This window comes from Gorilla gorilla, chromosome 20, assembly GCF_029281585.2.
Source record: "Gorilla gorilla gorilla isolate KB3781 chromosome 20, NHGRI_mGorGor1-v2.1_pri, whole genome shotgun sequence".
Taxonomy (NCBI): domain Eukaryota; kingdom Metazoa; phylum Chordata; class Mammalia; order Primates; family Hominidae; genus Gorilla; species Gorilla gorilla.
In genome coordinates, this window is record NC_073244.2 from 14089868 (window position 1) to 14366911 (window position 277044).

The 277044-nt window shown below is 51.6% G+C and overlaps 10 protein-coding genes, 1 long non-coding RNA gene and 1 pseudogene across 34 annotated transcripts in view; 7 read left to right on the plus strand and 5 right to left on the minus strand.

Annotated features, from left to right (window-relative positions):
* The first annotated feature begins 2579 nt into the window (after nt 1-2579).
* On the plus strand, nt 2580-57961 carry CERS4 (ceramide synthase 4). Of its 5 annotated transcripts, XM_055371520.2 has the most exons (12): nt 2580-2761; nt 3996-4152; nt 44961-45134; nt 48403-48520; nt 49674-49792; nt 49881-49938; nt 50295-50345; nt 50680-50772; nt 51011-51139; nt 51942-52048; nt 55732-55888; nt 55974-57961. In XM_055371520.2, exons 3-12 carry the CDS (start codon nt 44962-44964, stop codon nt 56151-56153), a joined length of 1185 nt encoding a protein of 394 aa, XP_055227495.1. In that variant the 5' UTR covers nt 2580-2761; nt 3996-4152; nt 44961; the 3' UTR covers nt 56154-57961. The 5 variants fall into 5 exon arrangements, with proteins under 5 accessions (XP_055227495.1, XP_063557007.1, XP_055227498.1 ...); XM_063700937.1 differs by lacking the exon at nt 3996-4152; XM_055371523.2 differs by lacking the exons at nt 2580-2761; nt 3996-4152 and adding an exon at nt 17637-18367.
* Nucleotides 32002-38115, minus strand: LOC129528871 (uncharacterized). The gene is made up of 3 exons (XR_008674136.2): nt 38063-38115; nt 37410-37475; nt 32002-32066 (listed from the first exon to the last, which is right to left on the minus strand). It is a non-coding gene; the product is annotated as an uncharacterized lncRNA (long non-coding RNA).
* Nucleotides 57962-81743: 23782 nt separating the features above from the next.
* On the minus strand, nt 81744-88056 carry CD320 (CD320 molecule). The gene is made up of 5 exons (XM_019014478.4): nt 87793-88056; nt 84659-84784; nt 83472-83705; nt 82394-82597; nt 81744-82222 (listed from the first exon to the last, which is right to left on the minus strand). The coding sequence occupies exons 1-5, from the start codon at nt 87917-87919 to the stop codon at nt 82080-82082; spliced, it is 834 nt and encodes a 277-aa protein (XP_018870023.2). The 5' UTR covers nt 87920-88056; the 3' UTR covers nt 81744-82079.
* A 351-nt stretch (nt 88057-88407) lies between these two features.
* Nucleotides 88408-101078, minus strand: NDUFA7 (NADH:ubiquinone oxidoreductase subunit A7). Of its 3 annotated transcripts, none has more exons than XR_008674138.1 (5): nt 100952-101078; nt 100501-100550; nt 96148-96297; nt 91060-91243; nt 88408-88528 (listed from the first exon to the last, which is right to left on the minus strand). XR_008674138.1 is itself a non-coding variant. In XM_055371525.2 (5 exons), the coding sequence occupies exons 1-5, from the start codon at nt 101000-101002 to the stop codon at nt 91233-91235; spliced, it is 354 nt and encodes a 117-aa protein (XP_055227500.1). In that variant the 5' UTR covers nt 101003-101078; the 3' UTR covers nt 91001-91232. The 3 variants fall into 3 exon arrangements, 2 of the variants coding, with proteins under 2 accessions (XP_055227500.1, XP_004059969.3); XM_055371525.2 differs by lacking the exon at nt 88408-88528 and adding an exon at nt 96644-96735 and having other exon boundaries at nt 91001-91243; XM_004059921.5 differs by lacking the exon at nt 88408-88528 and having other exon boundaries at nt 91001-91243.
* Nucleotides 101079-101095: 17 nt separating this feature from the next.
* Nucleotides 101096-102043, plus strand: RPS28 (ribosomal protein S28). The gene is made up of 4 exons (XM_004059924.4): nt 101096-101213; nt 101300-101347; nt 101599-101737; nt 101918-102043. The coding sequence occupies exons 1-3, from the start codon at nt 101175-101177 to the stop codon at nt 101719-101721; spliced, it is 210 nt and encodes a 69-aa protein (XP_004059972.1). The 5' UTR covers nt 101096-101174; the 3' UTR covers nt 101722-101737; nt 101918-102043.
* Nucleotides 102044-102230: 187 nt separating this feature from the next.
* Nucleotides 102231-122915, minus strand: KANK3 (KN motif and ankyrin repeat domains 3). Of its 5 annotated transcripts, XM_019015180.4 has the most exons (12): nt 122854-122894; nt 118575-118813; nt 117464-117525; nt 114136-115428; nt 113956-114055; nt 113580-113786; nt 113394-113478; nt 112684-112900; nt 104594-104739; nt 104273-104473; nt 104093-104191; nt 102237-102569 (listed from the first exon to the last, which is right to left on the minus strand). In XM_019015180.4, exons 3-12 carry the CDS (start codon nt 117495-117497, stop codon nt 102486-102488), a joined length of 2466 nt encoding a protein of 821 aa, XP_018870725.3. In that variant the 5' UTR covers nt 117498-117525; nt 118575-118813; nt 122854-122894; the 3' UTR covers nt 102237-102485. The 5 variants fall into 5 exon arrangements, 4 of the variants coding, with proteins under 4 accessions (XP_004059968.4, XP_018870725.3, XP_055227499.1 ...); XM_004059920.5 differs by lacking the exon at nt 118575-118813 and having other exon boundaries at nt 102231-102569; nt 122854-122915; XM_055371524.2 differs by lacking the exon at nt 118575-118813 and having other exon boundaries at nt 104273-104380; nt 122854-122915.
* Nucleotides 122916-126310: 3395 nt separating this feature from the next.
* LOC101134932 (large ribosomal subunit protein uL22-like) lies at nt 126311-127482 on the plus strand (annotated as a pseudogene).
* Nucleotides 127483-143832: 16350 nt separating this feature from the next.
* ANGPTL4 (angiopoietin like 4) lies at nt 143833-154369 on the plus strand. 2 transcript variants are annotated; one of them, XM_004059925.5, is made up of 7 exons: nt 143833-144581; nt 145912-146022; nt 146161-146278; nt 149181-149294; nt 151049-151144; nt 151234-151515; nt 153701-154369. In XM_004059925.5, the coding sequence occupies exons 1-7, from the start codon at nt 144264-144266 to the stop codon at nt 153880-153882; spliced, it is 1221 nt and encodes a 406-aa protein (XP_004059973.3). In that variant the 5' UTR covers nt 143833-144263; the 3' UTR covers nt 153883-154369. The 2 variants fall into 2 exon arrangements, with proteins under 2 accessions (XP_004059973.3, XP_004059974.3); XM_004059926.5 differs by lacking the exon at nt 149181-149294 and having other exon boundaries at nt 144051-144581.
* A 15770-nt stretch (nt 154370-170139) lies between these two features.
* On the plus strand, nt 170140-184245 carry RAB11B (RAB11B, member RAS oncogene family). Its single transcript, XM_004059927.5, has 5 exons — nt 170140-170413; nt 179800-179995; nt 181879-182072; nt 182278-182358; nt 183225-184245. Exons 1-5 carry the CDS (start codon nt 170374-170376, stop codon nt 183368-183370), a joined length of 657 nt encoding a protein of 218 aa, XP_004059975.1. The 5' UTR covers nt 170140-170373; the 3' UTR covers nt 183371-184245.
* Nucleotides 184246-192504: 8259 nt separating this feature from the next.
* On the plus strand, nt 192505-217476 carry MARCHF2 (membrane associated ring-CH-type finger 2). 6 transcript variants are annotated; one of them, XM_055371526.2, is made up of 6 exons: nt 192505-192623; nt 197747-198015; nt 200832-201059; nt 207136-207331; nt 211161-211370; nt 216858-217476. In XM_055371526.2, the coding sequence occupies exons 3-6, from the start codon at nt 200884-200886 to the stop codon at nt 217014-217016; spliced, it is 741 nt and encodes a 246-aa protein (XP_055227501.1). In that variant the 5' UTR covers nt 192505-192623; nt 197747-198015; nt 200832-200883; the 3' UTR covers nt 217017-217476. The 6 variants fall into 6 exon arrangements, with proteins under 6 accessions (XP_055227501.1, XP_063557010.1, XP_018870729.1 ...); XM_055371527.2 differs by having other exon boundaries at nt 192513-192623; nt 197950-198015; XM_063700939.1 differs by lacking the exon at nt 192505-192623 and adding an exon at nt 192858-192997 and having other exon boundaries at nt 197745-198015.
* Nucleotides 217477-223159: 5683 nt separating this feature from the next.
* HNRNPM (heterogeneous nuclear ribonucleoprotein M) lies at nt 223160-267600 on the plus strand. 8 transcript variants are annotated; one of them, XM_004059930.5, is made up of 17 exons: nt 223394-223568; nt 233521-233690; nt 240670-240722; nt 241639-241646; nt 241735-241828; nt 243471-243509; nt 243627-243662; nt 244384-244537; nt 245676-245725; nt 246926-246986; nt 249481-249582; nt 252167-252211; nt 252665-252742; nt 261629-261682; nt 264083-264885; nt 265504-265555; nt 267177-267600. In XM_004059930.5, the coding sequence occupies exons 1-17, from the start codon at nt 223456-223458 to the stop codon at nt 267338-267340; spliced, it is 2076 nt and encodes a 691-aa protein (XP_004059978.1). In that variant the 5' UTR covers nt 223394-223455; the 3' UTR covers nt 267341-267600. The 8 variants fall into 8 exon arrangements, with proteins under 8 accessions (XP_018870733.1, XP_004059978.1, XP_063557015.1 ...); XM_019015188.4 differs by having other exon boundaries at nt 223160-223568; nt 243471-243662; XM_063700943.1 differs by lacking the exons at nt 223394-223568; nt 233521-233690; nt 240670-240722; nt 252167-252211 and having other exon boundaries at nt 240798-241646.
* A 936-nt stretch (nt 267601-268536) lies between these two features.
* Nucleotides 268537-277044, minus strand: part of PRAM1 (PML-RARA regulated adaptor molecule 1) — a 13286-nt gene continuing 4778 nt past the window's right edge. Inside the window, exons 2-10 of the mRNA XM_019016563.4 lie at nt 276692-277044; nt 276539-276605; nt 276097-276173; nt 269580-269637; nt 269367-269475; nt 269076-269238; nt 268958-268991; nt 268820-268854; nt 268537-268708 (exon numbers count right to left, since the gene is read on the minus strand). The exon at nt 276692-277044 is cut by the window's right edge and continues 1232 nt beyond it. Coding sequence (XP_018872108.3) covers nt 268671-268708; nt 268820-268854; nt 268958-268991; nt 269076-269238; nt 269367-269475; nt 269580-269637; nt 276097-276173; nt 276539-276605; nt 276692-277044 — 934 coding nt within the window. The 3' untranslated portion in view covers nt 268537-268670. The remainder of the gene's footprint in view (nt 268709-268819; nt 268855-268957; nt 268992-269075; nt 269239-269366; nt 269476-269579; nt 269638-276096; nt 276174-276538; nt 276606-276691) is intronic.

Below are 277044 nucleotides of genomic sequence, written 5' to 3' on the forward strand. Positions count from 1 at the left end.
AACAGGTGAATATGGTGGGGGTGGGGTAAAGCAGGCAATGGAGGAAGGAGGAGGGGACTGAGGCTCAGGGAGAAGTATGTATGCATTTGAAAAGGGAAAGAGGCTGGGGCACAGTGGCTCTTGCCTGTAATCCCAGCACCTTGGAAAGCGGAGGCGGAAGGATCACTTGAGCCTAAGCGTTCCAGACCACCCTGGGCATCATAGCAAGACCCCACCTTTACCAAAGTTTGGTGTTTTTTTTTTTTTTTTTTTTTTTTAATTGAGACAGAGTCTTGCTCTGTCACCCAGGCTGGAGTGCAGTGGCACGATTTTGACTCACTGCAACCTCCGCCTCCTGGGTTCAAGTGATTCTCCTGCCTCAGACTCTTGAGTAGCTGGGATTACAGGTGCGCAACACCATGCCCAGCTAACTTTGGTATTTTTAGTAGAGATGGGGTTTTGCCATGTTGGCCAGGCTGGTCTCGAACTCCTGACCTCAGGTGATCCACCTGCCTCAGCCTCCCAAAGTGCTGGGATTACAGGCATGAGCCACCACACCCTGCCTACCAAAGTTTTTTTATTTAAAACAAAAAAAACATTAGCCAGGCATGGTGGCAGGCATCTACAGTCCTAGCTCCTCTGGAGGCTGAGATGAGAGGACTGCCTGAGCCCTGGAGTCCCAGGCTGCAATGAGCTAGGATCATGACATTCCATTCCAGCCTGGGCAACAGAGTGAGACTCCCATCTTTAACGAAATTTTTTTTGATAGAGTCTCACTCTGTTGTCCAGGCTGGAGTGCAGTGGCACGATCTCCGCTCACTGCAACCTCTGCCTCCTGGGTTCACGCAATTCTACTCCAGGCTAATTTTTGTGTTTTTAGTAGAGATGGGATTTTGCCTCGTTGGCCAGGCTGGTCTCAAACTCTTGACCTCAGGTGATCCACCCACCTCAGCCTCCCAAAGTGCTGGGATTACAGGTGTGAGCCACCGCACCCAGCCTCTAACAGATTTTTTTAAAAAAAGAAAAGAGAAGGCCGGGCATGCTGGCTCACGCCTGTAATCCCAGCACTTTGGGAAGCCAAGGCTGGTGGATCACGAGGTCAGGAGTTTGAGACCAGTCTGGCCAACATAGTGAAACCCCCGTCTCTCCAAATATATATATATATATATATATATATATATATATATATATATATATATATATATATATATATAAATTAGCCGGGTGTGGTGGGCGCCTGTAATCCCAGCTACTCGGGAGGCTGAGGCAGGAGAATCGAATGAAACCAGGATGCAGAGGTTGCAGTGAGCCGAGATCATGCCATTGCAGTCCAGCCCGGGCCACAATGCAAGACTCCGTCTCAAAAAAAAAAAAAAGAAAAAGAAAAAGAAAAAAGAAAAGAGAAACAGTGTAGCAGAGGGAAAGCCAAGTGCAAACTCCAGGAGTCTGAACTTGGAGGGACAGGTTCTTCCACACTTGCAACAGAGGTCTCCTGCCTCCCTGACCGCCCCGCCCCCCGCGCCCCTGTCTGTGTGAGGAAATCAAATCTCAGCTTGCCTAGGGCCCTGTGGCAGGGAGGCCCCAACTTCACCCCATGGGTCTTGGGTCTGCTGAGCTGAGTCAGAGAAAGGTTTATTATCCCCATTTTACAGAGGCTTATTGTCCAAAGGCGAAGCCACTTGCCCAGAGTGCATGCGGTGGGCCAGCGACTATGAAACCCCCTGGGGCTGTCCTCTGTTCAGGGATCGCCCAGGCTCCCTGCCCCTGCGCGCTGCTGAGACTGGGTCATTTTCGGTTCTACCAGGCAAGCGGGGGACCCAGCCCCCACTGCTGCTGCCCTCAGCCAAAACCAGGGCTGCGCCACCACCCACCCGGCCTATCTCCCATCTTATCTCCCCAGCTCTGTCGCCTGACCCCTGCACCCCACCAAATCGCAGCCTTTGCCCGGTGCCCTCACCGCCTCGGTTGGCCCCCGCGCGCGCCTCGGGCGAACCCCTGGACTGGCCCTCCAACAGGGCCCCAGACTCGGGGCACCCAGGGTGGCCGCTGAGGCCTGGAGAAATCTGGGCCTCCCCTGTGCACCATCCAACTGAGAGCCCCAAAGGCTCAGGGCGCCCCGGGAGTGTGGGGGTGTGGACAGATGAGCAGAGCCAGAGCATCTCGGGCAGAAGAGGGGACCTGGGAGGGGGCCGGGGAGACAGACAGCGAACAGGGGTGAAGCCGGGGCCGGACGGAGCGCGCAGCGGACAATACTGGGTTCAAAGGGGAGAGATAAGGCGCAGACTAGAAACGCTAGGCCGGACCCAGGCCAGGCGCGCCGCGGGGCAGAGATGGGCGGAGCGGGAACGGGGGCGGGGGCGAGAATGGGGGGGCGGGGACGGGGGCGGGGATGGGGGTGCGGGTGCGGGGTCGGGGGCCAGGGGGAGGCCTAGTTGCGTCGAGGGGGGCAAGCGCCTGGAGGACCCGGTGCCCGCTCCAGGCCCTGCCCCTCCAAGTCCCCCGCCCCCCGCCAGGCCCCGCCTCTCCAGGGCCCCAGCCCCGCGCCAGGCCCCACCGTTCCGGGGCGCGTGCCCCGCCCAGGCCCCGCCCCCACGGCCCCGCCCCGGGCTCCCCCCCACTCAAGCCTTTTTTCCCCTGCTGGGGGCCGAGGCCTGGCCGGGAGCAGAGTCCGGCTGCCTGGAGTGGGCGGCGCGTGTCTGCAGCTGCTCCGGGTAGCCCGCTAGGCGCGCCGTCCCCAGCCCCGCCGCCGGCCCTCGGTGCGCCCGGCCGCCTGCACCCCCAGGTAAGCGAGCACCCCGCGCCGCGAACACCGCCCCGAACGCCACCCTCACGGCGGTCCCCGGCCCCGCCTCCGCGGCCATGGCGGCCCCAGCCCGGCCCCCACTCGCAGCTGGGCTCCAGCCCCCATCACCCCGCCGGGGACTGTCCCCCTCGGGGCTTCCCATCTGGGCCGTCTCCCCGAGCTATCCGCGCTCCCCCACGAGGGCCGGGGCGCAACGGGTGCCCGAGGACGCGGCTGCGAAACGGGCTGGAGCGAGTAGGGGCGATCCTGGCCTCGTGACGCGGGGGAATCCGGATGTGTGAGCCGGGGGAGCGCCCCGTTTCCCCGACGTGCCAGGGCTGGGGACGCAGCTGGGGCCCTGGCCTCGGAGCCCGCAGCCCGGCCGCGTAGACGGCTTCTGAGAACCGCTTAAACACGTCATTCCAAGCCCGAGCTAACCCATCAGGCGGCCGGGGTGAGGTGGAGGTGCCCAGGCGGGAATAATGTCATTTGGCCTGGTTGGACCAGCCAGCGAGGGGTTTTTAGGCCCAGGAAACAGCAAGATTGTGTGGCAGGGCCCAGCCGGGAGTGTGTGCGGAGCAGAAAAGAGGCCAGCGTGGCTGAAACGCGGAGAGGGAGGGTCTGAGGTGGAGAGAGGTTGGCCGGGGCCTGGGAAGCGGCGAGAAGAGTGTGGAACCCGTTCTCGGGGCGGTGGGGACCAGGGAGGCTTGGAACAGCAGGTGCATGGCGTGATCGGATTGTGTCTTAAGAACATCCCGTAGCCGCTGTGGGTAGGAGAGATGGAGATACTTGGAAGGGGGCTTCTGGCTTGACCTGGCTGGAAGGTGTGATAGGAAGTGGGTGAACTGAAAATTCGCTTTGGCAGAGTAACATCGTCCAATTCTGTCTGTTTGCAAGTGGAGCGTGGGGGACCGATGTTTCTCCTGGGTAGTTAGGAGTATATAGAAGAGGCTTTCATTGCTGGGATGGGAGACTTGAGGAGAAGCTGCTCTGGGGGACACAGGAAGGTGGGCAGGGGGAGAGGCTGTTGTGGTTTGCAAAACCTACCAGATGGGGGAATGCTCCCATCGACTCCAGTCTGAGCTCAGGCAAGGTCTCAGGCATCTGAGCGCAGAGGCCAGGGTGACCCCACTGGGGCGACCTGGGTCTGTTATATGGGGATAGGGTTCCTGGACTGTGGAATTGTCTTTGAAGCCCTCGGCCTCCCCCAGCCTCAAATGGGTCTGCCTTCCAGGAGCAGCTGCTGTGAATAAACACAGAAGTGGAGCTGGGGGACTGATTAGAAGCCTCATTCAGTGCACCTGGGCCCCAGCAGGCCCAGCCAGGCGTGGAGGAAGAGGCATTGAGGACTTTCCTTACCTGTTTTTCCAGCTCACCCACTGTCAGCAGAGGTACTTTGAGCCTGGGGTGTGGGGGGTGGGGGGCGGCCTTGGTCATTGAACTGGCTGTAGGGCCCCCAGGGAAAGGTTTCTGAGCTTCAGTTTACCCATCTGTAAAATGGGTCAGTAGTATCTGAGCCTGGGAGTGTTCATGGATCAATGAAAGCCGAGGCTAGGCAGATCTCGGTGGCGGCCACACCCCTAAGGAACCGGGGAGGGCTCTAACGCCCGGTGGGAGTTCAGGGGGATGTATGGGCTTCCATTTTCTCCTCTGAGATATTCACAACGGTGTCCACCTCCTGACCCAGGGCTGTCTGCAGGTTGAATAAAGCGGTTGGCCCAGTGCCTGGCACAGAATGTCTTGGCTCAGGAGCCACTGGGATGCCTGTAGTTGGCAGCAGAAGTGGGCCCAGGTTCCCTCCTCCCACCCGTGGGATGGCACAGAAAGGCAGGTGCCTTGGGAGCTCACTGCCCTGTCCCCTTCTCTGAGCACCACAAGCTTCTCCCTTTCCGACTGGCTGGGCTTGAGCCTGACCACCCCCCGGCCCTGTCCTGCCACGTTGAGTTGAGGGCCTCCGGGCTACTGACTTCACCACTTCCTGCTTCGGTCTCTCCACCTGTAAAATGGGATAGTAGCAGTCATGACCTATAGGTAAAGAGCTGAACACAGTGCCTGGCTGGTTGTGAATAGTGCTAAACAGGCTATTAAAATATCACGACAATATCACAGAGCTGGAGGCTATTAAAATATCACAGAGGGGCTGGGCGTGGTGGCTCATGCCTGTAATCCCAGCACTTTGGGAAGCTGAGGCAGGCAGATCACCCAAGGTCAGGAGTTCGAGAGCAGCCTGGCCAACATGGTGAAACCCCGTCTCTACTAGAAATACAAAAATTAGCTGGGCGTGGTGGCATGTACCTGTAATCTCAGCTGCATGGGAAGCTGAGGCAGGAGAATCTCTTGAACCTGGGAGGCAGAATTTGCAGTGAGCTGAGATAGCACCACTGCACTCCAGCCTGGGTGACAAAGTGAGACTATCTCCAAAAAAAAAAAAAAAAAAAAAAAATCAGAGTCCTGCCTGGGGTCAGGGAGAGTCCAGAGGAGTCACCTGACTCAGCCTAAGGAGGAGTCAGGGAAGGCCTCCTGGAGGAGGTGACAGTTGGCTGGGTTGCTAAGGGTGAGGAGGAGTTAACCAGGCCAAGAAACCAGTGGGCAAATTGCAGAGGAGAGAAACTGCCAGGGTGCTTGGATGAAAGAACCACAAAGCCAGGGTTGTAAGATCCAGAAGAGGGGAGAGGAAAAAGGGCAGAGCCAGCCTGCCAGCCTCGAACAAGCATTTGGCATTATTTAGAGCTCAGGGAACAGACTGCAGGGGTCGAAGGCAGGAGCCTGGAGACCAGGATGGAAGGGACTGCACCAGGCCAGGGGAGTAATAGTGGGGCTGGACCAGGTGAAGGCGTGGACGGGTGAGACTTGGGTGGATCTTGGAGAGATATGGAGAGGCTGGGGGAGGGAGCAGCTGCTCATGGGGGAACAGCTTTAGGTGTAAGTCAGCAATCTGTTCTCAGCATCTGGAAATTGCCATGCCACGTACCAGGTGGTACGGTGTAGGATGGGCTTTAAAGCAAGCTGGGAGCTTGGGAGACAGCAGAAGGAGGGCAGAAGGAAAACCAGGAGTGGGTGGCAAGCTGGGAGCCAAGGGAGCTGGGGCTGTCATAGGAGGAAAGGGTCTTGAAACCCCTGTTTGATAATTCAGTAGCAGGCATCTTACTGTTTTTTTTATTATTATTTTTATTTTTTGGAATGGAGTTTCGTTCTTGTCGCCAGGCTGGAGTGCAATGGTGCGAATGGTGCAATCTCGGCCCACTGCAACCTCCACCTCCCAGGTTCAAGCAATTCTCCTGCCTCAGCCTCCTGAGTAGCTGGGATTACAGGTGCGAACCACCACACCTGGCTAATTTTTATATTATTAGTAGAGATGGGGGGGTTTCACCATGTTGGCCAGGCTGGTCTCGAACTCCTGACCTCAGGTGATCCACCTGCCTCGGCCTCCCAAAGTGCTGGGATTACAGGTGTGAGCCACCGCGACCAGCCCGTCTCACTTTCTTTTGTGGCTGCTCTTTACTAACCCTGTTCTCTTCCTCATGCCTTTCAGTACAAGCTCTTTTCTTTGCTTTTCTTTCTTGTTTTTGTTTTGTTTTTTCCAGACAAGTTCTGGCTCTGTTGCCCAGGCTGGGGTGCAGTGGTGCGATCTTCGCCCACTGCAACCTCCACCTCCCAAGTTTAAGCAATCAGCCTGGGACTACAGGCATGAGCCACCACACCTGGCTAATTTTTGCATTTTTTGTAGTGATTTTATAGAGTTTTGCCAGTTGCCCAGGCTGGTCTGAAACTATTGAGCTCAAACGCCTCAACCTCCCAAAGTACTGGGATTACAGGCATGAGCCACTGCACTCGGCTTCTTTCTTTTTTTCAAAGGCAGAATCTTGCTCTGTCGCTCAGGCTGGAGTGCAGTGGCATGATCATAACTCACTGCAGCCTCGACCTCCTGAGCTCAACCTCAGCCTCCTGAGAGCTGGGACCACAGGCATGCACCACCAGGCCTAGCTAATCGTTAAAAAAAAAATTTTATACAGATGGACAGGGGGGTCTTACTATGTTGCCCGGGCTGGTCTTGAACTCCTGGCCTCAAGCAAGCCTCCAGCCTCGACCTCCCAAAGCACTAGGATTATAGGCATGAGCCACCGTGCCTGGCCAAGCACAGGCTTTTCTTTGCCATCCTTGAATAGGCCCCTCAGACCCATCATGGCTCTGACCAGAGTAGCATAGAGAGGCCCGGCGCGGTGGCTCACGCCTGTAATCCCAGCACTTTGAGAGGCCGAGGCGGGCAGATCACCTGAGGTCAGGAGTTCGAGACCAGCCTGGCCAATATAGTGAAACCCCGTCTCTACTAAAAATATAAAAATTAACCCTGTGTGGTGGCATGCTCCTGTAATCCAAGCTACTTGGGAGGTTGAGACAGGAGAATTGCTCGAACCCAGGAGGCAGAGGTTGCAGTGAGCCAAGATCGCACTACTGCACTCCAGCCTGGGTGACAGAGCAAGACACTGTCTCAAAAACAAACAAACAAAAAACAGAGTAGCATAGAAGAGACCTTCCCCTCCCTGAGTCTGGACTTTATACCTTTGTTAATAGGATGCTGTCACACACACACACACACTGAACCGCCTGGAGCTCAGCTCAGCTTTCCCTCCCTACCCCCTCCTGGACTCCTAGAGACAGATTTTAATCCAGGGTCCCACGACACTGTGTCTGAAGAGTGATCATTTCCTATCAGCTATGCCCTGGGGACCCCTTCTGCCCTGTGCCTGGCCCCACTTTCCTCCCACCCCTGTCTGTCATTTGTTCATTCAGCACAGACTTAGGAAGTGTCTGCAGTGGGAGGCACTGGGGACAGACAGTGAGCCACAGGAAGCCTTACGGAGCTGATGTCCCCGCAGGGAGAAGGTGATGGGGACAAGGATGAGGCTTGAAGGAGCAGCTAGACATCTGGAGGAAGAGTGCTCTGGGCAGAAGGCCCAGCAGGTGCAAAGGCCCTGAGGCTGGAACAGGCATGGTGTGTTGGAGGAACGCAATGAGGCTGGGGTGGCTGGAGCAAACTAAGCAAGGAGTCATAGAGTAGAGAGAGGAGTAGATGAAGAGACTGAAGGTCCTTGGGAACCCCCAGTCCAACCACAGCAGACCCTGGAGAGTCCTTGCTCAAGGGGACTTGAGGGGTGAAAGGTTATGGGACCCTACTGCTTTTGCACGGTTACTTTGTCGTCCTGTATGTGCAGTGGTCACTTGTGCTGGGGTGCTCGAACCTTGAAGGCTGAGGAAGCTGGCAGGAGGAAGGAGAGGAGGACCACGCAGTGGCCAAGACTTCTCCTCCTCCCCTCCACACAATGGGGCTCAGCTGAACTGGGAGAGGGAAGTAGCCAGGGAAGGGTACTGATGAGCGTGTGGAAGCAGAGGAGATGAAGGGCAGTGGGGAGGAGGTGGGAGAGGGAGGAGGAGGAGAGGGAGGAGGAGGAGGAACAGGAAAGGGAGGATAGAGGAGGGGGAGGAGAGGGAGGAGGGGGAGGAGGAGAAAAAGGAAGAGGAGGGGGAGGACGAGGAGGAAGAAGCAACGGCAGCAGCCAGTGGGCAAGCAGCCAGAGCTGGATGGAGGAGCCAGGACGTTCTCAGATAGGTGATGGGGGAGCCCTAGGGATGCAGGGATGGTAGCCTCGATCAGGGGCCTAGAGGACAAACAGCAAAAGCCAAGCAGCAGGGCCAGGTGCAGTGGCTCACACCTGTGATCCCAGCACTTTGGGAGGCTGATGTGGGTGGATCGCCTGAGGTCAAGAGTTCGAGACCAGCGTGGCCAACATGGCGAAACCCTGTCTCTACTAAAAATACAAAAATTAGCCAGGTGCAGCGGTGTGTGCCTGTAGTCCCAGCTACTCAGGAGGCTGAGGCAAGAGAATTGCTTGAACCAGGGGGGCGGAGGTTGCAGTGAGCAGAGATCACACCACTGCACTCCAGCCTGTGCAGCAGAGCAAGACTCTGTCTCAAAAAAAAAAAAAAAAAAAAAAAAAAAACAAGCAGCGGGTGTGTCTGGGGGATGGGACAGCCTCTAGCCTGCAGTCGCTCCCTTCCCAGGCAAAAGAGAGAGAACTCGGTCCCCTCTCCCTGTACCCCACAAGAGCCTGGGCACCCTCCCCACCCCCACCACGAACCTGGGCTTCACTGGGAGGGAATTTGGACACTTGGATGCTGGAGCCTAGATCCGAGGTTCTGTTGAGCCATGGCACTGTGACCCGGACTGTCCCCTCCGTCCCTGTCCAAACTGGGAGGGGGCATCCCTTGTCCCTGGCACTTCTCTGTGATCTGGCAGGTATGATGAGCCACAGCAGGGACAGGGGAATAGGAGCTGGGCTTTTTAGGGTGATGGCACCCAGACAGTGACAGGACGGGAGGGAGGTGGTCCTCTGGGTTTTGTTTCTCCATCTGGGATGTTGGTGAGGGCAGGCATAAGCCACCTCTCTGTGCTTCGAGTCCAGGATGCCAGGCCCTGCCTCAGGGCCTTTGCACTGGCTCTTCCCCCTTTCTAGAATGTTCTATCATTAGGGCTTCCTCCCTCACCTCCCTACCTTCTCAGGGAGGGCTTCCTGACCTCCCTCTTTAAAATTGTAGCCCTGCCAGGCACCGTGGTCCACACCTGTAATCCCAGCACTTTGGGAGCCTGAGGTGGGCAGATCACCTGAGGCCAGGAGTTCGAGACCAGCCTGGCCAACACGGTGAAACCCCGTCTCTACTAAAAATGCAAAGATTAGCCAGGCGTGGTGGCGGGCGCCTGTAATCCCAGCTGCTTGGGAGGCTGAGGCAGGAGAATCACTTGAACCTGGGAGATGGAGGTTGCAGTGAGCCGAGATGGTGGCACTGCATTCCAGCCTGGGCGACAGAGAGAGATTTTGTCTTGGGAAAAAAAAAAAAGAAAATTACAGCCCCCACTGCCTGACTCCTCATTCCTTTTCCTGCCTTATTTTTCTCTCCACCTGACAATAACAAAACAAACAAATTATCAAAATGCAGGGCCAGATCAGGTGCTCATGCCTGTAATCCCAGCACTTTGAGAGGCAAGTTGGGCAGATCACTTGAGCCCAGGAGTTCAAGACCAGCCTGGGCAACATAGCAAGACCCCATTTCTGAAAAAAAATGAAGATATAGAGTCTTTGCCACTCCCTCATCTCCACCATGTCCAGAATATCGGCTCCATGGAGTGAAATTTCTTGTCTACTCTGTTCTCTGCTGGGATCCCAGTGTGTAGTTGGTATGCAGTGGGCACCCAATAAATGTGAAGTGATGCCAGCCATCCTGGGTCCTTATGGCTGCAGCCTGAGAGGTTGGACTTGGGGGGCGGATGGCGTTGGGGGTAGCGTACCTCGGGTGGCAGGTAACAGGCAGGTTCTGGAGACAGACAGGCTTGGGTCCAAGTCCCAGACTCTATTCCCTACTTTATGACTTTGGATGACTGCATGCCTCACTTTCCCCAGTTGCAAAGTACAGATGACAGAGGGACCTGGCACTTAACACATGTCAGCTTCCTGGGGACCTTGCTGGAGTCTGGAAGGAGCTGGGGGCCAATCTGGGTTTGTCTGAGGCCTCCAGAGGGTCAGACTCTGAGACAGGACATTTATGACTTTCCCACCCACTCCTGGAATTTTCCAGAAATGTGATGAAGAGCAAGGAGACGTTACTTTATTTCGGGCAGTCAGGACCCCTCTGAAAAGGTGACATTAGGGCTGGGGCCTGAGTGGGAGCGAGTGATGGGCTGAGACAGGAATTGGACTTGTTTACTGCCCTCCCAGAGACCCCTCATTCAGCGGGGAGACAGACGTGTCTTTGGGCAGTTACAAGGCAGATTAACCAGGGTACAAGGAAAACAATCAGAGACACTGAATGCAAGGAGAGGCTCCTTTTTTTATTTTTTTTTTGAGACAGAGTCTCGCTCTGTCGCTCAGGCTGGAGTGCAGTGGCGCAATCTCGGTTCACTGCAATCTCCGCCTCCCGAGTTCAAGCGATTCTGCTGCATCAGCTTCCTGAGTAGCTGGGATTACAGGTGTCCACTACCACACCTGGCTAATGTTTTTTTTTTTTTTTTTGAGATGGAGTCTCGCTCTTTCACCCAGGCTGGAGTGCAGTGACTCCATCTCGGCTCACTGCAAGCTCCGCCTCCCGGGTTCATGTCATTCTCCTGCCTCAGCCTCCCCAGTAGCTGGGACTACAGGCGCCCGCCACCACGCCTGGCTAATTTTTCTGTATTTTTAGTAGAGACGGGGTTTCACCCTGTTAGCCAGGATGGTCTCGATCTCCTGACCTCGTGATCCGCCCGCCTCGGCCTCCCAAAGTGTTGGGATTACAGGCGTAAGCCACCGCACCTGGCTAATTTTTGTATTCTTTTGTAGAGACGGGGTTTTGCCATGCTGGCCAGACTGGTCTCGAACTCCTGATCTCAAGTGATCTGCCCGCCTCATCCTCCCAAAGTGCTGGGATCTACATTTGGCCTTCTTTTTGTTTTTGCTTTTATTTTGAGACAGAGTCTCACTCTGTCGCCCAGGTTGGAGTGCAGTGGTGCAATCTTGGCTCACTGCAACCTTTGCCTCCCGGGTTCAAGCGATTCTACTGCCTCAGCCTCCCAAGTAACTGGGATTACAGGCACGTGCCACCATACCCAGCTAATTTTTGTATTTTTAGTAGAGATGAGGTTTCACCATGTTGGCCAGGCTGGTCTTGAACTCCTGGCCTCAGGTGATCTGCCCACCTTGGCCTCCCAAAGCACTGGGATTACAGGTATGAGCCACTGTGCATGACCAAGGAGAGGCTCTTGACCCAGGCTGGGAGTCTTCAAGGCTTCCTGGAGGCAGCCACAGGCAAGCTGCCCACTTGAAGGTTTAACCATGCCAGGCATCAGATAACGGAATGCTGAACAGTGATTTAGAGGGAGCGGCCCAGGCAAAGGCCTGGCATCCAGGAATGGCATCGGAGCAACATTCCTAAAATTGAAGCAGACTCTGGGAATCCACCCGTGGAGACCCTAGGCCAAGAACCTCGGAGTCAGGGTGGCTGCGGGAGAGCAGACAGGGAGGCCAGGACAGGGCAGTGGGCTTGGCCAGGTCACAAAGGCCTCGAATGCCAGGTCAGGAGCTACGGGGAGCCTCCCAGGAGATCTTGAGATGGGGAAGGGATAGGCTGGTACTCAGAGCCACTGCTGAGAGAGGGATGGACTCCATCTGTGCGTATCCCAGAGGAGGGGCGGTACTGGACCGTCATCTGAGAGGAAGTGCTTTGCCACCAGTTACACAGACACCTCCAGTCCTTAAAGGGACCATAGGTAGCCTCTGCCTCCCCACTGGGGGCCCTTCTCTGTGCCAACCCATCCAACCCAGAGGGCTGATGGAAGACGTGTGCTCTGCAGGGGCTCTCTGTGGCTTCTTGCTTCACTGGGTGGATGGGTATCAAGATGGTGACTTGAGGCTGGGCGCAGTGGCTCATGCCTGTAATCCCAGCACTTTGGGACGCCGAGGCGGGAGGATCACTTGAGGCCAGGAGTTCGAGACCAGCCTGGCCAACGTGGTAAAACCCCATCTCTACTAAAAATACAAAAATTAGCTGGGCATGGTGGCGGGCGCCTGTATTCCCAGCGACTTGGGAGGCTGAGGCAGGAGAATCACTTGAACCCAGGAGGTGGAGGTTGCAGTGAGCCTAGATCGTGCCATTGTACTCCAGCCTGGGTGACAGAACGAGACTTCATCTCCCGCAAAAAAAGGTGGTGACTTGATTTCACAGAGAACTCCAGCTGCCTGAGCCACCCTGCAGGATAGGAGCAGGCTCTGAGGTCCACAGTTTGCTACTGTCTCAACCCACTGCCTCCAGCTCCTCTGAGACCCAGGCAGGACTGCAGGCCCATGTAGGTTCAGATGGATGCCTGGAGGCTGGACACGGTGGCTTGCATCTGTCATCCCAACACTTTGAGAGGCTGAGGCTCAAGTATCGCTTGAGGCCAGGAGTTCGAGACAAGCCTGGGCAACATAGTAAGACCCTATCTCTATAAAAAATATATATTTTTAAATTAGCTGGGTGAGGGCTGGGCACAGTGGCTTATGCCTGTAATCCCAGCACTTTGGGAGGCCAAGGCGGATGGATCACCTGAGGTCAGGAGTTTGAGACCAGCCTGACCAACATGGTGAAATCCTGTCTCTACTAAAAATACAAAAAAATTAGCCAGGTGTGGTGGCACATGCCTGTAACTCCAGCTACTCAGGAGGCTGAGGCAGAATCACTTGAACCCGGGAGGTGGAGGTTGCCATGAGCTAAGATTGTGCTTCTGCACTCCAGCCTGGGCAACAAGAGTGAAACTCTGTTTCAAAAAAAAAAATTAGCTGGGTATAGTGGCATGGGTGCCTGTAGTCTCAGCTATTCGGGAGGCTGAGGCAGGGGGATCATTTGAACCCAAGAGTTTGAGGCTGCAGTGAGCTATGATCATGCCACTGCACTCCAGCCTGGGCAACAGAGTGGAATCCTGTTGTCTCTTAAAAAAAAAAAAAAAAATTTGTTAAGTGGATACCTGGGGACCCTGGAGCTCCACGGCTGCTGCCCTCACCCTGTTGTTTTCCTCCCTCTCGGATGATGCCATCTTAGAATTCCATGCCTGGAATTTGCCCACCGGCTCTCCTCGCCCTCTCCCACCCCTCGGCTGTGTGTCCCCATATTCCTGCCCAAGCAGGCAGTTCCCAGATCTACCCCAGATACTCATCCCAATCTGCCACCCCCACCCCTTGAAGACACCCTACCCGGACCTCAGCACCCCTCCCCGAGGCTCCTGTCTCTGCCACCCTCCACCTTCAGCCTCCCTATCTCTTCTTTTTTGGAGACAGCACCATGCTCTGTTACCCAGGCTGGAGTGCAGTGGTGCGATCTCGGCTCACTACAATCTCCACCTCGCAGGTTCAAGCGGTTCTCTTGCCTCAGCCTCCTGAGCAGCTGGGATTACAGGCATGTGCCACCATGCCCAGGTAATTTTTATATTTTTAGTAGAAATGGGGTTTCACCATGTTGGCCAGGCTGATCTGGAACTCGTGGCCTCAGGTGATCTGCCCGCCTCGGCCTCCCAAAGTACTGGGAATACAGGCATGAGCCACCGCGTCCAGCTGAGCCTCCCTACCTGTTCTGACCCAGCTTCCCCACTCAGGCTGTTGTCACCTGCAAGAGGCCAGCCAGCCTCTGAGTGACCTCCAGGGATGGGACAGCCTCCAAGGGCAGCCTGCGTTGCCAGGAGAACTCCCAGAATCGCTCCCTCCCGAAATCTCTGCCGCCTTCTCATGGCATCAAGGCTGAGGGCTTCTGTTACCACTGCTGTTTTGTGTTTTGTTTTGTTTTTTTTTTTTTTTCTGAGACGGAGTCTTGCTCTGTCGCCTGGGCTGGAGTACAGTGGTGCAACCTCGGCTCACTGCAAGCTCTGCCTCCTGGGTTCATGCCGTTCTCCTGCCTCAGCCTCCCGAGTAGCTGGGACTATAGGCGCCTGCCACGGTGCCCTGCTAATTTTTTTGTATTTTTTTTAGTAGAGACGGGGTTTCACCCTATTAGCCAGGATGGTCTCGATCTCCTGACCTTGTGATCTGCCTGCCTCGGCCTCCCAAAGTGCTGGGATTACAGGCGTGAGCCACTGTGCCCGGCCTGTGTATTTTTGTTTTTTTTTAAACAGAGACAGGGTCTCGCTATGTTGCTCAGGCTGGTCTTGAACTGCTAGGCTCAAGCAATCCTCCCACCCCAGCCTCCCAAAGTATTGGAATTACAGGTGTGAGCCACTGCACCTGGTTCTGCTGCTGTGTCCTTCAAGGCATGGTAATAGACACTTGCTAACCTCCCGTTGAATCTGGAGTGCCCAAGGGCCTGGGCTGGCAGCCTTGCCAACATCGGGAACTGGTCAAGACTGCACTTTGTTTTGTGTTCATTGTATTTGTTTTCATGGCTAGCCTCTGCACGTGATGCCAATGCTGGCTTGCTCTTTCAGGGAGAGAGGGAGGGAGAGAAAGTGTCTTCTGAAAATAAATGTATTTCGGGAAACAAACAATGTGAGCCTTTTAACTTCTTTTTTCTTTCTTTTTTTTTTTTTTGAGACGGAATCTTGCTCTGTCACCCAGGCTGGAGTGCAGTGGCACGATCTTGGCTCACTGTAACCTCCACCTCCCAGGTTCAAGCGATTCTCCTGCCTCAGCCTCCCGAGTAGCTGGGATTACCATGCCCACCTAATTTCTTTGTATTATTAGTAGAGACGAGGCTTCACCATGCTGAGGTCAAACTCATGACCTCAAGGGATCCGCCCTCCTCAGCCTACCAGAGTGCTGGGATTACAGGCATGAGCCACCACACCCAGCCTAAAATTTTATTTTATATTTACTTACTGACTTATTTATTTTTTTATTTTATTTTTATTTTATTTATTTATTTTTTTTGAGACAGAGGCTTGCTCTGTCGCCCAGGCTGGAGTGCAGTGGCATGATCTCGGCTCACTGCAAGCTCCGCCTCCCGGGTTCACGCCATTCTCCTGCCTCAGCCTCCCAGTAGCTGGGACTACAGGTGCCTGCCACCACGCCCAGCTAATTTTTTGTATTTTTAGTAGAGACAGGGTTTCACCGTATTAGCAAGGATGGTCTCAATCTCCTGATCTCGTGATCCACCCGCCTCAGCCTCCCAAAGTGCTGGGATTACAGGCGTAAGCCACCGCGCCCAGCCCTATTTATTTTTTTTTGAGATGGAGTCTCGCTCTGTCACCCAGACTGGAGTGCAGTGGCGCAATCTCGGATCACTGCAACCTCGGCCTCCCGGGTTCAAACAATTCTCCTGCCTCAGCCTCCTGAGTAGCTGGGATTACAGGCACCCACCATCATGCCCAGCTAATTTTTGTATTTTTTTGTAGAGACGGGGTTTCACCATGTTGGCCAGGCTGGTCTTGAACTCCTGACCTCAGGTGATCCTCTTGCCTCAGCCTCCGAGAAGTGCTGGGATTACAGGCGTGAGTCACTGTGCCTGGCCAGCATGAGCCTTTTTTATTTATTTATTTTTGTTTTTGAGACGGAGTTTTGCTCTTGTTGCCCAGGCTAGAGTACAATGGCGTGATCTTGGCTCACGGCAACCTCCGCCTCCTGGGTTCAAGCAATTCTCCTGCTTCAGCCTCCCGAGTAGCTGGGATTACAGGCATGTGCCACCACACCTGGCTAATTTTGTATTTTTGGTAGAGACGGGGTTTCTCCATGTTGGTCAGGCGGATCTTGAACTCCTGACCTCAGATTATCCACCCGCCTCGGCCTCCCAAAATGCTGAGATTACAGGTGTCAGCCACTGTGCCTGGCCAGCACGAGCCTTTTGAAGGAGAGCAGTGAGTGCCTCACAGCACAGGTGGAAGACGGACAGGTGGCCATGAGGGTGGTGGGAAAGCCTGAAACTGGAGCTTGGTTGTTCTCTGGAATCCTGGGTGCCCGGTCTCAGTTGAGCCTTTTACTCATTTGTACAGTCGGTGGACAGTTTCCTGCTACCCGTTGTGTGTCAGGTGCTGGGAAAATGGAGAGGTCCTAATCACCAGGATATGGGGGAAGATAGTTGTCCCTGGCTGGGTGCAGTGGCTCACATCTATAGTCCCAGCACTTTGGGAGGTTGAGGTGGGAGGATCACTTGAGGCCAGGAGTTTGAGACCAGCCTGGGCAACATAGGGAAACCCTGTCTCTGCCAAAAAAAAAAAAAATTAGCTGGCATGGCGGCATGTACCTTTAATCCCAGCACTTTGGGATCCTGTTGAGGCAGCAGGATCACTTGAACCCAGGAGTTTGAGACTAGCCTGGGAAACATAGTGAGACCTCGTCTCTACAAAAAAATTTTCTTTTTTAATTGGCCAGGCCGGGTGCAGTGGTTCATGCCTGTAATCCCAGCACTTTGGGAGGCTGAGAGGTGGGAGGATCACTTGAGCTCAGGAGTTCGAGACCAGCCTGACCAACATGTTGAAACCCTGTCTCTACTAAAAAAATACAAAAGTAGCTGGGCATGGTTGCACACGCCTGTAATCCCAGCTACTTGGGAGACTGAGGCAGGAGAATCACTTGAACCTGGGAGGCGGAGGTTGCAGGGAGCTAAGACTGCACCATTGTGCTCCAGCCTAGGCAACAAGAGAGAAACTCTGTCTAAAAAAACAAAGACAAAATTAGCCAGGCGTGGCAGTGCACGCCTATAATCCCAGCTACTCTGAAAGCTGAGGTGGGAGGATCAATTGAGCCTGGGAGGTCGAAACTGCAGTGAACCTTGATCATGCCACTGCACTCCAGCCTGGGCAACAAAGCAAGACCCTGTCTCAAAAACAAAAACACAAAAAACAGTTGCCGGTGGCTGGGTGCAGTGGCTCATGCCTGTAATCCCAGCACTTTGGGAGGCCGAGGCGGGCGGATCATTTGAAATCAGGAGTTCGAGACCAGCCTGACCAACATGGTGAAACCCCATCTCTACTAAAAATACAAAAAAAATTAGCCGGGCATCATGGTGCGTGTCTGTAGTCCCAGATACTTGGGAGGCTGAGGCAGGAGAATTGCTTGAACCTGGGAGGTGGAGGGTGCAGTGAGCTGAGATCACACCACTGCACTCCATCCAGCCTGGGTGACAGCAAGACTCCGTCTTTAAAAAAAAAAAAAAAAAAAGGCCAGGCACGGTGGCTCATGCCTGTAATGCCAGCACTTTGGGAGGCCAAGGCGGGTGGATCACGAGGCCAGGGGTTCGAGACCAGCCTGACCAACATGGTGAAACCCTGTCTCTACTAAAAATACAATAATTAGCCGGGCGTGGTGGCACGCGCTTGTAATCCCAGCTACTCAGGAGGCTGAGGCAGGAGAATCGCTTGAACCTGGGAGGCGGAGATTGCGGTGAGTAGAGATTGTGCCACTGCACTCCAGCCTGGGTGACAGAGCGAGACTCCATCGCAAAAAAAAAAATAAAAAAATTGTTGCCCCAAAAGTTCTGAGAAAGATGAGGTAGGAGAACCCAGGAGGGGAGTGTCCCCTAACCCAGCCCAGCGGTGATTGGTCGGCCCTCCTAGAGGAAGTGTCTGTTGAACAGAGTCGTGAAGAGCTGGGAGGAATTTGGCAGGCTGAAGGGAGGGCATTACTGGTAGGGGAATGGCATGTGCCAAGGTCCATTTGCTGGGGAGCACAGTGCCAGGCCAGTGGGAGCACTTGCAGGATTCAAAGCTGCGGGTCTGATTTGCAGGCAAGAAGAAAGACCTGGGTGCTGAGTGGGGAGGCGGCCACCATGATTCAATCAAGAAATGGGAGCCGTGGAAATCGGGTAGAGGGGGACTGTCGCGGGAAAGACGGACGTAATCGTAGGGCTTAATGAGGAGCTGAGTGCCGAGAGGGTGTGAGATGGAGTCAGAGATGACTCTCAGAATTTTGTCCCTGAAGACTGGGTGGAGGGTGGGATCTTGGCCAAGAAGCCAGGGGAGGAGGAAAGAAGGCTCTGTGGGAAATGACTTCAGCCCTGACGTGTCTGGACAGCGCGCAGACGGGAGGTATTGGGGCAGCAAGTTTGGCTTTGGCGGGATGGCGACCTGGGAGCAGCAGAAATCTGGAAACTGACAGCATGGACGTGCTGGCCGCAGCTTCCAGGCAGGTGAATTTCCCAGGGAGAGCAGATGGTGTGAGGGGATCCAGGACTGGCATACTTTAGGGAGAAAAACCAGCACAAATTAGAGAAAACAGCAGAGAGGAGGGGAACCAGGAGGTCATGATTCTGGGAAGGAGGGATGGACAAGGGGAGGAGACGCTACTAGAGGCTCCCAGTTTCATGCTTAGAGGAATTGACCACTTGGGATTGGCCATGGGAGGCTGCGACTGATGGCCAAAAGCCAAAGGCTGGAGTAGTAGGGTGGGGACAGAGAGGTGGCAGTGGACAGTGAATAGAAGCAGGAAGGCAAGTCCTGTTTTCCAATAATTCTTTTTTTTTTTTTTTTTTTTTGAGACGAAGTCTCACTCTTGTCCCCCAGGCTGGAGTGCGCAATGGAGCGATCTCGGCTAACTGCAACCTCCGCCTCCCGGGTTCAAGTGATTCTCCTGCCTCAGCCTCTCGAGTGGCTGGGATTACAGGTGCCTGCCACCAAGCCCAGCTAATGTTTGTATTTTTAGTAGAGATGGGGTTTCTCCATGTTGGCCAGGCTGGTCTCGAACTCCTGACCTCAGGTGATCCACCCACCTCCGCCTCCCAAAGTGCTGGGATTATAGACGTGAGCCATCGTACCCGGCCGTGTTTTCCAATAATTCTGAGGCTACTGCTGATGAGCTGAGTGTCTCTGGGCCCATGTCTGTCTGGAATGCCTGGTGCCACAGAGCTGGGGTCAAATTACTGCCTGGCCATTTGTCAGCTATGTGACCCTGTGTAGGTGATCCGGCATGTCTCCAAGACTCAGTTTGTTCATCTGTGAAATGAGAATGGTGACCGGGCAAGGTGACTCACGCCTGTAATTCCAGCACTTTGGGAGGCCAAGGCGGGCGGATCATTTAAGTACAGGAGTTCGAGACCAGCTTGGCCAACATGGTGAAACTCCATCTCCACTAAAAAATGCAAAAATTAGCCAGGTGTGGTGGTGCATGCTTATAATCCCAGCTACTTGGGAGGCTGAGATGGGAGCATCGCTTGAATCCGGGAGGCAGAGGTTGCAGTGAGCCGAAGTCACACCACTGCACTCCACTCCAGCCTGAGTGACAGAGCAAGACTCTGTCTTTAAAAAAAAAAGAATGGTAACAGTATCTTCCTCAGGGTGTGACTGATATTTCCAATGCAGGGAGGTAAGGGCTTGTCCCTGGGTAAGCGTCTGATGGATAATACCTGGGATGGTACCAACGCTATTGGTCACTGGTGCCTTAGGATAATCCTGGTGTGGGTGTGGGCAAAAGCCTGCTCTCCCACAGAACAGTCTGGCTTTGCACCTGCTTGGCCCTATATGAATCTACCTCCATGTATGCTGTCACCAGGGAGCAGCACAGGGGCCCAGCCAACAGCTGGTGGGAGGAGGGGCAGATGTTAGAGCAGGTTGAGTGAAGGAAGGATCCCATCAGAGCATAACCCAGATTTCACAATTATCTCCACCCTGGAAGGTGGGCAGGGACATCACCAAAGGGGCTGATCTTGATGGAAAATTGGTTTCTTGGCCCGTGTAGTGGCTCATGCCTGTAATCCCAGCACTTTGGAAGGCCGAGGTGGGCAGATTGCTTGAGCAAAAGAGTTCAAGACCAGACTGGGCGCGGTGGCTCACGCCTGTAATCCTAGCACTTTGGGAGGCTGAGGCAGGCGGATTGCCTGAGGTCAAGAGTTCGAGACCAGCCTGGCCAACATGGTGAAACCCCGTCTCTACTAAAAATACAACAATTAGGCCAGGCGCAGTGGCTCACACCTGTAATCCCAGCACTTTGGGAGGCCGAGGCAGACGGGTCACCTGAGGTCAGGAGTTCGAGACCAGCCTGACCAACATGGAGAAACCCTGTGTCTACTAAAAATACAAAATCAACTGGATGTGGTGGTGCATGCCTGTAGTCCCAGCTACTTGGGATGCTGAGGCAGAAGAATTGCTTAAACCTGGGAGGTTGATGTTGCCTGGAGCCAAGATTGCACCATTGCACTCCAGCCTGGGCAACAAGAGCAAAACTGTCTCAAAAAAAAGAGAACTGGTTTCTTAAGTAGTGAGGTGGGGGTAGAGGGCTCCTTCCCTACCAAAAATGCCCCCTCTCCTGTATCAACCCTGTCTCCTGTATCAAACACACCTTCAGTGGAAATCTTTTCATTTTCATGTACTATAATTTTCTATTTAAAAAGTCATCCTTAATATATATACATACACTGGAATATGATTCAGGTTTTTTTTCTTTTTTTTTTCCTTGAGACAGAGTCTCACTCTGTCACCCAGGCTGGAGTGCAGTGGTGCGATCTCGGCTCACTGCAACCTCTGCCTTGATCTTGGCTCAAGCAATTCTCATGCCTCAGCCTTCCAAGTATCTGGGACTTACTTGGAAGTAAGCTGGCCACCACACCTAGCTAATTTTTGCATTTTTAGTGGAGATGGGGTTTCACCATGTTGCCCAGGCTGGTCTCGAACTCCTGATCGCAAATGATCCACCCGTCTCAGCCTCCCAAAGTGCTCAGATTACAGGCATGAGTCACTGCGCCCAGCCTGATTCAGCCTTAAAAGGGAAGGATGTAACATGTCATGTGGGTGAACCTTGAGGACATTATGGTACATGAAATAAGCCAGTCACAAAAGGGGAGATACTGTGTGATTCCACTTATATGAGGCCCCTAGCGTCACCAGATTCACACAGAGAGAAAGTAGAATGGTGGGTGCCAAAGGAGAGGGAACAGGGAATTATTGATTATTAGGCATGGATTTTCAGGTTTTTGTTGCTGCTGTTTTGAGACGGAGTCTCACTATGTTGCTGGGCTGGAATGCAGTGGCGTGATCTCGGCTCACCGCAACCTCTGCCTCCTGGGTTCAAGCGATTCTCCTGCCTCAGCTTCCCGAGTAGCTGGGATTACAGGTGCCCGCCACCACGTCCAGACAATTTTTGTATTTTTAGTAGAGACGGGGTTTCACCATGTTGGCCAGGATGGTCTCGATCTCTTGACCTCATGATCCGTCCATCTCGGCCTCCCAAAGTGCTGAGATGACAGGTGTGAGCTACTGTGCCCTGCCAGAGTCTCATGATCCGTCCGCCTCGGCCTCCCAAAGTGCCAAGATGACAGGTGTGAGCCAACGTGCCCTGCCAGAGTTTCAGTTTTACAACATGAAAGAATTCTGGAGCTGGATGGTGGTTATGGTTACACAACCATGCGAAATATTTAATGCCACTGAACTGTATCATTAAACACAATTAATGGTAAATGTTGAGTATTTTACCACAATTTAAAAAATTTTTTAAATATGTCAGCCGAGCATGGTGGCTCACACCTATAATCCCAGCCCTTTGGGAGGCCTAAGTGGGCAGATCACCTGAGGCCAGTAGTTTGAGACCAGCCTGGCCAGCATGGCGAAACCCCATCTCTACTAAAAATATAAAAAAATAGCTGGGCGTGGTGTAGGTGCCTGTAATCCCAGCTACGCAGCAGGCTGAGGCAGGAGAATTGCTTGAACCCGGGAGGCGGAGGTTGCAATGAGCTGAGATCCCGCCGTTGCACTGCAGCCTGGGCAACAAGAGCAAAACTCCGTCTCCAAAAAAAAATTTTTTTTTTAAGAAGTCACCCTTAAACCCACTCCTTATAAAAAAAAATCAGTGAAGGCCGATCATGGTGGCTCATGCCTGTAATCCCAGCACTTTGGGAAGCCAAGGTGGGAGGATCACTTGAGGTCAGGAGTTCAAGACTAGCCTGGCCAACGTGGTGAAACCCTGTCTCTCCTAAAAATACAGAAATTAGCTGGGCATAGGGGCACATGCCTGTAATCCCAGCTACTTGGGAGGCTGAGGCAGGAGAATCACTTGAACCCCTGGGGCGGAGGTTGCAATGAGCAGAGATTGCGCCATTGCACACACCAGTCTGGGCCGGTGAGGCTTCATCTAAAAAAAAAAAAAAAATCCATGAATGCCAGGTGTGGTGGCTCATGCCTGTAATCCTAGTACTTTGGGAGGCTGAGGCAGGTGGATCCCCTGAGTCCAAGAGTTTGAGACCAGCCTGGCAACATGGTGAAACCCCATCTCTACAAAAAATTAAAACAGTAGCTAGGCAAGGTGGTGCACACCTGTAATCCCAGCTACTTGGGGAGCTGAGCTGGGAGTATCACCTGAGCCCAGGAAGTGGAGGCTGCAGTGAGCTATGATCAGTAAAACACAAGACAGGTTCACTGGCTCCCATCCCAACCCGGACCAGCTCCCTAGTATAACAACTCACATGAATGTGGACTATACCCTTAGAGCCTTCTTCTTCTTTCTTCTTCTTTCTTCTTCTTCTTCTTCGTGTGTCGCTCTCACCCAGGCTGGAGTTCAGTGCGATCCCAGCTCACTGCAACCTCCGTCTCCTGGGTTCAAGTGATTCTCCTGCCTCATCCTCTGGAGTAGCTGGGATGACAGGTGCCTGCCACCACGCCCAGCTATTTTTTTGTATTTTTAGTAGAGACAGGGTTTCACCATGTTGGCCATGCTGGTCTCGAAATCCTGACCTTAGGTGATCTGCTGCCTGCCCTGGCCTCCCACAGTGCTAGGATTACAGGTGTGAGCCAACATGCCCAGCCTTTTTTGTTTTTTGAGAAAGGGTCTCACTCTGTCAGACAGGCTGGAATGCAGTGGCATGTTCAGGACTCACTATAGCCTCAACCTCCCGAGCTCAAGTGATCCTCCTGCCTCAGCCCCTAAAGTAGCTGGGACTACAGGCGTGTGCCAACACACCCAGCTAGTTGTTATTTGTTATTGTTGTTGTTTTAATCTTAGTAGAGACAAGGTCTCACTGTGTTTCCCAGGCTGGCCTCGAACTCCTGAGCTCAAGTGATCTTCCCGCCTCAGCCTCCCAAAGTGCTGGGGTTACAGGTGTGAGCCACCATATCTGGCCTTACAGCCTTCTTCTGTGTGTTTATGTGCATATATGTAGCCATAGGGAAAAAAATCAAAATCCTTTGGTGTTCTTTCTTATTTTTTCAAATATTTCACCTGCCCCATTCTCTTTCCTTTCTCCTTCTAGTACTCACATTGCATGCAAGTTAGACCTTTTTTTTTTTTTGAGACGGAGTCTCGCCTGAGCTGGAGCGCAGTGGTGCAATCTTGGATCTCGGCTCACTCCAGCCTCTGCCTCCCAGGTTCACATGATTCTCCTGCCTCAGCCTCCCGAGTAGCTGGGATTACAGGCATGTGCCACCACGCCTGGCCAATTTTTGTATTTTTATTAGAGAGAGGGTTTCACCATGTTGGCCAGGCTGGTTTCAAACTCCTGGCCTCAAGTGATCCGCCCAATTCAGCCTCCTAAAGTGCTGGGATTACAGGCGGGAGCCACCGTGCCCAGCCATAAGTTAGATCTTTTGATATCATCCAGAAAATACCAAGGCTCTATACACTTTCTAAATTGAGGTAAAATATATGTAATATAAAATTAACCATTTTAAACATGTTTAAGTGTGCAACTTAGTAGTATTCAGTACATTCAAAGTGTTGTGCAACCATTACCACTATCCATTTTTACTTAAACTTTTTTCTTCTCTGTTCTTCAGTTTGGATATTTGCTATCAATCTGGCTTTAAATTTGTTAGCACTTTCTTTTATCATCTCCAATGCACTATCAAGCCCACACAGTGCATTTTTAAATTTCAGATTGTGTATATTTTTAAGTTTTAGAATTTCCATTTGTTTTTTGTTTTGTTTGTTTGTTTGTTTTTGAGACAGGGTCACACTCTGTTGCCCAGGCTGGAATGCAGTGGTGCAATCACAGCTCACTGCAGCCTCAACCTCTTGGGCTCAAGTGATCCTCTTGCCTCAGCCCCCCAAGTAGCTGGGACTACAGGCTTATGCCACCACGCTCAGCTAATTTTTGTATTTTTTGTAGAGACGGTGTTTCACCATGTTGCCCAGCTGCTCTTGAACCCCTGAACTCTAGTGATCCAGCCACCTTGGCCTCTCAAAGTGCTGGGATTACAGACATAATAGCTGCCTCAAAGACCTTTCTGCTAATTCCAACATCTGGGTCACCTCAGAGCCAGTCTCCTTTAACTTCCTTCTTTCCTGAGCATGGGCCATGTTTTCCAATTTTGTGAGATGTCAAGAAATTTTGGATTGAGTGCTGGACGTTGTGGAAGATATGTTGTAGAGTCTCTGGATTCTGTTATGTTCCTTTGAAGAGCAATGATTTTTTAAAATTTAACTATTTTTTTATCAGGCAGTTAACCTGGCTGGACTCAGACTCCAAAGTCTGTTTCTCCTGTGGTGGGTAGCAGATGAAATCTTGGCCTAGTTCTGTTAGCCTCAGCAGGGCTAGTTGGAATACGTTCAATATCCATGGGCTAAGAATCAGCAAGAGATGTACACAGACTTTTAATGTAGAATATGGGGCTTTCCATCTCTGGCTCTTTTCTTTTTCTTTTTCTTTTTTGAGATGGAGTCTCGCTCTGTCGCCCAGGCTGGAGTGCAGTGGTGCGATCTCGGTTCACTGCAAGCTCCACCTCCTGGGTTCACACCATTCTCCTGCCTCAGCCTCCCGAGTAGCTGGGATTACAGATGCCCGCCACCATGCCCGGCTAATTTTCTTTTTGTATTTTTAGTAAAGACGGGGTTTCATCGTGTTAGCCAGGATGGTCTCGATCCCCTGACCTCGTGATCCACCTGCCTCAGCCTCCCAAAGTTCTGGGATTACAAGCGTGAGGCACTGTGCCCAGCATTTTTTTTTTTTTTTAAGAGACAGTCTCCCAGGCTGGAGTGCAGTGGTGCAATCATAGCTTCTGGGCTCAAAGGATCCTCCCACCTCAGCCTCCTGAGTAGCTGGGACTTCAGGCATGTACCACCTCACCCAGCTTTTTCTTTTTCTTTTTTTTTTTTTTTTTGGTAGAGACAGGGTCTCACTGTCTTGCCAAAGCTGGTCTGAAACTCCTAGCCTCAAGTAATCCTCCCACCTCAGCCTCCCGAAGCAGTGGAATTATAGGCATGAGTTATGACACCCGGCCCTATCCTCTTAATCTTAAGCCAGTTTTTATCTCCAATGAATAGCAATAAAAATGAGAAATTCACCCAGCGCCATTTCTTTCTTCCATTTATAGATTCCCTTCCAACTGCTACTTGTTTTTCCTCTCTAGAGTGATACTGTCCAGTAGAATTTTATTTCTTTTTTCTTTTCTTTCTTTCTTTTTTTTTTTTTTAAGACAGAATCTTGCTCTGTCGCCCAGGCTGGAATACAGTGGTGCAATCTCGGCTCGCTGCAACCTCCGCCTTCCAGGTTCAAGCGATTCTCCTGCCTCAGCCTCCCAAGCAGCTGGGACTACAGGCGCCTGTCACCACGCCCAGCTAATTTTTTGTATTTTTAGTAGAGACAGGGTTTCACCGTGTTAGCCAGGATGGTCTCGATCTCCTGACCTCATGATCCGCCCACTTCAGCCTCCTAAAGTGCTGGGATTATAGGCGTGAGCCACCACACCCAGCCTCCAGGAGAATTTTCTTTTCTTTTTTTGAGACGGAGTTTCCCTTTTGTTGCCCAGGCTGGATTGCAATGGTGTGATCTTGGCTCACCGCAACCTGCGCCTCCCAGGTTCAAGCAATTCTCCTGCCTCAACCTCCCTAGTAGCTGGGATTACAGGCACGTGCCACCACACCCGGCAATTTTTTTTGGATTTTTAGTAGAGACGGGGTTTCTCCATGTTGGTCAGGCTGATCTCGAACTCCCGACCTCAGGTGATCTGCCCACCTCGGCCTCCCAAAGTGCTGGGATTATAGGCATGAGCCACTGTGCCCGGCCTAGAATTTTCTACAATGATGGAAATGTTCCATATCTGTATTCTGCAAAGTGGTAGCCACTGGCTGCATGTGGCTATTGAGTATACAAATGTTGTTAGTGCAACATATTTATTAAAACCTTTTTATTTAAACCTTTTTTTTTTTTTTTTGAGACACGGTCTCACCCTGTTGCCCAGGTTAGAGTGCTGGTGGTGTGATCACAGCTCCCTGCAGCCTGGATCTCCCAGGCTTGTCATCCTTCCACCTCAGCCTCCTAGAGAGTAGCTAGGACTACAGGGAGACACTACCATGCCTCGCTGATTTTTTTTTTTTTTTTGAAGTGGAGGTGAGGTTTCACTATGTTGTCCAGGCTGGTCTTAAACTCCTAGGCTCGAGTGATCCTCCCGCCTTGACTTCCCAAAGTGCTGGGGTTACAGACATAAGCCACTGCAGCCAGCCTGAATCTTTTTATTTTATTTTTTTTAAGAGATGAGGGTCTCTCTATGTTGTCCAGCCTGTTGTCAAATTCCTGGCCTCAAGCAATCCTCCAACTTCAGCCTGGGATTACAGGCAAAAGCCACCACACTCGGCTAATTTTTTTTTTTTGGGTGGAGTCTTGCTCTGTCACCCAGGCTGGAGTGCAGTGGTGCGATCTTAGCTCACTGCAACTTCCGCCTCCCAGGTTCAAGCGATTCTCCTGCCTCAACCTCCCGAGTAGCTGGAATCACAGGCACGCACCACCACGCCCAGCTAATTTTTTGTATTTTTAGTAGAGACGGGGTTTCACCATGTTGGCCAGGCTGGTCTCAAACTCCTGACCTCAGGTGATCCGCCCGCCTCAGCCTCCCAGAGTGCTGAGATTACAGGTGTGAGCGACCATGCCTGGCCCAGGTAGTTGTTTTTTTATATTTAGCTCAGTGTTTATCATTGTTATCTATGAAAGAGCTGGCCTGATGTGGCTGACTTCACCATTACCAGAAGGAGAATTCTTGTGGTTTTTCATTGTATAAATTAAGTATCAGGCCATTAGTGTCTCTCTGTACTTTGCTTTTATTTTTTTTTAACTCCATAATCCTCCCAAGCCATTGAACATAGCTCTTCCTCCACCCCATACCTCCTTTAGTAATTTTTAAAATTAAAAAATTTTTTAATTGTGGGGCCGGGCGCGGTGGCTCACGCCTGTAATCCCAGCACTTTGGGAGGCCATAGCAGGTGGATCGCTTGATTCCAAGAGTTTGAGACCAACCCGGGTGACATGGCGAAATCCTGTCTCTACAAACAAACAAAAACACAAAAATTAGCTGGGCATGGTGGCACACGCCTGTAGTCCCAGCTGCTCAGGAGGCTGAAGTGGGAGGACCACTTGAGCCTGGGCGGTGAAGGTTGCAGTTAGATAGCACCACTGCACTCCAGCCTGAGCAACAGAGACCTCATCTCAAAATAAGAGAGTCGGCCGGGCGCGGTGGCTCACGCCTGTAATCCCAGCACTTTGGGAGGCCGAGGCGGGCGGATCACGAGGTCGAGATCAAGACCATCCTGGCTAACACAGTGAAACCCCGTCTCTACTAAAAATACAAAAAATTAGCCAGGCATGGTGGCGGGCACCTGTAGTCCCAGCTACTCGGGAGGCTGAAGCAGGAGAATGGCGTGAACCCAGGAGGCGGAGCATACAGTGAGCTGAGATTGTGCCACTGCACTCCAGCCTGGGCAACAGAGTGAGACTCCATCTCAAAAAAATATAAATAAATAAGAGAGTCTCCCTCTGTCTCCAAGGCTGGAGTACAGTAGTACAGTCATAGCTCACTGCAGCCTCCAATTCCTGGGCTCATGCAGTCCTCCTGAGTAGCTGCACCACAGGCATGAGCCACAGCCCCCAGCTTCCAGAACCTTTTTGTTTTCCAAAACTGAGACGCTGTACTTTACCCATTCAACTTTAACTCCCCATTTCCCTTCCCCTGGCACCCACCATTCTATTTTTTTTTTTTTTTTCTTTTGGAGACAGAGTCTTCCTCTATCCGCCGGGCAGGAGTGCAGTGGCTTGATCTAAACTCACTGCAACTTCTGCTTCCCGGGTTCAAGCAATTCTCCTGCCTCAGCCTCTCGAGTAGCTAGGATTACAGGCACGCACCACTATGCCCAGCTAATTTTTTGCATTTTTAGTAGAGGTGGGGTTTCACCTTGTTGGCCAGGCTGGTCTCGAACTCCTGACCTCAGGTGATCCACCTGCCTCGGCCTCTCATAGTGCTGGGATTACAGGCATGAGCCACCGCGCCCGGCCCCGTTCTACTTTCTGTCACTATGAATGGGACTATTCTAGAGACCTCATATAAGTGGAATCATACAGGATTTGTCCTCTTGTGACTGGTTTATTTCATTCAGCATAACGTCCTCAAGATTTATCCATATTGTATCTTTCTCTCTTTCTTTCTTTTTTTTTTTTTTCAGACAGAGTTTCGCTCTTGTTGCCCAGACTGGAGTGCAATGGCATGATCTCGGCTCACTGCAGCCTCTGCCTCCTGGGTTCAAGCGATTCTCCTGACTCAGCCTCCCGAGTAGCTGGGATTACAGGCACACACCACCATGCCTGGCTAATTTTTGTATTTTTAGTAGAAACGGGGTTTCACCATGTTGGCCAGGATGGTCTTGATCTCCTGACCTCGTGATCTGCCCCCCTCGGCCTCCCAAAGTGCTGGGATTACAGGCGTGAGCCACCGCACCTGGCGTAATAGAGACAAGGTTTCACTATGTTGGTCAGGCTAGTCTCAAACTCCTGACCTCAGGTGATCCACCTGCCTCGGCCTCCCAATATGCTGGGATTACAGGGCCATCTTTTTGCTTTTTTCCCCCCATTTGCTGTTTTAAAACTTCTAGTTCAGGCCGGGCATGGTGGCTAATGCCTATAATCAATCCCAGCACTTTGGGAGGCCAAGGGAGATGGATCTCCTGAGGTCAGGAGTTCGAGACCAGCCTGGCCATCATAGGGAAACCCTGTCAAAAAAAAATAAAATAAAACTTCTAGTTCAGGCTGGGTGTGGTGGCTCATGCCTATAATCCCAGCACTTTGGGATGCCGAGGTGGGAGGACTGCTTGAACCTAGGAGTTTGAGACTTGCCCAGGCAACATAGTGAGACCCTCCCCCTAATCTCTATAAAGAATTTTAAAATTAGGCAGGCTGGTGGCATGTGTCTGTGGTTCCAGCTACTCAGGAGGCTGAGGTGGGAGGATCACCTGAGCCCCAGGTGGGTTGAGGCTGCAATGAGCTGTGATTGTGCCACTGTAGTCCAGCCTGGGTAACAGAGCAAGACCCTATCCCAAAACAAAAACAAAACAGGCCGGGCGCGGTGGCTCACGCCTGTAATCCCAGCACTTTGGGAAGCCGAGGCGGGCAGATCACGAGGTCAGGAGATCGAGACCATCCTGGCTAACACGGTGAAACCCCGTCTCTACCAAAAATACAAAAAAATTAGCCGGGCATGGTGGCGGTCGCCTGTAGTCCCAGCTACTCCGGGGGCTGAGGCAGGAGAATGGGGTAAACCCGGGAGGCGGAGCTTGCAGTGAGCCGAGAGCGCGCCACTGCACTCCGGCCTGGGTGACAGAGTGAGACTCTGTCTCAAAACAAACAAAAAAATGCCTTCTAGTTGAAAAGGTTTTACATGTCCTATTTCATAACTTGTCGTTTGGTGTACCAGAGTTTTGTTAGTTCAAATCAAGAAAGACGTTTCCTAACATGACATATGCGTTAGTAAGGTTTTCTTTGGAGGGGGAAGTCTGTATATGCTAGGTGTTTCTTAAACTTTCCCAAGAGTTTGGGTCAAATTTCTGCTTATGGCTGGGCGTGGTGGTTCATGCCTGCAATCCCAGCACTTTGGGAGGCCAAGGCAAGAGGATCGCTTCAGCCCAGCCTGGGCAACATGGTGAAATCCCGCCTCTACAAAAAAGTACAAAAATTAGCTGGGCGTGGTGGCACCCGCCTGTAGTCCTAGCTACTTGGGAGGCTGAGGTGGGAGGATCACTTAGGCCCAAGACGCAGAGGTAGCAATGAGCCGCAGTCTCGCCACTGCACTCTAGCCTGAGCAACAGAACCAGGCCCTGTCTTTAAAAAAAAAAAAAAAGAAAGAAAAAACAGGGCTGGGCGTGGTGGCTCATGCCTGTAATCCCAACACTTTGGTAGGCTAAGGCAGGTGGATCACTTGAGGCCAGGAGTTTGAGACCAGCCTGGCCAACATGGCGAAACCCCATCTGTACTAAAAATACAAAAATTAGCCGGGCATCGTGGCATGGACCTATAATTCCAGCTACTCAGTGTGGCTGAGGCAGTAGAATCGCTTGAACCCGAGAGGTAGAGGTTGCAGTGAACCAAGATCAGGCCACTGCACTCCAGCCTGGGCAACAGAGCGAGACTCTGTCTCAAAAAAAAAAAAAAAAAAAGGAAAAGGAAAAAAGAAAGAAATCTGTTTATTTCTTAGCTTGCAAGTCACCTTGCTGTTAGTTCTCTCGCAGTTATCTGCCCCAGGAACACAGAGACGATTATAGATAAAGATCCTGTTACCTTGGACCTGGTAAAGGCTGCTGGACTAGGTGTAGCTCACCCAGCCTCCAGCCTTCTGTTCATTATCTTGATTGAGGGGGTGATTTCATGGGTGTGTACATATGTCAAAATGTGTTGGAGCTGCTGGGTGCCGTGGCTCATGCCTGTAATCTCAGCACTTTGGGAGGCGGAGGTGGGCAGACATCTGAGGTCAGGATTTCAAGACCAGCCTGGCCAACATTGTGAAACCCCATTTCCACTAAAAACACAAAAAAAGTTAGCCACGCATGGTGGTGGATGCCTGTGATCCCAGCTACTTGGGAGGCTGCGGCAAGAGGATCACTTGAACCCAGGAAGTAGAGGTTGCAGTGAGCCAAGATCATTCCACTGCATTCCAGCCTGGGCATAGAGACTGCATCTCAAAAAAACAGAAAAAAGTGGGCCAGGCATGGTGGCTTATGCCTGTAATCCCAGCACTTTGGGAGGCTGAGGTGGGTGGATCACAAGGTCAGGAGATTGAGACCATCCTGGCTAACATGGTGAAACCCCAACTCTACTAAAAATACAAAAAAATTAGCCGGGTGTGGTGGTGGGCGCCTGTAGTCCCAGCTACTCCGGAGGCTGAGGCAGGAGAATAGCATGAACCCGGGAGGTGGAGCTTGCAGTGAGCCGAGATTGCGCCACTGCACACCAGCCTGGGCGACAGAGCGAGACTCCGTCTCAAAACAAACAAAAAAAAGTGTTGGATCTCACACTTTAAACACATACAGCTTCTTGCCTGTTGATTATACCTCCGTAATGCCGTTTTTATTTTTATTTTTTTACCATTAATAGCCCAAGTGGGCCCCCGCACACTCCCACGTGTATACTTAATCCTGTCTCTGTGCAAGTAACTATCAGATGGTAATCCCCCGCCACCACCCCTGCCCCACTACTCCACCTCTGGGGCTGGGGACTGCTCATTTTTTCCCTCCAACCCCCAGAGACCAGATCCTCTCTCCTCCCTCACGGACCTCCCCCCTTTACTCTGGGATGCTGGGGGCCCCTGGAGATCTCACCCTGGCCTGACCATCACTAATTGGGGAGAGACTTAGAGGCAGACTTGAATACTCCAACCTCCAGGGAGCCAGGGCTGACTCAGAAGAAAGGTCTAGGGGCAGGGAGGGGTATTGGCTGGGGAGGGGGCTTTGCCTAGCATAGGAAGAGCAGGGGAGGCCTCTTAAATAGGGATTTTAATCTGATCCAGGACTTGAAAGGCAAGTGGGAACTGGCCCAGGGAAGAGGGCGGAGGCATGTTGGAAAAAGGGCACTGATGCAGAGGCCTGGAGGCTTGGGGCTGGTCTTGGGAATCATACCGTCTGGATGGCATGGGGCTGAGGTAACCAGAGCTTGAATAGACCTGCAGAAGAGAGAGATGATTCCAGAAGGGTAAGGAGGTGGAGGCCCCTCTTTACTTCCTTCCCACAGCAGGCACCAGGCCAGAGTTGGGTGGGCACCTGCTGGGGGATCCTCATGGTCCAGTATTGGTTGTAGGTTTTGAGGGGGCTGACAGGAGAGGTGGTTGCCAGGGAATGGTTCCAAGAAGATGCAATAGGGGAGGAGGCTGGGGATACCCAGGGGACATGGCCCAGCTTACGGAGGCTCCTGAGCTTCCAGGGGCATAGACATTAAGAAATTGCACGCTGAGCCCGAGTGTGGTGGCTTGTGTCGGTAATCCTAGCACTTTGGGAAGCCATAGTGGGAGAATGGCTCAAGACCAGGAGTGCAAGACCAGCCTGGGCAACATACCAAGACCCTATCTCTACAAAAAAATAACAAAAATTAGCTGGGTACGGTGGCATGCTCCTGTAGTCCCAGCTGCTTGGAAGGCTGAGGCGGGAGGATCACTTAAGTCCAAGAGTTCAAGGCTGTAGTGAGCTGCAATGGTGCCACTGCACTCCAGTCTGGGCAACAGAATGAGACCCCATCTCTTTAAGAAAGAAAAATTGTGGCCAGGTGTGGTGGCTCACACCTGTAATCCCAGCACTTTGGGAGGCTGAGGCAGGTGGATCACCTGAGGTCAGGAGTTCGAAACCAGCCTGGCCAGCATGGTGAAACTCCGTCTCTACTAAAATAAAAATTACCCGGGCATGATGGCAAACGCCTGTAATCCTAGTTATTCGGGTGGCTGAGGCAAAAGAATCGCTTGAACCCGGGAGGCAGAGGTTGCAGTGAGCCGAGATCGCACCACTGTACTCCAGCCTGGGCAACAAGAGCAAAACTCCGTCTCAAAAAAAAAAAAAAAAAAGGAAAGAAAAATTGCATGATTAGCTTCTAGTACCCTGAAAGCTTAGAGGGCAAGTAGAAGGAGGAGCTTGCTTTTTGGGGAAACTTTAATCAGCAGAGGTAGGCCTGGGGAGGCCTCCACAGGACCCTATGAACCCTGAGCCCACTGTGGGAGCAGAGCAGCCCCCTCCTCACCCAAGGAAGCTTCTATCCTTGACTGTCCCCCTTGCTGACTGAGTGACCTGTGATCTGTCTGCAGTCACTTCTTGCTCTGAGCCTTGGGCTTCCCAGTTCCCACGTTTCCTTTATGGGAATGTTTATGGAGATCAAGCCAACCATGCCTGTTAAGGGTGGGTTATTTTTCTAGAGAGTTTGACCACCTGAGCTAACGTCCTTGCACCCTCCCACCTGTCCATCTGTCTATTTTACTCATTCATCCATGTAGCAAACATTTATGTGGCATCTAATGTGTCCAGCCCTGTCTGAGGCTCTGAGGATACAGCACTGACTCAAACAACATTCTTTTCTTTCATGAAACTTATGCCTTGGGGTGAAGAAGACACCCCAATAAAACAGATCAACTGGGACAAGAGGGTTGAAGGAACTACACAGGATCAGGAGACAGAATAATACGGTGGCCTCTTTGGTGGTAGTCTGAGAAGGCTTCTTGGAGGAGGTGACATTTGAGCTGAAATAAGAATGATAACACAGACATGTATGTGACTGTCTGGGGTGCAAACATGGTACAAGTGAGCTTGGTGAGTTGGAAGCCCAGCAAGCAGCAGTTGCTATGGATTAAGCTGGGGAGGCAGAGGTGGGGAGGCAGCAGGGCCAGAATGTAGAGGACAGGAATGTGTGCAGAAATAAGGGCTCAGGTAAGGCGGAACCCTGGACTTGGGGTCCACCCTGGGGTCTTTGGGGGGAGTGGTACCTCAACCGGCAGCATCTCTGGTCACTAGCACCCTGTGGGACCCCTGCTCAGAGAGGCTCAGAGTGGAAGAGACAGGTCCATCTGGAAGGGACAGCCAGGACCCGGTGCCGAGGCAGGCCGTGGTTATCTGCAAACAGCCCCCTTCCTTCCAGCATGTCACGTGCTCCCCCCTGAGCCTCTGGCCGCAGGAATCAGGTGACCCCAGGCAGCGGGCCAGGCTGCAGGGGCGGGTGAGTGAGTCAATGTATGCAAGTGTGTGTGTGTGTGTTTTCATCTCTGGGAGGCCCAGACATCTGGGGTCTGAATTAATTGCCTTTTTCACAACCGTGGACAAGTCCTGTATTTCCAGCTAGATTGAAAGCAAAGCAAAACAAACCTATGTGCATAGCTCTGATCTGCTGAGCAGTGCTGGGGTCCTTGGGGGTTCGGGGAAGCCGTGGGAACCAGTCCTTCTCACTCAGACCCCTGAAGGGGAGCAGGGATCCTCTGCTCATCCCCCCTAACCCACCTCCCGTGTCAGTACAAAGCCCCATTCTCTCTCTTTCCCCCAATCCGGGGCTATTTTTAGCCACTAAGAAGGATTATCAGTTTGGTTCCCAGGTGGCAGGGGCCAAGCTGGGAGTGGGGCCAGGGAGGCTTCAAACAGCAGCCAGGCTTGGGGGCGGGTGGGGTGAGGGGAGAAGAGGCTGGTCACACTGGCCCTGCCACCCACGCGGTGGCTCTGCAGATGACCCTGAAGCTGCTGTCGTCCAGCCCAGCCCAAACACTTCAGCTGCAGCTTTAAGGGAAGGTGGCAGAGGCAAGGAAAGCTTCCAGCAGCCTTAGGCACCTCAGATGCTAGAAACCATCCTAAGGGCTTGGAAGAACCATCTAGAAGCCTCCATAGGCCAGCACCCCTTCTTTCCAGACCACTCCCCATCCTGCCCCCACCTCCTGTCTAGTAGTAACTATCACAGTCTCTAAGCTGTTTTTTGGGGGGCGTTTTTTTCTGAAACAGGATCTGCTCCGTCACCCAGGCTGGAGTGCAGTGGTGTGATCACAGCTCACTGCAGCCTCAAACTCCTGGGCTCAACCAGTCCTCTCACCTCAGCCTCCTGAGTAGCCAGGATTACAGGTGTGTGTCACTATGCCCACCTAATTTTTAAATTTTTTTGTCTTGCTATGTTGCCCTGGCTGGTCTCAAACTCCTGACCTTAAGCAATCCTCCCACTTCGGCCTCTCAAAGCACTGGGTGTGAGCCACTGCACTCGGTCGTCTAAATTTTACTAGGTACTCACTCCACCTCAGGTGCCATTCCGAACCACTCCATGTGGAAGAGGGGCTATTGTTTATTCCATTTTACAGATAAAACTGAGGCACAGATAGGCCACGTTCCATGCCTGGTAAACGGGTGAGGCAGGAATCAGGAATCAGATCCGTTGTGATATCAGCATGGAGTGTTTATAAACTGCCCGCCTGCCCTGAGCCTCATAATAGCCTGGTAGAACAAGGAGGGAATCTAGCTGTACCCATTTTTCAGATGGGACAACTGAGGCCCAGGAAGACAGAGGATGACAGGGAACAAACAGAAGAACTGGACCCAAAAGAGAAAAGCTAGAAATTGAGGAACACATCCCTCAGCCTCATTTCCTCCCTTCCCTCAGGAGAAGAAGTTGAGCCTTGCTGGCCTGAGGTGCCTGGTTACAGCCATGCCTGAGCCCCTCCTGTATGCCAGACTCTGCCTCAATGCCCCAGGTGCAAGGTCTCTGAGCTGCTTAACCACCCTTCAGGGAGGGCACCTGTCCCACCAACAGGTGACGAAATTGAGGCTCCCAGGGCTTTGAAGCATTGCAGCTAGGACTCCAGCCAGTCTGCTGGGCTCCAGACCCTGTTCTTTTCTCAAACCACAGCATCTTTTATTTATGCTTTAAGAGGGAGAAGAGGGAAGGAAAGAGACAGTGACAGGTTGGTGAGGTTAGTGAGAGAGTAGGATCTCTGGGGCCAGACCTCTGCAATCAGGGCATATCAGTCTGAAGCCTCCTTGGAGAGCTCCCTGGTTTAGAAAGTGCATCTGTTCCCCTTTCTGTGCCACTCAGGAAGGGATGGGCATGATTCAGCAGAGGAGAGGAGAGTTTAGAACTGGTTATGCTTCCTTCTCCAACCCTCCCTGCAAAAACACTGGCCAGCTCCTGACATCACAGTAAGACAGGGTTGCGGGAGGGTGCTTTAACAGGATGCAAAGCAGGGCAATTGGGCTGCTTTCAGGAGGAGGTGACAACTGAGCTGGGTTTTGAAGGATGCATAGGAGTTTGCCAAACAGAGAAAGAAAGCGTTTAAGCTCTTCAGGGGAGAGATGTTGCTTGTTTTCCCCACCATTTTGTGTCTTCAGCACCCAAATACTAAATGAGTATTCTAGGCAGAGGCCAGTATTTGTAAAGGCTAGGATGTGTGAAATGATATGGTCTGGTGGGAGCAGAGTATCAGCCAGTAAACTGGTGGGCATTGAAGCTGGGCATATCAGCAGAGGCAAAGCTTGAGATTGTGAGAAGCCATTGCTCCTGTGGTTCTCCCTCATCCCCTACGCTCATCATGACTTGAATGTACCAAGGTGTGCAAGGATGCATCCAAGACCCTTGGGTTAGGGGAAAACATGGAGCTGGGGGTCTGGATGCCTGGGCCTTTCTAGGACACCTAGCCCCCTTCCATCTGCACCTTGGGGTCTGTCAGAAAGGTAGCAGGGTCTCTGAGAAGGCTGCACCAGTGACTCAGAAGGCTGAGGTGGGAGGATGGCTTGAACCCAGGAGTTTGAGGCTGCAGTGAGCTATGATCAGGCCAGTGCACTCCAGTCTGGTTGACAAACTGAGACCCTGTCTCTAAAAAAAAGGGGATTGCAGATACCCTGCAGTGGTCATGGCTTTGGCTGTGAGAGCTGAGTACAGTTGGGACCAAGAGTGCCAAGCTGGCCATGTGTCCTTGAGCCCCCACGGGCACACGGGATCAAGCCAACCTTGTCTGCTAGTGAAGATGGTTTCTTTTTCTTGAGAAATCAACCACCTGGGCTGAAGTCCCCACATCCACCCAGCCATTCATGTGTCTACTCTGTCTGGGATGCCTGGGCCTCGTTGTAGGTCTAGACTAGCTGCTATCCCACACCCTTGACGGCTTGTTGCGTCACTGACTTCTAGTGCCCCTCCTCAACCAGAGTATCCAATGCTAGCAGCAGCTTCTAATACTTCACTGATGCCTAAATGTCAGTTGCCCCATAGCATGGTACTCAGCCTGCCCCTTCATGTGCACTCTCTTCCTTTTTTTTTTTTTTTCCCCAAAACAGGGTCTTGTTGACCCCTTGCTGATAGATAGAGGATTCCATCCATCTTCATGGATTTCAACAGCAGCCACTCACTGACAAGTCCTACCCAGGCCCCACCCACCCCAAGCCTGTGCCCCAAACCTGAGTAGCTCCTGCCTCCTCCACATGCCCACGGGAACATTTTAGCTGCCCTCCCCCACACCCACAATTTGTGTTGTCTGACACTTAGCCTGACTCCTGTCCTGAAATCAGCTCACCCATTCTGGTTCATCCAGTTCTTCAGACTGGAAGGCTGACAGCTTCAGTGGCCAAGTGGGGTGAGGCTGAAGATGGAATTAAGGTTGTTAATCAGCTGAGCTTGAGATGGGAGATCATCTGGGTGAACCCAGTGTCATCACAAGGGTCTTAAAATGAAGAAGACGGAGGCAGGAGGGACATTGTCAGAATGACAAGGTGGGAGAAAGACCCAACTAGCCACTGCTGGCTCTGAAGATGGAGGAAGGGACCAGGAGCCGGAAGGTGCAGGCAGCCTCTAAAGCCAGAAAAGGCAGGAAATGGCTGGGTGTGGTGGCTGGAGCCTGTAGTCCCAGCTACTCGGGAGGCTGAGGCAGGAAGATGGCTTGAGCCCAGGAGATCGAGGCTGCAGTGAGCTATGATTGCACTGCTGCATTCCAGCCTGGATGACAGAGTGAGAGACTGCTTCCCCGCAGAAAATGTAGTCTCTTAGCAATTTTCCAGTATATACTATATTATTAACTAAAATCATCATGATGTACAGATCTCTTGGACTTACTACTCCTGCTAACTGAAATGTCATATCCTTTGGCCAATATCTTGCCAATTTCCTCTCCCAACCCTTCTCTTTTCTGGCTCCACTTTGGAAAGCATTTGGCTCTTGGGGGGCCCCCACCTCTAAAATGTCTCTGGAATCCCCTTATCTCAACTGGACATGCCAGAGCACCCTCTTCTGACCTCCAAAATGCTACGCCCTGCATGGCAACCAACACCTGAGAATCCCTGCGTTATTCAAAATAGAACCAAGGGCAACGGAACCCTCACATTCTCCTGCTGGGAGTGTAAGATGGTGCAGTCCTGCCTTGGAAAGCAGTTTGCCCACCTCGGCCTCCCAAAGTGCTGGGATTACAGGGGTGAGCCACCACCCCCGGCTGCCCCCTAGGCTGGTCTTGAACTCTTGGCTTTGGCCAGGCACGGTGGCTCTCGCCTGTAATCCCAGCACTTTCGGAGGCCAAGACAGGTGGATCACGAGGTCAGGAGATCTAGGCCATCCTGGCTAACACGGTGAAACCCCGTCTCTACTAAAAATACAAAAAATTAGCCGGGCGTAGTGGCGGGCACCTGTAGTCCCAGCTACTCGGGAGGCTGAGGAGAATGGCATGAACCCGGGAGGCGGAGCTTGCAGTGAGCTGAGATCGTGCCACTGCACTCCAGGCTGGGCGACAGAGCGAGACTCCATCTCAAAAACAAACAAACAAAAAAACACTCTTGGCTTCAAGCAATTCTCCTGCCTCAGTCTCCCAAAGTGCTGGAATTACAGGCATGAGCCACTGCACCTGGGTCTATTTTTAATTTTATTTATATATTTTTATTTTTTATTGATTTACTCTGTTTTTGGAGACAGGTATCACTCTGTCATTTAGGCTAGAGTGTGGTGGCATGATCACAGCTCATTGCACCCCCAAACTCTTGGGCTTAAGCAGTCCTCCTGCCTCTGCCTCATGAGTAGCTGGGATTACGGCCACATGCCACCATGCCCGGCTAATTTTTGTATTTTGTGTAGAGACAGTTTTGCTATGTTGTCCAGGCTGGTCTCAAACCCCTGGGTTCAAGCAATCCTCCTGCCTCAGCCTCCTAAACACTGGAGTTATGGTATTTTTATTTTTATTTATTTTATTTATTTATTTTTGAGATGAAGTCTTGCTCTCTCACCCAGGCTGGAGTGCAGTGGCACAATCTTGGCTCACTGCAGCCTCCGCCTCCCGGGTTCAAGCAATTCTCCTGCCTCAGCCTCCTGAGTAGCTGGGATTACAGGTGCCCGCCACCACCCCTGGCTAATTTTTGTATTTTTAGTAGAGACGGGGTTTCACCGTGTTGGCCAGGCTGGTCTCAAACTCCTGATCTCAAGTGATCCACTCACCTTGGCCTCCCAAAGTGCTGGGATTACAGGCTTGAGCCACCATGCCCGACCTATTTTTATTTTGTAACATGGCAAGGTTATCATGAAGAACTGACAAAACTAAGCTTTGATGACAAAAAAAAAAAAAAAAAAAAAAAGGTGGTGGGGGGCAGGGCAAGGTGGCTCATGCCTATAATCCCAGCAATTTGGGAGGCTGAGTGGGGAGGATTGCTTGCGCCCAGGAGGTCAAGTGTGCAGTGAGGTATGCTTGCACCACTGCACTCCAGCCTGGGCCACAGAGTGAGACCCTGTCTAAACAACAACAACAAAAAAAAACAAAAAAACTGGAATGGTTGTTACTTTTGGATGACAGGACAGGGGTGGAGGTTGACTGGGAAGAGGTATGAGGGAAGTTTCTAGAGGAAATATTTGTGATAGGAGACTGGATTAGTCAGGTACATAGTTTTGTCCAAACTTAGTGACTGTACCCTTAAAGATGTGTGCGGGCCAGGTGCAGTGGCTCATGCCTGTAATCCCAACACTTCGGGAGGCCAAGGCGGGAGGATCGCTTGAGCCAGGGGTTTGAGACCAGCCTGGATAACATAGGGAGACCCTCTCTCTACCAAAAATTTAAAAAATTAGCCAGTCATGGTGGTGTGTGCCTATGGTCCTGGCTCTGCGGGGGCTGACATGAAAAGACCACCCGAGCCCGGGAGGTCAAGGCTGCAGGGAGCCATGATCGCTGCACTCCAGCCTGGGTGACAGAGTGACACCCTGTCTAAAAAAACAAAAAGTCTGCATTTCACTTGGGTAAATTTTACCTTGAAAGGAAAAACCCATAAGCAAATATTGAACCCTAGTTAATGATCTGTGTGCTGACATGTGTAGGGGTGATGTGGCCTGAGGTCAGCTGCCTACTTTGAAATGCATCGGGAACAAGCAGATAGACTGATGGTGGATAGAGGGATGGACGGGCAGAGGCAGATGGGTGATGGAATAAACAGAATGGAATGCAAAGGGGAGAATCTAGTGGTGGGAATACAGGTATTCACTGTAAAATTCTTTCAACTTTTCTGTAGGTTTGAAATGTTTATTATAAAACGTTGGGGGAAGGCCGGGCGCGGTGGCTCATGCCTATAATCCCAGCACTTTGGGAGGCTGAGGCGGGCAGATCACTTGAGGTCAGGAGTTTGAGACCAGCCTGGCCAACATAACAAAACCCCATCTCTACTAAAAATATAAAAATTAGCCAGGCATGGTGGCGCATGCCTATAATCCCAGCTACTCGGGAGACTGAGGCATGAGAATTGCTTGAACCCTGAAGGTGGAGGTTGCAGTGAGCTGAGATCGCGCCACTGCACTCCAGGCTGGGCGGCAGAGTGAGACTCCATCTCAAAATAAAATGTTGGGGGAAATAATCCAGATTCTTCCCTGCAGCCCCCATGCCTTGCAGGCTCTGTGCTGCCCCTCATCGCCTCCCTGCCCTCCCCTCCTCCCTCTCTCCCCCTTGCTCACTCTGCACCAGCCACATGGACCTCCTCACTGTTGCTCCAACATCCCAGGCATGGTCCTGCCTCAGGGCCTTTGCACCTGCTGCATATTTATCTAGAAAGCCCCTCCCACAGCCCCACCTTCTTGTGTGAAAAACCCACAACCTTCTCATCTTTTTTTTTCTCAAACATAGGATCTTGCTCTGTCCCTCAGGCTGGAGTATAGTGGTGTGATCGTAGCTCCCTGCAGCCTCAAACTCCTGGGCTCAAGTCGTACTCCCACCTCAGCTTCCTGAATAGCTAGAACTACAGATATGTGCCACCACCCCTGATTACTTTTTAAATTTTTTGTAGAGACAGGGTCTTGCTATGTTGCCCAGGCTGGTCTTGAACTCCTGAGCTCAAGTGATCCACCTGCCTCAGCCTCCCAAAGTGTTGGGATTACAGGCATGAACCACTTTGCCTGGCCTGACCTCCGCATCTTTTTTTTTTTTTTTTTTTTTAAGATGGAGTCTTGCTCTGTCGCCCAGTCTGGAGTGCAGTGGCATGATCTCAACTCACTGCAACCTCTGCCTCCCAGGTTCAAGTGATTCTCCTGCCTCAGCCTCTCAAGTAGCTGGGGTTACAGGCATGCGCCACCACACCTGGCTGATTTTTGTATTTTTAGTAGACATGAGGTTTCACCATGTGGGCCAGGCTGGTCTTGAACTCCTGACCTCAGGTGATCCACCTGCTTCAGCCTCCCAAAGTGCTGGGATTACAGGTGTGAGCCACCGCACCTGGCCTGACCACCTCATCTTTAACTCCCAGCTCAGATGGCGCCTCCTTAGAGAGCCTCTCCTTGATCACATTTAAAATCACGCCACTCTGTTATCTACCCGGCCCGTTATACTTTGGCATCTCATTCATTTATGAATCTGTTTACTTGTTTATTGGCTGCCTTCTCTGTTGGTCTTTGAGCTGGGCAGGAATGTGTTGGCTTTATTCCCCTGCTGTGTCGCCAAGGCCCAGCCCTGACCTGACATGTACAAGTCAGTTGGAGAACATCTCTTGCCTGGATGGATGTATGGATGGACAGACGGATAGATGCAAGGACAGATGGATAAATGGATGGATGGAAGGGGAAATGGATAGATGGAAGAACAGATGGACAGAAGGATGGGTGGGTGGAAGGACACACAAGTGAGTGATGGATGATGAGCGGAGATGTTTAGATGGGTGGACAGATGGATGATGAATGGATGGATGATGGGTAGATGGACAGATTTTTGGATCAGTGGATGGATGATGGCTGGGTGGATAGATGTTTAGATGGGTGGACAGATGGATGATGGATGGATGGGTGAATGGGTAGGTGGATGGATGATGGGCAGGTGGACAGATGTTTGGATGGGTGGATGGATGATGGGTGGGTGGACGGATGGATGAATGGATGGGAAGATGGATGAATGGGTGGGTAGATGGATGACAGATGGACGATGGGTGGATGGACAGGTGTTTGGATGGATGGATGGATGATGGGTGGATGGATGAATGGGTAGGTGGATAGATGATGTTTGTATGGGTGGATGGATGATGGGTGGGTGGACAGATCTTTGGATGGGTGGACGGAGGGATGGATGAATGGGTAGGTGGGTGGATGGATGGTGGGTGGACAGATGGATGAGTGGATAGGTGGATGATGAATAATGGGTGGATGGACAGATGTTTGGATGGGTGGACAGATGGATGATGGGTAGGTGGATGAGTGGATAGGTGGATGATGGATAATGGGTGGATGGACAGATGTTTTGATGGATTAACGGATGATGGGTGGATGGACAGATGTTTGGATGGGTGGGTGGATGGATGATGGGTAGATAGATGAAAGGTGGATGATGAATAATGGGTGGATAGACAGATGTTTTGATGGGCGAACAGATGGATGATGGGTGGATGGATGATGAGTGGGTGGGCAGATGTTTGGATGGGTGGGTGGATGATGGGTGGGTGGACAGATGTTTGGATGGGTGGATAGAGGGATGGATGAATGGGTAGGTGGGTGGATGGATGGTGGGTGGACAGATGGATGAGTGGATAGGTGGATGATGGATAATGGGTGGATGGACAGATGTTTTGATGGATTAACAGATGGATGATGGGTGGATGGACAGATGTTTGGATGGGTGGGTGGATGGATGATGGGTAGATAGATGAGTGGATAGGTGGATGATGAATAATGGGTGGATAGACAGATGTTTTGATGGGCGAACAGATGGATGATGGGTGGATGGATGATGAGTGGGTGGGCAGATGTTTGGATAGGTGGATAGAGGGATGGATCGGTAGATAGATGGACCGGGGGATGGGTGGACAGACGAATGAACGAACAAACTTTCTGAGTGGGAACCACTGTGGTAGGCTGGACCCTTGGCTCAAGATCTCAGGGAAGGGAGCAGCTCTTTGGGCTCCTCAAGCAGGCTGGGACACGCTGGCCGGAGCTGCCCCACCTCGACCGCCACTCCATTATCCGGCAAGCTCAGTTATGCAGTAGGCTCTCTTACCCTCTCGCTTTGTGGGCTCTGGGATAGCAAGAGAGACCCCTGAAATTCCCACCTAGAGAGGAGCCTACCTTTCAAAGATGGCCAGGAAAGGAACTCTGGATTTTTTTTTTTTTTTTTTTTTTGAGGCAGAGTCTTGCTCTGTCACCCAGGCTGGAGTGCAGTGGCGCGATCTCTGCTCACTGCAACCTCCGCCTCCCGGGTTCAAGCAATTCTCTGCCTCAGCCTCCCGAGTAGCTGGGATTACAGGCGCACACCACCATGCCTGGCTAATTTTTGTATTTTTAGTAGAGACAGCGTTTCACCATGTTGGCCAGGCTGGTCTTGAATTCCTGACCTCAGGTGATCCACCTGCCTCGGCCTCCCAAAGTGCTGGGATTACAGGCAGTGAGCCACTGTGCCCGGCCTCTGGATTTCTTTAAGTCCTTCATCTTTGGGGGCTGCTTCAGAGGCAGCTTCCTGCAGTGGAAAGAAACCTTCCTGGACATTTGAGGACTCAAATTCTTTTTTTTGAGACAGTTTTTCTCTGTTGCCCAGGCTGGAGTGCAGTGGCATGATCTTGGCTCACTGCAACCTCCTCCTCCCGGGTTCAAGCGATTCTCCTGCCTCAGCCTCCTGAGCAGGTGGGATTATAGGCGCCTGCCACCACGCCCGGCTAATTTTTGTATTTTTAGTAAAGGTGGAGTTTTGCCATGTTGGCCAGGCTGGTCTCAAACTCCTGACCTGAAGTGATCTGCCCACGTCAGCCTCCCACAGTGTTGGGATTACAGGCATGAGCCATGGTGCCCGGCCACGACTCAAGTTTCTGACCCCAAGCAGCCACTCCCTTGACTTCTGGCTACCATCTTGGCATCAGTTAAGTACAGAGTAATAACTACTATTTTGGGCTGTGTTATTACTCTTGTTAAAGATCAATCAGCCAAGCACTTTAGGTTGAGAAGCCTGGGTATTACTGTCTCTGTTTTTTTGTTTTGTTTTGTTTTTGAGATGGAGTCTTGTTCTGTCACCCAGGCTGGAGTGCAGTGGCACGATCTCGGCTCACTGCAACCTCCGCCTCCCAGGTTCAAGTGATTCTCCTGCCTCAGACTCCTGAGTAGCTGGGATTACAGGCATGTGCGACCACGCCCAGCTCATTTTTGTATTTTTAGTAGAGACAGGGTTTCACCATGTTGGTCAGGCTGCTCTTGAACTCCTGGCCTCGTGATCCACCCACCTTGGCCTCCTAAAGTGCTGCGATTACGGGCGTGAACAACTGCGCCCGGCCTACTACTCTGTTTTACAGATGAACTTGAGGTTCAGAGAGGTCAAGTCATTTCCCTGAGGACACACAGCCCAACTCTGCCTTTTAACACTGACCAGGCAATGGAGTGGGAGTGATGAGAATGAAGTGGTGGCTCTTCTGGGACCAGAGGACAGTTCCAAAGTCTTCTTTGGGCCATAGGGGGCTTTGGGACTCTTCTGGGGCCAGAGAACAGTTCCAAAGTCCCAGGCAAGGGGAGTTCCATCTTCCAGTCCTGCCTCCTGGTTGTCAGCTGCGCTGATAGGGGCCTGAGTAGGAGTTCTGAGGCTCCAGCCTCTCAGGCCCCACTTGCCCCACCCATCCTGCTTGCAGACCTCCCAACTAACTGGAACCTGTGTCCACAGAATGCTGTCCAGTTTCAACGAGTGGTTTTGGCAGGACAGGTTCTGGTTACCACCCAATGTCACGTGGACAGAGCTGGAAGACCGGGATGGCCGTGTCTACCCCCACCCCCAGGACTTGCTGGCAGCCCTGCCCCTGGCGCTGGTCCTCCTGGCCATGCGCCTTGCCTTTGAGAGGTGAGTGTCTGCCCTGCCGCAATCCATTGCCCCCGCAGTCGCTCCAGTATGTGCTCGTGCCCTGTGTGCAATTTGCCATTGCAGCATGTCCCGAGTAGAAGCTGGCTTTGCACCAAAGCGCGTTCCCTGGCTCCAGCCTGCCCCCAGCCGCCACCACCCACACTTCTGGCCTCTGACTGCTGGTTTATAGGAACACTGCCTGCAGCTGGTTTATAGAAACACTGCACTGCCACTGCACTGCCTGCAGCCTGCAGCTGGGTATGCCAGCATCTTCATAAAACAGGGATGGGAGGCCAGGCACGGTGGCTCACGCCTGTAATCCCAGCACTTTGAGAGGCTGAGGCGGGTGGATCACTTGAGGTCAAGAGTTCGAGACCAGCCTGGCCAACATGGTGAAACCCCGTCTCTGCTAAAAATACAAAAATTAGCTGTGCACAAACCTGTAATCCCAACTACTCGGGAGGCTGAGGCAGGAGAATCGCCTGAACCTGGGAGGTGGAGGTTGCAGTGAGCCAAGATTGTGCCACTGCACTCCAGCCTCGGCAACAGAACAAGACTCCATTAAAAAAAAAAAAAAATGTGAGCTGGGGTGTTATCCCATCTCAAAGGCATCCCAGGGCCTCTGTGAAGGACAGTGGGGTGGGCGGAGGGTTTTCCAGTTTCAAACGCAGGGGTTTTAGCCCTTTAAAAAAAAATTTTTTTTTGAATCTAGGCCAGACGTGGTAGCTGATTCCTGTAATGTCAGCAATTTGGGAGGCTAAGGCGGGTGGATCGCTTGAGTCCAGGAGTTCGAGACCAGACTGCGCAACATGGTGAAACCTCATCTCTATTTTAAAAAAAAATACAAAAATTAGGCTGGGTGCAGTGGCTCATGCCTGTAATCCCAGCACTTTGGGAGGCCAAGGCAGGCGGATCATGAGGTCAGGAGTTCAAGACCAGCCCGACCAACATGGTGAAACCCTGTCTCTACTAAAAGTACAAAAAATTAGTTGGGTGTGGTGGCACACGCCTGTAGTCCCAGCTACTCAGGAGGTTGAGGCAGGAGAATTGCTTGAACCCAGGAGACAGAGGTTGCAGTGAGCTGAGATCATGCCAGTGCACTCCAGCCTGGGCAACAAGAGCAAAACTCCATCTCAAAAAAAAAAAAAAAAAAAAAAAGCCTTATCCCCACCATAGCTGGGACTGTAGGCATGCCACCACGCCTGGCTAACTTTTTTTTTTTGAGACAGAGTCTTGCTCTTTCACCTTGGCTGGAGTACAGTGGCACGATCTCAGTTCACTGCAACCTCTGCCTCCCAGGTTCAAGCGACTCTCCTACCTCAGCCTCACAAGTAACTGGGATTACAGGCATGTGCCACCACACCTGACTAATTTTTGTATTTTTAATAGAAACCGGGTTTTGCCATGTTGGCCAGACTAGTCTCAAACTCCTGACGTCAGGTGATCCGCCCACCTTGGCCTCCCAAAGTGCTGGGATTACAGGCAAGTGACACCACAACCCAGCTAAATTTTGTATTTTTAGTAGAGACAAGGTCTCACCATGTTGCCCAGGCTGGTCTTGAACTCCTGAGTTCAAGCAATCCTCCCGCCCTCCACCTCCAAAATGAGACTTTAAGAGGCAGGAGGCAGGAACAAAAACCAGAATCCTGAGTTCAAATTTCAGGTCTTTCACCTGCTCACAGTGTCACCTTGGGCATGTCTCTGACCCTCTGAGCCTCAGTTTACCCATTAGGACAATAGGGACTGAGTTAGGGTTAGACAAGCCAGTGTATCACATGGACTTGGCCCCATGCTTAGCAGATAATAAGCGCTCATTCTCTCCGCATCATGATTTAGTCTGCAATGAGTTCCTTGCTAGGCTGCTCTGAGCCTTTCACCAAATGAGGGATGATGTTAGGAGGAATGGTGGATAGAAAATTCGGTCCCCACCCGTGGTGTTGGCGCGCCCTCTTGTGGGCAATGTGGTCATTGACCAGGGTCCCTGATCTCCAAGTCTCTACCCCGGAATGGGGGACGCTGGGAGGGGGGGCTTGGAGCGGGAACAGCCCCAGCCCCTGCCCGTGGGGAGCCCCTAGACTGGCAGGGGGTCAGACCAGGACCCAGGCCACAGTGAGACAGGCAGTGAAGAGACTCTTGTCCCTGGTTTGGGATTGGGCAAAGGTACCTGGGTACCCCAAGAGTTGGTCTGCACACCCTCACCCTACAGACAAAGGTCCAGCTGCTTTTTTTTTTTTTTTTTTTGGAGACAGAGTCTTGTTGCTCTGTCGCCCAGGTTGGAGTGCAGTGGTGCGATCTCGACTCACTGCCAGCTCCGCCTCCTGGGTTCACAGCATTCTCCTGCCTCAGCTCAGCCTCCCAAATAGCTGGGACTACAGGGGCCCACCACCTCGCCCGGCTAATTTTTTGTATTTTCAGTAGATGCAATCCTGGCTCACTGCAACCTCCACCTCCAGGTTCAAGCAATTCACCTGCCTCAGCCTCCCGAGTAGCTGGGATTACAGGTGCACGCCACCACACCCAGATGATTTTGTATTTTCAGTAGAGACAGGGTTTCACCATATTGGTCAGGCTGGTCTCGAACTTCTGACCTCACATGATCCGCCCACCTCAGCCCCAAAGTGCTGGGATAACAGGCATGAGTCAGCTGCCTTTCTTATGTTTGGTCTAACGCAGCAGCCAGGCTACCCCTCCAGGGCCCCAGGGGATGGGGCCAGGAATAAGTGGAAAATCGAGTCCTGCCCCACGAGCCTTTCTGACTCTGGGCCTCCGAACCCTCTGATCAGATGGAAAAGAAAGACCAAGTCTTAGGCCGGGCGCGGTGGCTCACGCCTGTAATCCCAGCACTCTGGGAGGCCGAGGTGGGCGGATCACAAGGTCAGGAGATCGAAACCATCCTGGCTAACACGGTGAAACCCCGTCTCTACTAAAAAATACAAAAAATTAGCCGGGCGTAGTGGCGGGCGCCTGTAGTCCCAGCTACTTGGGAGGCTGAGGCAGGAGAAGGGCGTGAACCCGGGAGGCGGAGCTTGCAGTGAGCCAAGATCGCGCCACTGCACTCCAGCCTGGGCAACAGAGCAATACTCCATCTCAAAAAAAAAAAAAAAAAAAGACAGTCTTACACACCCTGCCATGTGCCAGCTGTGCTCTCTGAGCCTGTAACTTTGCCCCTCCGAGACTTGGTTTTCCCACCGGCAGCATGTCTGCCCCCACACACAGGCAGTCCCATCTCTTCACCTGGGCTGATAGGCTCTGTCTCCTTTGCACCCAGATTCATTGGCCTGCCCTTGAGCCGGTGGCTGGGTGTGAGGGATCAGACCAGGAGGCAAGTGAAGCCCAACGCCACGCTGGAGAAACACTTCCTCACGGAAGGGCACAGGCCCAAGGAGGTGAGAGCCCCCCATGCCCTCCGACTCGCACTACTGCCCTGGGGGTGGGGCGTGGGGATGGTGTGTGGCCCATTTGTTGGGGCAGGAGAAGCCAAGGTGGCTGCAGGCACCCCTGCAATGCCCCTACTTTCCACTCTTCATCCTCAATTCCCTGGGAAATGGCTCTACCCCCCAGCCTCCCTGGGAAACGACGCCCCACCCCTCCCAGCGTCCCTGGGACATGGAGCCCCGCGCCTCCTGGTCTCCCTGGGAAATGGGCCCCACCCCTTCCAGGGTCCCTGGGACATGGAGCCCCACCCCTCCAGCCTCCCTGGGAGATGAGGACCCGCCCCTCCCAGCCTCCCTGGGAGATGAGGACCCGCCCTTCCCAGCCTCCCCGGGAGATGAGGACCCGCCCTTCCCAGCCTCCCCGGGAGATGAGGACCCGCCCTTCCCAGCCTCCTTGGGAGATGGGGCCCCTCCCCTCCCAGCCTCCCTGAGCCTTAGTGGGCACAGTTGCACAATGGACAGGTTCTAGGAGAGTGAGAGTAGTTGCTTGCTCTCTATCCTGGGGAGGAATGGAAGGTCTGAGCTGGTAGGGAATGGAGTAACAGAAGCAGCCCTGTGACCCTCCCTCCGTTCCCGTCTCTGGTGTGGCTGCCCGCTGGACAGGGTCTGTGCTGTGGAGGCGTGGCTGCGTCCTGAGTGGGGTGGGGAACGGTGAAGACCACATACCCTAGAGGCGACGGGGCAGCTTCTGCAGAGCTAGACGTGACTCCCCCTTTACTTGTCAATTTCCCTCTTCAGGTAGGGCTTGGGGCTGGGGCAAGGTCTCAACTGCCTGTCTAGGTTGGAGGTGAGAACTGACCGTTCAGGAGGGATGCGGGGAAGCCTATCTGGGGGTAGGGGATGCTGCACGCCAGCATCTCTCTTAATCCCATCCCCATCAGCGACCTGCCTGCCCTATGAACAGGATTTGCTTCTCTTAGGGCCCAAGTGTTCTGCAGGGCCCCACGCTGGGAACCCCAACACTGCCCCTCCATATAGACATGGTCACCCTGTAGGCAAGATGTGGGGCTGCAGTGGAGAGGGCAGAGCCAAGTCCTGTCTGGGGACATGCGGGAAGCCACCACAGGGCCTCTGTGACCCTTGTCCCCATCCCCCCCCTCCCCAGCCCCAGCTGTCTCTCCTGGCCGCCCAGTGTGGCCTCACGCTGCGGCAGACCCAGCGATGGTTCCGGAGACGCCGGAACCAGGATCGACCCCAGCTGACCAAGAAGTTCTGTGAGGCCAGGTAAGCCCAGGATGGGGCTTCTGGGGTGCAGGGAAGCAGGGGGGGGGGCGGGTGTCTGCTGTTTTCACAGCTCCCTCCCCATCCACAGCTGGAGGTTTCTCTTCTACCTGTCCTCCTTCGTGGGCGGCCTCTCGGTCCTGTACCACGTGAGTATACCGGAGTATAGCTGACTGCTCACCTGCCCCATCCACCTGGCCTAGATCTGGCAGGAGTGGGGGTGTGGAGTGGTGCAGCCAGAGAGGAAAACATGCAGCTGAGGAGAAAGCGAGCTTGGCAAGATGGTGATGAATGTTCACTCAACAGGTATTTGGATTTACTATGCACCAAAAGTTGGGGTTCTGCAGCGAATGAGCCCCCCAGTTGAGAGTAAGAAGCAGGAAAAAGCAGGGCTGGGTGAAGGTACCATCTATGAGACTGTGGAAAGAGAACCAAAGAGACCGCAGACCCAGGGTGGGAGGTTGGATTCTCACCTCCGCACAGCCTGACACCCGTTTCCCTGCAGGAGTCATGGCTGTGGGCACCAGTAATGTGCTGGGACAGGTACCCAAACCAGGTGAGTGGCAGAGTGTGTGTGAAATGCTTGGAGGATGAAGGTGATGATCACAGTTGCTGCAGCCATGGGCATGGGACCCGAACCCTGACACTACACCATCATTCCCCACTGAGTCCCATGCTCTTTGATTCCTCTGGGGAATAGAGAGGGGCCAGAAAACTCCAAGCAGGAGCTTCCACCAAACCACTGCCCTTGATTACCTCCAGGGATGGGGAGCTCACTCATTGGGATTCAAGTATCCTGGTTTTGAGCGAAGGAAGTGGGCCCCGAGCCATACCCCTGCCCGACTGGAGCCTTCGCTCCCCACAGCTAACCTTGTCCTGTCCTGCTGCAGACTCTGAAGCCATCCCTGTACTGGTGGTACCTCTTGGAGTTGGGTTTCTACCTCTCACTGCTAATCAGGCTGCCCTTTGATGTCAAGCGCAAGGTGAGGCCAAATAAGACTCTGGAAGACCCAGTCTCTGGACGGGATGCTGGGGTGCTGGGTGGTAGGGCAGCCTTACCACCACACCTTGAGAGCTCCCTGGTGCCTCCTGCAGAAGATATAGAGGCCATGGGCCCAGAGGCCACACCAACCCCCTGAAAGGACCCACTTCTTGGCCCATAGGGTGGGGGACCTTCCAGCATCAAGCCTCGTCCCCACTATGACCCACCGTCTACTGCAGGATTTCAAGGAGCAGGTGATACACCACTTCGTGGCGGTCATCCTGATGACCTTCTCCTACAGCGCCAACCTGCTGCGCATTGGCTCTCTGGTGCTGCTGTTACACGATTCCTCCGACTACCTGCTGGAGGTGGGCCCAACCCCTGCCTGACCCTTCCCAGCTGCTGTACCCAACCCTCCCAGGTGCCCCGGAGATGAGGTCCCATTCCTCCCAACCTTCCTGGGAGATGGAGCCCGGCCCCTCCTGTCTTTCTCGGGTGATGAGGCCCTGCCCCCTCTGTCTTCCAGGCTGATAAGGCCCCACCCCCTCTGTCTTCCTGAGTGATGAAGCCCTACCCTTCCTGGCTTCCTTGGGCAGAGGCCCCCCCCTCTTCTCAGCTTCCTTGGGAGATGAGGCCCTGCCCCCCATCTTCCTGGGAGATAAAGCCCTGCCCCTCTCAGCTCCCTCCTTGGAGGATAAAGCTACACACATGTGGACACATGCATGTATTCACTTTTTTTTTTGAGATGGAGTCTCACTCTCTTGCCCAGGCTAGAGTGCAATGGCACACTCTGCTCACTGCAACCTCTGCCTCCCAGGTTCAAGTGAATCTCCTGCCTCAGCTTCCCAAGAAGCTGGGATTACAGGCACTCGCCACCATGCCAGCTAACTTTTGTATTTTTAGTAGAGATGGAGTTTCACCATGTTGGCCAGGCTGGTCTCGAACTCCTGACCTCAGGTGATCTGCCTGCCTCAGCCTCCCAAAGTGCTGGGATTACAGGCGTGAGCCACCATGCCCAGCCTATAGTCACACTCTTTACCTTTCCTGAAAAGGTAGGTAGTTCCTGGAAACAAGGCCCCACCCCAACTCACCTGGTCCCATCCTATAGCACCTGCTCTTTGAGACCAGGTCCCTGGTCCTGAGCCCATTTCTCCCTGCTGCCCTTTTCAGGCCTGTAAGATGGTCAACTACATGCAGTATCAGCAAGTGTGCGACGCTCTCTTCCTCATCTTCTCCTTGGTCTTCTTCTACACCCGACTGGTCCTCTTTCCCACCCAGTGAGTCAGCCCTCCCATGGGGGTCAGGGAGGTGGGAGGGCGTGTCTGAGATTCCAGGACTGCCTCACCATTGGTACCCTGCCCCAAGGAGCTGGGGATCTTGGCTGGGAGAGTTCCAGGAGGAGGCAGGGAAGGGTGTGCCAGGCACAGGGCACGGCATATGCAAAGGCGCAGAGGTGAGACAGAGAATTATAATTACTCAGCGTGCCTGGACCATGCAGTGGGAGGAGGGGTCAGGGCTGCCAGCGCACCAAAGTCTGCCCAGTAAATATCTGTGGGGGCCTCTTGAGTGTGCTGGTAACACAGCAGAGGCCACAGTTCAAAGATCCCTGCCCTTGTGAGCAGACATTGCATGGGTGGGAGCAGATGGTAAATGAGGCAGCCAGGTGAACTACACAGCATGCGAAGGAGAGATTTACTAACAAGGAAATAAACTTGAGGGGCCGGGCGTGGTAGCTCATGCCTGTAATCCCAGCACTTTGGGAGGCTGAGGCGGGCGGGTCACTTGAGATCAGGAGTTCCAGACCAGCCTGGCCAACATAGTGAAACCCCATCTCTACTAAAAATACAAAAGTTAGGCTGGCCACGGTGGCTCACCCCTGTAATCCCAACACTTTGGGAGGCTGAGGCAGGCAGATCGCGAGGTCAGGAGTTTGAGACCAGCCTGGCCAACATGGTGAAACCCTGTCTCTATTAAAAATAATTAGCTGGACATGATGGTGCATACCTGTAATCCCAGCTACTCGGGAGGCTGAGGCAGGAGGATCACTTAAACCCAGAAGGCAGAGGCTACAGTGAATCAAGATTGTACCACTGCACTCCAGCCTGGGTGACAGAGGGAGACTTCGTCTTAAATAAAATTGGCCAGGTGTGATGGCTCACGCCTGTCATCCCAGCACTTTGGGAGGCCGAGGTGGCTGGATCACCTGAGGTCAGGAGTTCGAGACCACTCTGGCCAACACAGAGAAACCCCGTCTCTACTAAAAACACAATAATTAGCTGGGCATGGTGGCACACGCCCATAATCCCAGCTACTCGGGAGGCTAAGGCAGGAGAATCACTTGAACCCAGGAGGCAGAGGTTGCAGTGAGCTGAGATCACACCACTGCACTCCAGCCTGGGCGACAGAGCAAGACTCTGTCTCTAAATAATAAAAAAAAGTCAGAGAGCAGGAAGTATGGGAGGGGTGGGTAGTTGGAATTAGAATGGCAAGGAATGCCTCGCTGGCAGCGTTTGTACCGAGAGATGGGAGGGAGGTGAGGGACAGAACCACGTTGATCAGAGGGGAAGAGTGTTCCAGGCAGAGAGAATAGCATGTGCAAAGGCCCTGAGGCAAGACCATGCCCGGCATGTTAGAGGAAGAACGAGGCAGCCTGTGTGGCTGGAGCAGTGGGTGAGGGGGGGAGGGTAGGGAGGGGATGGGGTAGGCCGTGCAGGTCCTTGAGGGCTGTGGGCAGGACTTCGGCTTTGACCCCAGTGGAGATGGGAGCCATGGAGGTTATAAGCAGAGAAGGGATTCAATCTGACCTAGGTGTTCTGGGTGCCCTTTGGCAGCTGCAGGGGAAACATCAGGGGAAGTGTGGGCAGGAGTGAGGGGACCCAGGGTAGGCGAGAGAAGTGGGCAGACTCAAGGGGATGCCTCTGGGATCAGGAGATGGGAACAAGCACAGAAGGAACTGCTCGAGGCAGCAGGAGCTCAGCCCTGCTGGGTTTGAGGGGTCTGTGGCCTCAGAGGAGACATGGAGACGGCAGTAGGCATGTCATTCTGGGCTTCTGGGGAAAGAGATAATGTAGGAGTTGCCAGTCCATGGCTGGTATTTGCAGCTAGCAGCCTGGATGGCATCACCTAGGGACCAGGTATGGACAGAGAGGCTCAGTCCTCGGGCTTCCTGATGTTTGCAGGTCGAGAGAGGAAGAACAGGGCCCATGGAGCATATGAGTCAGATTACATCCCCCGCTGGCTGCAACCCTCCATGGATCCCACCTATCTTGGTTTCAAGGCCTGAGGAGATTAGGCAGAAGTGGCTGTGAGATGGGGAGATGGTGGGGTGCGGGGAGCCAGAGAGGGAAGGGGCCCAGGGAGGAGGGAGGGATGCTGGCAACCTGTTGTACCAGCTGGTGGGGGTGCAGGGCTGAACACTGTGGAGTGAGGAAGGCGAGGTCGCTGGTCACCCTACAGCTGATTGGGGGGTAGGAGAAACACAACAGCTACAGCCAGTACTTTTTGAGATGGAGTCTTGCTCTGTCACCTAGACTGGAGTGCAATGGCGTGATCTCAGCCCACCACAACCTCCGCCTCCCGGGTTCAAGCAATTCTCCTGCCTCAGCCTCCTGAGTAGCTGGAATTACAGGCACACACCACCACACCTGGCTAATTTTTGTATTTTTTTTTTTTTTTTAGTAGACATGGGGGTTTCACCATGTTGGCCAGGCTGGACTCAAACTTCTGACCTCGTGATCCACCTGCCTCCACCTCCCAAAGTGCTGGGATTACAGGCGTGAGCCACCGTGCCGAGCCCAGCCAGTACTTTCAAGGAGTTCCAAGGAAAAAAAAGCCTACAGGGAAAAGAAATAAGTTGGTGCCCAGAGGGGCAGAGTAAAGAGTGAGCTTTTTGTTTTTTTCTTTCTTGTGTGAAATAACAGTGGGCTTGGAGTTGATGATAAAGAACCAGCAGGAAGGCTGGGTGCGGTGGCTCATGCCTGTAATCCCAGCACTTTGGGAGGCTGAGGCGGACAGATCACTTGAGGTCAGGAGTTCGAGACCAGCCTGGCCAACATGGCAAAAACCACCTCTCTACTAAAAATACAAAAATTAGCTGGGCATGGTGGCGGGTGCCTATAATCCCAGCTACTTGGGAGGCTGAGGCAGGAGAATCGCTGGAACCTGGGAAGCGGAGGTTGCAGTGAGTCGAGATCACGCCATTGCACTCCAGCCTGGGTGACAGAGCAAGACTCTGTCTCAAAAAAACAAAAACCACCACCACAGCTGAGTTTGAGAAGAGGGTGTGGTGGGAGCTGGGCTCCAGGACAGTGTCCCAGGCAACAAGCAAGGAGGAGTTTGAGGGGAGGAGCAGTGCTGGGGAACATTATTTCCAACTGGCTTGGGTTGCACAGTGAAAATGAAGCCCCGCCCCTCCCAGCCTCCGTGGGAGACAAAGCCCCACCTCTGTCCGGCTACCTGGGAGATGAGGCCCCACCCCTTTTTTTACTCCTTGGGAGATGAGGCCCCGCCCCTCTTAAACTCTGGGAGATGGAGCCCTGCTCCCTGTGTCTTCCTGGGAGATGAGGCCCCACCGCCTGCCTTCCTGACATGAAGCCCCTCCCCTATGAGGTGAGTAGGCAGTCGCCTGCTGATGAGGGGGAGATGATGGGGGTCTGAGGAGTAGAGAGAAGCTGTCAGAGTGCCACCCAGGAAAGCAGCTGAGTTCATAAGTACCCGCTTGGGTGGGGTTCATAGTCATGAATGGCCAGTCAGGGAGCTCGTGTGTTTGTTCTGCTCATTTAGTACAAGCGAGGGGGCCTCGCGTGCCCAGCTCGAGAGTGTTAGGTATCATGGGGTGGGGGGCACTAGGGAGCCATAGAAGGTTATGGAGCAGGGAAGGCCATGCCAGTTAGAAATTCTTAGGACTGGGGGCTACAGCGGCTGGTCAAACCCCAGCCGCCTCCTCTCCCTCTGGCTGTAGGATCCTCTACACCACATACTACGAGTCCATCAGCAACAGGGGCCCCTTCTTCGGCTACTACTTCTTCAACGGGCTTCTGATGTTGCTGCAGCTGCTGCACGTGTTCTGGTCTTGCCTCATTCTGCGCATGCTCTATAGCTTCATGAAGAAGGGCCAGGTATGGCTGGACCTCCCCGGGGGCCCCAGCCCTAAGCTCCTCCTTCCTCCCTGCTCTGAGCTCCATCCCTCTCTCTGTTCCCCAGATGGAGAAGGATATTCGTAGTGATGTAGAAGAATCAGACTCCAGTGAGGAGGAGGCGGCGGCCCAGGAACCTCTGCAGCTAAAGAACGGGGCAGCTGGAGGGCCCAGGCCAGCCCCCACTGATGGCCCTCGGAGCCGGGTGGCCGGGCGTCTGACCAACAGGCACACAACAGCCACATAGCCGGGCGGGGCTGGCTGTAAGGGGTTGCCCCCCCCCCCCGCCAGTGCCTTGGATATTTCTGGGTGACTGGACTGGCGCCCCTGGGCCACCTTTCTGGAGACAGGGAGGGCCCCACCCGGGGTGGGCGGGGAGGGCTGATGATCTGTCTCCAGCCCCTTCCTTCTGCCCACCCCCCCGCCCTTCTTCCCTCTGGGCAACTGGACAGAGCTGGGAGCCAGCAGCTGGATGCTGTGGCTGGCCAGAGACACCTCCAGGCTGTAGCCTGGGGGCTGGGGGGAGCCCCAGGCTGAAAAGGGTCCAATTAAAACAAATGGAGCCAAATTTTCTGCCTGAGAACTTGGGTCCCTATCAAAGTTCCTTCTTCATCTCCAGAGACCCCCGAGGGAGCCAGGCCTCTGCTTACATACCCCACCGACGGGATACTCACTGCCACCCAAGGATGCAGGGCCCCAGGGGCCCCAGACAGCAACAGAGCCCAGAGACCACCCGCTCCCCACGCTGTTCCCAGATGAGCCCCCGACTTGCCAGCCAGTGACTCAAACAAGTCCCTCCCTCCACCCTTAGGGTACCCTTGGGTCAGCCTCTCAAAGACCCCCTTGCAGACTAGCTCTGAAAGGTCAAGTCCTTTGCCCAAGCTCACAGGTAGGTCACAGACCAGGCCTGTCTCTGCAGTCCTTTCTTAAGTCCGGTAGATTGCCCACCTTTGTGGTCCCTGGATCCTTCCTTGGGACAGTGGAGGGAGTGGGCTGAAATCCCACAGACTTCCCAAGGGTTAGCCTGGGGAGGTCACTGTCTCTTCAAGAGCTCCAAAAATAAAGAAACAGAGGCCAGGCCAGGCCTGGTGGCTCACACCTGGAATCCCAGCACTTTTGGAGGCTGAGGCACGGGGATCACTTGAGGTCAGGAGGTCAAGACCAGACTTGGCAACATGGTAAAACCCCATCTCTACTAAAAATACAAAAACTAGCAGGGCAGGGTGACCCACACCTGTAATCGCAGTCACCTGGGAGGCTGAGGCAGGAGAATCGCTTGAACCCGGGAGGTGGAGGCTGCAGTGAGCCAAGATCACGCCACTGCACTCCAGCCTGGTCAACAGAGCAAGACTCCATCTCAAAACAAAACAAAAGCCAGGCCCGGTGGCTCACGCCTGTAATCCCAGCACTTTGGGATGCCGAAGCGGGCGGATCGTGAGGTCAGGAGATCGAGACCATCCTGGCTAACATGGTGAAACCTCACCTCTACTAAAAATACAAAAAATTACCCAGGTGTGGTGGTGGGCACCTGTAGTCCCAGCTACTCAGGAGGCTGAGGCAGGAGAATGGCGTGAACTCAGAAGGCGGAGCTTGCAGTGAGCCAAGATCTCGCGCCACTGCACTCCAGCCTGGTTGACAGAGCGAGACTGTCTCAGATAAACAAAAAAGAAATTGGACAACAAAGTATTGGAGAGAATGGGGGGGGGTCAGTAATCTCACATACATTATCAGGGGGAATATAAATTGTTACCAACACTGGAAAACCATTCAGCATTGTTATAATAGTTGACCTTTTATAAAGCTCAAAAGCAACCCAAATGAGATAATATATAGGCATGAATACCTAGCTAGTAGAACTGTAATAAAATATAAACACAAAATTCAAATTAGTAAATTACCTTTGATCTGGGAAGGTAAGGGGATGGGATTCAGATAGATATCAATTACTATCACTGTTCTAGTTTTTGAAGTGAGGTGAAGTTTTTTTTGTTTTTTGAGATGGAGTCTCTTTCTGTCACCCAGGCTAGAATGCATTGGTGCCATCTCGGCCCACTGCAACCTCCGCCTCCCAGGTTCAAGTGATTCTCCTGCCTCAGCCTCCCGAGTAGCTGGGACTACAGGCACCTGCCACCACGCCCGGGTAATTTTTGTATTTTTAGTAGAGAGGTGGTTTTGTCACGTTGGTCAGGCTGGTCTTGAACGCCTGACCTCAAATGATCCACCCGCCTCAGCCTCCCAAAGTGCTGGAATTACAGGCGTTTTTGAAGTGAAGTGACACACTCATTAAATACAATTTTTAAAGGGATACGACAAGCTACAAAATGGAAGAAAATATTTGCATATGATATATCTGAAGAGGTTCTAGCATCCAGGATATATAACTCTTACAAGTCAACAACAACAAAAATCCTAATTTAAAAAATGGGTGACCAGGCACGGTAGCTCATGCCTGTAATCCTAGCACTTTGGGAGGCCAAGGCAGGCAGGTCACCTGAGGTCAAGAGTTAGAGACCAGCCTGGCCAACATAGTGAAACCCCATCTCTACTAAAAATACAAAAATTAGCCAGGCGTGGTAGGGGGTGCCTGTAATTCCAGCTACTCGGGAGGCTGAGGCAGGAGAATCACTTGAACCTGGGAGGTGCAGGTTGCAGTAAGCTGAGATCGTGCCACTGCACTCCAGCCAGGGCAACAGAGCCAGACTCCATCTCAAAAAAAAAAAAAAAAAGGGCAAAGAGACCAGGTGTGGTGGCCCACCCCTGTAATCCCAGCACTTTGCGGGCTTAGGCAAGAGGATCAGTTGAGTCCAGGAATTCAAGACCAGCCTGGGAAATATAGCAAGACTCCTGTCTCCACAAAAAAAGAAAAAAACAAATAGGCAAAGGACTTGAATAGAAATTTCTCGACTGAGTGTGGTGGCTCACACCTGTAATCCCAGCACTTTGGGAGGCTAAGGCAGGTGGATCACCTGAGGTCAGGAGTTCGAAACCAGCCTGGCCAACATGGTGAAACCCGTCTCTACTAAAACTACAAAAATTAGCCGGGCGTGGTGACATGTGCATGTAATCCCAGCTACTCGGGAGGCTGAGACAGGAGAATCCCTTGAACCCGGGAGGCAGAGGTTGCAGTGAGCTGAGATCGCGCCACTGCACTTCAGCCTGGGCAACAAGAGCAAAACTCCATCTAAAAGAAAAAGAAGAAAAAAATTCCCAAAAAGAAATGGCCAATAAGCACATGAAAAGATATTCAACATCATTAGTCGTTAGGAAAATGCAAATCAAAAACACAATGAGAAACCACTTTACATCCACAAGAGTGGGTATAATAAAAGAAGTGTTGGCCAGGTGCAGTGTAATCCCCTCATGCCCGTAATCCCCGAACTTTGGGAGGCTGAGGCAGGTGGATCACCTCAGGTCGAGACTTCGAGACCAGCCTGACCAACATGGAGAAACCCCTCTCTCCTAAAAATACAAAATCAGCCGGGCATGGTGGTACATGTCTGTAATCCCAGGTACTCGGGAGACTGAGGCAGGAGAATCACCTGAACCTGGGAGGCAGAGGTTGCAGGGAGCCAAGATCATGCCACTACACTCCAGCCTGGGTAACAAGAGCGAAACTCTGTCTTAAAAAAAAAGTGTTGGCAAGGATGTGGAAAAAATGAAACAACTGTATTCACTGCTGGTGGAAATGTAAAATGATCACTGTGGAAAATCGTTTGGTGGTTCCTCAAGAAGTTAAATAGAATTACTATATGATCCAGCAATTCCACTCCTAGGAATAGACCCAAAAGAATTGGAAGCTGGTACTCAAATATTTACACATGAATGTTCATAGCAGCACCAGTCACAATAAAGGTAGAAACAGCTGGTCACAATGGTTCACTCCTGTAATCCCAACACTTTGGGAGGTCGAAGTGGGAGGATTGCTTGAGCCCAGGAGTTCAAGACCAGCCTGGACAACATAGTGAGACATGGTCTCTGCAAAAAAATAGAAAAATCAGCAGGATGTGGTGGAGTACAAGACTGCTGTGAGCTATGATCATGCCACTATACTCCAGCCTGCACAACAGAGTGAGACCCTGTCTGGAGGGGTGGGGGGGGGGGGAGGAGAAAAAAACACCATAGAAACATCCCAAATGTCCAATAACAAATTGTAGTCCATCCATACAATGGACTACTACTCAGCCATGAAAAGGAATACAGCACTCATATGCTACACGTGAATGAACCCTGGAAGCATTATGCTCAGTGTAAGAACCCAGACATAAAAGGACACACATTTTATGATTCCACCTATATGAAATATCCAGAAGAGGTAAACCTATAAAAATGTGTATTTATAGTTGCCGGGGGCTTCAGGGTGAAGGCATAGGAAGAAACTGTTTAATGGGTACGGAGTTTTATTTTGCAGCGGTGAAAGTGTTTTGGAACTAAAGTCGTGGTTCTACAACACTGCAAATGCACTCGATGCCACTGAACTGTTCACTTTAAAATGGTTCGTTATGTAAATTTCATCTTAATAAATGCATGAAGAAAGGGATTTGTATATATCAACTACAGTGTCTCATGAAGCAAGGATTATAATTATTCCATTTACCTGGTGTTTCCCTATCCAATAATTCCCATTCCCTCCAAAAAAACAAATAGGAACCTCATGGGTTGAAAGAGAGCCCATAATGAAGATTAGAAAATACACTCCTATAGATGAATAGCAAAGGCCGGGCAGTGGCTCACGACTGTAATCCCAGCACTTTGGGAGGTCAAGGTGGGCAGATCACAAGGTCAGGAGATTGAGACCATCCTGGCCAACATGGTGAAACCCCGTCTCTACTAAAAATACAAAAATTAGCTGGGTGTGGTGGCACATGCCTGTAATCCCAGCTACTCGGGAGGCTGAGACATGCCAGCACTCCAGCCTGGCAACAGAGTGAGATTTTGTCTCAAAAAAAAAAAAAAAAAAGATGAATAGCAAAAATATGAAAATATTACATGTCAATGTTTGTGGAGTGTAGCTTAAGCAATCCTTTGGAGGAAGTTTGCAGCCTAACAGGCTTATATTAGAAAAGAAAAAAAAAAAAAGCAGCCTGGTGTGGTGGCTCACACCTGTAATCCCAGCACTCTGGGAGGCCAAGGGGTGTGGATCATGAGGTCAGGAGTTTGAGATCAGCCTGACCAACATGGTGAAACCCCTTCTCTACTAAAGATACAAAAAAAAAAAAATTAGCCAGCAGTGGTGGCACATGCCTGTAATCCCAGCTACTCAGGAGGCTGAGGCAGGAGAATCGCTTGAACCCGGGAGGCAGAAGTTTCAATGAGCCAAGACTGTGCCATTGTACTCCAGCCTGGGCAACAGAGTGAGACTCAAAAAAAAAAAAAAAAAAAAAGAAAAAGCTCAAAAATAATTAGCTAAGCATTTAAGAAGATTTTAAAGAACAGTAAAATAAGCTCAAGAAAAGAAAAAACAGGATAAGTGTTAAAATTAAGATCATCAAACCTAAAAGTTAGTTATTTGAATGACTAATAGATGAACATCTGGCAAGATTAATAAAGAAAAATAAAAGAAGTCACAGAAAAAAATATAAAGACAGGCCAGGTGCGGTGGCTCATACCTGTAATCCCAGCACTTCTGGAGACCAAGGGAGAGGATCACTTGAGCCCAGGAGTTCAAGATCAGCCTGGCAACATGGCAAGACCCCCATCTCTGCACAAAATTTAAAAATCAGGCATGGTGGTATGTGCCTGTAGTCCCAGCTACTCAGGAGCTCAAGGCAGGAAGACCACTTGAACCAGGAGTTCAAGGCTGCAGTGAGCCGTGATCTTGCCACTGCACTCCAACCTGAGGAATAGTGGAAGACCCCAACACTAAAAAACAAAAATAAAGCATCATACATGTCAAATGTTATATTTAATGTCATATTTAATTGTTGAGCACATAACCCTTAAGGTAAGAAATAAGACAATAGCTGCTATTGCCACCCTTATTCAAAATTATTCTGGGAGTTCTAGTTAACAATAAAACAAAAAAGGCCGGGCGTGGTGGCTCACGCCTGTAATCCCAGCACTTTGGGAGGCCGAGGCAGGCAGATCACCTGAGGTCGGGAGTTCGAGACCAGCCTGACCAACATGGAGACACCCCATCTCTACTAAAAATACAAAAAATTAGCCGGGTGTGGTGGCGCATGCCTGTAATCCCAGCTACTTGGGAGGCTGAGGCAGGAGAATCACTTGAACCTGGGTGGCGGAGGTTGCAGTGAGGCGAGGTCATGCCATTGCATTCCAGCCCAGGCAACAAGAGTGAAATTCCGCCAATTAAAAAAAAAAAAAACAAAAAACCGTAAAACAAAAAAAGATATAAGTAGGAGAAATAAAGAGAATAAAACTGCCCATTATTAGTCTATGACATATCTATATCAAAAACCCAGGATGTAGAAGGCAGCACAAGATAACAGAATAGAAGGCTCCACCAACCATCCCTCCAACAAGGACACCAATTTAACAACTACACACAAAAAAGCACTTTCCCAAGAACCAAAAATCCCAGCCGGGAGCAGTGGCTCATGCCTGTAGTTCCAGCTACTCAGGAGGCTGAGGCAGGAGAATCACTTGAACCCAGGAGGCAGAGGTTGCAGTGAGCCGAGATCGCGCCACTGCACTCCAGCCTGGGCGACAGAGCAAGACTCTGTCTCCAAAAAATAAAAATAAAAAAATAACCAAAAATCAGGTGAGCACTCACAGTACCCGGTTTTAACTTTATATCACTGAAAGACACACTGAAGAAACACACTGAAAGTCCTGAATCTCTGACACCACCTCTCCGCCACCCCCGACAGCATGGTGTGGAGAGTGCCTTTGTGTGTTGGGGAGAGGGAGGGGGCAGCAATTGTGAGGCATGGAACCCAGCGCTGTCCTTTTAGAGCAGAAAGAAAAACCCGACCACACTCAGCTGATGCCCACCCATAGAGGGTGTGGGCGGCAAGCCACCCAGGTGCCGAGGCAAGAGACTGAGGGCACAAGTTGTTCCAGTAAAATAAAAAATATATATAAAATAAAAATAGTTACACCAGAAGACAAGAGTGCGAGCCCTCTGTTATGCCCGGACAGGGCCACTAGAGGGCTCCATGGTCTAGCGGTAATGCCAGCACCGGTTACTTGGCAGACCTTGGTCTAGCAGTAGGGTCAGTGCCTGGGGAAGGCACCCGTTACTTGGCAGACCTTGGTCTAGCAGTAGGGTCAGTGCCTGGGGAAGGCACCCGTTACTTGGCAGACCTTGATCTAGCAGTAGGGTCAGTGCCTGGGGAAGGCACCCGTTACTTGGCAGACCTTGATCTAGCAGTAGGGTCAGTGCCTGGGGAAGGCACCCGTTACTTAGCAGACCGGGAAAGGGAGTCTCCCTTTCCTTGGGGGAGTTAGAGAAGACTCTGATCCACCACCTCTTGTGGAAGGCCTGACATCAGTCAAGCCCCCACCATCCCCACCTGCCAACAGCCATCCAGAGGCCTAACAGTCTAGCCTCTCTGTGATGCTGTGCTTCAGCGGTCACGCTCCTGTTTCACTTTCATGTTCCACCCTGTACACCTGGCTCTGCCTTCTAGATAACAGTAGCAGAATTAAGTGAAAGTATTAAGCCGTTGATCTCTCCAAGAAATAATGACATAAGCTGTCCCCTCTCTCTCTGCCTCGGCTACCAAACAGGGAAGGGCCCCCTGTCCAGTAGACACATGACTCACGTGACTTACCTATCACTGGAGATGGCTCACACTCCTTACCCTGCCCCCTTGCCTTATATCCAATAAATAGCAGTGCAGCCAGGCATTCGGGGCCACTACCGGTCTCTGCGTCTTGGTGGTAGTGATCCTCCAGGTCCCAGCTGTCTTTCCTTCTATCTCTTTGCCTTGCGTCTTTATTTCTACGATCTCTTGTCTCCACACACGAGGAGAAAAACCCACAGGCCCTGTAGGGCTGGTCCCTATAGAGGGGGCATTTAAACCAGCCCTAACAAGAGGGAAATTATGGATCCCAGTGGAATCTGAGTTCCTGCAAACTTTGCGACCCACCATGGGCTAAAGTGCTCTGGGTCTCTAAGTAAATTTGAAAGTCAGTCTAGGCTATCAGTGCAACTCCTAGGCAAGTCCTAGTGAGGTAGAAGATAGGATTTGACTTCAGAGGTGGGGCTCAGACACCAGACCATATTGAGGACTAGCTAATACAGGTGAAGGAAAAGGGAGGGGGAAGCAGCTTTCGAGGAGACATGCTCGCCAGTGTGCCGTGTCAATTTCACATTACCATGCTAACATCCAGGAATTGCTGCCCCTTTCCATGGCAATGCCCCAATGATTAGTACCCCTTCCCTAAAAGTTTCTACATAAACTGCCCCTTAATCTGCATGCGATTAAAAGTGCAGTAGCGCAGTCTCGGCTCACTGCAAGCTCCGCCTCCCGGGTTCAGGCCATTCTCCTGCCTCAGCCTCCCGAGTAGCTGGGACTATGCTACTCGGGTATAGTAGTGGGTATATGCCAGGCACAGTGGCTCACGCCAGTAATCTCAGCACTTTGGGAGGCTAAGGCAGGTGGATCGCTTGAGCCCAGGAGTTCAAGACCAGCCTGGCCAACATGTCAAGACCCCATCTCTGCTAAAAATACAAAAACTGGCGGGGCAGGGTGGCTCATGCCTGTAATTCCAGCACTTTGGGAGGTTGAGGAGGACAGATCACAAGCTCAAGAGATCAAGACCACCCTGGCTAATGCAGTGAAACCCCGTGTATACTAAAAAATACAAAAAATTAGCCAGGCCTGATGGTGGGCACCTGTAGTCCCAGCTACTCGGGACGCTGAGGCAGGAGAATGGTGTGAACCCAGGAGGTGGAGCTTGCAGTGAGCCAAGATCGTGCCACTGCACTCCAGCCTAAGCGACAGAGTGAGACTCCATCTGAAAAAATTAGCCGGGCCTGCTGGTGCCCGCCTGTAGTCCCATCTACTTGGGAGGCTGAGGCAGAAAAATCACTGGAACCCAGGAGGCGGAGGTTGCAGTAAGCTGTGATCACGCCATTGCACTCCAGTCTGGGCAACATGAGCGAAACTCCGTCTCGAAACTAAAAGAAAAGATGAAGATGAATACCTTTATGGAAAAATATAAAATGCAAAACTTGCACCAAGAGGTACCAAAAAACTTTACTAAATCCATAAATATTAATGAAATGGAAATAACTTGGGGGAGGGGGCAGACAATATGGTTCATGCCTGTGATCCCAACATTCTGGGAGGCTAAGGTAGACAGATCACTTGAACCTAGGTGTTTAAGACCCATCTGGGCAACAAAGCGAAACCTGATCTCTACAAAACAACTTAAAAATTAGGCCGGGCGCGGTGGCTCACACCTGTAATCCCAGCACTTTGGGAGGCCGAGGTGGGTGGATCACAAGGTCAAGAGATCGAGACCATCCTGGCTAACATGGTGAAACCCTGTCTCTACTAAAAATACAAAAAATTAGTTGGGCGTGGTGGCCGGTGCCTGTAGTCCCAGCTACTCGGGAGGCTGAGGCAGGAGAATGGCCTGAACCCGGGAGGCGGAGCTTGCAGTGAGCCGAGATCGCGCTACTGCACTCCTGCCTTGGCGACAGAGGAAGACTCCATCTAAAATTAAAAAAATAAAAAAAATAAAAATTAGCTGGATATGGTGGTGTGTGCCCGTAGTCCCCACTACTCGAGAGGCTGAGGCTGAAGGATCACTTGAACCCAGGAGGTCAAGGCTATAGTGAGTCATGATGGTGCTACTGCACTCCAGCCTGGTTGACAGAGGCCCACCCTGTTGAAAGAAAAAAATGAGAGAAAGAGAGGAAGGGAAGGGGAAGGGAAGAAACAAACTGCCTTCCGCTAAAGGACAAAACCCAGAGGATTTTCCAACCAAATTTTTTGGGGTTTTTTTTTTTTTTTTTTTTAGACGGAGTCTTGCTTTTTTTTTTTTGAGACAGTGTCTCGCTCTGTCGCCCAGGCTGGAGTGCAGTAGCGCGATCTCTGCTCACTGCGAGCTCCGCCTCCCAGGTTCACGCCATTCTCCTGCCTCAGCCTCCCAAGAAGCTGGGACTACAGGCGTCCGCCACCACGCCTGGCTAATTTTTTTCTATTTTTAGTAGAAATGGGGTTTCACCATGTTAGCCAGGATGGTCTCGATCTCCTGACCTCGTGATCTGCCCGCCTCGGCCTCCCAAAGTGCTGGGATTACAGGCGTGAGCCACCGTGCCCGGCCACAATCAAGTTTTATCAACATTTCAAGTAAGTTATTTCTCATCTAATTCAGGCTGATACCAAGAAGAGGGGGAGGGGAAAAAAGAGGGAAAGGGGGAGAATATCCAATTTCTTTTATTTTTAAATATTTTATTTTAGAGACAGCGTTTTGCTCTGTTGCCCAGGCTGGAGTGCAGTGGTGCGATCACAGATCACTGCAGCCTCCAACACCTGGGCTCAAGCAATCCTCCTGCCTCAGTCTTCCCAGTAGCTAGGATGACAGGCGCACACAACCACACCCAGCTAATTTTTTTATTTTTGGTAGAGATTAGGCCTTGCTATGTTGTCCAGGATGATCTGAATCTCCTAGCCTCAAACCATCCTCCCACCTCGGCCTCCCAAGCACTAGGATTACATGTGTGAGTCACCAAAATGAGTACAGGGCTTCCTTTTGGGGTCATGAAAATATTCTGGCAGTAGATAGATATGGTTGCACTGCACTGTGAATGTACCAAATGCCACTGAATCATTCACTTCACAATGGTTAATTTTATGTTACATGAATTTCACTTTGATAAAAACAGATGTGGCCGGGCACAATGGCTCATGCCTGTAATCCCAGCACTTTGAGGGGCTGAGGCCAGCTGATCACCTGAGGTCAGGAGTTCGAGACCAGCCTGACCAATATGGTGAAACCCCATCTCGAATCTCTACTAAAAATACAAAAATTAGCCAGGCATGGTAGCATGCACCTGTTGTCCCAGCTACAGGAGGCTGAGACAGGAGAATTGCTTGAACCTGGGAGGTGGAGGTTGCAGTGAGCCAAGATCACACCACTGCACTCCAGCACTCCAGGTTGGATGACTGAGCACGACTTCATCTCAAAAGAAAAGAAAAAAAAAAGAGGCCAGGCACTGTGGCTAAATTCTATCATCCCAGCCCTTTGGGAGGCCAAGGCAGGTGGATGACTTGAGGCTAGGAGCTTGAGACCAGCCTGGGCAACATAACGAGACCCCATCTCACAAACAAAAAAGATTTCTTGGCCAGGCATGGTGGCTGACGCCTGTAACCCCAGCACTTTGAGAGTCTGAGGCAGGTGGATCACAAGGTCAGGAGTTCAAGACCAGCCTAGCAAACATAGTGAAAACCCCGTCTCTACTAAAGATACAAAAAATTAGCTGGGCGTGGTGGCACGTGCCTGTAATGCCAGCTACTCGGGAGGCTAAGGCAGGAGAATCACTCTAACCCAGGAGGCAGAAGTTGCAGTGAGCTGAGATCATAGCACCACTGCACTCCAGCCTAGGCAACAGAGCGAGACTCTGTCTCAAAAACAAAAAACAAGAACAAAAACAAGCAACAGTTCTAGAGATGGGTGGTGATGATGAGTGCACAACATTGTAAAAATACTGAATACCTTTGAAGCCCACTTTAAAATTGTTAAAGTGGTCAATTTTATGTTATTTTTAGGTACAATACTTACGTAGTTTTTGTATTTTTTTCTATTACTTATGTATTGATATGTATATTTAACAGTAGAAAAAAAAATGATGGTCACTCGATCGGAAACAGAAAAGGTTAAAGCAAAAGTAAAATGCATGAAAACCAGGGAGAACTGCCAGATAAGCACATGGTCAATGAGCCTGGATTAGCCCGAGGCTGATTGGGTGTTGGACACGGGGAACGACCACCACCTAGGGGCAACTTGCTGTCTGCCGCTATGTTCTTTCTGGGACTTGGAAAAACATGCATCACTAGGAACTTCCCCTACTGTTATTCCCTGTTTCCCCCCGCCCCCCCCTCCCGCCCCCAGACAGAGTCTTACTCTGTCTCCTAAGCCGGAGTGCAATGGCCGATCTCGGCTCACTGCAACACCCGCTTCCCGGGTCCAAGCGATCCTCCTGTCTCAGCCTCCTGAGAAGCTGGGATTATAGGCACAGGCCACCATGCCTGGCTAATGTTTGTATTTTTAGTAAAGACGGGATTTCGCCACGTTGGTCAGGCTGGTCTCCAGCTCCTGACCTCAAGTGATCCGACAGCCTTGGCCTCCCAAAGTGCTGGGATTACAGACGTCAGCCACCGCACCCGGCCTGTTATTTCCTCTTAATACTGACATCATCCTCCTGTTTACCAATCTTTGTCACAGACCAGGTGGCATCTCTGAGAAAACATAAATCAGCGGGAGAGATCTTCCAGAGCCACTGCCCTCCATCAACCTGCAGACCTGCATCAGGACTCAGACGCAGTGGCTCTTCCTCTTGCCCTGTGAGAATCAATTTGCCCTGGATGCAGCAAAACCAGGCCCCCTTCTCCACCAACTCCTCCACCCCTTCATTGGCCTAGACAAGCACCTACCTCAACAACCTCCCCGCACCCCTGGAGCATTCCTATCAGCACACAAATAGGTTGATGCATTTTTCCCTCCTTTGTTTTTATTATTAAGGTGAAATTCACACCGCATAAAATTAACCTTTTTTTTTTCCCCCTTTTTTTTTTTTTTGAGACTGAGTCTTGCTGTATTGCCCAGGCTGGAGTGCAGTGGCGCAATCTCGGCTCACTGCAACCTCTGCCTCCCAGGTTCAAGCGATTCTCCTGCCTCAGCCTCTCCAGTAGCTGGGACCACAGGCTCGTGCCACCACACCTGGCCAATTATTGTATTTTTAGTAGAGACAGCGTTTTGCTATGTTGGCCAGGCTGGTCTCAAACTCCTGACCTCAAGTGATCCACCTGCTTCAGCTTCCCAAAGTGCTGGGATTACAGGTATGAGCCACCATGCCCAGCCCCTTCTTTTTTTGAGAGAGAGAGAGAGAGACACAGACAGACAGAGTCTTTGTCACCCAGGCTAGAGTGTAGTGACTAGATCTCAGCTTACCACAACCTCCACCGCCCGCCTCAGCCTCCTGAGTAGCTGGGACTACAGGCACACGCTACCATACCCTGCTAATTTTTTTATTTTTTGTACAGAAAGGGTCTTGCTATGTTGCCTAGGCTGGTCTTGAACTCCTGGCCTCAAGGGATCCTCCTGCCTTGACCTCTCAAATTCATTTTCTTCTGAGGGCTTCTATTCCATGCAAAACTTCTATTAAGTAAATCTGTATCCTTCTCTCTTGTTAACCTGGTTTTTTTTGTTTGTTTTGTTTTCTGAGACAGAGTCTTGCTCTGTCACCCAGGCTAGAACACAGTGGCACAATCTCAGCTCACTGCAACCTCCGCCTCCAGGGTTCAAGCAATTCTCCTGCCTCAGCCTCCCGAGTAGCTGGGATTACAGGCACCAGCCAGCAGGCCCAGCTAATTTTTTGTATTTTTAGTAGAGATGGGGTTTCACCATGTTGGCCAGGCTGGTCTCAAACTCCTGACCTCGTGATTTGTCGACCTCGTGATTTGCCTGCCTCGGCCTCCCAAAGTGCTGGGATTACAGGCATGAGCCACTGTGCCATGCCTGGCCCTTTTTTTTTTTTTTTTTTGGTAGGGGGAGATGGAGTTTCCTCTTGTTGCCCAGGCTGGAGTACAGTGGTACAATCTTGGCTCACCACAACCTCCGCTTCCTGGGTTCAAGCAATTTCCTGCCTCAGCCTCCCAAGTAGCTGAGATTACAGGTGCCCACCACGACACCTGGCTAATTTTTGTATTTTTAGTAGAGACAAGGTTTCACCATGTTGGTCAGGCTGGTCTCGAACTCCCGACCTCAGGTGATCCGGCTGCCTTGGCCTCCAAAAGTGCTGGAATTACAGGCGTGAGCCACCACGCCCTGCCTGTTAGCCCATTTTATGTCAACTTAATAATTCTCAGGCCTAGAGGGATCCTAAGAGAACAGAGGTGAATTTTTGCTGCCGGATCTGCTGCTATGAACTTTACGAGTTTTTTTTTCTCGAGTTAGTATCTTGCTCTGTTGCCCAGGTTGGAGTGCAGTGGCAAGATCAGGGCTCACTGCAGCCTCAACCTTCTGGCCTCAAGCATTCCTCCTAGTTCAGCCTCCTGAGTAGCTGGGACTACAGGCAGGCACCACCACACCCAAATAATTTTTGTATTTCTTGTAGAGATGGGGTCTCACTATGTTCCCAGGCTGGTCTCAAATTTTTGGGCTGAAGTCATCCACCCACCTTGGCGTCTCAAAGTGCTGGGATTACAGGCGTGAACCATCATGCCCAGCCCTTTTTCCTTTTTAAGAATCAGCAGGGTCTCACTCTGTTGCCCTGGCTGGAGCACAGTGGTACAATAATAGCTCACTCCAGCCTTGACCTCCAGGACTCAAGTAATCCTCCCATCTCAGCCTCCCAACTAGCTAGGATTAAACATGTGAGCCACCATGCCCCGCTTCCATCTTTTTTTTTTTTTTTTTTTTTTTGTACAGAGTATTGCTCTGTTGCCCAGGTTGGAGTGCAGTGGCACGATCTCTGCTCACTGCAACCTTCACCTCCCAGGTTCAAGCGATTCTCCTGCCTCAGCCACCCGTGTAGCTGGGATTACAGGCACCCGCCACCACACCCGGCTAAATTTTTCATTTTTACAAGAGACCGGGTTTCACCATGTTGGCCAGGGTGGTCTTGAACTCCTGACCTCAAGGGATCTGCCCGCTTCAGCCTCCCAAAGTGTTGGGATTACAGGCGTGAGCCACTGCACCCAACTTTTCTTCTGTTTTCTGATTCTTCCTTAGCTCCAAAACATCTAAGGTTTGGCTGCATTCACTCCTCTCCAGCCCACAGATGCCCAACTGGGCCAATTCCCAAATTCATCATTCTAGCCCAAACCCTAGGGTCCAGTGCCTTCTCAGCCTCTGCCACAAGGGGTCCTCGCAGGCCACTCCAGTGTTGCAGGTCCCAATCTGGACTCCTAGGGGTTTCCCACCCAAGCCTTGTCCGATCGTCCTCCCCCTCTCAGTTAGCACCATCTTCCCAGGCTCTGCTCTGACAGTTCTGAGGCATCCACGCCTCCTCCCACCTGTATCCAATGTGTCTGCCAATCCTGCAGCCCCCATCGCCTTTTCCTTCAAAACAGACCCAGAAGCCAATTATTACTGACCACCTGCACTTGCCAGCTAGGTCCAGCCCCTTCCTGACTTCTGGGGATCAGTGCAGTTGTCCCCTCCCTGGTCTCCCTGCAGGTTCTGTTCTCCCCACTGCAACCAGAAACACCTTCTGTTTTTTTGTTTTTTTTTTCTTGAGACAGAGTTTTGCTCTTGTTGCTAAGGCTGGAGTGCGATGGTGCAATCTTGGCTCACTGCAACCTCCGCCTCCTGGGTTCAAGCGATTCTCCTGCCTCAGCCTCCCTAGTAACTGGGATTACGGGTGTCTGCCACCACGCCCGGCTAATTTTTTGTATTTTTAGTAAAGACGGGGTTTCACTATGTTGGTCAGGCTGGTCTCAAACTCCTGACCTCAGGTGACCCACCCACCTCAGCCTCCCAAAGTGATGGAATTACAGGCGTGAACCACCACACCCAGCTCTTTCGTTTTCTTTTGAGACAGAGTCTCGCTCTGTCGCGCTGGCTGGAGTACAATGGCATGACCTCGGCTCACTGCAGCCTCTTGCCTCCCAGGTTCAAGCGATTCTCCTGCCTCAGCCTCCCGAGTAGCTGGAATTACAGGCATGCACCACCATGCCTGGCTAGTTTTGTACTTTTAGTAGACCGGGTTCGACCACGTTGGCCAGGCTGGTCTCGACCTCTCAAAGTGCTGGGATTATAGGGGTGAATCTCTGCACCAGCTTTTTTTTTTTTTAGAGACAGGAACTTGCTGTCACCCAGGCTGGAGTGCATTGGCAGATTTCGGCTCACTGCAGCCTCTGCCTCCCAGGTTCAAGCAATTCTTCTGCCTCAGCCTCCCGAGTAGCTAGGATTACAGGCATGCACTACACCACATCCAGCTAAATTTTTTTTTTTTTTTTTTTTTTTTTTTAAAGACAGAGTTTCCCTCTTGTTGCCCAGGCTGGAGTACAATGACAAGATCTCGGCTCACTGCAACCTCTGCCTCCTGGGTTCAAGCGATTCTCTAGCATCAGTCTCCCAAGTAGCTGGGATTACAGGCACCTGCCACCACACCCAGCTAATTTTTGTATTTTTAGGAGAGACAAGGTTTCACCATGTTGGCCAGGATGGTCTAGAACTCCCGACCTCAGGTGATCTGCCCACCTCAGCCTCCCAAAGTGCTGGGACTACAGGCATGAACCAGTGCACCCAGCTGCTAATTTATTTTAGTAGAGATGGGGTTTTGCCATGTTGTCCAGGCTGGTCTCGAACTCCAGTCCTCAGGCGATCCACCTGCCTTGATCTCCCAAAGTCCTGAGATTACAAACGTGAGCCACCGGGCTCAGCCCTACTTTTTCAGGGCTATTTTGTTCATGGTCAGAACCAGGAACAGCACTGATACATAGTAGCATTCAACAGATATATTTTATTGCTGTTTTTTAGAGACAGGATCTTGCTCCATTGCCCAGGCTGGAGTGCAATGGGTGATCATAGCTCACTGTAGCCTCCATCTCCCAGGCTCAAGCAATCCTCCCACCTCAGCCTCCTAAGTAGCTGCAACTACAGAAACTTCAGGTATGTGCCACCATGCCCAGCTAATTTTTGTCTTTTAGTATAAATGAGATCTCACTATATTGCCCAGGCTGATCTCCAACACCTGGGTTCAAACAGTCCTCATGCCTCAGCCTCCCAGAGTGCTTGGATAACAGGTGTGAGCCGCTGCACCTGACCATCAACAAATATCTTTTTAAACCAGCTTTTACCAGTCGGGGTCTGGCCATGTTGACCAATCTGTATGAAACATTTTTTGTTTGTTTGTTTTAAATTAGCTGGGCACAGTGGCGCAGACCTGTACTCCCAGCTAATCAGGAGGCTGAGGCAGGAAGATCTCTTGAGCCTGGGAGGTTGAGGCTACAGTGAGCTATAATTCTATAACTGCACCACCATACTCCAGCTTGGGAGCCAAAGCAAGACCCTATCTCTAAGAGAAAAAAAAAGGAAAAAAAGAGTTTCTGAGCTATCATACTAGCTTCAGTTTGCTAGGGCGGCCATAACAAAATACCACAGCTTGGGTGGGTTAAAAACAGAAACTTACATTTCTGGAGGCTGACATCCACGATTAAGATGTCATCAGGGTTGGTTTCTGCTTTTCATTTCTGAAACGGAGTTTTGCTCTGCTACCTAGGCTGGAGTGCGTGGCACCAACTTGGTTGCACTGCAACCTCCACCTCCCAGATTTAAGCAATTCTCGTGCCTCAGCTTCCAGAATAGCCCCAGGTTCAAGCAATTCTCGTCCCTCAGCCTCTCAAGTAGCTGGGATTACAGGCGCCCACCAGCACGCCCGGCTAATTTTTCTATTTTTAGTAGAGATGGGGTTTTGCCGTATTTCCGGGATGGTCTCTAAATCCTGACCTCAAATGATCACGCCTGGGATTACATGCGTGAGCCACCGCACCCGGCCCAGAGCTGGTTTCTCCTGAACCCCCTTGCTTTGTCTTACAGAGCCGCGGCCGCCTCCTGTGTGCCCTCACATGCTCTCTTCTCTGCATGCACCGTTTGTATTTCTTACTGTCCATATTTCTTGTTCTTGTAGGGACACCAGGCAGATTGGATGAGGACCCGATGTAGCAGTGTGTCCAGAATTGGTGGGGTCTTGGTCTCACTGACTTCAAGAATGAAGCCACAGAGCCTCGTGGTGAATGTTACAGTTCTTAAAGGCAGCGTGTCCACAGTTTGCTCCTTCTGATGTTGGGATGTGTTCGTAGTTTCCTCCTTCTGGTGGGTTCGTGGTCTTGCCGGCTCAGGAGTGTAGCTACAAACCTTTGCAGTGAGTGTTACAGCTCATAAAGGCAGTGTGGACCCAAACAGCGAGCAGCAGCAAGACTCGTTGTAAAAAGGACAAGAACAAAGCATCCACACCGTAGAAGACAACCCAAGTTACCACTAGCTAGCTGGCGGGGCGGGGGGGAGCCTGCTTTTATTCTCTTATCTGGCCCCACCCACATCCTGCTGATTGGTCCATTTTACAGAGAGCTGATTGGCCCACTTTGACAGGGTGCTGATTGGTGTGTTTACAATCCCTGAGCTAGACACAAAAGTTCTCCAAGTCCCCACAGAGCACTGATTGGTGCATTTACAAACCTTGAGCTAGACACAGGGTGCTGATTGGTGTATTTACAAACCTTGAGCTAGATACAGAGTGCTGATTGGTGCATTTACAAACCCTGAGCTAGACACAGGGTGCTGATTGGTGCATTTACAATCCCTCAGCTAGACACAAAGGCTCTCCAAGTCCCCACTAGATTCAGGAGCCCAGCTGGCTTCAGGCAGTGGAACCCGCAGGGGGTCACAGGTAGAGCTGCCCACCAGTCCCTTGCCACATGCCTGGACTCCTCAGCCCTCTTGGCTTGGGCAGTCGATGGGACAGGGCGTCGTGGAGCAGTGGGCAGCGCTCATGAGGGAGGATCGGGCAGCGGAGCAGGAGCCCAGGGCGGGGGGAAGGCTCAAGCATGGGGTGCTGCAGGTCCTGAGCCCTGCCCGGAGGGGAGGCAGCTGAGGCCCCGCGAGAATTCGAGTGCAGCCCTGGCGGGCCGGCACTGCTGGGGGACCCGGCACACCCTCCACAGCTGCTGGCCCGGGTGCTAAGCCCCTCACTGCCTGGGGCCGGTGGCAGCGGCTGGCCACTCTGAGTGCGGGGGCCCACGCCCACCCGGAACTCGCGCTGTCCCACGAGCCCCTTGCGCGCAGCCCCGGTTCCCGCCCACGCCTCTCCCTCCACACCTTCGGCAAGCAGAAGGAGCTGGCTCCAGCTTCGGCCAGCCCAGAGAGGGGCTCCCACAGTGCGGTGGTGGGCTGAAGAGCTCCTCAAGCGCGGCCAGAGTGGACACGGAGGCCCAAGAGGCACCGAGAGCAAGCGAGGGCTGCCAGCACGCTGTCATCTCTCAGCAGCTTCTTTTTTTTTTTTTTTTTTTTTTTTTGAGACAGGGCCTTGCTTTGTCTCCCAGGCTGGAGTGTAGTGGCGCTAACAGCTCAGTGCAGCCTCCTGGAATCAAGCAATCTTCCCACCTCAGCCTCCTGAGTAGCTGGGACCACGGGTGCACACCACCAAGTCCTGCTAATTAAAAAAATTTTTTTCTTTTCTTCTTTTTTTTTTTTTGAGACGGAGTTTCCCTCTTGTTGCCCAGGCTGGAGTGCAATGGTACAACCTCAGCTCACTGCAACCTCCACCTCTCAGATTCAAGCAAGTCTCCTGCCTCAGCCTCCCAAGTAGCTGGGATTACAGGCATGTGTCACCATGCCCAGCTAATTTTGTATTTTTAGTAGAGATGGGTTTCACTATGTTGGTCAAGCTGGTCTTGAACTCCCGACCTCAGGTGATCCACCTGCCTCAGCCTCCCAAAGTGCTGGGATTACAGGCGTGAGCCAGCATGCCTAGGCTTCTTCTTTTTTTTTTTTGAAACAGACTCTCACTCTGTTGCCCAGGCTGGAGTGCAGTGGTGGGATCTTTGGCTCACTACAACCTCTGCCTCCTGTTCTCAAGTATTTCTCGTGCCTCAGCCTCCTGAGTAGCTGGGATTCAAGTGTGCACCACCACACCGAGCTAATTTTTTGTATTTTTAGTAGAGGCGGGCTCTCCCTATGTTGCCCAGGCTGGTTTCAAACTGCTGGCCTCGTGCAATCCACCCACCTCAGCCTCCTGAAGTTCTGGGATGACAAGTGTGAGCCACCACACCTGGCCTTAATCACCCCTTTAAAGACCCTGTATCAGGCCTGGCATGGTGGCTCACGCCTGTAATCCCAGCACTTTAGGAGGCCAAGGTGGGTGGATCACCTGAGGTCAAGAGTTCGAGACTACCCTGGCCAACATAGTGAAACTCTGTCTCTACTAAAAATACAAAAATTAGCCAGGCATGATGGTGCACGCCTGTAATCCCAGCTACTTGGGAGGCTGAGGCAGGAGAATTACTTGAACCTGGGAGGCGGAGATTGCAGTGAGCCGAGATCATGTTGCTGCACTCCAGCCTGGGCGACAGAGTGAGACTCCCTCTCAGAAAAGACCCTGCATTCAAATACAGTCACATTTTGTGGAGATGAGGACTTCAACACAGAAATTCCTATGCCTCGGCTGGACGCAGTGGCTCACGCCTGTAATCCCAGCACTTTGGGAGGCCGAGGCGGGCAGATCACGAGGTCAGGAAATCAAGACCATCCTGGCCAACATGGTGAAACCCCGTCTCTACTAAAAATATAAAAATTAGCTGGGCGTGGTGGTGAGTGCCTGTAATCCCCGCTACTCGGGAGGCTGAGGCAGGAAAATGACTTGAACCCGGGAGGCGGAGGTTGCAGTGAGCCGAGATCGCGCCACTGTACTCCAGCCTGGTGGCAGAGCAAGACTCTGTCTCAAAAAAAAAAAAAAAAAAAAAAAAAATTAACCGCTGCTCACAGCTGTGCTAGCTTACAGGAACAAAGGCCAAGTGCCAATAACCACAAATGAGCCACAAGATGAGAGCTGACCTCAGCAGTGCTCCATAGGCCTGATCCCTCACTCTACTGGCATAATAAAATCTCCACAGCCAGGGTGCACTGGCTCCCAGCTGTCATCCAAGCACTTTGGGAGGGTGAGAAGGGCGGCTGGTCTCGAACTCCTGACTTCAAGTGATCCCCCACACCTCAGCCTCCCAAAGTGCTGAGATTACAGGCGTAAGCCACCACGCCCGGACTATAATATCCATTCTTTTAGGGAGCCCCAGAACCTGTGAAATTAATCTCTGCTCTGGCCGGGCGTGGTGGCTCACACCTGTAATCCCAGCACTTTGGGAGGCTGAGGCGGGTGGATCACGAGGTCAGGACATCGAGACCAGCCTGGCCAACATGGTGAAACCTGGTGTCTACTAAAGATACAAAAAAGTAGCCAGGCGTGGTGGCGTGTGCCTGTAATCCTAGCTATTTAGGAGGCTGAGGCAGGAGAAATGCTTGAACCTGGGAGGCAGAGGTTGCAGTGAGCCGAGATCACACCATTGCACTCCAGCCTGGGTGACAGGGTGAGACCCTGTCTCAAAAAAAAAGAAATTAACCTCTCCTCACAGCTGTGGTAGCTTACAGGCATGAAGGCCGGATGCCATTAACCACAACTGAGCCACAAGATGAGAGCTGACCTCAGCAGTGCTCCATCTGCCTGAATCCTCACTCCATGGGCAGAGTAAAATCTCCACAGCCAGGGCACAATGGCTCCAAGCTGTCATCCCAGCATTTTGGGAGTGTGAGGAGGGAGGATTGCTTAAGTCAGAGAGTTCAAGACCACCCTGGGCAACATGGTAAGACCCTCTCTTGGCCTGTAATCCCAGCACTTCAGGAGGCCAAGGTGGGCAGATCACGAGGTCAGGAGTTTGAGACCACCCTGGCCAACATGGTGAAACCCTGTCTCTACTAAAAATACAAAAAAAAAAAAAATTAGCCGGGTGTGGTGGCGCGCCTGTACTCCTAGCTACTCAGGAGGCTGAGGCAGGAGAATTGCTTGAACCCCAGAGGCAGAAATTGCAGTGAGCTGAGATTGTGCCACTGCACTCCAGCCTGAGCGACACAGCGAGACTCAGTCTCAGAAAAAAAAAAAAAAAAAAAAAGACCCTCTCTCTACAAAAAATAATGTAAAAATTAGCCGGGCGTGGTGATGCATGGCTGTAGTCCCCCACCTACTTGGGAAGCTGAGGCAGGAGGATTGCTTGAGCCCAGAAGGTCGAGGCTGCAGTGAGCTACGATCGCACCACTGTACTTCAGCCTGAGCGACAGAGTGAGGTGCTGTTTCAAAAAAAAAAAAAAAAAAAAAGCTGGGTGCGGTGGGTCACACCTGTAATCCCAGCTACTCAGGAGGCTAAGGCAGGAGAATTGCTTGAACCTGGGAGGTGGAGGTGGCAGTGAGCTGAGATCGCCCCACTGCACTCCAGCGTGGGTGACTGATCGAGACTCTGTCTCAAAAAAAGAAAAACCAAAAAAAAAAAAAGTCTTCAGTGGGGAGAGGTGCACTTTGCTAAGCACATATAATGCCAGGTACAAAAGAAAAGAAAGGCTGAACACTTCAGTGCCCCCTAGAAAGCCCCACCTCTTTCCAGGAATCCCCGCCCCCAGTCTGCATCTACATGCCCTAGGAAACTTTGAAACTCCCCTCATCACACCTGCAGGGAGTAGGCACTTTGAGCAGGAGTTCCTCCCTTTCTCCATTCATTGATTGACAAATAAAGTTTCTATCTTGCTTTACTGAACCTGGTCTTGTTCTGTTGGTGCAAATGGCAACCCGCAGAGAAAGGACTCATTAGTCTCAAACAATCCCCTTAAGAGTGGGTAATAGCGGACCATGGCTCACACCTGTGATCCCAGTGCTTTGGGAGGCTAGGGTGGGAGGATCACTTGAGCTGAGGAGTTAAGAGACCAGCCTGGGCAACGTAGAAAGACCTCATCTCTAAAAAAAAAAAAAAAAAAAAGGCAGGGGGGAGGGGGGCGGGCGTGGTGTCTCACGCCTGTAACCCCTGCACTTTGGGAGGCCAAGGCAGGCAAATCACCTGAGGTCGGGAGTTTGAGACCAGCCTGACCAACATGGAGAAGCCCCATCTCTACTAAAAATACAAAAAATTAGCCAGGCATGATGGCGCATGCCTGTAATCCCAGCTACTCGGGAGGCTGAGGCAGGAGAATCACTTGAACACAGGAGGCAAAGTTTGCCGAGATGGAGCCATTGCACTCCAGCCTGGGCAACGAGAGGGAAACTCCACCAAAAAAAAAAAAAAAAAAAAAAAAAAAGGCGAGGGGGAGGAGGGAGACTTAAAAAAAAGAAAAATAAAAAGTTTTTCTTGGCCAGGCACTGTGGCTCACGCCTGTAATCCCAGTACTTTGGGAGGCCGAGGTGAGCGGATTGCCTGAGGTCAGGAGTTCGAGACCAGTCTGGCCAACATGGTGAAACCCCGTGTCTACTACAAATAGAAAAAAAATTCGCCTGATGTGTTAGTGCAGGCCTGTAGTCCCAGGTACTCAGGAGGCTGAGACGGGAGAATCGCTTGAACCCAGGAGGCAGAGGTTGCAGTGAGCCGAGATTGCACCACTGCACTCCAGCCAGGGAGACAGAGCGAGGCTCCGTCTCAAAAATAAACAAATAAATAATGTTTTTGAGACAGTCTCAAAAGGGTTTCAAGCCCTTATGTGTTCCCCGCTCACTCACACACACACACACGCACACAGGATCTGGGCTGACCTGGACTCCACTGAACCCACAGAATACAGCATCGGCGACATTGACCCAGCAGTCTCTCTGCTTTGTGTGTTGGGGAACCCCAAGTCACCGTGGCAGGAGTGTGGCCACCTTGCTCAGGAGTCCACGTGGAGAGGCCACATGGAGAGGTCAGCTATCCCAGACATGACAGACCTTCTGGATGGGACATCCAGCCAGCCCGGCCCCCAGATGATGGCAGCCACTGTCACATGGAACAAATGAACCCCCAGTGAGCCTGGTCAGCCCAGAGCCAGGAGAGAGGATGCGACAACAGGTGTTTGGAGCCAGTGGGCATGGGGCGGTTTGCTCCACTGAGAACAAGAATGCATGACAGTCAGGAAGGTCCAGAGCCTAGGGGTCCACTTAGGTGGCATGTGGCACCCACACCAGCCTCACAGCCGGGCACACACATCCCTGACATACACTGTTGTCCGCCGAGGCTGACTCGTGACAGAGAAAACGTTAGAGAAAAAACCTGGCTGGATGCAGTGGCTCACACCTGTAATCCCAACGCTGTGGGGGCCGAGGTGGGAGAATTCCTTGACATCAGGTGTTGGAGGCCAGCCTGGGCAACATAGCCCAACCCTGACTTTACAAAAATAAAAAATTAGCTGGGTGTGATACATGTGCCTGTAATCCCAAAACTCGGGAGACTGAGGCAGGAGGATTTTTTTTTCTTTTTTTTTGAGATGGAGTCTCGCTCTTGTCACCCAGGCTGGAGTGCAATGGCAGGATCTTGGCTCACTGCAACCTCGGCCTCCCGGGTTCAAGCAATTCTCTTGCCTCAGCCTCCCAAGTAGCTGGGATTACAGGCGCCTGCCACCACACCCGGCTAATATTTCTATTTTTAGTAGAGATGCGGTTTCACCATGTTGGCCAGGCTGGTCTCGAACTCCTCACCTCAGGTGATCCGCCCACCTCGGCCTCCCAAAGTGCTGGGATTACAGGCATGAGCCACCGTGCCCAGCCCAGGCGGATCTCTTGATCCCAGGAGTTCAAGGCTGCAGTGAGCTGTGATCACACTACTGCACTCCAACCTGGGCAACAGGTCCATCTGAGTCCATCTCTAAGGGTCCCAGGGAGGTCACTCCCCTGCAAGGAGGCTACTGTGGCCCCCAACATCCCATTCAGAGATTCAGAAGCTGAGGATAAGGGAGGAACTTTGCCCTGTCACCCAGAAGTCAGGGTGTGAATTAACTTTACCGGTCACCAACCTTTTTGGCACCAGGGACTGGTTTCATGGAAGACAATTTTTCCACGGACCAGGGGTGGGGATGGTTTCAGGATGATTCAAGTACATTACTTGTTTTTGTTTGTTTTTTGAGACAGTCTTGCTGTGACACCCAGGCTGGAATGCAGTGGCCTGATCATGGCTCACTGCAGCCTGGACCTCCCAGGCTCAAGCAATCCTCCTACTTCAGCCTCCCAAGTAGCTGAGACTACAAGTGCACACCACCACCCACAGCTAGTTAAAAAAAAATGTATAGGCCGGGCACAGTGGTTCACGCCTGTAATCCCAGCACTTTAGGAGGCCGAGGCGGGCGGATCACCTGAGGTCGGGAGTTCAAGACCAGCCTGACCAACATGGAGAAACCCCTTATCTACTAAAAATACAAAATTAGCCAGGTGGGGTGGCACATGCCTGTAATCCCAGCAACAAGAGCAAAACTCTGTCTCAAAAAAAAAAAAAAAAAAAAAAAATTGCAGAGATCCCTATGATGCCCAGGATGAATAATAAAACCTTTTTTTTCTTTTTTGAGACAGAGTCTCACTCTGTCACCCAGGCTGGAGTACAATGGCGTGATCTCAGCTCACTGCAATTTCCACCTCCCAGGTTCAAGCGATTCTCCTGTCTCAGCCTCCCGAGTAGCTGGGATTACAGACGCCTGCCACCACACCCAACCAATTTTTTGTATTTTTGGTAGAGACAGGGTTTCACCATATTGGCCAGGCTGGTCTCGAACTCCTGACCTCAGATGATCCGCCCACCTCTCGGCCTCCCAAAGTGCTGGGATTACAGGTGTGAGCCACTGTGCCTGGCCAAAACGCAGTCTCTAAAAACATAATTAAAAAATAATTAAAACAGGGTGAGTCTGAGACCATCCCAGGAAACCTGGCTTCCACTGCACTGAGGAGGAAGCCACAGTGGGTGGGGGTCCCCAGACCTGGGAATGGGAAGGCACTGCCCAAGCTCTGCTCTTCTTCCAAGAATCCTGATGTTAACGCAGACTCCCCACCCCAGCCCTGCTGCCCCTGCTCCCAAAAAGCAAGCAGCACAGTAGCTGCACACAGGGCTGGGTGTCCACGTCCCACCTTCTCTGGGCTGGGCTCTCATGGAGGAGGGGCTGCAGCAGAGACCCCAGGCTGCCCAGGCCAAGGGAGACAGAGACCCAGAGGCAGGCGGAGGATGTGAAGCAACTTTAATCGCCACCCTCAGACGGGGCAGCAGGAGTGTCTTAAGCACGGGGCCGTTCTACCCCCTGGGAGCTGCCTGGGGCCAGCCCCTCAGTTCTGGCTATGGCAGGTTTCCCATCCTAGCTCCCCGGATCTCCATAGGGAGTGTCCAGGGACCCTCAATCTCCAGGGCCACTTCTGCAGGAGCTCGGGTTCGAGGTTCCATGTGGCCAGAAGAGCTCAGGTCTCTGAGGGCTGGTGTGCCCGGGTACCCATCCGCATCACTGCTCTCCTCCTGCCCAGCTACGCCCAGGGCTGAGTGACGGTGGTGGCAAGTGCTTGTCCTCAGGGCAGCGAGGTCTTCTGTTCTGACAGCAGCAGGGACTCCTTCATGGCCACCAGTAACCCCAGTGGGCGGAGGCGCTCCTGGGCTCGGAGCCAGGACAAAAGGAGGAGGGTGGCGGTGACCAGGCTTGCACTGAGCACCGCTGTGGGGAACAGATGGACAGAGGAGTAAGGAGGAGGAAGGGAAGAGCCCCCACACCCACCAAGCTCCATACACATGGGGATGGGAGTTCTGCAGCTCATCCCTCCCCACCCACCTCCCCTGAATCCCCGGAGCTCTAAGCCCCCAGCATGGGAGGATAAGTCCCTCTTACCAGCAGCTGCAATAACCCCATAGGCAGTTGGGCTTCCAGACTGGTCTCCGGCAGAGGAGGACGTGGCATTCCCGACAGAGGGGACACTCTCCAGGGTCACAGGGGGCCCCATGGTTGTGGCATTCCTGAGAGAGGTGACACTCTCCAGGGTCACAGGGGGCCCCATGGTTGTGGCATCCCCTTCCGGGAGGATCTCATTGGTTCCTGCAATAAGCCCAGGCGTTCAGTAGTTGAGGAGAGAGCACTGAAGGCGTGAGGGGGCCAGATGCCCAGGGGAGCCCTTGGGGTTTATCCTCAACCAAGCAGGCTGGGTGAAGCTGACTGCTGCCCGTAATTATGTCTTTTTTTTTTTTTTTTGGAGAGGGAGTCTGGCTCTGCCACCCAGGCTGGAGTGCAGTGGCGCAATATTGGCTCAGTGAAACCTCTGCCTCCTGAGTTCAAACAATTCTCCTGTCTTAGCCTCCCGAGTAGGTGGGATTACAGGTGCGCGCCACCACGCCTGGCTAACTTTTGCATTTTTAGTAGAGACGGGATTTCACCATGTTGGCCAGACTGGTCTCGAACACCTCACCTCAGGTGATTCGCCTGCCTCGGCCTCCCAAAGTGCTAGGATTACAGGCGTGAGCCACCGTGCCCGGCCTTTTTTAAATTTTTTTGAGACAGAGTTTTGCTGTCACCCAGACTGGTGTGCAGTGGCCCAATCTCAGCTCACTGCAACCTCTGCCTCCCAGGTTCAAGTGGTTCTCCTGACTCAGCCTCCTGAGTAGCTCGGATTACAGGTGTGTGCCACCATGCCCAGCAAATTTTTTTGTACTTTTAGTAGAGACGGGGTTTCGCAGTGTTTGCCAGGCAGGTCTCGAAATCCTGACCTCAGATGATCCGCCCACCTCAGCCTCCCAAAGTGCTGGGATTACAGGCGTGAGCCACCGGGCCCGGCCCCTAATGATGTCTTGATTCCCCTACAGGGATGCAGGCACGGGCAAAGGCATGTGTCCACGCCCCCAGCCTGGCCACGCCCCAGCAGGCAGTGGGTGTCCCCATCTACCCACGAGTCCACCCCAGCCCCGCAGGTGCGTACCACAGCCGAGCTCGTCGCTGGAGTCGGGACAGTCTGGGTGGCCGTCGCAGCGCCACGTGAGTGGAATGCAGTCATCGCTCAGCGTGCAACGGAGCTCGCCTGCTGGGCAGGCCAGGCGGCTGCAGTTGCGCAGTTTCTTGTCGGTTCCCCCAGAGCAGTCACTGACGCCGGTGCAGGGGCAGGGGAGGCCAGGGGGCGGTGGGCATTGCCCGTTCTGGGTACACGGCTCAATCCCTGGGGCACAGGGTTGGTCAGGTCCCAAATGCCCACCCAAGAAGGCCCAGGTACTCCCTGAAACCCCATCCCCTGCAAGCCCCACCCTCTAAGAACAGCTGAGCCCAAAAAATGCTCCCTTCCTAAGGCTCCGCCCCCTGCAACTGTTAACTCCACTTTCTAAGGACAGGCCTCCCTGCAAGCTCTTCCCGTGAGACCCCACTAGCTCTACCTTCCTACAAGCCCACTTTATTCTATTTGTTTGTTTGTTTCTTTCTTTATTTTTTCTTTTGAGACGGGGTCTCCCTTTGCCGCCCAGGCTGCAGTGCAGTGGCGCAATCTCGACTCACTGAAACCTCTGCCTCCCAGGGGTCAAGTGATTCTCCTGCCTTAGCCTTCCGACTAGCTGGGATTACAGGGGCCTGCCACCACATCCAGCTAACTTTTGTATTTTTAGTAGAGATGGGGTTTCACTGTGTTGGCCAGGCTGGTCTCGAACGCCTGACCTCAAGTGATCCGCCTGCCTTGGCCTCCCAAAGTGCTGGGATTACATGTGTGAGCCACCGCACCTGGCTCCCTCCCTCTCTCTTTCCTTCCTTTCTTTCCTTTCTTTCTTCCTTTCTTTCATTTTTCTTTTTTTTTCTTTTTCTTTTTTTTTCCTGAGACAGTCTTACTCTGTTGCCCGGGCTGGAGTGCACTGGCACAATCCTAGCTCACTGCAGCATCAACCTCCCAGAATCAAGTGATCGATCCTCCCACCCTAGCCTCCCAAAGTGCTGGGATTACAGGCGTGAGCCACTGCGCCCAGCCCAAGCCCATCTTAGACCCCGCTTCTTATGACCCACAGACCCAAGTCGCACCCATCCCTGTGGCCCTGCCTTTCCCACAAGCTCCACCTCCGCGTGCCTGGCCCCTGACATCCCATCCTCAGGCCCCGCCCCCTGTAAGCCCCGCCCAGGGGCGTGGCCACTCACGGCACTCCTCCTCGTCGCTGCCATCGCTGCAGTCCATGTCCCTGTCGCAGCGCCAGGTGAGGGGCACGCATAAGCCACTGGTGCGGCACTGGAACTTGGTGGGTGGGCACGAGCCTGAGCTGGGGCCTGCGAGATGGATGCAAATGAAGCCTGGGAAGCTGGAGGCTGGACCTTTCTCCAAGAGCACAGTAGTCACTGGCTGTGACCCGCAGGAGACAGGCGAAGTCCTGGGATGTAGGAACCACACTGGCGGCTGCTTGTTACTGAGCCCCTAGTACGAGTGGGGTTCAGAGTGTAGCAGTTCCTGGGCTCAAGAGCCCCACTGGGCAGGTGCTACTGCACTCCCCAGGTTACAGAGAAAGGGAACTAAGAGGAGGCCATAGAGCTGGTGGCAGAGGCTGGGTGCAGTGGCTCACGCCTGTAATCTCAGCACTTTGGCAGGCCGAGGCAGGTGGATCACTTGAGGTCACGAGTTCGAGACCAGCCTGGCCTACATGGTGAAACCCCGTCTCTATTAAAAATACAAAAATTAGCCAGGCGTGGTGGTGCACGCCTGTAATGCCAGCTACTCGGGAGGCTGAAGCATGAGAATTGCTTAAACCTGGGAGATGGAGGCTGCAATGAACCGAAATCATACTGCTGCACTCCAGCCTGGGCGACAGAATGAGACTCCGTCGCCACAAAAAAAAAAAAAAAAAAAAGAGCTGGTAGCAGAGTTGGGGTTCGAACTCAGGTCTCGCTGATCCCAGAGTCTTCACCAGGCTCCTCATAGCGAGATGATCTGCCAGGGAGACCTCCAAACTCAGTGGTTAAAGAGACTGAGGGACGGGCCATTTTTCCACATGCCCTGGGTCAGGCTCCCGGGCTCAGGTTAGCAGGGAGGGTCTATCTCCTCTGCGTAGCAAAAGGGAAACTGAGGCAGTGGGTGGGAAACTGAAGCACTGGGTAGAAAATCTGCTCAGTCACCAAGTCCTGTTGCCCCGCCTCCTGAATTCCTCCCAGACCTATCACTTTCCCCATCCTAAATGTGTCAGCTCCTCACCAGAGCCCCAGGCCCCAGGCCCCAAGGTCCATTAGGACACCAGAGACTTGCCTTTCCCTCTCTCCTCTCTACACCCTGTGTTTTCCCCTCAATTTTCAGATCTCAGCTGATTTCCTGGGAGGGTTCTCATGTCCCTCTTGGAGACCTAGGAAGCACTGCCTCCCATGTCTAACAACTGTCCTTAAAGCCCTGGTCATGCCTGTCCACCCACAGACTGGACATTCCGTGGAGGTCAGGGCTGTGACCTGGCCGCCTAAACCCAGGGCAGTGCCTGATTATAAGTGGACACAGGTCACATAAGGGTCCAAGCTGGGTCCAGAGAAGATCCCGGCTGTCCTAGATTCTGAGCAGGGAAGCTCAGCTGCTTGCCGACCTGGAGGGGCATGGAGGGGCCTGCAACCTGGGCCAAGGGACAGAGGAAGGGAGTGGCCTTTACGGCTTCCTCCTGGGTGCGGCCAGGGGAGGTGGCAAATCCGCCACCCTGGTTTAGCTTCACTCTGCCAAGGCCTTTAACCTCTTCCACCTTTACCCACCAGCCATGAGCCTCCAACCCCCCACTCCCCACTGCCAGCCCCTCCTCGGCCTTCAGGCCTAATTGCACCTACTTGCCACACGGTCCCTGAGCTCTATGGATCCCGGAAGAGCTGTGGACAAACCGGTGCCTGCTTCCTTCCCCGTCCCCGGGGGATCTGGCAGCCTCCAGGTGTGGCTCTCCACCCAGGCGCAGACCTCCACAGCCCTGACACCTCTGACCTCCCTTAGCTGGACTGCGGGAGTGTGTATCCCTCTGCAAAGTGGACAGTAGAGCACAGCAGTCCCCGCCTCATACGGTGTAAGCCTGACAGGAGTTACAGTGACCAGTGACTTTCCCTCCTGGCCTCAGTTTCCTCACCTGTAAACGGGGTATGCTGGGAATTCCTACCTCAACATCCTGAGAAAAAAGAGACTGTGTATAGAGTTTTGTCCTGTAATCCCAGCACTTTGGGAGGCTGAGGCGGGCAGAACACTTGAGGTCAGGAGTTCGAGACCAGCCTGGCCAACATGGTGAAACCCCATCTCTACTAAAAATACAAAAATTAGCCGGGCATGGTGACGGTGCCTGTAGTCCCAAGCTACTCGGGAGGCTGAGGCATGAGAATTGCTTAAACCTGGGAGGCGGAGGGTGCAGTGAGCCAAGATTGCACTGCACTCCAGCCAGGGCGACAGAGGGAGACTCAAAAAAAAAAAAAAAAAAAACTTTTGTACTTGGTTAACGTGAACGCTGCCTCCTTAAAAAAAACAACAACACACACACACAAAAAAAAACAGGAACATTTAGCGTGAATGTCAGGGACTTTGGGATGAGTCCAGGGACCTAGAAGTGCGGAATGCACAAAGGAGCTGGGAAAGTGTGTGAGCCTGAGCCCAGAGCTGCAAGTTGGGAGTGCCTGAGTGCACAGGGAGGCCACTCCAACCCTCCAGCTGCCTCTAGGGGTATCAGAGAGGGAGCCCGTCCCCACTGGCCACCAATACCTCTTAGGCCAGGGCGAACACGTCCACGGGGGTATATTCAACTTGTGACCCCAGTCTCTGCGAGAGCCTGGAGTAGCATGGGGGGGAGAGACCTCACGTTTTCTAAGGATGGAGGACAAAGGAGGAGAGACTGGGAGGGCAGGGACGGCTGCCGAACGGTCACAAGGCCTGGGCGCGAGGGTTTGGAAGGCAAAAGTGCGAGAGGCACCAGGTGACCCGTCCTGCGTGATTAGCGGTCGGACAATCTGAGCCTGCTAAGAGCTTTCCTGACCACGCTGGTATGAAGGGCGGCTTGGAGGTGACAATGGGGGACGACAGGGCACAGCAGGTGTGGAGACGGTGTGCAGGGCAGGAGCAAAACCGTTAAACGCAGGTGGAGACACCCTCCTCCCCTCCCCCAGCATGGGGTCTTCCTAGCACCAGTGCGCGCCTTCCCACAAGCGATGAAGTTCAAGTCCACGTGCTGGGGGAGTGTCATGAACTGACGTGCGGTGCAGCCAGTGGCTAGGCGTTGTCGGTGCGCGGCGGCGGGGCGAAGCCTCGCGAGGGGTGGGAGCCCGCGCTGCGGGGGGTCACTCACCTGCGGCCTGGGCAGAGGTCGGGGTGGAAAGCGGGCTCGCGGCGGCCTCCAAGCCTAGTCCGAGGCCGAGCAGCAGCAGCAGCGCCAGGCCCAGAGCCCCTGTTCGCCACGCTCCAACCCGCGCCATCCAACCGCCGCTCAAGCTGTCCCCACAGCTGCGCTGGCCACGCGCTGTCCAGACCGCTCTCTTATCCCTGCGCACGCGCACGCGCAGGGTTGGGGCGGGGCCCAAGCCCCTGAGTTCTGCGGCGCCCACGGCTACGCCTACCGTAAATGTCAGAATAGCAGGGAAAAGAGAATTAGAGGCCCGTCCCCACTTTCCCCAGTGACCAGATCAGTTGAAAGGTATGGAGCCCGCTTGAAGTTAGAAACTTCTGGGGATGGGAAGGAATTTGTTGGTGTTCATTTGCATTATTTCCCGTTCCAAATGAGGACTGCTGCAAATGTTACTGCCTCGTGATCTTCTTTAATATGGCAGCCACGCCCCTCAGGCACTCCCCATTTCCTCCCTCATCCCACTGCTTTTGTGGCGCCGACAGGTAATTTATTTTATTTACTTATTCTGGTTTATTGTCCGAGTCCCCATAGAATGCTAGCTACTGGAGGGCAGGGATCTTCTGTTGCTCACTGCTTTATTCTCAGGATCTGACACATAGTGCTTGACTCATAGTAGGCTCTTAGAAAACATTTGGTGAGTAAATGAATAAATCAAACGTCCATTCTCGGAGTCGGGTTGCTTGGGGGGAAAAAAGGAAAGGAAATCAATTAATTAATTAAATTTAATAATAAAGGCCGGGCGCAGTGGGTCACGCGTGTGATCCCAGCATTTTGGGAAGCAGAGGCGGGCAGATCGCTTGAGCCCAGGAGTTCGAGAACAGCCTGGGCAACACAGCAAGTCCCCGCCCGCCTCAAGAAAAAAGAAAATTAGCTGGGCATGGTGGCTCTAATTTGTAGTCCCAGCTACTCAGGAGGCTGAGGTGGGAGAATCACTTGGGGCTGCACTCCAGCGTGGGTGACAGTGAGACCCCATTTCTTAGAAAAGTTGGCCGGCGCAGTGGCTCACGCCTGTAACCCCAGCACTTTGGGAGGCCGAGGCAGGCAGATCACGAGGTCAGGGATTCTAAACCAGCCTGGCCAACATAGTAAAACTCCTGTCTCTACCAAAAATACAAAAATTAGCCGGGTGTGGTAACATGTTCCTGTAGTCCCAGCTACTAGGGAGGCTGAGATGGGAGAATCGCTTGAACCCGGGAGGCGGAGGTTGCAGTGCACCGAGACCACATCATTGAACTCCAGCCTGGGTGACAGAGTGAGACTCTGTCTCAAAAAAAAAAAAGTTGTGGTCATAAAACTTGGTTCAGATGCCGTCAGTGGCATGCCTTGCCTAGGGTCTTGCCCTCCTTGTGGCCTCTGCACACCCTGCCTAGTCTTTCCTTCCCTCCTGACCTTTCTGAATCTGATTCATCCTTTTACCCCAAGCAGAATCCCACCTTCTCCAGGAAGGTGTTAGCCTTTGTAGGACCCACTCTGGGACACTTGTACCTGCTGCCTGCAGCCGTGGCCTTTCCCCTTCCAGAGGGCAGGGCGGTCTCAGCACCCTCTTGGTCCACAGCTGATCTTTTTTAGCTGCTGAAGGGTCCGGGGCTGTGCCCTGGGGAAGCCATGACACTCCCCTGCGTAGGGTCACTGGGTGGCTCCTGCAGCCAGACTTGGACACCCTCCCTTTGCAGATTTCTGTCTCCTCCCCAGGAACCAGCTGCCTTCCTTCTGGGGCGAATTCATTCTTATCCCACAGCCCCAGCATAATGGGATCTGGCTCAGGGAGGCCTTTCCTGATCTGCCCTAGGTTTGCCTTCCCTGTGAGCAGCCCTTACTGTCCTCTGCCTTCCCCGTTGAGCTGCAGGGTGACCATGGTCAAGCAGGAGCCTCAGTGGGAAGGTGCTGAGGAAGGTTCATGTGAGAAGTGGCTGTGGGAACCCTCAAGAGATGGAAGTTAGGCCAGGCGCGGTGGCTCACGCCTGTAATCCCAACACTTCGGGAGGCAGAGGTGGGCGGATCACTTGAGGTCAGGAGTTTGAGACCAGCCTGGCCAACATGGCGAAACCCCGTCTCTACTAAAAATACAAAAATTAGCTGGGCTTGTGGCAGGCGCCTGTAATCCCAGCTATTCGGGAGGCTGCGGCAAGAGAATCACTTGAACCCAGGAGGCAGAGGTTATAGTGAGCTGTGATCGCGCCATTGTACTCTAGCCTGGGCAACAAGAGCGAAACTCTGTCTCAAAAAAAAAAAAAGAAGTGAGAAGTCTGTGGCTGGCCTACTGAGTGTCCGCACATACACCCCTTACCCCTCCCGACTGGTCTTCACAATCAATGCTCCCCAACAGCCAGCGGTCCTGGGAGTCCAACCTCCCAGAAGGATCACCCACTCCCACCACTCTCAAGGTCAGAGCCTGGCCTTTGGGGGAAAGGGCAGTGCTGTCTCCAGGGCCTCTGCACCCAGGGACAGTGTCTGTCCCACCCCTGGAGTGCCAACAGAGTTGGGAGACTCAGCACTGACTTCACCCCAAAATCCAAGTAAGCTGGGTATTGCTTAAAATCAGGGGCCAGGCGTGGTGGCTCACACCTGTAATCCCAACACTTTGGGAGGCCAAGGCAGGCGGATCACCTGAGGTCAGGAATTTGAGACCAGCCTGGCCATCTCTACAAAAAAAAAAAAAAAAAAATTAGCGGGTATGGTGGTGCACACCCGTAGTCCCAGCTACTCGGGAGGCTGAGGCAGGAGAATTGCTTGAGCCCAGGAGGCAGAGGTTGCAGTGACCTGAGATCATGCCATTGCGCTCCAGCCTGGGTGACAAGCGCGAAACTCTGGCTCCTGCAGCCAGATTTCTATCTCCTCCCCAGGAACCAGCTGCCTTCCTTCTGGAGCTAACTCATTCTCATCCCACAGCCCCAGCATAATGCTTTCTGGCTCAGGGAGGCCTTTCCTGATCTGCCCTAGGTCTGCCTTCCCTGTAAGCAGCCCTCACTGTCCTTTGCCTTCCCCGTTGAGCTACAAGGTGACCAAGGTCAAGCAGAGGCCTCAGTGGGAAAGTCTAAAAAATAAAAATAAAATCAGGCCAGGTGTGGTGGCTCATGCCTGTAATCCCAGCACTTTGGGAGGTCAAGGCAGGAGGATCGCTTGAGGCCAGGAGTTCAAGATCAGCCTGGGAAACATGGTGAGACTCTGTCTCTATTTTTTTATTTTTTAAAGTAAAACTAGAAGTGATACCTGAGCTCTATGTATTTGTCATAAATTAGGTCACATTCTCCCTGGAGGAAACCCAAGGAGGCAAAGTAGTCGGGTGGCCGTGAGGGTGCAGTGTCACAGGTAAGGCTGGTCTGAGGACAGCTCCCACCTCTTTATGGGAGGAGCTGGAGTCACCGCCTTCTTCTCAGTGGCTGCTACAGCAGAGCTGGAGGAGGGAAAGACTTCAGTGAGGGTTTCCAAAGAACAGTGTGGAAAGATCTGAGGGAGCCCACACCTGCCCCAGGACAAACACACCCACAGGGAGTTTCTGGACCTGCAGGACAGACAGCAGGGTGTTCCAGAATGCCAACCCCTCCAACGCAGCCCCTCAGAGGATCAGCCAACGCCAGGTGGGAGCTGGCAAGCCCCCTCTCTCCCCTGAGCCCTGTATGAACCCCCTGCTGTGGCCCCCAGGCCCAGAACCCACTGTGGAGAGCTGGGCTCCTCCCTTCCCACTTTTGGTCTCCAGCGTACACAAGGCCCCCACCCCCATTCCTGCTGCCCCTCAAAACAGGATGCTGGCAAATGGGCCAAGCGATCAGGTGACAATGGCCTCCAGCTATTCCTGCCTCGGACTGGGCAAGAACTGCATGGCAGGCACTACTGTGTGGGCGCAGAGCCAGGAAGATGGGGCACCGCCCTCAGGAAAACTCAGGCTGGTGGGGCTGAGAATCCATGCGCAAATGGCAACTGCAAAACGCATCTCTGGCCCAGAGCTGGCCAAGAGGGAGCCCCCAGGAGACCCTGTGCCGGCAAGTCCAGGATGAGCACCCTCCCCTCTCACCCCACCCACCTGAGCCTGTGGAGCTCACACACCTCACAGCCTAAGCAAGAAAGGAAGCAGGAGGGTGGGGTGATGGAGGAGGCGCCCCAGGGGTGCAGGCACAGGACCTCCCAGGAGCCTCAAGGAAATGGAAAAGGCAGAAGTGGCCTCCCTGGGAAATACACACATCTCTGGGGGCATGGCAAGGGGCTGTGTGGGAACAAGGTATCTTGCCACACTCTGGTGCTGGACTCCAGTGAATCAGAAGGTGACAACAAGGACCACTCCACTGAGTTCCTTCTTTTTGAGACAGACTCTTGCTCTGTCACCCAGGCTGGTGTGCAGTGGCACAATCTCAGTTCACTGCAACCTCCGCCTCCCAGGCTTGAGTGATTCTCTTGCCTCAGCCTCCCAAGTAACTGGGATTACAGGTGTGCGCCATCACTCCCAGCTATTTTTGTATTTTCTTTCTTGTTTATTATTTATGAGACAGGGTCTCACTTTGTCACCCAGGCTGGAGTGCAGTGGCGCAATCTCAGCTCAGTGAAGCTTCCTCGACCTCCCAGGTTCAAGAGATCCTTCTGCCTCAGCCCTTCAAGTAGCTGGGCCTACGGGTGCACACCACCACACCCGGCTAATTTTTGTATTTTTTGTAGAGATGGGGTTTCCCCATGCTGCTCAGGCTGGTCTTGGACTTCTGGGCTCAAGCGATCCACCCGCCTCGGCCTCCCAAAGTGCTGGGATTACAGGCGAGAGACACAGCGCCCCTAACTTTTGTATTTCAGTAGAGGCAGGGTTTCGCCCTGTTGGCCAGGCTGGTGTCGATCTCCTGACCCCTAGTGATCCGCTCACCTCGGCCTCCCAAAGTGCTGGGATTACAGGCGTGAGCTACCATGCCCAGCCTAAAAAATTTCTAATAGAGACGGGGTCTCGCTGTGTTACTCAAACAAGTCTAGAACTCAAGCAATCCTCACACCTCAGCTTCCCGAGTCACTGGGATTACAGGCACACACCACTGCGCCTGGCCTATTCACAGAGTTTTTTTTTTTTTTTTTGAGACAGAGTCTCACTCCGTCACCCAGGCTGGAGTGCAGTGGCGCGATCTCAGTGAGCTGCAAGCTCTGCCTCCCGGGTTCACACCATTCTCCTGCCTCAGCCTCCCGAATAGCTGGGACTACAGGCGCCCGCCACCACACCCGGCTAATTTTTTGTATTTTTAGTACAGACAGGGTTTCAACATGTTAGCCACGATGGTCTCGATCTCCTGACCTGGTGCTCCACCCTCCTCGGCCTCCCAAAGTGCTGGGATTACAGTCATGAGCCACTGCGCCCAGCCCTCACAGAGTTTTAAGTACAGAGCAGGCCCTGCCTGACCTCATCACCTCCCAGATCTCAGCACACTGCAAGTCTAGCATCCCTATTTTATACGTGAAGAAACCAAGGCTCAAGAAGGCTGAGGGACTGCCCACACCGTGAGCTGGCTGTAGAGCCCAGACCCCAATGGGAGTCCAGGCAAACTGGTTTGAAATCCTGCTTCTGCTTACTGCTGCCTGTGTGGCCCAGGCCAGTCACTTGGCTTCTGTGAGCCTCGATTTCCTCTTCTGCAAGAGGGGCCATCACCATCTAACTGGTGGAGTTATTAGGAGGTAGGCAGGACACTGACTCTGTGCCAGGCTCCAAGAGTTTACAAATATTAATTATGAGGACTAACCCTCCTAACAGCTTTCTGAAGTTGATCCTATTAGAGTCCCCATTTAATTAAGAGAAGACACCTGAAACCAGGGACCAAACTACTTTTTGAGAGGAGCCCAAGGTTTATACAATTCTGTCTCTGAGAAGAATACATGGCTGGGCATGGTGGCTCACACCTGTAATTCCAGCACTTTGGGAGGCCAAGGCCAGAGGATCACATGAGGTCAGGAGTTCAAGACCAGCCTGACCAACATGGTGAAACCCCATCTCTACTAAAAATACAAAATTAGCCTGGCGTGGTGGCATGCGCCTGTAATCCCAGCTACTTGGGAGGCTGAGGCAGGAGAATCGCTTGATCCTAGGAGGTGGAGGTTGCAGTGAGCCGAAATCGCGCCACTGCACTCCAGCCTGTGCAATAAGAGTGAGACTGTCTCAAAAGAAATAAATAAAATAAAAATTCATAATTATATAAACAGTAATGTCTCAGTTTTTCACAGGACCCTTGGAGGGACCCCGGAACTTCATCTGTTTTGTAGGATGCAGAGTCCTGGCTGAGGCGCTAACTTCTACCCTCCCCTGGGTTGGACTAAATGAGCTCTTGCTGAGCATGGTGACTCTCACTTGTAGTCCCAGCTACTCGGGAGGCCAAGGCAGGAGGATCGCTTGAGCCCAGGAGTTTGAGAACGGCCTGGGCAACAAAGCAAGACCCCATCTCTACAAAACATTTAAAAATTAACCCAGCATGGAGGCCGGGCATGGTGGCTCATGCCTGTAATCCCAGCACTTTGGGAGGCCAACGCGGGCAGATCACGAGGTCAGGAGATCAAGACCATCCTGGCTAACACGGTGAAACTCCGTCTCTACTAAAAATACAAAAACTTAGCCAGGTGTAGTGGTGGGCACTTGTAGTCCTAGCTACTAGGCAGCCTGAGGCAGGAGAATGGCGTGAACCCCTGGGAGGCAGAGCTTGCAGTGAGCCGAGATCGCACCACTGCACTCCAGCCTGGTGTGGGGATAAGAAAGAGAAATCAGATTGTTAATGTGTCTGTATAGAAAGTAGACATAAGAGACTCCATTTTAATCTGTAATCTTACCCCCAACCCTGTGCTCCCTGAGACATGTGCTGTGTCAACTCAGAGTTAAATGGATTAAGGGCGGTGCAGGATGTGCTTTGTTAAACAGAAGCTGGAAGGCAGCATGCTCCTTAAGAGTCGTCACCACTCCCTATTCTCAAGTACCCAGGGACACAAAACACCGCAGAAGGCCGCAGGGTTCCCTGCCTAGGAAAGCCAGGCATTGTCCAAGGTTTCTCCCCATGTGATAGCCTGAGATGTGGCCTCGTGGGAAAGGAGAGACCTGACCGTCCCCCAGCCCGACACCCGTAAAGGGTCTGTGATGAGGAGGATTAGTAAAAGAGGAAGGAATGCCCCGTTGCAGTTGAGACAAGAGGAAGGCATCTGTCTCCTGCCCGTCCCTGGGCAATGGAATGTCTCGGTGTAAAACCCGATTGTATATTCCATCTACTGAGATAGGGGAAAACCGCCTTAGGCCTGAAGGTGGGACATGCGGGCAGCAATACTGCTCCTTAAGGCATTGAGATGTTTACGTGTATATGTATCTAAAGCACAGCACTTAATTCTTTACATTGTTTATGATGCAGAGACTTTTGTTCACGTGCTTACCTGCTGACCTTCTCTCCACTATTATCCTATGATCCTGCCACATCCCCCTCTCACACATCACACCCAATAATGATGAATAAATACTAAGGGAACTCAGAGGCCGGGTGGATCCTCCGTATGCTGAGCGCTGGTCCCCTGGTCACCCGATTTCTTTCTCTATACTTTGTCTGTGTCTCTTTCTTTTCCAAGTCTCTCATTCCACCTAACGAGGAACACCCACAGGTGTGGAGGGGCAACCCACCCCTTCAGCCTGGGCAACGCAGGGAGACTCCATCTCAAAACAAAAACAAAAACAAAAACAAAAACAAAACAGGCCAGGCACGGTGGGTCACGCCTGTAATCCTAGCACTTTGGGAGGCCGAGTCAGGTGGATCACAAGGTCAGTTCAAGACCAGCCTGGCCAAGATGGTGAAACCCCGCCTCTACTGAAAATACAAAAATTAGCCGGGTGTAGTGGTGGGCACTTGTAACCCCAGCTACTTGAGAGGCTGAGGCAGAGAATCGCTTGAACCCGGGAGGTGGAGATTGCAGTGAGCCAAGATCACACCACTGCACTCCAGCCTGGGTGACAGAGTGAGACTCCGTCTCAAAAAAAAAAAAAAAAAAATTGACCCAGCATGGTGGCACTAATCTGTAACACCAATTACTGGGGAGGCCAAGGAAGGAGGGGAGGATCACTTCAGCCTAGGCGTTCAAGGCTGCAGTGAGTGATGATCGCGCCATTGCACTTCATCCTGGGCAACAGAGCAAGACTCTGTCTCTAAAAACGAGTAAATGAGCTCTCGGACAAAAAGCTCCCAGCAGCACAGTTCCTGACGCAACTGATGCTTACTAAGTAGGATCTTGACAAGCACCCTTTCCACAAGTTGGGAGACAGAGTGGGTTGCAGGAGGGGGCATGGGGGCTGTGGTGAGCAGCGCTGGAGATCCTCACCTCTCTGCTGGCTTGTTTGACACCAGCGCCTTCTGCGACGACATGATGATGGAAGGGGGCACAGATTCCCGGCGGCCATCGCGAGTGCAATAGTAATTGTTGGAGAGCTTGTGGCTAGGACCCACAGGGAGCTTGGGAGGAGGCTGAGTTCTGAGGGGAAAAAGGATGAGCACTGAAGCAAAGAGACAGTCACTGTCATGGCCCCGCTGTGGGCCCCTGTCACCTCAGTCACAAAATGTGGGATCTACAGCCAGCCACTGGGATAAGCCACAGGCTGGGGGTGTCCCTTGGTACACTGGCAGGGACATATGCCTGGGGAGGGGTCCTGGGGCCAGAAGCAGATGGTGGACCCTGCTCTGGATATGAAGATGCCACCCCCGGGGACCCCACCTGTCCCGAATGTGGAGGGTACAGAGGACCCTTTCTGAGGCTCCCAAGGCCCGGGACATGTCCCCATGCCCCCCACCCCACGGCTGAGCTTGGCAGCCAGCCTCACCTGACTTTGTCCACTCTGAGTGGCTTTTTCCCCTAAGGCCAGGCTCTGGACGCCCTGCGTTTCCTGTTATCTCAGGAAGTCTCTGGAGAACCCTGCTAGGATCAAGGCCCATTATTCAAGAACACCTTAGCCTTGGAGCCTGTCAAGATCTCTGCATTTCCTGCCACCATGTGGCCAGGCAACTCCTCTCTGGAGCCCAGAGAGGGGTGAACAGAGCTCGGTCTTGGCTTGAACTAAACCCTGGGCTGGATTTACCTGGAAGCCTGAGGCCTTAAAAGAAATGCTCAAAACAAGGATGGGCAGGGTGGCTCATGCCTGTAATACCAGCACTTTGGGAGGCCGAGGTGGGTGGATCACTTGAGGTCAGGTATTCGAAACCAGCCTGGCCAACACTGCAAACCCCATCTCTACTAAAGTACAAAAATTAGCCAAGCATGGTGGTGGGAGGCAGAGGTTGCAGTGAGCTGAGATCATGCCACTACACTCCAGCCTGGGCGACAGAGCGAGACTCCATCTCAAAAAAAAAAAAAAGCTCAAAACAAAAGATGGGCTTTCCAGAGAGAGGGAGCAGAGAAGACGGCAAAAACCGTAAATTGATCTGTTTCCACTTAGCCATGTTTCTAAGTCACTTTTTTGTCTGGGAACTGTTTCCCGGAATTTAATTTTTTTCTGAGGCAGTGATCATATGCACTGCAGCCTGGATGATATATGCAATCATATGATCGCTTGAGGTGTGATCATAGCTCACTGCAGCCTCAACCTCCTGGGCTCAAGCAATGCTCCCGCCTCAGCCTCTCAAGTAGCTGGAACTACAGGCGCACACTACCACATCTGGCTAAAAACAATTTTTCTATTGTTTTTGTGGAGTCGGGGGTCTTGCTATGTTGCCCAGGTTGATGTCGAATTCCTGGCCTTAAGTTATCCTCTCACCTTGGCCTCCCAAAGTGCTGGGATTACAGGCGTGAGCCACCACTCCTGGCCTTTTTTTTAAAACAAGTGTTAGTCACTGTATTTTTTAAAAATAAGAAACATAAAGTAAAAAATGTTTAATATTAAAAGCAATATATTATGTGAAAGACTTTGCTTAAGGAGGCTGGATGTGGTGGCTCATACCTTGGGAGGCCAAGGTGGAAGGATTGCTTGAGGCCAGGAGTGTTTTTGTTTGTTTTTTGAGATGGAATCTCACTCTGTCGCCCAGGCTAGAGTGCTGTGGTGCGATCTCGGCTCACTGCAACCTCCGCCTCCCAGGTTCAAGCAATTTTCCTGCCTCAGCCTCCCAGGTAGCTGGGAATACAGGCTTGCGCCACCATGCTGGCTAATTTTTGTATTTTTAGTAGAGATGGGTTTTCACTATGTTGGCCAGGCTGGTCTCAAACTTCTGACCTTGTGATCCGCCTGCCTCGGCCTCCCAAAGTGCTGGGATTACAGGCATGAGCCACCATGCCCAGTCAGAGGCCAGGAGTTTAAGACCAGCTTGGGCAACATGGTAAGACCTTGTCTCTATACAAAAATTTAAAAATTAGCCAGGCACGGTAACATGTGCCTGTAATCCCAGCTACTTGGTAGGCTGGACCAGGAGGATCACTTAGGCCTGGAAGTTCGAGGCTGCAGTGAGCTATGATTGTGCCACTGCACTCCAGCCTGGGTCACAGAAACCCAGTCTTACAAAAAAAAAAAAAAAAAAAAAAAGGCCAGGCGCAGTGGCTTACGCCTGTAATCCCAGCACTTTGGGAGGCCGAGGCGGGCAGATCACGAGGTCAAGAGATCAGACCATCCTGGCAAACATGGTGAAACCCCGTCACTACTAAAAATACAAAAATTAGCTGGGTGTGGTGGCGCACACCTGTAGCCCCAGCTACTCGGGAGGCTGAGGCAGGAGAATCACTTGAACCCGGGAGGCGGAGATTGCAGTGATCTGAGATCCGCCACTGCACTCCAGCTTGGCGACAGAGTGAGACTCTGTCTCAAAAAAAAAAAAAAAAAAAAAAAGACCAATAAAACATCCAGGTGAATCACTAGAGGGTGCCGTCATCCTAAAAAAGTCAAAACTTTCACAAAGCCATTTCCTCAACTGGCCCACAACTACCCTGATAGAAAGCCAACTGGGGGGGTCGGGGGGTGGGGGGGAGAGAGCATCAGGAAGAATAGCTAATGGATGCTGGGCTTAATACCTAAGTGATAGGTTGATCTTTGATCTTTGCAGCAAACTTCCATGGCACGTTTACCTTTGTAACAAAACTGCAAATGTACCCCAGAACTTAACGTTGAAGTTGAAAACAAGCCGGGCGCAGTGGCTCACACCTGTAATCCCAGCACTTTGGGAGGCTGAGGCGGGCGGATTATGAGGTCAGGAGTTCGAGACCAGACTGGCCAACATGGTGAAACCCCGTTTCTACTAAAAATACAAAAAATTAGTCAGGCGTGGTGGCACATGCCTGTAATCCCAGCTACTTGGGAGGCTGAGGCAGGAGAATCGCTTGAACCCGGGAGATGGAGATTGCAGTGAGCTGAGATTGTGCCATTGCACTCCAGCCTGGGCAATAAGAGCAAAACTCCGTCTCAAAAAAAAAAAAAAAAGTTGAAAACAAAGTTTGATACTTCTAATATTTGGAATTAGTCACAACATATAGGCATTTACATAAATTTCATTATTTTAATGCTATTTTTCTTCCTTTCATTATAATCCTCAATGACTGCCTTACCTCTGCCTACCCTTTGACTTCATAGATTATACCATTATCCCTTTCCCTCAATGGGTTCCATCCATACTGGCCTCCTTCCACTCAGGCTCTGTCCAGCCTGACACTCTTAGCCCTTCCTGTTCCCTCTGCTCAGAATGTTTTTTCTCTTTTTTTTATTTTTTTGAGACAGAGTGTTGTTCTGTCACCCAGGCTGGAGTGCAGTGGAGCGATCTCAGCTCACTGCAATATCCACCTCCTGTGTTCAAGCGATTCTCCTGCCTCAACCTCCCGAGTAGCTGGGACTACCCGCGCGCGCCACCACGCCCGGCTAATTTTTGTATTTCTAGTAGAGAGGGGGTTTTACTGTGTTTCACTGTGTTGGCCAGGCTGGTCTCAAACTCCTGACCTCGTGATCCGCCTGCCTCGGCCTCCCCAAGTGCTGGGATCACAAGCGTGAGCCACTGCGCCCGGTCAGAATGTTTTTTCAATAATTATTCTTTGAATGGGTCCTTCCCATCATTCAGGGGACTCAACTGTCAATTTCCAAAGAAAGATCTTTCCCAATCATCTGACTTTACGTAGCCACCCTCCAGCTTCCACTTATTTTGTTTTGTCTTCAAAGCATTCCAGAACAATACTACCTGCTGTGTTTGTTTCCCTACTATGCTTCTCCCTAGAATGTGGCGTCCATGAAAGAATGTGGATAAGAACTTTCCTGGTTCACAAAGTTAAACCCAAGGCTGAGGTCATACATGACAGGGGCTTGTAAATATCAACTAATATTTTCATATAAATGAGTCTGAAATCAGGACACTTCTGGGTTCAAGTCCCCGCTGCCACTTTTTAGCTTCTGAGTGACTTGAGGCAAATGATTTCGCCTCTCTGGACCTCTTTTTTCATCTGTAGCTTGGGGATAACACTGACTAACATGGCCACGCTGAGCACTGCAAATCTAGCCTGATTGCCAGTCAGAATGCACGCCCGGCCTCGCTGTTTCAGGAGGGCTGTCCTCTGGAGTTCAGCAAGGTTAAAGGCAAACCTCTGCCTCCACAGCCTGGCAGGGGACTGGTGGCAGGATGTCAGCCCTGCGTTTCAGGGGTCTAAAGGAACACAGATTTCGTTTTTGGTGGAGAAAGGACAGAGCCAGAGGCTGGGCAGCGAGCGGGGCCTGCTCACCGCTTGGAGATCTCCTGGTAGCGCAGCTGCAGCTTCGCCTGCAGGTCATGCTGTGGGAAGAGGAGAGGAGAGGTCGGCCTGCAAGGCACCCCAGGAGAGAGGAAAGGAGAGGGCAAGGGACCAGGGATGGCCCGGGGATGCGCATTTTAAGGGAAGGCAGGGGATGAACACTCGGGGAAACGGATGTGGGTCCTGCAGGTGAAGAGCAAAGCCAGAGTCCGGGCCCACAGATCCAAGGCTAAGAAGGTCGGGGACTGGGGAAATCCCGGGCCTGAGTGGTTCCCAGGCCAGGAGAGGGTCCCGGGCTGAAGGGGTCACGAGCTGGGGGTTCCCAAGGAGATTCGGGGAGAGCGAAGGGTCCCGCCTTAGGAGGGAGGTGAGGAGCAGGAGCGAGTCCCGGACACACGGATCCCGAAGCCCCCCATGGTGCAGCCCTGTCCGCCCCGCGCACCCCAGACGCCCAGTTCCGCAGCCGCTGGATGAGACGGGTGGCGGACGCCATCTTCCGTCCGCTATACTGAAGGACGCAGCCGGTGGCGTCTCCACCGCTGGGGCTGCTGGGAAAGACGCGGCGTGGTATCGCGAGACGGGAGTGGGCGGTGCTAGAATGTCCTATAAAGTCTCTCCCCGAAGCACGTGACTCCTCTCCGCCACACCGCCGCCGCGCCGCCATCATGGACACCAGCCGTGTGCAGCCTATCAAGCTGGCCAGGGTGAGGTGGGGGCCCGAATTTGGGGGCAGGGGGAGGGATTAGAGGAGCCAAACGGGCCGGGTCTGAACCCAGCTTCTTTCCTCCAGGTCACCAAGGTCCTGGGCAGGACCGGTTCTCAGGGACAGTGCACGCAGGTAATCGGGTGGGGGCATTTGGCCGACTGCCGGGGACCTAAACCCTGATGTGACCTCTACCCTGCCCTAACCCCTGCCAGCCGGAATCCGGGAGCCGATTCTCATTTCATCACAGGGTTCTGATGGTTCCCTTTAACGATCTGTGTTCTGGCCCCGACACGTTCTCTGAATTCATATCTGCTTCCCACTGCGCGGTGCCTTTCCGCGGCCCGCCCTAACTTCTTCCTCCACTCTCCGGTGGGGACCCGTAGGTGCGCGTGGAATTCATGGACGACACGAGCCGATCCATCATCCGCAATGTAAAAGGCCCCGTGCGCGAGGGCGACGTGCTCACCCTTTTGGAGTCAGAGCGAGAAGCCCGGAGGTTGCGCTGAGCTTGGCTGCTCGCTGGTGGGTGCAAAGAGGACACCCCTTTGATAGACCTTTGGTTGGTGGTAGGGAGGCTTCGTTAAGCCCAGGGTGAGAGGGTTTGGGAGACAGAGTCTACATACAGAGACTGACAAGAGGGAGGCGGGAGTTTGCCAATTGCTGCGGGGCCTGTCAGCATCTCCTGTTTGGGTCTGTTTACAGGGTCTTGGATGTCGGGTTCGACCACTTGGCCGATGGGAATGGTCTGTCACAATCTGCTCCTTTTTTTTTGTCCGCCACACGGAATTGAGATGCTCCTTTAAATAAAGCGTTTGTGTTTCAAGTTAACTCAGGTTCTTGTCTTGGTTATGCGACTAGGGTTTCTCCAGGTTTCTTGAGTGGCTCCCAGGCGGTCACCGATGCTCCGCACTCTGGAAATCCTGGCCGTGCGGTCTTGCCAAACGAAGCTTTTCCTTTTTGAGGCGGGGGGTCGTGTTTGTATATTGCATCCTCTACCCCAAACAAAACACAAGCGTAGTAGGAATGTTTTATTAGCAAAGAAGTTTCAGAGAGTGAGTGGATCAGGGCTCTATCACTTGGTCCACCCCTCACCTTGGTGGGGCCAGGGTGAGCCCCTTCCTGCCACAGTCACCCCAACTGAAATTGCCTTTCTCTTCGGCCAGTGTTAGCCTCTGAGCGGAGGACCCTGGACCCTTCTTTGCGCCAAAGGCTGAGGTGACTGACGAGGAGATCTCCCCAGAGCTAGGTGTAGTGAGCCAGACGAGGCAGCTTACTGAACCTGGGGGTTCTCTCCATTGTCAGTGCATTCTCCTTCACCAGGTGTGGCTGTCTGGGAGCCAGGGGGTGACTCGCTCTGGAGAGAGGGGAAAAGAGGGGGGCCTGCTGCAATCTCCTTGAGGCAGGAAACGTGGGATTCAGCCCCAGCCTCACTTAGTGTAGGTTCTTTTACCATGGACCCAGGCTGCCTGGTTTGTATCCAACCTCTGCCCCTTCTGACCTGGAAGAGGCGCTTGACCTTCCTCCCACATCCCTTCCAGTGGGGTGAGTACAGGTGTTCCTCAGTTTACAATGGGTTACATCCCGGTGAGTACATCATAGGTTGAAAGTATTGCAAGTTGAAATGTGTTTAATACACCTAATCTACCAAACATCACAGCTTAGCATGGTCCATCTTAAGCTTGTTCAGAACGCCTTAGCCTGTAGTTGGGGAAACTCGTCTAACACGAAGCCTGTTTTAATAAAGTATTGAATGTCTCATGTAATTTATTGAATACTCTGCTGAAGTGTGGTTTTTGCTAAGCACACATTGCTTTTATGCTATCATGAAGTCAAAAAATTGTAAGTGGTGCCAGGCGCGATGGCTCACGGCTGTTGTAATCCCAGCTACTTGGGAGGCTGAGGCAGGAGAATTTCTTGAACCTGGGAGGTGGAGGTTGCAGTGAACTGAGATTGTGCCACTGCACTCCAGCCTGGGTGACAGAGCGAGACTCTTGTCTTCAAACAAAAAAAAAAAATTAGCTGGGCATGGTAGCATGTGCCTGTAGTCCCAGCTACTTGAGAGGCTGAGGCAGAAGAATCGCTTGAACCCCAGAGGTGGAGGTTGCAGTGAGCTGCAGTCGCCCCACTGCACTCTAGCCTCGGTGACAGAGGAAGACTCCATCTCAAAAATAAATAAAAAATTGTAAGTGGAGCCATGGTAAACTGGGGTCAACCTGTACAGGATGAGTGGGCTGATTAGATGACTTGGATTATGAAAGTGCTGAAACATCCTGGCACTTGGCCATCAGAGTATAGTGGTGTTGGGGGTTAATGTGTTCTGCAAACTCACCCAGTCTCCAGTTCTGAAGCTCTGGACCCCCTTCCCCACCCTGCCTGATGGCAAAGGGCTCCTTTTTCCTTTGATAAGAGCCTCCCTGGCAGTAGGTAACAGGAGCCCAGGGGCATGCATGAAAGGTCTTAGCTAGGTCTCTGTGACCTTAGGTTACTTCCCCCCTTGAGGCCTCAGTCTCATGACCTGGGGTAGTGTCAACCTCACTGGGGTTTTGCTGCTTTCACATCAAATCCCAGCCCCTGCCAGGCACTCTGGTTTCACACTTGTAATCCCAGCACTTGAGGATGCTGAGGCAGAAGGATCCCTTGAACTCAGGAGTTTGAGGCTGCAGTGAGCTCTGATCACACCACTACACCCCAGCCCGGGTTACAGAGTGAGACCCTGTCTCCCAAAAAAGAAAGGCCACATAGGAGAATCCAGACACTGGTTCTGCACCTCTGGTGCCACCTTTGGGGAGCAGAAAGGGAGGCTCAGGGCATATTTACTATCCTCTGCAAACTGAATTTGCAGCTGGGAAGGTTTGTTTCTTCCAGAGCTGTGCTCACCTGGGTGTCGGGCTGGCCCGAGCTCAGGTGGGCATGTAGCAGAGCGGCCACCTCATCCTGCTCAGCCTCCAGGGCGATGGCCAGGGCACTGGTGCCCTCCTGTGGAACGTTAGGGACAGTCAGATCCCTGAGCCAAGCCATGGGCACCCCCAAGATGCCAGCCCCATTGTGGGGTCTTACATTGTCCAGGATGGCAGGGTCACAGCCTGGCTGGGTGAGCAGCAGCCGCACGGTGTCCAGGCGCCCATACTCACTGGCACACATCAGCGCTGTGGCCCCATCTGCATCCTGCGCATTCACATCAGCCCCACAAGCCAGCAGGGTTGCCACCATGTCCTGTCGGCCATGGCTGATGGCCAGCATGAGGGCTGTCTGCCCCGTCTGGGGAGTGGGGAGGCAGAGGGAACAGGCTGGGGTAGGCTCAGGGAAGGGAGGTCACAGGTTGACTCCCAAAGTGGAAGTGACTCCTGGCTGAGAGCCACAGTGGGGGCGCCCACGCACCTGACTGGCCTTGGCATTGACATCGCCCATGCAGAAGAGTCTCTGGACCACAGCCATGTCCTCCTCTTCCTGCCTCACAGAGGTGAGTGCAGCCAGCATGAGGGCCGAGTAGCCGGCTCGGTTCTGGCGGTTGACCTCGCAGGCCCCTGGGAGAGAAAAGGGGGCCGTCCACGGAGATGCCAACACCGCGGCTCGACTTGATCCCACTCACCTCCCTGCAAGCCTCGGGCACAGCACCTGCATACGGGGTGGTCTCAACGTTCTCCCCACAATAGCTACCTGGTTCCTCCCTCACTAGGGTGTTGCTCAAATACCATCTGCTCAGTGAAGGACCTTCCTGTTTCATCTTTTTTTTTTTTTTTTTTTGAGACATAGTCTTGCTCTGTCACCCAGGCTGGAGTGCAGTGGTGCGATCTCAGCTCACTGCAATCTCCGCCTCCCGAGTAGCTGGAACTACAGCATGTGCCACCACGCCCAGCTAATTTTTGTATTATTTAGTAGAGACAGGGTTTCACCATGTTGGCCAGGCTAGTCTCGAACTCCTGACCTCAAGTGATCCACCCACCATAGCCTCCCAAAGTGCTGGAATTAGAGGCATGAGCCACTGGCCCAGTGGCTATTTCAAATCAAGTCCCTATTTCAAATCAGGCAGGGACTTGGTTTTGTTTGCTGCTGTATCCCTCAGTACTTAGAACAATACCTGGCACATAGTAGATGCTCAGTTAAACATTTGTTGACTGAATAATAAAAGGATATGTTTATTTTCATGGCCACCACCCGCCAAGCCACCATCGTTGCTCCCCTAAAGAACAGTGCCAGCCTCCACCCTTCTCTCTGAATCCACTCCAGGTTCCACACAGCAGCCAGGAGCAACAATTTATTTATTTAGAGATGGAGTCTCATTCTGTCGCCCAGGCTGGAGTGCAGTGGCACGATCTCAGCTCACTGCAACCTCTGCCTCCCAGGTTTAAGCGATTCTTCTGCCTTGGCCACTTGAGTAGCTGGGATTACAGGCATGCACCACCACGCCCAGCTAATTTTTGTATTTTTAGTAGAGACGGTTTCACCATGTTGGTCAGGCTGGTCTCGAACTCCGACCTCATGATTCGCTTGCCTCGGCTTCCCAAAGTGCTGGGATTACAGGTGTGAGCCACCACACCTGGCCAGGAGCAACAATTCAAAATGAATTTGGTTGCCGGGACACTGGCTCACGTCTGTAATCCCAGCACTTTGAGAGGCCGAGGTGGTTGATCACTTGAGGTCAGGAGTTCGAGACCAGCCTGGCCAACGTGGTGAACTCCATCTCTACTAAAAACACAAAAAATAGCCAGGCACGGTGGCAGGCACCAGTAATCCCAGCTACTCAGGAGGCTGAGGCAGGATAATCACTTGAACCTGGGAGCTGCAGTGAGCCAAGATCACGCCACTGCACTCCAGCCTGGGTAACACAGTGAGACCCTGTCTCAAAACAAACAAACAAACAAAAACACCTGCCAACACCTTGATTTCAGACTTCTGGCCACCTGTTGTAAAAAAAAAAAAAAAAAAAGCCAGGTGCGGTGGCTCACGCCTGTAATCCCAGCACTTTGGGAGGCTGAGGCGGGCGGATCATGAGGTCAGGAGATTGAGATCATCCTGGCTAACTCGGTGAAACCCCGTCTCTACTAAAAATACAAAAAAAAAAAATTAGTCGGGTGTGGTGGTGGGTGCCTGTAGTCCCAGCTACTCGGGAGGCTGAGGCAGAAGAATGGCGTGAACCCGGGGGACAGAGCTTGCAGTGAGCCGAGATTGCACCACTGCACTCCAGCCTGGGTGACACAGCTAGACTCCATCTCTCAGAAAAAAAAAAAAAAAACCTGCCAACAACTTGATTTTAGAAGTCTGGCCACCTGTTGTTTGAAGCAGCTCACAGTGATACTTTGATGGCAGCCCTAGGAAGCAAAACAGCCTGGTCAACACTGCCTATCCTGAATGAAACACAAACGTGAGCTCAGTTTCCTCTGGGATCAGTTCTGTTACCATCCTGGTCCCTGTTCCTCACAGTGCCTGTTTGGATGATATTTCCTGGAGTGGCTGTTTTAATCCCTGTCTCCTGCCATTCTGAAGGCTCTGAGGATTGAGGTAGTTTAAGGAAATGAATGAGAAGCTTGGGGAAAGGAGCGGGATCGGGGTCATGAGATGGATAACCTAGTGAGGAAGGAGAGCTGAGATGAGGGACTGAGGAGTAAAGGGTTAAGTCAAATGACAGCAAAAATGGAGGCCAGGCATGGTGGCTCACGCCTGTACACCCAAATGCTTAGGGAGGCCAGGCATGGTGGCTCACGCCTGTACACCCAAATGCTTAGGGAGGCCGAGGCAGGAGGATCACTTTAGGCCAGGAGTCTGAGGCCAGCCTGAGCAACATAGGAAGACCCCCCATCTCTTAAAAAATTTGGCCGGACGTGGTGGCTCGCGTCTGTAATCCCAGCACTTTGGGAGGCCAAGGCAGGCAGATCACAAGGTCAAGAGATCAAGACCATCCTGGCCAACATGGTGAAACACCGTCTCTACCAAAAATACAAAAAAGTAGCCAGGCGTGGTGGTGTGTGCCTGTAGTCCCAGCTACTTGAGAGGCTGAGGCAGGAGAATCACTTGAACATGGGAGACAGAGGTTGCAGGGAGCCGATGTCACATCACTGCACTCCAGCCTGGTGACAGAGCGACACTCTGCTCCCCGCCAAAAAAAAAAATTAGCTGAGTGTGGTGGTTCGTGCCTGTGGTCCCAAATACTCAGGAGGCTGAGGTGGAAGGATCGCTTGAGCCTGGGAGGTTGAGGCTGCATCACACCACTACACCCCAGCCTGGAACAAAGCTGTCTGTAAAAAGGGGTTGGGGGGATGTTCCCTGTTTGGGTGGCATGCTGTGTGGGTGTCCATGCCTTCCACTAAGACACCGTGTAAGGCGTCAGGTGGTCAGGGAGGAGCACCCAGAAATAACCAGAGTGGGGTCCTTGCAGGCTAGCCAAGGACCCACCTATCTTCCTGCTCCCTCTCCCTTTTCTCTTGCAGCTACCCTTGACGTTGCTTAACTAAAGAATCACCCTGGCTAGGCACAGTGGCTTATGCCTATAATTCCAGAACATTGGAGGCCGACGCAGGAGGATCACTTGAGCTCTGGAGTTCAAGAACAGCCTGGACAACAGAGCGAGACCTCATCTCTACTAAAAATACAAAAATTAGCCGGGTGTGGTGGAGAACGCCTGTAGTCCCCGCTACTTGGGAGACTGAGGAGGGAGGATCAGTTAGGCCCAGGAGTTGGAGATCAGCCTGAGCAACATGGTGAAACCCCATGCCTACAAAAAAATTTAAAAAGAATCACCCTCTTTGTTGACTTCATCCCCTGGTTGTCTTCTGCTACGGCCCTTACTAGCATTTGAAATTATTTCACGTTTTTACTTGATAATCGTCTCTCTCCACTCTTCGCTCACCACCCCCACCACACACACACACACACACACACACACACACACACACACACACACACACTCAAAACTACACATTCCTGAAAGTTCTGTGGGAGCAGGCATTTATTCAACACTTGACGGTTTGCTGTGGGTTTGTCAGGCAGGCAGGTAGGGTTGGGTGAGAGAGGGGTATGGAGAAGAGTTCACAACAGGCTGAAGGAGGATGACAGAGGCAAAGAGACAAGGGGTGGGGGCTGTGAAATGGAGAGGGAGCAGTGGGTAATTGTCCCCGCAAGGTCCAAGGATTACTGGAGTTGGGGAACGGGAGCCTGTGAGCCGAGAAGCTGGGAGGTGAGGGTCGGGAAGTGGGGAGCTGAGAAGTGAGATTCTGTAAGGGGCATAACTATTAGGGACATCAAGGTCTGGGGCTGACGTTATACCTGTAAAGCTGATGTGGGGCAGAGTCAAGGTCAAGGAAGGAGAGCAGCCAGGAGGTTGCAGGGATCATGGGAGAGGATGTTGAAATTGACAAGTGGGCCGAGCGCAGTGGCTCACGCCTGTAGTCCCAGCACTTTGGGAGGCCGAGGTGGGCGGATCACGAGGTCAGGAGATCGAGACCATCCTGGCTAACACGGTGAAACCCCATCTCTACTAAAAATACAAAAAAAATTAGCCGGGCGTGGTGGCGGGCACCTGTAGTCCCAGCTGCTGGGGAGGCTGAGGAAGGAGAATGGCATGAACCTGGGAGGCAGAGCTTGCAGTGAGCCGAGATGGCGCCACTGCACTCCAGCCTGGGTGACAGAAGAGTGAGACTCCATCTCAAAAAAAAAAAAAAAAAAAAAGGAAATTGACAAGTGCCGGCCGGGTGCGGTTGCTCACTCCTATAATCCCAATACTTTGGGAGGCTGAGGCGGGCAGATCACCTGAGGTCAGGAGTTAAAGACCAGCCTGGCCAACATAGTGAAACCCCGTCTCTACTGAAAATACAAAAATTAGCCGGGCATGATGGCGCTTGCCTGTAATCCCAGCTACTCGGGAGGCTGAGGCAGGAGAATCACTCGAACCCAGGAGGCAGAGGTTGCAGTGAGCTGAGATCTGAGATCATACCACTGCACTCCAGCAGGCAACAGAGCAAGACTCGGCCTCAAAAAAAAAAAGACTAACTATAGAATGCTCTGGAAATGCAATCTTGAGATAAGGAGGAACTGACTGGAACAGCCTAGGCTCTGTTCCTGTCCCCATCTAGAAACAGGTTGTCCTTTAATGCATTAGCCCAGCAATTCCTGTTCCCCAGGGTATAAAACCTAGAGTTGGCCGCTTTCCAGGGTCCCTCACCTGCGGTGCAAGTGGGGCACCTGCAGACCAGATTCCATCCACCTTGGGCAGCCTTCCTGAGCCTTGGGGGATTGGCTCACTGTCAATCTTAGGCTTCTGCTGTCCCTTGCTGCCTATCTGTAAATAAGGAACCTGCTTCGTGTAACTTGTTATGTGAATGAGTATTCTATCTTACCAGACTCAGGCAGGTAGGAAAAGCACATTCCTAGGTGCAATGGGCTGAAGGGGTAACCAGTGCACAGTGGACCTGCTTTGCAGCAAGGATTAGGCTGGAGGGAGAGAGGGAGAACTGGCCAGGAGCTAAAGTTCAAGAAAGGAGGAGCTGCTTGAGGTCAGAGGTAGAAGCCAGAGAGGCAGAGTGAGGAGGGGTCTAGTCAGTGACAAGATGCTCCAAGGTAGGGTTTGAGAAGGAAGAGGGGGAAAGGTCTGGAAGTGGAGAAGAGCCAAGTGCACACCCACATACCTCCAGACTCTGGATTCCAGGGGATGAAAGAGGAAACAGCCCCTGAATGCAGGGGCATTAGTGTATATGACAGCAAGCAAGTATAGGCAGAGGGGAGATGAGTGAGAACCAGGGGAGGGTCTGGAGGGGTGGAGCCAAATGGGAATTAGAGGCTGGGCACACTGGCTCACGCCTATAATACCAGCACTTTAGGAGGCCTAGGCAGGAGGATCACTTGAGGTCAGGAGTTCAAGACCAGCCTGGCCAACATGGTGAAACCCATCTCTACTAAAAACGTAAAAATTGGGCGCAGTGGCTCACACCTGTAATCCCAGCACTTTGGGAGGCTGAGGCAGACAGATTACCTGAGGTCGGGAGTTTGAGACCAGCCTAACCAACATGGAGAAACCCTGTCTGTACTAAAAATACAAAATTAGCTGGGTGTGATGGTGCATGCCTATAATCCCAGCTACTTGGGAGGCTGAGGCAAGAGAGTCATTTGAATCTGGGAGGCGGAGGTTGCAGTGAGACGAGATTGTGCCATTGCACTGTAGCCTGGGCAAAAAGAGCGAAACTCCATCTCAAAAAAAAAAAAAAAAATACAAAAATACAAAAATTAGCTGGGTGTGGTACACGCGCCTGTAATCCCAGCTACTCAGGAGGCTGAGACACAAGAATCACTTGAACCCGGGAGGTGGAGGTTGCAGTGAGCTGATATTGCACCACTGCAGTCCAGCCTGGGCGACAGAGCAAGATCTGTTCAAAAAAACAAACAAGGCCGGGCAAAGTGGCTAATGCTTGTAATCCCAGCACTTTGGGAGGCCGAGGCAGGCAGATCAGTTGAGGTCAGCAGTTTGAGCCTGGCCGACATGTTGAAACCCCGTCTTTACTAAAAGTACAAAAATTAGCCGGGCGTGGTGGCGGGCGCCTGTAGTCCCAGCTACTCGGGAGGCTGAGGCAGGAGAATGGCGTGAACCCGGGAGGCGTAGGTTGCAGTGAGCAGAGAGATCATGCCACTGCACTCCAGCCTGGGCGACAGAGCAAGACTCCATATCAAAACAACAACAACAACAACAACAACAACAACAAATGGGTAGGGGGGGGATTCAAATGCAGGAGATAAAGGGGCCAAGGAGCCTGGGGCCTCTTGCGGTGACCAACGACGCCTACTTCCTTGCCGCAGCCCCAGCCCCCTTTAAGGCATAAGATGCCCAAAAAATTCACTTAGATTCATTCCCTGTCCCCTGTCTCCTACAATGCCCCAGATTCCAGAGCAGCTATATCCTTTCCTAGGTCATAAAGACCTGCAGGGATGGGAGGGATCTGCATGTTTAGGGGGTTGGGGGCAGGCAGTGGGACCCGCCTCAACCTGCAGTTAGTACCAGAGGTGCCCAAAGGCTGACTCAGAAGCTTCTGAACCTGCAGGAGGGTACCTGGGGGGAGGGGGCTCCTGGTGGACAGCGATTTGTTTACCACCCACCAGACCCTTTGTGCCCAGTTTATCGGGGCAAGCAGCTGGAGGTGGGTAGGGCACAGTGCCCCATCCCAGGAGGAGTCAGAGCCCTGCCTGGTGAGTACCTCCCCTCCAGGCTGGACACTGGGGCTCAGGAACTTGGTGAGTGCTCCAGCTGGAGATTCAGGGACACAGCACATGGTGGCCATTTACTGATCTCGTACTACCTGTATTATCATAGGTACCCAGGGAGGGAGGCCTTGCCAACCCCATTTCACAAGCAAGATTAAATAATGCCCCTAAACTGAGGTTTACCTAAGCCCAGAACTGTATTCCCCCCAGCTGCAAAGTGGGAGGAGCCTCAGGGCAGAACTAGGGGTATGGTGGGGCCAAAAGGCCTCTTTTTTTTTTTTTTTTTTTTTTTTTTGAGATGGAGTCTTGCATTGTGGCCCAGGCTGGAGTGCAGTGGTGCTCACTCTTGGCTTACTGCAACCTCTGCCTCCTGGGTTCAAGTGATCCTCGCACCTCAGCCTCCCGAATAGCTGGGATTACAGGTTCCCACCACCACGCCCAGCTAGTTTCTGTTTTTTTGTTTTGTTTTGTTTTTGTTTCTGAGACTGAGACTCACTCTGTCGCCCAGGCTGGAGTGCAGTAGCACGATCTCAGCTCACTGCAACCTCTGCCTCCCAGGTTCAAGCAATTCTCGTGCCTCAGCCTCCTGAGTAGCTGGAATTACAGGCATGTGCCACCACACCCGGCTAATTTTTGTATTTTTAGTAGAGATGGGGTTTTGCCATGTTGGCCAGGCTGGTCTCGAATTCCTGACCTCAAGTGATCTGCCCACCTCGGTCTCCTAAAGTGCTGGGGTTAAAGGCATGAGCCACCATGCCTGGCTCAGAGGGCAGAAGGCCTTTGGGAACCCAGACAGGAAGAGGTTTAAAACCCAAGGAGGTTGGCTGGGTGCAGTGGCTCAGGCCTGTAATCCCAGCACTTTGGGAGGCCGGGGCAGGCAGATCACGAGGTCTGGAGATCAAGACCATCCTGGCCAACATGGTGAAACCCCGTCTCCACTAAAAATACAAAAATTAGCTGGGCGTGGTGGCGCACATCTGTAGTCCCAGCTACTCGGGAGGCTGAGGCAGGAGAATCGCTTGAACCTGGGAGGCGGAGGTTGCAGTGAGCCGAGATCGCGCCACTGCACTCCTGCCTGGCGACAGTGTGAAACTCCGTCTCAAAAATAAAATAATAAAATAAAATAAAATAATTAAAATAAAATAAAATAACTCAAGGAGGAGTGGTGCCCTGTGCTGGACTGCCATTCTCTGCTTTTCTCTCCAGAGTCTTTGAGCCTAGGTCACCCCCTGCCCTCTCCCCCCACCCATTTCCTGGTGTCCCACCCACCTTCCCTTGGCTCTGACCCGTATCCAGGAGCAGGCTTGCGATGGCCAGGTTCCCGTGGGACACACTGTAGTGCAGGGCCGTGTTCCCGTTGCCATCCGCCAGGTTCACCACGTGCGCCAGCAGTTCGGGTCCCAGGCGCCTCAGCCCTTCCAGCATTCTGGCCACGGGCTCCGCCTGAGAGCGCCGCTGGCTGGACACTCGAAACCACTCCTGGGCCACGAGGCGCACTGCGCCCTGCAAGGGATAGGGGCCAAGATAACATCGGCGATGGTCCACGGCGGCGCCGTGGTGGGGGAGCTGGGGAGGGGCGGGACTGGGAAGAGACCCATTTGGCGTTTCCAGGCAAGTAAGGAAGGTCACTCCTCCTCCAGGTGGGGAGCCATGCGAACCCAGATGGAGGGCCGGGGCCACACACCTATCGGAGGGCAAACACGGGGGAAGGGGGTCCTTTCCTTCCAGGGAAGAATTTGCGGGAGAACATGGAACGGGGAAAGGCAATGAACGCTTGCCCTTGGGGAGTCCGGGAGTGGGGCTGGGGCCGGGCCTTTTTGGGGAAACCAAGGAAAGATCGGCGCTGTCCTGGGAAGGAGATCCCTTCGGAGAGCCCGGGGTCAGGCGAGGTGCCTGGCGGGAAGGGATGGAACCCGGTGCGCTCCCCTAAGTGGGCGTCAGAGGTCCCTGGAGGCTCCCACGCCACTTCCTGGTGATGCGCTCCCGGGGCACTCACGCCGTCGCGGGCTACTCCGCGGGGCCGGCTCAGCTGCCGCTGCAGCGCTACGCACGCCTCCCTCAGACGCGGGCTCAGCTCGCACCTGCAGAGGAGGCCAGGAGAGGCTCAGGATGGATCGGGGACAGCGCCGACCAGGAGGAGGGCAGCTGCCTCCTCTCCAAACAACTAGCGAGCGCCGCTCACCTCCCCTGTGCCACCTGCTGAGGCTCTGCCTCCGCCTCGGGCTCAGGGTCCCGGATGTCCCCGCCGCTGGGAGGGCCAGGGGTGCCAGAGTCGGATCCCCCGCCGCTGTCATCCCCGGAGCCCGAGGAGCTACCCGGGGGCTCGGCGCCACCGTTCTCGCTGTCGCCATCGCTGTCGCTGGCGTCCTCGCTGGAGGAGCTATCGTACCTGGGGGCAGGGTGGGAGGAGTCCTGCGATGTGGGTGTGGGCGTTCCCATATAACGATGAGGAAACTGAGGATTGCCCAGACCACGCTGCCAGCAGAGGGGCAGAGCTGGGGTTCCAACCCCAGTCTATGTCCCGGCAGAAGCTGCCACAGGAGGGGAAAGGCGCTCACTCTCCGTTGAGGACCCCAACAAACTGCAGGCTCTTGGGTCCGGAGCTGGGTTGGGCACCAGGTGTGCCGTCTCTCTTCTTCATGATGGATTTGAGGATGCCTGGCGGGGATGAGATGAGGGCACTGAGTTCGAGTCCGGCGCCGAGTAAGCCAGGGCCCAGCGACGGGGTCGGGACTCACCCGCGGGCGCCACGGCCCTGTCTCCGTCCATGGATCCGGGCGAGCTCTCCTGAGTCAAGGAGGGTGCCTCCGCCGGGGGCTCGGTCTGCGCGGCCTTTTCGGCACAGCTCCACGGGGTCTGGGTGGTGGCCTCGCGTAGCTGGGCCCGGGCCCCCGCTGCTGCCTCCTCCGCAGCCTCGCGGGCTTCCTCCAGCTCCCGCAACCGGCCCCGCAGAAGCTCACTCACCCCGCGCTGGTGCTCCAGGCTGGCGCGCAGCAGCTCCAGCTCGCGCTCGGCGGCCTCAGGCAGCCCCAGCAGCGCCTCGGTCACCCACGCGTCCGCCTCAACGGTCTCGGGGGCAGCCTCCACGCCGGCCTCCCGGGTCTCCGGCACGGCCTGGGCACCCGCTTCTCGGGTCTCGGGCACGGCCTCGGCGGCCACCTCCCGGGTCTGGGGCGTCCCATCGAGACTCCCGACCTCCCCGTCGAGGACCTGGAGCGCGCCCTCGCTGCGCCCTGCAGCCAGGCCGTCTGGGCCGTCAGCCCGGGGGCTGGCCCTGGCACGGCCGCCGCGCTCGGAGGTGGCCAGGCGCTCGGTGAGCCGCCGCAGCTGGGCGAGCTTGTCCGGGCGCGTCTCAGCCTCCCCGTCCGGCTCGGGCTGCGCGCGCCCGGCCAGCAGCCGCGCCTTCTCGGCGCGCAGCGCGCGCACCTGCTCCTGCAGCTCGGGCAGCGTTCGCGCCTGGTCCTCGAGCTCGCGCAGGCGCCGCAGCGCCGCGGCAATCTGCTCGCGCACCAGCTGCAGTTGGGCAGGGCCGGGCGAGGCAGGGGCAAGGTTAGGGGCGGGGCTGCTGCGGCCCGACCCGCGTGGGCTGCGCGGGACCCCGCGGCCGGGGCTGGGCGCGCGCTCGTGTGTCTGCGCCAGCTCCAGCCGCCGGCTGGTCTCCCGGAGCGTGTGCTCGACGCGCGGGTTGCGCACGGGCGCGCGCGGCGACAGCGGCTGCATCAGGAGCCCCGAGGGCGCGCCCTGGGAGAGTATGCCCGGTGCTCCACCGTCGTCACTGGCCAGGGACTCGCTGGATGTCCAGGCGCCTGGGCTACGTGCGCCCGCGAGGCCGGGCCGGGGCGCGCGGGGACGGCGCGAGGTCGAGGGTCCCGGGGCGCGGCGGGCAGCGGGGCCACGCTCCAGCTCCTCTATGTACTTGAGGAAGTCCAGGTCCAGGTGGAAGCCGTAGGGCGTCTCCACCGAGTAGGGCGAGCTCGGGCTGCGTGCGCCCCCGGCGGCGGGGACCGGGCACAGGCGGGGGCCGCCCAGGTCTGGAGGCACGACGGGGGCACGGGGAGGGCGCATCAGAACGGGGAAACCCGGGAGATACTAAACAAACCGAGCGTGTCCCCCACCCATGCCCACGTTTCACACCTATCTGTACCCAAGTATTCACTCAATCGCGTGTTTAATGAGCACCTACTCTGTGCTAAGCACGTTTCTAGGCCCTGGGGACACAGCAGTGAGCAAGACAAACATCTCTGTCCTCCTGTAGAAAGCAGATAAACATCCTTCCAAACGATGCCTACGGCAATGATAATAATAGGGAATAAACGGAGGAGGCCCGATTTAGTGTTTGGTTGCCAGGGAAGCTTTCCTGTGTAGGGGACTTTCCTGTGGAGTGGAGCCCTGGCCCGGCGTGGTGGTTCGCGCCTGTAGTCGCAGCATTTTGGGAGGCCGGCACAGGCGGATCACCTGAGGTCAGGAGTTCCAGACCAGCCTGGCCAACATGGTGAAACCCAGTCTCTGCTAAAAATACGAAAATTAGCTGGGCGGTAGTGGCGCGCGCCTGTAATCCCAGCTACTCAGGAGGCTGAGGCAGGAGAATCACTTGATCCTGGTAGGCGGAGTTTGAGGTGAGCCGCACCACTGCACTCCAGCCTGGGCGACAGAAGAGACCCTCTCAAAAAAAAAAAAAAAAAAAAAGTAGCCCTGGCCGGGCGCAGTGGCTCACGCCTCTAATCTCAACACTTTGGGAGGCCGAGGCGGGTGGATCGCTAGAGCTTAGGAGTTCGAGACAAACCTGGGCAACAAAGTGAGACCCCATCTCAAAAAAAAAAAAAAAAAAAAAAAAAAAAAAAATATATATATATATATATATATATATATACATAGCTGTGCATAATGGTGAGCGCCTGTAGTCTCAGCTACTCGGGAGGCTGAGGTGGGAGGATCACTTGAGCCGGGGAGGCAGAGGTTGCAGTGAGCCGAGATTGCACCACTGCACTCCAGACTGGGTGACAGAGTGAGACCCTGTCTCAAAAAAAAAAAAAAAAAAGGTTGGAGAGGGGAAGCCCTGCACGATGAGGAGGAAGCAGCTGGGAAAAGGTTTCTAGAAGAAAACAGCCCATGGAAATACCCTGGGGTAGGAGGGAGGAGGGTCAGCTGGAGTCACAGCGAGGTGGAGACCAGAGTGTCCCAAGCAGAGTAAAGAAGGCAGGGGGAAGAGGAATGGAGGCACAGGGGCCACACTTCCCTGGTTTGAGGGCTACCTGGGGTGGCAGGGGGTATAGTCCACTTGTGATTAGTGCCATAGGTGGGGTTTTTTTTGTTTTTTCTTTTTTTTGAGACGGAGTCTTGCTCTGTTGCCCAGACTGGAGTGCTGTAGTGCGATCTTGGCTCATTGCAGCCTCTGCCTCCCAGGTTCAAGCAATTCTCCTGCCTCAGCCTCCTGAGTAGCTGGGACTACAGGCATGCGCACCATGCCTGGCTAATTTTTTTTTTTTTTTTTTTTGAGACGCAGTCTCGCTCTGTCGCCCAAGCTGGAGTGCAGTGGCGCAATCTCTGCTCACTGCAAGCTCCGCCTCCCGGGTTCAAGCCATTCTCCTGCCTCAGCCTCCCGAGTAGCTGGGACTACAGGGGCACCACCATGCCCGGCTAATTTTTTGTATTTCTAGTAGAGATGGGGTTTCACCGTGTTAGCCAGGATGGTCTTAACCTCCTGACCTCGTGATCTGCCCGCCTCAGCCTCCCAAAGTGCTGGGATTACAGGCATGAGTCACCACACCCAGCCGTGCCTGGCTAATTTTTGTATTTTTAGTAGAGACAGGGTTTCACCATGTTGCCCAGGCTGGTCTCGAACTCCTGATCTCAAGTGATCCGCCCACCGTGGCCTCCCAAAGTGCTGGGATTACAGGCATGAGCCACCGCACCCGGCCATGATTGATGCCATAGGTGGTTTAAAGCAGGCTCATGACATTGGAGAGGACCCTCTGGCCACTGTAGGGCTGCGTCCACACACAAGGGCATCAAGCGTTTCTCTGTGCATGCGCACACACACACACATCTCTCTTTTTGCACACTCACCGGGCAGGTTCTGATTCAGGGCAAACTTGGCCATGTTTCCTGCAGCAGCTGTCAGAGGCACCCTGCAAAAGGGGTGAAGGTGGGGCTGGGCGCTGTCCCTCTGGCTGGAGCCTCTGGGGCCTGACTTTGAGTCTAAGCAAACAGGACCCAAGAGCTCTCCTCCACCCACCCACCTCCCTCCACACATGGCCTCTCCTTCCTCTTCCCTAAAGAAACCTTGAAACTTTTTTTTTTGGGGACAGAGTCTCGCTCTGTCACCCAGGCTGGAGTGCAATGCCACAATCTCGGCTCATTGCAGCCTCCCCCTCCCGGGTTCAAGTGAATCTCCTGCCTCAGCCTCCCAAGTGGCTGGGATTACAGGTGCCCACCACCACGCCTGGCTAATTTTTGTATTTTTGGTAGAGATGAGGTTTCACCATGTTGGCCAGGCTGGTCTCGAACTCCTGACCTCAAGTTATCCGCCTGCCTCGACCTCCCAAAGTACTGGGATTATAGGCATGAGCCACCGTGCCTAGCCAACCTTGAAACTTTGGATGGAATGAATGATCCCCAGGTGTCAGATGTCAGCCTGCTGGGCAGGAGGAAGCAGGAAAGACATCAAGCAAAAAGAAGAAGGTGACCAAGAAAACAAGGGTAGCTGGGAGTTGGGGAGGCATTCCAGACCTGCTGGGTTTTCTGATAATCTCTGGGGAAAATTAGAAATGGATGCTCTATGTAGTGGACTATGAGCCTTTAGGAAAGAAAGACCAGAGTTGGAAGCCCTTCACAGGATCATTAAAAACTCATCTGGGCTGGGCGCGGTGGCTCACGCCTGTAATCCCAGCACTTTGGGAGGCCGAGGTGGGCGGATCATGAGGTCAGGAGATCGAGACCATCCTGGTTAACAAGGTGAAACCCCATCTCTACTAAAAATATAAAAAAGTAGCTGGGCGTGGTGGCAGGTGCCTGTAGTCCCAGCTACTCGGGAGGCTGAGGCAGGAGAATGGCGTGAACCTGGGAGGCGGAGCTTGCAGTGAGCTGAGGTGGCGCCACTTCACTCCAGCCTGGCGACAGAGCGAGATTCCGTCTCAAAAAAAAAAAAAAAGATGTAATTATGTGTCCAGATTTTTACCAAGGTCAGTTGTGAAACTCTTGCAGGAATGATGGGGAATTGCGGGCTGGATGCACCAAAGATCCAAATCAACAAATCAACGGATACTTGTCTCCCTGGAATGTCGCTAGTGGAGTGTCACAGGCTTGATCCTTGGCTTGTAAGAGTTTGTAATGCAAACAGAAAACACCTGGGTTGTCAGAGCTGTGACTTTCATGGGGCTGCCTGGGAAAGTGACTGTTTGGATGACATGATGGAGGCTGTAAAAAAGTGAGGAAGATTGGGCCACATATAATAATGTGATATTTAACAAGGACAAATATTGAATCCAGAACTTTGGTTCAAAAAGCACAGGGTGAAATCTCAGCACTCTGGGAAGCCAAAGCAGAAGGATCGCTTGAGCCTAGGAGTCAAGACCCACCTGGGCAACATAGCGAGACCCTATCTCTTTTTGTTTTTTTTTTTTTTTGAGACAGAATTTCCCTCTTGTTGCCCAGGCTAGAGTGCAGTGGCACAATCTCGGCTCACTGCAACCTCTGCCTCCCGGGTTCAAGTGATTCTCCTGCCTCAGCCTCCTGAGTAGCTGGGATTACAGCCACTGCTACTACACCTGGCTAATTTTTTTGTATTTTTAGTAGAGATAGGGCTTCATCATGTTGGCCAGGCTGGTCTCGAACTCCTGACCTCAGGTGATCCACCCACCTCGGCCTCCCAAAGCACTGGGATTACAGGCATGAGCCAAGGTGCCTGACCACTATCTCTTTTGTTTGTTTGTTTTTAAATAGCGAAACCACCGAGCACAGTGGCTCACGAGCCATTGCTCTCCAGCCTGGGCAACAAGAGCGAAGCTCTGTCTCTAAATAAATAAATAAAATAGCGAAACCCCATCTCTACAAAAAACACAAAAATTAGCTGGATGTGTTGGCATGCACCTGTAGTCCCAGCTACTCAAGAAGCTGAGGCAGGAGTATCTCTTGAGTCCAGGAGATGCAGGCTGCAGTGAGCTATGATCATGCCACTGCATTCCAGCCTGGGTTACAGAGCAAGACTTTGTCTCAAAAAAAAAAAAAAAGAAAAGAAAAGGAAAGAAAAGCACAGGAACACGGAGTGGGAAAGATGGGCTTTGGAAAGCCCACATGGAAAACCTTCAGGGAGGGGAAAGTGCCTACGGTGTGCCCTGCCTGATTAAATGTAATCGCCGTAGCTGGACACAATGGTGCATGCCTGTAGTCCCAGCTACTCAGGAGGCTGAGGCAGGAGAATCGCTTAAACCCAGGAGGCAGAGGTTGCAGTGAGCTGAGATCATGCCATTGCACTCCAGCCTGGGGGACAGAGCCAGACTCCGTCTCAAAAAAAAAAACTATATATATATATACACATACACACACATAGCCCCCATACAACACTTTGCATACTGCAAAGTAGTATTATTATTCATATTTTACAGATGGAGAAACTGAGGCACAGAACAATTAAATCAGTTGCCTGTGGGAAGCACCCTCAGATTGGACTCTGCCCATCTGTTGGAACCCTTGTCAGCAGGTCCCTGCCACAGCTTCTGACTGCCCTTTACCTGTCCAGTCCTCCACTGACAGGCATCTGCCAAACCCACTTCATCCTCTCCCTGGGCCACAGCCCGTCTGTGCTAACCACATGGCAACACTCCCAGCCACCCCTTCTGGCTTCTCGAATCCCTGGTGACCACCTGTGTGCCTGATACTATGAAGCACTGAGCACCCACCAGCCCTCCTGACTCATTACCCTACTCCACTGCTGGGGAAACCCTAACTCCATTTCCCACCTCTGTCTGGCCGAGGTCCCTGACATCTCCCTTCCCAGTCCAAGGCCAGGCAGGGGGCCTCTTCCAGTCCCCAAGCAGCTGTTTCCCGTCCCTTCACACCGGCTGCAAGGGGTGGGTCAACAGGCCAGCGGGTCATCGCAGAGGACAGCCAATGCCGTTCATCACTTGTTTTCAGGAAATTGCCAGGGAAGAACTGAGTTGTGGAAAAAGTCCAGATCCAGGGTTGGGGGGTCTGGGTCTGCTTCTCACACAGCTGGCTGTATGACGCAATGGGGTCAGCGTCCTCCTCCGGTGACCTGGTCACACCCAAATCCCAGGCCCTGGGATCTCAGAAGACAGCTGTGGGCCATTTCTAAGACCTAAACTAGCTGAAGCAGTTGGATCCAGAGGCTGGGCTAAGAAAGGAATTGATCCCTCCAGAATGTCAAATAATAACAACACTTTTGATATTTACTATGGGCCAGCCTCTAGTCTAAGGAATTTATGGATATTTACTTTTTTTTTTTTTTTTTTTTTAGAGGCAAGGTCTCGCTCACTCTGTCACCCAGGCTAGAGTCAGTGGCTCGATCATAGCTCACTGTGGCCTTGAACCCCTGAGCTCAAGTGATCCGCCTCAGCCTCCCAAATAGCTGAGACTACAGGAATGGACCTCTACACCTGGCTAATTCAGGCTAATACTTTAAATTTTTTGGTTTTTTGTTTTAGATGGAGTCATGCTCTGTCGCCCAGGCTGGAGTGCAGTGGCACAATCTCAGCTCACTGTAACCTCCACCTCCCGGGTTCAAGTGATTCTCCTGCCTCAGCCTCCCAAGTAGCTGGGAATACAGGTGTGCACCACCATGCCTGGCTAATTTTTGTATTTTTAGTAGAGACGGAGTTTCACCATGTTGGCCAGGCTGGTCTCAAACCAGGCGTGAGCCGTGCCCGGCCTAATTTTATTTTTTGTAGATACAGGTGTCTTGCTATGTTGCCCAGGCTGGCCTCCAATTCCTGGGCTCAAGCAATCTTCCCAGTTCAGCCTCCCAGAGTGCTGGGATTACAGGCATGAGCTACTGCACCTGATCTTGACTTATTTTTTAAAATCCTAGCTAAATCCACTGAGGTTGGATTTCCTACGATCATTGTCCCTTCCCCTATTGTACAGATGGAGAAACTGAGACACAGAACAGTTTAGTGTCCTGCCTGGGTCCTGTCATAAACAGGCAGAGGCAGGTTTTAAACCCAGGCAGGTCTTCCAGAGTCCTTGCTTTGGCCACTACACTTGAATGCTTTCTTTTATTTTTATTTTTGAGACGGAGTCTCTGTCACCCAGGCTGGAGTGCAGTGGCAGGATCTCAGCTCACTGCAACCTCTGAGCCCAGGGTTCAAGCGAGTCTCCTGCCTCAGCATCCTGAGTAGCTGGGATTACAGGCACTTGCCACCACAGCTGGCTAATTTTTGAATTTTTAGTAGAGACGGGTTTCATCATGTTGGTCAGGCTGGTCTCAAACTCCTGACCTCAAGAGATCAGCCCTACTCGACCTCCCAAAGTACTGAGATAACAGGCATGAACCACCAAGGAGCCTCAGGGGGCTTGTCCCACCCAGCCTACACCTGTGTCAGACTCTGATTGGGGGTGGAGGTGCCCACCACCTCTGCGGCTTCAGGGGCTGGGGCCTCACTAAAGTGGGGCGTTGAGCTGCCTTCCCTCTCCTCCGCTCCCTGCCCTGGCTGTCACAGCTAGATCCGGATTCTGTGCCTGAGACCCCCTCATTAGGCCGTCAGAGCCGACGCCACACGCCCCCTCTCCCGCCCCAGGGACTATTTTGGGACGCAGAGCTGTGATCACCAAACCGGAGTGGTGGGGGCCACGGCAGGCCAGTGAGGATCCCAGTCCTGGGGAGAGGGCGCCTTCCAGGAGGCCCTGAGTACTGGCAGCCCCTGATGTCTGCTGGGACTCTCAGACTCTTGAGGTGGGTGGGTGGGGGACTGGTGGCGGCAGGAAGGTGGGTGTTAAAGTCATCATCACCCGCCCACCCCCAGGTCGTCCTAGCCGCACAGAGACAGAGCAGTTTCCTACAGGAAGCGCCGCCGGGCGGTTCCATCCGCTACCCATTGTCTGCGGGTCCGGGGGCCGTGCGTCCCTCCCCAAAACACCATTTCCGTGTCACGCTCCCACACCCAGCCCAGCGCGAGGGGCTGGCTGGGGTCCCCAGGCCGTCCCGGGAAAGGGTCCCAGGGTCGGTTGTGGCATTAGGGAGCGAACGAGCCCCGCAGTGAGCTCCCGAAGGGCGAGAGGGGGGCAAGCCCACGCCTCCAGAGCCCCCCACTCTGCTCGCTACCCACCTGGGACTCCCAATGTGGGAGGGGTCCCGGCCAGAGGACACGACGCCCGCCCCGTCGCAGCGGGCAGAGCCCTCAGTAGGGCTGGAAACGCAGCGCAGCGCCGGGTCCCGGTGCGTCCCCGAATCCACCCACCCAGGGATCCCCCATCCGTGTCCCCGCAAGCTGGCAATTTACCTGAAGCCGCAGCCCCAGCCGCGCCCGCACCCGAGCCCGCCCCCTCGAAGTCCGGGGACTGATTATCAAGGCCTTCGCCCTAATTGACGGCCACGCCAGCCAACCAGCACTCGAGGCTCTCCAAGCCGCCCAATGGGACGGTGGGGTGGGACAGGCAGGCGGGGCCTGGAATGTAGGGGTGGTGACTGGGGGCGGGCCCTAGAGTGACGGTCGCCGAGCGCTGGCTGGCGGCATTTCTGCACCAGCAGAGGTCAAGTCTCTGCCCAGCGCGGGGCCAAGGAGCTTGGATTTGATCCACAGACACGAGGGAGCCATGGGAGAACTATGAGTAGAAGAGTAGCCCGGTGGGATTTCTATAACTGGCACTTATTTCGCAGTGCCTGGGTGAAGTATCAGGTCCCGGATCTTCCCCACCGCAGGGCCTCTGCACATGCTGTTCCACCTACCTGAAATGCTTTCCCTTGCACCTGTACACTTAGGTACTTTTTGAGGCTCCCCTACTGTTTTTTGTTTTGTTTTGTTTTTGTTTTTTGAGACGGAGTCCCAGGCTGGAGTGCAGTGACACTCACTGCAACCTCCGCCTCCTGGGTTCAAGCAATTCTCCTGCCTCAGCCTCCCGAGTAGCTAGGATTACAGACACACACCACCACGTCCAGCTAATTTTTGTATTTTTAGTAGAGATGGGGTTTGTTGGCCGGGCTGGTCTGGAACTCCTGACCTCAAGTGATCCGCCCACCTCAGCCTCCCAAAGTGTTGGGATTACAGGCGTGAGCCACCGCGCCCGGCCTTCCCTACTTTCTGAGGTTCAGCTTTTGTGTTGCTGCCCCCTAAATGCCTGACATAGCCCCTCCCCAGTTAGTATTTTTCTCATCACTCTATTGTGTTAACCTAATAGCTACTTTTACTATCTGAAAAAAAAAAAAAGCAGACTCTGTTATTGCCAGGCGCAGTGATTCACGCCTGTAAATCCAGTATTTAGGGAGGCATAGATGGGAGGATTGCTTGAGCCAGGAGTTGAGACCAGCCTGGGCAACATAGCAAGACCTAGTTCTCAAAACAAAACAAAACAACAAAACAAAAAGACAAAAACAAAACACTCAGTTATTTATTTGGTTTATTTTTTAATTTAATTTAATTTTTTTTGAGACAGAGTCTCGCTCTGTCCCAGGCTGGAGTGCAGTGGTGCGATCTTGGCTCACTGCAACCTCTGCCTCCTGGGGTTCAAGCGATTCTCCTGCCTCAGCCTTCTAAGTAGCTGGGATTACAGGTGCACACCACCACGCCCAGCTAATTTTTGTATTTTTAGTAGAGACAGGGTTTCACCATGTTGCCCAGGCTGGTCTCGAACTCCTGACCTCAGGTGATCCGCCCACCTCAGCCTCCCAAAGTGCTGGGATTACAGGCGTGAGCCACCATGCCTGGCTGGTTATTTATTGGTTTACCTGCTTGCCATCTCACTAAAGTGTCGGCACCAAGGCCAGGTGGGGTGGCTCATGCCTGTAATCCTAGCACCTCCTGAGGCTGAGGTGGGAGGATCTTTGGAGCCCAGCAGCTCAAGACCAGCCTGGGCAACAGAGTGAGACTCTGTCTCTACAAAAAAAAAATACAAAAAATTAATCGGACATGGTGGTGCATGCCTGTAATCCCAGCTCCTTGGGTGGCTGAGGCAGGAGAATCACTTGAACCTGGGAGGCAGAGGTTCCATTTCTGCCACTGCACTCCAGCCTGGGCGACAGAGTGAGACTCCGTCTCTAAATTAAGTGTCAGCACCATGGGAACAGGAAACTGGTTTTGATAACTGTATTATCCAGTGACCCTAGTACACAGTAGATGCTTAATAAATGTTTGCTGAAATAATGATTTTTTTTCTTTTTTGAGTCAGGGTCTCATTCTGTTGCCCAGGCTAGAGTGCTGTGGCACAATATCTCAGCTCACTACAAACTCCGCCTCCCAGGTTAAACAGATACTCCTGCCTCAGCCTCCCAAGTAGCTGGGATTACAAGTGTGTGCTACGCCCAGCTAATTTTTTTTATTTTTAGTAGAGACGGGCTTTTACTACTTTGCCCAGGCTGGTCTTCAACTCCTTGGCTCAAGCAATCCACCTGCCTTGGCCTCACAAAGTGCTGGGATCACAGGCATAAGCCACAGCACCTGGCCAGAATATAGTAATATTTTAAAATGTATTTTAACATCTGATACTTTTTAAAAAAAAAACAAAATTCCTGAGTTATTTTAATTGGTTGATTCTTTCAGTTAAAACTGTGGAATTCTGTTGCGTTTCCCCACAGAAACTCCATTGGAATTTTCTTCTTTGTTCCTTTGAGACAGAGTTTACTCTGCTGCCGATGCTGGAGTTCTGTGGCAAGACCTATGGCTCACTGCAGCCTTGAACTCCCAGGCTCAAGCAATCCTCCCACCTCAACCTCCCGAGTAGCTGGGACTACAGGCATGTGCTACCACGTCCAGCAGGTTTCTTATTTTTGTAAGGATAGGGTCTCTCTATGTTGCCCAGGCTGGTCACAAATTCCTGGGTTCAAGTGATTCTCCTGCCTCAGCCTCCCTAAATAGTGGCATAACAGGCATGAGCTGCTGCACTTGGCCTCCATTGGAATGTTTAAAATATATATATATACACACACATATATATATATATATATATATTTTTTTTTTTTTTTTGAGACGGAGTCTTGCTCTGTCGCCCAGGCTGGAGTACAGTGGTGTGATCTCCACTTACTGCAAGATCCGCCTCCCGGGTTCACGCCATTCTCCTGCCTCAGCCTCCTGAATAGCTGGGACTATAGGCAGCCACCACCACACCTGACTAAGTTTTTGTATTTTTAGTATTTTTATTTTTTAGTATTTTTAGTAGAGATGGGGTTTCACCGTGTTAGCCAGGATGGTCTTGATCTCCTGACCTTGTGATCTGCCTGCCTCGGCCTCCCAAAGTGCTGGGGTTACAGGCGTGAGCCACCGCACCCAGCCCTAAAATATTTTTATTGTGGCCGGGCGCGGTGGCTCACGCCTGTAATCCCAGCACTTTGGGAGGCCAAGGCAGGCAGATCACCTGATATCGGGAGTTGGAGACCAGACTGACCAACAAGGAGAAACTCCGTCTCTACTAAAAACACAAAATTATCCCAGTGTAGTGGTGCATGCCTGTAATCACAGCTACTTGGGAGGCTGAGGCAGGAGAATCACTTGAACCTGGGAGGCAGAGGTTGCAGTGAGCCGAGAGTGAGCCATTGCATTCCAGCCTGGGCAACGAGAGTGAAACTCTGTCTCAAAAAAAAAAAAAAATATATATATATATATGTATATATATATATATATATATATATATATATATATATAATTGTAAAATAAAGCGTCCATAGATGCACACACACAGCCAGATTCAAGAAACCACATAAAACAAATGTATACTCTTTCCCTAAGTGGCCTGAGGTAATCTGGGAAAATGGTTTGCTATTCACTTGACCCAGAGAACCCCACAAAATCATGCAAATCAAGAGGTTCAAATCTTCATGTTCACTTTGAGAACACTCATGAAACTGCCCAGGCCATCAAGGGTATGTATATACGAAAATCCACGAAGTATCTGAAAGATGTCACTTTACAGAAACAGTGTGTACCATTCCAACATTACAATGGTGGAGGTGGCAGGTGTGCCCAGGCCAAGCAGTGGGGCTGGACACAAAGTCAGTGGCCTAGAAAAAGTGCTGAATTTTTGCTGTGCATCCTTAAAAATGCAGAGAGTGGCCGGGCATGGTGGCTCACACATGTAATCCCAGCACTTTGGGAGGCTGAGGTGGGCGGATCACCTGAGGTCAGGAGTTCGAGACCAGCCTGGCCAACACGGTGAAACCCCATCTCTACTAAAAATACAAAAATTAGCTGGGTGTGGTGGCACGTGCCTGTAGTCCCAGCTACTAGGGAGGCTGAGGCAGGAGAATTGCTTGAACCCGGGAGGCAGAGGTTGCAAAGCCAAGATTGTGCCACTGCACTCCAGCCTGGGCAGTAGAGCGAGACTCTGTCTCAAAAAAAAAAAAAAAAATGCAGAGAGTAATGCTGAACTTAAGGGTTAGATGTAGATTCTCTGGTCATTGAGCATATCCAAGTGAACAAAGTACCTAAGATGCGTCGCCAGACCTACGGAGCTCCGGTCGGATTAACCCATGAATGAGTTCTCCCTGCCACACTGAGATGATTCTTACTCAAAAGGAACAGCCAGAGGAGGAGGTTGCCCAAAAGAAAAAGATATCCCAAGGCCGGGCGCAGTGGCTCACGCCTATAATCCCAGCATTTTGGGAGGCCGAGGCGGGTAGATCACCTGAGGTCGGGAGGTCGAGACCAGCCTGACCAACATGGAGAAACCCCATTTCTCTTAAAATATAAAATTAGCCGAGCGTGGTGGCGCATGCATGTAATCCCAGCTACTCAGGAGGAGGCTGAGGCAGGAGAATCGTTTGAACCCGGGTGGCAGAGGTTGCGGTGAGCCGATATCGCACCATTGCACTCCAGCCTGAGCAACAAGAGTGAAACTCCATCTCGGAAAAAAAAAAAAAAGAAAGAAAGAAAAAGATATCCCAGAAGAAACTGAAGAAACAAAAACTTATGGCATGGGAGTAAATTCAGCATTAAAATAAATGCAATTAAAAGTAAAAAAACAAAAACAAAAAACAAAACAAAACCAACCAACAACAACAACAAAAAACCCACAAATGTATAGTTTAAGGAGTTCCTCCAGGGGGTGGTTCTCAACCAGGAGTGATTTTGTCCCATGGGAGAATGTTTGACAATATCTAGGAGCACTTTTGGGTAATGAGGAGGTGGGTGTTTTTGGCACCTAGAGGGCGGAGGCCAGGAACGTAGCTAACCACCCTGCAATGCACAGGCCATCCCCAAGGACCAAGAATTATGTGGCCCGAATGTCAAGAGTGCTAAGTTTCAGAAACCCAGCGCTGAGATGAAGGTCATCGTCGCCTCCACCCAGGCCAACCAACTGCACTTGCCAGCTACCCAAGAAGCGCCTCCATGGACTATGTCCTAGTCACAGCTGCCCCTCACTCCCTAAGTAACCACTGTTGTGTGACTTTTATTTGTTTATTTGTTTATTTATTTATTTATTTTTGAGACAGAATCTCGCTCTGTTGCCCAGGCTGGAGTGCAGTGGCATGATCTCAGCTCACTGCAGTCTCCTGGGTTCAAACGATTCTCCTGCCTCAGCCTCCTGAGTAGTTGAGATTACAGGTGCCCGCTACCATGACCAGATTTTTTGTATTTTTAGTAGAGATGGGTTTTCTCCATGTTGACCATGCTGGTCTTGAGCTCCTGGCTTCAGGTGATCCACCTGCCTCGGCCTCCCAAAGTGCTGGGATTACAGGCGTGAGCCAACACGCCCGGCCCTGTGTAGGTTTCTGTTTGTTTGTTTGTTTGTTTGCTTATTTATTTATTTCGAGACAGAGTCTCACTGTATTGTTCAGGCTGGAGTGCAGTGGTGCAATCAATGCTCACTGCAGCCTGGAACTCCTGGGCTCAGATGATCCTTGGCCTCCTGAGTAGCTGGGAGACAGGTGAGCGCCACTGCACATGTATAGTTTTATTATCCAAATGTGAATCTGTAGACACTGGAGTTCAGTCTCGCCCATTCAAAAAGAAAATGATATGTCTTTTAAGCTCCCCCTGCCCCTTTTTTTTTTTTTTTTTTTTGAGACGGAGTCTTGCTCTGTTACCAGGTTAGAGTGCAGTGGCGTGATCTTGGCTCACTGCAACCTCCATCTCCCAGGTTCAACCGATTCCCCTGCCTCAGCCTCCAGAGCAGCTGGGACTACAGGCACAAGCCACCATGCCCAGCTAATTTTTTGTATTTTAGTAGAGATGGGGTTCCACCATGTTGGTCAGGATGGTCTCGATCTCCTGACCTTGTGATCGACCAGCCTCAGCCTCCCATAGTGTTGGGATTACTGGCACGAGCCACCGCGCCCGGCCTAAGCCTGTTTATTTATTTATTTATTTTTAATTTTATTTTTTTGAGATGGAGTTTCACTCTTGTTGCCCAGGCTGGAGTCCAGTGGTGCAATCTTGGCTCACTGCAACCTCTGCCTCTTAGATTCAAACGATTCTCCTGCCTCGGCCTCCTGAGTAGCTGGGATTACAGGCATGTGCCACCACGTCCGGCTAATTTTTGTATTTTTAGTAGAGACGGAGTTTCTCCATGTTGGCCAGGCTGGTCTGGAACTCCCGATCTCAGGTGATCCGCCCGCCTGGGCCTCCCAAAGTGCTGGGATTATAGGTGTGAGCCACCGCGCCCGGCCTAAGCCTCTTTTAATTCACAGGTTCCTCTCCATCCCTCTTTTTCCCTTACAATAGAAGCATTGCATGCCTGGGCATGGTGCCTCACACCTGCAATCCCAGCACTTTGGGAAGCCAAGGCAGCAGGATCAGTTGAGCCCAGGAGTTCGAGATTATCCTGGGCAATATAGTGAGACCCCCCCCATCTCTACAAAAACTACAAAAATTAGCTGGGTATGGTGGCTGCACCTGTAGTCCCAGCTACTGGGGAGGCTGAGGTGGGAGGATCGCTCGAGCCCAGGTGATCAAGGCTGCAGTGAGCTGTGATCACATCACTGCACTCCAGCCTGGGAAACAGAGTAAGACCCTGTGAAAGAAAGAAAGAAAAGAAAGAAAGAAAGAGAGAAAGAGAGGAAGGGAGGAAGGGAGGAAGGGAGGAAGGGAGGGGAAGGGAAGGAGGAAGGAAGGAAGGAAGGAAGGAAGGAAGGAAAAAAGGATCGCACAATTGGCTGCTTGTCCTGAAGTGTTTCCTATGGTCTAAATGTTGCTGATCCTACACTCATCGTGTAGTTAGTTCAGGATGTTCTTCTGTCCTTGGTATTCCCTGCAAATTGGCAGTTGCTTCTAGAACTGGGGTCAGACTCAGCTTTGATTACTTTGACATGACTACGGATGGCGTTCTGTTCTTTCACAAGGAGGCTTGTAATGTTCGGCTGTGCCTCCTTTCCTGAGTCCAGTAGCCATCGAGAATTAACTCCTTAGAGATTACAAAATAGTGATGTCATATCTCTTGTATTTCTTCCTTATTTATTTACTTATTTAATTTTTTTTATGAGATGGAATCTCACTCTGTCACCCAGGCTGGAGTGCAGTGGCACAATCTCAGCTTACTGCAACCTCTGCCTCCCAGGTTCAAGTGATTCTCCTTCCTCAGCCTCCCTAGTAGCTGGGATTACAGGCTTGTGCCACTACACCTAGCTAATTTTTGTATTTTTAGTAGAGACGGGGTTTCACCATGTTGGCCAGGCTGGTCTTGAACTCCTGACCTTGTGATCCGCCCTCCTCAGCCTCCCAAATTGCTGGGATTACAGGCATGAGCCACCGTGCCCAGCCATTTCGTCCTTATTTGTTAGTTGAATTCTTTTTTTTTTTTTTTAATGCAAGAAACTTCTTCTTATGTACTATCTGGTTTTCCGGTGACACTTTTAGAGAAGAAAGGCAAGATAAAAACCTGATTATTGGCCAGGTGCAGTGACACATTCTGGTAATCCCAGCACATTGGGAAGCTGAGGCAGGAGGATCGCTTGAGCCCAGGAGTTTGATACCAGTCTGGGCAACATGTTAAAACTCCATCTCTGCAAAAAATAAAAATAATTAGCTGGGCATGGTGGGATGCATCCCAGCTACCCAGGAGGCTGCGGTGGGAGGATCACTTGAGTCCAGGAGGTGGAAGTTGCAGTGAGCCATGATTGAGCCACTGCACTGCAGCCTGGGCAACAGAGTGAGACCCTGTCTCATAACATAAAATCATTATGGCTGGCACAGTGGCTGACGCCTGTAATCCCAGCACTTTAGGAGGCTGAGGCGGACAGATCACTTGAAGCCAGGAGTTCGAGACCAGCCTGGCTAACATGGTGAAACCCTTCCTCTACTAAAAACACACAAAAAATTTAGCCAGGCATGGTGGTGCATGCCTGTAGTCCCAGCTACTCCAGAGGCTGAGGCATGAGAATCACTTCTCTTGAACCCAGGAAGCAGAGATTGCAGTGAGCCAAGATCACACCACTGCACCTCAGCCTGAAAGACAGAGACTCTGTCTCAAAATAAAAAAGAAGAGAAAGGTAGGAGGGTCAGAGTTATAGAAGGTGTTATGATGGAAGCAGAGGGGTGTGTGTTTGTGTGTGTGTGTGAGAGAGAGAGAGACAGAGAGAGAGAAAAGGAGATTGGAAATTTCTGCCAGAGTGGTGGCTCACGCCTGTAATCCCAGAATGTTGTGAGGCTGAGGCAGGCGGATCACTTGAGTTCAGGAGTTCGAGACCAGCCTGACCAATATGTTGAAACCCTCGTCTCTACTGAAAATACAAAAATTGGCCAGGCACGGTGGCTCACGCCTGTAATCCCAGCACTTTGGGAGGCCAAGGCAGGCAGATCACGAGGTCAGGAGATTGAAACCATCCTGGCTAACACGGTGAAACCCCGTCTCTACTTAAAATACAAAAAATTAGACAGGCGTGGTGGCGGGTGCCTGTAGTCCCAGCTACTCAGGAGGCTGAGGCAGGAGAATGGCGTGAACCCGGGAGGCGGAGCTTGCAGTGAGCCAAGATCGCGCCACTGCACTCCAGCCTAGGTGACAGAGCGAGACTCTGTCTCAAAAAAAAAAAAAAAAAAAAAAAAATTTAGCTGGGCATTGTGGCGTGCGCCTGTAATCCCAGCTCTTCAGGAGGCTGAGGCAGGAGAGTCACCTGAACTCAGGAGGCAGAGGTTGCAATGGGCTGAGAGTGCAGTATTGCACTCCAGCCTGTGGTGGTGGGCGCCTGTAATCCCAGCTACTCAGAATCCCACCACAGGTGCTCAGCACACAGTAGACACTCAATAAATTTACACTGAATGGAAAGATTGAAAGGTGATTTCAAGCTCCCTGCAGACCAAGAATTTCTGAAGAGTATTCCTGCCTAGCTAGCCAGTGGGGAGAGGTATAAGAAAGAAAAGGGGCCGGGCACGGTGGCTCACGCCTGCACGCCCAGCAATTTGGGAGGTTGAGGTGGGCGGATCACCTGAGGTCAGGCGTTGGAGACCAGCCTGGCCAACATGGCGAAACCCCATCTGTACTAAAACTAAAAAATTTATCCGGGCATGGTGCTGTGCACCTGTAATCCCAGCTACTCAGGAGGCTGAGGCAGAGGTTTCAGTGAGCGAAGATCGCGCCACTGCACTCCAGCCTGGGTGACAGAGCGAGACTCTGTCAAAAAAAAAAGAAAGAAAGAAAAGAGAGAGAGACAGAAAGAAAGAAAGGAAAGAAAGAAAGAAAGAAAGAAAGGAGGGAGGGAGGGAAGGAAGGAAGAGAGAAAGGGGGAAAAGAAAGAAAAAGAAAGAAAGAGAGGGAGGGAGGGAAAGAGAAAGAAACAAAGAAGGAAAGAAAAAGGAAGAAAGGAGGGAGGGAGGGAAGGATGGAAGGAAGAAAGAAAGAGGGGAGAAAAGAAGAAAGAAAGAGACAGAGAGAGGGAGGGAGGGAAATAGAAAAGAAAGAAAGAAGGAAAGAGAAAGAAAGAAAGAAAAGGAATTTTGCTTGCGTGGGTGAGGAAGATGCTCTTAGACCTCTTAAACAACTTCCCTCCTCCCCCACATTCCTAATACCCTGGGTGTTCATGATAGAAAATGTGACCCTTCTCTCTCCCACCCTGTCCCAGGCTGAGGCTTGAGTCAGAAAAGAAAAGAGAGAGGGAGGAGGTTCCCGGGCACTCCAGAATACATTGAACCCCTTGGAGCCACTTTCAGCTCCTTTGCCATTTTAGGGGCCTCCTGGAAACTCCAAGGCACCCCTGCCCCCATCTGGAATGCTTCACTGCCCAGAGAGACTGCGCCTGTCTCTGAACAGTTTTTTTTTTTTTTTTTTTGAGACAGTCTCGCTCTGTCGCCAAGGCTGGAGTACAGTGGCGCGATCTCAGCTCACTGCAAGTTCCGCCTCCCGAATTCAAGCAATTCTTCAGCCTCAGTCTCTCCAGTAGCTGGGATTACAGGCACCTGCTATCAGCCCAGCTAATTTTTTGTATTTTTAGTAGAGACAGGGTTTCACCATGTTGGCGAGGCTGGTCTCAAATTCCTGACCTCAGGTGATCCGCCCACCTCTGCCTCCCAAAATGCTGGGATTACAGGCGTGAGCCATTGTGCCGGGCCTGTCTCAGAACATTGACGCCCCTGACATGAGAGCTAATTGGCCCCAGTCAGGAGCTTCAAAAGACAGCATTGGTCAGTTGTGGTGTGCATGCCTGTAATCCTAGTGCCTCGAGAGGCTAAGACAGGAGAATTGCTTGAGGCTGAGAGTTTGAGACCAGCCTGGGCAACAAAGCAAGACCCTGTCTCTAGAAAATTTATTTATTTATTTATTTTTGAGACAGAGTCTCGCTCTGTCGCCCAGGCTGGAGTGCAGTGGCGCAATCTCGGCTCACTGCAAGCTCCGCCTCCAGGGTTCAAGCAATTCCCCTGCCTCAGCCTCCCTAGTAGCTGGGATTACAGGCACCTGCCACCATGCCTGGCTAATTTTTTGTATTTTTAGTAGAGATGGGGTTTCACCGCATTAGCCAGGATGGTCTCCATCTGCTGACCTCGTGATCCACCCGCCTCGACCTCCCAAAGTGCTGGGATTACAAGCATGAGCCACTGCACCCAGCAGAAATTTTTAAACATTAGCTGGGCATGGTAGCATGTTCCCGTAGTTCCAGCTACTCAGGATGCTGAGGCGGCAGAATTGATTGAGCCCAGGAATTTGAGGCTACAGTAAGCTATGATCACGCCACTGCACTGCAGCCTGGGCCAAGAGCAAGACTGTCTCAACCGGGGTGCAGTGGCTCACGCCTATAATCCCAGCAATTTGGGAGGCTGAGGCGGGTGGATCACTTGAAGTCAGGAGTTCGAGACCAGCCTGGCCAACATGGTGAAACCTCATCTCTACTACAAATACAAAAGTTAGTCGGGTGTGGTGGCACGCGCCTGTAGTCCCAGCTACTTGGGAGGCCAAGGCAGGAGAATCCCTTGAACCCGGGAGGTGTAGGTTGCAGTGAGCCGAGATCGCGCCACTGTACTCCAGCCTGGGCGACAGAGCGAGACTCTGTCTCAAAAATCATCATCGTCGTCATCATCTCCACTTCCCCCTTGACTTACTCAGTCTTTATGAGCTGCCCACAGCGGGCGGGCAGCCGCCAGGAGGCTTTGAACTTCCTCTCCGGCGCCTGGAATCAGCGGGAAAGGAACGCGTCTGAGCGGCCAGAACAGCTGCTCTCGAGTTCACCACCAGAGGGCGCTGCTATCTAGGGTAAACCCCCGGGGTCCGCGGTTGTCAAACCGGGTATATATAGAGAAGGAATTTTCGGAGGGGGCAGTGGGGGAATCTATCTCTAGCTTTTTCTTATTGTTGTAAAAATAATTTCCCAAAAATAAAAATAGGCTGGGCGCGATGGCTCACGCCTGTAATCCCAACACTTTGGAAGGCCGAGGCGGGTGGATCACTGGAGATCAGGAGTTCAAGATCAACATGGTGAAACCCTGTCTCTGCTAGAAATACAAAAATTAGCCGGGCATGGTGGCCAGCAGCTGTAATCCCAGCTACTCAGGAGGCTGAGGCATAAGAACCCCCTGAAGCTGGGAGGCATAGGTAGTAGTAAGTCGAGATCGCCCCACTGCACTCCAGCCTGGGTGACAGAACAAGACGCCGTCTCAAATAAATAAATAAATAAATAAATAAATAAATAAATAAATAAATAAATCGTAAATTACAAAACAATGACAAGCTTTAAAAATAGGCCAGGCGCGGTGGCTCACGCCTGTAATCCCAGCACTTTGGGAGGCCGAGGCGGGCGGATCATGAGGTCAGGAGATCAAGACCATCCTGGCTAACAGGGTGAAACCCCATCTCTACTAAAAACACAAAAAATTAGCTGGGCCTGGTGGCGGGCGCCTGTAATCCCAGCTACTCGGGAGGCTGAGGCAGGCGAATGGCGTGAACCCAGGAGGTGGAGCTTGCAGTGAGCCGAGATAGTGCCACTGCACTCCAGCCTGGGCGACAGAGTGAGACTCCGTCTCAAAAACAAAACAACAACAAAATTAAATTAAAAATAAAATAAAAGAGGTCACGGTTTTGGGCACCGTTAATTCCAGCTAGTGAGCAGGCTGAGATGGGAGGATTTCTTGGGCCCAGTAGTTCCAATCCAGCCTTGGCAACACAGCAAGACATCCCACCACCACCCCACGTGCCCTCCCCTGCCACCGTCTTAAAAGACAGAGAGAGATTCAATGGTTTGGAACTAAAGAGAACTAGGTTCAAATCTTTTTTTTTTTCTCTTTTTTTGAGATGGAGTCTGGCTCTGTCACCCAGGCTGGAGTGCAGTTGTGCGATCTTGGCTCACTGCAGCCTCTGCCTCCTAGGTTAGAGTGATTCTCCTGCTTCCGCCTCCCAAGTAGCTGGGAGGTAGCACTCGCCACCATGCCCAGCTAATATTTTGTATTTTTAGTAGAGAGAAGTTTTCACCAGGTTGGCCTGGCTGGTCTCAAACTCCTGATCTCCAGTAATCTGCCCACCTCAGCCTCCCAAATTGCTGGAATTACAGACATGAGCCACCACGCCTGGCCTAGGTTCAAATCTTGACCCTTCTGAGCTGCGTGACTTTGTCCAAATTCCTAAAGGTCTCAGAAGCTCAATTTATCTCCTTTCAGGGACTGACTTGAGGTTGAGATAAAATGGATTACACAAGTGTCTGATGGTGTAAAGGTGGCACTAAATAAATGTACACTGCTACAGTTTTTATTTCCTTAGTGACTTCACAGCTGTCTGCCCTGCAATGTACAAGTTCCCAGACTGGAAGGAATTATGGGGAAAAGCTAATAGGGGAGGGTGGAAAGGCAACCCCGTTCCCTTCTGAGCACCAGCCCAGATTCTGAGTCATCCTTTCTGCCCTGAGTGTTTGAGGTCCTGCTCTTGGGCTGACCTTTCTTGGTGACCTGGTTGTGAGTACAGTGTGGCAGGAAGACTGTGGTTAGTTGCTGGGGGCGGTAGAGGCCAGTCACTGGACACGATGTGCCATTACATAGTCCTAACAACCTTGTGGGCTTGTCTGAGAAGAATCCTGCATGTCTCAAGCCAGAGAGAATTTTTCATGCTCTTCCTTGAACCTGAGTCATCTATTTCCTGTACACTTTGTCTAGGACTCTGTCAAGCATCTCTCAGTCTTAGGACCCCTGCTCCAGGAATCCTTACCTAATGGGATTGACATCTTTTCTATACTCTTCTAGGCCTGTGTGCTTACCCCATTACAGCATTGACCATCTAGGATTCAACTTATGTCGTTAAATCTTAGCACCATTCATGGTGCCAATGAGCAAACAGATATCATGTGCCTCCTGATATCATACACTAAGAAGGACACAACATCACTGCCAAAAATATATAACAGGCACCTTATGGGGAAGAAACATCAGCATCAGACAAATGCAAAATGGAGGACGTGCTACAAATAACCGGTGTGTACATCTCGAAAATCTCAGTGTTTGGCCAGGCATAGTGGCTTATGCCTGTTGTCCCAGCTACTCAGGAGGCTGAGGTGGGAGGATCACTTGAGCCTAGGAGGTTGAGGCTGCAGTGAGCTGTGATCTCACTGCTGCACTCCAGCCTTGGTGACAAAGCGAGACCATGTCTCAAAAAATGCCAGTGCCCTGCCTGGCATAGCGAATGCACCTGTATTCCCAGTTACTCAGTAGGCTGAGGCAGGAAGATTGCTTGAGCCCAGATTTGAGACCAGCCTCGGCAACATAACAACGACCCCGTCTCAGATTAAAAAAAAAAAAAAGGACCAACAGGATATGACAATGAAATGCAGTGGATGATTCTGGATAGGGTCCTGCTCATAAAAAACATGGCTGTGAGGCCGGGCGCGGTGGCTTACGCCTGTAATCCTAGCACTTTACAGTGTATCTGGGCGGATCATGAGGTCAGAGTTCGAGACCAGCCTGACCAACATAGTGAAACCCCATCTCTACTAAAAATACAAAAATTAGCTGGGCATGGTGGCGTGTGCCTGTATTCCCAGCTACTCAGGAGGCTGAGGCAGGAGAATTGCTTGAACCCAGGAGGCTGTTGTGGTGAGCTGAGATCATGCCACTGCATTCCAGCCTGGGCAAAAGAGGGATACTCAGTTTTTTTTAAAAAACAAAACAAAACAAAACAAAACAAAAAACAGCTGTGGCCAGGCACAGTGGCTCATGCCTGTAATCCCAGCTCTTTGGGATGCCGGGGTGGGAGGATCGCCTGAGTTCAGGAGTTCAACTTCGAGACCAGCCTGGGCAATGTAACTAAACCCTGTCTCTACAAAAAAATACCAAAATTAGCCTGGTGTGGTGGCATGTGCCTGTAATCCCAGCTGCTCAGGAGGCTGAGGCAGGAGGATCACTTGAGCCCAGGAGTTGGAGGCTGCAGTGAGCTATAATCGCACCACTGCACTCCAGCCTGAATGACAGAGTGAGACCCTGTCTCCAAAACAAAGGAAAACAAACAGAAACACAAACCACAGCTGTTCAGGTCATGCTTGACACAATTGATGAAACTGGAATATGGACCATAGATTAGATAAGAGTACTATGTCAGGGTCAAATTTCCTGAAATTGCTAGCTGTACCACAGTTGTATAAACACTTTTTTTTCTTAGTAAAGGGCAAAAGGCACACGTTATGTGTGCAATATATCCTTAAGTGGGTTAGAAAAAGAAGATGTACAAAAAAGTGTGTATTATCTCACCCTGCATGAGTGTATTATATAAATATATATGAATACGTCTCTATGTGAGTGTATTTTATCTATCTATGCACTTATGCACTTATGTATTATGTATACGTGTGTGTGTTGTTGTTTTGTTTCTTGTTTTTTTTTTTTTTGAGACAGAGTCTCGCTCTGTTGCCCAGGCTGGAGTGCAGTGGCCTCATCTCGGCTCACTGCAAGCTCCACCTCCCAGGTTCCCGCCATTCTCCTGCCTCAGCCTCCTGAGTAGCTGGGACTACAGGTGCCCGCCACCACGCCCGGCTAATTTTTTGTATTTTTAGTAGAGATGGGGTTTCACCATGTTAGCCAGGATGGTCTCGATCTCCTGACCTCGTGATCCACCCGCCTCGGCCTCCCAAAGTGCTGGGATTACAGGCGTGAGCCACCGCGCCCGGCCTTTTTTTTTTTTTTGAGATGGAGTCTCGCTCTGTCACCCAGGCTGGAGTTCAATGGCGCAGTCTCAGCTCACTGCCGCCTCTGCCTTCCAGGTTCAAGCGATTCTCCTCCCTCAGCCTCCCGAGGAGCTGAGTTTACAGGCCTGAGCCACCGCGCCCGGCCTTTTTTTTTTTTTTCTGGGACAGAGTCTCACTCTGATGCCCAAATGGGAGTGCAATGGTACGATCATAGCAGACTGCAGCTTCCACCTCCTGAGCTTAAGTTGTCCTCTTGCGTCAGCCTCCTTGAGTAGGTGTGGGAGTACGGGTAGGCACCACCACACCTGGCTAATTTTTTATTTTATTTATTTTTTTATTTTTATATTTATTTATTTATTTTGAGATGGAGTTTCGCTCTTGTCACCCAGGCTGGAATACAATAGCACAATCTTGGCTCACTGCAACCTCTGCCTCCCGGGTTCAAGCGATTCTCCTGCCTCAGCCCCCCAAGTAGCTGGGATTACAGATGCCACCATGCCCGGCTGATTTTTTTTTTGTATTTTCAGTAGAAATGGGGTTTCACCATGTCAGCCAGGCTGGTCTTGAACTCCTGACCTCAGGTGATCCGCCCGCCTCGGCCTCCCAAAGTGCTGGGATTACAGGCGTGAGCCGCCGCGCCCAGCCCTAATCTTTTATTTTTTGGAGGGACGGGGTCTCACTTTGTTACCCAGGCTGGTCTGAAATCCCTGATTTCAAGCAATCCTGCCACTTCAGTCTCCCAAAGTGTCAGGATTACAGGTGTGAGACACCCTGCCCAGCCTGTTTGTGTATGTTATATATATATGTATCTCTCTGTATGTAAGTGTGGCTCTCTCCATATATGTATATATATATATCTTTATGTGTATTACATATGTATGTGTCTCTGTGTGTATTATATATATTTATATTTTATGTCTCTGTGTGTTTATTTATTTATTTTTTGGATATAGGGTCTTGATCTGTCCCCTAGGCTAGAGTGCAGGGGTGCAATCTCGGCTCACTGTAGCTTTGAGCCTCGACTTCCCAGGTTCAAATGATCCTCCCACCTCAGCCTCCCAAGTAGCTCGTACTACAGGAATGTGCCACCACGCCTAGCTATTTTTTTTTTTTTTTGAGACAGAGTCTTGCTCTGTCACCCAGGCTGGAGTGCAGTGGTACGATCTCCGCTCACTGCAGCCTCCACCTCCTCGGTTCAAGCGAGTCTCCTACCTCAGCCTCACAAATAGCTGAGATTACAGCCACACACCACCATGCCTGCTAATTTTTGTATTTTTAGTAGAGACGGGGTTTCACCATGCTGGCCAGGCTGGTCTCGAACTCCCAGACTCAAGTGATCCACCCACCTCAGCCTCCCAAAGTGCTAGGATTACAGGTGTGAGCCACCGTGCCGGGCCCCAGCTAATTTTTTTTTTTTTTTTTGAGACAGAGTCTCACCCTGTCGCCCAGGCTGGAGTGCAGTGGCGCAATCTCTGCTTACTGCACCCTCTGCCTCCCGGGTTCAAGCGATTCTCCTGCCCCAGGCTCCTGAGTAACTGGGATTAACAGGCGCGTGCCTCCACGCCTGGCTAATTTTTACATTTTTAGTAGAGACCGGGTTTCACCATGTTGGTCAGGCTGGTCTGGAACTTCTGACCTCATGATCTGCCCACCTTGGACTCCCAAAGTGCTGGTATTACAGACGTGAGCCACCGTGCCCAGCCTGGCCCCAGCTAATTTTTTAAATTTTTTGTACAGACAGGGTCTTGCCATGTTACCCAATCTTGAACTCCTGGGCTCAAGCAGTCCTCCCACCTTGGCCTCCCAACGTACTGGGATTACAAGCATGAGCCACCTTGCCTAGCTTAATGGCATTTACATTTGTAGTGAAATACACATAACAGACTGGGCGCGGTGGCTCATACCTGTAATCCCAGCACTTTGGGAGGCTGAGGTGGGCGGATCACCTGAGGTCAGGAGTTAGAGACCAGCCTGGACATGGCGAAACCCCGTCTCTACTAAAATACAAAAATTAGCCAGGCGTGGTGGTGGGCACCTGTAATCCCAGCTACTCGGGAGGCTGAGGCAAGAGAATCATTTGAACCCAGGAGGCGGAAGTTGCAGTGAGCAGAGATTGCACCACTGCACTCCAGCCTTGGCGACAGAGCAAGACTCTGTCTCAAAAAAAAAAAAGAAAAGAAAAGAAAAAAAGAAATATACATAATATAAAATTGGTCATTTTAACAATTTTTAACTATGTTGGCCAAAGTAGCCCACACGTTGGGATTGGAGACCCGGTCTTGCCCACCGTGGTGGCCCCAGCACAGTGCCTGGCTTATATAGGTGCTCCAGGAACAATTGATCAGGATGACTTTGTCTTTGCTGGGTAAGAGACCACATTCTAAAGGTCAGTTTTTGGCCAGGCACAGTGACTCACACCTGTCATCCCAGCACTTTGGGAGGCCGAGGCGAGTGGATCCCTTGAGCTCAGGAGTTCGAGACCAGCCTGGGCAACACGGCAAAAATCCTGTCTCTACAAAATCTACAGAAATTAGGCAGGTCTGGTGGCACATGCCTATAGTCCCAGCTGCTTGGGAGGCTGAGGTGGGAGGATCACTTGAGCCTGGGAGGTTGAGGTTGCAGTGAGCTGTGATTGTTGACACTGCACTCCAGCCTGGGTGAGTGAGACCCATCTCAAAAAAAAAATACATAAAACAGGGCTGGGCGTGGTGGCTCATGCCTGTAATCCTAGCACTTTGGGAGGCTGAGGTGGTGGATAGCCTAAGCTTAGGAGTTTGAGACCAGCCTGGGCAATATGGCAAAACCCCACCCCCTCCACTAGAATACAAAAAATTAGCGGGCGTGGTGGTGGGCACCTGTAGTCCCAGCTACTCGGGAGGCTGAAGCACGAGAATCACTTGATCCTGGAAGGCAGAGGTTGCAGTGAGTCGAGATTGCACCACTGCACTCCAGCCTGGGTGACAGAGTGAGCCTCTGTCTCAAAAAAAAAAAAAAAAAAAAAGGCTAGGCCAGGCACAGTGGCTCACACCTGTAATCCCAGCACGTTGGGAGGCCGAGACAGGTGGATCACCTGAGGTCAGGAATTTGAGACCAGCAGAGCCAACATAGTGAAACCCCGTTTGCACTAAAAATACAAAAAATTAGCCAGGTGTGGTGGTGCACACCTGTAATCCCAGCTACTCGGGAGGCTGAGGCTGGAGAATCGCTTGAACCCGGGAGGCAGAGGTTGCAGTGAGTGGAGATTGCGCCGTTGCACTCCAGCCTGGGCGACAAGAGGGAAACTCCGTCTCAAAAAAATAAATAAATAAAATAAAAAATAGGCCGGGCGCGGTGGCTCACGCCTGTAATCCCAGCACTTTGGGAGGCCGAAGTGGGCGGATCACGAGGTCAGGAGATCGAGACCATCCTGACTAACACGGTGAAACCCTGTCTCTATTAAAAATACAAAAAATTAGCTGGGCGTGGTGGCGGGCGCCTGTAGTCCCAGCTACTCGGGAGGCTGAGGCAGGAGAATGGCACTAACCCGGGAGGTGGAGCTTGCAGTGAGCCGAGATTGCGCTACTGCACTCCAGCGTGGGCGACAGAGCAAGACTCCATCTCAAAAAATAAATAAATAAATAAATAAATAAAAAATAAAGAGCAGTTTTTAGAATAAAATCTAGAGCCAACTTGAGGCTGCAGTATAGACTCTTTTGTAGATTGCTCACAGCAGGTGCCCTTAAGACCCTGGGTCTGTGGTGTGTTTTGTGCTGTGGGACACATGGCTCCAAAGAAGTCCCTGAAAATCAGATCATGAAAAGGTCATCAGGTCAGGGAAGTAATTGATCAGTTCTCTCAGTTTAAGAAGCTGGGGAAGAGGAGGAGCTTGCATTCTGGGATAGCCTGGGATAGCTGTGGCCCTACTCAGAGAGAGGCTGGGGGCTTGGGGGTGGACAGGCCAGACGGTGACCATCTGAACCTACTCCTCTCTGGGGTTTTCCTCCCTCCCTTTCCTGTCCACTGCTGCTGGGAGGGATTTGCTGTCCTGGCATCTGGCCCAGCTGACAGGGCCAAGTGTATGAGTGGCGGCCTGCACGTCAGCCCTTGGGTGTGCAGTTTCAGATTCCAGAGAATGAGCTGGCTTGGAGCCCTGCTGAGTCAATGCCCTTCTCCTTGCCAGTGCTCCGAGCCAACCTGCCCCGAGTTCTTCCTGGCAGGCTGGTTTTCTGTGCCAGCCTCCCCTTCCTGACAGGGTGTAGGGGAATGGGTAGGGAAGAGGCAGAGGAGATCGGTGCAAGTTTGAATGAACACTTAGCCCTGTGGAATGAATGTGGTCCAGCCCTTTAGCCTCACTCAGTACTTCCTTTGTCCCAACTCTATCCCTACCCCAGGCTCAGAATGTTGGGGTATCTCCACCTGCCTGGGAACTTCAAACATACAGGGGCTGGGCTTAGAGGGCAGCAGCACCTTCGTTCAGTGCGTGAGTGAATGAATGAATGAGGGAGAGGAAGAGGAAGGTCTTCCATGTCTGAAACTTTTTTTTTTTTTGACACACAGTCTCACTCTGTCACCCAGGCTGGAGCGCTGTGGTGCAATCTCAGCTCACTGCAACCTCCGTCTCCTGAGTTCAAGCGATTCTCCTGACACAGTCTCCCGAGTAGCTGCAGGCACGTGCCACCACACCCAGCTAATTTTTTATTTTTAGTAGAGACGAGGTTTCACCATGTTGGCCAGGCTGGTCTCGAACCCCTGACCTCAGGTGATCCGCCCCCCTCCCCCCACCAGGCCTCCCAAAGTGCTGGGATTACAGGCGTGAGCCACCGCGCCCGGCCACAGACTCTTATTTTATTTCTTTTTTAGAGACAGGCTCTCACTCTGTTGTTGCCCAGGCTGGAGTGCAGTGGCACCATTGTGGCTCACTGCAGCCTCTACCTCCTGGGCTCAAGTGAACCTCCCACCTCAGGCTTCCAAGTAGCTGCGACCACAGTCATGGGCGACCGCCCTGGTTCCTCCCTTCCTTGTGTCTCCTCTTTCTGTTCTCTAAGTTCCTGCTTTATTATAGGCAAAGCTCAGGACATTAAAGACCCTGGCGGTAGAGGGTAGGCTATGGGGGTGAGGCCCTGATCCAAGTCCTGCCGCTAAGGCACTCATAATTTCGGGCTCAGGGGAGAAATGGAAGTCAAAGAGTCTCATAAACACAGCTGGGATGACGAACCCTTTCACGGGAAGGAACATGCGAGCCCAGAAAAGTCTCTCCTGGTCTTGGGATGGAGGTCACACGAAGCCTCCGCAAGGCAAGGACTTTTGGTGAGTTCAGGGCTCCGCTGAACTCAGCTCTTTTTCTTTTCCTTCCTTCCTTCCTTTCTCTCTTTTCTCTCTCTCTCTCCTTCTTCCCTCCCTCCCTCTCTCTTTCTTTTTCCGTCCTTCCTTCCTTCTTTCCTTCTTTCTCTCTCTTTTCTTTTTTTTCTTTTCTTTTCTCTTCTTTCATTTTGAGACGTACTCTGGCTCTGTCGCCCAGGCTGGAGCGCAATGGCGCCATCTCGGCGCACTGCAACCTCCACCTCCCGGGTTCAAGCGATTCTACTGCCTCAGCCTCCCGAGTAGCTGGGACTACAGGCGCGCACTACCAAGCCCGGCTAATTTTTTTTTGTATTTTTAGTAGAGACTCGGTTTCACGATGTTGGCCGGCCTGGTCTGGAAGTCTTGACCTCAGGCGTGCGCCCTCTCCGCCACTGGGTAAGGCGGGGGCGGAATAGGGGGCTTGGAATTCCACACTAGAGGCGGGCACCGTGGGGGAAAGAAGAGTCACGTCTCCCACGGTTCGCAGAGGAAGGCCTGCCTGAGCCTGCAGCGGGGGCGGGAGAGCCACAGTTTGGCATCCCCAGGGCATCCCCCAGCCCGCAGACTACCAGGCCTCCAGAGGACAGGACCCCACCCCCGGCCACAGGCCCTGCCCCCAGCACTCCCCGCACCCCGCCTCCAAGACTCCTCCGCCCACTCCGCACCCAACTTATAAAAACCGTCCTCGGGCGCGGCGGGGAGAAGCCGAGCTGAGCGGATCCTCACACGACTGTGATCCGATTCTTTCCAGCGGCTTCTGCAACCAAGCGGGTCTTACCCCCGGTCCTCCGCGTCTCCAGTCCTCGCACCTGGAACCCCAACGTCCCCGAGAGTCCCCGAATCCCCGCTCCCAGGCTACCTAAGAGGATGAGCGGTGCTCCGACGGCCGGGGCAGCCCTGATGCTCTGCGCCGCCACCGCCGTGCTGCTGAGCGCTCAGGGCGGCCCCGTGCAGTCCAAGTCGCCGCGCTTTGCGTCCTGGGACGAGATGAATGTCCTGGCGCACGGACTCCTGCAGCTCGGCCAGGGGCTGCGCGAACACGCGGAGCGCACCCGCAGTCAGCTGAGCGCGCTGGAGCGGCGCCTGAGCGCGTGCGGGTCCGCCTGTCAGGGAACCGAGGGGTCCACCGACCTCCCGTTAGCCCCTGAGAGCCGGGTGGACCCTGAGGTCCTTCACAGCCTGCAGGTACGTGTCCCCAGGGCTGGTTCTCTGCGCCCCTAGTGGCTCTGCTGGCTTGGAAGGGTATGGACACGAGTGGGGGGCGGGGGGTGCGCAACTGTGGCTCCCTGGGCTCCCCTGCGTCAAGGGATGGGCTCCCCCTTAGGAAGCCAAGGAGGGAGGTTCGCTCGAGGCCAGGAGTTCAAGACCACCTAAAGCAAAATAGCGAGACCCCCGTCTCTTCTACACAGACACACACACACACACACACACACACACACACACACACACAAAATAAAATAAATAAAATAAAATAAACATAAAATTAAAAAATGACCGGGCGCAGTGGCTCACGGAGCCTCCACCTGCTGTAGAGACTAGCCTGGCCAACATGGAGAAACCTCATCTCTACTAAAAATACAAAAAATTAGCCTGGCATGGTGTGCATGCCTGTAATCACAGCTACTTGGGAGGCTGAGGCAGGAGAATCTCTTGAACCCGGGAGGCGGAGGTTGCAGTGAGCCGAGATCGCAGCACTGCACTCCAGCCTGGGCAACAGAGTGAGACTCCTCAAAAAAAAATAGTGATAAAATAAAAATAAGGCCAGGCGCGGTGGCTCACGCTTGTAGTCCCAGCACTTTGGGAGGGCGAGGCCGGTGGATCACCTGAGGTCAGGAGTTCAAGACCAGCCTGACCAACACAGTGAAACCCCGTCTCTACTAAAAACACAAAAATTAGCTGGGTGTGGTGGTGGGCGCCTGTAATCCCAGCTACTTGGGAGGCTGAGGCAGGAGAACCTCTTGAACCCGGGAGGCGGAGGTTGCAGTGAGCCGGGATCATGCCATTGCACTCCAGCCTGGGCGACAGAGCTCGACTCCGTCTCAAAATAATAATAATAATAAATAAAATAAAATACAAATACAAAAATTAGCCAGGTTTGGTGGCAGCTACTTGGGAGGCTGAGACACAAGAATCACTTGAGTCTGGGAGGCAGAGGTTGCAGTGAGCCAAGATTGCGCCACTGCACTCCAACCTGGGTGACAGAGCGAGACTCTGTCTAAAAAAATAAAAAATAAGCCAGGCATAGAGCTGCATGACTAGTCCCAGCTACACAGGAGGCTGAAAACAGGAGGATCGCTTGACCCCAGGAGTTGGAGGCTGCAGTGAGCTGTGACAGCACCACTGCACTCCAGCCTGGGCGAGAGAACGAGACCCCGTCATTGGGAAAAAAAAGAAAAAAGAAACACTCCCTTGCCTGGCCTCAGCGGATGGAGATTTGGAAGGATGGATGACTGGATGAATTAAGAGGTTGGGGAAGGCAAGCTGGGTCCTCACCAAGGTTTTCACCCCTCCCCAGACACAACTCAAGGCTCAGAACAGCAGGATCCAGCAACTCTTCCACAAGGTGGCCCAGCAGCAGCGGCACCTGGAGAAGCAGCACCTGCGAATTCAGCATTTGCAAAGCCAGGTAACCCTAGGATCAAGGGAGAAAAGGTCCCTCTGATAGCTGGGACCCCAGGTTGGGAGGGAGGTGGTGAGAACTGGACCTGTGGTTGGGGACGTGGGGCCAGGCAGGACCTGACACCCTCCTCCCGTCCCATCCTAGTTTGGCCTCCTGGACCCCAAGCACCTAGACCATGAGGTGGCCAAGCCTGCCCGAAGAAAGAGGCTGCCCGAGATGGCCCAGCCAGTTGACCCGGCTCACAATGTCAGCCGCCTGCACCGTGAGTGTCTGGCCCTCGATGCTCTCCGGTGGCCACCCCTACCCCGCCACTTGCCATTGCTGGTCCTCTCCTTGTCAGGTCCACCTTAAGGAGAAGATGTCCTGGCCTGGAGTCCCTGAGGGCTCACCAGTCTCTGGGTCAAAGCTGATGGGAGCACCTCCTTCCTCAGCCCTGACCTGGCCCAGCCAGGCCACCCAACCCTTCTCCTCTGCAAGCCAGTGGGCTGTCCCTGAAGCCCTGCTGGTCACTGATTGGAACAGAGGTGGAGAAAGAGATCTTGAGGGACTTGAGCTGCAGGGGTGCTGGAGAAGGTAGAAATGGGGTTCGGGGTGCCATCCTGAAGGTTAGAACCTTCTAGGAGAGGGTGTCACGGAGGAGGGGGTGCCAGGTAGGAGTGTTTGTAGATTTGGGCCCTCCACAATGTCTTGGGGTATGTGGGAATTAGGGCTGGGAACCCCCAGCTCCCAGACCAGAAACACTCTTGTATCTTACAAATCCAATGCTCCAGGTCCCTGACCCCTCTTCCTCCTCCCTCTCTTGTTCTCCTCCTCCCTCCCCGGCCCCGCCGGCCCCCTCCCCGCCGCAGAAAGTGGGCTTTTGCTGCCACCACAAGTTGTAGGTGCTTTATTCCCAAATCTCCGTTCATCTCGAACCACAACTTGTCCACGTGTGTCCGATGCAGACTCGCGGTTCTCTAAATTCACGGCCCCACACGGTTTCTCTGTGGTCCTCATCCTTCCCTGCATCTGTGGCTGTCCACGGCCAACTGGGTGAAAGTTTGGATCCCCCTCTCACACCCTAGGGTCAGTGGCAGGCTTGCAGCACTGTAGACTTGAGGGTTCTCTCCTCCCCAAGCTCCTGCTCCTTCCCACCTCCGTGCTGCCTGCCCCCAACCCCACCAGGCTGGCATCTCAGCGTGGTCAGGGTCCTGTCCACCCTCCCAAAGCCACCATCCCAGGATGAGGGGCTTCTGGAGGGTGACGGGGGAAGGCACAAGTCCTGGCTGGGAAATGCGGTGGAAGGGGGCAGGGGTTCTGTGGGTTCGGGACTCCCAGACTCTTGGCTCAGGCCCGCCAAGTAGGAGAAAGTTCAGAGCTGGGAAGGCGAACAGCTGGCATTCATGGAAGCCACACTGGTGGTTTGGCCGCGTGCCCATCCTTACTGGATGGGAGGAAAGTAGGGGAAAGGGGAGATGCCTGAGGGGCCGGAAAGCGTCTTGCTGGTCACTCTGGGCCCGCCCCCACCCCCACCGTGCAGACTCATTTCGACCTTTCCCCTACTTTTCCGGCTGGGCTGGGGGCGGTTCCTCCCAGTCTGGAGCGTCTGAGCCTCCAGACGTGCTCAACGCCATCCTCCCCTCCTCCCTCCCTCTTTCTTTCCTCAACCCTGCCTCCTCTCCCTCTAGGAGCTGGGACCCCAGGCAGAGCCTCTGAGATGCTCCTGCTCAGCACAGTTCTTCCCGTTCTGGATCTGCTGCCTCATTCATTCATTCATTCATTCATTCATTTATCAAGACTTTTTTGTTTGCTTTTTGAGACGGAGTCTCGCTCTGTTGCCCAGGCTGGAGTGCAGTGGCACAATCTCAGCTCACTGCAACCTCTGCCTCCCACTGGGTTCAAGTGATTCTCCTGCCTCAGCCTCTCAAGTAGATGGGATTATAGGCGCCTACCGCCACCACGCCCAGCTAATTTTTATTCATTTATCAAGTCTTTTTTTTTTTTTTGAGACAGAGTCTCACTCTGTCACCCAGGTTGGAGTGCAATGGCTCAATCTCAGCTCACTGCAACCTCTGCCTCCCGGGTTCAAGCGATTCTCCTGCCTCTGCCTCCTAAGGAGCTGGGATTACTGGCGTCCACCATCACACCCAGCTAATCTTTGTATGTTTTACTAGAGATGGGGTTTGGCCATGTTGACCAGGCTGGTCTCAAACTCCTGACCGATCCGCCCGCCTCCCAAAGTGCTGGATTACAGGCATGAACCACTGCGCCCGGCCCATTCATCAAGTCTTTATTGAGCAGCTGCTATGCGCTGGGGCCTGCGTGGATGCTGGTGCCAGGCTGTGGGCAGAGCTGCTCCTTGTCCCCAGCCTCATGGAGCCTCCATTGAGTCAGAGGAGAGACCCCTAGATGATCTCAGTGTCCAGGAGTGGGAAGTCCTTGCTCAATTCCCATTTGGGGTGGTCTGGCCTGGTCTGGGGGTGAGGCAAGGCAAGGTGTCCTTCCAGAAGCTGGGACCCAGAGAGAGAAGTGAGGAAAGAGAGTCCCACTGGGCGCAGTGGTTCACACCTGTAATCCCAGCACTTTGGGAGGCCAAGGCTGGCGGATCACGAGGTCAGGAGATCGAGACCGGTCTGGCCAACATGGTGAAACCCCCGTCTCTACTAATAATGCAAAAACTAGTCGGGCGTGGTGGCACATGCCTGTAGTCCCAGCTGCTCCGGAGGCTGCGGCAGAATTGCTTGAACCTGGGAGGCGGAGGTTGCAGTGAGCCAAGATCGCGCCACTGCACTCCAGCCTGGCGACAGCGAGACTCTGTATCAAAAAACAAAACAAAAAAAGAGAGTCCCAGGCAGGGGGAACAGCATGTGCAAAGTCCCTGTGGCAGGACAGTGTGTGGTACAAGGGTGGGAAGAAAGCCTGTGTGCCAGAAAGGGTGTGGGTACAGCATGGCAGGAGGAGGATGGGCACGGGGGCTGGTCCTCCAGGTGCCTTGTGGACCATGCTGAGGAAGGACATAGGGAGCCATGGAAGAGGTTAGGCAGATGGCAGAGAGGTGGTCATGAGATGAGATTTGCCTTTTACTTCCCTGGTCATCCACTGTTAAGCCCCCAGATATGCCTGGCTCCTGAGACCCCCCCAGGGGCTGCCCTCCTGTTTCAACTCTCCACTTTATCTCCCTTCAGGGCTGCCCAGGGATTGCCAGGAGCTGTTCCAGGTTGGGGAAAGGCAGAGTGGACTATTTGAAATCCAGCCTCAGGGGTCTCTGCCATTTTTGGTGAACTGCAAGATGACCTCAGGTAGGGTGTGTTAGTCCACCAGGGGCCCCTCTCCCCATAGGCCCTGTTGTCTTTCTTTAAATTGAAAACAAAACAAAAAAAAATTAAAGGCAGGGTCTTGCTATGTTGCCCAAGCTGGTCTTTTTTTTTTTTTTTTTTTTTGAGATGGAGTTTTGCTCTTGGAGCTGGAGTGCAATGCCACGATCTCAGCTCACTGAAACCTCTGCCTCCCAGGTTCAAGCAATTCTCCAGCGTCAGCCTCCCCAGTAGCTGAGACTACAGGTGCGAGCAACCACACCCAGCTAATTTTTGTATTTTTAGTAGAGACTGGGTTTCACCATGTTGGTCTGGCTGGTCTCAAACTCCTGACCTCAAATGATTTGCCAACTTTGGCTTCCCAAAATGCTGGGATTATAGGCATTAGCCACTGCTCCTGGCCTCTTTTCTTTAAAATGCAGCCCTTGTCTGGGTGTAGTGGCTCACACCTGTAATCTCGACACTTTGGGAGGCCTATCGTGAGGATCACTTGAGTCCAGAAGTTCGAGACCAGCCTGGACAACATAGTGAGAGCTCATCTTTACAAAAAATTTTGTAAAAGTAAAAAAGGCCAAGTGCAGTGGCTCACACCTGTAATCCCAGCACTTTTGGAGGTTGAGGCAGGCAGATCATGAGGTCAGGAGTTCGAGACCAGCCTGACCAACATGGTGAAACCCTGTCTCTTCTAAAAATACAAAAATTAGCCGGGCATGGTGGTGTGCACCTGTAATCCCAGCTACTCAGGTGGCTGAGGCAGGAGAATCTCTTGAACCTGGGAGGCGGAGGTTGCAGTGAGCTGAGATGATGCCACCGCACTCCAGCCTGGGCGACAGAGCGAGACTCCGTCCCCCCACCAAAAAAATAAAAAAGAGAGAAAATAAAATAAAATAAAATAAAATAAAATAAAATTCAGCCCTTGCTGGGCATGGTGGCACACGCCTGTAGTCCCAGCTACTCGGGAGGCCAAGGCAGGAGGGTCACTTCAGCCCAGGAGTTAAAGGCTGCAGTGAGCCGTGATCACACCTGTGAATAGCCACCGCATTCCAACCTGGGCAACACAACAAAACCTCGTTTCTAAAAAAAAACAAAGGCTGAGCACGGCGGCTTACACCTGAAATGCCAGCACTTTGGGAGGCCGAGGCGGGCAAATCACTTGAGGTCAGAAGTTCAAGACCAGCCTGGCCAACATGGTGAAACCCTATCTCTACCAACATAAACATTAGCCAGGCGTGGTGGCAGGTGCCTGTGATTCCAGCTGCTTGTGGGGCTGAAGCACAAGAATCACTTGAGCCCTGAAGGCAGAGGTTGCAGTGAGCTGAGATTGCGGCACTGCGATCCAGCCTGGGCAACAGAGTGAGACTCCATCTCTAAAAAAAAAAAAAGAAAGCTCTTTTTTCCACTGATAAGTCCTTTCCATTACAAGAGGTTACAACACAGGGTTTTGTGGTTGAGAACTGCAGAGGAAGACCCAGTTCAGCTGGCCCAGAGAGGCTTTGCAGATTTCCACTGCCTACTCCCTCCCACACTCAGTCCCTGCTGGGTTCTTGGGACAAAGATCTTCCCAAGGCCAGCCCATAATATTCCTCCCTCTGACCCACCCTCCTCGAGTCCTCCAGGGATGAGTGAGGGAGTTCCTGTCTTCCTGGGTTTGGAGGGGGTTTGGTGCTTGGCAGCCAGATGAGGGAGTGGGGTCCTCTGTGAAGAGGGACTTCCTGGTGACCTTGTACCTTTCTGGGCAGATGGAGGCTGGACAGTAATTCAGAGGCGCCACGATGGCTCAGTGGACTTCAACCGGCCCTGGGAAGCCTACAAGGCGGGGTTCGGGGATCCCCACGGTAGGTGTTTCTAGTGGGGACAGAGGCAGGGGAGGAAGAGGGACCCTCAGAAGTGGCCCTGCCTCACGGAGTGGCCTCTCCCACTCCAGGCGAGTTCTGGCTGGGTCTGGAGAAGGTGCATAGCATCACGGGGGACCGCAACAGCCGCCTGGCCGTGCAGCTGCGGGACTGGGATGGCAACGCCGAGTCGCTGCAGTTCTCCGTGCACCTGGGTGGCGAGGACACGGCCTACAGCCTGCAGCTCACTGCACCCGTGGCCAGCCAGCTGGGCGCCACCACCGTCCCACCCAGCGGCCTCTCCGTACCCTTCTCCACTTGGGACCAGGATCACGACCTCCGCAGGGACAAGAACTGCGCCAAGAGCCTCTCTGGTGAGCAGGCCCTGCCATGCCACACCCAGCCAGCAGCTTCCCTCCTTATCTTTCTGCTGCTGTGTCCTGCCTTCAACCCCACATTGCATCTGTTTCCTGCCCCTACCTCTTCCTTACATGCCGTGTGTGTGATTGGGCCACTAACTTAGCCTATCTGGCCTCAGTTTTCCCATCCTGAAAAGGGTCTTGACCGTCTTTACTTTTATTTACTTATGTGTTTGTTTATTTATTTATTTATGTATTTATTTTTTGAGACGGAGTCTCACTTTGTCGCCCAGGCTGGAGTGCTTTGTGGCAGGATCTTGGCTCACTGCAAGCTCCGCCTCCCGAGTTCACACCATTCTCCTGCCTCAGCCTCCCGAGTAGCTGGGACTATGGGTGCCCGCCACCACGCCTGGCTAATTTTTTTGTATTTTTAGTAGAGATGGGGTTTCACCGTGTTAGCCAGGATGGTCTCGATCTCCTGACCTCGTGATCTGCCTGCCTCAGCCTCCCAAAGTGCTGGGATTACAGGCGTGAGTCACCGTGCCCGGCCTACTTATTTATTTTTTGAGACAGAGTCCCGCTGTGTCTCCCAGGCTGGAGTGCAAGTAACGTGATCTTGGCTCACTGCAGCCTCTGCCTCCTGGGTTCAAGTGATTCTCCTGCCTCAGCCTCCTGAGTAGCTGGGATACAGGTTCCTGCCACCACGCACAGATAATTGTTTTGTATTTTTAGTAGAGACGGGGTTTCACCATGTTGGCCAGGGTGGTCTTGAACTCCTGACCTCAAGTGATCTGCCCACCTCGGCCTCCCAAAGTGTTGGGATTACAGGCATGAGCCACAATACCCGGCCACAAACATCTTTATAATGGTGCTCCACAGGATTCTTTTTTTTTTTTTTTTTTGAAACAGGGTCTCACTCTGTTGCCTAAGCTGGAGTGCAGTGGTGCGATCTTGGCTCACTGCAACCTCCACCTCCCGGGTTCAAGCAATTCTCAAAAAAAAAAAAAAAATTAGTCAGGCATGGTGGCTCACACTTGCAATCCCAGCACTTTGGGAGGCTGAAGCGAGTGGATCACTTGAGCCCAGGAGACCAATCTGAGCAACATGGCGAAATCCTGTCTCAATTAAAAATACAAAAAACTAGCTGGGCATGGTGGTGCCTGCCTGTGTTCCCATCTACTTGGGAGGCTGAGTTGGGAGGATCTCTTGAGCCTAGGAGATAAGGCTGCAGTGAGCTGAGACTGCGCCACTGCACTCAAGCCTGGGTGACAGAGTGAGACCCCTGCCTCAAAAGAAAAAGAAAAAATCCAGGCATGGTGGCTCACACCTGTGGTCCCAGCTACTTGGGAGGCCCAGGTAGAAGAATCACTTGAGCCCGTAAGGTTGACGCTGCATTGAGCCATCACCACACCACTGCACTCCAGCCTGGGCAATGGAGCCAGGCCCTGTCTCAAAAAAAAATTTTTTTTAAACTTAAAAATAAGGCCAGGTGTGGGGGCTCATACCTGTAATCCCAGCACTTTGGGAGGCCAAGGTGGATGGATCACCTGAGGTCAGGAGTTCAAAACTAGCCTGGCCAACATGGTGAAACCCTGTCTCTACTAAAAATACAAAAATTAGGCCAGGCGCAGTGGGTCATACCTGTAATCCCAGCACTTTGGGAGGCTGAGGCGGGTGGATCACATGAGGTAAGGAGTTTGAGACCAACCTGTCCAACATGGTGAAACCCCCTCTCTACTAAAAATACAAAAACTAGCCAGGCATGGTGGCAGGTGCCTGTAATCCCGGCTACTCAGGAGGCTGAGGCACGAGAATCCCTTGAACCTGGGAGGCAGAGGTGCAGTGAGCCGAGATTGTGCCACTGCACTCCAGCCTGGGAGATAGAGTGAGACTCAGTCTCAAAAAAAAGACCAAAAATTAGCCAGGTGTGGTGGCAGGCGCCTGTAATCCCAGGTACTTGGGAGGCTGAGGGAGGAGAATCACTTAAACCTGAGAGACGGAGGTTGCAGTGAGCTGAGATCGCACCACTGCACTCCAGCCTGGGTGACAGAGTAAGACTCAATCTCAAAAAAAAAAAAGTCAAGCCCAAAGCCCAGCCTGGTCCCCAACCTGCCTCATCCTCAACCCTATCCCTATCTCCTTTCAGCCCCATTGGTGGCTCAAAGACCTGACCATGTTCCCTCTCCCCTGACCCCGGCAGGAGGCTGGTGGTTTGGCACCTGCAGCCATTCCAACCTCAACGGCCAGTACTTCCGCTCCATCCCACAGCAGCGGCAGAAGCTTAAGAAGGGAATCTTCTGGAAGACCTGGCGGGGCCGCTACTACCCGCTGCAGGCCACCACCATGTTGATCCAGCCCACGGCAGCAGAGGCAGCCTCCTAGCGTCCTGGCTGGGCCTGGTCCCAGGCCCACGAAAGACGGTGACTCTTGGCTCTGCCCGAGGATGTGGCCATTCCCTGCCTGGGCAGGGGCTCCAAGGAGGGGCCATCTGGAAACTTGTGGACGGAGAAGAAGACCACGACTGGAGAAGCCCCCTTTCTGAGTGCAGGGGGGCTGCATGCGTTGCCTCCTGAGATCGAGGCTGCAGGATATGCTCAGACTCTGGAGGCGTGGACCGAGGGGCATGGAGCTTCACTCCTTGCTGGCCAGGGAGTTGGGGACTCAGAGGGACCACTTGGGGCTGGCCAGACTGGCCTCAATGGCGGACTCAGTCACATTGACTGACAGGGGGACCAGGGCTCGTGTGGGTCCAGAGCGCCCTCATGGTGCTGGTGCTGTTGTGTGTAGGTCCCCTGGGGACACAAGCAGGCGCCAGTGGTATCTGGGCGGAGCTCACAGAGTTCTTGGAATAAAAGCAACCTCAGAACACTTTGTTCTTTGTTCTTGTTTGTTTTCTTTCTTTCTTTTTTTTCTCTTTCGTTAGTTCACAGATCTAGTAAGTTACCCTCAGTTTGTTTTAAAAAGTGAACAAAGTCCATGTAAACATGTTCCCAGGGCCAGGCACGGTGTCTCGTGCCTGTAATCCCAGCCATTTGTGAGGCCAAGACAGGCAGATCACTTGAGGTCAGGAGTTCGAGACCAGCCTGACCAACATGGTGGAACCCCCATCTCTACAAAAAATACAAAAATTAGCCGAGCGTGGTGGTGCATGTCTGTAGTCCCAGCTACTCTGGAGGCTGACGCAGAAGAATCACTTGAGCCAAGGAGGCAGAGGCTGCAAATAAGCCGAGATTGCGCCACTGCACTCCAGCCTGGGCAACAGAGCAAGACTCCATCTCAAAACAAAAAGAATTTTTTTTCGTAGAGGTAGGGTCTCACTCTATTGTCCAGACTGGTCTCAAACACCGAGACTCAAGGGATCCTCCTGCCTTGGCTTCACAAAGTGCTGGGATTAAAGGTGTGAGCGCCACTGCACCCACCCCTGAAGGCTCTAATTCTACATCTGTGTTTTGTTAAAAAAAAAAAAAAGATGAGGGCACGGTGGCTCACGCCTGTAATCCCAGCACTTTAGGAGGCCGAGGCAGGTGGATCACCTGACATTACGAGTTCCAGGCCCGCCTGACCAACATGGTGAAACCCCGTCTCTACTAAAAATACAAAAATTAGCCGGGTGTGGTGGCGGGTGCCTGTAATCCCGGCTACTCAGGAGGCTGAGGCAGGAGAATCACTTGAACTCAGGAGGCAGAGGTTGCAGTGAGCAGAGATCATGCCACTGCACTCCAGCCTGGGTGACAGAGCAAGACTTGATCTCAAAAAAAAAAAAAAAAAAAAAAAAAGAATAGGGCTGGGCGCATTGGCTCACACTTGTAATACTAGCACTTTGGGAGGCCAACAAGAGCAGATCACCCGAGGTCGGGTGATCCCGCTGTATTGCTCTATATAGTGAGATCCCTATATAGGGTCTCACTCTATTGTCCAGGCTGGTCTGGCCTGGCCAATGTGGTGAAACCTCATTTCTACTAAAAACACAAAAATTAGCTGGGCATAGTGCTGCGCACCTATAATCCCAGCTACTCAGGAGGCTGAGGCCAGAGAATTGCTTGAACCCAGGAGGTGGAGGTTGCAGTGAGCCGAGATGGTGCTGAGAGGTGACAGCGTGCTGGCAGTCCTCACAGCCCTCACTCTCCGCGACTCCTCTGCCTGGGCTCCCACTTTGGCGGCGCTTGAGGAGCCCTTCAGCCCACCGCTGCACTGTGGGAGCCCCTTTCTGGGCTGGCCAAGGCCAGAGCTGGCTCCCTCAGCTTGCAGGGAAGTGTGGAGGGAAAGGCGCAAGCGGGAACCGGGGCTGCGCTCGGCGCTTGCGTGCCAGCTGGAGTTCCGGGTCAGCGTGGGCTTGGCGGGCCCCGCACTCAGAGCAGCCGTCCGGCCCTGCTGGCCCCGGGCAATGAGGGGCTTAGCACCCGGGCCAGCCAGCGGCTGCAGAGGGTGTACTGGGTCCCCCAGCTGTGCCAGCCCACCGGTGCTGCGCTCAATTTCTCACCAGGCCTTAGCTGCCTTCCCGCGGGGCAGGGATCGGGACCTGCAGCCCGCCATGCCTGAGCCTCCCACCCCCTCCATGGGCTCCTGTGCGGCCCGCGCCTCCCTGACGAGCACTGCCCCCTGCTCCATGGTGCCCAGTCCCATCCACCACCCAAGGGCTGAGGAGTGCAGGCGCACGGCGTGGGACTGGCAGGCAGCTCCACCTGCAGCCCCAGTGTGGGATCCACTGGGTGAAGCCAGCTGGGCTCCCAAGTCTGGTGGGGACGTGGAGAACCTTTACGTCTAGCTCAGGGATTGTAAATACACCAATCATCACCCTATGTCTAGCTCAGGGTTTGTGAATGCACCAATGGACACTCTGTATCTAGCTACTCTGGTGGGGCCTTGGAGAACCTTTATGTCTAGCTCAGGGATTGTAAATACACCAATCGGCACTCTGTATCTAGCTCAAGGTTTGTAAACACACCAATCAGCACCCTGTGTCTAGCTCAGGGTTTGTGAATGCACCAATCGACACTCTGTATCTAGCTACTCTGGTGGGGCCTTGGAGAACCTTTGTGTTGACACTCTGTATCTAGTTAATCTGGTGGGGACGTGGAGAACCTTTGTGTCTAGCTCAGGAATTGTAAACGCACCAATCAGCGCCCTGTCAAAACAGACCTCTGGGCTCTACCAATCAGCAGGATGTGGGTGGGGCCAGATAAGAGAATAAAAGCAGGCTGCCGAGCCAGCAGTGGCAACCCGCTTGGGTCCCCTTCCACGCTGTGGAAGCTTTGTTCTTTCGCTCTTTGCAATAAATCTTGTACTGCTCACTCTTTGCGTCCACACTGCTTTTATGAGCTGTAACACTCACTGCGAAGGTCTGCAGCTTCACTCCTGAGCCAGTGAGACCATGAACCCACCAGAAGGAAGAAACTCTGAACATATCTCACCATCAGAAGAAACAAACTCCAGACACGCCACCTTAAGAGCTGGAACACTTCACCGCGAGGGTCCACGGCTTCATTCTTGAAGTCAGTGAGACCAAGAACCCCCCAATTCCGGATACAGCGCCACTGCACTCTAGCCCAGGCAACAGAGCGAGAGTCTGTCTAAAAAGTAAATAAATATGAAATAAAATAAAAATCATAATAATTGGATACCCTACATCTAGGACATGTATTTGAGGAAAACCACATCTGTCCATTTTCTGAACCCCAGCTGCTGTTAATCTTTTTTTTTTTTTTTCATTTTTTTGAGACAAGAGTCTCACTCTGTCACCCAGGCTGGAGCGCGGTAGTGTGATCTCGGCTTACTGCAACCTCCACCTCCCGGGTTCAAGCGATTCTCCTGCCTCGGCCTCCCGAGTAGCTGGGATTACAGGCGCCTCCCACTGCACCCAGCTAATTTTTGTATTTTTAGTATAGATGGGTTTGGCCAGGCTGGTCTCAAACTCCTGACCTCAAGTGATCTGCCCGCCTCGGCCTCCGAAACTGGTGGGATTACAGGCACGAGCCACTGTGCCCGGCCTGTTAATTTATTTTTGCCCCAGTATCTCCCTCCAAATATTCCTTATAGATGTCTCTTGGGGAGGTGGTGGGGGTTCTTGTGCTAGAAGAAAAAATATCTGATTTCCTGGTCTTGACCCTTCCTGGCAGGTGCTGGGGACACGGCTGTTTCCCTGGGGCTGTGGCTGGGTATAGGTGACAAACTTTTTAGCTTTGTAGAGGTAGGTCCTACAGCTGCCAGGCCAGGGAGGCTAGAGGCTGCCCTCTCCAGGTTCCTTTTTTGCCTGTGTCCTGTACTGAGCAGGCTTACAGGACCTCCTCTGAGCCCACTGTCACTGGAGCTGGTGGTGAGTCCAGTCTGCAGGAGAGGGGGTTCCTCTAGCTATACCCTTTTCATTTCCAGGCTCTGCCAACGATGGGCTCATCTCTTCAATGTCATCCTTTTTCCTGCAGCCACCTTGACCTCAAAGCATTTCCTGCCCCTCCAACCTGGGGAACAACAGAAAAAAAAAAAAAACCACCAGCTGGGCACGGTGGCACACTCCTACACCCCCTGCACTCTGGGAGGCTGAGGTGGGTAGATCACAAGGTCAGGAGATCAAGACCATCCTGGCTGACACAGTGAAACCCCGTCTCTACTAAAAATACAAAAAATTAGCCAGGCGTGGTGGCACATGCCTGTAGTCCCAGCTATTCGGGAGGCTGAAGCAGGAGAATCGCTTGAACCTGGGAGGCGGAGGTTGCAGTGAGCTGAGATTGCACCACTGCACTCCAGCCTGGGTGACAGAGCGAGACTCTGTCTCAAAAAAGAAAGAAAAAAAGAAAGAAAAGAAAAACAACATGGCAGGAAACTAACAAGGGGCCAGGAAGCTGGGATGTGAACCTGGACCCGTTAAACTCCAGAGCTGCAGCTCTAAATCACATCTCTCTCCTGGGCCACAGGAGCTCACTGGCTCCAGTTCCTGCATTTGGAAAATGGGGATGGTTTTGACACCCCACCCCTCCATGCCACCATCCCTTCCTGGCCTCATGGTGTGGGGAGGGGGTGGTAAAGAATTAATAAGGCATTAATATTCATCACAGGCTGGGTCCAGTGCCTCACGACTGTAATCCCAGCTCTTTGGGAGGCTGAGGCTGGAGGATCTTGGAGTTTGAGACCAGCCTACGCAACACAGCAAGACCTCATCTCTACGATAAATTTTTTAAAAGTCCGGGTGCAGTGGCTCATGCCTATAATCCCAGCACTTTGGGAGGCCAATGCGGGTGGATCATGAGGTTAGGAGTTCAAGACCAGCCTGGCCAAGATAGTGAAACCCCATCTGTACTAAAAATACAAAAAATTTAGCCAGGTGTGGTGGTGGGCGCCTGTAATCCCAGCTACTTGAGAGGCTAAGGCAGAGAATTGCTTGAACTTGGGAGGCAGAGGGTGCAGTAAGCCGAGATCATGCCACTGCACTCCAGCCTGGGCAACAAAGTGAGACCCTGCCTCAAAAAAAAAAAAAAAAGAATCAAGAGAAATTTCAGAGGGAGGAGAGACAGAATAAGGCAACTGAGGATGATAGAGGGAGGGAGGCAGAGAGAAGAAGATGAGACAGAAGTCCATGACCTCTGGGTTTGGTGGGAGGGAGGGAAGGAAGGATGGAGACACAAGAGGGGGAGTGGATATGGGGAAGGAGTCAAATTTGTGTATGGGATTGAGAGGTGAAGCTGGCTAGGCTTCTGGGTCAGGTGGGGACTTGAACTTTTGTAAACGTACCAATCAGCACTCTGTGTCTAGCTAAAGGTTTGTAAATGCACCAATCAGCGCTCTGTGTCTAGCTAATCAGGTAGGGGACTTGGAGAATTTTCTGTCTAGCTAAAGGATTGTAAATGCACCAATCAGCACTTTGTGTCTAGCTAAAGTTTTGTAAATGCACCAATCAGCACTCTGTCAAAATGGACAAATCTGCACTCTAAAACGGAACAATCAGCACTCTGTAAAATGGACCAATCAGCTCTCTGTAAAATGGACCAATCAGCAGGATGTGGGTGGGGCCAAATAAGGGAATAAAAGGCCACCCGAGCCAGCAGCAGCAACCCACTCAGGTTCCCTTCCACGCTGTAGAAGCTCTGTTCTTTCACTCTTCGCAATAAATCTTGCTGCTGCTCACTCTTTGGGTCCGCACCACCTTTATGAGCTGTAACACTTACTGCAAAGATCTGCAGCTTCACTCCTGAAGTCAGCGAGACCACGAACCTACCAGAAGGAATAAACTCCAGACACATCCAAACATCAGAAGGAACAAACTCCAGACACACCATCTTTAAGAACTGTAACACTCACCGTGAGGGTCCACAGCTTCATTCTTGAAGTCAGCGAGACCAAGAACCCACCAATACTGGACACATTTTGGCGACCATGAAGGGACTATCGCCTATCACCAAGCGGTGAGACTATCGCCTATCACCAAGCGGTGAGTACCATCGGACCCCTTTCGCTTGCTATTCTGTCCTATTTTTCCTTAGAATTTGGGGGCTAAATACTGGGCACCTGTCGGCCAGTTAAAAGCGACTAGCGCAGGTGCTGGACTAAAGACATGGGTGTCAGGCTTTCTGGGAAGGGGCTCTCTAACAAACCCCGACTTTTTGGAGTTGGGAGCGTTAGTTTGCCTGGAACCAGCTTCCGCTTTTCCTGTACTTCTGGGCTGAGTCAAGGGTTGACAGGAAAGCCACTCAGCTCTGGGGTCTTGACAACAAGTTGGTTGATCCTGTGGCCATGAGCGGAACTCTCAAAGTCATGTCGCCCAAGCAAGACTCGCCCATCTATCCTATCTGTCCTGACCCTTGCCTCCTGGGTCCTAATGCCTGTCAGACAAACTTCCCCTCATCTCTCTTCTCCGAGGCTAGTCCCACCTCTAAAAACCACTCCCCGTCTCTGGTGCTTTTCTAGTTTCTCCTATAAGAATGACTTCTAGTATAAACTTCAGGACTCTGTTACCTTCTTTAGGCACCTGGGCTCACTAATCAGAAAGACATAATTTTTGCCCAAAGCCCTGTTGTAGGGGGACTATCTGGAATTTTAGGATCCCTCCTCAGACAAGCAGGCCTAATAAAAGCTATTCCTGAAGCTAGGATATGGGGAGCCTCAGAAATTGTATCCTCCTATTCATATAAGTGAGGACAAAAGGTGTCACTCTTCCAACCCTGGAGATCCCTTCCCTCCCTCATGGTATGGCCCTTCAGTTCACTTTTGGGGTATAACATCATTGTAGGACATTGGTAAGGTCCCAATACTAAAAGGAGAATGCTTAAGACTCTAACAGGTTTTTGAGAATGCGTTGGTAAGGGCCACTAAATCCAATTTTTCTCAGTCCTCTTTGTGGTCTAGGAGGACGGGCAAGGGTGCAGGTTTTTGAGAATGCGTTGGTAAGGGCCACTAAATCCGACCTTCCTCGGTTCTCCTTGTGGTCTGGGAGGAAAGCTACTGTTTCTGCTGCTGCGTTGGTGAGCGCAACTATTCCAATCAGCAGGGTCTAGTGACCATTACGGGTTCTTGGGCAGGGGTTGTTTCTGCTGCTGCATCGGTGAGTGCAACTATTCCGATCAGCAGGGCCCAGGGACCATTGTGGGTTCTTGGGCAGGGGAGAAGCAAAACACACCAAAATCGTGGGCGGTTTTGTCTTTCAGATGGGAAACAGGCATCAACAGGCTCACCCTTGAAATGCATCCTAGGCCATTGGGACCAATCTGACCTGCAAACCCTGAAAAAGAGGCAGCTCATTTTTTTCTGCACTGTGGCCTGGCCCCAATATTCTCTCTCTGATGGGGAAAAATGGCCACCTGAGGGAAGTACAAATTACAATACTATCCTGCAGCTTGACCTTTTCTGTAAGAGAAAGGCAAATGGAGTGAAATAGTTATGTCCAAGCTTTCCTTTCATTAAAGGAGAATACACAACTATGCAAAGGTTGCAATTTACATCCCACAGGAGGACCTTTCAGCTTACCCCCATATCCTAGCCTCCCTACAGCTCCCCTTCGTATTAATGACAAGCCTCCTCTAATCTCCCCTGCCCAGAAGGAAATAAGCAAAGAAATCTCCAAAGGACCACAGAACTCCCCTGGGCTCTCGGTTATGTCCCCTTCAAACTGTAGCTGGAGGGGAATTTGGTCTAACATGTGTACCTGTCCACTTCTCCCTCTCTGATTTAAAGCAGATCAAGGCAGACCTGGGGAAGTTTTCAGATGATCCTGATAGGTACATAGATGTCCTACAGGGTCTAGGGCAAATCTTCAATCTCACTTGGAGAGATGTCATGCTATTGTTAGATCAAACCCTGGCCTTTAATGAAAATAATGCAGCTTTAGCTGCAGCCCAAGACTTTGGAGGTACCTGGTATCTTAGTTAAGTAAATGATAGAATGACAGCTGAAGAAAGGGACAAATTCCCTACTGGTCAGCAAGCTGTCCCCAGTATGGATCCCCACTGGGACTTCAATTCAGATCATGGGGACTGGAGTCATAAACATCTGTTGACCTCTGTTCTAGAAGGACTAAGGATAATTAGGAAGAAGCCCATGAATTATTCACTGATGTCCACCATAACTCAGGGAAAGGAAGAAAATCCTTCTGCCTTCCTCGAGTGGCTACAGAAGGCCTTAAGAAAATATACTCCCCTGTCACCCGAATCACTCAAGGGTCAATTGATCCTAAAAGATAAGTTTATTACCCAATCAGCCACAGATATCAGGAGAAAGCTCCAAAAGTGAGCCCTGTGCCCTGAACAAAATCTGGAGGCATTATTAAACTTGGCAACCTCACTGTTCTATAACAGGGACCAAGAGGAACAGGCCCAAAAGGAAAAGCGAGATCAGAGAAAGGCCGCAGACTTAGTCATGGCCCTCAGACAAACAAACCTTGGTGGTTCAGAGAGGACAGAAAATGAAGCAGGCCAATCATCCAGTATGGCTTGTTATCAGTGTGGTTTGCAAGGACACTTTAAAAAAGATTGTCCAATGAGAAACAAGCTGCCCCCTCGTCCATGTCCCCTATGCCAAGGCAATCACTGGAAGGCACACTGCCCCAGAGGACAAAGCTTCTCTGGGACAGAAGCCCCCAACCAGATGATCCAACAACAGGACTGAGGGTGCCTGGGGTAAGTGTCAGCTCATGTCATCACTCTCACTGAGACCCAGGTAAGTTTAACCATTGACGGCCAGGAAATTGACTTCCTCCTGGACACTGGTGCAGCTTTCTCAGTGTTAATTTCCTGTCCTGGACAGCTGTCCTCAAGGTCCGTTACCATCCGAGGAATCCTGGGACAGCCTGTAACCAGGTATTTCTCCCACCTCCTCAGTTGTAATTGGGAGACTTTGCTCTTTTCACATGCCTTTCTTGTTATGCCTGAAAGTCCCACACCCTTATTAGGGAGGGATATATTAGCCAAAGCCGGAGCTACTATCTACATGAATATGGGGAACAAGTTTCCCATTTGTTGTCCCCTACCTGAGGATGAAATCAAGCCTGAAGTCTGGGCATTGGAAGGACAATTTGGAAGGGCAAAAAATGCCCGCCCAGTCCAAATCAGGGTAAAAGATCCCACCACTTTTCCTTATCAAAGGCAATATTCCTTAAAGCCTGAAGCTCATAAAGGATTACAGGATATTGTTAAACATTTAAAAGCTCAAGGCTTAGTAAGGAAATGCAGCAGTCCCTGCAACACCCCAATTCTAGGAGTACAAAAACCAAATGGTCAATGGAGACTAGTGCAAGATCTTAGACTCATCGATGAGGCAGTAATTTTTCTATATCCAGTTGTATCCAACCCGTATACCCTGCTCTCTCAAATACCAGAGGAAGCAGAATGGTTCACTGTTCTGGACCTCAAGGATGCCTTCTTCTGTATTCCCCTGCACTCTGACTCTCAGTTTCTCTTTGCCTTTGAGGATTCCACAGACCACACGTCCCAACTTACGTGGATGGTCTTGCCCTAAGGGTTTAGGGATAGCCCTCATCTGTTTGGTCAGGCACTGGCCCAAGATCTAGGCCACTTCTCAAATCCAGGTGCTCTGGTCCTTCAGTATGTGGATGATTTACTTTTGGCTACTAGTTCAGAAGCCTCATGCCAGCAGGCTACTCTAGATCTCTTGAACTTTCTAGCTAATCAAGGGTACAAGTCATCTAGGTCGAAGGCCCAGCTTTGCCTATAGCAGGTCAAATATCTAGGCCTAATCTTAGCCAGAGGAATCAGGGCCCTCAGCAAGGAACAAATATAGCCTATACTGGCTTATCCTCACCCTAAGACATTTAACAGTTGCAGGGGTTCCTTGGAATCACCAGCTTTTGCTGATTGTGGATCCCCAGACACAGTGAGATAGCCAGGCCCCTCTATACTCTAATCAAGGAGACCCAGAGGGCAAATACTCATCTAGTAGAATGGGAACCAGGGGCAGAAACAGCCTTCAAAACCTTAAAGCAGGCCCTAGTACAAGCTCCAGCTTTAAGCCTTCCCACAGGACAAAACGTCACAGAGCGAGCAGGGATGGCTCTTGGAGTCCTTACTCAGACTCATGGGATAACCCCACAACCAGTGGCATACCTAAGTAAGAAATTGATGTAGTAGCAAATGGCTGGCCTCACTGCTTATGGGTAGTTGCAGCGGTGGCTGTCTCAGTGTCAGAGGCTATCAAAATAATACAAGCAAAGGATCTCACTGTCTGGACTACTCATGATGTAAATGGCAACCTAGGCACTAAAGAAAGTTTATGGCTATCAGACAATCGCCTACTTAGATACCAGGCACTATACCTTGAGGGGCTGGTGCTTCAAATATGCACATGTGTGGCCCTCAACCCTGCCACTTTTCTCCCAGAGGATGAGGAACCAATTGAGCATGACTGCCAACAAATTATAGCCCAGAATTATGCTGCCCAAGAGGATCTCTTAGAAGTCCCCTTAGCTAATCCTGACCTTAACCTATATACTGATGGAAGTTCATTTGTGGAGAATGGGATATGAAGGGCAGGTTATGCCATAGTTAGTGATGTAACTGTACTTGAAAGTAAGCCTCTTCCCCCAGGGACCAGCGCCCAGTTAGCAGAACTAGTGGCACTTACCCGAGCCTTAGAACTGGGAAAGGGAAAAAGAATAAATGTGTATACATAGAGCAAGTATGCTTACCTAATCCTACATGCCCATGCCGCAATATGGAAAGAAAGGGAGTTTCTATCCTCTGGGGGAACCCCCATTAAATACCACAAGGAAACCATGGAGTTATTGCACACAGTGCAAAAACCCAAGGAGGCGGCAGTCTTACACAGCCGAAGCCATCAAAAATGGGAAGAAGAGGGGAGAACAGCAGCATAAGCGGCTAGCAGAGGCAGGGAAAGACCAGCAGAAAGGAAAGAGAGAAAGAGACAGGAAGTCAGAGAAAGAGAGAAGAGAGGAAGAAACAGAAAGACAAAGAGAAGGAGACAGAGAGGAAGAGACAGAGACAAAGGAGAAGTCAAAGAGAAAAGGAGATAGAAGTAGTAAAAAAAAAAAAAGTGTACCCTAGGGTAAATTTAAAACCTATAATTGATAATTGAAGGTCTTCTCTGTAACCCTATAACACTCCAATACCACCTTGTTGTCAGTGTAAACAAGGGCATAGCTGGAAAGCACTGAGGCCACTGACAACCCATAGCCTTCCTATCAAAAATCCTTAACCCAGCAGGTTTCCTAACAGGAGATCTAAATCTTAATTAATTACCATACAAAGGTCTGACCAGATCTAGGAGGAACTCCCTTCAGGACAGGATGATAGATGGTTCCTCCCAGGCGATTAAGGGAAAAAGACACAATGGGTATTCAGTAAGTGATAAGGAAACTCTTGTAGATGCAGAGTTAGGAAAATTGCCTAATAATTGGTCTGCTCAAACATGCAAGTTGTTTCCACTCAGCCAAATCTTAAAGTACTTACAGAATCAGGAAGCAGCCATCTATACCAATTCTAATATGGACTGAACAAAGTCTTACTAATAGCAAAGAATAATTGAAATCCCAAACTTACAAGGCTTACAAGGTTTTCAACAAAAGTAAAGTTTGCTAAAAAAGTTAACAGTGTAACATGTATTATCCTAACTTCTAATCTTATGGAAATCAGACCCTATCTGTGCCCCTCAAAGCTCAAGTCTATCAGTGCAGGGCCATACAACTAATATCCCTACTTATAGGGTTAGGAATGGCTACTGCTACAGGAACCGGAATAGCCAGTTTATCCACTTCATTATTCTACTACCATACACCTTCAAAGGATTTCTCAGACAGTTTGTAAGAAATAACAAAATCTATCCTTACTCTACAATCGCAAATATACTCTTTGGCAGCAGCAACTCTCCAAAACCACTGAGGCCTAGACCTCCTCACTGCTGAGAAAGGAGGACTCTGCACCTTCTTAGGGGAAGAGTGTTGTTTTTACACTAAGCGGTCAGGGATAGCACGAGATGCCACCTGGCGTTTACAGGAAAAGGCTTCTGAAATCAGACAATGCCTTTCAAACTCTAATAGCAACCTCTGGAGTTGGGCAACATGGCTTCTCCCCTAGGTCCTGTGGCAGCCATCTTGCTCTTACTCACCTTTGGGCCCTGCATTTTTAACCTTCTTGTCAAATCTGTTTCTTCTAGAATCGAGGCCATCAAGCTACAGATGGTCTTACAAATGGAATCCCAAATGAATTCAACTAACAACTTCTACTGAGGACCCCTGGACTGACCCACTGGCCCTTCCACTGGCCTAAAGAGTTCCCCTCTGGAGGACACTACAACTGCAGGGCCCCTTCTTTCAGCAGGAAGTAGCTAGAGTGGTCATCGGCCAAATTCCCAACAGCAGTTGGGGTGTCCTGTTTAGAGGGGGGATTGAGAGGTGAAGCCGGCTGGGCTTCTTGGTTGAGTAGGGACTTGGAGAACTTTTCTGTCTAGCTAAAGGATTGTAAATGCACCAATCAGCGCTCCGTGTCTAGCTAAAGGTTTGTAAATGCACCAATCAGCGCTCTGTGTCTAACTAATCGCGTACGGGACTTAGAGAACTTTCCTGTCTAGCTAAAGGATTGTAAATGCACCAATCAGCACTCTGTGTCTAGCTAAAGGTTTGTAAATGCACCAATCAGCACTCTGTCAAAATGGACCAACCGGCACTCTGTAAAACGGACCAATCAGCACTCTGTAAAGTGGACCAATCAGCTCTCTGTAAAATGGACCAATCAGCAGGATGTAGGTGGGGCCAAATAACGGAATAAAAGCAGGCCACCCGAGCCAGCAGCGGCAACGTGCTTGGGTCCCCTTCCATGCTGTGGAAACTTTATTCTTTCACTCTTCCCAGTAAATCTTGCTGCTGCTCACTCTTTGGGTGCGCGCTGCCTTTATGAGCTGTAACACTCGCCGCAAAGGTCTGCAGTTTTACTCCTGAAGTCAGCGAGACCAAAAGCCCACCAGAAGAAAGAAACTCTAGACATGTCTGAACATCAGAAGGAACAAACTCTGGACACACCATCTTTAAGAACTGTAACACTCACCGGAGGGTCTGTGGCTTCATTCTTGGAGTCAGTGAGACCAAGAACCCACCAATCTGGACACAGGATGTGTTATAGAAAACTTACAGGAGGCTATTACTTTGGACTGACTTCCTACACCAGGCCCAACAAACTAAACCAAAATGGAGTCACTCATCCTAAAGTCTTACATGATCAAAAAGAAACTAAGTTGTTTATCTGACCTTCTACAAAATCAGGAGAGAGAGAGATAGGATAGACAAGTCTCCCAGGTCAGTTTTAGCCAGCATGATAAGGATGTCCTCTCTGCTTTAACCTTTACAAGAAAAGTAACTTTGGGCTGAGTGCGGTGGTGGCTCATGTCTGTAATCCCAGCACTTTGGGAGGCCAAGGCAGGAGGATTGCTTGAGTTCAGGAGTTCAAATCCAGCCTGGCCAACATGGCAAGACCCTGTCTCTGAAAAAAGAAATTAGCTGGGCATGGTGGCACACACCTGTGATCTTAGCTCCTCAGGAGGCTGAGGTGGGAAGATTGCTTGATCCCAGGAAGTTGAGGTTGCAGTGAGCTATGATCGCACCACTGCACTCCAGCCTGGGTGACAGAGCAAGACTCAGACTCCAAAAGGAAACTTTAAAATGACCAATCCAAGTTTTCTTTTTTTTTTTTGAGTCGGAGTTTTGCTCTGCTTGCCCAGGCTGGAGTGCAATGGTGTGATCTTGGCTCACTGCAACCTCCGCCTCCCTGGTTCAAGTGATTCTCCTGCCTCAACCTCCTGAGTAGCTGGGATTACAGGCACCTGCCACCACGCCCGGCTAATGTTTTTGTATTTTTAGTAAAGACAGGGTTTCATCATCATTATCATGTTGGTCAAGCTGGTCTCGAACTCCTGACCTCAGGTGATCTGCCTGCCTCGGCCTCCCAAAGTGCTGGGATTACAGGCATGAGCCACCGCACCCGAACTCCACGTTTTATTTTCTGTTTCTGCTTTACTTGGCCCTTTTTCTGCCTGTAAAACCAACCTACCTACTCAGCTCATGGGAAAACTAGTTTCATTTTGTGAAATGAAGTGTTGCCCGATTGTAGAATTGCAAATAAAATCAATTAAGATCTTTAAACTAAATGTGTTGTAATTTTGTTTTTTTGACAGATGCCCAATGAACACCCTGGGAATGAGATCCAAGAAGCGATAATGGCATCTGCTCTAATAACTAGTACATTGACTCTAGGCTTAGATTATTCACCACTGAATAAATAAACGTGTTTATTCAGCAGTGGGGAACGTACAGCAATGATGGGGACAGATACAGTCCCTGACGTCATCAGGCTGATATGCTGCTGACAGAGGACAAAAAACAAACAGATCAATGGGTCAGGAAAGCAAGGCTTTTTTTTTTTTTTTTTGAGACGGGGTCTTGCTCTGTTGCCCAAGCTGGAGTGCAGTGGGGTGATCATGGCTCACTGCAGCCTCGATTTCCCAGGCTCGAATGATCCTCCCGCCTTGGCCTCCCAAGTATCTGGGACCCTGGCATGAAGCACCACATCTGGCTAATTTTTGTTGTTGTTCTTTCCTTTTTTTCCCTTTTCTCTTTTTTTTCTTTTTTCTTTTTTTTCCTTTTTTTTTTTGCCTGTTAGACCTTCCTTGATTTTTTTTTTTTTTTTTTTTAAGAGACTGGGTTTTGACATGTTGCCTAGGCTGGTCTCTAGCTCCTGGCCTCAAGCGATCCTCCCACCTCAGCCTCCTCAAAGGGCATGTTTTTAGGCATAAGCCACCACAAACAAAAAGTAATGTATACTTTGTGTTAATAATTTTGTATAGTATATTGAAAATTTGCCAAGAAAGTACATTTTAGATACTCTCACTACACACACAGTTAATTATGGAAGGCAATGGATAGGTTAATTGCTTAACTCTCATAATTGGCCATGCGTGGTGAAAATGCCTGTAATCCCAGCACTTTGGGAGGCCAAGGTGGGCGAATCACCTGAGGTCAGGAGTTCGAGATCAGCCTGACCAACATGGAGAAACCCCGTCTCTACTAAAAATACAAAAAAATTAGCCAGGCATGGTGGTGCATGCCTGTAATCCCAGCTATTCGGGAGGCTGAGGCATGAGAATCGCTTGAACCCGGGAGGCAGAGGCTGCAGTGAGCCGAGATTGCACCATTGCACTTCAGCCTGGGCAACAACAGCAAAACTCCGTCTCAAAAAAAAAAAAAAACTGTCATAATTATTATTTCACTGGGTACATGTGTATCAAAACACACGCTGTACACCCTAAACATATAAAACAAACACATACTGTAATGTCAGGTGGTGATAGGATTTATCACTACCTGACAATACAGCAGTATGTGTTTTATTTTCTATATTACCTATTTTTATATTTTACCTATGTGGTAAAATATAGGACAAAGAGGGGTAGTGGTAGGAGGTCCTGTTGGAGAGCATTGGTGTCCAGTAAGGATTTAAAAGTATTTATTTAACAAAGAATAGCAGAAAGTGGACGGTTGATTCACACTTGGTGCAATCTCGGCTCACTGCAACCTCCACCTCCCGGGTTCAAGCGATTCCCCTGCCTCAACCTCCTGAGTAGCTGGGTTTACAGGCACCAGCCACCACGCCCGACTAATTTTTGTATTTTTAGTAGAAACGGGGTTTCACCATGTTGGTCAGGCTGGTCTCGAACTCCTGACCTCGTGATCCGCCGGCCTCGGCCTCCCAAAGTCCTGGAATTACAGGCGTGAGCCACCGCGCCTGGCTGATCTGGTTATTTTCAAAAGATTCCATGAGACGGGTTTCTTCAGTTTACAGAGGAGGAAACTGAGGCACAGAAGGATAACCCAATGAGTCCCAATATAGAGATGGAAACTGCAACCGAGAAAGGGGACCCAGCGCTGAGGTCCCCGGAAATGGTCATTTATGGGCTTGGGGGGCGACCCGGGCAGCGCGCGCTGACCTATGCCGTCATCGGGACGTTAAGCATCGTAGCATTACCTGGACGTAGCCCCATTTCTCTTCCCGGACAGGTCCTCTGATAGTCGGGTAGGTTCTCAATCAAGCCTCTCATTAGTTAGTTGGTCTGTCAATCCATTTCATTCCTGCATTCTTCCGCCCCGCCCTCTTGAGCTCGCCCCTGATAGGCTGGCTCGTCCGTCACTTCAAAAAGGTCCGCATTCCTTCCGCCTTTCTCCAAGACACCGAGGGCGAGGAGGGTGGATACCAAGCGGCGCCCACCCTCAGAGCACTACTTCCATCTCTGATTGGCTCCGCTGGGTGCCCGTCGCTACTCCACTCGCCGCTGATAGGCCATTCAACCGCCGCTCTGCGCGGCGCCGGCTCCGCCCCCGTCGGGTGTTTGTGGTGGGGCTGCGGAGTCGCCGATCCCGCCGGAAGCGCCAGGACAATGGGGACCCGGGACGACGAGTATGACTACCTATTCAAAGGTGCGGCCGGTGGGGCACAGACGGGCGAGGTCGTGGCGGCGAGGCGGCGGGCAGACAGGCCAAGGCCGCGCTCCAGGCCGCTGGGCCCAGGCTGGAGCCCGGGGCTTGGGGCCCGGCGGGTCAGGCCGCCGGGAAGGCCGGGGCCGACCGGGCAGCATCAGCTTCGGGCTAGGATGCGCGGCTATACGGAGCCGGAGGCCCGGAGAGACCTGGGGGACCTAGGACGCGCCGGGGCGGGGCCGGGGCCTAGAGGGGGTGGGGCCCGGAGCGGTGGGAGAGGCTGTTAGGGCGGGGCCTCTGCAGGGGGTGGAGCCTTCCCAAGATTTGGCGGGCTGGGCTGAGCTGAAAGCGTGATTCGGGATGGGGGGGCGGGGTTTTTAGGGGCGGGGCTAAGGCGTGATGGGCGTGACCAATAGGTGGGTTGGGCCTGGGCAAATGGAGGCGGGGCTCTCACGAGGCTTGTCCTGATTGGGGCAGCGTGTTTGGGGGTGGGGCCCGGGAGAGGCGGGGCCGGCAATGGGGGCTGGGCCGAGATGAGGGCCTGGGGGTGAGGTGTGTGGTGGTGGGAGCCTTGGATTGGGGTGCAAAGCTGGGATTGAGTGGAAAGGCACCCGTGTGTGCAGCAAGAATTCCATCTCTTCACTCAGAACACTCAACAGCGCTAAGCCAGTACCTGCACTTTTCTGAGCACTTTACCCGAATTAACTAAAATCGTCACTGCAGCCCTTTGAGGTTGATACTAACCAGCCTCTCTTTTTACACGTTGGGAAACTGAGGCCCAGAGTGACAAAGACGCAGTTTATAAGTGTTGGAACCCGATTGAGCCCAGGCCACCTGTAGGCCTTACCACTTAGGAAGCGTGTCTTAGGGGGCTTGTGGCCAGCATCTGGGACTTGGGGTTGTTGGACCAACTTCTTCCAACACGTGCGCACTGATGGCCGGGGCCCCAGCCAGCCTGCTGGAGGGTCTTCCCCGCCCGAGGGACTGAAGGGGCTCTAGGAGCATCAAATAAGGCCCAGGTAGATCAGGCAGCCATTGCCCGTTTAGCGACAGCTGGAGGAAGCCAGAGTCCCTTGTTTCTCAGCTGAGCCTTCTGTGCCCAGCTACACTTTGGCCTAGTGGTCTGCCCTGGTTGCTGGGCTCCCTGGCTAACAATGGCAGCCCTTGAGGGCTAACCCCTGGATCCAAGGTGCCTTCACCCTGAGGCCTGCTCTATGAGGGCCTGCGTCGCACATCAGCTGTTGGTATCCTCACCTCGCTGAGCCGTTCCTCCGAGTGTGCTCTATGGCTTGCACCAGGCCTAGCTGGGCCTTGTGTCTGGTCTCATCCAGCGTCTTCTGATTGTGGGGAATGGGGCAGAGGTCTCCCCACCTGGGCTGTCCGTGTGGCGAAAGCCTTCCGAGGAGAGGGAGAGGAAGTGCCTCTGCAAGGGCCTAGAGTCGTCCTGCGGCACTGAGGGCTCTGGCAGCTGCACACAGGTTGATAATGTCACTGGTGGGTGAGGCTCTGTGGTCGGCAGGTGCCCGGCCCAAGGTCTCGCCCTCGTGGCAGGAGGAAGCTTTGGAAGGGTTTTGGAGACTGGGATTCTAAGGGGCCGTCTGGAGACAGGGGGACTAAACTTTGGGTCCTGCTGATCGGGTGCCATCTCCACTCAGCCCACCGTGAGGCAGCTGCTCCCAGGTCCTGGCTGGACACCCACCCAGACGTGGCACTGCCAGGGCAGGGGTGCTGCTCCCCACATGCCCCATCCAGGTTTCTGTGGTTATCCCCTGCTTGTTATTTTCGCCCTTTTGCTGTGTTAAATGACCCAGCTCTGAGTGTTTGCTCAAGTCATGGTTTTGCCCTTTGGATTATTTCCTTGAAGTGCGTTCCCAGCAGAACAGTTACTGGGTCAGGAGCAGTGGAGAGGCTGTGTGGTTCCCGGGACTCGTCTGCAGAGACTGCTTCCTGGAAACACTGATCTAGCTTCTGCGGCATCTGGCATTTGGCGGGCAGGCGGTGTGGGGTTGGGGGGGCGGTGCCTGCCCTGCTGCCCTCCCGACACTGGCCTCCTTTTACTGAGTCTAGCAGGTGCCCTGCTGACCTTCTCAAGCTAGTTGGTAGCAAAAATCTAACCCACAAGTTCAGCGTTTCCCAAACTGGTCATCTGCCGTCTCACCTTCACAGCTGTGCCTCATCAGAGGACCTCCTCTATTCTCTTTCAATATTTTTCTTTTTCTTTTCTTTTCTTTTTTTTTTTTTTTGAGACAGAATTTTACTCTAGTCACCCAGCCTGGAGTGCAGTGGCGCAATCTCGGCTCACTGCAACCTCTGCCTGCCGGGTTCAAACGATTCTCCTGCCTCAGCCTCCCGAGTAGCTGGGATTACAAGCACCCACCACACCCGGCTAATTTTTGTATTTTAGTAGATACGGGGTTTCACCATGTTGGCCAGCTGATCTTGAACTCCTGACCTCAGGTGATCCACCTGTCTCGGCCTCCCAAAGTGCTGGGATTACAGGCATGAGCCACCGTGCCTGGCCCCTGCCTTTTATTTATTTATTTTTTTTGGTGGACACATCACGCACTGGCTCCCTTGACTTCAGCAGCCGAGGCCAGCAGATCCCCCGGGTGATGCCCCGTGTGCCGTTTGTTTTCCTCCGTGAATGTTCTTTCCCTCCCCCGGGAATGACACTGTTGATTTGTACCTAATTATAGAGCCTCACATTTATCCTCCTAACATTTTCTCCTTTAGCCACGGGCCATTTTCATAGCCTGCCACTAATTGCCGTGGGACCCCAGATTTCTTTTCTGATGGACTCGGTACTCCATGGTTGCAGCTGTGTCCCCAAGGGCCACTGAGGTCCTCTCAGAGCCCTTCCCCTACCCTAGAGGCCCTGGCCAATCAGGGCTCACCTGGCCCTGGAGGACATGGGTCGTGGGGGAAACGGGCTGCAGCTGCCCCAGGCCCTGTCCTCTGGGTCTTGTCCACCCCTCCCCTGCCCAAGGACAAGGTGGCCCCTGTCCCCAGGGAACGGGCCTGCCTGGTGCTTCCCTTTCTGTGCTGAGGCTCCTGAGGCAGCTCCCAGCCCTCAAGCCTGGGCAGACCTCACAGTGGGCCTGCTGTTCCAGTTGCTGTTTGGGGACCCAAACATACCATCTTCCCCATTTAGAATGGGGGTCCTTCCAGTGCCCTGGCTCTGTACACCTCCCCATAGAAGAGCTGAGACAAGAGTGGCCCCCAGTGCCGGTCCCTGGGGCCTAGGATGCTTAGGACCAGCTTCCAGGGGAGGGATGGGGCACTGCTTGGCTCCACCAGGCTCTGCCAGAATGGGGGCACCATTCCCCTGAAGGGTCTCTCAGTCTGCATGAGCATTAGGTTCTGGGCCCCCAGGGCCACCACACTGTCATGGGGCAGGCCAGGGCACCTAGGACTTCTCAGAGGTGCCAGTTCTTTGTTTTTGCCAACTGGGCTTGCCTGCTCTGTCAGCCAAGTGGCATGTCTGGGGTAGGGGGGTCGCTTCCCAGCCAGTGAAGCCACCAACTTCTGTGGAAATGCTCGGAGCTGTGTCCTCAAGGGCTCTTTATTTCCCCAAGACAACAGATTGCTTGTGTCCTGGACAATGACGTTTTCATTCCCAGCCTGCATCCTGGACCAGCCCCGCCACTGCCCCGCTGGCCACCTCTCTGCATCGGGCACCCAGTGCCAGGGACTGGCTGGGCAGCTCAGCCTCTTTGCCATTCACCTGTTTTGTCACCCAGGCTGGAGTGCAGTGGCTTAATGTGAGCTCACTGCAACCTCCGCCTGCCGGGTTCAAATGATTCTCCTGCCTCAGCCTCCTGAGTAGCTGGGATTACAGGTGCCTACCACCACGCCCACCTATTTTTTGTATTTTTAGTAGAGATGGGGTTTCACCGTGTTGACAGGCTGGTCTCGAACTCCTGAGCTCAAGTGATCCACCCGCCTTGGCCTCCCAAAATGCTGGGATTACAGGCGTGAGCCACTGCACCTGGCCTGTCATTGATCTGTTCAGTGGCCGTTTGGCCTTTGCTCTGACTTGGTCACTCTGGGTTGAGTGTCCCCAGCTGTTCAGGGAGAATGATAATATTTACATCTGTCCCTGGGGCAGCCCTGAGAATGTGGACAGCTGAGGCCTGCAAAGCACTGGGGACCCAGCCTGGCCAAGGTGCTTGAGGGCAAAACTGATGGGGCTGGGTGCCATGGCTCACGCCTGGAATCCTAGTACTTTGGAAGGCCGAGGTGGGTGAATCACTTGAAGTCAGGAGTTCGAGACAGCCTGGCCAACATGGCAAAACCCCACCTCTACTAAAAATACAAAAATTATCTGGGCGTCGCGGTGCACGCCTATAATCCCGGCTACTCGGGAGGCTGAGGCAGGAGGATCTCTTGAACTCAGGAGGCAGAGATTACAGTGAGCTGAGATTGTGTCAGTGCACTCCAGCCTGGGCGAGGGAGATTCCATCTCAATACAAACAAACAAAAACAAACAAACTGATGGGGCTGAGGAGCCACTAAGGCTGTACAGCTGGGGCAAGGCTGGAATGGTGTGAAGGTGTCGGGAATGCCTGGGCAGGGCCCGAGTTTCCTGTCTTATTTCCTGAGGACGTGAGAACTGAGCAGACCTCCCTGGCCTTGGCCAGGCTCCCGTAGCTGCCGTGGAAAGGAGGTTAAGGTTGGTGGTGTAGATGGGGGCCCTCACAGTGAGTCCATCTTGGCCCCCAGTGGCCTGGGAGCCGATTCTCATCCCTACTGGCTTGGTTGGGAGGTGCTGGGACACACGCCTACATTCACTCCACCTCTTTCCATCTTTCTTTTTTTTTTTTTTTTTTTGAGATGGAGTCTCGCTGTGTCGCCCAGCTTGGAGTGCAGTGGCACGATCCCGGCTCACTGCAACCTCCGCCTCCCGGGTTCAAATGATTCTCTTGCCTCAGCCTCCACCACCACACCCAGCTAATTTTTGTATTTTTCATAGAGACGGGGTTTCACCATGTTAGTCAGGTTGGTCTCGAACTCATGACCTCAAATGATCCGCCTGCCTCGGCCTCCCCAAGTGCTGGGATTACAGGCATGAGCCACTGTACCTGGCCATCTTTCTGTCTTTCTCTGAAGTCCACTTGGTAGCCCTGTGCGGGGCACCCATGGTGACGTGAGAGAATGCCAGCCCCATTGTCTTAGGTCTTGCACGCCAGGCCAAGCAGTGGTCTTTGGGGAGAGGAGAGGTCTGAGCCGAGGGGTCTTGAAGGATGAGTAGGAGTTTGCTGGCCGCCCCAGGGGGACAGGCTGCCCTATGTGGTGGGAGCTGGGGTGCCCAGAGCCTCAATGCCCACCCCATAAGGCAGAACCACGACTCCCGAGCCACGTGCTGGGGTTTGGGGTAGGACAGTGAGTGTGGCAGTGAGTTGCGAAGGAAGAACTTGGACTGTGGATGCAGAAGACCTGGGTTCAAATCCTGCCTGGCTCACTTCCCAGGTGGTGGCTCCAGACAAGTCACTTGGGGAGCACCGTTGGGAGGTGAGGGCGAGCCCACAAACATGCATAGCCTCAGGGTCCTGCTCTGCCCCGCACCCCGTTCCCCATCCAAGCCTCAGTTTCCTCATCTGTAAAAATGGGCTACAGGAGGCTTCTGCGAAGTAACGCACATCAAGACCTTTGTTAGCACAAGCTCATCGAATATTCTTCTTGTTCTTGTGATTCTTGGCTCCCAAGCAGCCAACCAGAGCGGGTACCAGGTGGGGTTGTAGGGGCTGCCTGATCCTGCCCTCCTCACCTGTGGCCCAAGGGTGGTGACCTGGCATCCTCTAGGTACGGGGCAGGGGGCATGCGTGGGAGGCTCTGCCAGCCTTTTTGGCATTTTGTTTGTTCACTTGACAGACATTTTCTTGGGTGTTTATTGTGTGCCAAGCACTGTGCCAGGACCTGATTCCTGCCCTTGGGGCAGACTGGCAAAAGATAAATGCCACCTGACAGGTGAGAGAGTGGCAAGAGTGACGGAGGAAGAGCTGGGTCTGGGAGCAGGGTAATTCGGAGAGTAGAGTTTTAGTAGCATAGCAGGGAGGGCCTTCTTGGCCAAGTGGCATTTAAGGGGCCACACGAAGGGGATGAGGGAGGGAGCCAGGTGGGTGCCTGGAGAAGAGCGTTTCTGGCAGCAGGAGCAACCCGTGCAAAGGCCCTGAGGCAGGATCGCACCTGGCGTGTTGGGGGAACAGCATGGAGGCCTGTGTGGCTAGAGCAGAGTGAGCCAGGGGGCGGGAGGGAGGAGGGGAGGGCCCTGTGGGCAGCGGGGAGGACTGTGGCTTTTCCCCTGCGGGAGGTGGGGGCCACGGAGGGTTGTCTGCAGAGGAGGGAGGGAGGTGCCCCGGCTTGGCACTCACGGGCGCCCTCTGGTGGCTGCTGCAGGAGGACAGCGTTTTGGTTGGTGATGAGTGTGAACACGGACCGCACAGACAATACCTTCCAGGGTCTGAGAGTCTGGAATGGAATCGCCCAGGGAGACATGGTGGGGTGCACCCCTCATCCTCCCTTCTCTTGGATCTGTTTCGGATGTGCTGAAGGATTGATTCTGAGATGCGAGAGAAAGGAAGGAGTCGAGAATGACTCCAGGTTTCTGGCGTGAGTGCCTGGTAGGACCAAGCCAAAGTTAACCAAGATAAGGAGGGTAGGTGAGCGGTGGGTGAGCAGGCTTAGGGAGTGATCGGGAGCTTGGCTCTGCTCTTCTGGGTATGAGGGGCCTGGGGCCCCTGAGGAGACATGAAGGAGACAATGGGCACGCCAGTCTGGGCTTCTAGGGAGAGAGGTATATAGGAGTTACCAGCCCATGGCTGGTATTTACAGCCATGAGCCTGGATGGGGTCACCTGGGGACTGGGTGTGGACAGAGATGCCTGTCCTGAGGCTCCCTGAGGTTCGAAGGTAGAGTGGGAGACTGAGTGGGAGTGACTGTGAGGAGAGGAGTCGGGGTGTGGAGCCCCTGCAGGCAGGGAAGGAGGGAGAGCTGGCTGGGTGCCTGCTGCACAGGCCCGGGGGAGTGGGGGTAGCTGAGGCTGACGCTGACTGTGGGGGCGAAAGCATGCTTGGTTTGAGTTCTAGGACTGGGGGACAGGAGGTGGAGTGAGTGAGTGTAGACGATACCTTCCAGTGCCCGAGGCAGGAAGTTGGGTCAGGAGAGAATGTTTTCTAGAGGGAAAATTCCAAACGTGTAGGTACAGCCCCACAGTGTGGCCAGGGGAAGGGCAGAGGAGGGCTGCCTGGTGGGCTCCAGGGCCTGCTCCCTCAATGTAGCAGGGGTCCCGGGTGGGGCCAGCAGACCTCTGGGTCAGCCAGGGCTCAGCCTGGCTGCCAGCACCTCCCCGAGCTCAGGAGGAACAGCCATACCCATCTCTTCCCGGACAAGGAAGCCTCATCCTCAGTGGATGCCCCCTAACTCCTTGGGACCAGGGATGACCAAGCCACTGAGCCAACCCACCCTCAGGTGCCAGGGCCCAAGGCCCACACTTGGGGGTCCACGGGGCTTCTGGCTGGGGCGTCTGTTTGGCTGTATTCAAGTGCACACACACACACTGATCTTCCCCACGTGGTATGTTCTGGGTCTGGGGACAGCTCACCCAGACCCCACCCCAGAGCCTGGGGCGGCTGGGCCCATAGGGACAGTGCTTCCATGGCTGGGACAGGAAACAGTTTACAAGGCAGCTCACCCCTGGCCTGACCAGCAGGCACCTGCTCTGCTCAGGGAACGTGTTCCTGATGCTCCTTGGCCAGCATGAGAGGCCTGCTGCACACCCCGTGTCGGCTGGGCTCGGGCCCCCGTCCCTGGGTGCTGTTGCCCACAAACCCTCATCTCTGTTCTGTCCACGCTGCGCTGACTCCTTTCTGGGCCAGGGTTTGCATCTTGGCAAGCTGCTCTGCTGTGCACCCACCTCCTGGGACAATGCATACCTGTGTTGGAGCCTTGTGAGGAGCTGTGCACACACGTGGACTGCCACACGGACTGCCCCTTGAATGAGGACTTAGCCTTGGCTGGAGCTCCCTGCAGCTCAGCAGGGGACCTGACCCTGGGGACAGGGGTGGTGGGAGGTGGCTGCAGGCTCTTTCCTCCAGGCTGCGTCCTCAGGGCACATTCCTGTTCCCCACTCAGCCATCTGTGCTGAAGCTGGATGTGGGTTTGCTGCACCAGGAGAGGTGGGGGTTGAGGTGGGAGTAGCTCCTCGTGTCTTGTCATTTACATACCTGGAGCAGTGACCCTTCCCACACCCTGACCAGAAACCACAACAACCGTGGCAGCTGCCTACTCGTGTCCCTTCCTGTGCGATGCCTGCTCTTTTCGTGGGGGGGAGACAGAATCTCTGTTGCCCAGGCTGGAGTGCAGTGATTCGATCTCGGCTCATCGCAGCCTCCACCTCCTGGGCTCAAGCGATTCTCCTGCCTCAGCCTCCTGAGTAGCTGGGGCTACAGTAGCCACCACGCCCGGCTAATTATTATTATTATTATTTTTTTTTTTTGAGATGGAGTCTCGCTCTGTCACCCAGGCTGGAGTACGGTGGCGCGATCTCGGCTCACTGCAAGCTCTGCCTCCCGGATTCACGCCATTCTCCTGCCTCAGCCTCCCAAGTAGCTGGGACTACAGGCGCCCGCTACCACACCCAGCTAATTTTATTGTATTTTTAGTGGAGATGGGGTTTCACCATGTTAGCCAGGATGGTCTCGATCTCCTGACCTCGTGATCCACCCGCCTCGGCCTCCCAAAGTGCTGGGATTACAGGTGTGAGCTACCGCGCCTGGGTAATTTTTGTATTTTTTATAGAGACGGGATTTCACCATGTTGGCCAGGCTGGTCTTGAACTCCCGACCTCAAGTGATCCGCCCGGCTTGGCCTCTCAAAGCATTGAGATTACAGGCGGGAGCCACCGTGCCTGGCCATGCCTGCTCTTACTTCTTCCTCCTGTGACTGCCTTCCTGTTCACATATTTGGAAAAAGTAGTCCAGAGGTGAAGTGACTTGCCCAAGGTCACCCCGCTCAGGAGCCTTCTCAAGCCGTGTCTGGCTGCCCAGCCACCAGGCTGCAGGTGGAGGCTCAGGGTTGATGGATCTCGAGCTGCTCTGCCTGCCTGGCTGCCTGGGTCCCCTTGCCCCAGCTGGGACAGCCCTGCTCTGAGGACCAGACACAGGCAGGTGTTGTGCTATCCACAGTGGCTGTTTCTGGAAGGCAGGAGCCTCCCTTCACTTCTGCACCACTTAGCACAGTGCCTGCAGGCTCTGGGCTCCAGGCATCTCCCGACTCCTCCATACCGTTGGCAGCCGCGTTGGTGCAGCACCCAGGGAACCGGCGGGAAGGTTGTGGGGGCGGTCGTGGGTGGAGTGTGGGGATTCACAGAACCTCGCCTTCCCGCCCAGTGGTGCTCATCGGGGACTCAGGCGTGGGCAAGAGCAACCTGCTGTCGCGCTTCACCCGCAACGAGTTCAACCTGGAGAGCAAGAGCACCATCGGCGTGGAGTTCGCCACCCGCAGCATCCAGGTGGACGGCAAGACCATCAAGGCGCAGATCTGGGACACCGCTGGCCAGGAGCGCTACCGCGCCATCACCTCTGCGTGCGTGTCGGCAGCCTGGGCAGGGACGCTGAGATTCGGGGGCGTGGGCTTGCAGCGCGTGGGCTTGGAAGGATGTGTAGGAGTTGGGCAGGAGAAGGGGAGAGTGTGCTCCCAAGAGCAGGGGGTGAGGCTGGAAGAACACTTTAGCCATGCGCCGTGGGACCCTCAGGCTGACCAGCGCCCAGCCTTGGCCACACCAGGGTATCTCTGGGTACCAAGTGCAGTGAGGACCTGGCTGAGGCCACTCCACCTTGCCGCTGCCCCTGCCCAGCCAGCATCCCAGCCTTCCTCCTCCCTCAGCTTCCCTCCTCACTGGTGCCCACACCTGGTCCCACACGCCTCCTGTCCTCCCACCTGGGCCTGGCCCCCATTCCCTGCAAAGGCTTCCCAGCCATCAGGACCCACTCAGCTGCCTTTTTCTGGACCCCTCCCAAGCCCCCCGGCCATTCCCACCACCGTCTTGAGATCCTCTGGGCTCCTTCCCATCTCCTTCATCCCTCAGGTACATCTGTCTCTCTGTCACCTCCTCTTTTTTTTTTTTTTTGAGATGGAGTTTCACTCTTGTCGCCCAGGCTGGAGTGCAATGGCGCAATCTCGGCTCACTGCAACCTCCGCCTCCTGGGTTCAAGGGATTCTCCTGCCTCAGCCTCCCAAGTAGCTGGGATTATAGGCACGTGCCGCCATACCAGGCTAATTTTGTATTTTTAGTAGAGATGGGGTTTCTCCACATTGGTCAGGCTGGTCTCAAACTCCCGACCTCAGGTGATCCACCCTCTCGGCCTCCCAAAGTGCTGAGATTACAGGTGGCGTGAGCCACTGTGCCTGGCTGCCGCCTCCTCTTTTTTGGAGACAGACAGGGTGTTGCTCTGTCGCCCAGGCTGGAGTGCAGTGCCACAATTGCAGCTCACTGCCCCCTTGACCTCCCAGGCTCAAGCGATTCTCCTGCCTCAGTCTCCTGAGTAGCTGGGGCTACAGGCGTGTGCCACCATGCCTGGCTAATTTAATTAATTAATTTATTTATTTTTTAGTTTTAGTTTTTGAGACAGAGTCTTGCTCTGTCGCCCAGGCTGGAGTGCAGTGGCGCAGTCTCAGCTCACTGCAAGCTCTGCCTCCCAGGTTCACGCCATTCTACTGCCTCACCCTCCCGAGCAGCTGGGACTACAGGCGCCCACCACCATGCCTGGCTAATTTTTTGTATTTTTAGTAGAGATGGGGTTTCACCGCATTAGCCAGGATGGTCTTGATCTCCTGACCTCATGATCTGCCCGCCTCGGCCTCCCAAAGTGCTGGGATTACAGGCGTGAGCCACCATGCCCGGCCTATTTATTTATTTTTTTGAGATAGAGTCTCACTCTGTCATCCAGACTGAAGTGCAGTGTCACAATCTCGGCTCACTGCAACCTCCGCCCCCCGCCCCCAGGGTTCAAGCAATTCTCCTGCCTTAGCCTCCCGAGTAGCTGGGATTACAGGCGCCTGCCACCACGCCTGGCTAATTTTTGTATTTTTAGTAGAGATGGGGTTTCACCATCTTGGCCAGGCTGATCTTGAATTCCTGACCTCGTGATCCATCTGCCTCGGCTTCCCAAAGTGCTGGGATTACAGGCATGAGCCACCATGCCCCTTCTTCCCTTTTTTTGATGACCTCACGGTATCTTCTATTTCCAGCTCCCAAACTCCCTCCTCAGACCCCCACATTTCAGAGCTGGATCCAGGGAGCAGCGCTGGGGCATCCAGACACACACCCTTCCCTTGAGGCCACAATGACTGCCCCTTGGCTCGGCCCTGGATGACCCACCCTGGGCGTGACGTGTGCTATTATCCTGTGAGGCCGCCGCTGCCCATGGTCGTCCTCCAGAGAGGCTCATGGGCCCCTGACCCCGCAGGTACTACCGTGGCGCAGTGGGCGCCCTGCTGGTGTACGACATCGCCAAGCACCTGACCTATGAGAACGTGGAGCGCTGGCTGAAGGAGCTGCGGGACCACGCAGACAGCAACATCGTCATCATGCTGGTGGGCAACAAGAGTGACCTGCGCCACCTGCGGGCTGTGCCCACTGACGAGGCCCGCGCCTTCGCAGGTGAGCGGACGGAGACGCAGGCATCAGAGAGGTGTCTGGAAGGCAGGAGGCCCCTCACAGTGTTGGGGCCCCGGCCACAGCCCTGGCTTCCCTTCCCTGAGGAGTGGCCTTGGGATGGGCCAGGTGGGTGGGCGGGGTCCCTGAGAGCATGTGGGAGCCTGTCACCCTGCCTCCCCACTCACCTAGGCAGTATTCTTTGTTCCAGAAAAGAACAACTTGTCCTTCATCGAGACCTCAGCCTTGGATTCCACTAACGTAGAGGAAGCATTCAAGAACATCCTCACAGGTGGCCGGGGACCAGATGGGTGTGGGTAGGGCACCAGCCAGGCAGGGTGGAACATGGCCTCTGAACCTTCGCTTGTTTTGTTCGTTTGCTTGTTTTTTTCTTTTTGTTTTTTTCTTTTTTTTGTCGGGGCAGGATGGAGTCTTGCTCTTTGCCCAGGCTGGAGTGCGGTGGCTCGATCTCAGCTTACTGCAACGTCCGCCTTCCAGGTTCAGGCAATTCTCCTGCCTCAGCCTCCCGAGTAGCTGGGATTACAGGTGCCTGCCACCACACCCACTACTTTTTGTAATTTTTAGTAGAGACAGGATTTCACAATGTTGGCCAGGTTGATCTCCAACTCCTGGGCTCAAGTGATCCTCCTGCCTCAGCCTCCCAAAGTGCTGGGATTACAGGCGTGAGCCACCGCACCTGGCCTGTTTGATTTTTTTCCACCACCACCCCTAACCTTTGCTTGTTAAACCTGCCGGTCCACCTGGACACTTCACAGGGTCAGACCAGGTCTAGCCCTTGCTGGCACTGGGGACACAGAGACCCCCTGGCCCCAGTTCCTGGGGATGGGCCCTGCCTTAACTCTTGGCGCTGCGGGGAGGCAGGTAGCCTCAGGGACCTGGAGCCTTTTGGCTTCTGGGAGTTTACCTCTGAAGGAGGAGGGCGCTTCTGATCTTAGGGAGCGAGAGGCCGGGGCTGGCTGTGACCAGATGTGGGTCCTGCCCTGGCTGGGTGCGCAGCCCCTGTCCTTGTTACCCCTGATGTGATGGGGGCGCTGTGGGGGTCTGGAGAGGGGCTCTGGAGTCCTGCAGGGAGGGTTCCCCCTCGGCAGGCAGGGCACGTGCTGGCTCACTCCATGTCCCCCTGTACCCCCTTTGCAGAGATCTACCGCATCGTGTCACAGAAACAGATCGCAGACCGCGCTGCCCACGACGAGTCCCCGGGGAACAACGTAGTGGACATCAGCGTGCCGCCCACCACGGACGGACAGAAGCCCAACAAGCTGCAGTGCTGCCAGAACCTGTGACCCCTGCGCCTCCGCCCAGCGTGCGTGCACGTCCTCCGCCCGCCCCCGCCACGGTGTCCTCCGGCCCCTCCCTGCTGTCCCTCTGTGGCCGGCTCGTTCCAGCCCTCCCAGTGAGCTCTGCACGGCCGGGCCGGGGCCCAGGAAGGACAGGAGCCAGTGCTACCCCGTCCTGCCCGGGGAAAAGCTAGAAGCCCCGGTTTGCTGCACCCATGAAACTCGGGTCCCCACAGCGTCTTGGCGGGGTGGGGAGGGCGGCAGGATGGACGGGGCTGGCCAGAGGCGAGGAGGACGGGCAGACGGCGCCGCCTTCTCCCCTTTTCCTTGGCCGACTCTAGGGAGCGATTGCCTTCCTCCCTCTGTGACCGGGTGGCCCAGCCAGCCCGTCGTCCCCACCCAGAACCGTGCTCTGGGCCAAAGCCCGAAGAACCAGGCAGCGGGGGCCGGGGCAGGCGGACCCCCCGGGCTCTCAGCGCCCACCCGCTCCTCCGCGCACAGCAGCTCGCACAGGCCTCCCACCTCTGCCTGTTGATCGATGCAGGGAGAAGCCCGTCCCCCCCCTCCCCTCTCCCCTCCCCTCTCCTGCACGCAACGCGCCCTCTCGGCCCTCCCTGTCCCCCTCCTCTGTCTCGTCTCCCCATCTGGTCTGGAACCTGTTTGCAAGTGAAGCAATATCTCCGTGTTTTGTATATACAACCGCTCTTGTAGCCTTTGGTTTTTGTTAATGTAGAGAAACACAGATTCTTTATACACTTTGTAAGATTTATGCCAAACCCCAGCTCTCGATCTCTTCTTCTCCCTGTGGCCCCTGCACTGTTGCCCCGTCCCCGTCACCCCGCCCGTTACTGAAATGTATAATCTGACTTCCTGTACAGAAACCTGCCGCTGCGCCTCTGTCTTCTTTCTTTTCCGCCAGGCGCCAGCTCCTGGGCTGAGGCCCCTCTCGCTGCACGTTCCCCAATGCAGGCCAGACCCCCCGTCTCCCCGGCCCACCCCACAGGAAGCGAGAGGACCCCAGCACCTGCCAAGGGCAGCGTGGAAGTCAGCCAGCGCAGTTGGGGTGGGCCCTGGTCAAGCTGCCCCTGTGGCAGGGAGGGAGGGAAGGCTGCCACTTGTCCTTGACTTTAAACTCCTGGGTCCTAGGACCCCAGGCCTGCGGGCGTCCCCTGGTGGGGATGGGAGCCAAGCGCAGTGGCCAGGGTTCATCACTTTGTCTCCTGCCAGGGCCTCCCCTCCCCTGGGGTCCTGACGAGGGTGACTTGCCCAGTGGATGTTGGTGATGCCAGCTGTCTCCACCCTAAACTGACACCTGAGGAGGGCCCAGTGGGGAAATGCCAGGGACAGCAAAATGTGTGGCATGGAGTTCCTCTTCCCAGGATCCAGCGTCTCCCTCCACCTCACCCCTGCAGTGACCTTGGGACCAGTGTGAGCTGCCAGCAGCTGTCCAAAAGCTCCAGCCTCTAGCTGAAGAGGCCACCCACACCCTGAAGACCCTGGGGACCCATGAGAGAGGACAGCACCATTCCCTCTTGATTCTAGACTGGCTGCCCTGCCTGGAGGGATAGGGGATCGCAGACACCTTTTCCCAGAAGAGCTCCAGGTCGCTGGGAGCTGTTTAGACACAGGAGTTGGAATGAGCCAAGGTGTGCGCTTCAGGCCCAGGGAGCAGCCTGGCACAGAGCTAACTGGCAGAATTGGAGGCACCTGGGCACCCTGGGCTCCAAAGCCCATTCACAGAGACCCCCGGGACATGGATTCCCCTGGGTTTGGGCAGGGCAGGTCATGTGGTGGACAGAGGCATTGGGTGCTAAGCAAGAAAGCACCTTGAGTTTTCTGTTTGTTTTGAGACAGAGCCTTGCTCTGTCACCCAGGCTGGAGTGCAGTAGCGCGATCTTGGCTCACTGCAACCTCCACCTCCCAGGTTCAAGGGATTCTCCTGCCTCAGCCTCTGGAGTAGCTGGGATTACAGGCACATGCGACCACACCCAGCTTATTTTTGTATTTTTAGTAGAGATAGAGTTTTGCCATGTTGCCCAGGCTGGTCTCGAACTCCTGACCTCAGATGGTCTACCCGCCTCCACCTCCCAACGTGCTGGGATTACAGGCATGCGCTACTGTGACTGGCCTTAGCACCTTGAATTTCAAGCAGTCAAAAGATCAACGAATATTTCTAGAGCCTCCACTATCTGCTAGGCCTGAGATGGGGACTGACTGACATACTCTATGTCCCTTTAAGAGTCAGAAGCCAGCAATGCCAGTTTACTCTGATTTCAGTGATTTAATAAGCACGTCCTGCTCACTCTGCCAGACTCTGTTCTTAAATCTTTTATTATTATGGTAACATACACATAACATAAAACTTAACTTTTTTTGGCCAGGCGCGGTGGCTCACGCCTGTAATCCCAGCACTTTGGGAGGCCAAGGTGGGTGGATCACGAGGTCAGGAGATTGAGACCATCCTGACTAACATGGTGAAACCCCGTCTCTACTAAAAATACAAAAAAAAATTAGCCAGGCATGGTAGCGGGCGCCTGTAGTTCCAGCTACTCGGGAGGCTGAGGCGGGAGAATGGCATGAACCCGGGAGGCGGAGCTAGCAGTGAGCCGAGACCGTGCCACTGCACTCCAGCCTGGGCGACAGAGTGAGACTCCGTCTCAAAAAAAAAAACTTTTTTTTTTTGTTTAAGTCAGGGTCTCGCTCTGTCGCCCAGGCTGGAGTGCAGTGGCATGATCTCAGTACAACCTCCAACTCCCAGGCTCAAGCCGTCCTCCCACCGCAGCCTCCCATGTAGCTGGAACCACAGGCACACGCCACAACGCCTGGCTAATTTTTGTATTTTTTGTAGAGGCAGGGGTCTCACTGTGTTGCCCAGGCTGGTCTCGAACTCCTGGGCCCAAGAAATCCACCCACCTCAGCCTGTCAAGATGTTGGGATTACAGGCTTGAGCCACCGTGCCTGGCCCATATGGCAATTCTACGTTTACTTTTCTTAGGGACCGTGTTAAATCTTTCACACATCATTATTTGTTATTTGCAACAACCCAACGAGGTGGGCATAATATACCGGCCCCTTTTACAGAAGTTAAGTGATTCCCCTAAGGTCTCACAATTAGTAAGATGCAGACAGGTTTCAAACTCAGAACTGTGTGTAACCGCTAAGTTATGAGGCTTCTCCGAGCATTTATTGAGTACCAGCTATGAGCCAGAAAACTCTAAGAAGTGGATAAAATGCCCAGATAAAAGGCTGGGAAGACAGCCGGGCACAGTGGTGTGACCTGTAGTCCCAGCTACTCTGGGTCTGAGACAGGAGAATTTCTTTTTTCTTTTCTTTTTTTTTTTTCTTTTTTTTGAGATGGAGTCTCGCTCTGTCGCCCAGGCTGGAGTGCAGTGGCTTGATCTCGGCTCACTGCAACCTCCCCCTCGCCTCCTGAGTTTAAGCAATTCTCCTGCTTCAGCCTCCTAAGTAGTTGGGATTACAGGCACATGCCACCACACCCGGCTGATTTTTTTTGGTTTTTTTTTTTGGTAGAGATGGGGTTTCACCGTGTTAGCCAGGATGGTCTCTATCTCCTGACTTTGTGATCCGCCCACCTTGGGCTCCCAAAGTCCTGGGATTACAGGCGTGAGCCACCGCACCCGGGCAACAGGAGGATTTCAAGTAGAAACTGCCAATGAAAAAAGAGAGAGAGAGAAGGATCACTTGAACCCAGGAGTTACAGTCCAACCTGGGCAACACAGCAAGACCCAGTCTCTAAAAAAATAATAAAGAAGGGCTGAGAGCATGGCTTACGTCTGTAATTACAGTACTTCGGGAGACCAAGGCGGGCAGATTGCATGAGCCCAGGAATGCGAGACCAGCCTGGGCAACATGATGAAACCACGTTTCTACAAAAAATACAAAAATTAGCCAAGCATGGTGGCACGCACCTACTTAGGAGGAGGAGATGGGAAGATCAGGGAGGTAGAGGGTGCAGTGAGCTGTGATCACACCACTGCACTCCAGCATGGGCAACAGAGGGAGACACTGTCACAGTGAATGAATGAATGAATGGAGACTGGGAAGAAGTATACCAACTTCTAAAAAATGTTTTATGGGGTGGGTGCAGTGGCTCATGCCTGTAACCCCAGCACTTTGGGATGCCGACGCAGGCAGATCATTTGAGGTCAGGAGTTCGAGACCAGCCTGGCCAACATGGCAAAACCCCATCTCTAAAAAAAATACAAAAATTAGCTGGGCATGGTGGCAGGTGCCTGTAATCCCAGCTACTCCAGGGGCTGGAGCAGGAGGATCACTTGAACCTGGGAGGTGGAGGTTGGAGTGAGCAGAGATAGTACCACTGCACTCCAGCATGGGCAACTGAGTGAGACCCTGTCTCAAAAAAAAAAAAAAAACCATCTAAAGGTTTGATTAGAGTCAGGATTGGATTGAGCGCTGCCTAACTAGTGTCGTGTACATACATTAGAAGACACATTACATTAATGTTTCCCTCTTGTGGCATTAGCAGCTGCTAATGAGCATTACCAAGCTTCATAATCCATTAGCGGTTACAAAATGGTGATATGCAAATTGTATTCCTTCTCTTATTTCTGGAATACTTTTTTCTTCCTTTTTTTTGAGATGGAGTCTCGCTCTGTCGCCAGGCTGGAGTGCAGTGGCGAGATCTCGGCTCACTGCAACCTCTGCCTCCCAGGTTCAAGCAATTCTCCTGTCTCAGCCTCCCGAGTAGCTGGGACTACAGGTACACACCACCGTGCCCGGCTAATTTTTGTATATTTATTATAGATGGGGTTTCACCATATTGGTTAGGCTGGTCTTGAACTCCTGACCTCAAGTAATCCACCCACCTCAGCCTCCCAAAGTGCTAGGATCAGGAATTCGACACCATCCTGGCCAACATGATGAAACCCCGTGTCTACTAAAAATGCAAATTCTAGACGGGCATGGTGGCACGCGACTGTAATCCAGCTACTCAGGAGGCTGAAGCAGGAGAATTGCTTGAACCTGGGGGCGGAAGTTGCAGTGAGCCAAGAGCGTTCCATTGCACTCCAGCCTGGGCGATAGAGTGAAACTCCATCTCAAAAATAAATAAATAAATACATACATACATACATACATAAATGAAATTATCTGCCAGGCACAGTGGCTCACGCCTGTAATCCTACCACTTTGTGAGGCCGAGGCAGGAGGATCGCTTGAGCCCAGGAGCTCAAAACTAGCTTGGGCCTCATAGCAAGCCCCGTCTCTATTTATTATTTAAAAATTAAGGCCAGGCACAGTGGCTCACGTCTTTAATCCCAGCATTTTGGGAGGCCTAGGCAGGTGGATCATGAGGTCAGGAGTTTGAGACCAGCCTGGCCAATACGGTGAAACTCCGTCTCTACTAAAAATACAAAAAAACTAGCTGGGCATGGTGGCGTGCACCTGTAGTCCCAGCTACTTAGGAGGCGGAGGCAGGAGAATCGCTTGAACCCAGGAGACAGAGGTTGCAGTAAGCCAAGATTGCACCACTGCACTCTAGCCTGGGCAATAGAGGGAGACTCCATCTCAAAATAAAATAAAATAAAAAATTGGCTGCGCGCGGTGGCTCAGGCTTGTAATCCCAGGACGTTGGGAGGCCGAGGTGGGCAGATCACGAGGTCAGGAGATCGAGACCATCCTGGCTAACATGGTGAAACCCCGTTTCTACTAAAAAATACAAAGAATCAGCCGGGTGGGGCGGCGGGCACCTGTAGTCCCAGCTACTCGGGAGGCTGAGGCAGGAGAATAGCGTGAACCCGGCAGGCGGAGGTTGCAGTGAGCCGAGATCACGCCACTGCACTCCAGCTGGGCGACAGAGCGAGACTCCGTCTCTAAATAAATAAATAAATAAATAAATAAATAAATAAAAAAAATATCATTCGCCACTAAAATGAACCAGGGCTCTTCGGAAAAATGGTTGAGTCCAGGCCTGGGGCAGGCAAAAGACAAGACAAGTCAGCCTGGAAGAGTTTGTTGAGCCAGTTAGTAAGGAAATGCTCCAAGATGGAATTAGAAAAATCACCATTTGGGGCCGGGCGCGGTGGCTCACGCCTGTTATCCCAGCACTTTGGGAGGCCAAGGAGGGCGGATCACGAGGTCAGGAGATCGAGACCATCCTGGCTAACACGGTGAAATCCCATCTCCACTAAAAAAAAAAAATACAAAAAATTAGCTGGGCGTGGTGGCGGGCGCCTGTAGTCCCAGCTACTCGGGGGGGGCTGAGGCAGGAGAATGGCGTGAACCCCGGAGGCGGAGCTTACAGTGAGCCGAGATCGCGCCACTGCACTCCAGCCTGGGCGACAGAGCAACGCTCCGTCTCAAAAAAGAAAATCACCATTTGGTTGCCATTAAGGTAATAACTGACTCAGGCAAGGGTCATCAATTGATATTAAGCTCTTGGAAACGGAATGTGTTGAGGAACAGGCTATTTAATTACTTTCGAAATATCTCCCCAGAAAGCACTTATTAACAAAGTGTAAAGCCAGGTGCCGTGGCTCATGCCTGAGGTTAGGAATTTAAGACTAGCCTGGCCAACATGGCGAAACCCCATCTCTACTAAAAATACACAAATTAGCTGGACGTGGTGGTGCGGGCCTGTAATCACAACTACTCAGGAGGCTGAGGCAGGAAAATCACTTGAACCGGTGGCGGAGGTTGCAGTGAGCCGAGAGGGCGCCACTGCACTCCAGTCTGGGCCACAGAATGAGACTCCATCGCCAAAAAAAAAAAAAAAAAAAAAAAAAAAATTTGTCAGGCGTGGTGGCTCCTGCCTGCAATCCCAGCACTTTGGGAGGCGGAAGTGGGCAGATCACTTGAAGTCAGGCGTTTAAGACCAGCCTGACCAACATAGTGAAACCTGCCTCTACTAAAAACACAAAAATTAGCTGGGCGTGGTAGTGCATGCCTGTAATCCCAGCTACTTGGGAGGTGAGCCAGGAGAGAATCCCTTGAACCTGGAAGGCAGAGGTTGCAGTGAGCTGAGACCACACCATTGCACTCCAGCCTGGGTGACAGAGTGAGACTCTGTCTCAAAAAAAAAAAAAAATTAAAATTAAATAAAATATTAAAAAATAACAACAACAACAACAAAACACCACAGTGTAACATACTAACTCACACTGGAGAAACTGGCAGACACCATTTGAACCAAGTTAGCACAATCGATAGTGGACAAAATCAGCATTGTATGCATCCTGAAAACACAATGTCACGTCTGTTTCCTGCCACAAATGCAAAATCATGAGAAAGTATTAGACAAATAGCAATGGAAGGACTTCCTGCAAAATTACTAGCCTGGAATTTTTGAAAAATATTGATGTCATGGAGAGAAGGTAAGATTGATAAAATGTTCCAGAAAGAGAGACTAAATTAGAGTCGTTAACAACAAAATACAATGCTTGATCCTGGGATGGATTTGGGATTTTTTGTTTTTTGACACAGGATCTTGCTCTGTTGCCCAGGCTGGAATGCAGTGGTGAGGTAATGGCTCACTGCAGCCCAGAACTCCTGGGCTCAATTGATCCTCTCACTTCAGCCTCCCAAGTAGCTGGGACCACAGGAGGATGCCACCACAACTGGCTAATATTTTTATTTTATTTTGTAGAAATGGGGTCTCACTGTGCTGCCCAGACTGATTTCAGACTCCTAGACCCAAGAGACCTTCCTGCCTTGGGCTCCCAAAGAGCTGGGATTGCAGACATGACTCACTGTGCCTGGCCTGGACTTTGGATTTTTAAAGGACTTTATTGGAAACTTTTTTTTTCTTTTTTTTGAGACAGAGTCTGGCTGTGTTGCCCAGGTTAGAGTGCAGTGGCAAGATCTCCGCTCACTGCAACCTCCACCTTGCAGATTCAAGCAATTCTCCTGCCTCAGCCTCCTGAGTAGCTGGAATTACAGGTGCCCACAACAAAACCCAGCTAATTATTTGTATTTTTAGTACAGACAGGGTTTCACCATGTTGGCCAGGCTGGTCTCGAACTCCTGATGTCAAATGATCCAAGTGCTGGGATTACAGGCATGAGTCACTGCACCTGGCTCTGGGAATTACATGATAATATTAGATGAACATTAATTTTCTGATTTTGAAGGTTATACTGTGATTATGTGCAAAAGTGTGCTTATACTAAGTGAACATATAGTGCAGTATTTTTTTAAAAATTGATCTGTCTTAGAGATGGGGGTGGGTGAGTTTACTATGTTGCCCAGACTGGCCTCGAACTCCTGGGCTCAAGTGATCCTCTTGCCTCAGCCTCCAGAGCAGCTGGGACTACAGGCCTGGGCCACCACGCTTGGCTAACTTTTATTTTATTTTATTTTATTTTATTATTTATTTATTTATTTATTTATTTATTTATTTATTTGAGACAGAGTCTCGCTCTGTCGCCCAGGCTGGAGTGCAGTGGCGCGATGTCGGCTCACTGCAAGCTCTGCCTCCCGGGTTCATGCCATTCTTCTGCCTCAGCCTCCCGAGTAGCTGGGACTACAGGCGCCCGCCACCACGCCTGGCTAATTTTTTTGTATTTTTAGTAGAGACGGGGTTTCACCGTGTTAGCCAGGATGGTCTGGATCTCCTGACCTCGTGATCCGCCCGCCTCGGCTTCCCAAAGTGCTAGGATTACAGGCGTGAGCCACCGCGCCCATCCTTTTAAATTTTTTGTAGAGACGGGATCTCACCATGTTGCCCAGGCTGTTCCCCAACATCTGGCCTCAAGCGATCCTTCCGTCTCGGCCTCCCAAAGTGCTCCGATTACAGGCGTGAGCCACTGCACCCGGCCAGTCTCAAAAAAAAAAAAAAAAAAAAAAATTGAATTCTGCAGAGGTTTTATTTATTAGAGGACGCTGGCCGTCTACAGGTGGCGCAGCAGCACACCTCGTGCCTGGGGCGGGGCTGGGGCGGGGCTGGGGCGGGGCCAGTTCTGGGGCGGAGCCGGAGCTGGGGGCGGAGCCAAGATGCGGCAGGGGCGGAGCCAGCAGCTGCGGCGCAGCGGGGCCTGTGCGGCCCAAGGCGTCCCTGTGGCCTCCGGCCCCGCCTCTTAGGGCGGGACGTGCACGGCGATTGGCGAATGCAGGCGAGAGGCGGTCGCTATTGGTCCGCGGCGCTGTCGGCTCGGCGGGCGGTGCCCGGACGCAGGTGCCGGCCGGAGCGGAGCTAGTGGCGCCGACGGGCCGGGCCGGGCCGGGACCGGGGCCGAGGCGAACCGAGGGGCCTGTGCGGCCGCCCGGCCCGGCCGCGGATCAGGTAGGCACGGGCCTGCAGGTAGGGCCGGAGGACGCCAGTCCGCGGGCCGGCCCCGGGTTCGAGGCCGGAGCTCGGCACCCGGGCGGGACGGCTGGGCTCGATCCCTTGGCCACAGCCTTCTCGGGGACGCGGGGACCTCAGTTCCCGTGTCAAGGCCGGTGGGAGGTCTCCGGGGTCCGGCACACATAGGCGCCTCTCCGAGCCTCGGTTTCCCCACCTGTGAAACTGGGTCATCCCATTGCCAACCTGATGGGGCTTCTGGGAGGATTCAGGAGGTGGCTGGTGCAGAAAACGCCTGACACACAGTAGGCAACTGCTAAGTGGCCAATGCCCTTCCCCAACCTCCTTCTCAGAGCGGCTCTGCCTGCAAAATAGTAAGTTATAATATAATGACCCAGCCACTTTGCACAAAGATGCTGAAACAGGATGCCCTGTGCTATGTGGGTGCTCAAAACGGGGTAGTCAAATGGGCATGTTGAGCTCATTCAGTTCTTTTGAAACCATACTGAGTAGGTGGAAGCAGTAGAAATGTCCCCTGTTATACAGTTGAGAGAGTCCAGGCTCAAAGAGGTTAAGTGTCTTGCCCAGGGCCACACAGCACATGAGGAGTAGAGCTGGGATTGGAACCTTGCTTCTCATGCAGGGAGGAATGAATGCAATAACAACCTCCACATTTACCCTAAAAAATATTAATAGAGCTTTTATTGAGCACTTACTGTGTGTGCCGGGGTTGACTGTGTGACCTCTCATCAACGACTCTGTAAGCTGACGATAGTAACTATAATAAGAGCTAATAGTTATTAACTTCTTAATTTTTTACTAATTTATGAACTACATATCATTATGACTCCCCGTCTTTTTTTTTTTTAGACAGAGTCTCTCTCTCTTGCCCAGGCTGGAATGCAGTGGCACGATCTCAGCTCATTGCAACCTCTGCCTCCCAGATTCAAGCGATTCCTACCTCACCCTGGTCAAGTAGTTGGGATTACAGGCCCCCGCCACCGTGCCTGGCCAATTTTTGTCTTTTTAGCAGAAACGGGGTTTCACCATGTTGACCAGGCTGGTCTCGAACTCCTGGCCTCAAGTGATCCACCTTCCTTGAACTCCCAAAGTGTGCAAAGTGCTGGGATTACAGGCGTGAGCCACTGCGCCCGGCCTGTAACACTCATTTTAGAGATGAGAATACTGAGGCTGAGAGAGTAAAACAGCTGCCTGAGACCACAATGTAGGGAGTTTTAGGGCCCTCTGATTCCTCTGCCCTCTGTTTCCTACCTTCAGGAAAAGGAGCCTGGGCAGGTATGGAAAAGACTGGGGGGCCTCAGTGCCACCCTAAACAAGCCTAGCTAAGGGTGAGCTTTACTGGATGAATTCAGCCTGGAGGCTCCTTCTCAGGAGACCCCTTCTCAGGAGACCCCTCCACGGACAGAGTCCACCAGCTCCATCATTAGAATGAGGCCCAGAGAAGCAAAGTGACTTGAACCAGGACACCCAGCATCGGTGGCATAGCCAGGAGGGCCAGGAGTTAAAGAACCCAGGTCTCTTGAGGTCCAGAACCACTCCCCGGACTGTTTTAAGTTCAAATTCTGACACCACCCGTTCCTAGCTGTATGACCTTGGGAAAGTAGGTGCCTCTCTCTGAGCTTCAGCCTCTTTCCCCATCATAGGGTGTAATTATTGGTTTGTTGTGAAGACTCAATGAGATCTATCTCCAGGCCGGGCGTGGTGGCTCATGCCTGTAATCCCAACACTTTGAGAGGCCAAGGCGGGAAGATCACTAGGCCAGGAGTTCAGGACCAGCCTGGGCAACTTGGCAAAACACCATTTCTACAAAAAAATACAAAAAGATTAGCTGGATGTGGTGGTGTGCAGAGCTACTCAGGAGGCTGAGGTGGGAGGATCACCTGAACCTGGGGGCGGTGGAAGCTTCAGTGAGCTGTGATTACTACACTGCCCTCCAGCCTTTTGGGTGACAGATTGAGACCCTGCCTCAAAAGAAAAAAAAAAAAAAAAACAGACAAAAGAAAGAAAAGAAATAGGCCAGGCGCGGTGACTCATGCCTGTAATCCCAGCACTTTGGGAAGCCAAGGCGGGTGGATCACCTGAGATAAGGAGTTCAAGACCATCCTGGCCAACGTGGTGAAACCCCGTCTCTACTAAAAATACAAATAATTAGCCAGCTGTGGGTGGAGGGCACCGGTAATCCCAGCTACTCTGGCGGTTGAGGCAGGAGAATCGCTTGAACCTGGGAGGCGGAGGTTGCAAAGAGCCGAGGTGGTGCCATTGCTCTCCACCCTGGGTAACAAGAGTGAAACTCCATCTCAAAAAAAAAAAAAAAAAAAAAAAAAAAAAAACAAAGAAAGAAGAGAAATAAATCTCCTGGGCATTGGGCCAAGTTTGCTGGAGCCATCGGATCACTGTCCCATTTCAGCAGCCTCAGAGCTGAGTCCTACTTGCAGTCAACCTCTCTTTGTGTCCAGCCTCAAGTTTGGCCTCTTCCAGGCCTGGGCCTCTGTGGTTTGAGTGGACCTCTAGCCTCTAAATATCTCTGATGCCCACCACAGGGGCTGGCCGACCAGGATCGGAGGGTCGAGAGATGTGACTCTCTCACGCTGTTCTTAAACGGAGTGAGGATTGAGAAATGACTACAACATGGCCAGGCACGGTGGCTCATGCCTGTAATCCCAGCACTTTAGGAGGCTGAGGTGGGCGGATCATGAGGTCAGGAGTTCGAGACTGGCCTGGCCAACATGGTGAAACCCTATCTCTACTAAAAATACAAAAATTAGCCGGGTATGGTGGTGGGTGCCTGTAATCCCAGCTACTCGGGGGGCTGAGGCAGGAGAATCCCTTGAACCCAGGAGGTGGAGGTTGCAGTGAGCTGAGATCGGCCACTGTACTCCAGCCTGGGCGACAGAGCAAGACTCTGTCTCAAAAAAAAAAAAAAAAAAAAAGTGACTGTAGCAGCAACCAGAAATGCAGCAGCTCTGGGCTAGACAGAGGGCCAGGTGCTGGGGACAGCGGGAGGCAATCTGACAGGGTCTCTTTTTTACAGAATTCACTGCAGGGTAGGACAACAGACGTGGCTAAATACGTAGATGAATAAGTAGAATGTTTCAGACAGGGACACATGCCATGAGTGGAATCAAGTGGACCCCATTGGCACTTCATTGATTGATTGAGACGGGGTCTTGCTCTGTTGCCCAGGCTGGAGTGCAGTTGTGTGATCATGGCTCACTGCAGCCTCAACCTGGGTGCAAGCGATTCTCCCACCTCAGCCTCCTGAGTAGCTGGGATTACAGGCGCCAACCACCACACCCGGCTCATTTTTGTATTTTTTGTAGAGACAGGGTCTTCGTGTGTTGCCCAGGCTTCTCTCAAACTCCTGGGCTCAAGCGATCCTCCAACCTCAGCCCCCAAAGTGTTGGGATTACAGGCATGAGCCAATGCGCTGGGCCCCAGACAGCATTGTCGAGAAGGCTTCTCCAGGAAGGTGACCTTTGAAGGAGACACTTATAACAACTGTTTCGAGTTCAGTGAGATGATGACTATGTATGGAGATTGCTTGGCATAGTGTCTGGTTCTTAATAGATAGAAGCTGCTAGTATAATTTTGGTGGTTTGCAGGCCTTGCATTAAGAGATTTACCTGTGGTTTTTTTTTTTTCTCCCTGATAGAAGAAATATTAGAACACCATATGCAGGAGCTGGGATAGTTCCTGTAATATCCAGTTATTTGCAGAAATGTAAAGACCGGGCCAGGGGTGGTGGCTCAAGCCTGTAATCCCAGCACTTTGGGAGGCCGAGGCGGGCAGATCACTTGAGATCAGCAGTTGGAGACCAGCCTGGCCAACATGGTGAAACCCTGTCTCTACTAAAAATACAAAAACAAGCTGGGTGTGGTGACACACAGCTGTAGTCCCAGCTACTCGAGAGGCTGAAGCAGGAGAATTGCTTGAACCCAGGAGCCTGAGGTTGCAGTAAGCTGAGATCACACCACTGCATTTCAGCCTGGGTAACAGAGTGAGACCCTGTCTTTTTTTTTGGGCGGGGGGATGAAGTCTCGCTGTCACCCAGGCTGGAGTGCAGTGGCGTGATCTCAGCTCACTGCAAACTCCATCTGTCAGGTTTAAGCGATTCTCCTGCCTCAGCCTCCCAAGTAGCTGGGATTACAGTTGCCCACCACCATGCCCAAGTAATTTTTGTGCTTCTAGTAGAGATGGGGTTTTGCCATGTTGGCCAGGCTGGTCTCGAACTCCTGACTTCAGGTGATCCACCCGCCTCGGCCTCCCAAAGTGCTGGGATTACAGGCATGAGCCACTACGCCCGGCCAATACCCTGTCTTTTTTTTTTTTTTTTTTTTTTTTTTGAGAAAGAATTTCACTCTTGTTGCTCAGGCTGGAGTGCAATGGTGCGATCTCGGCTCACTGCAACCTCTGCCTCCCAGGTTCAAGCGATTCTCCTGTCTCAGCCTCCCGAGTAGCTGGGATTACAGGCATGCGCCAACACGCCTGGCTAATTTTTTTGTATTTTTAGTAGACACGGGGTTTCTCCATGTGGTCAGGCTCGTCTTGAACTCCTGACCTCAGGTGATCTGCCCACCTCGGCCTCCCAAAGTGCTGGGATTACATGCGTGAGTCACCACGCCTGGCCAAGACCCTGTCTTAAAAAAAAAGAAATGTAAAGACCTATCCTCAGAAGGGCTGGGCTGGAGGAAAGGACTCGCCTCTGCCTGCCTTCCCGTAAAGAGCCCAGCCGCTTCCCCTTTGGCCTCTGAGCTTAAGGTTCTGGTTGCAGGGACTTGGGAGGGAGAGTAGCAGGCACCCTGTGTCAGGCCCGGCCACTGCCCTGTGGGTGTTATCTCAGGCCTGCAGTCTTCCTCTTGGGTCCCTGCCTTTGGGCAATACTTGCTTATCTGGCCTGCAGAGGCCTGACTATGATGCTCAGAAGAACATGTGAGGCCAGGAAGGCTGCTGGCTGAGCTGTTTAGAGGGCATTTATCCAGCAGTGAACTGTCCTAGCGCAAGAGTTAGTAATTGCTCCCCTGTTCCTTCACCTCCCCACTTTGGAGCTCAGATTTGTTTTTTTGTTTGTTTGTTTGCTTGCTTTCTTTTGTTTTGTTTTAGAGACTGGAGACTGGGTCTTGCTCTGTCACCCAGGCTGGAGTGCAGTGGTGTGATCATAGCTCACTACAGCCTTGAACTCCTGGGCTCAAGAGGTTGAGGCTCCCTCCTCAGCCTCCCAAGTAGCTGGGACTACAGGCTTTCAGCACCATGCCTGGCTAATTCAAAAAAACCTTCAGAGAGATAGGGTCTCTCTATGTTGCCCTAGCTCGTCTCAAACTCGTGGCCTCAAGTGATCCTCCTGCTTGGACCTCCCAAAGCGCTGGGATTACAGGTATGAACAACTTCCCCTGGCCCGGGGCTCGGATTTTGATTGGCAGTTTACAAGCTGACTTGCGGTGGGGGTGGGAATACTTTGCTGAGTACTTGATTGCCTCTCTTGCTTGGACTTTCTGAACACTTTAGGGGCTGCAGGGGCTCTGGACATTGTAGCTCTTGGGGGTTGGACAAGCTGGGAACAGAGATCCTTGGCTCCAGGGCACCTGTATTGGCTTCCAGGAGGTCTCCAGAAAGGGCCCTTGTTTCTTCAATGAAATTCTCTGCTGGGCCGGGTGCAGTGGCTCACACCTGTAATCCCAGCACTTTGGGAGTCCGAGGCAGATGGATCACCTGAGGTCAGGAGTTTGAGACCGTCCTGGCCAACATGGTGAAACCCCATCTCTACTAAAAATACAAAAATTAGCTGGGCATGGTGGCGCGCGCCTGTAGTCTCAGCTACTCAGCAGGCTGAGGTAGGAGAATCATTTGAGCCTGGGAGGCGGAGGTTGCAGTGAGCCAAGATCGCGCCATTGCACTCCAGCCTGGGCAACAGAGCCGGACTCCATCTCAAAAAATAAATAAATAAAATACAATAAAAATAAAAATAATTGCCGGGCGCAGTGGCTCACGCCTGTAATCCTAGCACTTTGGGAGGCTGAGGCAGGTGGATCACAAGGTCAGGAGATGGAGACCATCCTGGCTAACATGGTGAAACCCCGTCTCTACTAAAAATACAAAAAATTAGCCGGGTGTGTTGGCGGGCGCCTGTAGTCCCAGCTACTCGGGAGGCTGAGGTAGGAGAATGGTGTGAACCCGGGAGGTGGAGCTTGCAGTGAGCTGAGATCACGCCACTGCACTCCAGCCTGGGCGACAGAGCGAGACTCCGTCTCAAAAAATAAATAAATAAATAAATAATTAGCTGAGTGTGGTGGTGGGCCCCTGTAATCCCAGCTACTCGGGAGGCTGAGGCAGGAGAATCGCTTGAACCCTTAAGGTTGGAGGTTGCAGTGAGCCGAGATCATGCCATTGCACTCCAGCCTGGGCGACAAGAGTGAAACTCCATCTCAAAAAATAAATAAATAGGCCAGGCGTGGTGGCTCATGCCTGTAATCCCAGCACTTTGGGAGGCCGAGGCGGGCGGATCACAAGGACAAGGGATCGAGACCATCCTGGCCAATAAGGTGAAACCCCGTCTCTACTAAAAATACAAAAATTAGCTGGGCGTGGTGGCGCGTGCCTGTAGTCCCAGCTACTCGGGAGGCTGAGGCAGAAGAATCGCTTGAACCGGAGAGGCAGAGGTTGCAGTGAGCTGAGATCATGCCACTGCACTCCAGCCTGGCGACAGAGTGAGACTCCGTCTCAAAAAAAATAAAAATAAAAATAAATAAATAAATAAATAAATATAAATAAAAATACAAAAATTAGCCAGGCATGGTGGTGCACGCCTGTAGTCCCAGCTACTTGGGGGGCTAAGGCAGGAGAATCGCTTGAACCCAGGAAGTGGAGGTTGCAGTGAGCTGAGATCGTGCCACTGCACTCCAGCCTGGGCGACACAGCGAAACTCTGTCTCAAAAAAAAAAAAAAAAAAAAAAAAGAACTGGTTCTGATACCTTATCTGGAAAGGTGATATTAGTTGAAAGGTGGTCCTGGCCCTGGAGGCTTTGAGGGTAAGAGCAGGCCTAGCTTTTCTTGTCTTCTGTTTTTTAGAGACAGGTTCTCACTCTGTGGCACAGGCAGGAGTGCTGTGGGCACTGTCATAGCTCACTGCAGCCTCAAATTGCTGGGCTCAAGTCATCCTCCCACCTCAGCCTCACAAGTGGCTGGGACTATAGGCCTGTGCTACCACGCCTGGCTAATATTTTTGGTTTTCTTTTGTAGAGCCAGGGTTTCACCATGTTGCCCAGGCTGGTCTCAAACTCCTGAGCTGAGGCAATCGGAGGCAGGCGGACTGTCTTGAATCTGAGGTGCTGGGATTACAGGTGTGAGCCACTGCTCCTGGCCTAATTTTCTCATTTTTTGTAAAGATAGAGTCTTGATGTGTTGCCTAGGCTGGTCTCAAACTCCTGGGGCTCAAACAATCCTCCTACCTTGGCTTCCAAAGCACTGGGATTATAGACATGAGCCACCACACCTGGCCAGGCCTAGCTTTCCTGTTTTTTTTGTTTTTTGTTTTTTGTTTTTGAGACAGAGTCTTGCTCTGTCGCCCAGGCTGGAGTGCAGTGGCGTGATCTCGGCTCACTGTAACTTCCCCCTCCTGGGTTCAAGCAATTGTCCCGCCTCAGCCTCCCAAGTAGCTGGGACTACAGGCGCGTGCCACCATGCCTGGCTAATTTTTTGTATTTTTAGTAGAGACGGGGTTTCACTGTGTTAGCCAGAATGGGAAACCTAGCTTTTCTTTTTTTTTACTTTTTTCTTTCTTTCTTTCTTTCTTTTTTTTTTTTTTTGTATTTTTAGTAGAGACAGTGTTTCACCATGTTGGCCAGGATGGTCTCGATCTCTTGACCTCGTGATCCACCCATCTCAGCCTCCCAAAGTGCTGGGATTACAGGCATCAGCCACCGCGCCTGGCCAGGGAAGCATAGCTTTTCTTAGGAGAGTGAGAAATAATACAGCCCAAGCTCCTGCTGTATACCAGCCTTGTGCTGAGTTACATGCATCGTCTCCTTGAATCCTCACTGGCCCTACAGAGGCCCATTTTACAGATCGTGCAAACTGAGGCTCAGAGATGTAAATGGTCTAGTGGTCCCTACAGCCTTGACAAGAGGGGACTCAAACCTTAGTCTGTCAGGCTCACTAACCTTGCCCCTAACCTCCGCACTGGCCTCTTCCCAGGCTCCTGGAACCATGGGCCTCAGGCCCTGAGGATACGGGGCTCCCGGTGGCCATGACGACGGGTGACTGCTGCCACCTCCCCGGCTCCCTGTGTGACTGCTCCGGCAGCCCTGCCTTCTCCAAGGTCGTGGAGGCTACGGGCCTCGGACCGCCCCAGTATGTGGCACAGGTGACTTCAAGGGATGGCCGGCTCCTCTCCACCGTCATCCGTGCCTTGGACACACCAAGGTGAGTGGTGACTGCGTGGATATCCTGGCCTTTGTTGCCTCTTCTCTCTGGGCGCAGTGAGTTTCTCCCAGCCTGGGGTCAGAAGTCCAACCATTGACAGAGGGCCAAGTGGGTAAATAGAGAAAGAGACACAAACAGTTATCGCCTTGTGGAAACAGAGGCCTAGCTTTGGCCGGGTCTGATTCTTTAGGAAAAGCTGAAATTCCAGATTATTATGTGAAATCTGAAGGTCAAGTGTTGTCAAGTAACACACTTTTGGGAGGCAGTATAGGGGGCGGTCAGGAGTGCAGGCTGTGGGCTCAGTGCCTGGGCCCTGACCCTGAGTGGACACCTCTCTCTCTCCCAGAGTGACCTGGGACAAATTACTTCACCACTGTATCTCTCTTTTTTTTTTGAAACAGAGTCTCATTTTGTTGCCCAGGCTGGAGTGCAGTGGTGCAGTCTCAGCTCACTGAAACCTCCGCCTCCCAGGTTCAAGTGATTCTCCTGCCTTAGCCACCCGAGTAGCTGGGATTACAGGCACCCGTCACCACACCTGGCTAGTTTTTGTACTTCTAGCAGAGACGGGGTTTCGCCATGTTGGCCAGGCTGGTCTTGAACTCCTGACCTCAGGTGATCTGCCTGTCTCGGCCTCCCAAAGTGCTGGGATTACAAGTGGGAGCCACCGTGCCCAACCTCTTTTTAAATTTTTTTTTTTTTTTTTTTTTTTTTTTTTTTTTTTTTTTTTTAGAGAGTCTTGCTTTGTCACTCAGGCTGGAGTACAGTGGCGTGATCTCGGCTCACTGCAACCTCCGCCTCCCGGATTCAAGCGATTCTCCTGCCTCAGCCTCCTGAGTACCTGGTTCTACAGGCACGCGCCACCACACCCAGCTAATTTTTGTATTTTTGGTAGAGATGGGGTTTCACCATGTTGGCCAGGCTGATCTTGATCTCTTGACCTCATAATCCACCTACCTCAGCCTCCCAAAGTGTTGGGATTACAGGCATGAGCCACCGTGCCTAGCCCCTTCTTTTTTTCTTTTTTTCTTTTTTTTTTTTTTTTGAGGCAGGCAGAGTCTCACTGTGTCGCCCAGCTGGAGTGCAGTGGCACAGTCTCGGATCACTGCAACCTCTGCCTCCTGGGCTCAAGGAATTCTCCTGCCTCAGTCTCCTGTGTAGCTGGGATTACAGGAGTGAGCCACTGCACCTGGCTACTTTTTGTATTTTTAGTGGACATGGTGAGCCACTGCACCTGGCCCCCATTTCCTTCTAATCTGTATCTTTTGCATTATTTCCCTGCCAAAATTTCATGAGTAAAGCCCATTTCCCTAGCGCAGCATCTGAGGCGGGCAGTGCACACAGCACAGCAGCCTAGGGTACTCTGCCCTGGAGTCAGACTTCCTGGGTCCCAGTCCCAGCTGCATGGACTCCTGACTGCAAGTTTGCAGAAATGAGTTCACTCCTCCTGGCCTCCGTTTTCTCATATGTAAGATGGAAGCAAAAATAGCACCTGATGGCCAGGCACGGTGGCTCCCGCCTGTAATCCCAGCACTCTGGGAGGCCGAGGCGGGTGGATCGCTTGAGCTCAGGAGTTTGAGACCAGCCTAGGCAACATAGGGAGACCCCGTCTCTACCAAAAAAAAAAAAAAAAATACAAAAAGTTAGCCAAGACTGGTGGCACACACCTGTAGTCTGAGCTACTCAGGAAGCTGAGGTGGGAGAATTGCTTGAGCCTGGGAGGTCAAGGCTGCAGTGAACTGTGATCACATCACTGCACTCCAGCCTGGGTGACAGGGTAGACTCTAGCTCAAAAAAAAAGAAAAAAAAAAAGCACCTTCCTTATAGAATGAGAAAGACTAATCCAGATATTGCTCTTAGAATAGTGCCTGGTACGGCCGGGCGCAGTGGCTCACGCCTGTAATCCCAGCACTTTGGGAGGCCAAGGTGGGCGGATCATGAGGTCAGGAGATGGAGACCATCCTGGCTAACATGGCGAAACCCCTTCTCTACTAAAAATACAAAAAATTAGCTGGGCGCGGTGGCGGGCGCCTGTAGTCCCAGCTACTCGGGAGGCTGAGGCAGGAGAATGGCGTGAACCCGGGAGGCGGAGCTTGCAGTGAGCCGAGATCGCGCCACTGCACTCCAGCCTGGACAACAGAGCGAGATGCCGTCTCAAAAAAAAAAAAAAAAAAGAATAGTGCCTGGTACATAGTAAGTGCTCAACAAATTTTTTTTTTTTTTTTTTTTGAGACGGAGTCTTGCTCTGTCGCCCAGGCTGGGGTGCAGTGGCGCGATCTCGGCTCACTGCAAGCTCTGCCTCCTGGGTTCACGCCATTCTCCTGCCTCAGCCTCCCGAGTAGCTGGGACTACAGGCGCCCGCCACCACGCCCGGCTAATTTTTTGTATTTTTAGTAGAGGCAGGGTTTCACTGTGTTAGCCAGGATGGTCTCGATCTCCTGACCTCATGATCCGCCCGCCTCTGCCTCCCAAAGTGCTAGGATTACAGGCGTGAGCCACCGCGCCCGGCCGTGCTCAACAAATATTAAGGCTTTTTTTTTCCTCTCTTCTCTGAATTTGTTTTGTTGTTTTAGAGACAGGTCTCACTTTGTCACCCATGCTGGAGTGCAGTGGCATGATCTCAGCTCACTGCAACCTCTGCCTCCTGGGTTCAAGCGATTCTCCTGCCTCAGCCTCCCAAGTAGCTAGGATTACAGACCCCCGCCCCGACCATGCCTGACTAATTTTTGTATTTTTTTAGTAGAGACGGGGTTTCACCATGTTAGTCAGGCTGGTCTCCTGACCTCAGATGACCCACCCACCTCGGCCTCCCAAAGTGTTGGGATTACAGGCGTGAACCACTGTGCCTGGCCTCTTCTCTGAATTTGCTCTCCCAAACTTTTTCACAGTTTCCCAGAACAAGCTCCAAACTGACGTGATTCTTCCTCAAGATTCTCGTCACTTCTGTTTCCCTGGGTTGGTTTCCGGACAAGGGGTTCCTTTTTTGTTAACTTTGTTTGTGTGTGTACTGGGGGGAGGGTGGGATCGGGGTATGGGTTCAGAAAGGAGGCAGGCAGGCATGCCCTTTTGCCATTGCAGGAGGAAATAGCAGTCCAGGGACAGGACTGTTGAGAAAGTAGCCATGAGCAGCCTGTTGGGCTCTGTTTAAAGCAGCCCAACTCCACCCCGCAGCATGAGAATCTGAGAAAAGGATAGAAAACAGTCATTTCCAGGTAGGCGTGGTCGCTCATGCCTGTAGTCCCAGCACTTTGGAAGTCCAAGGCTGAAGGATCGCTTGAGCCCAGGAGCTCAAGACCAGCCTGGTCAACATAGTGAGACCCCCCTCTCTAGAAAAAGTTAAAAAATATTAGCTGTGTGGCATGGTGCCACCTGTAGTCCCAGCTACTCGGGAGACTGAGGCAGGAGGATCGCTCGAGCTAGGGAGTCTGAGGCTGCAGTGAGCTGTGATTGCACCACTGCACTCCAGCCTGGGTGACTCAAAAAAAAAAAAAAAAGAAAAGAAAAAAGAAAAAAAAATAGTCTCTCTGAGAGGAAATTGGCGTTGTCTGGAAAATAGCTCTTCTTTGTGCGACCTCACAGTCTGCCTTCTGGCCAGAAATGTTTGGGAAACAGTGACTCATGGCTGTTTGGCCTCTGGGCCACGCCCCCGCCTCCTGAGCTGCCCTGGGAAGGACCCGGCATCCCCAGAGACTGGGCCAGGGCTGGAGACTTTTCCGAGGCAGCTTTCTGCAGATGCTTTTTATTTCTATTTCCCCCTCACAAGGGCAGAGGAGCAGGTGAGCACTTCTCTCTGGACGCACAGGTTTCTCAGGTAGCACGGGCTTCAGGTGTGATTAGATTCCAGGGGCCCGCAAAGATGTCCTTAAGAATCTACCTTTCCCAGGCTGTGCGCAGTGGCTCACGCCTGTAATCCCAGCACTTTGGGAGGCCGAGGTGGGTGGATCACGAGGTCAGGAGATCGAGACCATCCTGGCTAACACGGCGAAACCCCGTCTCTACAAAAAATACAAAAAATTAGCCGGGCGTGGTGGCCGGCGCCTGTAGTCGTAGCTACTCTGGAGGCTGAGGCAGGAGAATGGCATGAACCTGGGAGGTCGAGCTTGCAGTGAGCCGAGATAGCGCCACTGCACTCCAGCCTGGGTGACAGAGCAAGACTGTCTCAAAAAAAAGAAGAAAAAAGAATCTACCTTTCCCTGTCTCTTGGCTCTGCTCTCCTCTGTGCTGGCATCATTCACAGGCTCCACACAGAGACTAGGCAGCTGCAGGAGCTCCAGGCTTCTGTCAGCCTTGTGGCCGACAGTTCTGGAGTTTATGGGGAAACAAAGAATTTTAGGAATAGATTATCGGTGACTCTGATGGTATCATACAAGCCTGAGTTGGTTGCATGAGCAGGGGTGCGTGCTGTTCTATTTTCTTTTTCTTTTTTTCAAATGGTCTCACTCTGTTGTCCAAGCTGGAGTACAGTGGTACAATTATGGGTCATTGGAGCTTTGAACTCCTGGGCACATGTGATCCTCCTGCCTCAGCCTCCCAAGTAGCTGGGACCACAATATGTACCACCACGCCAAGATAAGTCTTTAAAAAAAATTTTGGGACTGGGCGTGGTGGCTCACGCCTGTAATCCCAGCACTTTGGGAGGCTGAGGCAGGCAGATCACGAGGTCAGGAGATTGAGACCATCCTGGCTAACACGGTGAAACCCCGTCTCTACTAAAATACAGAAAAAAAAAAATTAGCTGGGCATGGTGGCATGTGCCTGTAGTCTCAGCTACTCGGGAGGCTGAGGCAGGAGAATCGCTTGAACCTGGGAGGCGGAGGTTGCAGTGAGCTGATATCACACCACTGCACTCCAGCCTGATGACAGAGCGAGACTCCATCTCAAAAAAAAAAAGAAAAATTTTTTTTTTTATAGAGATGAGATCTCACTAGGTTGCCCACACTGGCCTTGAACTCCTCGGCTCAAGTGATCCTCCCGCTTCAGCCTTCCAAAGTGCTAGAATTACAAGCACAAGCTACTGCTCCCGGCCTGGTGTTCTGACTGGTCCAGTATGAGGTCTGAGGTCATGAGGAGTGTTGTCTGCTCTGCCCTAGTCCTTGAGGATTCTTTTTTTTTTTTTGAGACGGAGCCTCACTCTGTCACCCAGGCTGGAGTGCAGTGGTGTAATCTCGGCTCACTGTAACCTCTGCCTTCCAGGCTGAAGTGATACTCCTGCCTCAGCCTCCCCAGTAGCTGGGATTACAGGCACCTACCACCACGCCCAGCTAATTTTTGTATTTTTAGTAGAGACGGGGTTTCACCATGTTGGCCAGGCTGGTCTTGAAATCCTGACCTCATGATCCTCCTGCCTCGGCCTCCCAAAGTACTGGGATTACAGGAATGAGCCACCTCACCCAGCTGGTCTTTGAGGATTAAGAGTCGAGGGTTGGGGGCCGGGTGCGGTGGCTCACGCCTGTAATCCCAGCACTTTGGGAGCCTGAGGCAGGCAGATCACAATATCAGGAGATCGAGACCATCCTGGCTAACACGGTGAAACCCCATCTCTACTAAAAATACGAAAACACAATTAGCCGGGCGTGGTGGCAGTTGCCTGTAGTTCCAGCTACTCGGGAGGCTGAGGTGGGAGAATGGCGTGAACCCGGGAGGCGGAGCTTGCAGTGAGCCGAGATCGCACCACTGCACTCCAGCCTGGGTGACAGAGCGAGACTCTGTCTCAAAAAAAAAAAGAGTTGAGGGTGGGGAAGTTGTGCAGGACAATCAGGGTGGGTATTTTAGGGAAATTTGGAGAGGACATGGGGGGCAGGTATAACAGATGCCCATCTTGGGTCTGAGAGGGTGCTGCAGGGTCCCTGGGAAGGGAACACATCACTCCACCTGTGGGAGTCTGGGAAGGCTTTGCAAGGTTACCTTCCCTGCATCTCCTTCCCAAAGGGAAGGACATTTAGAGCTGGGCATTGAAGGATGAGTAGGAGTTCACCAAGTGGCAGCGTGGGGTAAGGGTGAGCTTGTGATCCAGTGGGTAGTGAAGCAGGTATAGACAGAAAGCCCAATCATTGCTCATGGGTCCTATCTCTGTGTCCAGTGATGGTCCCTTCTGCCGGATCTGCCATGAGGGAGCGAACGGGGAGTGCTTGCTGTCCCCGTGTGGCTGCACTGGCACGCTGGGTGCCGTGCACAAGAGCTGTCTGGAGAAGTGGCTTTCCTCATCTAACACCAGCTACTGCGAGCTGTGCCACACGGAGTTTGCAGTGGAGAAACGGCCTCGACCCCTCACAGAGGTACCCTTAAGAGTCTGAGACTGCGGTGGGCAGTGGGGAGAGGGCAGACATGGGGGCCAAAGGCAGGAGCTGCCCCGGGCAATCTGGTGGTCCTTCTAGGGCAGAACTCCCTACCACCCCTGTCCACCAGGTGGGTCTGCTGATGGTATGTCAGAAGCCAGGCCTAGGGTTTAAGAGCTCCCAGACCCATTAACCTCTCCCTGTTTTCATTCAGTCTTTCTTCTTCTTCTTTCTTCTTCTTCCTTCTCCTTCTTCCTCTTTTTTTTGAGACAGAGTCTAACTCTTGTCCAGGCTGGAGTGCAGTGGTGCGATCTTGGCTCACTGCAACCTCTGCCTCCCAGGTTCAAGCGATTCTTCTGCTTCAGCCTCCCAAGTAGCTGGGATGACAGGCGTGCGCCACCATGCCCAGCTAATTTTCTGTATTTTTAGTAGAGATGGGGTTTCACCATGTTGGCCAGGCTGGTCTCGAACTCCTGACCTCAAGTGATCTGCTCACCTCAGCCTCCCAAAGTGCTGGGATTACAGGCATGAGCCACCGCTCCCAGCCTGTGTCGTTCATTAGCAGAGATTTCCTGGGCACCTCCAGCATGCCCAGCACTCTGTTAGGCACTGGGGACCCAGCCACCAACAAGACACGTAGGGCTGGGCACTCATGGAGATTAAAGTCCAGTAACTTTAATCTGGACTTCGAAGCATTGCTTCTGATATGAGGTTACAGAAAAAAAAAAAAAAATCAACAAAGCAACTGGTTTCTGGGAGCAATAGTGCAGTAAGGGAAAAACATGTCACGGGGGTGGGGCAACTTGGGGTGTCAGGCAAGGCCTCAAAAGGAGGTGAATCCCCCAGCTGAGGCCTGAGAGATAAAAAGGAACAAGCTGCCGGGCGCAGTGGCTCATGCCTGTAATCCCAGCACTTCGGGAGGCCGAGGCGGGCAGATCACTTGAGGTCAGGAGTTCGAGACCAGCCTGGCCAATATGGTGAAACCCCGTCTCTACTAAAAATGCAAAAAATACAAAAAATACAAAAAAAAAAAAAAAGTCCAGACGCGGTGGCTCACGCCTGTAATCCTAGCACTTTGGGAGGCCAAGATGCATGGATCACCTGAGGTCAGGAGTTAAAGACCAGCCTGGCCAACATGGCAAAACCCTGTCTCTACTAGCTATACAAAATTAGCCAGGTGTGGGCTGGGCACGGTGGCTCATGCCTGTAATCCCAGCACTTGGGGAGGCCGAGGCGGGCGGATCACGAGGTCAGGAGATCAAGACCTTCCTGGCTAACATGGTGAAACCCTATCTCTACTAAAAATACAAAAAATTAGCCGGGCCTGGTTGCAGGTGCCTATAGTCCCAGCTACTCGGGAGGCTGAGGCAGGAGAATGGCCTGAACCCAGGAGGCGGAGCTTGCAGTGAGCTGAGATCAGGCCACTGCACTCCAGCCTGGGCGACAGAGTGAGACTCCATCTCAAAAAAAAAAAATTAGCCAGGTATGGTGGTGGGTGCCTATAATCCCATCCACTAGGGAGGCTGAGGCAGGAGACTGGCTTGAACCCTAGGGAGGCTGAGGCAGGAGAATTGCTTGAACCCTAGGGAGGCTGAGGCAGGAGAATTGCTTGAACCCGGGAGGCGGAGGTTGCAGTGAGCTGAGACTAAGCCACTGCACTCCAGCCTGGGTGACAGAGCAAAACTCTGTCTCAAACAATGAGAAAAAAGCTGGGTGTGGTGGCACATGCCTGTAATCCCAGCTACTTGGGAGGCTGAGGCAGGAGAATCACTTAAAGCTGGGAGGCGGAGTTTGCAGTGAGTTGAGATAGTGCCACTGCACTCCAGCCTGGGCAACAGATTGAGACTCTATCTCAAAAAAAAAAAAAAAACAAACAAAAACAAAACCAAGGCTGGACGTGGCTCACAATCCCAGCACTTTGGGAGGCAGAGGTGGGTGGATCACCTGAGTTCAGGAGTTCGAGACCAGCCTGGCCAATCTGGTAAAACACCGTGTCTACTAAAAATACAAAAATTAGCTGGGCATGGTGGCGGGGGCCTGTAATCCCAGCTTGAACCCGGGAGGCAGAGGTTGCAGTGAGCCAAGATTGCACCACAGCACTCCAGCCTGGGCAACAAGAGCGAAACTCCGTCTCAAAAAACAAAAAACAAAAACCCCAGAAAAGCTCCTGGCCCACCTGGGAGCCAGAGTGTAGGGAGAAAAATGGGAGGGAGGTCCAGCCCCTTCACACACCCTCCCACACCCACTTTGGTCTCCGTGCTACAGCCACACAGACCCTCCCCACACATCTTGTCTAGGCCGCCTCCCCCTGTCCCAGGGCCTTTGCATCTGCTGCCCCTGCAGCCTAGAGCCCCATCTCCCCCATTCTTCACGTGGTTCCTTCTGTTCATTCCGTTCTCTTCAACGTCACCTCCTTGGCAAGGCCTTGCCCCATGTGACCGTTCACCCATTTCATACCTCCACTGCCAACATGGGAGGGCAGGGGCCCTTTCTGTCTCATCCACTAGAATTTCATGAATTAAGCCCATTTCTTGGCTGAGTGTGGTAGCTCATGCCTGTAATCCCAGCACTTTGGAAAGCCAAGGTGGGAAGATCACTTGAGGCCAGGAGTTCAAGACCAGCCTGGGCAACACAGCAAGACCCTGTCTCTACAAAAAAATCAAAGAAATAAAAGAACTTATTATTATTATTATTTTGAGACAGAGTCTTACTCTGTCACCCAGGCTGGAGTGCAGTGGCACGATCTTGGCTCACTGCAACCTCCACCTCCCGGGTTCAAGCAATTCTCCTGCCTCAGCCTCCTGAGTAGCTGGGATTATAGGTGCGTGCTACCACGCCCAGCTAATTTTGTATTTTTAGTAGAGGCAGAGTTTCTCCATGTTAGCCAGGCTGGTCTCGACCTCCTGGCCTCAAGTGATCTACCCACTTTGGCCTGCCAAAGTGCTAGGATTACAGACGTGAACCACCGCACCAGGGCTTTTTTTTTTTTTTTTTTTTAGCCCATTTCTTTTGGCCTATCATCTGGGGAAGGCCAAGCGTAGTAGATTAGTAGCCAAAGATGCTTCGGCCCTGGAGCAAGACTTCCCAGGTTGGAACCCCAGCTTTGTGGACTATGTAGCTGTGTGAGTTTGCTCACTTGAGTTAATTCCTCTGTGCCTCAGTTTCCCCATCTGTAAAATGGGGGTAAATGTGCCCAGCACCTGGCAGGGCCTGGCTCCTCACAGGCTCAATAAATGTTTGAAAGAAGGAAAGGGCCAGGCGTGGTGGCTCACACCTGTAATCCCAGAACTTTGGAAGGCCGAGGTGGGCAGATCACTTAAGGTCACAAGTTCGAGACCAGCCTGACAAACATGGTGAAACCCCATCTCTACTAAAAATACAAAATTAGCAGGGCGTGGTGGCGCTTGCCTATAATCCCAGCTACTCAGGAGGCTGAGGTGGGAGAATCGCTTGAACCTGGGATGTTGAGGTTGCAGTGAGCCGAGATCATGCCACGGCACTCCAGCCTGGCTGACAGAGCAAGACTCTGTCTCAAAAAATATATACACATACAAAATTAGCCGTGCATGGTGGCGCTTGCCTGTAATCCCAGCTACTCCGGCAGCTGAGTCAGGAGAATTGCTTAAACCCAGAAGGTCGAGGTTGCAGTGAGCCGAGATCACACCATTGCACTCCATCCTGGGCAACAGAGTGAGAATCTGTCTCAAAAAAAAAAAAAAAGAAAGAAGGAAAGGACAGAGGGAGGCCTAGGCCTGGAGGTCCTGACCCCTCCCCCTCAGTAGCCCCTTCTCTGCCCCCTCTCCTCTGCCCCCTATCCTCTCCCCTGCAGTGGCTGAAGGACCCGGGGCCGCGGACGGAGAAGCGGACACTGTGCTGTGACATGGTGTGTTTCCTGTTCATCACGCCGCTGGCCGCCATCTCAGGCTGGTTGTGCCTGCGCGGGGCCCAGGACCACCTCCGGCTCCACAGCCAGCTGGAGGCCGTGGGTCTCATTGCCCTCACCATCGCCCTCTTCACCATCTATGTCCTCTGGACGCTGGTGAGTGGCTGTGGTTGTGCAGCATGCGTCTCGAGCTCTGCCGCTGGGAGCAGCAGGGCCAAGGATTTGTCCCCTGGCTTGTGGGGCACGGGGCTCCCTGGCTGCCTCTGTCTATGGCTGTGGGTGGAAGAGAGCTTCTGAGGTCACCCTGCCTCTCCAGGAGCTTGAGATTCCAAATGTGACAAAGGTCTAGGGAATCCCTGAGCCAGGTGTGAACCTTGACCTGAGTGCAGGAACCCCCATCCATGAACCCCCAAGATTAGGAGTGGGGCAGAGAGGAGCAAAAGCCTGAGAGAGAGATCGGGGGAGAACAAGATAGTGGGGAAATATATATTGATTAAGAAATTAAGGCCGGGCATGGTGGCTCACGCTTGTAATCCCAGCACTTTGGGAGGCCAAGGTGGGTGGATCACCTGAGGTAGGGAGTTCAAGACCAGCCTAACCAGCATGAAGAAACCCCATCTCTACTAAAAATACAAATTAACCAGGTTTGGTGGCACATGCTTCTAATCCCAGCTACTCGGGAGGCTGAGGCGGGTAGATCATGAGGTCGGGAGTTCAAGACCAGCCTGACTAACATGGTGAAACCGTGTCTCTACTAAAAATACAAAATTAGCTGTGTGTGGTGGCACATGCCTGTAATCCCAGCTACTCAAGAGGCTGAGGCGGGAGAATCGATTGAACCTGGGAGGCAGATGTTGCAGTGAGCTGAGATTGCACCATTGCACTCCAACCTGGGCAACAGAGCAAGACTCCATCTCAAAAAAAAAAAAAAAAAAAAAAAAGAAAAGAAAAGAAAAATTAGCCAGGTGTGGTGGCACATGCCAGTAATCCTAGCTACTCGGGAAGCTGAGGCACAAGAATCACTTGAATTCGGGAGGTGGAAGTTACAGTGAGCCAAGATCGTGCCACTGCACTCCAGCCTGGGTGCCTGAGCGACAGAATAAGACTCTGTCTCAAAAAAAAAAAAAAAAGAAAAAAGGCCTGAATGAGAGACAGACAGAGACAGACAGAATGATGGGGGTGTGAGGTATTGTTCTAGGCCTCTGGTAGGCAGCAGAACCCTTGCTTAGAGGCAAAAGCTCCCCCAAATCTCACCCCTCAGACATAACCACTATTGTCCAGCTGTAGGGGAGTCCCTGCCTCACAAAGTATTTTTCAATGAACCTACCAGCATTTCTTTTTTTTTTTTTTTTTTTTGAGATGGGGTCTTGCTCTGTCACCCAGGCTAGAGTACAGTGGCACAATGTTGGCTCACTGCCATCTCCGCCTCCTGGGCTCAAGCGATTCTCCTGTCTCAGCCTCCTGAGTAGCTAGGATTACAGGCACGCGCCACCACACCCAGCCAATTTTTATATTTTTAGTAGAGACGGGGTTTCACCATGTTGGCCAGGCTGGTCTCGAACTCTTGACCTCAGGTATCCACCCACCTTGGCCTTCCAAAGTGCTGAGATTACAGGCATGAGCCATCACGCCCTGCCCCTACCAGCATATTTTAAAATATGTAAATAGGATGAAATCATAGCTACTGTTTTAGCATCTGCTTGTTTTCATTTTGCTGGTGTTCTTTAAAAAAAAAACCCACACACACAACGAGGCAGCCACCCAGCAGACATTCATTGTATGGGTGGACCATATTTATTTAACAAATCACTTTTGACAGGCACTGGGATTTTTTCCAATGTGTGTGTGGTTTTATTTCTACTTCTTCCTTTTTTTTTCCATTATGAACAGTCCTTTGGGCACTGTCCATGCAAATGTTCCTTGGGAACTTGCTTGGTCAAAGGATGTGAACCACTGACCTTTATTTATTTATTTATTTATTTATTTAGCCGGAGTCTCACTGTGTTGCCCAGGCCGGAGTGCAATGGTGCGATCTAGGTTTACTGCAACTTCTGCCTCCCGGGTTCAAGCAGTCCTCATGCCTCAGCCTCCCGAGTAGCTGGGATTAAGGCATCTGCCACCATGTCTGGCTAATTTTTGTATTTTTAGTAGAGACAAGTTTTCACCATGTTGGCCAGGCTGGTCTCGAACTCCTGGACTCAGGTGATCTGCCCACCTTGGCCTTCCAAAATGCTGGGATTATAGGCGTGAGCCATTGCGCTAAGCAACATTTATTTTTTAATTTTTTTTTTTTTTTTTGAGACAGAGTCTCGCTCTGTCACCAGGCTAGAGTGTAGTGACGCGATCTCGGCTCACTGCAACCTCTGCCTCTCAGGTTCAAGCAATTCTCCTGCCTCAGCCTCCCGAGTAGCTGGGACTACAGGTGTGCGCCACCACGCCCAGATAATTTTTTTTATTTTTAGTAGAGACAGGGTTTCACCATGTTAGCCAGGATGGTCTTGATTTCTTGACCTCGTGATCCGCCCGCGTCTGCCTCCCAAAGTGCTGGGATTACAGGTGTGAGCCACCGCGCCGGGCCATTTTTAAATTTTTTTATAGACTAATTTTTAGAGCAATTTTAGGTTCACAGCAAAATTTAGCAGAAAGTACAGAGAGTTCCTGTATATCACCCTGCTCCATACGCACACAACTTGCACAGCCTCCCCCACTATTAACATCGTGTACCCAAGCAGTGCATTTGTTACAATCAGTGAGCCTTCATTATCCCTTTAAAGCCATAGTTCACATTAGGATTCACTTCTTTTGTTTGTTTGTTTTGAGATGGTATCTCGCCCTCTCTCTCAGACTGGAGTGCAGTGGTGTGATCTCCGCTCACTGCAACCTCTACCTCCTGGGCTCAAGCGATCCTCCCACCTCGGCCCTCCCAAGTAACTAGGACCACAGGTGCCCACTACCACACCTGGCTAGTTTTTGTATTTTTTGTAGAGACAGTGTTTTGCTATGTTGTTGTAGCTGGTCTTAAACTCCTGGGCTCAAACCTTGGCTTCCCAAAGTGCTGGGATTACGGGTGTGAGCCACTGCACCTGGCCTTTTTGTGTGTGTGTGTGTGTGTGTGTGTGTGTGTGTGTGTGTGTGGCGGGGAGGGGATAGGATTGTTCTTTGTCACCCAGGCTGCAGTGCAGTGTGGCGTGATCATGGCTCACTGCAGCCTCAACCTCCCAGGCTCAATTGATCCTCCCACCTCAGCTTCCTGAGTAGCTAGTATTACAGATGTGTGCACCACGCCTGGCTAATTTTTGTATTTTTTTGGTGGAGACGGGGTTTTGCCATGTTGCCCAGGCTGGGAGTTGACTCTTGCTGTTGGACATTTATAAGTTTTGATGAATGTATAATGACATGTATTCACTATTTTTTTTATTTTTTTGAGACAGAGTCTCACTGTGTGCCAGGCTGGAGTGCAGTGGTGCGATCTTGGCTCACTGCAACTTCCGCCTCCCGGGTTCAAGCGATTCTCCTGCCTCAGCCTTCCGAGTAGCTGGGACTACAGGCCTGTGCCACCACGCCCAGCTAATTTTTGTATTCTTATTGGAGATGGGGTTTCACCATGTTGGCCAGGATGGTCTCGATCTCTTGACCTTGTGATCTGCCCACCTTGGCCTCCCAAAGGGCTGGGATTACAGGCGTGAGCCACTGCACCCGGCCATATTCACCATTATAATATCAGACAGAGTAGTTTCGTTGCCCTAAAAGTCCTCTGTGCTCTCTCTATTCATGCCACCCTCCTTTTCCCCAACCCCTATCCACTGCTGATCTTTTTACTGTCTCCATGGTTTAGCCTTTTCCAGAATGTCCTATAGTTGGAGTCATTCAGTATGCAGCATCTTCAGGTTGGTTGATTTCATTTAGTGATATGCATTTAAGGTTATTTTCGTGGCTTAAGGGCTTTTTTTTTTTTTTTTTTTTTTTGAGTCAGAGTCTCGCTCTTTCACCCAGGCTGGAGTGAAGTGGCGCGATCTCGGCTTACTGCAGCCTCCGCACCCCTCCCCCGCAGGTTCAAGCGATTCTCTTGCCTCAGTCTCCTGAGTAGCTGGAATTACAGGCACCCGCCACCATGCCTGGCTAATTTTGTATTTTTAATAGAGACGGGATTTCTCCATGTTGGTCAGGCTGGTCTTGAACTCTGGACCTCAGGTGATCCACCCACCTTGGCCTCCCAAAGTGCTGGGATTACAGGTTTGAGCCACCGCGCCCAGCATTTTTTTTTTTTTTTTGAGACAGGATCTCACTCTGTTGGATTGCAGTGGCGTGAGCACACCTTGCTGCAGCGTCAACCTCCAGGGCTCAAATGATTCTCCTACCCCAGCCTCCTAAGTAGCTGGGACCACAGGCCTGGGCCACCACACCTGGCTAATTTTTAAATATTTGGTAGAGACAAGGTCTTGCTGTGTTGCCTAGGCTGGCCTCCAACTCCTGAGCTCAAGTGGTCCCCCCGCCTCCACCTCCTAAAGTGCTGGGATTACAGGCATGAGCTACCTTACCTAGCTTCATTTCTTTTTAGCACTGAATAATATCTCATTATCTGGAAGCACCACTGTTTATTTATTCATTCACCTATTTTTTTTTTTTGAGACAGAGTCTCGCTCTGTCGCTCAGGCTGGAGTGCAGTGGTGCGATCTCGGCTCACTGCAAGCTCTGCCTCCCAGGTTCACGCCATTCTCCTGCCTCAGCGTCCCGAGTAGCTGGGATTACAGGCGCCCACCACCACGCCCGGCTAATTTTTTGTATTTTCAGTAGAGACGGCATTTCACCGTGTTAACCAGGATGGTCTCGATCTCCTGACCTCATGATCCACCTGCCTCGGCCTCCCAAAGTGCTGGGATTACAGGCGTGAGCCACCATGCCTGGCCTCATTCACCTATTGAGTGACTTTTTTTTTTTAAACTTTTTTTTTTGTTGGCACGTTTTGGTTGCACGTTTTGGCAATTATGTGACTGATTTACATTAAAAAAATTTTTTTTGAGACAGGGTCTTACTCTGTCGCCCAGGCTGGAGTGCAGTGGCATGATTTCGGCTCACTGCAACCCATATCTCCCAGGCTCAGGCGATTCTCCTGCCTCAGCCTCCCAAGTAGCTGGGACTACAGGCCCGTGCCACCACGCCAGACAAATTTTTGTATTTTCAGTAGAGACGGGGTTTTTAGTAGAGACAGGGTTTCTCCATGTTGCCCAGGCTGATCTTGAACTCCTGAGCTCAAGTGATCTTCCCCCGTGCCCGGGCTCCCAAACTACTGGGATTACAGGTGTGAGCCACCGCGCCCGGCCTGATTGATTGACATTTAATGCCTTCCAAGAGGCTGTTTCACTCCTTTCCCACTGAGAGGCAGGAAAGGAGCTCCTGTTTGCTTCCTGCTGGTGTGTGTGGGGTGTATCTTGTCTTTGCAGGACTCTGAAAGCTGGTGGGTGTCACCAGGAGTGTGAATGGGTCTGTGTGTGTGCACTTTGTGGGAGGAATGTTCATAAGCCAGCTCTGCTTCTGGAAGCATGAGCCCCAGCCATGGTTTGGGCCAACGCAGGTGCCACCACGGCGACTTGTTTTCCTCCCTTGCGGGTGGAGGCCTCCGCTAACTGCAGGACTGCCCCACAGGTCTCCTTCCGCTACCACTGCCAGCTGTACTCCGAGTGGAGAAAGACCAACCAGAAAGTTCGCCTGAAGATCCGGGAGGCGGACAGCCCCGAGGGCCCCCAGCATTCTCCACTGGCGGCTGGACTCCTGAAGAAGGTGGCAGAGGAGACACCAGTATGAATGCTGGGCTCTCTGGACCCTGCAGCAGAGAGGCCAGAGGTAGCTGGCGATACCCTGTCCTGTGGAAGGACTTCCACTTCAACACTTCCCGCACGGCCTGAACGCTTCTTAGGCCAAGAGACACCACGCGGAGCCTAGTCTGTGATCCTGTGTGAAGATATTTTCAGGGTTTTTTTTTTTTTTTTTTTTTTGCATATGGAGGACAGGTGGACATGGTCCTGAGCTCTGGACGGAGCAGGCACCCTGATCTCATTCTGAGGTCCACATGGCACCTTCTGGGCCAGCAGCTGTGGCCGGTGTATCAAGGGCGCCCTTAAAGCTGGAACATTCCAGCAAGCTTCTTGCGCTTCTCTGCACCCGGCAGGCCCACTTTCCTGGCACCCTCGACTTTATATAAAAGTTGCACTGCGTTTCAAAAACCCACCCCTGAATGAATAAAAGGAGCCCTGGCTGGACAAAATGGACTTGTCAGTTATGTTTCTCAAAGGAGGCCTCCCAGGGAGGGACCACATGGAGGTAAAAAAATAACACTGGCGGCCAGCCAGGTGTAGTGACTCACTCCTGTAATCCCAGCACTTTGGGAGGCTGAGGTGGGTGGATCACAAGGTCAAGAGATCGAGACCATCCTGGCTAACATGGTGAAACCCTGTCTCTACTAAAAATATAAAAATTACTTGGGCGTGGTGGTGTGCGCCGGTAATCCCAGGCGCTACACAGGAAGCTGATGCAGGAGAATCGCTTGCACCTGGGAGGTGGAGGTTGCAGTCAGCTGAGATGGCGTCACTGCACTCCAACCTGGCGACAGAGAGAGACTCCATCTCCAAAACAAAACAAAACAAAACAACAACAACAAAAAACACTGGTTGGCCAGGCACAGTGGCTCACGCATGGAATTCCAGCACTTTGGGAGGCTGAGGTGGGCAGATCACAAGGTCAGGAGTTCGAGACCAGCCTAGCCAATATGGTTAAATCTCGTCTCTACTAAAAATACAAAATGAGCCAGGTGTGGTGGCAGATACCTGTAGTCCCAGCTACTCGGGAGGCTGAGGCAGGAGAATCGCTTGAACCCGGGAGGCAGGGGTTGCAGTGAGCCAAGATCGCACCATTGCACTCTAGCCTGGGTGAGACAGCGAGACTCTGTCTCAAAAAAAATAAAAATAAAAAACAATAAAAACCACTGGCTTGTTTTGAGGGATCTGTTCTGAAGCCCATGGGAAGAAGCAAAGGCTCAGCCTTCAAGTAAAAATCAGGTAGGAGGGTTATAAAAATGATTTTTAAAATATACATAAGGGCTGGGCATGGTGGCTCATGCCTGTAATCACACTTTGAGAGGCCGAGATGGGTGGATCACCTGAGGTCAGGAGTTCGAGACCAGCCTGGCCAACATGGTGAAACCCCATCTCTACTAAAAATACAAAAAAAAAAAAAAAGTTAGTGGGGTGTGATGGCAGGTGCCTGGAATCCCAGCTACTCTGGAGGCTGAGACTGGAGAATCGCTTGAACCTGGGAGACAGAGGTTGCAGTTAGCTGAGATCAGTTGCACCACTGCATTTCAGACTGTGTGACATCGTGAAACTCTGTCTCAAAAAATAAAAAATAGAAAAATAAAATAGACATAAGAACAATTTCCTCTTACTTTGCATCTGCCAGTCCACAGACGATGCTGGCCTCTGTTTTTCTTTTTTTGAGATGGGGTCTTGCTCTGTCACCCAGATTGGAGTGCAGAGGTACAATCACACAGCTCACTCCAGCCTCGACCTCCTGGGCTCAGGCAATCCTGTCTCAGCCTCCCCAGCAGCTGGAACAACAGGCATGCACCACTGCGCCTAGCTACTGTTAGTTTTAAGTTAAGTGTAGAGAGTCCAGCATGGGCCAGGCCTGGTGGCTGATGCCTGTAATCCCAGCATTTTGGGAGGCTTCAGCAGGAGGATCAGTCGAGCCTAGGAGTTTGAGACCAGCCTTGGCAACATAGTGAGACCCTGTCTTTACTAAATAAATAAATAAATATATAAATATATATATATTAGCTGGGCATGGTGGCATGCACCTGTGGTCACAGTTACTCAGGAGGCTGAGGTGGGAGGATCCCTTGAATCCAGGAGTTCCAGGCTGCAGTGAGCTATAATTATACTTCTGCTGTCTATTCTGGGCAACAGGGCAAGACCCTGTCTCTAACGCAAACAAACAATTTTTAAAAAATGGTGACAATATCCACGCTGACTTAGGGTGACTATAGATTAGGCATAGTTCCAAGTCTTTCCCTCCTTTGACTGTCACTTGTTAGGGAAGAAGTGGTTATTACCTACATTTTACAGGTGAGAAGACTGAGGCCCAGGGCAGGGAAGCCTTAATCTAAGGTCTCAGAGCTGTAGGAAGTGGAGCCGGGGTGACACCAGGACTCCTTTTGGAGGAAGACTCAGGAAAGATGCAGAATATGTGTTTTTTTTTTTTTTGAAACAGAGTCTTACTCCATCACCCAGGTTGGAGTTCAGTGGTGTGATCTTGGTGATCTTGGCTTACTGCAACCTCTGCCTCCCGGGTTCAAGCGATTCTCTCTTGCCTCAGCCTCCCAAGTAGCTGGGACCACAGGCAGCTAAGTTTTGTATTTTTAGTAGAGATGATGTCTTGTCATGTTGACCAGGCTGGTCTCGAACTCCTGACCTCAGGTGATTCACCTACCTCGGCCCCCTAAAGTGCTGGGATTACAGGCGTGAGCCACCGAGGCTGGCCCAGAATGCAGTTAATCTAATAACAACACCTACTTCTTGAGCGCTTTCTGCCTGCCGATTCTTTTATATTTAAAGGCTCTTGGCATCTGTCTGCTTTTAAAGCTCAGGGCAACCCTGAAAGGTGAGTTCTGGTGCCTTTCTTTCTTTCTTTTTTTTTTTTTAGACGGAGTCTCCCCCTGTTGCCCAGGCTAGAGCGCAGTGGCGCTATCTCTGCTCACTGCAACCTCCGCCTCCCGAGTTCAAGCAATTCTCCTGTCTCAGCCTCCTGAGTAGCTGGGACTACAGGCGCCAACCATCATGCCTGGCTAATTTCTGTATTTTTAGTACAGATGGGGTTTCGCCATATTGGCCAGGCTGGTATTGAACTCCTGACCTCAAGTGATCCACCTGACTCGGCCTCTCAAACTGCTAGGATTACAGGCGTGAGCCACCGCGCCCAGCCTGGTGCATTGCATTTCTTATTATGCATATTTTCAGTTAAGCAAACTGAGCCTCAGAGTGGAGGAGCTGATTGCTCAAGGTCTGTTTTCCATATGAATCCCTGCCTGGTATGTAGCTCACTCACAAAGGAAGAAAAACTTTCTGCCTGGACTGGAAGGGCAAGGAGAAGCCTGTGTGGCCATGGGAGTGGAGGAAACAGCTAAGCACAAAGGCCTAGAGGCTGTAAACTGCTTAGCCTGTAGGAAGAGCAGCAGGGAGGAACCCCAGGGCTGGAGCAGTGTGATTGAGGGGCAGGTGGCTGGAGAGATGGGCAGGGCCTCCTAGGCATGGGGTGACTGATGCACCAGTGGTCTGCAAAAACGGAGCATCACACCTGTGCGCATGAGCTCTCCTGCCCCTTGGGGGGGCCTTCCTTGCCCCTGCAGCTGAACTCCCTACACAGCCTGACACCCATCTTTCCTCAGGCCAACTTTGGCGTGTGGTGCCCCAGGAGTTGATGTACAGATGCCTCAGGACATGCCATGAGGAAGAGAGAGACGAGGTGGGGTGACTCATACCTGAAATCCCAGCACTTTAGGAGGCCAAGGCAGGAAGATTGCTTGAAGGCTGGGAGTTAGAGACCAGCCTGGCCAACATAGCGAGACCCTGTCTCTACAAAAAGAGAAAGAAACAGAGAGAGAGAGAAGGAAAAGTGTTTTCTTTGCAAATCTATTCCAATACTTTCATAGAGAAGAGTTTTAGTTTGGTGTTAACCTGTCTTTAATAATCCTCTAAGGACCAGCACAGTGGCTCACGCTTATAATCCCAGCACTGTGGGAGGCCAAGGCTGTAGGATCCCTTGAGCTCAGGAGTTCGAGACCATCCCGGGAAAAACGGCAAGACCCTATCTGTACCAAAAAATAAAAATAAAAAATTAGCCAAGTGCAGCGGCGTGCACCTATGGTCCCAGCTACTTGACAGGCTAAGCAGGGGAGGATCGCTTGATCTCGGGAGTTCAAGGTTGCAGTGAGCTATCATTTACAAAGGTAGATTGAAATATTATTGATAGGCTGGGCACGGTGACTCACACCTGTAATCCCAGCACTTTGGGAGGCTGAGGTGGGCAGATCACCTGAGGTCAGGAGTTTGAGACTAGTTTGGCCAGCATGGCAAAACCCCATCTCTACTAAAAAATACAAAACTTAGCCAGGCGTTGTGGCGTGCGCCTGTAATACCAGATACTTGGAAGGCTGATGCAGAAGAATCGCTTGAAACCAGGAGGCGGAGGTTGCAGTGAGCTGAGATGGTGCCACTGCACTCCAGCCTCTGTGACAGAGCAAGACTGTCTCCAAAAAAAGAAAAAAATATATTATTGATAATCACTGCATTGAAGGCCAGGCGCAGTGGTTTACGCCTACAATCCCAGCACTTTGGGAGGCTGAGGCAGGCGGATCACGTGGTCAGGAGTTCGAGACCAGCCTGACCAATATGATGAAACCTTGTCTCTACTAAAAATACAAAAGTTAGCCGGGCGTGGTGGCATGCACCTGTAATCCCAGCTACTCGGGAGGCTGAGACAGGAGAATCGCTTGAACCCAGGAGGCGGAGGTTGCAGTGAGCCGAGATGGTGCCATTGCACTCCAGTCTGGGCAACAAGAGCGAAACTCCGTCTCAAAAAGATAATCGCTGCATCTTACTGCCCAAGTTGCCACAAGCACACGTAACATCTGATGGTGCCAATTCGACTGTCTGCACTTGGAAAATGGCACATTGGAGGCTGCACAGCACCATAAAACTGAAGCCACAAATGCACACAAAAATAAGACCATACAGCTTTATGCCTAGTACAGAATACACCCTGAATTCTGTCACAGTTCACTTTATGCAACATTGCAACAGAGTCCTCTTGCTCTTTATTATTATTTTTAATTTTTTTGAGATGGGGTCTCACTCTGTGACCAGGCTGGAGTGCAGTGGCCCGATCTTGGCTCACTGCAACCTCCTCCTCCTGGGTTGAAGCGATTCTCCTGCCTCAGGCTCCCCAGTAGCTGGGATTATGGGCGCCTGCCACCACACCCGGCTAATTTTTGTATTTTTAGTAGAGACAGGGTTTCATCATGTTGGCCAGGATGGTCTGATCTCTTGACCTTGTGATCCACCCACCTTGGCCTCTCAAAGTGGTAGGATTACAGGCGTGAGCTGCCGCGCCCAGCCATTAATTTTTTTTTTTTTTAATTTTGTTTTTAACTTTTAGGTTTGGGGGTAAATGTGAAGGGTAAATGTGAAGGTTTGTTAAATAGGTAAACATTTGTCATGGAGGTTTGTTGTACAGATTATTTCATCACCCAGGTATTAAGCCCAGTACTCAATAGTTATCTTTTTGTTTTTTGAGATGGAGTCTCAGTCTATCTCCCAGGCTGCGGTGCAGTGGCGTGATCTCGGCTCACTGCAACCTCCGGCTCCTGGGTTCAAGCGATTCTCCTGCTTCAGCCTCCCGAGTAGCTGGGATTACAGGCGCCCGCCACCACGTCCAGCTAATTTTTTTATTTTTAGTAGAGACGCGGTTTCACCATGTTGGCCAGTTTGGTCTCGAACTCCTGACCTCAGGTGATCCGCCGCCTCGGCCTCCCATACCCAAAGTGCTGGGATTACAGGAGTGAGCCACCGCGCCTGGCCCCATTATTAGTGAATTTTAACAGTTTTCCGTTTCTTCTGGCCGAACTGTTTGCAATTATAATGTGAATTACGGATAATACTCTGATATTATTCCATGTCGTTCCGTTGTTGCCTACAAAGTTCGCGCTGGAGAACCGCGCAATTGCGTTACAAAAAGAAAAAAATCACACAAAAAGACACAATGTTTTAAGAAACTTTACGAATCGTGTGCCGGACCACGGGTTGAACAAGCTTGATCTAAAACTTCCAGGAATCTCTAGACAACAGGATCATTGCTTCCCCTCTGCTCCAGCTCTGGTTACAGAAAGCTGAGAGTGACTAGGTCTAGGTGTTTGTGTGGGGTGGGGTGGGGAGATGCCTCCTCTATCGGACTCAGAGGACGCGCGCCGGGAACAGCCTGTAGGTGCCTAACGCCAGTGTATCTCGAGAGAGAAGCGATCAACAGCTGCCGGTCTGCGCCTGCGCGCGGCGGGGGCGTGGCCCGGGGCGAGTGGGGCTAAGGAGGCAGCCGGCAGCGCCGCGCGCAGGTGTTACTGGTCGCGTCGGGTCACGTGGGCGCGCAGGCGCAGCGCGGTGCAGCCCGTTCGCTCACACAAAGCCCAGACGCGGAGAAAATGGCGGCAGGGGTCGAAGCGGCGGCCGAGGTGGCGGCGACGGAGATCAAAATGGAGGAAGAGAGCGGCGCGCCCGGCGTGCCGAGCGGCAACGGGGCTCCGGGCCCTAAGGGGTGAGTATCCCACGGTCCTTTGCCACGGGTAAGGGTTCCTCTCCGCGGCCGACGCGGGCGGCGGCTCCGTTAGGTCTGTTGGCGGCCTAGCCCCGGCGCGGCCTCGGCGCCGGCTGTTCCCGTACCGCTTGCCCAGGGTAGCGGCGTCCAGGGCCGTGAGCGGGGAGCCGGGGGAGCCTCCAGAATCGTCCCCTACCCCGGGCCTCGAGCCTCGGCACCCTTAGTCCCTCCAGGCCGGGGCCAACCCCGTCCTCGAGGCCTCAGGCCCAGCTGCTGCGCATGGGGGTTGATGGCGCGGGCCCGGACCGGAGAGCCTCCGAGGCCTACCCGACCGCTCCCGGGGAGGGTGACCTCGGGGGCCGGGTTTCAACCCCCCGTCCCCTCTCCTCCCGAGGTCTGTTTTCCGATCCGTAACGTGGGGGGAGGAGAGGGGGTGCGCGCCCGGGGCCTCGCGCGCAGTCAGCCCGAGTCAACGGTAACCGAGCGAGGGAAGCGTCAGGAAGGGCCGCGAGGCCGGGTCGGGGGGCTCCCCTCCTGCCCCGCCCCTTAGTCCCCGCGCGCCGACCGCGCTCCGCGGGAAGTGCCTCCCTCGGAACCGCCCCTCGCCCCACGCTCTGGCCCTGGCTCAAGTCCCTCGCCGCTTCCCGCTCCTCCTCCCCGGGTGCGCCGCAGGTATTAGTGGAGAAATGGGATCTGCTGCTCAGCGTTCACCCTCGGAAGCAGACGGACACGAAGTCGGGGAAGGAATCCCCTTTTTCCAGTGTTTCGGGGAAGCTGTTCTGTCAGGAGGCGGGTTCATTTACTTCCAGACTTCATCAGCTTTTCGAGTCCTGCTCGGGGCTCTTTGACTCCTTGGCTTTTAAAAGTTTCTTTAAAGGAGGAAGCATCGACTTGTGCCCCGGTGAAACTCATTCATTCTGATTACAGACACTTGAGAGAGACAGAGAGGTTTTGGCTCCAAGATCAGCGGCCGGGAAGGAAGGGGAAGCCTGGGTACACATTGAATTTCCCAGACATTTATTTCATTGTGGTAAAATAGACATAACGTAGACTTTGCCATTTTAACCATTTTTTAAGCGTATAATTCAGTGGCATTGAGTACACTGACTCAGTGTGCTGTAACCGTCACTGCTTCATGTCCAGAACTTTTTCATCATCGGAAACAGAAAGTGTAGCTATTAAATACTAACTCCCTCCGTTTTCTTTCCTTTCTGTCTGTGATTTTGCCTTCCTCATATTGTAATGTGTGAAGCTTAGTTTATGGAGATTAAAAGTGAATGTGGTTGAGCACTTATATATTTAATTTTTTTCTTTGAGACAGGGTCTCGCTCTGTTACCCAAGCTGGGATGCAGTGGCACGATCACAAATCACTGCAGCCTCGAACTCCTGGGCTCAATCGATTCTTCCATCTCAGCCTCCTGAGTAGCTGGGATCACAGGCGCGGCACCACCATGCCCGGCTAATTTTTTGAAGAGAGGAGGTCTCCAGGTGTTGCCCAGGCTGGTCTGAAACTCCTGGGTTCAAGCCATCCTCCTGCCTAGGCCTTCCAAAGTGCTGAAATTACAGGCATGAGCTACTGCGCCCTGCCTAGTTGAGCGCTTAGGTTAAGAACGTTCCCTAAGTGCTAGCTATATTGGTAGATAATAAATCCGGAGAAAATTCCAGATTCTTTCCCTCCTTAAGTAGGGAGAAATAAAATACCATGGTTACTGGCCCTTAGAAATGAGAAAAACTTCCTCTATTCTCAGCATTTTACTATTGAAAACTCTGGGAAGGAATGTGTTAATTTTGACTTTTTCAGCATCTACGGAAGCTGGTAGGATTTCTGAGGGTGGTATTTGGAGGGCTTTAAGATAAATTTATTTACCGTATGCAGGAAGGAGTGCTGGTAGAACCTTGCTAGATGATAGGGTAAATTAATAGATTATAGCATCTGGGGTGCATTTCTCAAATTTTCCATTTTCCCCTGTCCATTTTCAAATAGTCATTTTGTGACTGAGTCATTTTACAAATACATGTGGACTGTTGGAACCTGAAAATTGTAGAATAAAATAGCCGTTGTGAGAAAGAGGCTCAAAGTCTCAAAGTCTAGTACTAGCTTCATAGAGGATAGTTTAGGAAGCTGGCAACACTTGGATATTTTTGATAGGGCCTGTGGAAAACTTTTTTTTTTTTTTCATTAGAAGTCTTAAGGAAATCTCTTTAGAAGCCTATACTTTTGCACTCCATGCAGAGTGGAGAGGCCATTAACATATTTGTTGTAAGGTAATTATGCTGTGATGGAAGTTAGTGGAGTTGCTTGGGAGAAAGAATGGAGGAGGTGACCTCCGCCACCTGCTGGGGGCAGGGACCTGTTCCTCCATGGCAGGAAGACGTGTGGAAGTGGAGGAGAAGATGGCTGGAGAGAGGCAGAGAAGAAAGTATCCAAAGAGCAGAGATTTGAGTGTATGCTTTATCGAGAACTGAAGTTGTGCTGGGTGTAGTGGCTCACACCTGTAATCCCAGCACTTTGGGAGGCTGAGGTGAGAGGACTATTTGAGCTCAGGAGTTCAAGACCAGCCTGGGCAACATGGTGAAACCCTGTCTCTACCAAAAAAAACAAAACAAAACAGGCTGGGCCCGGCGGCTCACTCCTGTAATCTCAGCACTTTGGGAGGCCGAGGCGGGCGGATCACGAGGTCAGGAGATTGAGACCATCCTGGCTAACATGGTGAAACCCCGTCTCTACTAAAAATACAAAAAATTAGCCGGGCGTGGTGCCGGGCTCCTGTAGTCTCAGCCACTGGGGAGGCTGAGGCAGGAGAATGGCGTGAACCCGGGAGGCAGAGCTTGCAGTGAGCCGAGATCGGGCCACTGCACTCCAGCCTGGGAGACAGAGCGATACTCCTTCTTAAAACAAACAAACAAACAAGAACACTGAAGTTGCTATAGAGTTTTAAGGTTGGAGCACTGGCAGCCAGCTGATGGGTAGTGAATTTGGATTTTTATCTTGAAAGCCTTTGAGAGACAGGAGGAAAATAGAAACTTGGTTCTTTGGAATTCTTTCTCTACCAGGAGTGGAGTGTGCAGTAGACCAAAAATGCAGTGAGTTAGCAAGCTTGATCTGGGAAGCCAGGTTGGAAATCTTGTTTTGCAGTTACTTCTCTCCTGGGTGTGAGAATAGGATTTGCTTAATTTTGATGAGAAGTCTGTTCCAATTAAAGTCAGCCAAGATTCAGAGTTAGGGTATAGTCAGGGAAAAAAAAGTTCATTTTAGGGGAATGTATAGGTTTTTAAAAAATTTTTAAATGTAGTATCATATATAAAATAAATGACTTAATCTGCTCCCCTTCCTGAGTAATTTTTTTTTTTTTTTGAGATGGAGTCTCGCTCTGTCGCCCAGGCTGGAGTGCAGTGGCGCGATCTCAGCTCACTGCAAGCTCCGCTTCCCGGGTTCACGCCATTCTTCTGCCTCAGCCTCACGAGTAGCTGGGACTACAGGCGCCTGCCACCATGCCTGGCTAATTTTTTTTATATTTTTTTAGTAGAGATGGGGTTTCACTCTGTTAGCCAGGATGGTCTAGATCTCCTGACGTCGTTATCCGCCCGTCTTGGCCTCCCAAAGTGCTGGGATTATAGGCGTGAGCTACCACACCCGGCCCCTTCCTGAGTAATTTTGTGGGTGAATCAGAAACAGATGGATTGGTTGTTTATAAAAATAAAAATATATATTTAGGGTAGATTCCTGAGGAGGTACTGTTAGAGTTGACTCCATTTGACATCAAGAAAATTTTCGTTTTAAACACTTAAACCCAGGTTCAGGAACTTGACCTAAAGATTCCAGGGGAGGCCCTCCTGCCTCCCAGGCAGCTTGCTGCTTTCATAATACTACCTTGGTAACCACTCAGTAAACAGCCGTTTGAATTGTTTTATTTAAATCAGATTCTCTATACAATGCATTCGAGTGTTTGCTGTACTTTAAAGAGTGAGTGTTTATTCGGTAAAAAGGATTTTGGAGACACGTCAGATTGTGAGCTCAAGATTAGAAGACAGGGTTTTGGATTATTTGAATGCATGCTGCCAGGCCTTTGCTTTCACTCAGCTCTTTGATTTTATTCTGGTTAGGGAAAGAGATACTAGCCTGCAAAGATTAGCTTGCTTGTTTTTTTGGGAGGGGGGGTTCTCCAATGGACTTCCCCATTACCATATTTTGCAGTGATAGGGTTGAAAGCTAAATTGTCCCTTTGCTAGTCTGTAATGATTATAATGCCTAGGTTTTCTCAGCCTTGGCTCTGGTTTGCTAGTTTTAAAGCCTGAACAGTAGAAGGCTAGGAGTGAATCAGTCCCCCTCTCTACCCTTCTCAATAAAATTATTGATAGAAAAATACATCATTGCCTCACTGTGTCCTAAGAGTCTCTTTTAAAGCTGTAAGCGTGTAGGTAGTAACCTCCATAGGACCGAGGCCTAATGACGACATGGTGACCCCAGCTCTTAGCCACATGCAGTACTGCTTCCCTAGATGAGCTGCTTTTTGTTTTGCCATTCTTTGTTGATTGTCACAGTGTCCCTCTGAGCTACCATGCATACAGGTTGCGCTGGTTTTGCTGGTAAAGCGCTAGAGACAGAAAGAGCTTGAGTCATGTGGGTAGTTCAGTGGTGGCCTTGGAGCTGGAATGGTGCTGTGAATAGTGCTCTCCACACCTTACATGCATTAGAGCAGCGCAGGACTTAAGGGATTTCTGTGAAGAATCACTTTATATAAGGGATGGTTCTCACACAGGCAGAGGGGTCCTTGTCCCTCAGGAGATGTGATCACAATTTCAGGGTACTGGGATTGCCATTTCAAACTGCACCCTTTCCTTGATTAGAAACTCCAAAAGTAGTGAGTGTTACGCATGGGAGCAGCATGGAGACCTTAAGAGAGGGTAGGCAGTCACTATTTGGTGGTGGTCTTTTGCAGATTAGGCACTCAATTTTTTTATTAGGGATTTTTTGTTTTTTGAGATGGAGTTTAACTCTTGTCCCTCAGGCTGGGGTGCAGTGTACGATCTCTACTCACTGCAACTCCAGCTCCTGGGCTCAAGCGATCCTTCCACCTCAGCCTTCTGAGTAAATAGGACCACAGGCACAAGGTACCATGCCTAGCTAATATTTTGTAGAGATGGGGTTATACCATGTTGCCCAGGCTGTTCTTGAACTCCTGAGCTCAAGTGATCCGCCCACCTTGGCCTCCCAAAGTGCTGGGATTACAGGCATTAATCGTATTTTTAATTTAATTTAATTAATTAATTATTATTATTATTATTATTTTTTGAGATGGAGTTTTGCTCTTATTGCCCAGGCTGGAGTGCAGTGGCACTATCTCAGTTCACTGCAACCTCTGCCTCCCGTTCAAGTGATTCTCCTGCCTCAGCCTCCCAAGTAGTGAGTAGCTGGGATTACAGGCACCCGCCACCATGCCCGGCTAATTTTTGGTTTTGTTTTTGAGACGGAGTTTCACTCTTGTCGCCCAGGCTGGAGTGCAGTGGCATAATCTCGGCTCACTGCAACCCCTGCCTCCTGTGTTCAAGCAATTTTCCTGCCTCAGCCTCCCGAATAGCTGGGATTACAGGCGCCTGCCACCATGCCCAGCTAATTTTTGTATTTTTAGTAGAGACGGGGTTTCACCATGTTGGCCAGGCTGGTCTCAAACTCCTGACCTAAGATAATCCACCTGCCTCGGCCTCCCAAAATGCTGGGATTACACACGTGAGCCACCGTGCCTGGCCTAATTTTTGTATGTTTAGTAGAGACAGGTTTCCACCATGTTGGCCAGGCTGGTCTTGAACTCCTGACCTCAGGTGATCTGCCCGCCTCAGCCTCCCAAGGTGTTGGGATTACAGGTGTGAGCCACCGCGCCCAGCCAAAAGTTAAAAAGACTTGCAGAGTTAAGTTTTTATATGTACGTGTACATATACATGGACTAGAGAAGAATCTTCCCCTAATTTTATCCTGAAGATAGTGAGAAAATAGGATTGGACATGTTAAAAAAAGAGCTTTTCAGGACATCACTTTTATACTGTCACATCATCTAAACTTGAATATGTCCCTCCCCTTCCCCTTCCCCTTCCCTTGCCGACACAGGGTCTCCTGCTGTTACCCCCGGCTGGAGTGTAGTGGTGCAATCATGGCTCACTGTACCCTTGACCTCCTGGAGCCAGACTGTCTTCTTTCTGCCTAGCTGGGACCGCAGTCATGCACCAACATACCTGGCTAATTTTTTGTATTTTTTTTTGTAGGGACACGGTTTTGCCATGTTACCCAGGCTGGTCTCAAGACTCCTGGATTCAAGCACTCAGCTCACCTCAGCCTCCCAAACTGCTGGGACTACAGGCATGAGCCACCATGGCCAGTCTGCTTGCATATGTGTCTCGAATGATGTTTCTTTGAGGGTCATTCTCTACAAGTCTGTCAAGAATTAGTTGGTGGTGGTAGATTTCCAAAAAGGTCAATTTTTTAAAAGTTGGAAATGACAAGAGATAGTTCTAATCTCTTTACTGAGGAAACCTCTCAGAGGGAATGATTAGCCAGGGAAGGATTTGTTTGCAGAGGTGCTGTGCCCATTAAGCATGGTGAGAGCCACTTTCTCAATGGTGAGTCATGTGATGTGGATTAACCCCAAACCAAATGCTCGGCTTCTGTGGTTAGATTGGGTAGTTTATTCGTAGCCATGGTATGCACCTGTGGAATATAGGTTAGACACTTTGTTACCTGCTTTGGCTGTAATTATTTATTTATACATTTCGTAGTTTGTAGGTGAGCTTAAGCAGTCTGGTGAAAGACTGGAAATAATTCATCATGGACTCTGTGTCAGAATGTTTTTTATTGTAAATCTTAAAGTATTTGGGACTTCAAAAGTAACTATTAAAATTCATTTCCATCTGTGAATCCTCTGGTGGACCATAATGTGTAGATTCTGTTATGTTTTATGAGTTTTTCTAACACAGTCGTCGTCATTTTCCAGGAAAGAGTAGGAGATGATTTGGCAGATAGGTTTTGTTTGGCAGACTTTGGTGAAGGACTTTCTTTTGGAGTAGACAAGTGGCCTGGGTAACAGTTGTAGGTCTCCTGTGGGACCTGCTTTGTGGTGTGAAGCCAGTCTTGTGGACTCAGGTAGATTGCGTTCTAGGCATCTAGGGATTGGAGCCGCCATAACATCACCTTATCTGCCAGCCCGTGGGAAGGGAAGCCTGTTGATTGTGTATTGTTATAGTTGAGATCACAGAGGAAGCTGCTTTCCTTGGTTTTACCTTGTGTTGATTTGGGTGTAGCTCACACCAGTGATACCTCTGCTGGGATACCACTTGGCACTCTTGTGTTTGGGGACTACACAAAGTTGCTGACTTTACAATTTTTCCAAGTAAATACGTTACTATTTTTGAGACAGGGTCTTGCTTTGTCAACCAGGCTGGAGTGCAGTGGTGCAATCATAGTTCACTGCAATCTTGACCTACTGGACTGGAGCCATCCTCCCAGCTCAGCCTCCTGAGTAGCTGGGACTACAGGTGCACGACACCACACTCAGATAATTATTATTATTTTTAAAAATAAAGACAGGGTCTTATTTGTCGAACTCTTGGGTTTAAGTAAGATTCTCCTGCCTTGACCTCCCAAAGTGCTGGGATTATAGGTGTGAGCCACCATACCTGGTCTCAAGTGAATACTTTTGTTTGTTTGTTTTGAGACAGAGTCTCATTATGTCACTCAGGCTGGAGTGCAATGGCGCGGTCTCAGCTCACTGCAACCTCTGCCCCCCGGGTTCAAGCGATTCTCCTGCCTCAGCCTCCTGAGAGGTGGGATTACAGGCATGTGCCACCACGCCCAGCTAATTTTTGTATTTTTAGTAGAGATGGAGTTTCAGCATGTTGGCCAGGCTGGTCTTGAACTCCTGACCTCAAGTGATACACCTGCCTCAGCCTCCCAAAGTGCTGGGATTACAGATGGGAGTCACTGCACCTGGCCTCAACTAAATAACATTTTAAAATAGTAGCTTCTCCAGCTACTATCTGGTGTTTTCTTCCACGGAAGAAAGTTACATCACAGAATAAAGATTGGCTCTTCAGTTAAAGATACTTTTATAAATCATTAATACTGTAATCTTGGCTTTTTGTTTTTTTTTCCAGTTTTGTCATGGATCACAAATTCTGTAGTAGAGCCCGTGGTCTGGGAGTCACTGGATTCTCACTGGCGGGACACACAGGGCTGGGGAAGCAGAAGGTGCAAGGCTCAGTTGCTTAAGAAACTTGAGGTGGCTTCTGGCTCCTCACTTGTTCCTGATCAGCTCTAATCTGTGCCTCCCTGTAGTCAGAGGGGTTGCGCTTGAGCTGGCAGCTGAGGAAAGCGCCCTGTCAGCCAGTGCCCGGGCTTCCAAGCCTGGTGGCTGCTACCTAGAGATGGTTAGTGTTAACAGTGTGGTGGCACCTAACACACAAAGGTAAAGAGTGCAATGGGAAGGCCGTGCCAGAAAAGCAGCCACCCTTCTTTGCCAAAGGTGGGATTGTCTGCATGCTGTCTTCCACCTCCCAGGGTTGCTCAGACTCACGTTTCCCAGCTTCAAAGTAGTAGGGTTGTGTAGGGAATGGTTTCTTTTCCACCTTTCTGGATTTTTAAAAAGTGGTTAAAATATACATAAAATAGACCATTTTAACCATCTTAAGTGTGCAGTGAAGTATGGTGTTTTGCAGCAATCTGCACATTCCTGGAACTTTTATTCTCATCCCACATGAAATTCTATGCTCAGTATTTAATAACTTCCCATTTCTACCTCCCCCTAGGCCCAGGTAACCTCTGTTCTACTTTCTGTGTATGGATTTGCTTATTATAGGTATTTAATAAGTGGAATCATACAATATTTGGCCTTCAGTGACTAGCTTATTTCACTGAGCATAATGCCCTCAAGGTTCATGCATGTTGTAGCCTTTGTCAGGATTTCCTTCCTTTTTGTGGCTGAATAATATCCCATTGCATGGATAGTACCATGTTTTGTTTATTCCATTCATCTATTGGTAGACACTTGGTTGTTTCTACCTTTTGGCTTGTGTGAATAGTGCTGCTATGAACATTGGCATATGTGTATGAGTCCCTGCTTTTAATTCTTTTGGGTATATACCTAGCAGTGGAATTGCTGGGTCATAGTAATTCTGTGTTTAATTTTGAGTGACTACCTAACTTTTCCATGGCGGCTGCATCATTTTATGCCCCTCCCCCCCCCTTTTTTTTTTTTAACACTATGAAAGACACTTATTTGTGAAGCTAAAATTGGATGGCCCTATGTGTACTACCTCATATTTCCATTCCATGAAGTCTTAGAAATCATCCTTCTCTTCTCCTCTTTCTGTCTTGGAATTAACACACCTTGGTCAGGGAGTTGGCCTCACCATTGTCTCTGTTACTGTCCGTAGGAGTATTTGGTGAGCCCAGGAAGGTGTACCTTTCCTTGGGAATGCTTTCTGCCCTGTGGAGTCTTGAGTTTGAATGTCTTAATTCAAAACCAACATTAGTCTTGTCTTTGCTTTTTTTGAGACAGGGTCTCGCTCTGTCACCCTAGGCTGGAGTGCAGTAGGGTGATCATAGTTTGCTGGAGCCTCGAACTCCTGAGTTTAAGTGATCCTCCCATCTCACCCTCCCTACTAGCTAGGACTGCAAGTGCACCATCACACCTGGCTAAGTTTTATATATATATTTTTGTTGTTGTGACAGGGTCTTGCTGTGTTGCCCAGGCTAGTCTTGAACGCCTGGCCTCAAATGATCCCCCCTTCTTGGCTTCCCAAAGTGCTAGGATTACAGGTGTGAGCCACTGCATCTGACCAATACTAGTCTTGTGTCATATGTAACTTTGTGTGGAATTGTAAACCTGGCAAATCAAATAATTGTCTTTCACATTGTGCTGACATATAAACCCTTTACCTTTTTTTCCTCTCTCTTGAATTCAGTGAAGGAGAACGACCTGCTCAGAATGAGAAGAGGAAGGAGAAAAACATAAAAAGAGGAGGCAATCGCTTTGAGCCATATGCCAATCCAACTAAAAGATACAGAGCCTTCATTACAAACATACCTTTTGATGTGAAATGGCAGTCACTTAAAGACCTGGTTAAAGAAAAAGGTAATGGTACTGGTGATTGAGTAGGGTGAGAAGGTTGGTGTGTCATCTTTTCTGTGGCTAATTCCTTGGTTATTTTTGGTCAGTGGAAGCGGCTCTGGGTAGAGCATGTTCTTTCCAGGCTTAATAGTGAAGCCCCCTTACCCCACCTCAGTTTTTTTTTTTTTGTTTTCTGTTTTTCTTTTGTTTTGTTTTGTTTTGTTTTGTTTTGTGGTCATACCCCTGTGTGTCAAACAGGATGGTTTGTATGGTCCTTTGGCCTACAGTTGATTTTACTGGCTTAGTATGGTTAATAAGGCTTCGATTAGGCTTCCGGGGAGCCTTTTCGTGTTGAAATTTTTTGAATTTTGCATGTTAGGTGGGAGAGATTTTTCCTTTCTTTCCTTTTTTTCTTTTTCTTTTTTTTTTTTTTTTAAGCTTTTTAAGTTTCACAGGAAGATAGCTTGTTTAAAATTTTGTGGATGTCTTCCTGGGATCAAAATGTGGTAGCTGGACCTTATGCTTCTCAGATTCCAAACTATAAAACATTAGCTTGTATTTTAACTTTTAGGCTTTTTCCCCTCTGGGAAAAAATAGAGTAGACTGGCCATTGGAGAGCTCAAAATAAGGTATCTGCTTTGTAACGCGGTGCCTTAGGATGTGGATTGTCATAGCCTAGGTGTCCACCTTCCAGCCGAGGGCAAGGGAAGCAGCCAAGCTCTGCTGCCACCAGGAGGCCCGAGGAGGCCTGCCTCTGTGATCCTCACCCCCGTGCACACTGTGGTGTCCTCTCTCTCTCCTTCTTCCCTCCTGTGCTGCTATCGTCTTCCTTTCTTTCCTGATTCTTGGCCCTGCTGGTGGCACTTAGGACTAAAGAGACTGCTCAGCCCTGGGTTAGACAACACCGTGGTAGAGAACAATTTGTATATTGCCTTGAGGCGCCCTCCCCCCCACCCCGACCTAGACTCAAACTACCCTTCATGGAGTCTTTGCATGACTGAAAGGTATTGGTTTTCTGGAGCATTCATTATGAAAAGAGATGTGAGCTTGATTTGTCAAATGATTTAACATTTCAGTGACAGAGATGCCCCGTGGATAGGCCATTTTGGTATGTGTACTGGTGCTCCCTGCATTGGATTTTGAAATTATGAATGGCACTGCCATCATTGTCCCATCCCTTATTTTGACCATAACATGCAAGAAGCACTAGGCACTGTGAACCTCTCCGTACAGTCACGCGTGCTGCTGCCACGTGGTATTTCTCCAGATAACACAGATGGAAAAACGTTTTGGTGTGAGATTGATGTGCCTGCCTTGATCAGCCAAATCATTCCTGCCAATGCTCCTAGGGCAAGAGTGCAGTTTCTTCTTTTTGTCTGAGGGTGTGTCATGCTGCATCCCAGATGCAGTGTTCTTGGTTTTTGGGACTGCTGCTTCAATAGAAGCTTAGAATTTCTGTACAGTACAGTTGGGCCTCATTCGAATTAGCTTTTGGAATAACCTCCAAATTTGTGTTCTCGTGATTTGGTTGAACCGCTGAATTGCTATTTCCATTGATAATAAGGTATAGTAGTTCCAAGAACCAGGAATGTGGCTTTGAAAATGCAATTGTTAGAATTTTGTAAGAGATTGCAGGCCAAATTATTTTTTCATTTTTAGGAGTGTGTGAACCAGTTTTGGGACATGCTGGATAAAGTAGGTGACATTTTTACTGCTTTACCATTCAGTAATTCGGTTTGGGAAACCTTAAAGCTGGTAGTAGCAGCAGCAGCCATGGTGTTTCTGGATGTAGAAGCAGTTCACCTCAATTCACTATTTTGCACTCTTAAGTGTGGAGCCAGCCTGGTGGTTGATTGGGATACTTCCAAACTGGTTCTCATATTCCCCTGGCATACTGCTACGAATGCCTGGGCTCAGCCCTCAGTGTATTTTTGGTGGTGTAATTTAGAATTACAGGTGTGCAGTAAATCAGTTATTTTTAATGAGCCTTAAAATGTTCTTGTTTAGAGCTCCCCTGTACTGGTTAAATTAATTTGCTGTTTAATTAAATTATTAGCGGTATAGGATTGTGGGTAAAGTGACTCAGAAAGGTAATCTTTTTATGATAATGCTTATATTCAGTATGTGAGGTCTAAAGAAATTTACTGTGTTTACAGACATATGACTTCTTAAGAAATACTCTTCTTATTACGTGCTTTCAAAAAGACGTTTTTATTCCCGTTTTGGTATACAAAAAATGTTTAAGTGGTTAGTTTAAATCTGAAATATTTACTTGAAATTTGTTGCGCATAAGTTTTAAGTGTTTTGAAGACTTTATACACAGGAAGAACTGGCAGATAGAGGCACTTACAACCCTAAAAGTATTAGTCTCAATTCCAAAACACAGAGGTCTGGGCTGTTGTAACCTAACCACTCTTTATCAGTCTGTGTTTTAAGGTCTGATGAATCTTAGCCTTGTTTCAGGAAATGAGTAGAACAAGAACTGGAATTAGTTGTACTCAACTGAAATTTTCTGTCATTGTAGCACTATCTAATTGCAGCCTGCCTCTCAGAACTAAAGTAGCTAGCTTTGAGAGGCCCAAGAGGGGAGCTTTTTTTCTAAGGATACTCCTGGGGGAGATTGTCTCACATGCTCCTCCCTCACTCTTGATCCTCTTCCCCATCTTTCATACCAGCTGCATATTCTCCAGCTTTAATTTTAGCATTTAGCAGCATTCTAGCATTTCCTATTAAAAATCCACATAGGAAGTAAACTGGTCATTTATGCCTTTGAAAGTGACTTAACAGGCCACAGCTCCCCAGGTTGTATCCTGACAGGTAAAGGGATACACATCTTAAAGTGATTGACCATAAGGACTGGGTGGAAAAAATAAAGATTTCTGTGAGAAAAGGCGATCTTAGGCTTTTCAACTTAGTGTCGTGCTACATTTGTTTGAGACCAAGTCCTGTATGAGTGGAGGAAGCTCCTTGCTGGGCTGCTTCTCTTGACGTCACCAGGCAGCCGGCAGCACCCAGGTGGGGCAGTGCCACCAGAGCAGGACTGAGCTGCACCTGCAGTGAGTAAATAGAGCCCAGGTTGAGGAAGAAAGGAAGGTCAGGGATGTAGTTTACCCTCAGTCGATCCCAAGTTTAGCAGCAGTCAGTTCAACTTGTGTAAGCAAAGATTTCTTTTAAGCACTTAATCCTTCTGTTAGTATAATACACCACTTTAAGTAAATTTCAAATTGCAGCTGACAGAAAACTAAGGCCCAGAGGGCAAGTGTAGTCCAGTAGAAAACCTCCATCTTGGCTCCTGGAGATAATTTGCATTGTGGGTCTATTAGGCAGAACTGTATTTTCAATTTAAATAATATTCCTACCCAGTCTACTTGCTCCTTCATATTTTCCTCTGTTGGAAATGCAGCCTGTATTTTATTTATTTTGGTTTTGAGATGGAGTCTTGCTCTTTTGCCCAGGCTGGAATGAAGTGGTGTGATCTGCAACCTCTGCCCCCTGGGTTCAAGTGATTCTCTTGCCCCAGCCTCCCAAGTAGCCGGGATTAGGCACCCACCACCATGCCCAGTTAATTTTTGTATTTTTAGTAAGAGATGGCCTTTCACCATGTTGGCCAGGCTGGTCTTGAACTCCTGACCTCAGGTAATCTGCCTGCCTTGGCCTTCCAAAGTGCTAGGATTACAGGCCTGGCCGCAGCCTGCATTTTAGAAAGGCCTGTTATGCTAAAGCGTTCATATGTATGAATACTTAGGTTGAGCCCCAGCAGTGCAGCCTGTCTGGCTTACCCTGTGTGGTCTCTGGTGTTAGGGAAGCAGTAACGTTCTGTTATTGCCACGCAATTGAGGAGCGTGGGCTCAGTCATTTCCTAACATGTCCATAAGCCAAGTAGGTGTGTGGAATAATTATTTTGCCGTGTTTCAAGGTGTCTTTATATTAAAGAGTGTGCATGTGTTCTGTGCACTCCCCTCCCCCAATAGAGTGGCAGCCTGAGAATTGACCGTTATGAGATGAAGAATGTTTGACAACATGCCTGACTTTCAAGTCCCCCCAACTCCTGTTAAAAAAAAAATGTATAGGCCTTATCACATGTGAATTCTCTTCAGTGAAGCTTCGGCACTGTATTCCCTCTTTTTTTCTTTTTCAGACTTGAGCAGTAAATGGGAACACAAAAACAAATACTCACTTTGCTAAAGGTCTGTGCAGGAGAGTGAGGTCACAGTAGCTCCAAGGGACCGCCTGAGTTCTTTTTGGGTTGCTCATCTGCTTATCCTCCTGATGTGTTTTAAGAATAAGGCAGTCTTTTTAATAATTCACTTAAATGTTGGTCAAAAATGATTTCTTAGAGCATTTTAAATAGAGGTAGATAACAGTTGGTGTTAGATTTTTTAATGTCTTAGTTTTGTCAATACTTTGATGTTTTAAGCTGCAGTAGAATTTGTCTTAGCAGCCTACTCTTGGGATTCCGTGGATTCCATCCATGTTTACACAGGGGGAGGAGCAACCGTATTTTTTATTAATAACTGCGAGTGCCGTTTCTGTAAGACTGCTGCTACTGCCACGCTGACACCTCTACCCCTGAGTCCTGACTGTGTGATCTGCTCTGGATGGTTTGCTCGTTAAACTTCACTTCATGGAATGTGACCAGACTGTTTACTGGACACATTTTGCCCTCACATTCTTGTCGATAGTTGTACTGACTACATGAAATACATCTTTGCTTTGCTATTGTAGAACCAAAAGGGAGGTGGTCTTTTAAAGGCTCCATTTTCCTGTAGGAAAGTATGAATTAGCAGCTACTGCAGATCCCTTAACACTTAATTGATGGTCTCTCAGGGTAGAGGTTGGAATTTTATGAGTTTGTGAGGAGGATGGTCATTACTGATGATCTCAGGGACAGCACTACTCATGCTGGACCCCCAGGTGACTGCTAAATGATGATACCATTTGAGGTAAAAAGAGGGAGAACGTTTTAAGCAAATTTTTAATACAAAGGATTGAGTCAGGTGTGCTATTTCTAGACTAGACTGTTACGTGGAAAAAGTCCTAATTTCTAAACCTCTCTTTTTGTTAAAGTGGTTATGGCCATGGGAAAAAGTTTGGTTTGGATTTGCTTGGTTTCTGGGTTGCAATTACAGCTTTTTGATCCAAGCGTCTTATGGACACAGACTAGAAACTTCCCATGCAACTGGGATTTGAATTTCGGCAACATGGTTGCAGCTGTTTTGAATTAATTATTGTGAGTCTTTCATTTTTGAAAGGTTATTAGGTGGTAGTCATAGCTGGTAGGAAATCAACTTGGGGCCTCTTCAGTCACTATTTTGACACTATGTGGCATTTTCATCAAAGTGGAGACAAGGGTTGGTGGTCCTTGAATGGCTGCTGCTCTTGAAACAAATGGCTTTTTAACATGGCCTCAGGGCAGCTGCATTTTTGGAACTGCTTTACTTTCTAAGGGTTAAATAAAGCCGCCTTGTACAACTGTCCCTTGGCTGTGATCATTTTTCAGTTTGCCCCACAGGAGTACATACTCTAAAAGTAAATTGTACTGATCCCTCATATTTCCGTTCTTCATTTCTTTGCACTGATGATTCTCCTGTTTTGTGCAAAGTGTCAGTTTAGTTCTGAAACATTTCAGGAGAGGACAAAGAGGGTGAGGCTGTAGATGTAAACTTTGGACACTTGGCTTTCTTGCCTTCAACCAGTGTGCAGAGCCATTAATAAATATGTCCTTCAGATCTTTAAATTTTTTGTAAAATAATTTTACCTTGTTTTTCATTAAAAATTTTTCTTCCTATAGCCTCATAACTTTAATGTCCTTTAAACAAAAGAGTTGGAATAGGCAGGACTTGTTGAGGCCGTTAAGCGGGTTATTTTTACCCTTGTACTGCTAAACCAAACCGATCCAGAGGACAACAAAAGCCCATTTTTTGACTTTGGAGAGTCTGGTTAGAGATAGTTTTCTCCAGGGTAACACTTTACATTTGTTTTCTGTGTGCCATCTTCAAGTTCAGCAGCCATTTTGGTGGTTGTCTTGATGGATTCTAACATCTGGTCATGGTGGTCATGAATTGGCAATCCAAACCTTGAGGAAAATCTGCAGAAACTTTTGAAATGCTTTGTTTTTTTCCCTTTTATGTAGATTAGAATCATGTGAGTCTGTTTAACTGTTTAGATACAAAATCTGAACCCTAAATTTGAATTTATTTGTGTCCTTTAAATGGGGAGGTTTAGAAAGCAGCAAGAATGAAGCCTGGCCTAATTCACTGAAGAGAATCCAGATGCTGCTCTGGTTTTGTGATCTTATTATATTGAAACATTCTGCCTCTACAGATGTGGAGCCTAGTGCTGTGTGCAGGACCAGCTATAGAATTTGTGGGGCCCAACACAAAATGAAAACAAGGGGCCTCCTGTTAAAAAAAAAAACTAAGAATGTCATGGCAGCGATAACAGCATTAAACCAAGCTCAGGGCCCCTGAGTGCGGGGCTCTGTACAATTGCACGGGTTGCTCACCTGTGAAGCTGGCCCTGCGGCCGTGTGTGCCTGTGATCTTATACCTTCGCATACGTGCGTCCTTGTATTTATAGCATGTGAGCTCAGCCCGATGGCATCGCAATTTGTATGCATTTCACCTGCTTGCCACCAATGAGAGCGTATGTGTAAAACTTCCTCCCTTCCCCAGAAAAATAAATCACGCAGACTTCTTTCCTATAGATTTGGATTGCCTCTAGTCATGAATGAGTCTTCCAGACAGGGAAATTGATACGGAAATCTGTGGAATAGCTTGTTTGTGGTGGGAGGAAAATCAAGGACATATTGTTAACGTGTTTTCACCTACTTTTACTGCACACCTGTAATGCCTAGTTCGGTGGTTTAGAGAATATGGAGTGTTTCTGGGCTTTCTTATAAGGCAGAGGCTCCATACAAGGTTGCTGATGATTGTTCTAAATTCCCATTGTTTTCTTGGCTTTTCTCCCTTGGTTTATGTGTCGTCTGGAAACTGATTTGTAGTTGGTGAGGTAACATACGTGGAGCTCTTAATGGACGCTGAAGGAAAGTCAAGGGTAAGTGTCTGAGAGAATTTCTTCTGTGGATTTACTACATGAAAAATGTAACTGTATGGTGGCGTGGAATCGAATGAAATCAGGAAGGCAGTGAGTGCTCATGTTACAGTAGCTATGTTTGATTTTGCCAAACATTTGAGTGGGGTGGGAGGGGATTTGCAAATGGGAGTCCCGCTTTTCCAAATGGCTGGCCAAAGAGCTTTTTCGTATTCTGTTTGGATGCCCAATTTGGATAACTGGGGACCAATAGCAGCATTGTCTCTTTGTTAACAGAGGAATTGGCTGTGTGTGAATTATGCATGGAATTTTAGCGGTGGTATAATTAATGTAAAACGTGTGTTCTTGTCTAGAAAATGTTACTCTTGGTTGTTTGCTGAATTTGAAAGTTGTGTGAACCAAAGATTCCGAAAAGTTGCCTTTGTGCCAGTAAATTGTAAACCAAATATTAAAAACCTGAATGTTCAAAATTGGCCTAGTTTAAAGAGAACATAAACTTATTTTCTGTCGTGCAATAGAATGGCTTAGAATAATCAAAAGGATGAGCTTAACTTACGGAAGGGATGGATTTAGGAGGAATATGGTAAGGACTCGATTGAGTACAGAGGGAAGCAGATCTAAAGTTGGTGTGATTTCTTGGAGACCCTGAATTTAGGTCTGCTTATTAAACGTCAGCAGCTCTAGTGCAATGCTGGTAACGCGTAGCAGGAGGAGATATTAAGGAGCCCAGCTTTTAACAAGGAAGGCGAGGCGAGGCACTTCTGTCAGCTTCCCCTTAGAAGGGTTCATTTTAAAAGACTAACTTTGTGACATAAATCATATTTTTAGTTTGTTTATAACTGTCATTGGTATTTACTATTTTTTTCTTTTCTTTTTCCCCTTCCTTGCTCTTCTGACTGGTCTCTGGCTTCCTCCAAAGGGATGTGCGTAAGTATCGTCTAGTTACTTATTGGTATTTGAGCCTTCTAACTTGTAGGACTGGTTTCACTCGACTCGTTTCCTTTTGACTCTATAGTGTTGTTGAATTCAAGATGGAAGAGAGCATGAAAAAAGCTGCGGAAGTCCTAAACAAGCATAGTCTGAGTGGAAGACCACTGAAAGTCAAAGAAGTAAGCCCTTGCTTAACACTGCGGATACTGTGTGTAATTGTTGAGTGATCCCACTTTGGAATTAGGCAAAGACGGTCATGGTCCCAGACGGCATTTTACAAAGCAAGTGCCAGCCTGTTGTTTCTAATGAAGAGTGTCGGTCATAGCCTACAGCAGCCATTCCCTGCAAGGACTTTGGGGTGGTGGCCAAGCAGATCCTGAGTGGCTGCTGACCACCTTCTAATATCTGTGATTTGTCTGAGACCTTGTTGTCTCAGGGACTCTCAAACCGTGAGCCCATGGGTTTGTGCCATTAAGTTTTACTCTGTCTGAACCTTCTTCTTGGCCCATCTTTTTTCTTTTTTTTAAAAGTGAGTTTGTTCCAGCCTGGGCAACATGGTGAAACCCCCTCTCTACAAAAGGTACAAAAATTAGCCAGGCATGGTGGTGCATGCCTGTAGTCCTAGCTACTTGGGAGGCTGAGGCAGGAGGATCATTTGAGCCCAGGATGTGGAGGTTGCAGTGAGCTGATTGCACCATTGCACTCCAGGCCGGGCAACAGTGAGACCCTGTCTAAAAATAAAAAATAAAGTGAGTTTGTTATTCCTCAAACCTGCTTTCACATCTCATCTGAATCAAGTATATTCCTTGAGGAAGAAGGTTTTTTTGTTGATTAAATCCCTCTTGGCTGGGCGCAGTGGCTCACGCCTGTAATCCCCAGCACTTTGGGAGGCTGAGGTGGGTGGATCATCTGAGGTCATGAGTTCAAGACCAGCTTGACCAACATGGTGAAACCCTATCTCTACTAAAAATACAAAAAATTAGCTGGGTGTAGTGGGGGGTGCCTGTAATCCATCTACTTGGGAGGCTGAGGCAGGAGAATCGCTGGAACCCAGGAGACGGAGGTTGCAGTGAGCCGAGATCGCGCCATTGAACTCCAGCCTGGGCAATAAGAGCAAAGCTCTGTCTCAAAAAAAACATCCCTCTTAACTTCTTTTCACCTCTTCTCTTGGGGAGGAAGATGAGTAGATTCAGAGTGAAGCGTGGTAGGGTCTAAGGTCTCTGATGTGTTATGATGTCTTTTTTAGTGCTGATGGTGGTAATTGACAGGACAGAGAGTTGAAGAAGAGAGTCAGTACAGAGCTTCACAGACCTTCCCAGATGTTGTTTCACTGTGCAGCCCTCACACACACGCCTCCAACACCTGAAGGACTTGAAGGATGGGGGCGCTTGTGTGGTCTAGAACTGTTTCTCAAACTTCTGGAAGCCATTGACGGGGTTTGCAGAAATTAGAAAACCCCATTGATGAATTAGTAAGATTCAGCTATACCAAGCCCATGAAGCTCTAATTTCAGTCTGGCGGTTCTACATTATATCAGCTAATCATGTTTCCTTCCCTACCCTGCTTTTCTTTTTTACTTAGTGCAATTGAGAGCTGTGTTTTTAGTGCTACACTTCATGCCTTTTCTTCCTTTCCTATTCCTTCAGCTGGACTCTTCTAAGCTGGTAGTTGAGTTCATTTGACTTTCTTGTTAATAGATTTGAGAGATGCTTTCCAAACAACCTTTCAGTTTCTGAGTCTTGAGAATATCATTTACTGTGCAAGCATGGTTTGCGTTGTCGCTGGGTCAGTTAAACGTAACACCGTTTGTGCTTGTTTTAGGATCCTGATGGTGAACATGCCAGGAGAGCAATGCAAAAGGTGATGGCTACGACTGGTGGGATGGGTATGGGACCAGGTGGCCCAGGAATGATTACTATCCCACCCAGTATCCTAAATAATCCCAACATCCCAAATGAGATTATCCATGCATTACAGGCTGGAAGACTTGGAAGCACAGTATTTGTAGCAAATGTAAGTAAACAGAACCATCGTCTAAAGTAGAAAATCAGAACTTTATGAAATGACCTTGTCAATATGTTATAAAAGTAATTCTCACATTTGAGAAGAAAAGTGTAAAGAAGGGTTTTGTTCTTGATTTCTTTAAAAATCGGCCTTATAGGTGGGCTTTGTCTGCATTCCTAAGTCACAGGCTTGACCGTGGTCTCATTGGGGCTGTGATTCCTGAGTTTTGCAGGTGTTTCCACAAGCAGTAACCGAGTCTGCATTCTCCGTTGATTTATTTTATGCAGTTTTGGTGCAGAGTAAGACTGTACGAGCAGAAGTGCACTGACACCTTCCTTTTGTTGTGTCTGGGGTGAATGATGATACCTCCGCCATCTGCAAGGGGAAATATTTTTAGAATAAAGTAGGTTGGGTGGGGTGGGGTGTGGTAAAGCTTATCAGGGAAACAATTTTTTTTTAAATGTTCAGAAAATGAGTATTAATTTGAAGTATGAGGTGACTTAAGTTTCTGAGAAAAGAGACAATGTATTCACTATAGGTACAGTTTATTTACAGTGAAGGCCAGGCTTTATAATCCTATTTTAAAATTTCCATTGCAGTTGATTAGTTTTTGTGACATTATTTCCTAATACTTTTTTTCCAACCAAAGCATGTATCATTCATGTAGTAAAAATGTTGTGTTTCTTAAGATGTTTACATTGAGGTTTTTACCCCGTTCTCTCTCGATTAGCTGGATTATAAAGTTGGCTGGAAGAAACTGAAGGAAGTATTTAGTATGGCTGGTGTGGTGGTCCGAGCAGACATTCTTGAAGATAAAGATGGAAAAAGTCGTGGAATAGGCACTGTTACTTTTGAACAGTCCATTGAAGCTGTGCAAGCTATATGTATCCTTCTGCAGGAATTCAGCTTATGAACAGTTTGACCTAAATTGCTGTGTTAGTAATGTAGGTTTGTGTGAGGAAGAGGTGACTGTGTGTATTCATGTTTTTTATGTGACTAGGGGGAGTACATTACTGTGGAATTAAGAGGTTCTCTGGGCCGGGCCGGGCACGGTGGCTCACGCCTGTAATCCCAGCACTTCGGGAGGCCAAGGCGGGCGGATCACTTGAGGTCAGTTCAAGACCAGCCTGGCCAACATGGTGAAACCCCAGCTCTACTAAAAAATACAAAAATTAGCTGGGCGCAGTGGTGGGTGCCTGTAATCCCAGCTACTCGGGAGGCTGAGGCACAAGAATCGCTTGAACCCGGGAGGTGGAGGTTGCAGTGAGCCGAGATTGTGCCACTGCACACCACCAGCCTGGGTGATAGAGTGAGACTCAGTCTCAAAAAAAAAAAAAAAAGGTTCTCTGGGGGTGGAATTGATTCAATACAGTGTGGATAGAGGGGATGGTTACAACATGGGCATATGCCCATGAGTCTTTCTACTGTTTTCTTTTCAGAAGAGTCTAGGTTTGAAGGAGGAAGCCCAAAGAATGTGCTACTAGAGAGAAAGTGGGGTTGTTGTTTCATGTGTAATACATCCTTATAGGACCTCACTCTTTCCAGTGAGTAGACATCATTTTGGAAGAGGCCACTTCTCCTTGACCCTAGGCTTAGCCTAGAGTTTTTAATCCCGTGGAGAGTACCCCACAGGAGCACATTCATACAACTCAGACAAGACCGTCACTGCATGTCTTACCCAGAAAACATGGTCCTTCAGTTTAGATAGTGGTAGATGCCTGGCCCATTGGTCACATTCAGAGAACCTTGATGCCACTGCTTAAGAGGATGGTTTGGTGAAATTGTAAGGTTACGAATGAAGCTTCACACCTAAGGAATAAGCGGAAGTTGTCTTGTCCTCCCCGCCAGCTTTATTTATTGTTCCTTTTATGTTTATTGTTGAAAGTATAATGAAGAATTGAAATTGCTCATAAATTCATCACTTAGAGGGACTGGTAGCAGTTGGAGTATTTTTCTTTCTTTTTGTATTTCTCTTGTGCACATTTTTAGAATTGCAAGAAATAGCCTTAATTGTAATACCAGCTATGTTCAATGGCCAGCTGCTATTTGATAGACCAATGCACGTCAAGATGGTAAGTCAGTAGGATCTTTCTCTGTGATATACTCAAGTCTAGCAAAAACATGGAATTAATAAGAGTGTACATATAGCCACTATGAAATATTTGTGGATTAGTCTAAGTTAAATAGGGTGCAGTATGTTGAGCAAATTTGTGAGAGAAATAACATTTTGCTGGTCGGGCGTGGTGGTTCACGCCTGTAATCCCAGCACTTTGGGAGTCTGAGGCAGGCGGATCATGAGGTCAGCAGTTCGACACCAGCCTGACCAACGTGGTGGAACTCCTCCGTCTCTACTAAAAATACAAAAATTAGCTGGGCGTGGTGGCACGCGCCTGTAGTCCAGCTACTCGGGAGGCTGAGGCAGGAGAATCACTTGAACGTGGGAGGCAGAGGCTGCAGTGAGCCGAGATCGTGCCACTGCACTCCAGCCTGGGCAACAGAGTGAGACTCCGTCTCAAGACAAAAAAGAAAAGAGAAAAAAAAACATTTTGCTCATGGCAGCTCTTGACTGCATTAGATATTTTTCCTTTTGCACAGTTGACTGTTCATGGCGCTTTCAGGAAGTCACCTGGGTATCCTGGTTGAGCAAGTGATGCGTTTCAAAGAATGGTTATATATGTGGGGTTCCAGTTTTTCAAAGTATTACAGTATAATGTTTGGTTAGCATCAAATCTGTTGTGAACATAATTAAGTCATTGATTCAGACAGCTTTTAAAGGTCTGTTGGAGCGTTTCAATCTTAATAAACATTTGCTCTGCCGTAACTGTGCCAAAGATAATAATTACTACAGGCATGACTGGAACATGCTGAGGGCAGTCTAGTTGGGACTCAAATTCAGGAAAAAGATAAACTATAAAGCAATTTTTTCATTACTCTAAATAGAGTAGGTAAGTTTTTTGAATAGATGATAGATTCACGTGACTCAAAAGTCAAAAAGCATGAAAAGGTAGTGTGAAGATAGTGTGAGTCCTACTTGGACTTCTTGCCCAGGTCCCCATCATCCCCCACAATAATATCCATGTGTCTTTTGATCCTTCCCCTTGACATAAAATAGGAAGCACGCTCCGCATGCCTTTCTACCCTTGCATATTACTCCATGGCATGGATAATGTGTTTAGCTGGTCCTTTCTTGATGGGGGGCCGTTTCAGTCTTTTGCTGTTGCAAACACTGCTGCACTGGATACTGAGATTTATTCGTTTTCTTTCTCTTTCAGGATGAGAGGGCCTTACCAAAAGGAGATTTCTTCCCTCCTGAGCGTCCACAACAACTTCCCCGTAAGTGTTTCAGTGATTAGGGCTGAGAGTTTGAATTGGAGTTACACTAATAAACAGAAAATTACCATATGGTTTCACTTGAACCTGTGCCAGGTTAGCCCTCAGTTCTCTTGGCCAGTTCTTTTCTATAGATTTTTCAGGGTGAGAAATGAGCAGAGATTCACAACTTGAGGATATTGTTAGGATTACCTCGTGGTAATCCTAGGATTGTAATACCAGGTTGTAGAGGATGTGGTTAGGCATTTTGAAAGTGTCCTGGGGAAGGAAGAATCAGAACCTGTGAAGGGAATGAAAACCAGGCTGCACTCTAATTCAGAAGATACTGGTTAGTCCCATGTGGGCTAGCAGTGCGCACTAGACATCTACACAGAAATTCGCACGCAGATGTTTGCAGCAGGATGAAAGACACATGCTGCAGTGTGGATGAACCTCGATTTCATCTACAGGAAATGCTCCGCATAGATAAATGCATAAAGGCAGAAAGTAGATTAGTGGTTGCCTGAGGCCGGGAAGGAGTAAATAGGGACGGGACTCCTAATAAGGTTGGATTTCTTTTTTGGGTGATGAAAATGTTCTGGAATTAAATGGTAGTGATAGTTGCATATATCTGAATGTACTAAAAACCACCGAATACTTTGAGTTTTATGGTATGTGAAGTGTCTTGAACAAATAATTTGTATGCAGAGGGGAAAGGGATCAGCTATTTGTGACACCCAGGTGAAAATCTGTCTCGTGACAGGGAAGGCTAGTTGATGGGCCACCACATAGGTAGAACTGGCAAATATTAGTGCAGAGTCATAGATAAGCCAGAGGCTGGAAGCAAGAACCTCAGTGCATACAGCAGTGGGACGACTCAGGGAATCACTGGCGCAGGTAAAGCTCTCCTGGAGAAGGAAGATGGGTGAGGGTGAGAGGCCTGTGTGTGCTGTGCTGGGGTGACCTCCACCAGGCGGGTTGAGGGGGTCTGGTCTGGAGCAGCAGCTCAAGCTCAGGGCCCTACTCAGTTGGATGGGAGCCCAGGCCAGAGCACCTTTGCAGCGTAGCATTATGGCAGCATGACAGATGTATCTTGAAGGGAAATCTGTGGCTTCATGAGAAGGCTCATCTGTTGAAAGGCAACATTAGTTAGAGAAGGATTGCATTTCCTGGACATAACATACTCATTTCCCAAATAAATTGTCAGTGTGCTCACCTGAGCAGTGGTCACCCTGGACCATGGCGATGGCTCTTGTTGACTTTTGTGCTGGAGCAGGAGGAGGAGCACACTGCTCCAGGGAGCCTGTTATCCATGGCTCTTGGTCTCCCGGCCATTTCGGAGGCTTGACTTCAAAGCCTTCAATGCTTGGGGGAGTAAGTCACCGTGGCGATCTCTTGCTGCTGTTGCTATGCAATTAAAGATGGAATGTTCATCAGATGAAACGCCTGGGAAGTGGTGGCAGGTTTTATTTACTTTTTAAATGAACTTTGTTTGCTTTCTTTCCTTCCTTTCTTCCTTTCTTCCTTTTTCTTTCTTTTTGATGGAGTCTCGCTCTGTCGCCCAGGCTGGAGTGCAGTGGTGTGGTCTCGGCTCGCTGCAACCTCCATTTCCTGGGTTCTAGTGATTCTCCTGTCAGCCTCCCAAGTAGCAGCGATTACAGGCATGTGCCACCATGCCAGGCAAATTTTTGTTTTTTTTTAGTAGAGATGGGGTTTTGCCATGTTGGCCAGGATGGTCTCGAGCTCGTGACCTCAGGTGATCCACCCGCCTTGGCCTCCCAAAGTGCTGGGATTTCAGGCGTGAGCCACTGCGCCTGCCCTTGTTATGATTTTTAAAACCTTACCTGGTTGTAGTTTAAGCCTCAGATGGTGGTTACCCCAAATATTGCAAGTGTCAGCTCTTTTGGCTGTTTCCAGAGACCAGCGTGTATTTCTGTGTCCCTGTCTGTGTTGGTAGGGCATGGAGTTGAGTGTGGGCTGGGTATCCAGTTGTGGGTTAGGAAGCTTTGGGGGAAGGAAGATAGGTTCTTTGAATACATACATTAGCTTCATTGTTACTAAAACCACCCAGATTCAGAGAGTAGTGTACACCCAGGATGTTGATTGGCTGGTTTGTAACGTGTTTTTTCATGAGAAACATCCTTTGGGCTACTAGGGATTGGGCACATTTGTGCTGCTTGCCACCTGATGTCTTGAGTCACCTTTTTTGATCAGACAGTTCTCAGTCCATGGGTTAGTGAAACAAATAGGCTCTCAAGAATCTTAGTGTGGGGGTTGTTAACTTTCCCGTGTTGGTTTTCAGCCGCCTTTGTTGTATACACACATATCCCAAACGCCACAACAAGGCTCTGTTTCCAAGTGTGCCGATGTTGAATTTTGCATTGGGCCCTGGGGTCACTGGTGGGTGGGGGTGGGTAGGCTGAAGTGGATAGCTGCAACTCACTAAACACTCTTTTCCTTTGAGGGTCAAGGTTTGCTAAATAGGGGAAAACTAAGCTTCTTTCTCTTTTCTTTCCAGATGGCCTTGGTGGTATTGGCATGGGGTTAGGACCAGGAGGGCAACCCATTGATGCCAATCACCTGAATAAAGGCATCGGAATGGGAAACATAGGTCCCGCAGGTGAGAATGACAGTGCACCTTGCTTGGTGGTTTGGGGAAGTGAAAATTGTTAATTATTGGGGCAACTGGACTTTGAGTAGTTTAAATGGAATAAATATTTAACTGGGACAAAATTCCCTCCTTATTCATCTCTGCCTCATTTTGAATAAAGGCAGTATTTTGTATTTTTATCAAGTTGAGTCATTTTTTAAAAAGTCATTATGCTTTTTCATTGTAACCTCACAACAACCTTCTAAGATGAAATAGTTGTGCCATTTGATAAGAGGAGGCAAGCCAGAGAGTTGATCTTGCTCAAGGTCACACTGTCAGTTACTGACAGGCTGCAGGTCTCCTGACCACGGGACTATAGCACTGCCGCAGTGCCCTGAAAAGTGTCTTACCAAGACCCCTTTGGGCCCTCCTGGTGTTTGCACAGCTGCTGCTAGAGAGCTAGGGGCATTGATAGATGCAAAAAAGGTGGAGAGGCCAGGCAAGGTGGCTCACGCCTGTAATCCCAGCACTTTGGGAGGCCGAGGTAGGCGGATCACAAGGTCAGGAGTTTGAGACCATCCTGGCCAACATGGTGAAACCCCATCTCTACTAAAAATACAACAATTAGCCGGGCGTGGTGGGGCATGCCTGTAATCCCAGTTACTCAAGAGGCTGAGGCAGGAGAATTGCTTGAACCCGGGAGGCGGAGGTTGCAGTGAGCCGAGATTGCGCCATTGCACTCCAGCCTAGGTGACAGAAAAAAAAGATGGAGAGGGCCTCACTCTGTGACAACATGGCCGTCACAGGAAGCATGGTGGACAGTGTTGTCTTTAAGAAGGCAGGGATCCCAGCACTTTGGGAGGCCGAGGCAGGCAGATCACCCGAGGTCGGGAATTTGAGACCAGCTTGGCCCACGTGGCAAAACTCCATCTCTACTAAAAATACAAAAATTAGCCAGGCGTGGTGGCGTGCGCCTGTAATCCCAGCTACTCGGGAGGCTGAGGCAGGAGATCACTTGAACCTGGGAGGTGGAGGTTGCAGTGAGCTGAGATCACATGACTGCCCTTCAGCCTGGCAACAGAGCGAGAGTCCGTCTCCAAAAAAAAAAAAAAGAAGAAAACAAACCCCCCCAAAAAAAAACCTGCATGAAAGCTTTGATGTGTAGAATAAACTCAGGCTTTGCTGTTTAGCATTTTCATTTCTGTGTAATGATGTATTTTGATTCTATTAAGGAATATGTCATTTTTATGACCTCAGACTTTGGTCTTTGTTGGAATCCTTTGAAATTGGAATATGGAAGCCCCTCTATCCCACCATTGTCGGTGTTGCATATCCCTAGACTCTCTTCCAGAGTCACCCTAGGGCTGACTTAAATTCTGGGCCACAACTTCAAATGGCTGTTAACGTTTCCCCCGACCCAAAACACACACACCCCATGTCTGACATCTAAACAGAAAGACTGGGGGGTTGGGGAGGAAGTCTTGGTGTTTTATTTTGAAGATTTTACCTTTAACAGGGATTGATTGATTGATTGATTGATTGAGACGGAATTTTGCTCTTGTTGCCCAGGCTGGAGTGCAATAATGGCTCAGTCTCAGCTTACTGCACTCAATCTCTGCCTCCTGGGTTCAAGCGATTCTCCTGCCTCAGCCTCCCAAGTAGCTGGGATTACAGGCATGTGCCACCACACCCAGCTAATTTTTTGTATTTAGTAGAGACAGGGTTTCACCATATTGGTCAGGCCGGGCTGGAACTCCTGACCTCAGGTGATCCACCCGCCTTGGCTTCCTGAAGTGCTGGGATTACAGGCGTGAGTCACCACGCCCACCCTTAACAGGGATTTTTAAAAAAATCTACTTCTGTTCCCTAAAATTTTCTAAAAAGTTTATGTTCCATAGAATGCGTCTATTTCATGTTTAATACTGCCTAACTTGAGGCCTGATGTGGTGGCTTATGCCTGTAATCCCAGCAATTTGGAGGCCGAGGGTTTGAGACTAGTCTAGGCAACATAGTGAGACTCCATCTCTACAAAATATAAAAAAAATTAGCCAGGTGTGGTGGCGTACACCTGTAGTCCCAGCTACTTGGGAGGCTGAGGCAAGAGGATCACTTGAGCCTGGGATGTTGAGGCTGCAGGGAGCTGTGACCATGCCACTGCATTCCAGCCTCAGTGACAGAAGGAGACCCTGTCTCAAAAACAAAAAAACACAAAAACCCTGCCCGACTGGGTCATTAAAGTATGTAGATCCCTCAGAAAAAGATTAGCCAGGCATGGTAGCAGGCGCCTGTAATCTCAGCTAGTCGGGAGGCTGAGGCAGGAGAATTGCTTGAACCCGGGAGGTGGAGGTTGCAGTGAGCCAAGATTGTGCCATTGCATTCCAGCCTGGGTGACAGAGCAATACTGTGTTTAAAAAAAAAAAAAAATAGCTATATGATATTTGACAGTTGAAATGGTAAGGGCTTTTTTTCTTGCTGATTAAAATATATAAAATATACTTGTCATCAGGAATTTTCTTTTGAGTTCATTTGCTGGTTTGGAATTATGCTTTTTAAGTTCAAACGTTATTTACTGCTTTGACATAATTTTAGTTTGCATTGACTTTTTCTTTTTAAGGAATGGGAATGGAAGGCATAGGATTTGGAATAAATAAAATGGGAGGTAAGAAATTTAAAATGAAGTACAAGCATAATCACTTTTAGGCATAGTTTTCTCTCTTTCCTCTTTTCTTGTTTAAACCCTGCATGAAATTCTCTTTGGTTTCAGTTTGAGTCTAGAAATGACTTCCTCCTGCCTGTCCATCCTTCCAGCGGGTGTCTTGGCTTTTGGTTCTGGCTGTCTCACTAACTAGCTCTGTGACCTTGGGCAGACCACTCCATCTCTGTGCCTCTTTTTGCTTGTCTATTCATTGAGGGGGTTGGATCAGACCAGCTTTTTGAAGATGGGTGATTTTTAAACAAGGGTGCTAGCATTTTTTTGTTTTTCAAAAGCCCTTAAACTTGGTAAGTTCTTGGCAGAAGATACCCCAGTTGAAACATGTGATAGAATTTTTCTTTCCCTGCTTAGTCTAAGGAGTCTTGTTGGATGATGCTGAAATGTGAACCTCTCTTGCAGGAATGGAGGGGCCCTTTGGTGGTGGTATGGAAAACATGGGTCGATTTGGATCTGGGATGAACATGGGCAGGATAAATGGTAAGCATCGTGTTTTCTTCCTGCTTTCACTCACCCTTTGCCAGCTGTTGCCTCTCAGGTGACTTTTAGGCTGCAGACCCACTGAATAAGTGGTTTCTCACTTCTGCTTTTCAACCGAATCAAATGTCTTTTGAATTGCCTTAAATATTTCAAAAACTAGACATAATAGTAGACTTACTTCACTTGGTCGCTAGTTTTTTGAGATTTCCTGTGTTCCCAAGCTCTGCAGTAATTTTCGAGTACAGTGTTAAAAAGCATGTACACGTTCGTGGTTATGGTCTCCGAGTACGAGGGATTCTTTAAAGTTTGTAATCAAGTTTGTCTCTGGGAGTGCTGCAAAGGGTAGTTCTTGGTCATCTGCCCCAGCTACAAGTTGTCTATAGAGGCGTTAATAAAAATCACAGGCTCTTTTAATTTAGCATTTACATAATGCAAATTCTGGTTTAGTATAATTCAAATCCTCCACCAAATTTTTTTTTTTTTTTTTTTTTTGAGACAGGGTCTCACTCTGTCACTCAGGCTGGAGTGCAATGGTGCGATCTTGGCTCACTGCAACCTCCGCCTCCCAGGTTTGAGTGATTCTCCTGCCCCAGCCTCCTGAGTAGGTGGGATTACAGGTGTGCGCCACCATGCCTGGCTAATTTTTATATGTTTAGTACAGTCGGAGTTTCACCATGTTGGCCAGGCTGGCCTCGAACTCCTGACTTCATGTGATCCGCCTGCCTCAGCCTCCCAAAGTGCTGGGATTACAGGCGTGAGCCACCATGCTCGGCACCCGCCCCCTACTTTTTAGCAGAAATATAATAATATAATAACAATGTAGTATTTCATTTAGTCCTTGTGAGAACCACATGATATGTACATACTGCTATCCTTGTTTCATCTGAAACTGAGGCACAGAGAGTGACATGCCTAGGTTAAGTGACTGGTAAACAGTGATGCCTGCATGTGAACCCAGGCTGTTTGGCTCCAGAGCCTGGCACTTCATCATGTGGGAATCCTGCCTTTTAGAAGTGCCTCCAGCACAGCACTTGGCCCAGGGCACCAGCAGGGCTGTAGAGTGTGCATGAGAAATTGGAAATTTTCCTTTTTGAAATCCTCTATGTGTTGGTGACTCTTTGACCTTCCCCTTCACTGCAGGAAAGCTGCTGCTTTTTTACGCAGAAACTTTCTTGGAATGAGAAGTCATTAGGGATTTAGGTATAAACCTTCCTTTGCGGGTCTGCCATAACAAAGGATGTGAAAATGGTACAAGGACAGACATCATTGTCAGGCTTGAAAGGCGGCTGTCCCTGATGATCAGGCCCTTCTTCCGGTGCACAGGGAGCAGTGGGGCATGATGTGTGTTGCCCTCTTCACGGGTGCCTTGTTCTAGAAGCTGGTAAAAGGATGTAGGAAAGTTGTCACCATTAGTAATAAAGCAACAAAGGTCTGCGTTTCCAGTGTACATTCAAGCTTGCCTGTAACTTGTGTGTGCATGGGATTTTAATTTTTAAAAAAAGTTTCAGAAATCTGGCTTGGTAAAATGTTACTCAGAGCAGATTAGTCTGGGTGTGCTGGCTCACGCCTGTAATCCCAACACTTTGGGAGGCTGGGGTAAGAGGATTGCTTGAGCTCAGGAGTTCAGGATCAGCCTAGGCAACACTGCGAAACCCCATCTCTCTTTTTTTTTTTTTTTTTTTAAAGAACAGATTAGTCATTAGGGAATTTGAGTTGTTGCTGTGAGGAGTAGAGTGATGCAGTTTAGAAGTAGATGGAAATCAGGATGGGTTGGCCTGGGAGCTGTGCTGAGCCGTGTGACACAGTCGGTGGTGAACTGGCAGGTGTAATCTCGCAGTCAGGATTCAGAGCCTGGGGTACGTGGTGGCAAAGGATTCCAAGTGCTGATTCTCTGGAGAACCACAAATGGAGTGTGTTTTCCTAGACTGTTCTTAGATGTTCTGAGATACGGCACTCGGAGTGCTCCCCACACCCTCTACAGCTGAGAACAGGGACTTCTTCCCACTTGACCAGCGTTCTTTGGTTTGGGTGGGATGAGCTCTAGAGCCCTTGGGCACTGCAAGGAAACTGTACGTCACACTGAAGGAAGAATTGAAGCAGACGTTTGGGTTTAATGAAATGTTAATTCATGACTAGAGTGTAGCCATTATGGTCATGGGTGCTCCCATCAGACTGCTGGTCATGCAGGTTCCCAGGACCCACACTCAGCATGAGTCAAATCTTGATAGAGTGGCTATAAAAATGTAAATCAAAAGATCGTTAAATGTCGGCCAGGCGCGGTGGCTCACACCTGTAATCCCAGCGCATTGAGATTAACGTTAAAAAAGAGAGATTGTTAAATGTCAGAAACTGACTGTAGTGAGGCAGTGTTTGACAGTGAAAATGCTACCCTTTGTGGGTGTAAATTGGAATTCATGGTGCTCCCTGAGCTCTGGGGCCCTGTTGACAGCCAGTAAGATGAGTTGTGAGGTCCTTGCCAACATCCTGATGCCAGCCTGTGGCATGCTTGTCTGGAGTGGGGTGCTGCCTTCTTGCAGACAGGTGGCAGGATGGAAGGAGAGCAGCAGAACTCCATGAGGATGCCGCTGCGGGGCTGCAGGGTTCTGTCCCTGCCGCTGTCCCCCCCACCCTCCCACCGCCACCGACTCCTGGGCTCTGCTAACCAGCAGATAGCACCCGTGAGGAGCATGCTGAACCATGAGGTCACTTGGGTTAATTCAAACTAGGAATGTTAAGCCCACCATTGGCAGCCAGTCCTTGTTAATTCATAATGTGCTGCTGCTGCCACATCTCTAATGGAATTGCTTATTTTATTCAAAGATAGGGACTCTGGCTGTATAATGCAAGGTGTTCATTACATCGCACCTGTCTTACCTGACATTTCTAAGGAGCGAGATTAATAATAACTAGATTCTTCAAGGCCCTCTCAGCATGGGAGGGAGAGATTCTTCAAGGACCTCGCAGCGTGAAAAGTGTGATCCCCATTTCAGCCTGCATGAGATGGACGCACAAGGAAAGAAGTGGCCAGCAGTAGGAATCGTGAAAGGCTTCTCAAGCAAGTGACCACTGTGGTGGGCCTTTCCCGGCAGAAGCTAGGACCTTTGTTTTAAAAGACATTGTAAGGCTGGGTGTAGTGGCTCACACCTGTTATCCCAACACTTTGGGAGGCTGAGGCAGGAGGATCACTTGAGCTCAGGAGTTCAAGACCAGCCAGGGCAACATAGTGAGACCTCCTCTCAACAAAAAATAAAATTAGCCGGGCATGATGCCGTACACCTGTGCTAGCTGCCTGGGAAACTCAGGTGGGAGGATGACTTGAGCCCAGGAGATCGAGGCTGCAGTGAAGCATGATCACGCCACTGCATTCCAGCTTGGGAGCTTGGGTTGACAGAGTGAAACCCTGTCTCCAAAAAAAAAAAAAGAACCTTACAAAATATGAGAAAGTTGTGACCCAAACCCGATTATGTAGATGCAGCCACTGCAGTTGTCAGCAGAGAGGTCTTTCTGTGGTGACATACGTCTCGCCGTGCACACGCATTTCTGTGTTAGGGCACAGGCTTCTGTATTAGAGGATGGGCTTTTGCACTGGATTTGAGTCCCAGCCTTTGCCTCACCTCTCACCAGCATGTGACCTTGGTCAAGTTACTAAATTGTGTGAGCCTGTTTCTTTGTAAAGCGGTAGTGGTGGTGGAGGGTAACAGGCGTGCGTGGCATGGTTGTGAAGAGTTGATGGAATTATACACAAAGCCTTTGGGGTAGGGCATGTGTTGAGTGCCCAGTAGGTGGTACCTTCTGCAGCCTACGTTTGATTTAGCTGCACTGCAGGGGACCTCTTGGTTACTGTGGAAGCGAATGCTTGGTATACCCAGTATGTGTGGTTTGTGTGGCTGTAATGGAAGTTGTTCGTTGGTCCTTGATGGACTAATGTTAGGTAGGTTGTTCAGGCATTCAGTTGCAGTGACTTTGTTTTTTAGGGAATAAAGAATGAATAATGGTTTCCTGCAGAAGAGTTAAACATGCTGACTTGGTGGTGGCTGTCGTGTGTATACATTTTGTTTTGTTTTTGATGTCTCAGACACAGTGGTATTCCTGGAAAGGCCTAGGGTGATTTTTCCACAGAGATGGAGCGTGGCATGGGTGGAGGACTTGAAAGAGACCTTGCCAGGAAGGAGATGGGGATATCTCGAAGCTTTGGAGAGCCTCTTGGCAGAGGAATGAGTAAGAAGGCCCTGTGGGCCTCAGTGGCTGGGGTCCGCCCTCTGGGGTGCAGGCTGCCAGGGTTTACCTGATGTCCCTGCTCTCTTAGAGTCAGCTGGTTTTTTTTAAGCTTTTAAAAAAGATGTTGTTTTAGAGCTAGGTAAAAAATGTAGGTCTTTTAGTGTTTTATTGCTATATCAGTAGCATTATTTGTCTTTAAGTCTTTTCAGATGGCTTTTTAAAAAATTGGCATAAGGTTGTGCAGGCTGTGGGAATGGAAACTGCTGCGTGCACTTGACTTTCTGGCTCCCTAGGCCTGGAGCGTGTTTCAAGGCCCTGCTAATTGGGGCAGGAGTTTCCTTACCCCAGGGTGCTGTGGTGTCCAGTCCAGTTAGCAGGATGGAGTGAGTTGTGCACTTGCTGATGCCTTTGAAAGAGGCATCTAGACTGACTAGAGAGGCTTTCTAAAGTTGGAAGGTCTTGAGTATTTAGGCCTATCTGTATGCAGAGAAATTATTTTTTCAGTTTTGGTTAGGTGGCAGAGCAATTTCCTCCTCTTCTTTCTTTCTTTCTTTTTTTTTTTTTTTTCAAGACAGAGTCTCACTTTGTTGCCCAGGCTGGAGTGCAGTGGTGCGATCTCAGCTCACTGCGGCCTCCACCTCCCGGTTTCAAGTGGTTCTCCTGCTTCAGCCTCTTGAGTAGCTGGGACTGCAGGGGCGCGCCACCACACCCAGCTAATTTTCTTGTATTTTTAATGAGATAGGGTTTCACTGTGTTGGCCAGGCTGGTCTTGAGTCCTGACCTCAAGTGATCCACCTGCCTCTGCCTCCCAAAGTGCTAGGATTACAGGTGTGAGCCATCACGCCAGGTCTGTTGATGTCCATTGTATATTAGCTGTATTCTTCAAATTTATGAAGGCCGTAGAAAGGTGGTCATCAGATTCATCCTTCAGCTCATCAGAGGGGCAAGATTCTTTTTTAAGACAGTCTCGCCCTGTCATCTGGGCTGGAGTGCAGTGGGTATGATCTCACTGTAGCAGGCTGAAGCAATCCTCCTACCTCTGCCTCTGAGTGGCTAGGAACACAGGCACATGCCACCATGCCCAGCTAATTTATTTTTTTGTAGAGACAGAGTCTCTGTATGTTGCCCAGGCTTATCACAAATTCCTGGGCTCAAGTGATCCTCCCGCCTTGGCCTCCCAAGGTGCTGGGGTTATAGGCAACAGCCACTATGCCTGGCCAGCGGTGTATTTTTTTTAAAAAAAATTTTTTTTTTTTTTTTTTTGCGACAGAGTCTCACTCTATTGCCCAGGCTGGAGCGCAGTGGCGCAATCTTGGCTCACTGCAAGCTCTGCCCCTCCAGGTTCAAGTAATTCTCTGCCTCAGCCTCCAGAGTAGCTGGGATTACAGGCGCGTGCCACCATGTCCGGCTAATTTTTTGTATTTTTGTAGAGATGGGGTTTCACCATCTTGGCCAGGCTGGTCTTGAACTCCTGACCTCGTGATTCACACGCCTTGGCCTCCCAAAGTGCTGGGATTACAGGCATGAGCCACCGCACCCGGCCAAAAAAATATTTTAAAACTTACTGGCCGGGCGCGGTGGCTCATGCCTGTATTCCCAGCACTTTGGGAGGCCGAGGCTGGTGAATCACGAGGTTAGGAGTTCAAGACCAGCCTGGCCAATGTGGTGAAACCCCCGTCTCTACTAAAAATATAAAAATTAGCCGGGCATGGTGGCGGGTGCCTGTAATCCCAGCTACTCGGGAGGCTGAGGCAGAGAATTGCTTGAACCTGGGAGGCGGAGGTTGCAGTGAGCCGAGGTCACACCACTGCACTCCAGCCTGGGTGACAGAGTGAGACTCCATCTCAAAAAAAAAAAAAAAAAAATTAAAACTTACTGTCATTTGCTTGCAAATACTAATTTGTGGATAGCTATGGCAAGAATAGATGGCATGTGGCTGGGCAGGTGGATCACAAGGTTAGGAGTTTGAGACCAGCCTGGCCAACATGGTGAAACCCGTCTCTACTACAAACACAAAAAATTTAGCCGGGCGTGGTGGTGCATGCTGTAATCCCAGCTATTCAGGAGGCTGAGGCAGAATTGCTTGAACCTGGGAGGTAGAGGTTGCAGTGAGCCGAGATGACACGACTGCACTCTAGCCTGGGTGACAGAGTGAGACTCTGTCTCAAAATTAAAAAAAAAAAGGCATCTTTACTTCTGTAGGAACTTTTTCTTGATAAGAGCCTTCAGCTTCTTGCCACTCTGCGGCACCTCTCGCCTAATTCCGCTTTCTGGAGTGGCACAGAGAGGTGGATGTGGGCTTCTTGCCTTTGAGGTCACTTCATGTGGCCACAGGAAACTGTTCCTGTCCTGACCAGCAGGGCGCCACCTCTCCCGCTGCGGTTACACCTTCTTTCTGATTGGGACTGTGCGATCTCTGTCCCGGAATTCCCTGCTGCCGCTGTGATCAGACCTACATGAGTAAGGTGATCTCGTCGGGTTCTCAGAGTGGTTGGGTTGGTTTTTCAAGATTCAATTCTTGACCTCTTTCCCATGTCCTTTGCCATGAGAGGTGAACCATTGTGGTGCTCCTTTCCATAGTGCTTTCCTACTCGGTGCCCCTTCCTGTGCCTAGGCAGTAGATCTTTGCACTCCTTTGTGCAAACAGCCGTACTTGCTGCTTCAAAAATTTGGATAGGCCTGTGGTCTTTGACCTTCAAGGATGAGGTGTAGCTGAGGCGATACTAAAGGTGACTTGGGACATCGCCAGAGGTCTGTGCATCCAAGTGGCCTAGTGAGGACGCTGATGGAGACATGGGTTGCCAGACGCTGCTCTAGATGCTGCTGCTCAGGGCATCGGCTCTGCTAGGGGGCTCAGCGGGCTTGGCACAGGCAGCAGGTGTGCGCAGATAGAGCGGCTGGCGGCGGCGGGTGCAGGTCTCTGTGAGGCAGGGGAGGAACATGGGCAGAACAGGCTCCAGTTGTGGTCTGTGGGGAGGCCTGTGAATGCCGATGGGAGAATTCCGCCATTCTCTGCAAATCAGTGGCATGTTGGTTGAAAGCTTTTGCAGCTGTCTTGCAGGTGTGTTAGTTGGAAGCTTGATCTAGTTCGGGGGTGTGCATGGGAGAATATAGTCATGGGTTCTCAGTTGGTTTCTGTTTGGGTCAGTAAAGCCCCTTATCCTTCTTTTCCACTTAATACTAGAGACAGAAACTTAAAAACCGTGGTTTCAGGCTGCCAAAAAGCCTAAAACAGAACAAAGCAAAGTAAGACGTGTTGGACGAGCTTGGTCTAGGTGCTGGAAAGCCAGCCTCGGCTCAGGCATGCCGGGCAGGATCGCAGGCGTCCTGGGAGAATGAGCTGTACCTGCTGGTAGACTGAAGTCTGTGTCTCTTGGTTCTTGGTGAACTTTCCCACCTTGTCCCACAGCAGTTAGTTGGGATATAAGAAGCAGCTGTGTGGGGTGCAGGTGTTTTTTTTGTTGTTTGGTGTTTTTTTTTTTTTTTTTTCCTTTGAGACAGAGTCTCACTCTGTTGCCCAGGCTGGAGTGCAGTGGCACGATCTCGGCTCACTGCAACCTCTGCCTCCGGGGTTCAAGCGATTCTCCCACCTCAGCCTCCTGAGTAACTGGGATTACAGGAACCTGCCATCATACCCAGCTAATTTTTGTATTTTTAGTAGAGACGGGGTTTCACCATGTTGGCCAGGCTGATCCTGACCTCAGGTGATCCACCCGCCTTGGCTTCCCAAAGTGCTGGGATTACAGGCATGAGCCACTGCGCGGCTGGGGGACAGGTTTTAATGGCTTTGTGGCCATGGTCATAAAGCGAAATGTGCCTCGTGGCTAATGTCCAAGTTGCTGAGCATATACTTTGAGACCAGAGCGGGTGGGTACAAGTGTCTTCTACATAGCAAAAGATGGACCAGAAGCTTGGAAAGGTAATGCTATGATAGCATCAGACAAACCTTAAAGAGGTGTGGGTGCGCCGTGGGCAAGTGAGCAGCAGCACTGTGTTTGGGATACTTGGTGGGGGGTGCATTTAGGTATTTTCCTGAAACCTTATCTGTTGCCTAGTCACAGCACACCCAGCTTATTTCAGGCAGGGCTGTCATGCTCAAGGATTTCCGCGCAGAGCTCATTTGTTAGCGTTGAGGTTGTCCGTGGAGCTGCAGCTTTAATTTGCTCTATGATAATGAGAGGTGCCTCTGGGTGGATAAATGTGGGCTCCAAGTGGGTGATGCTGGGCGGTCTTCTGAACAAGAAGTTGGCTGTGGTGGGGGTGGGGGCTTACTTTCCAGCTCAGGTGAGGCAAGGAAGCCTCAGTCCTGAGAGCCTGGACCAGCTTTAGAAAACTGCCGCTGAGCGAGACCCGATGGCCCCCTTCTTGCTCTGGCTCTCAGTTCATGAATGAATATGACTCCTGTCTCTGCTGGGTGCATTCGCAGGTGACCCCACACGCTGGGCCTCAGACTCTGGAGCTACGTGGGGTCTTGGCATCCTGACCCAGCATCAAGGACTCTCCTAGTTCTCTGTAAAATGATCTTGTCTGTGCGTGTGTTTCTCAAACCCCTTTCCCTTTATCTTGTCATTTTTATTAGTAGTATTTCTACTCTGGAATCTGTAATGAGCACATTTCTATTGCCATAGAGAAATTTGGCTAATTTTTTTTTCTTCCTGATTTCCTTAGAAATCCTAAGTAATGCACTGAAGAGAGGAGAGATCATTGCAAAGCAGGGAGGAGGTAGGAACCGCTTAGTTTGATGTTTTGTTTTTTTTAGAACAGGCTGTTACCACTGGGGACTGTAGAGCTTAGTGGTGAGAAGCGCGGGTTCTGACAAAGACTGCCCGGGGTGGGAGCAACTCTGCCTTTTTCTAGCTGTGTGACGTTTGGCAAGTCACTGAACCTCTCTGTTTCTCATACCACTCATTTGTAAAATGGGGGTGTAATAGTACCTGCCTCAGGGATGCTGTGGAGAGTGAATGCATGTGAAAGAGTGCTTCCGCACGTGCTGTGCACAGGCCGACCATCCTCATTGTTAGAGTACCCCTCATTTGTGGGTTTTGTTTTCCACATTATAAATTCCTAAAAGTAAATATATTTTCCTTAGACTTGATGATAAGACTGAAAGCACACCACCCAACATGTAATAAATGCTTGTACAACAGATAAATGTACTCATTAGGAAAATATGAAGAAAGTATGGTCTGAAGCCCCATCGCCCAGTGATGACTGCCGGAAACATTTTGTTCTGAATCTTTCATTCATACACAGCTTTATGGATACGGAGAACAAAATGTACTTTTTGAGCATTTTTGGAGACAGTCTCGCTCTGTCTCCCAGTCTGGAGTGCCGTGGTGCAGTCTCTGCTCACTTGCGGCCTCGACTTCCCAGGCCTAAGCGATTCTCCCACCTTAGCCTCCCAAGTAGCTGGGACTACAGGCGTGTGCCACCTAGTTTGGCTAATTTTTTGATTTTTTTTGTAGAGATGGCATTTTGACATGTTACCCAGGCTTATCTCAAACTCCTGGCCTCAAGTGACCTGCATACCTCCAGAGTGCTGGGATGACAGATGTGAGCCACCACACCTGGCCCAAATGTACTTTTTCAGCCTGATTTTCCCTCTGAGTATCTTGGCATCTCACCTCCTGACTTCTGTGTTGGGCTGGCTCTGGAGCTCCACACTGGTACCATTTCCTCCCATTTCTTTCTTTTTCTTTTTTTTTTTTTTTTTGAGAGACGGAGTCTCACTCTGTCACCCAGGCTAGAGTGCAGTGGCACGATCTTGGTTCACTGTGACCTCCGTCTCCTGGGTTCAAGTGATTCTCCTGCCTCAGCCTCCCATGTAGCTGGGACTACTGGCACACGCCACCACACCCAGCTAATTTTTGCAATTTTAGTAGAGATGGGGTTTCACCATGTTGGCCAGGCTGGTTGCGAACTCCTGACCTTGTTCCGCCCGCCTTGGCCTCCCAAAGTACTGGGATTACAGGCATGAGCCACCACACCCAGCCACCCCACCTCATTTCTGATGCCTTTGGGCAAAGTGCCCGTTCTCGCTAGGTTCCTTATACCGTGGGGAAGCTGTGAGACATCTCCCCTCTGAAAGTCACACATTCTTAGAGTCGGGCCTGCTTTTGGCCGCTCACTGTGTGCTGTGCAGCTAGAGAAGCAGGCGCGGTGTGGCCAGTTACAGAGCCAGTTAGAGAAACTGCCCAGTTTCCTCTTGAATTGGTATCTTTGACTAGGCTGCTTGGGTCGGTCACAGGCTGGCTCTGGGCTGATGGCCACTCTCAGAGGCAAGCGACAGGGTTTCGGGGAGGAGCCCCAAACTCGGCATGTGGAAAGGGGTGGCCTTGCTGACGGAGCCAGATCCTGCTTTCCAGAGTTGCAAGCACCACGGGTGGGGGCGTCCCTTTGTTCTGCTGACTGACCCCCAGCCGCTACCAGAGCCCACTCTGCAGTGCCATCAACATCTTCTTTCCAAAGCCAGCAAGTCATTTGGTTTCCCTGACAATAGGGTCCCCGAAAGTGGCCAGCTGTGTGCATTCGTACACAGAGGATCTCTCGGTGTGTGTTTTTTTGACCTCTGCTTGATGGTGTGGCCGAAAATCCTTTCTCTGTGCCCTGGGAGCGCTGAGGAAGTGCAGCCAGAGTGGCCCCCAGCAGAGCATCCTAGAGGGACAGGCTGGGAGGGGAAGGTGGGAGTGACTCTGACTTGTCTCCACATAACTCCTGTTCATTACCCTGGGTGGCCCTCTGAGTTGGGGGTGTCCATGCCTCCCCCTGGAGCATTTCTCAGTGTCTGCTGATGGAGAAACCTCAGATGTCTCAGGAATTGACATCCATGGTTCACAAAGCTTGTCACAGACACTAGCACCTCACAGACACACATACAGGGGTGTTCTTTAGAAGTTGTGTTACGGAAATCTCAGCTGTGGCATAGAGCAGAGAGAATGCTGGGAGGCCCCCATGTGCCCACCACCCAGCTGTAGCTGTTGTCAACATTTGAGGGGTGTCTTAATGGTAAATTATGGTGGGCCTTTACCCCTGATCCATGCCCATGAGCTGAAGTGGTCTGGCATGTTGTGCACACGCACACTCAAGTTCTTAACACCCACCTGTGTTTTGTGTCCGTTTCAGGTGGAGGTGGAGGAAGCGTCCCTGGGATCGAGAGGATGGGTCCTGGCATTGACCGCCTCGGGGGTGCCGGCATGGAGCGCATGGGCGCGGGCCTGGGCCACGGCATGGATCGCGTGGGCTCCGAGATCGAGCGCATGGGCCTGGTCATGGACCGCATGGGCTCCGTGGAGCGCATGGGCTCCGGCATTGAGCGCATGGGCCCGCTGGGCCTCGACCACATGGCCTCCAGCATTGAGCGCATGGGCCAGACCATGGAGCGCATCGGCTCTGGCGTGGAGCGCATGGGTGCCGGCATGGGCTTCGGCCTTGAGCGCATGGCCGCTCCCATCGACCGTGTGGGCCAGACCATTGAGCGCATGGGCTCTGGCGTGGAGCGCATGGGCCCTGCCATCGAGCGCATGGGCCTGAGCATGGAGCGCATGGTGCCCGCAGGTATGGGGGCTGGCCTGGAGCGCATGGGCCCCGTGATGGATCGCATGGCCACCGGCCTGGAGCGCATGGGCGCCAACAACCTGGAGCGGATGGGCCTGGAGCGCATGGGCGCCAACAGCCTCGAGCGCATGGGCCTGGAGCGCATGGGCGCCAACAGCCTCGAGCGCATGGGCCCCGCCATGGGCCCGGCCCTGGGCGCTGGCATTGAGCGCATGGGCCTGGCCATGGGTGGCGGTGGCGGTGCCAGCTTTGACCGTGCCATTGAGATGGAGCGTGGCAACTTTGGAGGAAGCTTCGCAGGTTCCTTTGGTGGAGCTGGAGGCCATGCTCCTGGGGTGGCCAGGAAGGCCTGCCAGATATTTGTGAGAAATGTAAGTGGCTCTTGGGGAACTTCTTGGTGGTGGTGAGCATGAGGGGACAGGGGAGGCAAAGATCAGCAGGATGAAATCAGAGGTGGCGCCCTTCAAAGGGGACCACACCTCCTTGCCACTGTCCCAAACGTTTTATGCTAGTGGGACAAGTAAGGAATGTGAAAACTGTGGGTTCTGGAAGAGCCTGGGCTTCTCCACTGTGCTAGAATATGGAGCAGACGCTGAGCTCAGAGACTCCAGTTTCTGATAGCTTGGCTTGAAGAGGCACTGTGTGTTGCACGATGATCCAGGGAAAGAAGTGGCTGTAACGGAATTATTTTCCCCAGCTCAGCCACCCTTAGCCACTGTTTAGTGACTGTGGGCTGTGCACTGCAGGCCTGAGTGTCTAATCCTGCACGGTGCTCCCACAGGCAGAGCCCCAGGGAGGGAGCTGGCTGTGCCGCTTCACAGCCTTGTCCCACATGGATCTATTAGTTTCCTGCTGATCGCCTCAGTCTGAAGGGCAGCCAGCTTCTCGGTATAGTAAGAAATCTAGCATGGCCCTCAGAGCCAGCTGCAAGGCGTGCCTTAGGATTTGGTTTAATCACACATCAGTCTCCCTTTTCTTCTCCCCTTCAGCTGCCATTCGATTTCACATGGAAGATGCTAAAGGACAAATTCAACGAGTGCGGTAAGTGTTGGGAACGGCTTTGTAGGTGCTTCCCTCATGCTTGTTGGTGACGCAGCTGAGTCAGCAGCAAAACCTCCCTCCCAGCTCCCTCCATCGGCTCAGGACCCATGGCCTTGCCATGTTCTGCCCACGCCAGTGCTCAGGCAGGTTGTTGAGTGTCCTGTGATGTGTCACATGTTTTTCAGCTGTGTTCTCATTTCATCCTTATTTCCTTTTTTCTTCCTTTTTGAGTCTTTGAAACAAGGTGGTAGTGTCCCCATTTCACAGATGAGTCAGGCAGAGTCTTCCTTCTGAGGTCACCTGGCTTCTAGGTGGCAAGGCTAAATAAATACATCCCAGACGAGGTCGCTTTCCCCTCAGCACGGCTGGTGTGGGGCCTCGGAGAGAACACTTAGCCCAACAGGTGCCATGGGGAGGCGGTGCAGGCTGTGGGCACACAGCAGCTCCTGTGAGGGTGAGGCTAAGGTCTTGTGGTTTCCTGGCACATCGGGCAACTCTTCTGGAGGGCTCTGTCTGTGGCTGAAAGCAAGTTGTCTTCCTTCCCTGCCCTCCAGGGTGAGCCCCCACCCCTCATGCACCACGTCTGTTCTTTTTAGCTAGAGGGGCCTGAGCTAGAGGTCTGGACAGCTGCTTCTGCACTGTCCTCCCGCTTCCTGTTTCAGCAGTGGCTCCAATTTCACCACCATTGCTGCTTCTCCATGGTTCTTGGGGCAAGCCGTTGAGTCATGATCTGCTTCTTTGCTCCATTCTTCACCTCTTTTCCCACTCCTGAGTTTCCACGTTGTAGCTAGATATTCTGAAAAGGCCAGTGGGATCACAGCACCCCCAGCCCCCACTTTTGCAATGCCTGGAGCGGCCCTGTGCCTTCAAGAGGAAGTCCAGACTCACAAGCCCCTTAAAGACCTGGTCCCATCCTCCTCCATCTCCCTCCTGTCCCAGAACCTGAGCGGCAAGTGCTGCACGTGTCCCGCAATGCTCTCCTGTGAGCCATTACTGGCAAGTCGTCTTTCTGGTGAATTTCTGTGTAAGCTCACTCAGAACGTGCCCCTGAGGACCCCTCCACCCTACCTGCCCTGGGCCCTCTCTTAGGCACTGAGTTCCCACCTCTGGCATTGTGGCCCTACCACCTTTGGTACTCCTGGAGTAGAGCCTTTGCCCTCTAGGGCTCTGTCCACGGCGTTGACACATATCTGGATGCTTAATGGGTGCTCAAATGAATAAGTGAGACCTGCTGGCTTTCATTTGGACAGTACAGACGTGTCCATTGGATTGCGGATGGCTTTGTAACCAGGGGCAGTGGCTTATCAAAAATGAAGACTTTGTAAAATATATGGGCAACTTTCTGCCTATAAAGCTGGCTTTACACTGCGCCTTCTTTTTTGAACTTCCTGAAGCGTAAAGGCGTGCATTGAATCCGCCAGGAAGGCTTTTCATGGAGCAGGGGCAGGCTCTGTTAGCAGAAGAATGGCAGTATGGCTGAGGGGGCCGTAGTCATTGGTTCTCGCCATTGTATTCTGAGCCTTTGTGCTCTAGGCTTCAGGGCCTCTCCTTTTTGACTCTGTCCACCAAAATCTAACAAAATCGGGACTGAGTGTGGTCTCTTCTTCCCTCCCTGTTCCAGGCCACGTGCTGTACGCCGACATCAAGATGGAGAATGGGAAGTCCAAGGGGTGTGGTGTGGTTAAGTTCGAGTCGCCAGAGGTGGCCGAGAGAGCCTGCCGGATGATGAATGGCATGAAGCTGAGTGGCCGAGAGATTGATGTTCGAATTGATAGAAACGCTTAAGCAGTTGCCTTTTTTAAACATCGATACGAGACCTCTGAATTTGTATTTTTTCTTGTTAACCATTTTAATTTGTTGGCTGGATGTATAAAGATGTTTAAAAAATTCAGTTGCTTTTTGGGGTAATTTGAATTACTTTTTTAATGACTGGGGTTCCATTTGACTGTTTGCATTGAGATTGCAATGTGCGCAATTTTTTTTGTAGTTGTGGCATCTTGTTGACATCGAATATGACTTTGATAATAAATACCGGTTCCTGAAAACAGCCTGCTTGTGTGTGCTGTGTGGGCAACCACGCGAGGTGTGGGGAGCTGGGGTCACTCGAGCTTCCAGTCCAAGGAGCAGGGATCTCATCCCCTCTCTTGCTTGTCTGAGGCCCCAGGGGTGGGTGCCTGCCCACAGATGGGGGGAGACTCTTCCCTGGAAACTGCCTTCCTGTGGGCTGTAATCCCCCGGCTGATAACGGAGCATTTGGCTGTTTAGAGCCTTCTGAGGCCAGGCGCGGTGGTTCATGGCTGTAGTCCCAGCTACTCAGGAGGCTGAGGCAGGAGAATCGCTCGAACCCAGGAGGCGGAGGTTGCAGTGAGCGAGATTGTGCCACTGCCCTCCAGCCTGGGCAACAGAGTGAGACTCTGTCTCCAAAAAAAAAAAAAAAAATGCCTCCCGAAAGCTATCCTGTCTCCCTCTTGTGAAGTTAACGCCCTGGGGCACAGGCCCTGCCTGAGTCAGGCTTGTTCTCTGGCTTTTTTGTTTCCTGCTGAAACAGACCAAACTGTGTGCCACCTTCCATGTGTGTTCAGTCCTGCCAGAGGCTCAGGCCAAATCTGATACCTGGGCTCTGTCAGAATTGGGTATAGGCCCCACCCCTTCCCCCAGTGAAGCGCCCTCAGGATCCACTCAGGCCAAGCAGGTGTGCATACCTGGCAAGGAGGCCTGGCTGCTGCTGTTCTGTTGGCTGTGGAGGGGCACGTCCTGCCCGGCTGCCTGGCTGGCAGCACATGCTGTTCTGATCACCCGGAGCCCCCCTTGCTCACCAGCTTCTTGCCACCCTTTTCTCCCCCCTGGCTTTTATCCCTGAGGGGTGAGACCATGGCAGGGTGACCCCAGACACACCCCCTTTTGTGTTTGGTCAGGGGGTTCCTGTGCCTTTGCTCCACTGTGTGCCAATCAGGAGGGAAAGAAAAGACAAGAAGCAGGGACTGCTTTAAACTGGTGCTTTATGTGGCCAGGTACAAGCCTGGGCAGCTCTGTGACTTTCCCACGCCGGGATCCAGGGCTCCTGGGTGAGCAGGTGCTGGGCTGGCTGGCTGTCCTGGCCCCACGCCTACCGGTCTTACTGTCCCAGGGGGAGTGGTTGGTTTTCCAGGGGGTCTGCCGAGGAAGCGTGACTTCCATGGACCCCTCTCCCCAGAAGCCCAATAGTGAGCAGCGCCCCCGGGGAATTGCCAGGGTCCCTCCAGCCCTCCCAGAGTGTCCACGTACCGCAGAAGTCGACATCATCGTACACCTCCGTCTCCCTGGCAGGGCACAGTTGGGTCAGCAAGGGGCACCGTGGCCCATTCCCCCCACCCTGCACCACACACCCCGCACTCCCCCACCACGGTCAGGGCTGGCACTCACAGGGGCAGGAGCGCTGTTCTGGGCACGTAGCCATCTGTGGAGAGAGTGGGCATGGTGGGTTCTGAGGCCCAGGGTGGCGGCGGGGACCTCCCGGGGCTGCGGGGCCGGGCGCACTCACATTTGCCTTTGGGGTCCCGGCACAGCATCTCCTCATTGCTGGTGAACTCGATCACCTCCAGGATCTCCCCGCGCCGGATCCCGAGGTGCTTGCCACCCCCACGACGTGTCTTAGCGTTGGGGTCGATCATCATCTTCGTGTGAACCACGATCTCCCCTTCAAACTGGGGCGCGAGATGTTAGGGCCTCTGCTTGTGCTGCCGCCCTTGGGCCCGTCTTCTTTCTGAGCCTGGGATCGGTGGGACCCTGGTCTCCACCCTGCCAGGACTCCTGCTTAGCTCAGAGGCCTCACCTTGAACTTCTTCCGGAACTCCCTCTCGGCCTTCTCTGCCTTCCTCAGCTGCTTCAGCAACTTTGGGTCCATGGGTGGCAACTGCTGTGGCTGGGGATCCTTCTCCTTCCTGATAACCCCCACCAAGGAATTGTGTGCTCGTGAGCAAGTTGTGCTCCTCTGGGGGTTCCTGGAGCTCGCACCCCGTCTGCCCACCCCCTCTGCCCATGGCACCTGAGCGCTGGGTCTTGTGGTGGCCTCCTGGCGGCTTGCTGAACTGAGGGCGCTTCATCTGGGGACAATCAGGACTCCGAGTCAAGGCAGGGCCCGCCGGCTCAGCCTTTACCCTGGTAGCTGTTTTTCGTTTGTTTTTGTGTTTTTGTTTTGAGACGAAGTCCTGCTCTGTCACCCAGGCTGGAGTGCAATGGCACAATCTCGGCTCACTGCAACCTTCGCCTTCTGGGTTCAAGCGATTCTCCTACCTCAGGCTCCCGAGTAGCTGGGATTACAGGTGTCCATCACCACACCTGGCTGATTTTTGTATTTTTAATACAGACAGGTTTCACCATGTGGGCCAGGCTGGTCTTGAACTCCTGACCTCAGGCAATCCACTCGCCTCGGCCTCCTAAAGTGCTGGGATTACAGGCGTGAGCAGGTGGCTGGATCTTGAGTAAGGCCTCCCTGTGTCAGTTCTGAGGACTCCCCAAATCCCACCAGTTCCCCTCCCAAACCTCTCCCTGCCCACCTTCTTCCGCAAGCCTTTCTCAGGGGTCATGGGTTCTTCTTGCCTTCCATTCCCTTAACTCCTGCCACGTGCTCAGCGTGGTGGGAACTGCTGGGCCACGCCCCTCATGGCAGCCCTCTCAGCAACCTTGTTCATGCCAGTAGACGCCACTGTCATGCCCAACTTGTCCACAAGGAAATAAAGGCTCAGAGAGGTCAAGCAAACTGCCCAAGGTCACCCAGCTGGTAAATGGTAGAGGCAGGATTTATCTGTAGGCTTTGAGGCCATTTCACTTCTGCCTCCTAGAGCAAGTTGGGTCTAGGGTTCTTTTTTATTTTTTGAGACGGAGTTTTGCTCTTGTTGCCCAGGCTAGAGTGTGCAATGGCGTGATCTCAGCTCACTGCAACCTCCACCTCCTGGGTTCAAGCGATTCTCCTCCCTCAACCTCCCAAGTAGGTGGGGTTACAGGCACATGCCACCACACCTGGCTAATTTTTTGTATTTTTAGTAGAGACGGGGTTTCACCATGTTGGCCAGGCTGGTCTCAAACTCCTGACCTCAGATGATCCACCCGCCTCGGCCTCCCAAAGTGCTGGGATTATAGGCGTGAGCCACCGTGCCTAGCTGTTTTTTTTTTTTTTTTTTTTTTTTTTTTGAGACGGAGTTTCATTCTTGTTGCCCAGGCTGGAGTGCAATGGCATGATCTCAGCTCACTGCAACCTCTGCCTCCTGGGTTCAAGCGAATCTCCTGCCTCAGCATCCTGAGTAGCTGGGATTATAAGCACCCACTGCCACGCCCAGCTGATTTTTGTATTTTTAGTACAGATGAGGTTTTGTCATGTTGGCCAGGCTGGTCTCTAACTCCTGACCTCAGGTGATGCCCCTGCCTCAGCCTCCCAAAGTGCTGGGATTACAGGCCTGAGCCACCGCACCCGGTGGGTTCTAGGGTTCTACTGTAATGAGATGTGGGTGAAAAACTAAGGCAGAAGGGAGGATGAGGAGAGGCTGGCCCATGGCTACAAAGTTACAGTTAGGAAGAAGAAATTGGGTGTTCCATTGCACAGGAGGGCAATGATAGTTGACAGTAAAATATCGTGGCCAGGCATGGTGGCTCATGCCTGTAATCCCAGCACTTTGGGAGGCCAAGTCGGCGGATCACTTGAGGTCAGGAGTTCAACAGCAGCCTGGCCAACATGGTGAAACCCTGTCTCTACTAAAAATACAAAAATTAGACGGGTGTGGTGGTGGGCGCCCGTAATGCCAGCTACTCAGGAGGCTGAGGCAGGAGAATCGCCGGAACCCGGGAGCTGGAGGTTGCAGTGAGTCAAGATGGCGCCGCTGCACTCCAGCCTGGGTGACAGACCAGGACCCTGTCTCAAAATAGTAAATAAAAATAATTTTTAAAAGATGCTGCTAGGGTAAGCATCCTGGACTGGTGACTGATGATGAGACTCTGGACTGAGGGATCTCCCATGGTGCCAGTCTCCCTGTGCCACTTCCTGGCAAATGACCAGGCTCCCAAGTCAGAGCCCTGCTGGCCAAGGAATTGGCTTCAGGTGGGAGCCCCAGGAACCCCGATGAGTGAAAGATCCAGAACCCAGAGCCCCAGCATGTCCTTTCCGAATGGCTCAAAGCATCCCGCCGGACATTTCAGGCCTGTAGTCCCTCCAAGCAGCCCAAGGAGCAGCACCTGAATCGTGCCCGCCAGATACCAGGCATGGCCATCCACAGTCTCACCCGGAACACACAGCCCCTCCAGCTGCTCCTGCCTCTCAGAGGCTTCCCCGGCCGTGAGCAGTCACTCCACCAGGAGCGAACCTGACCTTGGCACTCCAGGGTCCCTGCAAACCCGCCACATTAGAGCACCTCTTGGCACCGCCATGCAGGCAGCCCCGGTTCATCCACAGCTGACCCTGAGCAGGCCTCTGCCCGCCTTCCCCGCATGGCCAGCTCAGATCCTGGGAAAGGCTGGGCTCTCCCCACCTGCAGAGGAGCCCCCTGCCTTTCAGGAACCTCTGCAGTGGAGCTGCCACTGCTCCAAGTAAGGCAGACAGTGGGAAAGGGGAGTCCAGAGTCCTGGCCCCAAGAGACCTAAGCTGCCTTTGAGAAGCTGCACCCACGGTGAGAAGCCCACGCCACTCCTGAGAAGCGGGGGATCCAGGGAAGTGGGACCTTTTTTTTTTTTTCTTTTTTTCTTGAGACAGGGTCTTGTTCTGTTGCCCAGGCTGGAGTGCAGAGGTGTAATCTTGGCTCATTGCAGCCTCCATCTCCTGGGTTCAAGCGACCCTCCCACCTCAGCCTCCCCAGAAGCTGGGACTACAGGTGTGCAACACCATGTCCAACTAATTTTTGTATTTTTAGTAGAGACGGGGTTTCACCATGTTGGCCAGGCTGGTCTCGAACTCCCGACCTCAACTGATCCGCCTGCCTCCACCTCCCAAAGAACTGGGATTTTAGGCATGAGCCACCACGCCCGGCCCCTTTTTTCTTTTTTCATATCAGAACCTCAAATGACTGGCAAGGAAGGGGGAGAAGGTTATTTGGTGACAGGAACAATGGGCCAAGGGTGGGGACTGTATGAAGTTTGAGGAGAGGGAGATGATCCTAGCCTCGGAAGAGGTGGGGGATTCCAGCAGGGCTTCTGGGAGTGGGCGGAGGCAGGCTGTCACTAGCCCAGGCTCTCAGCAGCCCCACTCCTGGCCATCCGCATCCCCAACGGTGGCCCCCAGACCCAAGCCACAGAGCCTCCCCTAGAGCGGAAGCAGGAGGGGCCCCACCAGGAAGCTGTGTGCTCACAGGGAGGTGTTGCAAGAAGCTCAGGGAGAAAGCCCAGGAGGAGCAGAGGGGGCCTCTCTGCCCCAGGCCCTTTGAGGCTGTCAGGGAGAGCAGGAGCACCTTAGAAGCTCAAGCTCTGACTCCTGCTGAAAGCCCTGCCACAGATCCAGCTCGTGGACCAGCTGTGCAAGCCAGGGCAAGCCCCGTCCCAGAGCCTCAACCTTGCGTACCTATTTTTTTTTCTTTTTTTTTTTGAGATGGAGTCTCACTCTGTCACCCAGGCTGGAGTGCAAATGGCAGGATCTCAGCTTACTGCAACCTCTGCCTCCCAGGTTCAAGCGATTCTCCTGCCTCAGCCTCCCAAGTAGCTGGGATTACAGGCGCCTGCTACCACACCCAGCTAATTTTTTGTATTTTTAGTAGAGACGGGTTTTCACTATGTTGGCCAGGCTGGTCTTGAACTCTTGACATCAGGCAATCCACCCGCCTCGGCCTCCCAAAGTTCTGGGATTACAGGCGTGAGCCACTGCGCCTGGCCTTTTTTTTTTTTTCAACTGAGACAGACAGAGTCTCACTCTGTCACCCAGGCTGGAGTGCAGCGGCGCCATGTCGGCTCACTGCAACCTCCGCCTCCCGGGTTCAAGGAATTCTCCCACCTCAGCCTTCCGAATAGCTGGGATTACAGATGCGTGCCACCATGCCCGACTCATTTTTTTTTTTTTGAGATTGAGTCTCACTCTGTCGCCCAAGCTGGAGTCCAATGGCATGATCTTGGCTCACTGCAACCCTTCCTTCCCAGGTTCACACGATTCTCCTGCCTCAGCTTCTCTAGTAGCTGGGACTACAAGCAGGCACCACCACACCTGGCGAATTTTTGTATTTTTAGTAGAGATGGGGTTTCTCCATGTTGTTCAGGCTGGTCTTGAACTCCTGACCTCAGGTGATCCACCCACCTCGGCCTCCCAAAGTGCTGGGATTACAGGCATGAGCCACCACGCCCGGCCCCAGCTAGTTTTTGTATTTTTAGTAGAGATGGGTTTTTGCCATGCGGGCCAGGCTGGTCTGGAACTCCTGACCTCAAGTGATCCACCCGCCGGACCTCCCAAACTGCTGGGATTACAGGTGTGAGCTGCCACGCCGGGCCAGCCTTGTGCATCTGTAAAATGGGGATGCATCGCCTTACTGCCTTGTGGGGATTTGGGAGTGGAGGGTACAGATTTAGGGACAGGCAGGCAAGGTGCTTGCCTGGAAGCTGCTTGTGTTTTCATGAAGGCATTAACTTCTTTGGGGTGGAGGGTACAGATTTAAGGACAGATTTAGGGACATGCAGGGAGTGGAGGGTACAGATTTAGGGACAGGCAGGCAAGGTGCCTTGCCTGGAAGCTGCTTGTGTTTTCATGAAGGCATTAACTGTGGAGCTGGGCAGGAGGTACGGGCCTGCTCCCTATTCACCCAGCACAAACTTCTAAGAAACCTTTGGCAGCCTCCCTCCCCTGCCACTGCCACACCTGCCTGCAGGCCACACCTCCCCCTGAGTTTCAGGCCCAAGTTCTGCCTGGACATCCCCTCAGTTACCTTGAACACAACAGGTCTAAGTAAATCAGGCCGGGTGCGGTGGCTCACGCCTGATATCTCAGCGCTTTGGTAGGCTGAGGCAGGCGGATCACGAGGTCAGGAGTTCAAGGCCAGCCTGGCCAATGTAGTGAAACCCCAGCTCTACTAAAAATACAAAAATTAACTAGGCGTGGTGGTGGGCGCCTGTAATCCCAGCTACTTGGGAGGCTGAGGCAGGATAATCTCTTGAATCCAAGAGGCAGAGGTTGCAGTGAGCCGAGATGGCACCACTACACTCCAGCCTGGGCGATAACAGAGCGAGACTGTGTCTCCAAAAAAATAAAAAATAAAAATATAAGGCCGGGTGCGGTGGCTCATGACTGTAATCCCAGCACTTGTGGAGGCTAAGGTGGGTGGATCGTTTGAGGTCAGGAGCTTGAGACCAGCCTAGCCAACATGGTGAAACACCATATCTACTAAAAATACAAAAATTAGCTGGGCTTGGTGGCACGTGCCTGTAATCCCAGCTACTCCAGAGGGTGGGACAGGAGAATCGCTTGAACACGGAAGGCAGAGGTTGCAGTTAGCCAAGATCACGGCACTGCACTCCAGTCTGGGCAACAGAGCGAGCCTCCATCTCAAACAAAAAACCAAACGAATACATAAATAAATAAAATAAATAAATAAATAAGGGCCAGGCGTGGTGGCTCATGCCTGTAATCCCAGCACTTTGGGAGGCCAAGGCGGGTGGATCACGAGGTCAGGAGATCGAGACCACGGTGAAACCCCATCTCTACTAAAAATACAAAAAATTAGCTGGGCGCGGTGGCGGGTGCCTGTAGTCCCAGCTACTGGGGAGGCTGAGGCAGGACAATGGTGTGAACCCGGGAGGCAGAGCTTGCAGTGAGCTGAGATTGCTCCACTGCACTACAGCCTGGGTGACAGAGCGAGACTCCATCTCAAAAAATAAATAAATAAATGGATGGATGGATGGATGGATGGATGGAACCTAACATCTTGTCGTCAACCCAGGGGTGGCTCTGTCATGCCCTTGGGTGCTAGGCTTGAAACTTCCCTGCTTTATATACCACCAAGTCCTGCTTTTTTTTTTTTTTTTTTTTTTTTTTTAGACAGGGTGTTTGCTGCCCAGGCTGGAGTACAGTGGTGCAGTCACAGCCTCACTGCAGTCTGCAGTCTCGACCTCCTGGACTCAAGCAATCCTCTTGTCTCAGCATCCCAAATAGCTGGGACTACAGACGCTTGTCATGCCTGGCTGATTTTTAAGTTTTTTTGTAGAGATGAGGTCTTGCTCTGTGGCCCAGACTGGTCTGGAATCTTGGGCTTATGCGATCCTCCTGCCTTGGCCTCACAAAGCCCTGGGATTGGCTCAAACGATCCTCCTGCCTCGGGCTCCCAAAGCTCTGGGATTACGGGCATGAGCCACCGCACCCGGCCTGATGCTTGCTTTTGATTACTGAATTCGCCCACTGCTCCCACATCTCCTGCTGCCAACCTGGGCCACACCTCTGCCTACAACAGCCTTCTCACTGGTCCTTCGCCTCTGGGCTCCCCTTATGTAGTTCCACCCAGCAGGAGCCAGCAGGTCCTAAAATGTTACTTGCTCTTACACCAGGAGCATGGCAGAAAATGGCCTTGCCCTGAATGTTTTGCAGGGACTCGGGCAGGCCACCAACAAACCTCTGCCCTTGGGGCTGGGGCTGGAGTCATCTCTGGGTTCCACGTCGTCATACAGCTCGTAGATCTCATCTGGGACCCTGCGGGGATACCTGAGATGAGGCCTCTTTTTTTTTTTTTTGAGACGGAGTTTTTCTCTGTTGCCCAGGCTGGAGTGCAGGGGCATGATCTCGGGCTCACTGCAGCCTCCACCTCCCAGGTTCAAGCGATTCTCCTGCCTCAGCCTCCCAAGTAGCTGGGATTACAGGTGCCCCCCACCACACCGGGCTAATTTTTGTATTTTTAGTAGACGGGGTTTCACCACGTTGGCCAGGCTGTTGTCGAACTCCTGACTTCAGGAGATCCGCCCACTTCAGCCTCCCGAAGTTCTGGGAGCTCCAGGCCGAGATGAGGCCTCTTTGAGCCCCACAATCCGCACCCACCTCCGCTTCCTCCCCACACTCACTGCGGGATGTCTTCAGGCTGTCGGTCCTGGAAGTGGAGCCCAGCGGCCGAGCTGGTCCTCCGTAGATCTGTGGGGTAGAGAGTGCGGCAGGGAAGCCGGCACTGCCTGGGACCTCAGCCCCCGCTCCTGCCGGTGCCGCCCGCCCTCACCCACCTATGGATGCTGCAGAGGGTCTCCGAAAGCTCTGCATATCCACGGGCCCCGGGGGCAGCGGGGGCTTGGCTGGAGGGGGTCCCAGGCTGCTGGCAGGGGGCAGAGGCCTCCGCCGGGGTGGATGGCTGGGTCTGAGGCCTGGCCTGGCCCCTCCACTGTGAACCAGGCCTCCTGACCTCCAGCGAGGTGTCCCAGCGGCTCCAAACCCAGGGCTGAGCGGGTGCCGGGAGCTGAAGCCGGCCACGGCCGCAGGCAGTGAGCTCTCGGAAGCGGAGCTGGGGAGTGGAGGCTTTCGAGGGAGATCACCGAAGAACTCAGGCTGCGGGTGTCTCTTGAGGACAGCGCTGGGCTCA

What these genes read in the sequence shown, in the direction of transcription:
- RAB11B (XM_004059927.5), top strand. Translation starts at nt 170,374, where the DNA reads ATGGGGACCCGGGACGACGAGTATGACTACCTATTCAAAG. An exon ending in TACCGCGCCATCACCTCTGC is followed by an intron (nt 179,996 to 181,878) that starts GTGCGTGTCGGC and finishes CTGACCCCGCAG; the next exon opens with GTACTACCGTGGCGCAGTGG. An exon ending in ATTCAAGAACATCCTCACAG is followed by an intron (nt 182,359 to 183,224) that starts GTGGCCGGGGAC and finishes CCCCCTTTGCAG; the next exon opens with AGATCTACCGCATCGTGTCA.
- ANGPTL4 (XM_004059925.5), top strand. Translation starts at nt 144,264, where the DNA reads ATGAGCGGTGCTCCGACGGCCGGGGCAGCCCTGATGCTCTGCGCCGCC. An exon ending in TTCAGCATTTGCAAAGCCAG is followed by an intron (nt 146,023 to 146,160) that starts GTAACCCTAGGA and finishes GTCCCATCCTAG; the next exon opens with TTTGGCCTCCTGGACCCCAA. An exon ending in CAATGTCAGCCGCCTGCACC is followed by an intron (nt 146,279 to 149,180) that starts GTGAGTGTCTGG and finishes ATCTCCCTTCAG; the next exon opens with GGCTGCCCAGGGATTGCCAG.
- CD320 (XM_019014478.4), bottom strand. Translation starts at nt 87,919, where the DNA reads ATGGCGCGGGTTGGAGCGTGGCGAACAGGGGCTCTGGGCCTGGCGCTG. An exon ending in GACCTCTGCCCAGGCCGCAG is followed by an intron (nt 84,785 to 87,792) that starts GTGAGTGACCCC and finishes TCCATCTCGCAG; the next exon opens with GCCCCAGCTCAGGCTCGTGC. An exon ending in TGGGGTTATTGCAGCTGCTG is followed by an intron (nt 82,223 to 82,393) that starts GTAAGAGGGACT and finishes TGTTCCCCACAG; the next exon opens with CGGTGCTCAGTGCAAGCCTG.
- NDUFA7 (XM_055371525.2), bottom strand. Translation starts at nt 101,002, where the DNA reads ATGGCGTCCGCCACCCGTCTCATCCAGCGGCTGCGGAACTGGGCGTCT. An exon ending in TGCGGAACTGGGCGTCTGGG is followed by an intron (nt 100,551 to 100,951) that starts GTGCGCGGGGCG and finishes CTCTTCCCACAG; the next exon opens with CATGACCTGCAGGCGAAGCT. An exon ending in CTCAGAGTGGACAAAGTCAG is followed by an intron (nt 96,298 to 96,643) that starts GTGAGGCTGGCT and finishes TTTTCCCCTCAG; the next exon opens with AACTCAGCCTCCTCCCAAGC.
- CERS4 (XM_055371519.2), top strand. Translation starts at nt 18,224, where the DNA reads ATGACTTCAGCCCTGACGTGTCTGGACAGCGCGCAGACGGGAGGTATT. An exon ending in GGGACAGGTACCCAAACCAG is followed by an intron (nt 50,346 to 50,679) that starts GTGAGTGGCAGA and finishes GTCCTGCTGCAG; the next exon opens with ACTCTGAAGCCATCCCTGTA. An exon ending in CCTTTGATGTCAAGCGCAAG is followed by an intron (nt 50,773 to 51,010) that starts GTGAGGCCAAAT and finishes CGTCTACTGCAG; the next exon opens with GATTTCAAGGAGCAGGTGAT.
- HNRNPM (XM_019015188.4), top strand. Translation starts at nt 223,456, where the DNA reads ATGGCGGCAGGGGTCGAAGCGGCGGCCGAGGTGGCGGCGACGGAGATC. An exon ending in AGACCTGGTTAAAGAAAAAG is followed by an intron (nt 233,691 to 240,669) that starts GTAATGGTACTG and finishes ACTGATTTGTAG; the next exon opens with TTGGTGAGGTAACATACGTG. An exon ending in GAACATGGGCAGGATAAATG is followed by an intron (nt 252,743 to 261,628) that starts GTAAGCATCGTG and finishes TGATTTCCTTAG; the next exon opens with AAATCCTAAGTAATGCACTG.
- KANK3 (XM_004059920.5), bottom strand. Translation starts at nt 117,497, where the DNA reads ATGGCCAAGTTTGCCCTGAATCAGAACCTGCCCG. An exon ending in GTTGGGGTCCTCAACGGAGA is followed by an intron (nt 113,787 to 113,955) that starts GTGAGCGCCTTT and finishes CCCTGCCCCCAG; the next exon opens with GTACGATAGCTCCTCCAGCG. An exon ending in CAGCAGGTGGCACAGGGGAG is followed by an intron (nt 113,479 to 113,579) that starts GTGAGCGGCGCT and finishes CCTCCTCTGCAG; the next exon opens with GTGCGAGCTGAGCCCGCGTC.
- RPS28 (XM_004059924.4), top strand. Translation starts at nt 101,175, where the DNA reads ATGGACACCAGCCGTGTGCAGCCTATCAAGCTGGCCAGG. An exon ending in AGCCTATCAAGCTGGCCAGG is followed by an intron (nt 101,214 to 101,299) that starts GTGAGGTGGGGG and finishes TCTTTCCTCCAG; the next exon opens with GTCACCAAGGTCCTGGGCAG. An exon ending in CTCAGGGACAGTGCACGCAG is followed by an intron (nt 101,348 to 101,598) that starts GTAATCGGGTGG and finishes GGGGACCCGTAG; the next exon opens with GTGCGCGTGGAATTCATGGA.
- MARCHF2 (XM_055371526.2), top strand. Translation starts at nt 200,884, where the DNA reads ATGACGACGGGTGACTGCTGCCACCTCCCCGGCTCCCTGTGTGACTGC. An exon ending in CGTGCCTTGGACACACCAAG is followed by an intron (nt 201,060 to 207,135) that starts GTGAGTGGTGAC and finishes CTCTGTGTCCAG; the next exon opens with TGATGGTCCCTTCTGCCGGA. An exon ending in TCTATGTCCTCTGGACGCTG is followed by an intron (nt 211,371 to 216,857) that starts GTGAGTGGCTGT and finishes ACTGCCCCACAG; the next exon opens with GTCTCCTTCCGCTACCACTG.